General features: G+C 34.6%; 23 protein-coding genes and 5 long non-coding RNA genes across 81 annotated transcripts in view; 18 read left to right on the top strand and 10 right to left on the bottom strand.

Moving 5' to 3' along the window:
- Positions 1–1571, bottom strand: part of LOC149986449 (uncharacterized) — a 3420-nt gene extending 1849 nt beyond the window's left edge. The window contains exon 1 of the long non-coding RNA XR_016500713.1: positions 1–1571. This exon is cut by the window's left edge and continues 403 nt beyond it. This is a non-coding gene — a long non-coding RNA (uncharacterized LOC149986449).
- A 6314-nt stretch (positions 1572–7885) lies between these two features.
- LOC141044921 (uncharacterized) lies at positions 7886–9734 on the top strand. The gene is made up of 2 exons (XR_012216716.2): positions 7886–8079; positions 8310–9734. It is a non-coding gene; the product is annotated as an uncharacterized LOC141044921 (long non-coding RNA).
- Positions 9735–46550: 36816 nt separating this feature from the next.
- Positions 46551–49716, top strand: LOC141044919 (uncharacterized). The gene is made up of 2 exons (XM_073531152.2): positions 46551–48374; positions 48600–49716. The coding sequence occupies exon 1, from the start codon at positions 47441–47443 to the stop codon at positions 48290–48292; it is 852 nt and encodes a 283-aa protein (XP_073387253.1). The 5' UTR covers positions 46551–47440; the 3' UTR covers positions 48293–48374; positions 48600–49716.
- On the bottom strand, positions 48659–49548 carry LOC149986448 (uncharacterized). The gene is made up of 2 exons (XM_090246953.1): positions 49144–49548; positions 48659–48997 (listed from the first exon to the last, which is right to left on the bottom strand). Exons 1-2 carry the CDS (start codon positions 49546–49548, stop codon positions 48983–48985), a joined length of 420 nt encoding a protein of 139 aa, XP_090103079.1. The 3' UTR covers positions 48659–48982.
- A 1227-nt stretch (positions 49717–50943) lies between the features above and the next one.
- Positions 50944–52357, bottom strand: LOC112276338 (mediator of RNA polymerase II transcription subunit 22a). Its single transcript, XM_024507572.3, has 3 exons — positions 51839–52357; positions 51540–51602; positions 50944–51315 (listed from the first exon to the last, which is right to left on the bottom strand). The coding sequence occupies exons 1-3, from the start codon at positions 52022–52024 to the stop codon at positions 51043–51045; spliced, it is 522 nt and encodes a 173-aa protein (XP_024363340.1). The 5' UTR covers positions 52025–52357; the 3' UTR covers positions 50944–51042.
- Positions 52358–56727: 4370 nt separating this feature from the next.
- Positions 56728–62593, top strand: LOC149986447 (uncharacterized). Of its 12 annotated transcripts, none has more exons than XR_016500506.1 (7): positions 57064–57204; positions 57849–57963; positions 58078–58122; positions 59070–59247; positions 59561–59751; positions 59976–60070; positions 61759–62593. It is a non-coding gene; the product is annotated as an uncharacterized LOC149986447 (long non-coding RNA). The 12 variants fall into 12 exon arrangements; XR_016500505.1 differs by lacking the exon at positions 57064–57204 and adding an exon at positions 57298–57439; XR_016500512.1 differs by lacking the exon at positions 58078–58122 and having other exon boundaries at positions 56728–57439; positions 59070–59225.
- A 24127-nt stretch (positions 62594–86720) lies between these two features.
- Positions 86721–90498, top strand: LOC112276768 (tubby-like F-box protein 6). Its single transcript, XM_024508433.3, has 4 exons — positions 86721–88104; positions 88621–88708; positions 89162–89291; positions 89439–90498. Exons 1-4 carry the CDS (start codon positions 87580–87582, stop codon positions 90118–90120), a joined length of 1425 nt encoding a protein of 474 aa, XP_024364201.1. The 5' UTR covers positions 86721–87579; the 3' UTR covers positions 90121–90498.
- A 4400-nt stretch (positions 90499–94898) lies between these two features.
- LOC112276561 (DNA damage-binding protein 1) lies at positions 94899–104390 on the top strand. 4 transcript variants are annotated; one of them, XM_024507970.3, is made up of 16 exons: positions 94899–96354; positions 96664–96798; positions 97221–97300; positions 97635–97718; positions 97875–97962; positions 98120–98307; positions 98499–99342; positions 99600–100760; positions 100963–101276; positions 101567–101846; positions 102059–102214; positions 102415–102556; positions 102695–102780; positions 103057–103196; positions 103422–103530; positions 103759–104390. In XM_024507970.3, the coding sequence occupies exons 1-16, from the start codon at positions 96205–96207 to the stop codon at positions 103960–103962; spliced, it is 4161 nt and encodes a 1386-aa protein (XP_024363738.1). In that variant the 5' UTR covers positions 94899–96204; the 3' UTR covers positions 103963–104390. The 4 variants fall into 4 exon arrangements, with proteins under 4 accessions (XP_024363738.1, XP_073387129.1, XP_024363739.1 ...); XM_073531028.2 differs by having other exon boundaries at positions 94929–96354; positions 102704–102780; XM_024507971.3 differs by lacking the exons at positions 94899–96354; positions 96664–96798; positions 97221–97300; positions 97635–97718 and having other exon boundaries at positions 98157–98307.
- A 1410-nt stretch (positions 104391–105800) lies between these two features.
- On the top strand, positions 105801–109358 carry LOC112276440 (lariat debranching enzyme). The gene is made up of 10 exons (XM_024507758.3): positions 105801–106003; positions 106158–106274; positions 106528–106685; positions 106828–106949; positions 107151–107353; positions 107486–107665; positions 107938–108053; positions 108268–108410; positions 108689–108799; positions 108970–109358. The coding sequence occupies exons 1-10, from the start codon at positions 105998–106000 to the stop codon at positions 109113–109115; spliced, it is 1302 nt and encodes a 433-aa protein (XP_024363526.1). The 5' UTR covers positions 105801–105997; the 3' UTR covers positions 109116–109358.
- Positions 109359–113652: 4294 nt separating this feature from the next.
- Positions 113653–116887, bottom strand: LOC112276969 (isocitrate dehydrogenase [NAD] regulatory subunit 1, mitochondrial). Of its 2 annotated transcripts, none has more exons than XM_024508824.3 (5): positions 116822–116887; positions 116054–116649; positions 115254–115508; positions 114937–115015; positions 113653–114603 (listed from the first exon to the last, which is right to left on the bottom strand). In XM_024508824.3, the coding sequence occupies exons 2-5, from the start codon at positions 116558–116560 to the stop codon at positions 114329–114331; spliced, it is 1116 nt and encodes a 371-aa protein (XP_024364592.1). In that variant the 5' UTR covers positions 116561–116649; positions 116822–116887; the 3' UTR covers positions 113653–114328. The 2 variants fall into 2 exon arrangements, with proteins under 2 accessions (XP_024364592.1, XP_024364594.1); XM_024508826.3 differs by having other exon boundaries at positions 115254–115493; positions 116822–116879.
- Positions 116888–118846: 1959 nt separating this feature from the next.
- LOC112276789 (SUMO-conjugating enzyme SCE1) lies at positions 118847–122134 on the top strand. The gene is made up of 5 exons (XM_024508483.3): positions 118847–118985; positions 120326–120409; positions 120773–120925; positions 121198–121311; positions 121544–122134. The coding sequence occupies exons 1-5, from the start codon at positions 118917–118919 to the stop codon at positions 121604–121606; spliced, it is 483 nt and encodes a 160-aa protein (XP_024364251.1). The 5' UTR covers positions 118847–118916; the 3' UTR covers positions 121607–122134.
- An 829-nt stretch (positions 122135–122963) lies between these two features.
- Positions 122964–128479, bottom strand: LOC112276785 (DNA-(apurinic or apyrimidinic site) endonuclease). Its single transcript, XM_024508480.3, has 10 exons — positions 128012–128479; positions 126758–127027; positions 126506–126598; positions 125919–126063; positions 124987–125197; positions 124672–124750; positions 124212–124273; positions 123796–123882; positions 123507–123610; positions 122964–123232 (listed from the first exon to the last, which is right to left on the bottom strand). The coding sequence occupies exons 2-10, from the start codon at positions 126983–126985 to the stop codon at positions 123120–123122; spliced, it is 1122 nt and encodes a 373-aa protein (XP_024364248.1). The 5' UTR covers positions 126986–127027; positions 128012–128479; the 3' UTR covers positions 122964–123119.
- A 1567-nt stretch (positions 128480–130046) lies between these two features.
- On the bottom strand, positions 130047–133884 carry LOC112276787 (uncharacterized). 7 transcript variants are annotated; one of them, XM_090247083.1, is made up of 6 exons: positions 133450–133863; positions 133136–133270; positions 132876–132964; positions 132390–132543; positions 130902–131220; positions 130047–130733 (listed from the first exon to the last, which is right to left on the bottom strand). In XM_090247083.1, the coding sequence occupies exons 5-6, from the start codon at positions 131201–131203 to the stop codon at positions 130541–130543; spliced, it is 495 nt and encodes a 164-aa protein (XP_090103209.1). In that variant the 5' UTR covers positions 131204–131220; positions 132390–132543; positions 132876–132964; positions 133136–133270; positions 133450–133863; the 3' UTR covers positions 130047–130540. The 7 variants fall into 7 exon arrangements, with proteins under 7 accessions (XP_090103209.1, XP_073386950.1, XP_073386955.1 ...); XM_073530849.2 differs by lacking the exon at positions 132876–132964 and having other exon boundaries at positions 133140–133270; positions 133450–133867; XM_073530854.2 differs by lacking the exon at positions 132876–132964 and having other exon boundaries at positions 133136–133234; positions 133450–133816.
- A 2754-nt stretch (positions 133885–136638) lies between these two features.
- On the top strand, positions 136639–139298 carry LOC112276786 (uncharacterized). 2 transcript variants are annotated; one of them, XR_016500605.1, is made up of 3 exons: positions 136639–137252; positions 137443–138924; positions 139106–139298. XR_016500605.1 is itself a non-coding variant. In XM_024508481.3 (2 exons), the coding sequence occupies exon 2, from the start codon at positions 137856–137858 to the stop codon at positions 138489–138491; it is 636 nt and encodes a 211-aa protein (XP_024364249.1). In that variant the 5' UTR covers positions 136642–137252; positions 137443–137855; the 3' UTR covers positions 138492–139298. The 2 variants fall into 2 exon arrangements, 1 of the variants encoding a protein (XP_024364249.1); XM_024508481.3 differs by having other exon boundaries at positions 136642–137252; positions 137443–139298.
- Positions 139299–140928: 1630 nt separating this feature from the next.
- Positions 140929–142960, top strand: LOC112276297 (uncharacterized). The gene has a single exon (XM_024507436.3). It carries the CDS (start codon positions 141337–141339, stop codon positions 142459–142461), a length of 1125 nt encoding a protein of 374 aa, XP_024363204.1. The 5' UTR covers positions 140929–141336; the 3' UTR covers positions 142462–142960.
- Positions 142961–145966: 3006 nt separating this feature from the next.
- On the top strand, positions 145967–149626 carry LOC112276643 (protein MANNAN SYNTHESIS-RELATED 1). 4 transcript variants are annotated; one of them, XM_024508132.3, is made up of 7 exons: positions 145967–146099; positions 146305–146539; positions 147022–147106; positions 147467–147537; positions 147799–147884; positions 148170–148749; positions 149013–149626. In XM_024508132.3, exons 2-7 carry the CDS (start codon positions 146429–146431, stop codon positions 149355–149357), a joined length of 1278 nt encoding a protein of 425 aa, XP_024363900.1. In that variant the 5' UTR covers positions 145967–146099; positions 146305–146428; the 3' UTR covers positions 149358–149626. The 4 variants fall into 4 exon arrangements, with proteins under 4 accessions (XP_024363900.1, XP_073387267.1, XP_024363901.1 ...); XM_073531166.2 differs by having other exon boundaries at positions 145988–146032; XM_024508133.3 differs by lacking the exon at positions 145967–146099 and adding an exon at positions 146123–146139.
- A 513-nt stretch (positions 149627–150139) lies between these two features.
- On the bottom strand, positions 150140–161239 carry LOC112276642 (kinesin-like protein KIN-14C). Of its 11 annotated transcripts, none has more exons than XR_016500466.1 (24): positions 160807–161239; positions 160547–160612; positions 160134–160291; positions 159354–159491; positions 158612–159005; positions 158061–158200; positions 157776–157853; positions 157445–157522; positions 157181–157282; positions 156673–156978; positions 155961–156042; positions 155760–155855; positions 155456–155638; positions 155214–155320; positions 154738–154916; positions 154317–154481; positions 153533–153786; positions 153093–153256; positions 152626–152853; positions 152275–152445; positions 151529–151871; positions 151017–151219; positions 150741–150796; positions 150140–150639 (listed from the first exon to the last, which is right to left on the bottom strand). XR_016500466.1 is itself a non-coding variant. In XM_024508124.3 (24 exons), the coding sequence occupies exons 1-23, from the start codon at positions 161099–161101 to the stop codon at positions 150747–150749; spliced, it is 4050 nt and encodes a 1349-aa protein (XP_024363892.1). In that variant the 5' UTR covers positions 161102–161239; the 3' UTR covers positions 150140–150639; positions 150741–150746. The 11 variants fall into 11 exon arrangements, 9 of the variants coding, with proteins under 9 accessions (XP_024363892.1, XP_024363894.1, XP_024363893.1 ...); XR_016500467.1 differs by having other exon boundaries at positions 152275–152433; XM_024508124.3 differs by having other exon boundaries at positions 151529–151941.
- A 732-nt stretch (positions 161240–161971) lies between these two features.
- Positions 161972–163780, top strand: LOC112276645 (NADH dehydrogenase [ubiquinone] iron-sulfur protein 4, mitochondrial). The gene is made up of 5 exons (XM_024508134.3): positions 161972–162180; positions 162472–162557; positions 162708–162837; positions 163241–163270; positions 163447–163780. The coding sequence occupies exons 1-5, from the start codon at positions 162013–162015 to the stop codon at positions 163501–163503; spliced, it is 471 nt and encodes a 156-aa protein (XP_024363902.1). The 5' UTR covers positions 161972–162012; the 3' UTR covers positions 163504–163780.
- Positions 163781–165631: 1851 nt separating this feature from the next.
- On the top strand, positions 165632–166815 carry LOC112276924 (uncharacterized). Its single transcript, XR_002968203.3, has 3 exons — positions 165632–165929; positions 166259–166343; positions 166538–166815. It is a non-coding gene; the product is annotated as an uncharacterized LOC112276924 (long non-coding RNA).
- A 384-nt stretch (positions 166816–167199) lies between these two features.
- LOC149986446 (uncharacterized) lies at positions 167200–168485 on the top strand. Its single transcript, XR_016500497.1, has 3 exons — positions 167200–167574; positions 167895–167939; positions 168092–168485. It is a non-coding gene; the product is annotated as an uncharacterized LOC149986446 (long non-coding RNA).
- A 401-nt stretch (positions 168486–168886) lies between these two features.
- On the top strand, positions 168887–175404 carry LOC112276683 (paired amphipathic helix protein Sin3-like 4). 4 transcript variants are annotated; one of them, XM_024508227.3, is made up of 6 exons: positions 168887–169483; positions 169814–169958; positions 170100–171054; positions 171180–173401; positions 173726–174086; positions 174388–175404. In XM_024508227.3, exons 3-6 carry the CDS (start codon positions 170243–170245, stop codon positions 175157–175159), a joined length of 4167 nt encoding a protein of 1388 aa, XP_024363995.1. In that variant the 5' UTR covers positions 168887–169483; positions 169814–169958; positions 170100–170242; the 3' UTR covers positions 175160–175404. The 4 variants fall into 4 exon arrangements, with proteins under 4 accessions (XP_024363995.1, XP_024363992.1, XP_024363994.1 ...); XM_024508224.3 differs by having other exon boundaries at positions 168890–169483; positions 173720–174086; XM_024508226.3 differs by having other exon boundaries at positions 168890–169483; positions 169795–169958; positions 173720–174086.
- Positions 175405–179358: 3954 nt separating this feature from the next.
- LOC112276989 (dihydropyrimidinase) lies at positions 179359–184167 on the top strand. 6 transcript variants are annotated; one of them, XM_024508873.2, is made up of 13 exons: positions 179359–179620; positions 180298–180453; positions 180589–180640; positions 180826–181095; positions 181314–181525; positions 181765–181885; positions 182078–182165; positions 182302–182380; positions 182524–182611; positions 182812–182852; positions 183075–183127; positions 183374–183530; positions 183632–184167. In XM_024508873.2, the coding sequence occupies exons 1-13, from the start codon at positions 179369–179371 to the stop codon at positions 183812–183814; spliced, it is 1752 nt and encodes a 583-aa protein (XP_024364641.1). In that variant the 5' UTR covers positions 179359–179368; the 3' UTR covers positions 183815–184167. The 6 variants fall into 6 exon arrangements, with proteins under 6 accessions (XP_024364641.1, XP_024364640.1, XP_090103125.1 ...); XM_024508872.2 differs by having other exon boundaries at positions 182812–182879; XM_090246999.1 differs by having other exon boundaries at positions 179406–179620; positions 180873–181095.
- Positions 184168–185508: 1341 nt separating this feature from the next.
- On the top strand, positions 185509–189265 carry LOC112276393 (uncharacterized). The gene is made up of 8 exons (XM_024507670.3): positions 185509–186108; positions 186231–186574; positions 186701–186765; positions 187163–187289; positions 187480–187716; positions 187949–188072; positions 188219–188447; positions 188783–189265. The coding sequence occupies exons 2-8, from the start codon at positions 186562–186564 to the stop codon at positions 189038–189040; spliced, it is 1053 nt and encodes a 350-aa protein (XP_024363438.1). The 5' UTR covers positions 185509–186108; positions 186231–186561; the 3' UTR covers positions 189041–189265.
- A 1101-nt stretch (positions 189266–190366) lies between these two features.
- On the bottom strand, positions 190367–192783 carry LOC112276394 (pyruvate dehydrogenase E1 component subunit beta). The gene is made up of 4 exons (XM_024507671.3): positions 192368–192783; positions 192121–192161; positions 191231–191882; positions 190367–191097 (listed from the first exon to the last, which is right to left on the bottom strand). The coding sequence occupies exons 1-4, from the start codon at positions 192563–192565 to the stop codon at positions 190771–190773; spliced, it is 1218 nt and encodes a 405-aa protein (XP_024363439.1). The 5' UTR covers positions 192566–192783; the 3' UTR covers positions 190367–190770.
- Positions 192784–197422: 4639 nt separating this feature from the next.
- LOC112277045 (phosphoinositide phospholipase C 5) lies at positions 197423–201460 on the top strand. The gene is made up of 9 exons (XM_024509009.3): positions 197423–197983; positions 198153–198346; positions 198754–198889; positions 199038–199334; positions 199490–199755; positions 199886–200003; positions 200152–200304; positions 200463–200549; positions 200901–201460. The coding sequence occupies exons 1-9, from the start codon at positions 197678–197680 to the stop codon at positions 201228–201230; spliced, it is 1887 nt and encodes a 628-aa protein (XP_024364777.1). The 5' UTR covers positions 197423–197677; the 3' UTR covers positions 201231–201460.
- A 10107-nt stretch (positions 201461–211567) lies between these two features.
- LOC112276512 (uncharacterized) lies at positions 211568–215363 on the bottom strand. Of its 5 annotated transcripts, none has more exons than XM_024507901.3 (4): positions 215066–215363; positions 213348–214362; positions 212674–212893; positions 211568–212462 (listed from the first exon to the last, which is right to left on the bottom strand). In XM_024507901.3, exons 2-4 carry the CDS (start codon positions 213777–213779, stop codon positions 211945–211947), a joined length of 1170 nt encoding a protein of 389 aa, XP_024363669.1. In that variant the 5' UTR covers positions 213780–214362; positions 215066–215363; the 3' UTR covers positions 211568–211944. The 5 variants fall into 5 exon arrangements, with proteins under 5 accessions (XP_024363669.1, XP_024363668.1, XP_073387037.1 ...); XM_024507900.3 differs by having other exon boundaries at positions 214671–215359; XM_073530936.2 differs by having other exon boundaries at positions 214856–215353.
- Positions 215364–227341: 11978 nt separating this feature from the next.
- Positions 227342–229260, top strand: LOC112276368 (uncharacterized). Its single transcript, XM_024507615.3, has 3 exons — positions 227342–227641; positions 228399–228545; positions 228653–229260. Exons 1-3 carry the CDS (start codon positions 227357–227359, stop codon positions 228965–228967), a joined length of 747 nt encoding a protein of 248 aa, XP_024363383.3. The 5' UTR covers positions 227342–227356; the 3' UTR covers positions 228968–229260.
- A 5618-nt stretch (positions 229261–234878) lies between these two features.
- On the bottom strand, positions 234879–237812 carry LOC112276435 (bifunctional nuclease 2). 7 transcript variants are annotated; one of them, XM_073530837.2, is made up of 3 exons: positions 236969–237812; positions 236818–236863; positions 234879–236636 (listed from the first exon to the last, which is right to left on the bottom strand). In XM_073530837.2, exon 3 carries the CDS (start codon positions 236562–236564, stop codon positions 235557–235559), a length of 1008 nt encoding a protein of 335 aa, XP_073386938.1. In that variant the 5' UTR covers positions 236565–236636; positions 236818–236863; positions 236969–237812; the 3' UTR covers positions 234879–235556. The 7 variants fall into 7 exon arrangements, with proteins under 7 accessions (XP_073386938.1, XP_024363509.1, XP_090103186.1 ...); XM_024507741.3 differs by having other exon boundaries at positions 237030–237812; XM_090247060.1 differs by having other exon boundaries at positions 236818–237812.
- Between the last annotated feature and the right edge of the window lie 47438 nt (positions 237813–285250).

Here is a 285250-nt window from a genome sequence, read left to right as displayed (position 1 = left end):
AAAAGAGTCCTCCAGAATCTCGACACAAATTGAGTTCCCCTATCCGATATGATATCTTTAGGTAATCCATGATAGCGATAGATATTATCAATGAAAAGCTTAGCTGTTTCTTCACCTGTGATAGATTTTGTACATGGCATAAAATGTGCCATCTTGGTGAAACGATCTACTATCACAAATATAGAATCATAAGATCTTGAGTTTGGAAGATCTGTGATGAAATCCATAGAAACAGAAGACCATGGTTGTTCTGGTATAGGTAATGGCTGAAGAAGTCCGTAAGGTCGATGTCGAGGAATTTTTGATCTTGAACAAATATCACATGATTGTACAAAGTCTTTGACTGACTTCCACATTTGTGGCCACCAAAAATCTCTTGATATGAGTTCCAAAGTCTTATTATATCCAAAGTGCCCTGCTGCTGGAAAGTCATGACGTGCTTGAAGAACACGCAAACGTGCTTTTCCTTCTGGAACATATAGGCGTCCTTCAAAATATAATAGATTATTCTTGAACTCGAACTTAGAAGAATCATGAGACTTGGAAGAATTATTCTCGATATCATGAACAAGAGGGTCTCAGGACATACTGGACTGGATTTGCTTGAGAAAAGTTGAATCAACAGTCAATGTTGATTTCACTGCTCGGAGATGAAATTGCTCCGGTTTCAAGAGGACCGTTCTTTGTTGCTCAAAAGCTGCATCTCCTTCTTTTGGTGCAAAATAAGAACGTCTAGACAGGGCATCGGACAAACCTTGTTGTTTTCCTGGCCGATAAGTGATAATGAAGTCGAATCTTGACAAAGACATACTCCAACGAGCTTGACGACGATTCAACACGCGTGCTGACATGAAATACTCGAGGTTCTTGTGATCTGTATACACAGTGACTGGACTAGAAGCACCTTCTAGATAATGACGCCATTCTTGAAAGGAATCCACGATTGCAAGAAGTTCTTTATCATGGATCTCATAATTGATCTCGGCTGCTGAGAATTTTCTTGAATGAAAAGCTATCGGATGAAGTTTGTCATCTGTTCCCATTTGTGATAAAACTGCACCCAAGGCAAAATCTGATGCGTCTATTTCCATAAAAAATGCCTTGGAAAAATCAACACGATATAAGACTGGTGCAGAGACAAACGATGTCTTCAAGGCTTCAAATGCTGCTTCCGCTTCTTGATTCCATTGGAATTTATCTTTACTAGTCAAGCGTGTAAGTGGAGCTGCAACTCGTGAGAAGTCTTTGATGAAGATCCGATAGTAATTGGCAAATCCCAAGAAACATTGGACATCTCTCACAGTCTTTGGAATCTTCCAATCCATGATTGTTTGGACTTTCTTAGAATCCATCATAAGACCATCATTTGAAATGATGTATCCTAAAAAGTCAACTTGAGTAGTGTGAAATACACACTTTTCCATCTTGGCGTACAATCCTGCATCTCTGAGTTTTTGTAATACTTGACGAACATGTATTTCATGTTCTTCAACATTCTTAGAATAAATCAGGATATCGTCTAGATAGCAGACGACAAAATTGTCTAAGAATTCACGAAATACATCATTCATGAGATGTTGAAAAGCAGCTGGTGCATTCGTGAGTCCAAAAGGCATGACATTATATTCAAAATGCCCGTACCTGGTTCGAAACGCAGTCTTCCATTCATCTCCTTCTTTGATCCGTACTAGATTATATGCTCCTCTTAGATCTATTTTTGTATAGATCTTAGCTTGATTTAACTGGTCAAGGAGTCCTGATATCAAAGGTAATGGATACCTATTCTTGATTGCGATCTTGTTGAGTCCTCGATAGTCAACACACATTCGTAAAGATCCATCTTTTTTCTTTACGAATAAAATTGGAGCTCCTGCTGGAGATTTTGAATGGCGTATGAAATTCTTCGCTAAATTCTCGTCAATATATGTCTTGAGTTCAGCCAACTCATCTTGCGATAAACTGTAAATTGGTCCAAATGGTGGCTGAGTTCCTTCCTTGAGATCGATTGAACAATCGTATGGGCGATGCTCAGGAAGAATATCTGCATTCTTTTTCTCAAAAACGTCTTGATAATCCTGATATTGACTTGGAATGCCACTTGAAGTCTTTACGCTTTCAGAAATAGGTGCAGCATAAATAGCAAAAGTTGATCCTTCTTTTGCTGCGTGTATAAATGCTTTTGCACCTATAGGTGTGAGTTTTACTATACTAGAGTCATGGTTTTTTACTTGGTTAATAGAACTGTTACTAATGCTCTGAGGAAAATGAAGTTTACGAGAAATCCAATCTATTCGAGGATTATACTTTTCTAACCATGATAAGCCTAAAATTACTGGATTAGAGGGAGATCTAATTATATTAAAAATTACGCAACTACTATGACCATTTATTACTACATCTACAGGAAGTGTTTCGTGAGTTACATCTCCAGAAGACAACGGACGACCATCTATGACTTCTACGTGTACAGGTTTAGTTTTTTGTATTAATGATATTCTATGACATCTAGCAAATTCTTCATCTAAAAAACAAGCTGAGGCTCCTGAATCTATCAAGGCAGAGGCTTTGTAATTATTAGGTCCTAAACGCACATCTATTATAAAACAAGGAGATGGTTCTGAGGAGAGGATAGGACCTTCATTAGAAGTTGTACAAGATTCCAGCCGCACGGTCCCTATTGTAGCTGGACGTACTCGTTTTCCGACATACTGTCTTCTTTCACAGTCGTACTCCTCATTTTGTAGTTACGTCGCTTCTTTGGACAATGTTGAGCAGTGTGCTTAGGTTCTCCACAATATAAGCACAATCCTTCTTGTCGACGACGAGACTTTTCTTGCTCAGTAAGAGGTTTGAAACGTACCGCATCAATTTGCATATCCTCTACTTCTGAAGGTATGTGTTGAGGAGACGTCGGTGTTGCCATTGAATTGTAGTAACGTTGAGGCCCACTTGTGCGACTCTCGGATCGAAATTCAAAAAGTCGATTGTCGCACTTCACAGCAAAGTCAATTGCTTGACTCAATGTTTGAGGATCAGGTAAATTAAGCATCAATTTCTTTACCTCATATTGTAATCCGTAGAGAAATTGACTCACAAGTGCGGCATCATCCCACTTGATATCAGTTGCAAGTTGTCGAAATTGCGAAGCATATAATGTTACTGATCGATTGCCTTGTCGCAAAATACGGATCTTGTTGGTTGCAACACGAATTGCATCATGTTCTCCAAACATGGATCGAAACTCCGCCAAAAAAGCCTCCAGATTATCCAATATTGGATCTCGTCGTTCAAGAAAAGATGAAAACCATGACAATGCTGAACCTGAAAGAAGTGTACCAATGAATCTAACTTGTGACCCTGGAGTTGGATAGCTCTGGGGTTGAAGTTCAATCACTAGTTGGACCTGATTGATGAATCCTCGAAACTTGGATCTGGTACCATCAAACTTCTCGGGCAAGGCAACTCTCGGTTCTCTAACACTCGAAGGGTGTTCCATTCTGGGAGAAGGGACATGGTTTGGTGCAGATGTTGAAGCAGCCCCAATCATCTCTATATCTTCACTTCCTACCATTCTTGTTGCTCCTTGTGGTGGTAAATTGAGTTGATGCATCGCAAGCATTAACTCCCTCAATTGTTCTTGCATCTGTGCCATTGCACTCTTCATTTCAACAAGTTCTGCCATAGTAGCACTTAGAAAAGAGAAGATGTCTAACAACGCTCAAAACAAATAGAAGAGAGGAATTGATAACAAAGAAAATACTAAGAACAATATCAGTTTAAAAGAGGGTAATCCGCAACTTCTAATGCGCTTATGTCTTATCAAGAAAAAGGGGTAATCCACTCTTAATCAAGAAAAGACAAAGCTCTGATATTGTAAGTGTACTCTTGTCAATCTGTCAAGGACAAGAACTCGATGAAAGCTAAAGAGTAAGTGAGACTTTTCTCAAAAAGAAATGGGACAAAATAGAAATATGTATATTAAGAAAGAAACTGGAATGGCTATTGCCAAAATACAAGAAAACTAGAGACCCTTGAAACTAGACTAGAAGCAAGAAAGGAGTTGACAAGAGTGAAGAGGGCTTCACTCTTGCCTCTATATATACTATCTAACTAGAAGCCACGTGGCGATGTTCTATAAGTCCTCCAATATATGTTGACTTTCTAGGCCACATGCCTTTGCTTGCAAGGCAAGTTTTCTATGGATGGACCACGTAGTTAGCTTGTTCTTTAAGCTTCCAACATGCGTGGCACATGGCTAACTTGTTGACCAAGTTTCTAACCTAAAAGTCAACTATAGACTCCTATAAAGTCAAAGCAGCGTCTATGAAGCTTCTAAGAAGCTTCTCTAGAAGATATTACACAATTAACCTACTTTTACATACTTTTATCTATTCATATAGGTAATTATATGTATGTCCGTGACATCAAACTCCAAAACCAACTTAGTAATTTTTGTTCTTCAATGACTTTTTTTTTATAATCTTTCATGTCTTTATCAATATTAAAATAGTAAATTGATATCAATCACTTTGAAGTAGAATATAACTTTTATTTAATGAGCCTTGACTTATCACCATTGGTCTTATCTTCAAAACTCTTTCTATTTTTTGTTGAGAAACCTAAAGATCTTCATGAATCTTTTTTTGTAATACTTATAACTTATTAAAAAATAAGAAAGATTTAACGACGTGATATATTAGAATGTGAATTATAAACTCTTTATTACAAATATTCTTACAATATTTATAATATATAATTATAGATATTTATAGCTACCATATAATGAGTTTTATTTAATACAATTTGAACTTAGTAAAACTAATTTATTTTTAACTACCTTAATTACTTAAGGTGATTTAACTACCTTATGTTTTATAATACATGGCCGGCTAATTACTATTCTATTTACACTAATGTATTAATTTCTTTCTTCTAATCCTTTTTATAGTAGCTCTTGTTTTTCTTCATCTTTTAATCTCTTTATGCTAAGTTTTTTCTTCTTATTTTGACTCTTCTTTATACTAATATTTTTTCTTCTTTTTCTTTTTATTTTCTTTTTATAGTAATTTATGTCTAAGTTTTTTTAGAAATATATCTTTTAAAGAATGTAAAATCATTACTTTATTAGTCACTTTTATTATAATTATTCATAATATTCATAATGAGTTGTTGATAGAACATATGTTAAATGTATTATACTAAATGAAATGTTCTTGTTATTAAAACAAAAATAATTAGAATCTAAACTCAAATACATGTTTTTTTTATCATATAAATTTTATACATCAGATATACTTGAGGTAAGCAATGTCTTTAAGACTAATGAGAGTAATATGTATGAGACCTAGTGAATCAAAAAATATATAAAAAAATGAATTGATTTTATTTATCATCAACTTTTGTTTCTTGTTTGTTTGTTTGTTAATTTGGTTTGGTTTTTTGTTTGTTTGTTTGTTTGTTTGTTTGTTTGTTTGTTAATTTGGTTTGGTTTTTTGTTTGTTTCTTGTTTGTTTGTTTGTTAATTTGGTTTGGTTTTTTGTTTGTTTGTTTGTTTGTTTGTTTGTTAATTTGGTTTGGTTTTTTGTTTGTTTGTTTGTTTGTTTTTTTTTATTTTTTTATTTTAACTCTTCTGGTATGGAATCTAAAAATAAAACTTTTAAAAATTAAGAAAAGAGGGATTGTTTTGACTTTGAATTAGTCTCTCACTGAAGCTTGGTCAAGGTGGGTGGCCCGAGAAGGGAGGTACTCAGGCCAATGTGAGCATAAAGCTTAGTAGGACCCTCACGTAAGGCCTTGATGGATGAATTATATGAATTAAAATGACATCACCATCCAAGGCACCCATCTACAGTTTGGTCCTATTCTATATTGTAGGCTGCTCCTGAAATTGGGCCAGGGTTGCTTTGTGTTCCTTCATGTTTCCCTTCTGGTCCTCTTAAATGGCCTTCTTGACCACCATCATGGCCATAGTATTCCACTCTGCCACCAATACTGGGGAATCTTATCTTCCCCATGGCTTGAACCATTCAACTAGATATTTCTTTCTCATACCTCCACTTGTCAGTTATTTGATGCCCCAGTGTCGCTGATTCCATCCTTTTTATTCCTTTTGTTTAGATATAATGTCCCAAGATACTAAAATAGTAATATATCATCACATGTTCAAATATGTTTGTTTCTTATCTTTCTGCTTTCACTGTTGGTGGCAGCAACAAACCATAGCCTCCAATCCTTTTTCCATTGCACTTTTTATTTTTATTTTTATTTTTTATTTTTTTTGGGGGGGGGGGAGTATTTAATGGGTTTTTCATTACAGTGGAGGTACTGAGGGAGGGGAGAGGGGGAGGTGGTACCCAACTTGGCTATGTGTGTTAAGTCTGAGTCTTTGTCCTCGTCCTTGTCCTTGGGGAGGATGAAGTGAGTCTCTGCTATGAATTGCCATCCTGTCCCACACTTTGTCTGTGACTCTGTCTGTCTTGCAGGACCATCAGAAAGGCTGAGCTGAGATCTTATCCTCTGGCAATGCCTCAACCTCCATCCACACCACACCTCTTTCCCAAGTAGTGATCCAATAGTATGGATACTCTGGTTTTGGCCTTGGCTCTGGCTCTGGCTTTTCAGCATCTGGCCCCATAAAAGGGATCTCCTCATTAAAGGAGCTTCTCTCCTGCAACTAAAAGGATTTGGCACCTCAAAAAAGATTGAGCATTGACCCAGCCCATCACAGCCTTACCCTCAGATAAGCTGGTTCTTTGATGTTACTAAGACACTATCTTTGCTATATATATTTATTGATGTCTAAAATTCAACTTCTGTATACTGGAATCAATATTTTTTTCTGCTTTCATGAAGATATTTTCGGACTCTTGATGAATAGAAGAGAATGTTAAATAGATCCAGGCTTTTACTAAATTGACCCACTACTCGTGAGTTAGAATGTGGTAACAATGATGAATGTGATGGGTTTTCATTACTTTTGGATTCAGTGACGGAAAAATGAATTTAGAGGTCATTTTTTTTTCATGATGTTTGGATGATATATATATATATATATATATATATGTATATTTTTTTTTTCATCATGATTTGGTTGAGTATTCCCCTACACACACACATATGTATGTATATATATATATATATATATATATATGAACATGGGAACAAGTATCAATGACAATTGATGAAAGATTCTATTCAACTGAAATAAAATAGAAAACGAAGGAGTGAGTAGGGAATCTAGTACTGTTTCACTAAGGTACAATCAAATCACTTATCTCAACAAGAAACTAACCGAATTCTTGGTTCACACTCACAAAACAACAAAGAATTTTGTTTCTCAAGCTCAGTTTTCAAAGAGTATGACTAAAACAAGAACCAAGCTCATGGAAAGCACAAAATGACAACCTTGCATGCTTATCCTGCAGAACCGGGCTCAAAATACTTTACAATGAAATAGGTTTGAGGGGAGACAAAGAATGGACGTCAGCCACGAAGTGATGGACACTGCTTATTTAGCAGTGTGGGCCACAAGGTAGGTGGGCCACAAAAAGCCTCTTACTACCCACTTCAAGGGGCCGCAAGTTAAGCCAGCCGACGCCAACTGAAATACAAAATTGGACACGTGTAAGTAAGACGTGAAAATGGAATATTATGGGTTTTTGTTTTACAGTTAAAACAAAAACCCTGGTGCACAGATGAGGTCCATGTTCTTCTGCCGTGGCAGTTGTGGGATCGAACCCCGTGGGCAACGTACTACTCTGGGGTATGACCTGGGAGGTCGTTCATTCCAGCCTTCATGGCCATTTTAACTTTTCTCCCTTCTATACGTCAACAGACAAGGACGTCAAATCTTGACAGCCAATTGGGGCCCCGCTGCTGATGCCCAAAGAATATGAAACGATATAAGATGGCTCTGTCTACACAGTAGAACCCAAATTCAGTTGGCAGGCCCGCCATGGCCGAGACAGGCCCCTTCCCTCTCGCTCAAGCGTTTTGTCGCAGTCGTCGTCGTCGTCGTCTTTCACTCTCCTGCGTAGAGGATTCTGAAGAAACTATCACCATGTCACCTTTCTATTATTAGTATGTACCTGTGCCACCTAGTTTCCGATGCGCGCTTTGTGGACGTCCACTATTTTTCTTTTTTGGTTTCCTCTTTATGCCGCGCCTCACGGCAATCCACATGTTGCGACCGCAGCTTACTGTGTTCGGCAGGCTACTATTTTCGCCGTCGTTGCATAGTTAGCAGTGTATTTTACACAGCCGTGGCTTTATCAACGATGTGCTGATGTCTGAAGTTCTCTCATTTGCAGTGTCGGTGCACCTCATTCGATCACTGTACCTGTTGCATCTGCGGCTTGGCTGCTGTGGGATCTCACTAATTTGTTGTGTGACCTGTTTGGATGTGACGTTGACGTGGTGCAAAGTAATGTCATCCTAGCCTGACGTGACAATCGCTGTTTGTGTCATGTGTGTGGATGTTTATGTATATAGATCTGTCTGTTGTTGAATTAGTTGGTAGTGGGGGGTCACGTTTTGCAAGAGGGTTTTTTTGTGACATGTGACCACGTTCTCTGGGGCGCTATGCGAGGTGCTCCTTTCTGAATCCTTCTGTTTAGGCAGGGAACACTACTATGCATATCTTTACCTTCGTTACTGCGCATCAATTCCTGCTGTGAAATGTACCTTTTAAGAATTCCAGTTTCTCCTGCAGTAACTTCTATTGAAGGCTCCTGAGATATTGCTGGTTCCTAATTGCAACTCGCTTCATTGTCTCTTTATGCATTTTCACTTGTACACTTAGTAGAAATTGTGCGAAGCGATTAGTTCCAACACGATTCTCACTGGATTCGATCTCTCTCTCTCTCTCTCTCTCTCTCTCTCTCTTCACGCCATTCCTTTCTGTCGCGATTCCCTTTGTTATCAATGTCCACGAGCTGGACTGAGTGATTTTCCCAAGGTACTTTGTTATGTATATCTTTCTCAAAAGACGTGTTGTCGGACCTTGGTTAAGTGTGTCCTGCTATCTGTGGTGATATTATTTTGAGTCGTAGCGTCCATCGTGCAGCGAGTGTGAACGGTTGAGAGTTCCTTGTCTTTCGGGCCTGCTGATGTGTTTGGTTGGTGTGACAGTATTTGAACACTGGCAGTCATGAACACACCTCACTGCTTCAGTGATTACATGTGTCGTGGTAGGCATCCTTAGAGTCGTAGGCCTCTGTGTGGAATTCAAGATAGTTCACAGTCGTTTTGAACACACATCACAGGAGCCTACGACTCTGAAGATACCTATCTCGGGACAAATTTCTGGATTACGTCGATCTATCTCTATTCGGGAGTCATCATGATGGTGCCAACGTGGGAAACATGTCGTAGAGATTCCTTGTGTGAGATGTTCACTCCAAAGGACTGAAGATACTGCATTGGGGATTACATGATGCAAGCTGCATTCGGGTAGTAGTCGACATCAATATAAAGCAGTAAACAAAGTTCACATCCATGTGCAGCTGACGGTGAAACTAGGCAGCCTTGCATACAAATGGTAGATATTCTAATGTCACTTGTCAATGCTCTGCTGTCATGCTGTATTGATCTATTCTATTACTTAATCAAAAATGATATATTGCACTGTGGCGAATATTAGACATATAGAGAATTTCACTAATATGGAACAGCTTGTAAGATTGTAAACATTCTATATAAACACCGAACAGAATGCAATTTTTTTGAACGTCTAACTTATGAATAATTATTACATTTGTCTCATCACATTTATCTCATCACATGCTCAATTAGCAAGATTTCTTTGTTATTGCATGAATAACAAAGAACTCTGTTACCAGAAAAGAAGAAGAAGAAGAAAGAAAACCATTCAGTGTGTGCCTATTTACATAACTCCATATATGAAAAAAATATACTTTTATGACTTATTTGATTCTCTGTTTGTTTGTTTTGCTATCCATGTAAATGTTCCTGTGAAGTGGAGACAAAATTATCTTTTAGTGGAAAGAATATTTTATTGTATTGACATTTCACTTTGTTTTCCATATTTTGTTCATTATACTTATCATTGACTTAAAATCTTAGTTTTACTTGTTTTAACTCCCCTTATTTAGTCTCTTATATATATATATATATATATATATATTCCTATTTTAAATTAAATAATAAAAAAATGTGGTTATTAAAAAAAATCACATTTAGATAAATTTAGAATTTTAGAACCAAATGAACAATTGAATCTAATCAAAGTTATTTGTAACTCAACTTTTGACATTCCTCATCAATAATTCCAATGCAATCAATTTCAATTGATTGATAACAATCAATTTATTCAAATCAAATCAATGATTGAATTCAACCTGATGCCAATTGTAATTTGTTATTATATAAGAGAATTTTTTTTGCATCTTTTGTTTAAGAAAAGAATGACAATTTTAAATGACAATCAACTTAAAATCAAATACCATCACCTTTTTTTGATATAAAAAATATTTATTATACTTTAGATAAATTATTATTTATAATAAAGTATTTTTTTTTAATAAATTATTGAACTTAGAATAAATTTATTGTTTTTTTTTTTTTTTTTTTTTTTTTTTTTTTAAGTAGATACATCTTTTTTTTGAATCATTTATTGAAGAGAAAATATACAAAATAAATCCAATAAATGCTAATTTGTCAAAAATGGTCATGATAAATTTTTAATTTTTAAAATAGTCCTTGTGATAGAATTGTGGAATCAAATATAGAAGTGCAATTACAAAGGGAGTTCAAGGCAGAATTTCTTAGCATACAAGAAATTTACAGAAGGCAATGCCACTTGAAAGAAAATTATGTAAAGTAAAGTATTCTAATATATAAAGATAAAGATTTCTTTATTGAAAAAATATTAAAAAATAGGCTTGCCAAATATTAATACATATTTAATAAACCATCAACTTTTAATTTCAAAATTATAATTACAAAATATGAAAAAAAATAATAGATTTTATTTAGGTTGTAATGGATGGCTATATTAATAAATATATTTACTTAGATAAGCAGAAGTAGATAGAAGTAAATAGAAGTAGATTAAATTGTTGATATCTTGTTGAAAAGCTTCTTAGAAGCTAAGAAAACTTTACATATATTTATAAGTTATTGATAGGTTAATAACTTGTTCAAAAATTGGCCACATGCTCCACATTTAGCCACTTATATTACAAATTGGCCATAAGATGCACATATTGGAAACTTGCCCTAAAAATTAGATACATGTTCCATAAGTTAAATATGTGTCATAAGACCTATATGGCATTTCTACATAATTTATTGATAAATATTATAAATAGAAGCAAGAATGAAGCCTTTTTCACTCTTGATAATATATTTCTTATATTCTTATCTAAAGATAAGAGTCTTTAGTCTCTTTGTATTTGAAAATAGCCATTCTATTTTCTATCCTATTTCTATCTTTAATTTATCTACTTTCTTTCTTTAAGGGTTACAAGGGTAGATTACTTCTTTAAAGTTTTGGCATGATTTTTGTTTTTAATAGTTAGAAAAAAGTGTTGATTTATTAAACTAATTTTGTTTTAGAAGCAAGTAGATTATTCCATATTTTTTATTTATTTTATTTCAAAAATTTTATACTACCTACATTTAAACTAACAATTTTTATTTTCTAACAATGATTCTTTAATTGAAATAATAGATTATCTCTCTTTATAAAAAAAAATTAATTTAATATTAGAGATTTGAAATTACTCTCTTCTAGTTTTATTTTTGGATTTGTTAAAGTTATTTATTATAAATAAAAAAAATAAAAAAATTATGGATGCAACATTTGATAGAAGTGAAAATAGGTTTATAACTATTGCAAATTATCATAAGCTTGTCAATAGTCTTAAATCACAAAATTTTATATGTTACCTATGTCAACTATGAAAGTATTATTTCTAGGCCTATAGAAGAAATCAATAATTAGGTCCAATGGCTTCTCCAAGAAGTTTTGCAATTGAGAAAAGGAAGTAGATCAACTTCAAAAGTTAATATAAAAAGTCTTACTATTAGAAATATAAAAGAAGTAAAGATTGATATGCCTAATAAGTTTGATGGAACAAGATCAAAATTTTAAGGGTTTCTATAACAAATAAAATTACATTAAAAGTTACATCCATCTCAATAATTTAACGGATTTATTCAAGTTGGATTTATAGATGCATTTTTATTTGAAAGTGCTTTCTTTTAGTTTGTACCTTTGATGGAAAAAAATTCACAACTTCTGTGTGATTTGAATACATTCTTAGAAATATTTATGGCCACATTCAAAAAAAATAATCAAAGAAAAGTTACAAAAAAAACTCTAATCTTTACAATAAGTGTTATAATTAACTACCATTAATGTTGTTGAATTCCAAAATCTTACTTGTAATATGGATTAGAATGATAAGACCATTATCAATTAATTTCAATATGGATTAAAAAATAATATCAAAGATTTATTATTAATAATGCAAAAATTAGATTTATTAGAATAATTTATAACTTAAGCTACTGCATGCAATAATTAGTGTTTTGAAAGGTTTAAAGTACAAAGATATAATTGAAAAGGAATAAAACAAGTCATAACAATAACTCCTAAGTTTTTAGAAACTTATTCATCAAGGCCAAAACCTATGCCAATTAATATAACTTAATTCAAGCTATTGACATAAGAAGAAAAAAATAGATATTGTTATATAAATTTTTATTTATATTTTTTAAAAAATATTTTATAATGTACAAGATTTTTGCATCAAATCAATAAGATTTAAAACAAGGAACATGAATTTGATTATTAAAAAATAAAAAAATAGAGATATCTAGTTGGAATAGAGATCTTGTAGTTAGAAATTTTTTAACCATCAAATATAAGTCTTATATTACCACCAAATTCTAGATTATGTTTTAATTTTTTTTTTATAGATATTAAAACTTCAAATCATAAAATTTTAATTCAAGCATCTGTAGATATTAAAGCCTTAGCATATTTTATAGATAAAAGAATTTATATCACAATAAAAATTGATATTTTCAAAAAAGATCCCAATAGCTTAAATAGAAATTATTGATGGATAATCACTTGCATTTAGAAGCATCATAAAAGAAATCAAACCATTGAAAGTGATATTATAAGATCAATTATCAAACATTCTCTTCAACATTATTCAATATTCTTCAAATCTAGTGGTATTTGGCTTGTCTTATCTTAAATTACAAAATCATGATATTAATTGAAAATTACAAAAGCTCACTTTAAGATCTAATTTCAATGACACCAAACCATATTGATCTTTATTTTTGGAAGCCAAGACATTTATTCAAGCTACAAAAGATGGAAATATATTTGTTATTTTTTCAATACCATGTCTTCATTTAAATTAAGGTTACAATAGAATCTTTGAATAATATAAAGAATACTAAGATGTTTTTATTTAAAAAAAAATGTTGATATATTGCTAAAACATCAACCATATAATTATAAAATTGATCTTTAAAAAAGATGTCAACAATCATTTGGACCAATTTATAACTTCTTGTAGATTAAAATTATTGTTTTGAAGGATTATATTGATAAAAATCTTGTCAAGAAATTTATCCAACATTCAAAATCTTTTATACATTGTTATGTTGTAATATGACTATAAAGTGAAAGAAAAAAAATATATACTTTAGTAAGGCGTGGATAAAAGACAGGAAGGTACTAAATAAATTTATTGATGATATTATCTTTTTCTAAAAAAAGCTTCTAATTACTTTGTAGAATAATAAATAAGACAAAATAGTTTAAAAAAATATATAGATATTTAATAAGATAAAATAAAAGTAGATTCAATAAAAAATTAATTTAAAAACTAAAAATTGATAGTCAAGTTATTAAAATTCAATTAGGTTAGGATCTTGGATTTTGGATTTTAAAGATCAATGTTAATTTCTTTGATTTTTTGCAATATGCTAATTAGATTGAAAATATTTTTATGAGCTAATAGTTGATTTAGTTTGTAATATTTTTATCAAGTTTGAAAGTAATTAAATAATTCAATAAAAAAATATAGTGTTGTATTTTGTGAAGTTTGCTTGAGAATTTATTGAGTACCTAGCTTTAGAAGGTAAAATAGAACTTGCAACAAGAAGATCCTAACAACTCTAATAAAATCTTAAACAAGCTCTAATTAAATTTTAATAATATTAATCAATTTTTAATTAAATTCCAAAAGAGTCTTAAAGAACTTACAGAAGAAACATAAAGAAATCATAAATTCACCTTGAATTTGAGTTCGAGTTTGCTTACGATGGTCAGCCAGAAGGCGTGTTTGCTGGACAATTTCATAATAAGGACACGGAAGTTCATGCTTGGTCAGAAGTTGAAGGAGTGGGCCAGTACCGTTGGCTTCAAGGGCCGATGAACCACTTGCCTCGTGAACAACAGTTGGAGTTCATAGCAGACGTTATGCGACAGATCTTCATTTTCTTACGTTGGTATTGATCAACAACATTGCTTCTCAGAGACCTCGAAGCTAAAGGAAGGGATGATGTTAGAGACATAATCCTTAGAACCTTCTAGAGACAAGTTTCTAGAACCTTCTAGAAGCAAGTCTCTGAAACCTTCTAAAAGCTTTTTAGTTGGTAGAAGATATTAGAGACATAGTCTTTAGAACCTTCTAGAGATAAGTTTCTAGAACCTTCTAGAAGCAAGTCTCTGGAACCTTCTAGAAGCAAGTCTCTGGAACCTTCTAGAAGCTTTCTAGTTGGTAGAAGTTGCTTGAAAAGCTTCCTAAATAGAAGTATATATTGGAATCGAGGCTGAAGAGTTCTTCAGTCTCAACAACACATTTCTTGGAGCTCTAGCTCACCTCTCTGGTGTTGTTCTCATCTGATTAATCTAGTTCTTGGCAGTTCTTCTTGAACTTCTTGTTAGATCTCGAGTCTGTATTTCTGTGTCCGTGACAGATTTGGATTTTATATAATATAATTAGGGCTAGCAATTTTGGCTAGTTTCTGCAATTGGCATAACATCTACGGTTAAAAATATGATATTCTTTAGATTATTGGATCTACTAAGTTTATACAAAATTTTTTGGTAATCTAATGGCATGGTTTAGAGATATCTAGTTTTTAGTACAAAAGAGTTTCAAAAAGTGGCAGTTTGAGGTTGGATAGGATTTCTATGATATCTAAAGTTCTATTAGTCGGATTAAGGTGAAAATTGGCATGGTATTGGAAGACTTAAAGATCAAGCTCCACACCAATTTTGAAACAAATTTGATGATTGGAGAAGGAGAAATCATTGTTGGGATTTCTGCTTCACTTTTCAAGTTGGCGGCTGAGTGACACTGGTGCAATTTTTGGAGGTTTTCTCACAATCTGTAAGTTGGATTGGACTAAAAATTCTTGAGCATTTAGAAGATTTAAATTGACAATTGCTTGCAAAATTCTACATTAAGTGGATGGTCGGATTGGATGTTACAGCTTATTAAAGCTCATTAATTAAGATTGGAGTTTACAAGAAAAATCTAAATTGCTTAAATATGAAAGTAACAAGGTAATTGGGATTTAGGTATGATTAAGACTACTAAGAAGAGTGTTTTAAGCACTTTTGAATTGAAATTCAGATTATATTCTTCTCATATGGGTGAAATCTATTAGGATTTCTTGGCAACTTATGAAACATAATCTCACCTTCCACATCTAAGTATCCGATGCATTCTTGAGCAAAGTAACACGTAATATAATTACATTACTATAATTCAATGGCAACACCAACATCTCCTCAACACATACATTTGGAAGTAGAGGATATGTAAATTAATGCGATACGTTTCAAAATTCTTATTGAGCAAGAAAAGACTCGTTGTCGTCACGAAGGATTGTGCTTATATTAAGGAGAACCTAAACACACTACTCAACATTGCCCGAAGAAGCAATGTAACAATAAAATGAGGAGTATGATGATTAAAGAAGATAGTATATTGAAAAACGAATTTATTCAACTACAATATGGAGTGTGTAGTTGGAATCTTGTACAATGTCTAGTGAAGGTCCTATCCTCTCCTCAGAACCCTCTCCATGTTTTACGATAAATATTATTCTAGGACCTAAATATCACAAAGCCTCTCCATTGCTAGATTCAGGAGCCTTAGCATGTTTCTTAGATGAAGAATTTGCTAAAAGACATAGCATACTTTTAGTGAAGAAAACTAAATCTATTCATGTAGAAGTCATAGATGATCGTCCGTTGTCTACAAGAGATGTTACTAGTAAAATCCTTCCTATAGAAATAACAACAAATGATCATAGTAGCTTTGTAATATTTAATATCATTAAATCTCCTTTTAATCTAGTCATTTTAGGTTTATCATGTCTAAAAAAATATAATCCTAAAATAGATTGGACTTCTCGTAGTCTTGACTTTTCTGAAAGTATAACTAAGAGCATAGTTAATGAAGTAAAAAGTCATAAATCTACTATAATTAAACCTATATTTGTAGGTATAAGAGCTTTCTTGCATGCTACAAAAGAAAGATCACCTTGTGTGATATATGCCACACTTTTTTCTATCGATGGAAAGACTTCAAGTGGCATTCCAAGCCAATATCAAGATTTTTAAGATATATTTGAAAAAAAGAATGTAGATACTCTTCTGGAACATTGTTCCTATGACTGCTCAATTGACCTTTAAGAAAGAGCACAATCGCCATTTGGACCAATCTACAATTTATTTCAAAATGAGTTAGCTCAACTCAAAAAGTATATTGAAGAAAATTTAGCCAAGAACTTCACATGCCATTCCAAATCTCCAACAAGAGTTGATTATTACGGATGTAAGTTGATTATCAAAAATATCACTATCAAAAATAAGTACCCGCTACCTTTGATATTTGGACTCCTTGATCAGTTGAATCAAGCTAAGATCTATACAAAAATAGATCTACGAGGAGCACACAATCTGGTACGCATCAAAGAAGAAGATGAATAGAAGATTACATTTCAAACAAGGTATGGACATTTTTAATACAATATCATATCTTTTGGACTTAAAAATGTACCAACAGCATTCCAATATCTAATGAATGATGTCTTTCGAGAGCTTTTAGATGATTTTGTTGTCTATTATCTAGATGTCAAGGATAAGAATTTGATGAAAAAGTAATTCAGACAAGTGTGCCTTCACTCAAAGAAAGGTAACAAAATATAAATAAACAAGTATGTATATTGAAAGAAAAACTAGAATGGCTATTGCCAAAACACAAAGAAACTAGAGACCCTTAAAACTAGACTGGAAGCAAGAAAGGAGTTGACAAGAGTGAAGAAGACTTCACTCTTGTCTCTATATATACTACCTAACTAGAGACTACGTGGCGATGTTCTATAGGACCTCTAATATGTGTTGACTTTGTAGGACACATGCCTTGACTTACAAGGCAAGTTTTTCTATGTGTGGGCCACATAGATAGCTTGGTCTTCAAGCTAACAACATGTGTGGCACATGGCCAACTTGTTGACGACGTTTCTAATCCAAAAAGTCAATTAAAGATACCTATGAAGTCAAAGTAGCATCTATAAAGCTTCTAGGAAGCTTCCATATCAAATACTATAGAATTAATTTACTTTTATCTACTTTTACTTACTTCTACATATTTGTATATGTAATTATGAGTATGTCCATGACATTATCCCCCCTTTTAGGGACGAGTTCCACGAGGAGTAGTCATCATATATTGAGAAAATCTATGATGTGACAAATTGTATTCGCCACATATTCTGATCTTTATTCTCTTCAAAGATGATTGATAGGGCCTCTCAACCATCGGTAGTGTCTCATACTAGGACAGGAAGACCACCCAATTATTTGGTCATTGTTGAGACCTTCATAACTTCCTTCGAATAGAACATTTAGAACACCATCAGGAGTTGTTTCTACCTCTAGTAAAATCACCAAACATCGGGAGTCCCTTCCTAAGTTGTGATACTAAACGCATTGTATCTCGCCATCTATTTGAAGAAGAACATGTCGTTCTTGAAGATCTTCATCTCGATTGCATTATCTTGAAGGTTGTGAAAATCGTAATGTCTCGTCCGACAAGTGAGCAAATGAAGGCTCTTGAGTCGAATCTGCTAGTTGTTGGTTCTCCATCTCCTGAGCATTACAACTATAAAGAAGCTACAAACAAAGATTGAAAGTAGAATGTTATCTTGCCTAGATATTGTTTCTTTTATAAAGAAGATTTTTATCTTGATTTTAATGGATGTCATCAATGAAAAGCCTCCACCGCCTTTGCTGTATTTATAAGATTCTTTACAGGCTCCCATGTGCGTTCACTAATATCATATCCGTACTAATAGACAAGATATTCTAATTTATTTTGGCGCCGCCTTGAATCTAAGACTTCTGCTACTTTAAACTCTTTATTATTGTCCACTTCTATAGAAAGAGGTAGAGCTTGTCATCTTTTTGGTATGTCCACTGTCTTGTATGGTTCAAGAAGAGACACGTGGAATATTGGATGGATTTTCATTGACTCCAATAGATGTAAACGATATACAACTGGATTGATTTGTGTAGAAATAGAAAATGGTCCCAACCTTCGATAGTCCAACTTGTCACAAGGATGAGTGGTCTTGATATTGTGATGAAGTAACCATACCTTATCACTCAAGTAGAATGGTGGTTGTTTCTTTCGATAGACATCCACATTGACCTTTTATTATTCTTGAGCCTCTTTTAACTACACCTTCATCATTGCATGTAGATTTGACAAATGAATTGCCAAATCTTTTACAGCATGATTATCAACTTTTGAAAAGTCAAAAGTATCAAGTCATGGATGATAACCATAATTAGTAAAAAAAGGTATTTATTTTATAGAAGAATGTACTATATTATTGTAAGCAAACTCTGCCAATGGCAAAAGAATTATCCAATCATCTTGTTGGTAGTTAATGGTACATCTTAAATATTGCTCCAAAATTTGATTAACACGCTCCGTTTGTCCATCAGTTTGAGGATGGAATGTCGAAGATAGTTTTATATCCACTTTTAGAATCTTGAAAAGAATCTACTAAAATCTTCATACAAATTGAGTTCTCCTATCTAATATAATATCCTTGGATAATCCATGATAGCGATAGATATTGTGAAGAAAGAGCTTAGCTGTTTTTTCACCTGTGATAGATTTTGTACATGGTACAAAATGTGCCATCTTGGTAAAATGATCTACTATCACGAATATAGAATCAAAAGAACCTGAGATTGGAAGATCTGTGATGAAGTCCATAAAAACAAAAGACCATGGTTGTTTTGGAATGGATAATGGCTGAAGAAGTCCAAAAAGGCGATGACCAGGAGTTTTTGATCTTGAGCAAAAATCACATGATTGTACAAAATCTTTGATTGCCTTCCACATTTGAGGCCATCAAAAATCCCTAGATATCAGCTCCAAAGTCTTATTGTATCCAAAATGTCCTGCTGCTGGGAAGTCGTGACGAGCTTGAAGAATATGTAAACGTGCTTCTCCTTCTGGAACACATAGGCATCCTTCAAAATAGAGTAGGTTATTTTTGAATTTAGAGGGATCATGAGATTTAGAAGAATTATTCTTGATATCATGAACAAGAAGGTTTGAAGATATACTTAACTGAACTTGCTTGATAAAAGTTAAATCAATAATCAATGTTGATTTTATTTCTCGAAAATGAAATTATTCCAGCTTCAAGAGAACCGTTCTTTGTTGCTCAAAAGTTGCAACTCCTTCTTTTGGTGCAAGATATGAACGTTTAAACAAGGCATTGCATAAACCTTGTTGTTTTCTTGGTCGATAAGTGATGATGAAGTCGAATCTTGATAAAGACATGCTCCAACGAGCTTAACGATGATTTAATACCTGTGTTGACATGAAATACTCGAGGTTCTTGTGATCCATATACACGGTGATTGGACTGGAAGCGCCTTCTAGATAATGATGCCATTCTTGAAAAGAATCCTCAGTTGCAAGAAGTTCTTTGTCATGGATCTCATAATTAATTTATGCTGCTGAGAATTTTCTTTAATGAAAGGCTATTAGATGAAGTTTGTCATCTGTTCCAATTTGTGACAAAACCACACTGAGAGCAAAGTCTGATGCATCTACTTCCATAAAGAATGCTTTGGAAAAATCAACACGATACAAGATTGGTGCAGAAACAAACGTTGTCTTCAAAGATTCAAAAGCAACTTTCGTTTCTTGATTCCATTGGAGTTTGTCTTTACAAGTCAAACGTATAAGTGGAGAAGCAACTCAAGAGAAGTCTTTGATGAAGATCCGATAGTAGTTGGCAAATTCCAAAAAGCATTGGACATCTCTTACCGTTTTGGGGATCTTTCAATCTATAATAGTTTGAACTTTCTTAGGATCTATCATAAGTCCATTATTTGAAATGATGTTTCCTAAGAACTCGACTTGAATAGTGTGGAATATATACTTTTCTATCTTGGCATAGAGTCCTGCATCTCGTAATTTTTGTAATACACGATGAACATAAAGTTCATGTTCTTCTGGATTCTTAGAATAGATCAAGATGTCACCTAGATAACAGATCACAAAATCATCCAAAAACTCTCAAAAAACATCATTCATTAGATGTTGAAAAGCTGTTGGTGCATTTGTAAGTCCAAAAGGCATGATGTTGTATTCAAAATGTCCATATCTAGTTCGAAACGCAGTCTTCCATTCATCTCCTTCTTTGATGTGTACTAAATTGTATGCTCCTTAGAGTTCTATTTTTATATAGATCTTAGATTGATTCAGCTGATCAAGAAGTCTAGATATTAAAGATAGTAGATACCTATTCTTGATGGTAATCTTATTGAGTCTTCGATAATCAACACACATCCGTAATGATCCATCTTTTTTCTTCACAAATAGAATTGGAGCTCCTATCGAAGATTTAGAATGGCATATGAAATTCTTGGCTAGATTTTCTTCAATATACTCCTTGAATTAAGTCAACTCATTTTGTGATAAACTATAGATTGGTCCAAATGGCGGTTGTGCTCCTTCTTGAAGATCAATTGAGCAATCATAGGGACAATGTTTCGGGAGTGTATTCGCATTTTTTTTTCAAATATATCTTGAAATTCTTGATATTAGCTTAGAATGCCACTTGAAGTCTTTCCACCAGTAGAAACAGGTGTGGCATAAATAATATATGGTGATTCTTTTATAATAGCATGCAAGAAAGCTTTTGCACCTATAAACACGGATTTAATTAAACTAGACTTAAGACTCTCTACTTGATTAACTACACTATTAGTTATACTTTTAGAGAAAGTAAGAATTTGGGAAATCTAATCTATTTAAGGGTTGTATTTTTCTAACCACAATAAATCTAAAATGACTAGATTAGAAGGAGATCCAATGATATTAAATACTACAAAGCTATTATGACCATTGATTATTACTTCTATAAGAAGGGTTTTGTGAGTAATATCTCCAGAAAATAATGGACGACTATCTATGACTTCTACATGAACAAGTTTAGTTTTCTTTACTAAAGATATGTTATATCTTTTGATAAATTCTTCATCTAAGAAACACACTGAGGCTCTTGAATCTAACAAGTCGAAGGCTTTGTAATGTTTAGGTCCTAAAATAACATTTAATCTAAAACAAGGAGAGGGCTCTGAGGAGAGAATAGGACCTTTACGAGATGTTGTACAAAATTCCAGCCGCACGGTCCCTATTGTAGCTGGACAAACTCGTTTTTTGACATATTGTCATCTTTCACAACCATACTCTTCATTTTGTGGTTGCATCATTTCTTTTGACAATATTGAGCAGTGTATTTTGGTTCTCTACAATATAAACATAAACCTTCTTGACGACGACAAGTCTTTTCTTGCTCAATAAGAGGTTTGAAACATACTACATCAATTTGCATATCTTCTACTTCAGAATGTATGTGTTGAAGAGATATTGGTGTTGCCATTGAATTATAGTAACGTTGAAGGCCACTTGTACGATTCTCAGATCGTAATTCAAAAAGGTGATTGTCACACTTCACAACAAAATCAATTGCTTGACTCAATGTTTGAGGATCAGGTAAGTTGAGCATTAATTTTTTTACCTCATATTGTAATCTGTAGAGAAATTGGCTAATAAGTAAAACATCATTCCACTTAATATCAATTGCAAGTTATCAAAATTGTGAAGCATAAAATTTGGTTTTCTAACACTGGAAGGACGTTTCACCATAGGAGAAAGGACATGATTTGGCACAGATGTTAAAGCAACTCCAATCATTTCTATATCTTCACTTCTTGCCAATCTTGTTGCTCCTTGTGGTGGTAAATTGAGTTGATGCATCGCAAGTATTAACTCCCTTAATTGTTTTTTCATTTGTGCTATTGCACTCTTTATTTCAATAAGTTCTGCCGTGATAATACTTAGAAAAGAGAAGATGTCTAATATCGCTCAAGACAAATAGAAGAGAGGACTTGAGAACAAAGAAAATACTGAGGACAATATCAATTCAGAAGAGGGTAATCCACAACTTCTAATATGCTTATATCTTATCAAGAAGAAGGAGTAATAATTCTTAATCAAGATTAGACTAAGCTCTGATATTATAGGTGTACTCTTATCAATCTGTCAAGGACAAGAACTTGATGAAAAAGCAATTCAAATAAGTGAGCCTTCACTCAAAGAAAGGTAACAAAATATAAATAAACAAGTATGTATATTGAAAGAAAAACTGGAATGGCTATTGTCAAAAGACAAAGAAACTAGAGACCCTTGAAACTAGACTAGAAGCAAGAAAGGAGTTGACAAGAGTGAAGAAGACTTCACTCTTGTCTCTATATATACTATCTAACTAGAGACTACGTGGCGACGTTCTATAGGACCTATAATATGTGTTGACTTTGTAGGATACATGTCTTGACTTACAAGGCAAGTTTTTCTATGTGTGAGCCACATAGTTAGCTTGGTCTTCAAGCTAACAATATGTGTGGCACATGGCCAACTTGTTGACGACGTTTCTAATCCAAAAAATCAATTAAAGACAACTATGAAGTCAAAACAGTGTCTATAAAGCTTCTAGAAAGCTTCCATATCAAATACTATAGAATTAATTTACTTTTACCTATTTTTACTTACTTCTACATATTTGTATATATAATTATGAGTATGTCCGTGACACTAGATGACATTTTAATCTATTCTAAGAACATAGAAAAACATAAACTTCATGTTTGTTATATATTACCAAAACTAAAAGATGCGAGACTCTATGCCAAGATAGAAAAGTGTGTATTTCACACTACTCAAGTCAACTTCTTAGGATACATTTTTTCAAATGATGGACTTATGATAGATCCTAAGAAAGTTCAAACTATTATAGATTGGAAGATCTCAAAAACGGTAAGAGATGTCCAATGCTTTTTGGGATTTGTTAAGTACTATCAGATCTTCATCAAAGACTTCTCTCAACTTGCAGCTCTACTTATACATTTGACTTGTAAAGATAAACTTCAATGGAATCAAGAAATAGAAATAGCATTTGAAGCTTTGAAGACAACCTTTGTTTCTACACCAATGTTGTATCGCGTCAATTTTTCTAAGCTATTTTTTATAGAAACAGATGCATCCGACTTTGCTTTGAGTGCCATATTATCACAAATGGGAAGAGATGATAAACTTCATCCAACAGCTTTTTATTCTAGAAAATTTTTAGCAGCCAAGATCAACTACGAGATCCATGACAAAGAACTTCTTGCAATCATGGATTTGTTTCAAGAATGGCACCATTATCTAGAAGGTGCTTCTATCCCAGTCATAATGTATATAGATCACAAGAACCTTGTATATTTTATATCAGCACATATTTTGAATTGTCGCCAAGTCCGACAATGTTCTAGAAAGTAAAGCTCGATTACGTGTTCTTCAAGCTCGTCATGACTTTCCAGCAGAAGAACATTTTGGATACAATAAAATTTTAGAACTAATATTTAGGAACTTTTGGTGGCTCCAAATGTGGAAAGCAATAAAAAAATTTGTATAATCTTGTGATATTTGCTCGAGATCAAAAACTCCTCGTCATCAACCTTACAAACTTCTTCAGCCATTACTCATTTCAAAACAACCATGGTCTTTTGTTTCTATGGATTTTATTATAGATCTTTCAATCTCAAGTTTTTATGACTCTATATTCGTGATAATAGATCGTTTTACGAAGATGGCACATTTCGTACTATGTACAAAATCTATCACAAGTGAAGAAACAACTAAGCTCTTTCTTGACAATATCTATCACTATCATGGATTATCCAAAGATATTATATCAAATAGAGAAACTCAATTTGTATCAAGATTTTGGTGGACTCTTTTTAAGATTCTAAAAGTGGATATAAAACTATCTTCGACATTCGATCTTCATACTGATGGATAAACAAAGCATGTTAATCAAGTTTTGGAGTAGTATTTAAGATGTACCATTAACTACCAACAAGATGATTGGACAACTCTTTTGCCATTGGCAGAGTTTGCTTACAATAACATGGTACATTCTTCTATAAAACAAACACCTTTCTTTGCCAATCATGGTTATCATCTATGACTTGATACTTTTGACTTTTCAAAAGTTGATAATCCTATTGCGAAAGATTTGGTAATTCATTTGTAATAGCTACATGTAATGATGAAGGCGCAATTAAAAGAATCTCAAGAACAACAAAAGATCAATGCGGATGTCTATCAAAATGAATAACCACCATTCTACTTGGGTGATAAGGTATAGTTACTTCATTGCAATATCAAGTCCACTTGTCCTTGTGACAAGTTGGACTATCGAAGGCTTGGACCATTTTTTATTTCTACACAAATCAATCCAGTTGCATATTGTTTACACCTACTGAAGTTAATAAAAATCCATCTAGTATTCCATGTATCTCTTCTTGAACCATATAAGACAGTGGACATACTAAGAAGAAGACAAGCTCCACTTCTTTCTATAGAAGTGGATAATAATGAAGAATTTGAAATGGAAGAAGTCTTAGATTCAAAGTGGTGCCAAAATAAATTAAAATACTTTGTCCATTCGTGCAGATATGATATTAGTGAATGCGCATGGGAGCCAGTAAAGAATCTTGCAAATGCAGCAAAGGCGGTGGAGGCTTTTCATCGATGACATCCATCAAAATTAAGTTAAAAACCTTCCTTATAAAAGAAACAAGATCTAAGCAAGATAACATTCTACTTTCAATCCTTGTTTGTAGCTTCTTTGTAGTTGTAACGCTGAAAAGATGGAGAACCAACAACTAGCGGATTCAACTCAAAAGCCTTTGTTTGTTGACCTGCCAAATAAGACATTATAATTTTGAGAACCTTCAAGATGATGCAATTAAGATGAAGATCTTCAAGAACAACATGTTCTTCCTCGAATAGATAGCGAGATACAACGTATTTGGTATCATGACCTTAGAAGGGACTTCCGATGTTTGGTGATTTTACTAGAAGTAGGAACAACTCCTGACGGTGTTTCAAATGTTTTATTTGAAGGAAGTTATAAAAGCCTCAACAATGATCAAATAACTAGGTGGTCTTCTTGTCCTAGTATGGGACACTATCAATGGTTGAGAGGTCCTATCAATCATCTTCAAAGAGAATAAAGATCAGAGTATGTGGAAAATATAATTTTTCGCATCATAGATTTCCTCAACATATGATGACTGCTCCTCATAGAACTCGTTTCTAGAAGGGAGGGTAATGTCATGGACATACACATGTAAGCCAATAATTATATGTATAAATAGGTAGAAGTAAGTAAAAGTAGATAAAAGTAAGTTAATTCTATAATATTTGCTATGGAAGCTTCCTAGAAGCCTTATAAATACTACTTTGACTTTATAGGTATCTTTGATTGACTTTTTGGATTAAAAACGTGATCAATAAGTTGGCTATGTGCCACACATGTTGTTAGCATGAAGACCAAGTTAACTATTTGGCTCACACGTAGAAAAACTTGCCTTGTAAGTCAAGGCATGTATCCTAATAAGTCAACACATATTGGAGGTCTTATAGAATATTGCCACATAGCCCCTAGTTAGGTAATATATATAGAGACAAGAGTGAAGCTTTCTTCACTCTTGTCAACTCCTTTCTAGTTTAGTTTCAAGGGTCTCTAGTTCTCTTGTCTTTTGGCAATAACCATTCCAGTTTCTTTTTTAATATACATATTAAATTATTTCTATTTTGTCATCTTTCTTTAAGAGAAGTCTCACTTATTTATTTATTTTTATCATGTTCTTGTCCTTGACACCTGAGATCTTTCACTTTATGATAGTTTGAAATTTCTTTGGATCCATCATAAGGCCTTCATTGAAAATGATGTATCTGAAAAAGTCAACTTAAATAGTGTAGAATACACACTTTTTCATCTTTGCATATAATCCTGCATCTCTTAGTTTTTGTAACATATAAAAAATATAAACTTCATGTTATTTTGTGTTTTTAGAATAGATTAAAATAATATTTTAATAAAAAATAATAAAATCATCAAAAAACTCATGAAAGATAACATTCATTTGATGTTGAAAAGCAGTTCGTGGATTCGTGAGTCTAAAAGGCATGACATTATATTCAAAATGTCCATACCTAGTTTAAAAAGTAATCTTTCATTCATCTCCTTCTTTGATGTGGACTAGATTATATGCTCTTTATAGATCTATTTTTTTACAAATCTTTGCTTGATTTAGTTGATCAAGAAGTCTTGAAATCAAAGATAGAAGATACTTATTCTTGAGAGTGATCTTGTTTAGTCCTCGATAATCTATATACATTTGTAGAGATCCATCTTTTTTCTTTACAAATAAGATAGGAGCCCCAACTAGAGATTTAGAATAGCATATAAAGTTCTTAGCTAAGTTCTCATTAATGTATTTTTTGAATACAACCAATTCATTTTATAATAGGCTATAAATTGGTCCAAATGGTGGTTGAGTTCTTTCTTAAAGATTGATGATACAATCATGAGGACAATGCTTTGGAAGAATATCTGCATTCATCTTTTCAAAAAAGTCTTGAAAATCTTGGTACTAGTAAGGAATATCACTTGATATCTTCTCACCATCAGCAATGGACATGGCATATATATCAAAAGATGGCCCTTCATTTGCGACATGTATGAAAGCTCTCACATCTATCAATAAGGATTTGGATATACTAGACTTATGGATTTCTACTTGCATAGTAGGACTTTGGACTAAATTATGAATAAAAATGAAGATTACAAGAAATCCAATCTATTTGAGGGTTATATCTTTCTAACCACAATAATCCTAAAATGATTGAATTAGTAGGAGATTTAATTATATTGAATATTATTAAATTATTTTGACCACTAGTTGTTACTTCTATATGAATAGTTTCAAATATAACATCTCCAAAAGATAGTGAATGTCCATCTATTACTTTTAAATGCACAGGTTTGATTTTCTTAACAAAAGATATATCTAGTTTTTACACAAAATCTTCATCCATAAAACAAGCTGAGGCTCCTGATTCCAATAAGGCTAAGACTTTGTGAATTTTTGGTCTTATACAGACTTCTATTATAAAACAAGATAAAAGATCAAAGAAAAAAATAGAATCTTTATTAGATGTTGCACATGATTTCAATCAAACTATTCCTAATGTAGCTGGAGTAATTGGTTTTTTAATACATTGTCTTCTTTGGCAATCATGCTTTTCATTTTATAATTACATTATTTCTTTAGACAATGTTGAGTAATATATTTTGCTTTTCTACAATATAAGCATATTTTTTCTTGAGATCGTTGACTCTTTTCTTATTCTGTAAGGGATTTAAAATGTATCATATCAATTTACGTTGGTTCTGGCTTTGATAAATAAGTATCTGGAAACTTAGGAGGTCCCATAATTATTTGACTTATTTATCTCTAACCATATCTTTGTTTTTGATGTCTTTCAAATAATCAATTGTCATATACAATGTCTTAAGCAATAAATTGTTCCTAAGATTTTCTCTTTAACATTGTCAATAATAAGTATTTGATATTATCCTTCAACCCATATCAAAATTGATTAATAAGGGCTTTGTCATTCCAATCCATATTGCAACCAAGGTTTTGAAATTCAGCAGCATATATGGTAGCTAACCATGATTCTTATTATAAAGATAAGAGCTTGGTATCTACTATTCTTTCTTGATAACTTTCTCTGAATGTGATCGTAGATACTTCTAAGAATGAATCAAAATCATAAAAGAATTATAAATCTTTTTCTATTGATAATGCAAACCAAAAAAGAGCACTTTTTGATATAAGTGCATCTATGAATTAAATTGAGTAAATCCATTGGAGTATTGAAAAAGATGCAACCTTATATAGAACTTGACTTATTGTAAAAATCCTCAAAATTTTGATCTTGTTCCATCAAACTTTTTAGGCATACTAATTCTTGTCCCTGTCATACTTATAGAAACAAAACTCTCTAGATTTGGTTGTCAAGTTGATCTACTTACTTCCTTCAAATGCACAACTTCTTATCGTAGACTTTGAACTTCTTCTATAGATATAGAAATAGAACTTCTATAGTTCACATTGGAAATATGTGAGATTTCTATCCTTAGAGTGTTGACAAGCTCATGAAGATCTACAATAGTTACAAATCTATGCTTATTTTTGCTAAGAGTAGCATCCATATTTTTTCCTTCCGTAGATAACTCAAACAAATTTAAAAAGTTAAATTAGAGGAAGATAATCTACAATCTCTAATAAAAAAATTTACAATAAGAGATAATCTAATCTCTTTAAGGAATAGACTAGTATTAAAAAATAAGATTTTTTGTTTAAAGGTAGATAGTCCACAACCTCTAAAATACAATAATAGAAGTAAAATAATTCACTCACTTTTAAAATAAGAGAGAAATAGTATATTAGTACTCTTATCAAGTTACTAAGGATATAAATCTCAAAGAAAGAAAATCCTCAATACATTCTTATGTCACTAAAATAAAGTAAAAAGTCACTCAAAGATGATATAATATTGAACTAGAATGGCTATTTCAAAAAACAAGAAGACTAGAAAGACTTGAAACAAGACTAAGGACTAGAAAGGTATTGACAAGAGAGAAGAAGGCTTTACTCTTGCTTTCATATATACTCTCTAACTAGGAGCTACATGGTGATATACTATAGGACCTCCAAGATGTGTTGACTTTACTAGCTACATGTCTTAACTTGCAAGACAAGTTATTTACATATGTACCACATAGTTAGTTTATTCCATAAGCTATGATATAGAATTAACTTGTTTTACAAGCTATCAATACGTGGTTAACTTGTTGGTTAAGTTTTTAATCTTTAAACACATCTAAAGTCAAAATTGCATCTATAAAGCTTTTAAAAAGCTTTTCTAAAAGACTTTATGAAATTAATCTATATTTACCTACTTCTACCTAATCATATAATTACTATTTGGATAAATATATATATCAATGATGGTTTAGCATTATCATGGTTTTCATCTTTTTTTGAACAATGAAATTCAATATTAGATAATTTGGAGGCATTTTTGGTAGAGTTTCAAATCATGTATGGAAAATATGATGCAACTCATGTTGCAACCAACAAAATTCATATTTTGCGACAATGCAATCAATTTGTACTATTATATGCTTCATAATTTTGACAACTTACAACTGATATCAAGTCAGATGATGCTGTACTTATTAGCCAATTTTTCTATAAATTATAATACGAGGTAAAGAAATTGATCCTCAACTTACCTGATCTTCAAACATTGAGTCAAGTGATTGACTTTGCTGTGAAGTATAACAATCGACTTTTTGAATTTCAATTTGAGAACTAAAGAAGTCGGCCTTAAAGTTACTATAATTTAATTGCAATACCAATGCTTCCTCAAAACATACATTCAAAAATAAAAGTTATACAAATTGATGTGATATATTTCAAATCCAATACTAAGCAAAAAAAAGACTTATCATCGTCAAGAAGGATTGTGCTTATATTATAGAGAATCTAAGTACATTACTTAATATTATATAAAAAAACAACATGATTATAAAATAAGAAGTATGAATGTCAAAGAAGATAATATATCAAAAAACAAGTTTGTCCAGCTACAATAGGAATTGTGTAGTTGGAACCTTGTATAATATCTAATGAAGGTCTTATTCTCTCCTCAAAATCCTCTCTTTGTTTTATATTAAATATTATTTTAAGACCTAAATATTACAAAGCCTCTACCTTATTAAATTCAAGAGCCTCAGCATATTTCTTAGGTGAAAAAATTGCTAAAAGACTTCACATAACTTTAATGAAAAAAACTAAATTTGTTAATGTAAAAGTCATAGATGGTCGTTTGTTGTCTTCTGGAGATGTTATTCATAAAATCTTTTTTATAGAAGTAATATTCAATGGTCATAATAGCTTTGTGGTATTTAATATCATTAATTTTTTTCTAATCCAATCATTTTAACCTTATTACAGTCAAAAAAATACAACCCTCAAGTAGATTCAATTTTTTTTATTCTCAACTATTTTAAAAGTATAATTAAGAGTGTCATTAATCAAGTAAAAAAATATAAGTCTTATATAATTAAACATGTATTTATAGATGCAAGAGCTTTCTTGTATGTTACAAAAGAAGGATCACCTTATGTCATTTATGTCACACTTGTTTCTAATGGTACAAAGACTTCAAGTGGTATTTCAAGCCAATATCAAGAATTTTAAGATGTATTTGAAAAAACATGTGGATATTCTTTGAGAATATCATCTCTATAATTGCTCAATTAATCTTTAAGAAGAAGTACAATTGCCATTTGGACCAATTTATAATTTATCACAAAATGAGTTAGTTGAATTCAAGAAGTATATTAAAGATAATCTAACCAAGAACTTCATATGCAATTCCAAATATCTAATAAGAGCTCTAATTCTATTTGTAAAGAAAAAAGACAAATCATTACGGATATATGTTGATTATCTAAGACTCAACAAAATTACTATCAACAATAGGTACCTATTACCTCTAATATCTAAACTTCTTCATTAGTTGAATCAAGCTAAGATCTATACAAATATAGATCTACAAGGAGCATACAATTTGGTATGCATGAAAAAAAGAGATGAATAAAAGACTGCATTTCAAACTAGGTACAGATATTTTGAATATAATGTCATGCCTTTTAGACTTACAAATGCACCATCAAATTTTCAACATCTTATGAATAATATTTTTTGAGAAATTTTAGATGATTTTATTATTTGTTATCTAAACATCTTGATCTATTTTAAAAACACAAAAAAATCATGAACTTCATGTTCATTATATATTATAAAAATTAAGTGATGTAAGACTTTATACCAAGATAGAAAAGTATATATTTGACACTATTCAAGTTGACTTTTTAGGTTACATCATTTCAAATGATGGACTTATGATGGATCCTAAGAAAGTTCAAATTATTATGAATTATAAGATTTCAAAAATAGTATAAAATATTCAATATTTTTTTGAATTTGCCAACTACTATAAGATCTTTATGAAGGACTTTTTTCGAGTTGCAACTCTACTTACATGTTTGACTTGTAAAAACAAACTTCAGTGGAATCAAAAAGCAAAAGCAGGATTTGAAGTTTTAAAGACAACATTGGTATCTGCACCAATCTTGTATTGCGTTGACTTCTCCAAGGCATTCTTGATGGAAATAGATGCATTGGACTTTGCTTTAGGTGCTATATTATCACAAATAGGAATAGATGATAAACTTCACTAAGTAGCTTTTCATTTCAGGAAATTTTTAACAACCGAGATTAATTATGAGATTTATGATAAAAAAATTCTTCCAATTGTAGATTCTTTTCAAGAATGATGTTATCATTTAGAAGGCACTTTTAGTCCAGTCACTGTGTATACAAATCAGAAGAATCTTGAATACTTTATATTGACACATATTTTGAACCATTGCCAAGCCCATTGGAGCATGTCTTTATCCAAATTTGATTTCAAAATCACATATCAACCTAAAAAATTATAAGTTTTATCAATCATCATTTCTAAAAATTCTTATTTTATACCAAAAGAAAGAGATACACCTTTTGATCAACAAAGAATGATTCTCCTAAAATCCGAGCATTTTTATCTTTGAGTAGTGAAATCAACATTGATTGTTGATTCAACCTTTGTCAAACAAATTTAATCAAGTATGTCTTCTAATCTTCTTATTCATGATATGAAGAATCCTTCTTCAAAGTCTCATGATATTTTCAAATTCAAATTCAAAAATAATTTATTCTATTTTGAAGGATGACTATATGTTCCAAAAGAAGAAGCACGTTTATGTGTTCTTCAAGCATGCAACAATTTTCCAACAGTTCAATATTTTGGATATACTTTAGAGCTGATATCTAAAGATTTTTAGTGGCCACAAATATAGAAGGTACTTAAATATTTCATTCAATCATGTGATATTTGCTAAAGATCAAAAACTCTCCATCATTGACCTTACGGACTTCTTCAGCCATTACCTATTTCAGAACAACCATAGTCTTTTGTTTTTATGGATTTTATTGTAGATCTTTCAGTTTCACATTTATATGATTCTATATTTGTGATAATAGATCGTTTTATAAAGATGGCATATTTTTTACTATATACAAAATCTATCATAAGTGAAGAAACAACTCAATTTTTTCTTGATAATATCTATTCATATCATAGATTGCTCAAAGATATTACATTAAATAGGGGGACTCAATTCATATCATGATTTTAAAAAATACTTTTTAAGATTTTAAAAATAAATATAAAGTTATCTTTGGCCTTTTATCTTTAAATTGATAGACAAATATAGGAAGTAAATAAAGTTTTGGAACAATATTTAAAGTATATGATTAATTACCAATAAGACAATTGGAAAAAAAAAATCCAAAATTACTTATAATAATATAATATATTCTTCTATGCAATAAATAACTTTATTTGCCAATTATGGTTATAATCCTTGACTTGATACTTTTGACTTTTCAAAAGTTGATAATCTTGCAGTGAAAGATTTGACAAATTATTTGTTTGAGCTACATACAATAATGAAGGTGCAATTAAAAGAAGATCAAGAATGAAAAAAGATTAATGTGAATGCCTATCAAAAAGAACAATCACAATTTAATATAGGTAACAAGGCATGATTACTTTGTAATAATATCAGGACTACTCGTCTTGTGATAAGTTGGACTACCACAAGCTTGGACCTTTTTTTATTTGTGGATAAATCAATCTAATTATTTATTGATTACATCTATTGGACTGAATAACGATCCATCATGTCTTCCACATATCTCTTCTTGAACTATACAAGACTATGAACATGCCAAGAAGAAGACAAGCCTCACTTCTTCCTATAGAAGTGGACAATAATGAATAGTTTGAAGTGGAAGAAATTTTGGACTTAAGGTAGTGCCAAAATAAATTAGAATATCTTGTCCATTGAAGCGGATATGATATTAGTGAATGTACATAGGAGCCAGTAAAGAAAGTTGTAAATGCAACAAAGATGGTGGAGGATTTTTATCAACAACATTTATCAAAACCAAGATGAAGAATTGCAAACCTTTGTTATAAATGAAATATAATTAAAAAAAGATTGCATTCTATCTTCTATGTTTATTTGAAGTTTCTATATAATTGTGGCATCAAAAAGATTGAGAATCAACAATTGGCGAACTCAACTCAAGAACCATCATTTGTTGACTTATCAGATGAGACATTACAATTATCGCAGCCTTCAAGATGATGTAATAGGAATAAAGACCTTCAAAAATGACATGTTCTTTTCTGAATAGATGCCAAGATATAATGCATTTGATATCACAACCTATGAAAAGACTTTCAATATTTGGTGATTTTATTAGAGGTAGGCACAACTCCTAATGATATTACAATTATTTTGATTGAAAGAAGTTACAAAGGTTTCAACAATGATTAAATCATATTGGTCTCTTCGTCTTAGAGAGGACCTATCAGCCATTGATAATGTTCCATTCTAAAGCAGAAAAACATTAATGATATAAGATCACTACCTTCAAAGGGAACAAAGATCAAAATACGTAGCAAATATAATTTGCCGCATCTTAAACTTCCTCAACATATAATCACTGCTCCTTATGGAACTTGTATCTAGAAGAGGGAGAAATATCATGGATATATATCTACTTATTATTTAAGTAAGTAGGATTAGATAAAAATAGATTAATTTCATAATACCTTTTAGAAAAGCCTCTTAAAAGCTTTTTAGATGCTGTTTTGACTTTACATATGTTTATAATTGATTGGTAGGTTAGAAACTTTGTCAACAAGCTATCCACATGCCACATGTATTAGTAGCTTGTGGAACAAACTAATTATATGGTTGCCATAAAAAAAATTTACCTTGTAAGTCAAAATACATATCATGCAAAGTCAACATGTTTTTGGAGGTCCTATAGAGGTTGCCATATACATCCTAGGTAAATAGTATATATAAAGATAAGAGTAGAGCCTTCTTCACTCTTGTCAATTCTTTTCTTGCTTCTAGTCTAGATTCAAGAGTCTTTAATTTCCTTGTCTTTTGGTAATAGCCATTCTAATTTCTTTTTAATATATATATTATTTTATTTCTATTTTGTCACTTTTTTTTATATAGATTTCTCAAATTTATGCATCTTCTTCTAATTCATGTCATTGATAATTACTTATATACAATCATTAAATCTAAAGTTTAGTCATGTTGCTAGAAGGGATAATTTGATCACATACATGTTGTCTTAAGTCAAATATGAAAGAAAAGATGAGATGGTTGAAAACATTAATAATGTAGAATCAAAATTTTATTTAATATCAAATCTTAGTAAAGAAGATAAGATATTTTTTGAAGACCGTTATTAAGGAGAATTATTAGATATTGGTTATTATTTGAATATCTTGACTAAACAAGAAAATTCCTCTATGAAAAAATTTAAAAAAATTTAAAAAAAAAAAAAAAAAAAAAATCCATATAGTTTTTTGCTTCAAGAAGGATTTTTATAGAAGAGACTAAAGGAATGAATTAGGATGCAATAATAAGTAATAGGAAATAAAGAAAAGCACTAAAAACTAATAAAATAATTTTATAATAGTTTATAGACAAGCTATAGGAGAAGTTTGGCTACTTTTGCTAAACTCAAAGAATAATATTAGTAGAAAAAAATTTCATTGAGATATGATTTTATTTTTAAAATCATGTAAAACTTATCAAATGTATTATAATATGCAACATTGAGATAGTCTATATCTAAGATAACTTTTGGCTATTCATTTTAAATGGGTTATTGATTTGGTTATTATGCAAATTAGATTATGGCAAATGAGATATTTGGTCTTGCCTTGTGAAGATTTATGAAACCAAGTAGAAGATAGAATATTGAGAATATAGTCTATAGAAGAGATTTGTAGATTTTTATTTTAAAATATTATTTGCTATTATAGATCTGTAGGAAAAATTACTACAAATTATAGAGAATTAAATCCATAAGAAGCTTGTGATTTATTTGAAAGATATGGAATTAAGTTATCATGGACTATTACTTATAATCTTAAAGTAAATATAAAAAATGAATGTAATCATCTATCAATTGTGAAAGCATTAGTTAAAGTTTGTAATGAAAAGATTAGAGAATGGCCTTGATTTTTTTCTATTTACATTAAATGCTAATCAAATAACTCATGGTTTGATAACGAGATATATGCCTATTGAGCTCATAATAAGTCAAAAACCTATTATGCCAATTAAAGAAAAAGTACTTATTTGGAGTGTGCTACTGTAGTAATATGAATTGATAAGAGAGGAAATTTTAGCTATTAGAATTGAACAACTTGAGGAAAAAATAAAAGATATGTAAATAGCATTAAAAATATTAAAAATAATAAGATTAAAAAATTAGATACAACTTGATAAGTAACATCAATTGAGATCCAAGGCAATTGAAGAAAGTAATTAGATTTTGGTCTATAATAGTAGCTTAGACAATCAACATAGTATTTTAAGAAAGTCTTCTAAATAAAAATTTGAACCATATGTAGATAAAATTATATATAATAATATAACTTACTCATTAGAAGATGTAATAAGATTAAAAATATCAGTTGTAAAGAAGTAAGTAAAAATATTCAAACAAAGATAAATAGAAATAAATATATAAGACCTTATTGAAGACATAAATCTTTTAAGATAAAAAGATGGTTTGACTTTCATAATAAAAATAATGAAGAAGATTTGGATAAAGACATAAAAAATATAATATGAATCAAATAAGATTTGGATTATTTAGTATATACCAAAAGATACACAGATTTAGAGAGGGTGGATATTGTATTGTAATACAAATATATAGTAAAAAATAAAAAAATATGGATTTTATTATAGAAGGTCCTAATAGAAAGATGCAGTAAAAAAATAAAAATAAATGAAAAAAAAGGCAGTAAATGATTTAGTCTTAATACTATTTTTTTATAGAAGGTACTTCTATTTACTTTATAGAAGCATAAATGAGTCAAATCAAAGTAAAAGAGATAAGAAATTAATGAAGGTATATTTGAGAAAGAATTAAAAATAAGATAAAGTAAAATTTACTTAAAATTATCAAAAATTGATTATTAAAGAAGACCAAGTATCAACTTGGATCAAAATCAAACCTTAAGGCATAAAACCATATCCATATGGCGACTTTGGAGTTCTTTGGTAGATTAAAATATGGAATTTAAGAGGAGACTTGAAGAGAGATTTTTAAATTGATTTTATGTCGATTGAATCAATATTGAATTATAAGAAGATTTTTAAAGTGAGTAATATTCTCAATTGATTTAGATTTTGAAAAATAAAAATATATTTATAAATTTGAGGATTTCTTGAGTTTTATGATATATATACAATTGAATTTTAGGTAATGTCTTAGTGTGCTAATTATAAATGTGTATGCAAATTTTGAGATCAATTGAATAATTAAATTAAAGTATGTGATGGTTTTTGTGGGTTGAAATCTCAAAAATTTGAATTTGAAGGTCAATGAGTATTTTTTAGATCTTCAAGGATTTATCAATTAGATTGAAGTGAAAATTTTTTATATAGATACTAGACTCAATTTTTAATATTTAAGTAAAATTTGTGAGGTTTTCAATAGTTCAAGAAGGAAATATTGGTACTAAAAGTTCAACATTTTAATTGGATTATCTTACAATTTTCTCAATTGGTAAGTAGAATCAATTTCATCTTTCTTGTACTTATTCTGAAATAAGATATTAAGAAGTGTACAAATTTTGATTTGATATCAATAATTTGATCATTAATTGTTGAAGTTAAATTTTTCTATAGGATTTGATTTAAGGTTGGTTTAATATTTGATTAAGGCTTAGAATTTGATGTAAGGTTTGATTAGGATTAGAATTTGTTTGAGATTTGGTTTAGAACTTAATTAAAATTTGATTAGAATTTGCCTAAGATTTATCTAGAAATTAGGATTTTATTAGGGTTTTATTAAGGTTTGACCTAAGATTTGATTAAGGTTTAATTAGAGTTTGATCATGTGTTTGTTTAAGATTCATTAGAAATTCTTTTTTTAATATTCCTAAAGGAATTTTTATTATTTTAAAATATAAATATTATCTTTTTCCAAAGTGAATTTTTATATATTTTTTAAGAATATTAATAAGGAAAAATAATCAATATTAGAAAAATAAAGAATTAATTTTAGCAAAAAATATTTCAAGAAGACAAAAATTGATACCCAACAAGGACCAATTGTCGATCTGGGTCAAAATCAGATCCCAAGGTACAAAATTCTATACCTACAATAATTCTAAGGTTCTTTTTCAAATTAAAAAATTAAATTTAAAAAAAGACTTTATAAGGTTTTTTGGAGCATTGGTTTTGTAGAATTTGAGTTTGTAATGACTTTATAAGAGATTTGCAAAGTCAAGATTATTTTGGATGACTCTAGGTTTTGTGAAATAAAATAGGATTTATAATTTGAGAATTTTATGAATTTTGTAGGAAATCTATAGGTGAAATTTTATGAAGTTGTGAGTATAATTGCATTGAATGTATGTTGTAAATTTGAACTTAATCAAATATTTGGATTGAAGATTATTGAAGTTTAAATAGGTTAGGATCTTAGAAATTGGATTTTTATTCCCAATAAGATTATCTAAGATTTATAATAATTTTTTAATTAAATTGAGATTATTTTTATTAGAACTAATACTTGATTTGACTTCTAAGACATGTATAAAAATTTGAAAGCAAGTTGACAATTCAATGAGAAGTTAATATTATTGGAAGATCTACATTAAGGACAAAAATAGAGGTTGGTTGACACCAAAGTGAATTATGATATTTTTCTCTTATTTCGTAAGTTTAATTATTTTTAAATTTATTGTACTTATTATTAATTAAAAAATTGAGATATTCGTAAAATTTTAAGTAAGATCAATAATTTTTTGAATAGATATTGAGGTTCTAAAACTGCTCAAGAATTGATTTGAATTGATTAGAATTAGTTTGAATTGATTTGATTTGATTTTTGTTAGGATTTATTTAGAGATTGATTAAGATTTGGTTTATAGTTTAGAATTTGATTAGAATATTATTTGGAATTTAGGATCTAATTAGAATTGATTTAGGATTTAGAATTTCTTTAAGATTTCTTAAAATTTTCTTTAAGATTCTTATTGATTTCTTTCAAATTTCTTTAGGATTTTTTTAGAATTTCTTTAAGTTTTCTTTTGGATTTCTTCAAGATTTCTTTAAGATTCTTATTAATTAATTTTAGATTTTTTTAGGATTTTTTTAAAAGATTTCTTTTATTTTTATAGATTTCTTTATTATTTCTTTTTATTTTCTTTAGAAGTTCTTTAAGATTTCTTTGTTTTTTTTTTTTTTAATTTAATTAAAATTTTAATTGAAGAAGATCAATATTTGATTATGTTTGTTAAGCTTTAATTATAATTTATTTATGATTCTATTAGAGTTATTAAAACTTGATGTTGTAAATTTCTTTTACCTTCTAAAATTAAATGCCTGGTGTATTCTCAAGTAAGACTTCATGTAATATAATAATGTGCTAAAAGAATATGTAAACATGTTTTTTTTTCTAGAACATACGAGCAACCTTTGAAATACAATAGTTTGTTTTTGAATTGAAACTTAAAAGTATCAAGAGACTTTGAAGAAGTATTCTTAATGTCATAAATAAGACAATCAAATGACATACTTGATTGAATTTGCTTGGCAAAAGTTGAATCAACAATCAATGTTGATTTTATTGCTTGAAGATGAAAATGCTTCAACTTTAAAAAAAAAAATTCTTTGTCGATTAAAAGCTACATCTTTTTTTTATTCAAAATAAGAATGTTTAAAAAGAGTATCTACTAATTTTTTTTTTTTTTTTTTTATTGACAAGTGAACTTGAAATCAAATCTTGATAAAAACATGTTTTAACAAAATTGGCAACAAGGTTGTATGTTCCTTGTAGATTTATTTTGGTGTAGATCTTTACTTGATTGAGTTAATTAAGAAGTTTTAAAATCAAAAGTAAAGGATACTTATTCTTAATGATAATCTTATTGAATCTTTGATAGTCCACACATATTCGTAAAGATTCATTTTCTTTTACAATTAAGATAAGAACCATTGTTGGACATTTAGACTGGCATATGAAGTTCTTAGCCAAATTTTCATCAATATACTCTTTGAGTGTAGCCAACTTGGTTTTAATAGGCAATAGATTGGTCCAAATGGTGATTGAATTCTTTAAAGATCAATGGAACTATCATATAGACCATATTTTGCCAGAATATCTATATTCTTCTTTTCAAAAATGTCTTAATAATCTCAATATTTTCTTGAAATGTTGCTTGAAATCTTTTTTCCATCAAAAATAGATGTGGTATATATAGAAAAATTTGATCTTTCTTTTGCAACATGTGAATCCTACCAATGCATCTTAATTAATGGATTAATTAAAAATATAGTTTTAAATTATTCAATTATATAAAAAATAAAAACTAGAGTTTTTTTTAATAATTTGCTTATATACTAGAACTTAGAAGTATTTATAAATTATAAAAGTCTTATTGGAAGAAAATTCATAAAAATAAAAACTTAGTAAGTCTTAGAAGTAATTATCTTAATTAATTTAGTATTTTTATTTATTATTAAGTATAAAGGATTAATTATTGAGATCAATTTCTTTATCGGCTTTCTATCTACATATATTACTTATAAAAATCCTATCAATGATTAATTAGTAGTTAGAAGAAGCATGAAGAGAACTTCATGTCTTTCTAATTAATTATATAAAAAATAGGATTTTTAGTAGATATAAATTAATTTTATGAGTAAAAAAATCACTAAGATAAGAAAATATAGCCTTAAATAGATAATAGTATTATAAAAATATCATATAATTTTTTAAAAAATTTTTAGGAATTTTTATAGAAATTTTAAGATTTTGGTAAAATTAAGTTTTGCCACCTTGGGAGCTATTATGAAGAAATAAAGCAATATTCGAAGGAAATTTAAGGTTTCTAAGCTAATTGGGTATTTATGAATACCATAATGAAGTAAAAAATATAAAAATTTAAGTTTTATTAGTAGAAAATAAGAGGACTAATAGCTAGTCTAGTCCTTATGTAAAAAGACATGTACAAGTTCTACATAGGTTGTAGCACCTTGGATATAGGTAAGAAGATAAGACTAAGGCCTTGTAGCCTCTTTTAACAACCCATATATACTTGTGAGCCTTGGTGAGGCTTGAATTCTTGATCTTTTATAGCAAATTATCCTTGAGTTAAAAATTATTCACTTAATTTTTTTATTCATTATATTTTATCTTTAATCTATCATAACTTATTCATAATAAATTAAATTTATATTTTTTATATCATTAAAAAGATAAAAAAATACATATCTATTTAAAAATTTATTTTTTTTTATTTTTATTTTTATATTTTACTATATAAAAATCTAATAAATAAATTATGATTAGTTTTGTAGTGTACCATTGCTTGATTGTACTTGTTTCACTTGTTTTTTGTTGTTCTTCTTTTATTCTTGTTTCTTACTACTTCTACTTTAAACCATTAATTATAAGTAATTGTTAATTGAAGCCATCTTGTAATAGATGCAAAAGCTTTCATGCATCTTGTAATTTAGATTAAAAGGTGAATATTACCTTCATACAACATGCATGAAAGCTTTTGCACCTATCAATAAAGATTTGAATGTGTTAGACTTATTGATTTCTATTCGACTAGCAAAATATTAAGCTAAACTATAAAAAAAAATCAATGTTATAAGAAATCTAGTTTATTTGGAGGTTATATTTTTTTAGGCATGATAATTCTAAAATAAATAGATTAGAAGGAAATTTAGTCATATTAAATATTACCAAGTTATTATGACTACTAGTTGCTACATCTAAAAGAATAATTTCATGCATAATATCTCTAGAAGACAATAAACAACCATCTATTACTTCAATGTGAATAAGTTTGAATTTTTTAATTAAGGATAAATCTTATTTTTTGACAAAGTCATTATCTATAAAAAGAACTCAAGCTCCTAAATTTAATAAGGCTAAGACTTTGTTATTTTTTAGCTCCAAAAAAACTTCTATTGTGAAATAAGATGAATGATTTCAAGAAAGAATAGGTGTCAAGGATATGAATCTTGAAGAAAGAAATCTTTAATATATTCTTATGTCACTCAAAAGAACTAGAAAGTCACTCAAAGATGATATGGTATTAAAATAGAATGGCTATAGCCAAAGACAAGAAGTCTAAAAAGTCTTGAAACAAGACTAAAGACTAGAAAGGTATTGACAAGATTGATAAAGGCTTTACTCTTGCCTTTATATATATTCTTAATTAGGAGTAATGTAGCAATATCCTATAGGACCTCCAAAATATGTTGACTTTTCAAAATGTATATCTTAACTTGCTTAAATAACCATCTATTACTTCAATACGTATATCTTAACTTACAAAGCAAGTTAAGATATATGTATTTTCCAAGACGTATATCTTAACTTACAAAGCAAGTTTTTTATATGTATGCTACATAATTAACTTGTTTTGTAAGCTATCAACACGTGGTTAACTTGTTGACCAAATTTCTAATCTATCAATCAACTGTAAATACATGTAAAGTCAAAGAAATGTCTATGAAGCTTCAAGGAAGCTTTTCTAAAAAATATTATGAAATAAATTTATTTTTATCTACTTCTACTTAATCATATATGTAAATATTAAAGTAAATATATATATTAGTGATATTATCTCCCCTTCTAGAGATGAGTTTTATAAGGAGCAATCTTCATATATTGATGAAATTCAAAATGCTGCAAATTATGTTTGTTACATACTCTAATCTTTGTTTTTTTTAAAGATGGTTGATAAGTCATCTCATCCATTAATAATGTCCTATATTAGTTTAGGAAGACCATCCTATTATTTGATCATTATTAAGACTTTTGTAACTTTTTTCAAATAAAATATTTGAAACATTATCAAGAGTTGTTTTTATCTTCAATAAAATCATCAAACATCAAGAGTCTTTTCTAAGGTCGTGATACCAAACACATTATATTTTACTATCTATTCAATGAAGGATATGTCATTATTGAGGATCTTCATCTTGATTATGTCATTTTAAAGGTTGTGACAATCACAATGTTTTATTTGATAAGTCAGTAAATAAAAGTTGTTGAATTGAATCTCCTAATTATTGATTTTCCATGTTCTTAATGTCACCAATATACAGAAGCTACAAAAAAAGGTAGAAAGTAGAATGCTATCTTTTTTGGATCTTATTTCTTTTATAGTGAAGATTTGTTATTCTTTATTTTGCTTTTGATGGATGTTGTCAATGAAAAGCCTCAATTTTCATTGACATTTGCAAGATTTTTTGCTTACTCTGATGTAAATATTATATCTAATATCATATTTTGTATCATATCTATATCAATGAACAAGATATTTCAACCTATTTTGGTGCCACCTTGAATCTAAGACTTTCATTCTATTTTGAACTCTTAATTATTATCCACTTTTATATAAGGAGGTGGTATTTTTTTTCTTCTTAAGATATTCACTGTCTTATATGGTTTAAGAAGAGATACGTGAAATATGAGGTAGATCTTCATAGACTTTGGTAGATATAACTGATAAGCAACAAGATTGACTTACTCACAAATAGGAAAAGGTTTAAGCCTATAATAGTCCAATTTGTCATAAGAATGAATAGTCTTAATATTATGACAAAGTAATCATACTTTGTCATCTACTATGAATTTTGATTATTCCTTGCAATAGACATCTGCATTGATGTTTTGTTATTCTTGAGCTCCTTTTAACTGCACCTTCATTATTGCATGTAACTTTGACAAATGATTTGACAAATCTTTTGTCTCAGGATTATCAACTTTTAAAAAGTCAAAAGTATCAAGTTGAGGATGATAACCATAATTAGCAAAGAAAGGTATTTGTTGAATAGGAAAGTGTATTAAATCGTTATATGTAAACTTTGCCAATGGCAAAAGAATTTTCTAATTATCTTAATGATAATTGATGCTACATCTCAAATATTGCTTCAAAATTTGATTCATCCATTTTGTTTGTCAATTAGTTTGATAATGAAAAGTCAAAAAGAGTTTTATATCTACCTTTAAAATCTTGATATAAATTGAGTCTCTTTATTTGATATAATATCATTGATAATCCATAATAGCAATAGATGCAATTAAGAAAAAAACTTAATTGTTTCTTCACCTGTGATAGATTTTGTACATGGTACAAAATATACCATCTTGGTAAAATGATCTTCTGTCAAAAATATAGAATCTTACAAATTTGAGATTGAAAGATCCGTGATAAAATCCATAGACGTCAACGATGGCAAAAAATTTATTATTTATAGATAAAAATTTATTTATTTGGATAATTTTTTGGTTAATAAATAAATTTTAATTTAAAATAAAATAATTAAATGATTAAAAAAATATTTAAGAGATGAAATTTTTCTAATGATTTATTATTATAAGTAGAAGTTAATGGTAGAAGTTTTGCTCGATTGCATGGATGATTTAAGAAGTGTAAATAGTGATTTGATCAAGATTTGAATTATAATTATAAATTTTAAAAAATTATATAGTAATTTACTTATTATAAACTAGAATAAACTTCCAATTATTAAAAGTTTATTTTAGTTCATAATATGTAAGTTTTTTGGCATCTAAATATTATAAATTCTTTACAATATTTTTATTCACAAAATATTTTATATTCATTTCATTTTCTAAAAATATAATTATTTTATTTACTATTTAAAGAATATATTTTTGTCTATTCTCAAATTTTTCAAAAAAACTCATATTTTTCTTACAAATACAATAGAATATGAAGGTCTTATGGAGAAAAAATTCTATCTAACAAAGATACATTCTAATATTGATTTTGCAATATCCATCATAAGTCAATATATGTATAATCATTAGCATGTCTATTGTAAAGCTTCACAATAAATTATAGACTACCTTTGAAAATTTGCATCCTTTAGTCACTAGTTCCATTAAAAAAAAAAAATCTTCTTCAAGGATTTTTAGATGCAAATTATGGAGGCAATTTAGAAAATCAAATTTCTACTAGTGGCCATCTATTTACTTTTGGCTTTACACTTACATCTTGGTGTTCTAAAAAAAAAAAAAAAAAAAAAAAAAAAATCTACATCAAGAGCTTCTTGCAAAGATGAATATTGAGTTCTTATAAAATACACATCTAAAGTCGTTTGATTAAAGAAATTGATTGTTGGAAAAAAAAAGTTGGAAAAAAGAAACATGTAACAATTTGGTGTGACAATCAAAGTAGTATGAAGATAGCAAAAAATCAAGTATTTCATAATGAAACAAAGAATTTCAAAATAAATTGGTATTTGTCAGTAAAATCAATCCACCTTAATTGCATTTGGTAGTCCAATGGAATAACTTCACTCACATAAGGTTAGATGTCTTCTATTTCTTAACCATTATTTATTTATGGTTTTGTTTTATCAAATTTTTATATTTTTTTATATTATTTATTTATTAATTATTAATTTTAGTTTTAATTTTTTAATTTTAATTTTTTTTACTATTATTATTTTATTTTATTTTCTATTTATTTATTTAAACTGCCTAGCAATCAACTTGCAAGAGTTTTTACATGCATTACTTTCTTCAGCAAAAAAATGGTCATACTAAAATATTGATCACAACACCACGCTCACTTATTATCGCACCAAAAAATATATACAAGAATCCTTCCAAACTTGCTATCTAACCACCACTGAAAATCAACTATCACCTTGCAACAACATGGCAAATCATGAGGAATCTACCATGGTCATCAACTCCTAAGCCATCTCTTGTCCTTATTGCTACCAATCTATCTCCATGTCCCTACAACACCACAACTCAGATTTCCTTTGATAGGAATGTCTTCACCTCACCGCCTCTTCTAAAACGGCCGTGCAATTTAGATCCATTAACACCAACCCAACATAGCACCACTATCACTTTTCTTTCAATCAACTTGTGCTCTTCTAAAATTGGCACCTCCTCCTCCTAATTGTCAATATTCTCTGTTGATCTTCATCTACTCCTGTGTCCCACCACCTAAAAAACCTCTTCATGCTACAACCCTCGCCTTCTTCTTCTTAGATTCTCCCATTAATCCTATAAAATTAGATCACAATTTGATCTTCCATGCAACTCCATACAAATTGCTAACCTATTCCATAATCCCTACTTCTCCCTAAGCACAAACTCTTTAAGCAATACACATGTTCTTGACCAGATCTTCCACCCCCTTAACTTCCTCCTGTACCACATACCACACCTTGCGCTGCCTTGCCTTGTTGCCCTTATCAATTTTGCCACGTTCAAATTTCGGTGCTCCATACCTTGTCTGCCCAATATTGTTGACGAAACTTGTCTGGTCTGAAACCATCTAGACCAGAACCTGTGCAACCCTTGTTTTACCATTGAAGTTGTAGTTGAAGTCTTTTTTGGTACCAATAACTCTTCATCTTCATTGGTAGCATCATCAACACAAGACATAGCAACTGGTGCTGAATGAAAAAAACCCTATAACAGTAAAACAAATATTGAAGCATACAACGAATAAAGAAGCAACAACTGCTTCAAAGACACTAAAACAACAAGACAAGAAACTAATGACAAACAAAGGCTTGCACACAAATCCTAAAACCATGTCTTTATCCATCTTCCATCTCTAAATGTTAAACTGTACAAACAATGGGCCTCTAACAACAACTGACCGTAACTGAAGATCAGTAATACAAGGAAAATGGGTACAGAGGAATGAGTGCAAGAGGGGGTGTTGGAAGATGACTAATGCCCTCATTCAATTACAGAACTGGGTAGTTCATCTTTCAACACGTGACTCCTATATCAATGTATCAGGCTGCATGTGAATCTCAATCCGTTCCGTTTCTCTCCATCACTTGTACCGTTTTACAGTTAATGATGCTTGTTGGATTTTGTTTGCGAAATGTGCGTCGGTAGTTAGTTGCAACAGTTCGAAGCGACTTTGCATTGCTTACATGTGAGCTCGCAACCCTTGGAGGCGATTTTTCTGTATGGCTCAAGCTTTCGCGCATCGAGTCACCTCAACTTACCCTGAAGCTCGTAACAAAATAATCAAGCAATCTGAGACGACAACATTGTAGCGCCCATTCAGATGCCAGAGCCACTTAGACAACCGTCACTAAATCAGCCCCGTCTTTTGGAATCTCCGCTTCTCACATTTCCTGCGTTCTTGTTTCTGAGGTCATGGTGAAGTGATAGAATGGGAGGTGAACCGCTTCGCTCCTTTGCAGTAGTCTACGGTAGTACTAGATTTTACTTATTGTAGCACGTAATGCGAATGAAGTCACCTTAGTTCGTAGTTTTCGGAAAACAGGCTTCTGGATCATGTCCTTTTATCAAGTTGATGCAAAGCTAGTAACAATAAAAATAAGATTAAAAAGCTAAAACTCTTTTGGCTCTCCACTGCCGAACATATTTGAAGCCAGTAGAATTGTTGCACACGAATTTTCTTCCGTTAGTCGCTTGCATTAAGCAGCAAATCTGTTGAAGTGATGATTTTACTGCTTCAACAAAACCTCTATGAATTAGTTGCTGGCGAAGGTTTTGATTCATCACTTGAGATGGTTGCAAGGTGACGTACAAGAAAACAGTGACAATTGTCCAGCTCAAGCATCGCAACAAGTTGTTTGCGGCTTGGTTTTGGAATTGAAAACTTCGGCGCAGATTGGAGGAATCGGTGGAATCATGAGGGACTGTCCAGGAGAGGACCTGATGGAAGATGATTTCATTGCAGCCGAGGAGGATCGGCTCAAGGATAGTCCACTTCTTAAGCGCATGATGAATCTCATTTCAGACCGCGAAAAGATTGAGAGCAGAACGGTCCGTGAGCTCGGAAAAAGAATGTGCCCACATCCGCCAATGAAACCTTGGAATATTCGTGTTTTATCGCCAAAGGAGAGAGAGCGAGCGATTGGCGAGGCAACCATGCGGGAGAAGTTCGTCATGGACATAAAGGAGAAGCTCAAGCATCGACACGAACGCGTCATGTCCGAGTGCGGAAGGATTGTACCCTCTGAACCCAAACCTCGACGCTGCTCTCAGAGACCAAAATTGGACAACTGGTTAGGAAGAAGATGGTCAAGAGCTCGAGCAGCAACGTTGGTACGCCGAGCTTCAGAAGGTGGTGCCCTGAGAGGGTCTACGCTGCTTCAGCGCGGCTCCGTCTTCCTTGACCACAGGAAAGACTCGATAAGACGAGCCACAATGCGGAGACAAACTATGCTGAAGGAGCAAACAGGTGCGGCTGTGTCGAAGCTTGAAGCTCACAAAATTGTGAACAAAGTGAACTTCGACAACGTGGTGGACATGTCTGTCGCCGTGCAAAATACTACAGATTCCTTGGGCAGACTGAGAGCGGTCCAACATGACAAGGAGATGTGGAACAAGATTAGTCCTGCTGAGTATACGTCCACGCCATTATACGATTGGAAGATTTACAAGTCTGACCTGCCGCGCAACAAATTTGGCAGAACAGAGGATTACTTGCAAAGTTATCTGAGAAGCTACAAGAATGCTCCGCACGGCCTGCCCCTCTGAGACCAACGAGCGAGTTTTCTACCTCAGCGACAAATCCTAGCAGCCCAGAGTTTGCATATGAACACCGTTTGGAACAATTAAGGTCAATTATTTTTCCAACTATGAATAAAATATGAGGGTTTTGTAACACACGTATTACAACCCTCGGGATGAAGACGATTAACTCGCCCAAGGAAAATTTCACCGGAGAGAAACGTTTGCCAAGTTCCACAGGAAGCTATCTCTGCATCTTGTGTCAAACTTTCAGTCTGCTCTCTCATATAATTGCTGATCTCCAATAGATAAATCGCAGAAATGATCCATGTAGGTGTGGCAACATACTTTCTTGCAAGAAAATCGCGGATAGCGACGCACAATGACAACCAATTGCACGATACTCCAAAAATTTATAACATGTAAAAAGCTGACATACATGCTAGCAGAAATTTTTGAGGCTCAGGAATTCCTTAAATGACAACCGCGCAACCCCCCAAGTTAACGCTGCAAAGCCAGGAGGATGAAGAATGCAGATCAACTGCGTGCCATCAATACTCTCTCACATGATCAAATGCAAGCCGGCGCTCTCGCAGCTCGTCAGTTAAATCCTTCAGCAAGCCAGCAAATTGAGTCCCAACACAGTCATCACGCCTCCTCCCTAGTTGCAAAAGGGCTGAGTCGATGGACCTTTGCAAGGAGGCCGATGGTCTGGAGCTACCTCTGCAGCAGCTGCTCTCACGACGGCAGGGTTGACGTTGTTCAGGTTCAAGAGGATCAATAGATATTTCAACATTTGAACCCATTTTTCTGTGACTTCTAACTAGTTGCTGTTGCTTTTCACAGGAATATGGCACCTGTGGACTTTGTGAGAGTACCTGCAAGGCTTTTTCCTTCGGTCGTTCACAAGATCTATGTAGTGCCTTTCCACAGACAAAAGGAGCTCTTTGTAATGGTTGTGCAATATGATTTGACCCGTGACCAGTCATTGGAGAGCAGAGGTTTCTGGACTGAGGCGAAGAGATCCCGTAATGCAAACACTGCTTAGCAGACCCCAAGTGTCCTCGGGCTGGAGACTCGTGGCGATTGGGCACATTGACCCCAGCACATGATGGACCATGATAGCCACCAAAAAGGCGAGGTCCTCTAGGTTGCCCTTGGTCCATGAGACGGACGAGCTGGTTGCGGGCTTTCGTCAAGCCATGCATCAATGTAGAGATCAGTTTGCAAAATTCGCCTGCAAGTGCTTGATCATGCGATCTCTTGCTTACGAGACCCGGCATCTAGCAATCTGTCTCACTTCAATTCATGAGTAAATGCATTGAACGTTAATGAATTGAATCATACACTCAATTACCTTGAACCTTAACGTTAACTGATCTCACCCACACCAACTGAAAAAGGTGAGGCAGCAACTGCAATAAGATCATTTAAGTATTCAAAAGCTCCCACATGCTGTCCAAGCTCTTCTATCCTTATCAGAAACCTACAAGACCATTTCAAGTAGATCAAAACTTCATGATCAATTTTTCAATATATTTTCCATAGCCAATACGAGAAGGCAGTTATACATCCATCATTTCAGAAGTCCACCTGTACCTGAACCATTCTGATTACATATAGAATGATCCATGGTGTATAAAAATGTTCGAATAATATCTAGCTAGGAGTTCAGAGAATAGAGATACGGAAGTAAAGCAAATTAGAGTTTGATGTTCACCAGTTCAAACATTAACGACTTCGAACAACACGAAGCGTGCACAAATTCAATGTCACTACTCCGTAATTGATGCATATACAAATCCCACGGCACTTCACTTATGGAATGACTACTGCAGTGATGACGATGACCATTCGGAGATTCCTTAAGACAACAATTCTGAGTGTAAAACTTGAACGGTATTGGAAGACGTTTCTCAGAAAGTTATAAGCGCCATACTGCAATTCGGAAAAACTCCAGGAGCAGAAACTGTAGGTCAGTGCTCGCTACGACGGTCTGTATTACGTTTCACATGAAAGATCCTCAGAATGAATGCGACACACAAACCCAAGGAAAATAGCTTGCAACAGTCATCGTTGATTATATCTCAAATAACGTCACCAAAAACGACCTCCATTGATATCAAAAATGATATTCCCCTTGAAGTGTAAAATCATCGAAAGAGATATTGAACTACCGTCGAGATCAAACACACTCCGCTCAAGGAAGGTTATATCTAGATCCCTATTTTGCTTCAGAAGCCAAAATCTGAAGACGAATAAAGCAAATAACGAAAAGCTGTGATTCGCAAATGGAAGTGGGCTTCCCAATCTATTTGATGACGACAAACTTTAGAATTCCTGCTTGGTGCAGCAGTGTCTGGGTAGTTGGGCTAGCATTGATGACATGAACAATGAGATTGCAAGAGCCATCTCAAAAGTTAGTTATCATAAATTATAAGTTAAAAGGACAAAAATAAAATCATATCTTCCCGGATAAGCGTTATCATACATCAGTGTAAATCTTTCCCGCATTAACAAAGTGCAGGGCCGAGTAAAGAGACTGAGTCAAGTAACAAAAATGACCAGCACATAAATACAACATGAGGGATTAAACTATAATTTGACGAAGCATTTGTTCTGGCATCAGTAACCAAAATACTATATCAAGTCACGCATTCGTGCTATTAGTTACAATATAGGCAAAAACCAGAAGACGGTCTGAAAGTAAAATTTACCAATAGCATCCAGCATAGTACAGACCGATCAGAATTTGTAAGATATCATGTATAATTAGTCTATGCACCATCACCAATAGTTGAGTTTAGAAATATTTGTGAGCCAATTCTTGATGTCCGATGAGGGGAGGCATAATAATGAGACTCCAATTCCTGCAAAGAGGTAGCAACTATTTCTCCAACGCTTACCAACAATCTGTCAGTCTCTTGACTTTGCTCTCCAAACTTGATGATTTGTTGGTTTATGCTCCGGTTCAATGACAAAAAATCAGAAAATACAGCTGATTGTTTTAGTTCCGAAACCAGCTGGAGTAATGAATCGGCAGCTTGTACCTACACAACAGAGGATAATGCCTAAATAAATTGAGTAGTATCACATCGAATTTATCACGTACATAATTATCTTTCGGGAGTGAGCAACGAGGTATTAAACATTCAGTGCGGCAGCCGGGCGCCAAGAAGTCAGTTGCGAATTCAAAGATAACACTTAAAAGACAATCCAGAATAAAAACGCTTGAGCAAGAAGAGATGGTCATGAGCAAAAAAGGATCCATTACCACGCGAGATGCGTGCACCTCCATCTGAAACGCTTCTTGTGCATTCCTCACCGGATCATTTATCTGTAAACGAAATACACGTTCTCATTGAACACGAACCACGGGCTCATTGTCCACAAGTCGGGTGTGATCGAAGACTCAGAACATAATGAACAAATGAAATTTTACTGCTCGTAGAAAAGAATCCATGACAACCATCCTGCACTTCAGCAGATACACGGAATTGAGGTCTAAATAATTCCCCTGGCAATTTAACACGAGAATCAAAGCGTGGTAGGACTGAATTTTTTTCCTCTCACCCGAGCAGCCTTCAAAAGGTGGGAGAAGTTATCGAGCAAGATCCCGATATCTGAATCTGCCCTCTGCAACAGAGACCGCTGTCTCTGCGCCGCTTGTGCTGAAGCTGCAGCAGTCGGGCCAACCACGCCTCCAGCGCCCGAGACGCTCACTCCCCCTTGAGCCCCTGCACTTCCCGGCTTATTCATCGTCTCGCCCCGGACCACCAAGAAATCTTAAGACCAGTAAACCCTAGCAGACTGATCTAGCGAACATCACCACTATCATCTCAACTCCAACCGCAGCCAGTGAAAAGACAGCATGATAGTCTTCTCACGCAACTCAAAGCGATAACTAAAAATTCTTTCAATTTTTTGTGGAACAAATCGTCACACCTCGTCTTCAGAGCCTTTCGCAAACAAGGCAGAAGTGTGCCTCCCAATCCTAAGTGCAACAGCATGATGTAAGTTACTGTGGGAGCTTGGGATCTGAGAGCTTGAGCTTCCGCATCAAGTCAGTCAAGCTTAGGCACAAAATCCAAAGATGCTCGAAAGAAATTCCAAGGGTTCAGTTGTGCATGTGTGAACGCTATGACCTCCCTTGTCGATGATATCTGTTTCCTTGCCATCCACAACTTTCATATATCATCCACGCGAACAAGCTTCAAAAGTTTAAATTAAAGCAACCGGAATCCTTTCGAAAAAGAAAAATCTCATATTTTTAAATTTTAAACATTTAGATTTTTTTAATTGTAGTGTAATTGATTATTTAACTGAAGACATATTAGAAATAAATTTTATTCACATATAATAATTAATTTTATATTCTAAAATTATCATATGTGTTTGTTTGAGTATGTTCAAAGCTAAACTCACCATCAACTTAGTGTGGTGTTTCATAACAAAAACAAATATAACTTCAACACTTTTAACCCCATGTAAAAATATTTTTAATTTTCAGAAAAAAAATATTATTAACATGTTCACTTTTAATTTATTTTTCTTTTAATGATATATTAAAACTAGAATTTTCTTGCTTTAAAGTATACAATAAAGAAATTTTGAAAATTTTTAATTTAGTTTATTCTACATTCATTTAAATTTTTATTAAATAAATATATAAATTAATATTATTCTAGTTTAAAATCTCCTATTTATGAATAGATCTACAATATTTTTTAAACTATTCATAATTAGGACTTAGAGCAGAAATCTTTTAATAAAAATTATATTTATATTTAAACAATATTTTTTCTAAATGAATGTATTTTATACTATTTACTCAATCTACTAATTGGTTAGAAAGAATCATATTATATATCTCTATCTTTATATATATATATATATATATATATATATATATATCATAGATTAGATTCTAATCATTGTTCTCTCAAAAGATAAAAATCTATCATTATTTATATAATAAATGAATTTTATTATGTCTTTATTAAAACATGAATATAGTATTATTCTAATACTAAATAAATATAAATATAAATAATTAGAAATAGTAAAAAAAATTGAAAATAAATAGTTAAAAACATATGTTTATTTTATAGTAATTCCAACCTAAATATTTATTATGTGTTTTAAAATAAATAACATATTCTATATAATAAAAATTTAAAATATTAAATATTATTTTTGATCTAATTATAGTATTTTAAACTTATATTATAAGAAAATCTTAATTTCAAAAATACTATTTTATAATTTAACTAACAAAAAGCCTTTGAATGTGGCATGCTTGTAACATATATTACAATTCTTTGTTTAACTTATCTTTAATTTTGAAAAATATTAAGTATTTTTAAAATATTAAAATGATAACAAAATAAATATATAAATAAATCTCAAAGTACTAGAATTAATTATCTTACAATTTATCTTTAAAAATCTATATATTAATTTTTATTTACATAATTTAAAGACTTCTTTGTTCTACAATCATAAATTTAAAGTAAAATTGTCAATATTTATTTTTATTTTTTCATATAAAAATATTAAAAAAATTAGAAAATATATTTTTTAAAATTCATAAAATATTTTTTTTAAAAGATCCAAATTTGCTATAAAATTTAAAAAAAAAAAAAAAAAATTCAAATCAATATATATCTAAAGAAGATATTGTAATCCTTATCAATAGGTCTTAATTGGTAGAATTGTTAAAAGTATAATTTTAAATATTTTTAAATATAAATCCATTACAATGATTGGGCGTTTTTAAACATCACCATGAAGTCAAAAATATTTTTTTTATTAGTAGAAAATAAAAAGATCAACATGAAGTCAAAAATATTTGTTTTATTAGTAGAAAATACAAAGATCAATAGTTAGTGTAGGAAGGGAGGTGCACAAGTTCCATATGAATTGGAGCACATTGGATGTAGATAGAAGGATAAGACTAAAGCCTTGTGGCATCTCTAGAATATATATATATATATATATATATATATATCTTACTTTTGAGCCTTAGTGAGGCTCAACTCCTTGATCTTTTAAAAAAGTTATTCTTAAGAGAAAACTTATTTACTTAATTATTTTATTATTTGCTTTTTATCTTGAAACCTTCATATTTGTTTAAAAATATACTTTTTATCTTTTATTTTTATTCATTAATTGATAAAAATATAATAATAAAAAAAAATACTGTTTTTATAGTGTGTATTTGCTTGATTGCAATTCTTTCACTTATTTTGTGTTGTTTTTTTTTTTTTTTTTTTTTTTTTTTTGTTTCTCTCTTTTACATTACACCACCACTTATAAAAAAAATAATAATAATAAAAAAAATAAAAAAATAAAAACCTTTGATTTAGACTATCTTGTAATTTGGGTTGAAGAATGAATTACGTTCTTATAGATATCATAGTTGAAAACATAGTAATGACACTAAAAGTAATTATTACATTTTTAGGAATTATGTTTGCATTCTATTGAATTAGGTAAAAGAAATCATGAGTGTTTTTTATAAAAACTATTGCACAAACTGCTAAGATAATGAAAAATAATAAATAGGATTATTTTTTTATTTAAAAAGTAAAGAGTCAATGTATGTATATATATATATATATATATATATATATGAATAGACATATTCTTATATAAGAATAATAAATCAATAGAGATAAAAATATTAAAAATACTTATTAAAATTTAAAATTATTTGATGATCCATACAAAATAAGTTCTCAACCATGTTTTAAAAGAAAGAAATATTTCTTTTGCGATTGGTACAAAGAGATAATGTAGAATAGTTACTCTCTTAAAAGATTAGTATATTTCTGATTAATACCATTTATTTTAAAATCAAATTATTATATCATAAATTCTTATAATGTTTATTTAAAAGCCATTACTAAACCAATATTGTTTGATTTTATATGTGCACTCAATCTATGTTATTAATTTCAAATATAAAAAGATAATGCACTAATCAAAGTAATACCAGAATAAAAAATTCAACAAAACAATTTAGCCCTACTCCCCTCAACCTTTATAATAGTCCAAATCAAATAATCCAATTTTTCTTTAGCAAACATGAATGTAAAAACCTAAAGTTCTAAATAAGAAAAAATGTTTTTATGAATGTTAGTACTAATAGAATAGAATTTTATTAGAAGCAAATAAATAAATAAAAATTGGTAGAATAAAAGTGCAAAATAATTCAAAAAATCATTTTTAAAAGAGATAAGTTATTTCAGATAAAATAACTAAAAAAATCAATCATCTTAATCTTAAATCATTTTTTTTATTCACATGCAAATAATCTATTATTTTTAAGTACTCGAATTTGATTATAAATCAATAAAAACAGAGATACTTTAATTGGACATGAATAATAAATATAACTGCGATATTAGTTTATTATAAGTGATTTTAATATATACATTGTTGTATAAAATTAAAATAAAAAATAATTAAACATTTAAAATTTTAAAAAACATATAAAATTTTATTTAGTATGCCTAACCTAACTGTTTTTAACCACCATCACATATGAATTTTATTGGTCATTGTTTATATTTGTTGCCATTTTTAAAACTTGGTAATTATTACTGTAATAATTGGATTGAAGCAAAAATAATTTTTTTAAAATTTTAAGCACTCTACAATACACTTTTGCAATGCCTACTTCTTTTTTCAAATGGCAAATCGAAGGCCATAGAAATTGATTCATTTAATACAATCAACCACCCGAAATATAATAAAAGACAAATTCTTGTGTGAAACCATGACTCAGGGAAAGCACTAAATTTGTTAATCATTTGGCATGTCATGAAAAAACACAAGTTAAGTGAACCCTCAAACTTGCAAATATGAGCAGTCAAAGAACGATGATGGTATAGTCATTGAGATCTGAGGTAAAGAAGGATTCTCAAGATGCAAAACAGTAGACTTTCTGTGTGTGCTCTGTTTGTGTACACTGCAGGGAAGAGTCTATGGGAAGTAGAGTGAGCGCGGCATCCTTTTGAAGCTGAAGTGCCACATCACCACAATGGAAAAATCAAAAAAAACTATAATGGGCCATTGCAGGCAATTCAAAATCCACGTTAAACATTAAAAACAAACATACACAGAAACCTAGTTCGTTTTCTGGAATGGGCAACAATGTCCGATTTCCTCAATCAGACCTTCATAACTAGCCCAAGTAGGCTTTGATGACCACTGTTATTTGTCAGCAGTGAGGTTTGAATCCACGACCCCTTACGGAGAACTAAAGTTGAGTCTAATGACCAAGACCTGAGAAGCCCCACAGGAGTAAGACTTCTCTTACTGCAAACGACGCCGTTACAAGTGTATAGTGATACGGTGATAGGCCCTTCCCGGTCGGTGATCTGGTGACCATGTTCTCAACTGAGCTTGTTAATCTATTCTCTACTACGGCCTTCTGTGTTCTGAGTTGCCTACTTTTTCGCTGTATTATGCTCGTGTCTTTATTATTGGGGGTGTCTTGTGCCCAGGTTGAAGTAACCAAGGCCATTGCTCATCCAGCAATTATAGTCTTCGCCAAGCATGTGCTGCGCTGTGGCAACGTAAACTTCCAATGCGGCTTGACCAGCAGATGTGCCTGGAAGCGAATGAGCAAGCAACTTCTTGGAGCTCCAAAGCTGAGTAGTTGGAGTTTGTTAATTCTCTGATTCTTGCTTCTCTGTGGTATAGTTCCCGAGATTCTGCTTTCGTTAATGTTGGTGATCCTGCAAACTCAAGTGAGGTCTCCTTATTCCTTAGTTCCTCCATTTTGAACCTTAGGGTTTCGTCGATAAACTCTCTTGTGCTGGGACTGGATCTATTGCTGATCTGTGCTATGTCTACTCCATCCACGCAAAGATCAAGGAGTTTGTTGTAGTGCTTCGGATTGCAGTGTCGAGGGTTCTGTGACTCAGTTGGTGGGTGCTCTTCTGCTGCTGCAATTCTATGTGTTTATGTTTCTGTTGTCCATCTCCTGAATGACATCAGTGAAGAGCTTTTTGATGGCCCCTTTTACATTGACCTTAAGGTCGATGTCAATTTTCTCTGAGTTGACTGAATCTCTGTCTTATGCGTGGGAGGTTTGTGTTGGTATCTGGAAAGACGTGGGTTGTCCTTGCGTGGCCAGTCTAAGGGGCAGAAAGGCCTCTAGAGGTATTGGTTTCTATTGAGGTTCCTCCGTACTTGTTGAAAATACTTCTTTTATTGTCCAAATTTTGTTGAATATTCCTTTGAGCTCTGCTGCCTTCGTTGCTGAGTATTTTTGCTTGGAGAGGTCTTGCCATGCGGCCATTCCGATTTGTGTTGTTGTTCTCCAGTTTGTGTAGAGGACTTTTTCAAGACTGAATGGAGTACCATTCAGTACTTAATTGCATTTCTTCACCCAAATGATCCACAAGAAGGCCCCTCGAAGAATCTCCCAAGCTGTGTTGTCATTGACTACTGTGTTGCGGATCCAAGCGATTGTTTTTTCAATTGTGGCAAGACTGGCTGTATCATGTAGTCCCATGTTGACCGTGTTCTAGTCGATGTAATGCTTATGTATGCGTGCGGTTGTGCGCAGCTGGTTGAATTGTGTCCATGCCTCGGTGACTATCAGACATTTGAAGAGTGCGTGTTCGGCAGATTCGGTTGCTGGATCATTGCAGAGCCTGCACAAAAGATCCCAGTACTTTTAGGTCCCCACTTACAACTGTCTGAATGACTATTCTCCATGCCACTTTAGCTTTAGTTGATTTGCCTACTGTTGCTCCTCAGAGGTAGTTTCTGACCATACCTCTTGTTGGTTGAAGACTGTTATGGCTATGGATGAACAGGAGCAAAGGTACCAGATTGAAGTAAGAATCACCTAGTTGGCCGTTAGTATCTTGCCTGCTAGTGAGAGATTCCTACTGTTTCAATGTGTTCGGCAATTGTTGATCTGTTGAAGGAACTTGTTACCTACCTCCTCTTCAGGCACTCTGAATCCTATCGAAAATCCTAAATACCTTGTGCTTTTGCCCTCCTCTAGCCATTTCATTTCTAGGTTAGCCTGCCATTCCCATGTTCGAGAGTGTCTTGCTGCCCAAATCCCAATGGATTTATCCCAATTGATTTTGGCCCCACTGGCTTCACAGAATGTGTGTAGGATGTTTATAGCTAAGTTGAGATTCAATTCTGTGCCTTCTAGGTGAAGAACAAAGTCATCTGCAAACATCTGATTTGTAGTTTTTGTTGAGTCCAGTAATGTAAAATCCTTGAGCTCATTGTTGAGGTCATCTAACATACTGTCTAGTATTTCCCCCACCAGAAGATATAAGTAGGGAGCCAGTGAACATCCTTTACGGACGGGTCTTTGTAGTTTGAAAGTAGTGCCTTCTTGTCCATTAAGTGATACACTAGCATTGGCTTGGGAATACAATGCTACTACCATCCCGATGTATTATGCAGTGAATCCCAAGGCACTCATGGCTTGTTCCAAGAACTTCTAAGACACTTGGTCATAGGCCTCCTCAAAGTCAAGGAGTAGTAGGATCAGGTTCTGACTACTAGCTTCAGCCCAGTCCATTGTCCCGAAAGCCATGTAGATATTATCAAAAATACAGCGTCCTCTTACAAATACGGTTTGGGATTTTTAATCCAGTCTGGAAACAAGGGTATCATTCTGTTTGCAAAGAACTTAGCTAGGATCTTGTTAACAGAACCAAGGAGAGAGATGGATCTATAATTGGTTATCTGTGTTAAGTCTCCAGATATTGGGAGTAGGCAGATTTTACTTGCGTTCAATAATTGGCATTGTGTACAGGTTTGCATGAGTTTGGAGAGGAGTGCGAGGAGGTCTTGTTTGATGTCATCGAATAATTCTTTGAAAAATTCCATTGGAACTCCGTCCGCCCCTGCTGCCTTGCCTGCTGGGAGATCTTTTACTGCAGTGCAAAGCTCCTGGAGAGTGGGAGGTTCTGTGAGTTTCGCATTTTGAGTGGGTGTGACATTTTGTCTTTTACTTTCATAGCATTTTGCTCTGGCTGTCACGTTGGCTTCTACTTCTTAGTCTCGAGTGTACATGCGGGTATAGTACTTGGTGATATATGCTTGTTTATCAGGTTCGTAGGCTAGTATTCTTCCGTTGTCGTTAAGCTCCTTTATTAGCACAACTTTCTTGTGCCTTGCGTGGTGGATGAAGAACTCTTTGTTGCAGCGGTCTCCTGCTCGATTCCATGTTGCTTGATTTATGTCATGTTTCCGTTCTGTACGATGTTGTCTAATGCGATGGATTTTTGATTGTTTTGTATCCAGATTTGAGAGTGCAATCTTATCTTCCCAGTTGTCCTAGAGCTGTACTTCGGCCGTGTACACCTCTTCGAAACTTAGTTCGAATTCCTCAAACCATTTGGTTTTTTGTCTTTTACCCTCGGCGTCACTTTCTCTTTTGACTGCGACGACTGCTGCTGTGATTCGGGAGTTCCAAGTCTGGAGTGCTCTATCACGTATGGTGTCTTGCCAGCATTTGAGCAAAAGTTTCCGCCCCTCTTCTGTTGTTACCAACTGTCTGTTAAATGGAATGTTCTTGATTTGTTGGGTTTCTAGGTTTTGTAGTTTTATGAAGATTGGTGCGTGGTCTGAGATGTTGAGAAGGATCCTCCATATCCCTACGTGCCCTCCCATGTCTATCAGTTCTGGGTTTAAGTAGGCCCTGTCTATTCGAGTGCAGATATTGGCTGGAGGATGTCTGCGATTGTCCCAGGTGAAGTGCTTTTGTGTAAGTTTACAGAAAGAGTCAGCAAGGATGCTGTCTTGGAGCCCTAGGTGAAAAACCAACTCATTCCATGCTGCTATTTTGCTTTACCCTCTACGTGTTGTCTTGGATCCTCCCTGCTTATCATCTAAAGATTCTATCATATTAAACTCTCCCATTAGAATCCAGTTTGCTTCTGGGAGGTTGTAATTTTGAAGTTTTCTCCACATTCAAGCTCTGGATCCTATATGGTTAACAGCATAGATGTTTATGATTCCTACTTTTATCTCTGTGGTGCATTGTATGGTAAGGAATTGTGCTCGGCCTGGTATTATGACCCCATGCTCACATATCTTGTTGGAAAGTTGTTGATTGGTTATGATTCCTGTCCCTCCTTGGAAACTGTCCTGTGCTGCTGCGTTAGTGGCTTCGTTCCAGAGTGATGTTCCATTCGTAAAGTCTAGTTGCTTAGTCTTTTCAAGACATTCATCTCTTGAAAACTTGTGTTTTTGAATTAGGAGAATGTTGGGTCTGGGGGTAGCTCGCTGAAAGAGGTCTTTCATCTCTCGTCGTTTTCTAATCCCATTATGATCTTTCCCAAGACCTTGTACATTCAGCGATGCTACTGTCAATTGGTTGTGGTTCATTCTGGGGGATCCAGAATATTGGGGCTAGTGTCCCTCTTGTTGTTATGATCTAGTTCGATTGCTGTTGGTGGAATAGTTTCTGCTGAAAGTGATTCTGGTACTATATCTCCTGTAAACAAGTTCCATCCCTCAAGGCCACCGAAGTCCCAAGCCGCCGATCTCGTTGAACTGAGTGCTTGTAGGGAATCCGAAATGTCTTTCGGGAGTGCTATCCATCTGTAATTGGGGGGATTCTTGATGACCCCTACATTGTCGTTGTAAGTCGTGATCGGGACGATTGTGCACAATCCTGAATTTTCAGAAGGTCTAGACCATGAATAAAACCATGACGCGTCATCCCACTAGCGGATTGGTGTTACTCCTTTTGTTTTTAGGATCATTTTTTGTCGTAGATGCAGCATCGTTTCATTGACTATGTAGGCTCAAGCTTCATCTTGTGTCCATGCAGTGTTACTCGGGTTACGATTAAGATGAAATGCCGAAATCGGTTTGGGCGTCTCTCTGGTTTTTTCAGTCAATACTTTGTAGGAGTCGTTTGGTGATTTCCTGATGAAGACCAAGGAGATCAAGGCTGAGTAGGCTTCTATCCCCGTAGGTGTTTCGAAGTCGAGTGCTTTCCAAATGGTTTCCGGGAGCCTTGTAGTCGTGTATACCTGCCTACCTGATGTTCCTACTGGAGTTGGGACCGAATTATGGGTTGCAGTCGAGGTTCTATTGACTGGTTTCTATATGAATTTCGCTCATTGTGGTGGTTGTTGATAAGCAGGTGAACCAGATTGAAATGTGGACCTCCCTTGTTTGGGAAGTGAGGGTTTTGTTTGTTGTTTAGGTTTATGCTAGGGTACCGTGTGTGTACGGTTCCTGTTTGCGATGTCTCTCCTCTCGTCCATGGGTCGTCTCTGTGATGGGCAGTCTTTGACTAAATGACTTCGGGATCGATATTGGATGCATTGCTGTGGATATCCGCTGTATTCCATGGTGTATTGCACCTCCCCTATTCCATCGAGTCTTTGTAGTTGGATTGTCTTTGGTAGTGCTTCCTCGTTATCTGTTAAGTTCCTGATTCTAGGCCCATAAAATTTTGACTAGTAGTTCTCGTTGTCATCTATTAGGAGGACTTCACTGAAGTTGGAGAGGACGTCCGTAAGATACGCTTTGGTCCTCAGGCGGTGGGAAAGGCCAATAACCTGGGCCCAAAGGGCGGTTTTTGTACTCTTGTTATCTATCTGGTTATCTGTGCCGAAGTAGGGTGTCCAGGAGGAGACTCGAATCTCTTGGGTCTCTAGCATAAAGGATTGTTCAGAGATTGTTAGGTTCCTACCTTCTTTATGTGCAAACTCCAGTTCAAAATAATTGTTTGCTCTCATTGAGAGGGCTACGAAGGATGTGTGTAGTTTCTGACAAGCCCAGAGTGTAAATTTTTGAACACCTGGATTCTTTCCTAATATCTGTCCTAGCACCATGACGTCCTCCGCTTGGGATAAAAGGTTTCTGTGGTTTTCTAGTTTGTCTGCATTCAAGGTAACTCTGAATGTGGATTCTTCTTCTATAGGTTGTGAGGTAACTGCTCCTTTTCCTGTATCTATGTCGTCGAGAGGGTGTTTTACTGGGGAGGGTTAGGTAATGGTCTCTCTAGTCTTACTGGTGTCTCCAGTTCCAAAGGTTGCCCCACCTCTGGTATTGTCTTTGGTGCTAGAGTGTCTAGCGATTCTGAGTAGGCCAGTTTTGCTCGATCTCCTGGTGTATCTGAGGGTTTTGTGGTGGGTTGTTCCTGATCTAGGAATCGCACCAGTCTTGGAAAAATCCTTCGTAGAAGATCCTGGAGGTCCTCAAGTTCTGTAGTTGAGTGGGTAAGACCAATGTTGGGGTATTGCTGGATTAGGTGATTGCCTTGTGCTCGCTTCTCTTGTATCTGTTTCTTGAGTAGTAAAAATATCTCTTTGTCGATGTAGCTCTATGTGGAGTGCAGGCTGATGTTGCGGCTGAACGTCTCGTATGGAGAGTTCGTTGCTTTGTCTGGAGGTTTAGTTTGTTGTAAATCATGAGTCGTGGTAGGGGTACTTACCTGATCAATTGGTGGAGCTGTTTGTTGAGAGGATGAAACCAGAATTCGTCAGCATCATTGTGCGTTTTGGCTCTGCTCCTATTTATCACTCGTCTCCTTGTCTGTGGAATTGAATCTCCTCGTAGCTGTGAGTTCTTGCGACTGCGCGTGTAGTATCCTTCCCCTAGTCCTTCCGCTGGTGTTCCTGGGATATCTAGCACACTAGTTGATCCTGCTTTAGTTGGAGGCGCTACATCCTTGCCTCCTCTCTGTGCTCCGAACTGGTCAGCTGTCGAAATATACGCCATTCTATTGCGAATAGATTCTATCTCTATGCAAATCGCTCTCCTAGAGTTTGCAATTGCAATGCTGATAAATGCGCTTGAGTATGATCCGGATCTAGGACGAGAGTGTGACTCCGCGATTCACGGAGCTCCCCGGCACCCCCCGTCAGTCCCGCTACCATTGCGCCACGGATCGCTGGTGCCTTAGACCACTCGTCTATGCTCACATGGAATCATTTTTTCTATAGCGTTCAAATAATCTCAAGTAATATTCCTTGACAGAAGCTTGCTCTACCTCCACCGTGGAGTTAGAATTGCCTGCAATGACCCGTCGTAGCTTTTTTTAATTTTTTCATTGCGGTGATGTGGCACTTCGGCTTCAAAATGATGCCGCGCTCACTCCACTTCCCACTGACTCTTCCCTGCAGTGTACACAAACAAAGCACACATAGAAAGTCTACTGTTTTGCATCTTGAGAACCCTCCTTTACCTTAGATTTCAATGACTACCTTCATCGTTCTTTGACTGCTCATATTTGCAAGTTAGAGGGTTCACATAACTTGTGTTTTTTCGTGACATGCCAAATGATTAATAAATTTCGTGCTTTCACTGAGTCATGGTTTCATATGAGAATCTGTTTTGTGTTTTTTTATGTGCTTCGGGTGGTTGACTATATTGAAAGAACCAAATTCTTCTGCAGAAAAAATTAAATCAAGTGACAAAACATATCGCAAATCTTAACACTCAAGGCTGACTAATATAGAAAACGTAACCCTTGAATATGCAGATTGTGACTGAAATCAATCGCTTCCCGGCAGAAAAATATACAATTATTTCTGCTTCGACTTTTTTTGGTTTTATTTTTGACACAAATTGGGTATGTCTGATGTTTAGTGGTAGGGGTTTAAAAGATACAACTAAGGAATCCAGCACCTCAACATCCCGCAAGCACATCTTCCTGCTTATCTAAGTCCAGACAGTGATAGTTTTATTCCATTGTTTCATGAACAGTCAACTCACTAGTACAAATTTCATAGTTTTATCAACATGAGCTCTGTAAACTTCAAAGACACCCAACATTTATCCCAATTACTAAAAAAGGCCTCACAATTGATTAGTTGTTTCCAATCTCATCTCGAGTGATTTTCTACATTATATGATTTTATTCAATTCAACCACAATATGTACCAAATTAGAAGTCTAATGTATTGGTGTCTCCACATTTTTGCATCAAAAGCGTTATGCATTTGGATGCATTTAGATTATGTAGAGGCAAGGGCCACAAAGTAGTGATTGTATTATTTTAGAGCACACAAACTTGATTAAAATATATTTTATAAACATAGTTTGCTTAGGACTTTTATCTAATATAAAATTAGTATTTATTTTTTATTCTTAATTAATTTATATTTTTTCAATTTATATATAACTATAATTATTTAAATCATAGCTGATTTCTTTCTTACTTGTTTTAGAAAAAAAAATACTTTCAAGTAAAAATACATTCTTAGAGTGTTTTAAGCTACAATCACTTTCATGGATTATATTAATGTGAATAATATAGTATATGGTAATATTGTAATGTCCTTGAAAGATAATGATTGTGCATAAACTTGACTTATAGCAAATCTAGCTAATACGATATCTACTTGTGTGATTTTAAAAAAATATATAATTTAGATTTTACAAATCTATTTATATTTATTGGTTTTGTTGTATCATTATATATAAATATCCATAGAAAAGAAATTTTATTAGACTGATATAGATAGCTAATACGGTATCTACTTGTTTGATTTTAAAAAAATACATAATTTAGATTTTACAAATCTATTTATATTTATTGGTTTTGTTGTATCATTATATATAAATATCCATAGAAAAGAAATTTTATTAGACTGATATGGATAGTTGTTATTAAAATTCTTTAACAAGTTGTTGAGATTATTCCATTAACTTATTTTTTTCTAGCTATTTTAGTGCATTTACATATCTATTTATTTATTTTATATTGACACTATTATATTATCAACTATTAATTTTTTTTTTTTTTTTAATAAGCCAATTGTCTCAAAAACAATGTAATACATAATTATTATTGTTATTTTCTACCATAATTATATGTGGTAGGAATGTAGAAAGCATATTTTATTCTACCATAAGCACCCTTCTTTGAATTTACAAAGCATATGTTGTTATCTATAAGATTTAGCATAATCATAATTTTTTAAGAAGAAATTTAGATAAAATCTTAAAACATACATCCTTCAGTACTATTCTATATATATATATATATATATATATATTTTATACTATCTAATAAAAATTACAAATCTTAGATTATTGACTAGTTGAAACCAAGTGTATTTGTGATTGGCACCATTCTTAAAATCATAAGTCTTTCAACATGTGACTTTAATGTCTTTGAACTAATATTATTTTTATTAATTCCTATTTAAATAATTAGAGATGTAAATTGAATAGTCTTTTTACAAGATAAAATCTCTTCAACCAAACCAGTTTAATTACAAAGCTTGCTCTATAAGTCAATTCTAAAATAAACTAATAAAGTTGTTACACAAAAAAATCCTTGATTTTTTTATTGACTTTATTAAATTAACATTCATTAAATATGTCAATTATATTTATTGACGTCTCTTCATCTTCTCAAAGATATCATTTATTATTTATACATTATCAAAGATAAAAGCCATTAAGTATGTATGTATATGTTTGCTCTATGACATAGATCTACGATTGATATTATCATTTTTACTAATAATTTTTGACTTTGATTAAAAGAATACTTTGTTAATTTTTTTTTTTAATGGTAGATACTAAGTATTGATGCACTATACTTATCAAAGACATGAATTACAAAAAATAATTACTTCAATACACTCTTGTGTCACTCAAAAGATTAGATATTTATTCAAAAATAATATAATAATAAAATTAAAATGGCTATTGCCAAAAATAAGTAAATTAAAATTTTTTGAAACAAAACATATAGATAATAAATGTGTTGAAAAAAGTAGAGAAGATTTTATTCTTACCTCTATATATACTATCTAACTAGAAGCTACATGACAATATTTTATAGAACATCCAATATGTGTGTAACTTGCAAAACAACTTTTCTATATATGCGCCACATGGCCAACTTGTACCTCAAGTCATTGACATGTATAATATATGGTCAAGTTTCTAACCTACCAATTAAGTACAAGCACATATGAAATCAAATTTGTATCTTTAAAGCTTCTAAGAAGCTTCTTATCAAGGACATGAACCTCAAAGAACTAAAATATCAATACACTCTTGTGTCACTTGAAAAGATTAGAAAATTACTTAAAATTGATATAGTATTAAATTAGAATGGTTATTTCTAAAGCTAAGAATACTAAAAAGTCTTGAAATAAGACTAAAAACTAAAAAGGCATTGACAAGAGTAAAGAAGTCTTCACTTTTGATTCCATATATACTCTCAATTAAGAGCTATGTAGCAATGTCCTATAAGTACTTCAAAATATATTAACTTCACAAGACACATATCTAAACTTGCAAGATAAGTTTTCTGTATGCGCACTATATAATTAGCTTATTCCGCAAGCTATCAATATTTAATTAACTTGTTGTTGAAGTTTTTAACCGATCAATCAATTACAAATACATATAAAGTCAAAGTAGTGTCTATGAAGCTTCTTTAGAAAATATTATATAATAAATCTACTTTTATCTACTTCTACTTAATTTCATAGATAAACATTAGAATAAATATGAATATTCATGATAATACCTCTCCTTCTACAATAGAATTCCATGAAGAGCAGTCATCATATGTTGAAGAAGTCCAAGATGTGGCAAATTGTGTTTGCTACATACTTTGATCTTTGTTCTCTTTGAAGATGATTAATAGGTCTTTTCAACTATCAATAGTATATCATATCAAGGTAAAAAATATCATTTTGTTCTTTAATCATTATTAAAGCTTTCATAACTCCCTTCAAATAAAACATTTACAACACTGTTAAGAGTTGTTCCTACCTCAAATAAAATCACCAAACATTGGAAATCTCTTCCAAGGTTGTGATATCAAATACATTGGCATTATATAACATGACTAATAAATGAAAGAGAATAGAAAATATTATTTTATAAAATATCTCATTTCAAAATATTATAGTAAATTATCTTAGAAATATAGATAATAGAGAAATAAAATACTAAAATTAAAAAGTACTAATTTTATTTTTTTTATAAAATAGACTTATACAAAATTTCTCTATTATAGTGATTTTGGGATTTTTTATAGACTTGAGAATAGAATTTGAAAGAAAACTTTAAAAAAAAAAAATAATGCATTAATTTTATGTCATTTGAATCAATATTAATATTTTAAAAAAAATTCAAAATTAATAATGTTTTTAGTAGGATTGGAATTTGAAAAATAAAAATATGTTTATAAATTTGAAGATTTCTTGAGTTTTTTGGAGTGTGTATAAATAAAATTTGGGCTATGTATTTGTATGTTAGTTTGAAATGCATATGCAAATTTTGATGTCTATTAAACTATTAGATTGAAGTACACGGGGGTTTTTGTAGATTGAGGACTCAAAAATTAGAGTTTAAGGATTAGCAAGTATTTCTAAGATCTTTAGCAATATATCAATTGGATTAAAGTGATTTTTATTTTATAGATATTAGACTTAATTTCTAACATTTAAGAAAAAATTGAGAGTAATTTAATAACTCAAGAAGGAAATATTAGTACTAAAAAATCAACATTTAGGTTGGAATAAGAAGCCATTCAACACCCAATTGGATTATCTTATATTTTTTTCAATTAATAAGTGCAATCAATTTTATCTTTCTTATGCTTATTTTTAATTAAGATGTTAAAAATATAATTTTTTTGAATTGGCATCAATAATTTAATCATTAATTGTTAAGGTTCTATTTTGTTATAGGACTTATTACAAATTTGTTTAAGATCTAGGATTTAATTGTATTTGATTTAGGATTTTTTTACAATTTAATTTGAGCTTAGAATTTGATCTAAGATTTAGTTATGATTAGGATTTGGTTAGAAACTTGATAAGGATTTATTTAAGGTTTCATTAAGATTTGATTTAGGATTTGATTAAGATTCAATTAGGATTTCAATTAGAATTTGATCCAAAATTTGATAAAGATTCAATTAGGGTTTCAAATAAGGTTATATTAGAAATTATATTTTTAATATTTTTTAAAATTCTTTTTTAATTTTTTAATTTTTATTTTTAATATTTTTTAAATATTATTTTTTATTTTTGTAGATATGAATTTTATATTTCTTTAATATTTCTTATGATTTTTCTTTGAGATTAAATCATGACTTTTTGTGTTTATTTTTTCAATTTTTAAAAAAATTATTTTAATAGGTTAAAATTTAATTGGATTATTAAAGATTACTTGAAGTTTATTTAAGGCTCTATTAGATTTACTAGAATTGTTATTGTATTTTTACTTACCTTCTATAACTATGTGCCTAATACATTTTCAAGCAAGAATACACATAATAAAACAATGTTGTATCTTGCCATCTATTCTAGGAAAGATATATTACTCTTCAAGATCTTCATCTTAATTACATTGTCTTGAAGGTTGTGATAATTGTAATATCTTGTCTAGGTAAGTCAGCAAGTGATAGCTCTTGAATTGAATGTGTTAGATGTTGGTTCTTCATCACTTTAGTATCATAAATATACAAAAGTTAAAAACAAGAGTAGAAGATAGAATGTTATCTTTTTTGGATCTTGTTTCTTTTATAGCAAAGATTTGCTATTCTTCATCTTGATTTTGATAGATGACATTGATGAAAAGCCTCAACTTTCTTTCTTATATTTGTAAGATTCTTTGCTAACTCCCATGTGAATTTACTAATATCATATCTATGCCAATGAATAAGATATTATAATCTATTTCAATGTTGCTGTAAATTTAAGACTTCTTTCACCTCAAACTCTTGATTATTATTTATTATTATAAGAAGAGATGGAATTTGTCTTTTTTTTGAGATATTCACTATCTTATATGATTCAAGAAGAGACATGTAGAATATGGAATCAATCTTTATAGACTCCAATAGATGTAATTGATAAGCAATAAGATTGACTTGTTTATAAATACAAAAAGGTCCAAGCCTATAATAGTCTAACTTATTACAAGGATGAATAGTCTTGATTTTGCAACAAAGTAGCCATATCTTATCACCTATAGTAAATTGTGATTATTCTTTGCAATAGATATCTACATTGATCTTTTGCCCTTGTTAAGCTTCTTTTAATTGTGCCTTTATTGTTGCATATAGCTTTAACAAATGATTTGATAAATCTTCTATCATATGATTATCAATTTTTGAAAAGTCAAAAGTACTAAGCTATAGATGATAACCATAATTGGTAAAAAAAAAGGTATTTTTTGAATAAAAGAATATATTAAATTATTGTATATAAACTTTATAAATGGCAAAAGAATTGAGCAATCGTCTTGATAACAATTGATAGCATACTTTAAATATTGCTCCAAAATTTGTTTTACTTATTTTGTTTACTCATTAACAAAAGGATGAAAAGTCAAAAAGAGCTTTATATCTATCTTTAGAATATTAAAAAAGATTTTCTAAAATCTTAATACAAAATGAGTTCCTCTATCTAATATAATATCTTTGAAGAATCCATGATAACAATAGATGTTGTAAAAAAAACTTAGACATTTCTTCATTTGTGATATATTTTATATATGGTACAAAATGTGCCAACTTAGTAAAATAATCTACTATTACAAATATAGAATCAATTGAATGTGAGACTAAAAGATCTAAAATAAAATCCATAGAAACAAGAGACTATAGTTGTTCTAGAATAAATAAGAGCTAGAGAAGTCTATAATATTAATGACAAGGAGTTTTTGATCTTAAAAAAATATCACATGATTGTACAAAAATTTTAATTTCCTTCCACATTTGATGCCACCAAAAATCTCTTGATATCATCTCCAAAATCTTATTGTATCCAAAATGTCCAATTGCTTGAAAATCATGATGAGCTTAAAAAATACATAATTTTGCTTTACTTTCTAGAATAAATAATCGTCCCTTGAATTAGAGTAGAATATTTTTCAACTCAAACTTCAAAGTACCATAAGATTTAGAAGAATTATTTTTGATATCATGAATAAAATGATCAAAAAATATGTTTGATTGAATTTGCTTGACAAAGATTAAATCAATAGTCAATGTTGATTTTATTCCTCAAAAATAAAAATACTCTAGCTTTAAGAGAATTATTTTATGTTAATCAAAAGCTTCGTCTATTTCTTTTGGTGTAAGATAAAAATGTCTAAAAAAGCCAATTAATAAACCTTATTATTTTTTAGATGGATAAATAATGTTGAAATTAAATCTTGATAAAAATATACTCCAACGGGCTTAATAACAATTTAATATACATGCAAACAAGAAATACTTAAGGTTCTTATGATTTGTATATATTGTGAGTGGACTAAAAGCACCTTCTAGATAATGACACTATTCTTGAAATGAATCCAAGATTACAAGAATCTATTTGTCATAGATCTTATAATTAATTTTAGTTACTGAAAATTTCCTAAAATAAAAAGCTATTAGGTAGAGCTTTTCATTTGCTCCATTTGTGACAAAACAACACTTATAGCAAAATTAAATACGTCTAGTTCTATGAAGAATGCCTTTGAAAAGTTGATGCAATACAAAATTGGTGCAAAAATAAATAATATCTTTAAATCTTTAAAAGATGTTTTAGCTTCTTTTCTCTACTCAAGTTTATCTTCATATATCAAATGTATAAGTAAGGCTACCACTTAAAAATTCTTAATCAAAATTTGATAATAATTGGTACTTTCAATAACCATTGTATATCTCCAACTATTTTTGAGATCTTCTAATTTATAATAGTTTGGACTTTCTTAAGATCTATTATAGGATTATAGTTTGAAATAATGAATCTTAAGAAATCAACTTGATTAGTGTAAAATATACACTTTTCTATCTTGGCATATAATCTTACATCTTTTATTTTTTATAATACACGACAAATATAAAGTTTGTATTCTTTTATATTCTTAGAATAGATTAAGAAGTTATTCAAATAACAAATCAAAAAGTTATTAAGAAACTTATAAAAGACATCATTCATTAAATGTTAAAAAGTAGTTGGTGCATTCATGAGTCTAAAATATATGACATTATATTTGAAATACCTATAATTGGTTTAAAATGTAATTTTTCATTTATCTGCTTCTTTAATACATATCAAATTGTATGCTCCTTTTAGATCTATTTTTGTATAAATCTTTACTTGATTCAATTGATGAAGAAGTTTTAAAATCAAGGATAGAAGATACCTATTCTTGATGGTTGTAATAAGGTATAGATAAAATAATTATATTATTAATACACAGAGATAGATAGTTGGAATCATGTTTGAAAAGTTATAAAAGTTTTTAAAATTAGGACTAGGTTAATAGACTATATAGGATCTACTATGGAACATTCTAGAAAGAACATAGGATGGTTATCTAGATAGGATCTACCATAGAATCTTCTAGAAAGGATTTAAGGCAGTTATCTAAGTGGAATCAATTATCTAGGAACATTCTAGAAAGTCTAAGGTGATAGAACAAAGTATAAATAGGACTGGCCAAGGTCTTTTTGGCATCTGATTAACTATGGCTTTAGACCTTTTTTCTTATTAAAATTTGATTTTCCATATTCCTATTCAATTTTGTTCTATTCTATTTTTTTTTATTCAATTTTGTCTTTTGTATCCTACTGTGTTTAGTTCTATTCTGGTCCATTTTGTCTTACTTTGTGATGAGGTTTTATGTTGTTGTAGATTAGAAGGGTCTTAAATTCTCAAGATAGATTGGTCTTATTTCATTGATATTTGCATGAATAGACTATTTTGTAGTAGTATATCAATAGCCATCATAGTTCAAGATTAATTATTATGATCACACTAGATATTGTATTGAGGCTACGATGAGCTACTCTTAAAAAGTCAATCGAAAAGTGAGAAGACATTACAATAGTGGAATTCAACAAAGAATTACAACATGAGTTATATGGTAGAGCAAAGCCAAATATAGGCTCAAATAGGCCAAATAGCTACTTTGTAAGGGATTTGTAAGGGCTTTGTGGTGACATTTCAAGCCATTTGGTGGTCACATCGAATTCAAAGCTTTAGAGCTAAGGTAGATTTTGTGATTCAGAAGAGTTTGAGATGGAGTTTACAAATCAATTTCAATCCATCAATGTAGAGAAGAAATCACACAATTAGTTGACAAATCTTATACAATCTAGATCGATACAAGATTATGTCTCCTAATTTAAGTTCTTATCTCTCCAAATTGACAATGTTTTAAAGATAAAGATGATGGATCAATTTCTATAAGGTTTGAAACCTAAAATCTAGTAAGAAGTAGAATTAAGGAATTCATAAACATATAAAGAGGCAATTAGAATTGCAAAGAAGGTTGATGCTATAGATTTCAAAAATTGAAGAGTCATATGCCACTATCTCATACTATATCATAATAATCAATGTTAATGAAGATCAATGTTCTATAAGGATCATTGTTACCACAAAGATGACAAATATTGGTATAAAAGAAATTATATTTTTATTGTAGAGAGTCAAGCCATTAGATTGGAGGTTGTTTAAAACATCAAAATTCAAGTACCAACAAAATAAGGCAAATTCACAGTCTCAAGACTCATTAACTTGATAATGAGACAAAGTAGGAAAAAAAAAGGCTCTCTAATAAAGGCAACAAACGTAAGTATTAGGAATAGCTACTATCTCTTAGAGACAAATGGCATAGACTCAGACAACTATAAAAAAAAATTGACTAGTACATCTAACGAGACTATTAAGAGAATAGCCATGTCAAGTGCTTATGAATTGTGGCTCTATGAAAAATCATATCTTGAATGAAATTATCAATCGACTTAGAATTAAAACTAAAATAACGAAGAAAAGAAGTATATATCTTATAGATGACCAAGACAACGTATTGAATGAGACATGTGAAGAAGAAATCTTGAGGTTGACTAATACATATATCTTAAGAGAGAGGTTCAAGGTAACAAAGCTAAGATATGATATTATCCTTGTTATGCCATGGCTAGAGGTAAAAAATAACTAAGTTGATTGGATAATAAAGACGATCTCTTTCAAAGATGGTAGATATAAGATGACTCTTTATACTTCCGCATCAAGTGAAGAGAAAAAAATAATTTGCAATTAAAGACTTATTCATAGGGATGACCTTTATAAAGAAGCAAATACAGCATGACCAATCAGTATATATAGTAGTTCCAAATCTTATATCAATAGTCGAAAAGAAAGCCAAAGGAGTGGAATAGACAAAATAATTCATACGAGAATATCATGATGTCTTCTCAACCAATCTATCTAGTGGCATGCCTCTTAATCGAGGTGCCTTCTTTCAAATACAATTATTGCTTAGAGCCAAATCAGTATATCAACCAAATTATCTCCTAGCACCAAATGAATTTGAAGAATTACAAAAAATGTTAGATGAACTTTTTGAAAAGGGCCTTATTTAAGAAAGGACATTACCATGGGTAGCACATATACTCTTTGCATCCAAGAAAGATGGTAGACTTTGACTTTGCATTAACTATTAAGGCCTCAATAAGTAAACTATTAAAAATACATATCTATTTTCACACATAGATGATATTCTTAATCAATTTCAAGGTATAACTATCTTTTGTAAATTAGATCTTTAGAGTCGCTATTAGCAAATACCTATTGCAAAAGAGGATATAAAAAAGATGGCATTTTGTATATCTTATGGACATTTCAAATAGCTTGTTTTACCTTTTGGCCTCACAAATTCTCTAATCTCTTTCATGGATCATATCAACAGACGGTTTTAGATTTTTTTTAAAAGTATACAGTTGTTTTTATTGATAATATCTTTATATATAATAAAATTTCTAAAAAACATAAGCAACACCTACGAGGAGCGTTGTGCCACCTACAAGATAGTTGCTTTTATTACAAGCAATCAAAATATAAACTTTAAAAATTAAAAGTCACTTTTTTGAAACATGTGGTATCGTCAAAAGACGTACATTAGAGTATGATAAGGTAAAAGCAATGGAAGATTGGCTAATTTCCAAGGATGCTTCTGAAGTTTGTTCATTTTTAGGCCTTGCTAGATATTATTGCCGTTTTGTTCAACAAATTGTACATATTGCTGCCTTATTGATAAACCTATTACAGAAGGGTGCCTCATTTGAATGAAAATTGGACTAACAAAGCACCTTTTATAGATTGAAGGATGTACTTATTATTATTCTAATATTGCAACCATATAATCGCAACATTCTTTGTACACTTGACATTTATGCTTTTGACTTAGTCATTGGAATTGTCCTTCAATAAGACTTTGGTAGCAGCCTTCAACCTATGGCGGATGAATCACATAAGCTAAAAAAGATAAAGTACAATTACTCTACATGTAATTAAGATCAATTAGCAATTATATATGCCATAAAAATATAGCAACACTATCTCCTCAAAGTTGTTCGAATTGACCATTGATCCTTGCTACACAATTTGCATTTGAAAAATATGAAATTATAACATCATTGTTAAAAAGAACAATTACAACTTTTTGATATCTAACTTTAATACAAACAAAAGTAACAATATATTGTGTCAAATATTTTATTGTAAAGATTAGACTTGAAGGCCAAATTGAGAGACAGGGCAGAAGTTGCTACCATTAATAGTGTCATTTCAAACCTAACCAAAGAGACAAAATAGAAGAAAGCTATACATTAGAATATTTATTTTAACATTATTAGCAATTGGCTAAAAATGGGTAATATACAATATCAAGATTATAGTCTTAGTGATGGCTTGTTTTATTTCAAGAAGCAAATTTATATATTAAACAATGCTATACTCTAGACATGCATATTATAAGAGGGACATGACATTCTAATATTTGGACATCTAATGTAAAAGGAGATTCTAGAACAAATCTCAAGGACATGTTTTTGGGCAAATTTGGATCATGATGTTTGAACTTTTGTGCACTCTTGCAAGTCAAGTGAGCATAATAAAGTGCACAATGCAGTGTCTCTTAGACTATTCTGGCCAATTCTACTACTAATAACACAATGGAAACAAGTGACTATGGATCTTATTACATGTTTGCTAGAGATGCGTCATAATTACATTGTGGTTGTTGTCTTTGTTGATCGACTTTCAAAGCAACTTCACTTGGCCATGGTGTGCTCAAATATTGATGCCTCAGCCCTTATACGGGTCTTCTTTGATACTCTCTTTCATCACCATAGATTGCCTTGTGTCATCAATTCAAATCAAGATCCATGCTTCAAGGAAATTTTTTAGCAAGCCTTATTTAAGTTACTAGATACACAATTTACTAAGTCTGTAGCCTTCCATCTCCAAATATATAGACAAACAAAGCATGCAAATTGGACCTTAGAAGATATGCTGTAGTGTTGTATATTGTAGCATCTAACTTCAAAATATATCAAACACTTAATTGTGGAAGATAAAAAGAAAATTCCAACAGCAAGTCTTAACAACTCTAATAGATTCTTAAAAAAATTATAATAAAAAATTAGCAAATATGATCAAACATCAATCAAATTCAATCAAAATTTTAAAGGAATTATATAAAAAATAAAAAATATTCCTAGAGACCCTTTAAAAGATCATAAAAAATAACATATAAATTCAAAAATATAATAAAATAGAAATTTTAATAAAATATTAAAATATAAACTTCAATTAAATCTTAGTCAAAATTTAATCAAATTCTATTTAAACCTTGGTCAAATCCTAACCAAATCCTAAACAAATCCTAACCAAATCTTAAAAAAATCGTAAACAAATCCTAAATAAATCCTGAATAAATCTTATTCAAATCTTAAAAAAACTCTAACCAACACCTAAACAAACCCCAACCAAATCCTAAATAAATCCTAGTCAAATCCTAAACAAACTCTAACCAACTCTTAAAAAAATCCTAACCAACTTTTAAACAAATCCTAAACAAATTCTAACCAAATTCTAAATAAATCTTAAATAAATCCTAACCAAATCCTAAATAAATCCTAAACAAAATCTAAACAAATCTTAACCAAACTCTAATCGATCCTTAAACATACCTTAACCAAATCCTAAATAATCCCAAGTAATTCCTACATCAGATTTAAATCTCAATAAGTAATGAATGAACTATTGATTTTAACTCAAAATTTGTACATATCTTAAAAATTAAATTGAAAAAAATTATAAAATTTTTGAAGAGTATTGAACTCACCAAAAAAAAAGATTAACCCTAATATTTATTCAAATGTTGGCTGGCCTCCTTCTCCAATCTAAATATTGAATTTCCAATGTCAATATCTCCTTATTAAATCATTCAATTGATCTCAAATTTCTTACGTATGTAGGAAAATAAGTCTACTACCTACATACATAATTCTCACTTCAATCCAATTGATAGATTGCAAGAAATCTTAGAAATCCTTATTCAATCTAAAGTTCTACTTTTTGAGACCCCAACCCACTTAAACCTCAATAATTCTTGATCCATCCCTTTGATTAAGCTCAAACTCACAACATATATTGAACACATATAAATCCAAAAATCTTCAAAATTTCACCTATAGATCGCTAAACTTACAAAATTCTCCAAAAGGTATCTCCTTTTTTATTTCACAAATCTAGAGTCACTCAAAACAAACCTTGACTTTATAAAGCACTTACAAAGTCAATACAAATCCAAATCACCTCAAATAAATACCTATCAATATTCTATCAAGTTTTCTCTCTCATTCCACTCTTTGATTTGCCAAAGAACTCCAAAATTGTTGTCAGAGCTTGATTTTGTACCTTGGGATTTGATTTTGATCCTAGTTCATAACCAGCCCTTTTTGGATATCAATATGTAATTTTTTTAGATAATTTTTATTAGAATCTATTCTTCACTTCTTTCTAAAGGTGCTTATATTGATTATTTTTCTAATCTACCTTATTTTACTCCATTTGTGGTCCTACAAAGTGAGTAGAAGCCTATTTTAAAAAAAGGCAATATTAGCATCTTTAATTTTTCTACTCCTTGATTATTATTTATTTTTTCAAGATAATTTTTTACAATATATTTAAAATAATATCTTCAAAAATATGATATTTTTTTCATCTTATCATCTATTAGCTATTTTATATCATGACAACGGGCATTCGTAATAGTTCATTATAATGATTAGAATAAATATTTGACACCCTTGAAATTTGCTTACAATGATAGTATTCAAGTAAGTATCAATCAATCACCATTTTTTATTAACATGAGTTAACATTCAATTATGCCAGTAATTCTCTATCATCCTATCAATACCAATAATCTAATAATGAAAGAGTATATACAATAGCTTATAATGATCTTACAAGAGGCACAATATTGCCTCTTCATTGCAAAAAATTGACAAAAGTAGTATACAGATAACCATCAGTAATATAAGACCTTCTAGAAAGGTGATCAGGTGTTACTTTCTAATGCCAGCTTGTCACTTGCTACATCAACCTAAATATCTAAACAAACATCTTGGTAGCTTGAACTTTCAACATTATTGTAGTGATTTTTAATGTTGCATACCGTCTTGAGTTTCAATCACATATTTGGGTCTATTTAGTCTTTCATGTTTTGCAACTGAAGAAATTTCATACCAAGCCAAGGTGCTTTTTGGATTGATACCAACCACCACCACTACTAATTGAAGTTGATGAACAATAAAAATATGAAGTGGATAGTATTTTAGAGCATTACTACCTTTGCCATAGTAGTGGATGTCTACAACTTCAATACAAAGTTCTTTAGAAAGGTTATCATATCCATAATGCAATGTGGGAACCTACATTGAACCTCACCCATTACCAAGAAAAAATTTGGAAATACCATTGGTAACAAAACAAAGATGTTTTACATTAGTAGAAGAAGATTAACTAGAATAGAGTATAAACAAGTTAATTATATTATTGATATATAAAGATTGACAATTATATTCTTAACATATAAAATAGATAGTTGGAACCATGTTTGAGAAGTTATTAAAGTTTTTAGAATTGAAGCTAGGTTAGTAGACTATGTAGGATCTACCAAAGAATATTTTAAAAAGAACTTAAGGCGGTTATCTAAGGGAAGTCTACCATAGAACCTTTTAAAAAGAGCTTAGCCTATCATATAACCTTTTAAAAAGAATTTAAGATAGATATCTAAGTGAGGTCCATCATCTAGGAACATTCTAGAAATTCTAAGGTAATAGAACAAAGTATAAATAGAACCAGCCAAGGCCTTATAGGCATCTAGTCAAATATAGCTTCAAATCTTTCTTCTTAGTAAAATTTGATTTTGCATCTTTTTATTTAATTCTATTCTGTTTTATTTCTATTTACTGAGTTTTATCTTTTATGTTCTATTTTGTTTAATTTTGTTTAATTTTGTTCTAGTCCATTTTGTCTTATTTTGTGATGAGGTTTTATATTGCTGTAGATTAAAAGGATCTTAGATTCTTAAGATAGACCAATCATGTTTCAATGGAGATTTTATTGAATTCTCAATAGTCCACATATATTTGCAAGGATTCATCTTTTTTCTTCACAAATAAGATAAGAGCTTTGATTGGAAATTTGAAATGATATATGAAGTTCTTAACTAATTTTTTATTAATATATTTCTTTAATGCAACCAACTCATTATGTGATAGGCTATAGATTGGTCCGAATGGTGATTAAGTTCTTTTTTGGAGATCAATGGAATAATCATAAGTATTATGCTGTAGAAGAATATTTGCATTCTTCTTTTCAAAGACATCTTGATAATCTTAATATTGGTTTAGAATGCCACTTAAAATCTTTTTTCTATCAATAATAGATATAGCATATATAACACAAGTTGATCCTTCTTTTGTAGCATGTATGAAAGTTCTTGCATCTACCAATAATAATTTGGATGTATTGACCTTATAGATTTCTACTTGCTTAGTAAAATCTTGGACTAAACTATAGAAAAAATCAAAATTACGAGAAATTTAGTCTATTTGATGATTACATCTTTCTAATCAAAATAATCCTAAAATAATTAGATTGAAAAGAGATTTAATCACATTAAATATTACTAAAATATTATGACCATTAGTTACTACTTCTACATGAATAGTTTCATATATAATATCTCTAAAAGATAATGAACAATTATTTATTACTTCTATATGCACAAATTTGAATTTTTTAATAAAAAATATATCTTATTTTTTGAGAAAGTCTTTGTCTATAAAACAGGTTGAGGCTCTTGAATCCAATAAGGCTAAAATTTTGTGATTTTTTGATTCCAAACAAATTTCTATTGTAAAACAAGGTGAAGGATTAGAAGAAAAAATAGAATCTTTATTAAGAATTACATAATATTTTAGCCGCATAATTCTTATTGTAGTTAAAGAGACTTGTTTTTTAATATATTATCTTCTTTGGCAACCATGTTGTTCATTTTGTAATAGTGTTGCTTCTTTGGATAATGTTGAGCAATGTATTTGGATTCTTTACAATATAGGCATAAACCTTCTTGACAATGATATGTCTTTCCTTAATTAATAAGAAATTTAAAACATATCATATCAATTTGTATTAATTTTGGCATTAATAAATAAGTTTTTGAAAACTTAAGAGCTCCTATCATTACTTGAATTATTCCTCTTCAATCAAATCTTTATTCTTGACGTCTTTTAAATAATTAATTATTGCATGCAATGGCTTGAGCAATAAATTATTTTAAAGATTTTGCTTTCAGCATTGTCAATAATAAGTCTTTGATGTTGTCCTTCAATCTATATCAAAATTGATTGATAAAAGCTTTTTTATTCCAATCTACATTGTAAATAAGATTTTGGAATTTAGCAACATATACGGTGGCTAATTATAATCTTTGCTGTAAAGATGAAAGTTTAATCTTTGTTACTTTTTTTCAATCACCTTCTCTATTAAGAAAGAAAGTATTTAGAAGATACAACACTTAGCATCAGCAAGGTTGCACACAAAGAGAGTATAGAGTAAGATATCTCTCACTTCCAACACCCATTACTTATAAGTGGTAGTTGCTGCCCTAAAAGACAACGTCCACTCTTTGATTTTTCCACACATGGCCCCAGGATCCTTTTGGCATCTCACGAGTCCTAAGAGTATCATATGTCAAATATTTATTACTCTTACATCTTACACACATGCTCTTAGGATCCTTCGGCATCTCATGAACTATGGAGGTATCCTATGACATACACTAATGATTCATACTTAGTCTTTGGATATTCTCTTATTAATACTTTATCCTTTTGACTTTGACTCTTGGTCTATGACTTCGTCCTATATCCATTGGATGCCCTTACCATATACCAAGAGTCAAACCTTTGACCACTAGTAACTTACTTAAGGTAATATCCTATACAAGGTAACATTTTCTACTTTTACTTTAATACTCCCACTTTGCTATTGGTCAAATGCCTTTTAAGCCTAATACCTTTGTCAACATGTGGTGTCTATTCTATACTAATGCCTTTGTCAACAAATCAGCAAGCATGTCCTCCGTTCCACAATACTTCATATCAATCACTCCCATTTCAATCTTCTCTCTTATAAAGTGATGTTGAATGTCAATGTACTTGGTCCTTGAATGATGCTTTGGATTCTTTGAAAATACAAGACATCCTTGATTGTCACACTTTATTGGAGTTGCTTCTATTTGCATATCTCCAATGTCCTCCAAAAGTTGTCTCAACCATATTGCCTCCATTGCACCATGGCTTGCTGCAATATACTCCACCTCCATTGTTGACCTTGCAATTGTTGGTTGTCTCTTGCAATTCCATGAAATTGCTCCGACTCCAACAAAGAATACATACTCCATTGTTGACCTTCTATCATTTACATCTCCAATCCAATCTGCATCACAATAACCATGCAAACTAATGTTATCACCTCCAAGGCATAATTTGAAGTTCAAAGTACCTTTTAAGTACCTCATGATCGTTTTGATGGTTGTCCAATGGATTGATCTAGCCCTTGACATGTGTTGACTCACAACACTCACAACATATGCAAGATCTACCCTTGTGCCAACCATTGCATACATAAGTGAGCTTACTGGTGCCTTGTATGGAATACCTTATATTTGACCTTCAACTTCAGCAAACTCTTCATCCGTGAGCTTCATCAACTTCAAGTTTGCCTCCAATGGTGTTCCAATAGGCTTACACTCCTCCATGTTGAATCGTTTCAATACTTCTTCAATGTACTTGCTTTGGCTCATTGTAATGGTCTTCTTAGTACGATCTCTTACAAACTCCACTCTTAAACGATAGTGAAGCTCTCCCAAATCACTCATTTCATACTCCTTTTCTAACTTTGCCTTCAACCAATCCATCATCTTCAATGTATTGGTTAAGATGATTAAATCATCAATATAGAGGATGACAATCAATATGAACTCATTTAATTGCATCACATATAAGGAATGATCAGCCTTATTCCTTACAAATCCTTCACTTACAAAGAATGTATCAATGCATTGGTACCATGCCCTTGGTGATTGCTTTAGCCCATATAAAGATTTCTTCAACTTACAAACAAGGTGTTGTTTGCCTTCTTCAACAAATCCTTGAGGTTGATCCATGTAGATGTCTTCTTTCAAACTTACATTCAAGAAAGCCGTCTTCACATCTATTTCATGCATCTCCAAATCCATTGCTGCCCCAATTGCCACAATAGTTCTAATAGTGGTGAATTTGGCCACGGAAGCAAATGTCTCATTGAAATCTACACTAATAACTTTTGAGTAGCCTTTGGCAACCAATCTAGACTTGTATCTCACAATATTGCCCATTGCATCCCTTTTGATTCTAAACACCCACATACAACCAATTGAAGATCAATTTAATTGAAGTTGAGTCAATTCCCATGTTCCATTGTCTATGAGTGATTTGTACTCTTCTTCTATAGCATTCTTCTACTTCAATGCATCCGTGGACTTCATTGCATTACATAAACTCAATGGATCAGCAAGAAGTGCAATATTGGCATATTCTTCACTTACTTGAGGAAAGATGTGGTCCTTCCACCATTCACCACGTGGTTTTCTTTCTCTCAAAAGATATCTCCTTTCATTTGAAGAAGACCCTTCTTCTTGCATTCCATCCTTCTTCTTCCTCAATGCTTGTCTTTTCTCACTCAAAGATTGATATTCTTCACCATCATCATCACTTTTAATATCTTCATTGTCTTCATTGTTGGTTCTAGCAATTGAAGGCACACTATGATTTACCTTCTTTGGCACTTGATCTTGACTTCTCTTTCTCCCATCCTCATTGTCATCATCATCTTCTTCCTCTTCTTTCTTTACTGAACTTGAAGATGTGTCCACAAACACACTTTTACTTCTACTTGGAAACTCTTCTAAGTGCTCAAAAGCACTCTTATGCTCCTAAAACTCTACATCATGACTTTTGATGATCTTCTTGGTTTCTAAACACATTAGCCTATATGCTTTGGTACCTTCACAATATCCAAAAAATACACATTTTGTACCTTTTGCATCAAGTTTGGACCTCATACAATCTGGTACCTTTGCATAAGCAATGCATTCAAAAATCTTCATGTGTGAAACACAAGGTTTCTTCCCACTCCAAGCTTCTTGTGGAGTCATTGATGTAAGTGTACTTGTAGGGCACCTATTCCTTGTGTACACCGCATTTACCATAGCTTCCATCCAATACTCATGCCCAAGGTTTTGTGTATGAAGCATATTCCTTGCCATCTCCACAATGGTATGGTTTGCTCTTTCAGCAACTCCATTTTGTTGTAGAGTGTAAGGAGTAGAGGTTTGTCTTGCAATACCTTGAATCTTCATGAAGTCATCAAAATGCTTTAACATATATTCACCTCCATTGTCCGTTCTCAACACTTTGATCTTGCACTCACATTGTTTCTCTACAAGAGCCTTAAATTCCTTAAACTTTAAGAAACATTCACTCTTAGCTTTAATGATGTAAATCCACACCTTTCTTGAAAAATCATCAATGAATGTAACAAAGTACCTTATTCCTCCAATTGATGGTGTCTTTATTGGTCCACAAACATCTGAGTGCACAATCTCCAACAATTTTGTTGCATGTGTTGCAACTCCACTTGGAAATGAAGCCCTTTGTTGTTTGCCATATTTGTAATTACCAGATTGTATGAGGTCCAAACTTGATGCAAAATATGTGAATTCTTTACAAATATGTTGTTGTTTACAATCTGAATATATTTTAAAGCTACAAAAGTCAATTACAATAATATTTCATAAAATGTCATAAGCCATTATAACACTATATCTCTACTGATAAAAACACAATCTAATGTTAACTGGATTCAACAGTCGTTTAAAATGTTATAATCATAAACCTAACACCACATTTGTAAAGAATTCACATACTGAACATTTTTGGTCACATATTTTGTGTAACGAGTTGGGCTTGTTTGTTAGTTTGTTCATTTATCTTCATTGATTTCCAAACATGTCACAAATTTACCTGCATGTTTTGTTCGATCCCGCTAGTTTTTGTAGCAGCGAAGCATACAATCAAGGCAAGGCCTCTAGTAACCTTGAAGCACAATTTTCCAACGCAAAAAAAGCCAAGACAAGTCCCGCCAAACTAATGAGTCGAGATCCTTTCTAGTCAATAGCCTTAAAGAAAAAAAAAAAAAAAAAGAAAATCCCGCTAATTGTGTTCCATGAGCTGAGTTAACCCCGCCTCAAGCACTTCCGGTAGGCACCTGCACATTACTCTCCGCAATAAAAACACTTCTTGCGTGCTACAATCACGCGGCCACGCAGCAGAACAATTTTCGGTGGAGAGAGTGGAAGCATACCCCGCAGCAAAGCTCATTCAAATACACAACCACTAAAAACCAGAAATCAACCCTATCACTACCCTGGCCATCGAAGCTTCCAAGTCTTAAGTCAAATCTGCTCCTCTGTCCCGGAACTTTGACACACTTACGCAGATACGCTAACGAACAACCAAAACGTATGTTGCAAGGGGAACGGCGACACACCAATTGTGCTACTGACAATAATAATAATATGGACTCTGGAATCGCGGGTCGCAGCAACCACGCCGCACCAACTTGGTAGGGCGTGGGGGAGGGTGGGGGATGCCCCTTCGCTACTTCCGCCATCTCTCTCTCTCTCTGAGGTGGTGGTGAGCTTTGTGTCAGAGCTTTGCGCCGCAGCCACGGAATTGGGACCCATGGAGTTCAGTTCACTCCGTTCTTTCTTCGCCGTTGTCACGGGCATGGGGTTTTGCCGCATGGGTGGTCTTACGCTCAGAGCCTGGCGTGGTTTACCCAGCTATCATCCATCCATCCATTCATCCATGTATTCAGTCATCCGTACATTCGTCAATGTATACATTCTTCCGTACGTTCGTCCATCTATCCTCGGAATTTCATGGGAATATTTCACTAATGTGACAACTTACTGGTCGCAGAATTGGAACACATGAATGAAATACTGTGATACACCTTCATTGATATGTAACAAACAAAAGATTTGAGGAAAGAAGTTGAATGTTGTGGTACCTTTTTTTACATATTTATTTTATATTTCAAAGATGTGAGGAACCTTGAATTTTCTTAAATGTTTGCATGTATGGATTACTTGTAACACTTGTATCTAAGAATAAAGCATTTATTCCTAATTTTTATCAAATTAATATATTTATTTTTAAAATAAGTTGTAATGAGACAAAATGAGATCCGTAACAAAATTAATTGTATTTTTTTGTTCTTGACGATGTTTTATGAATGAATTCTTTTTATAATTTGAAATAATTTATATGTTGCATTTGATATCAATCATTTTCTAATCTTTAACATCATATTTTTAGTGCATTCTTTCAGTCTCTCTCTCTCTCTCTCTCTCTATATATATATATATATATATATATCAGTTACTATTCCAATTTTAGTAACTATCATTTCTCACATTTTATATTTAATATTTTTAACATCTCAATTTGATGCATTGAAGTTGGATGTGTGATTCTATTTATATTCAAAGATTACAAACAATATAGTATTATTTGTAGCACTCTTGTATTTCGTCAGTATCATTTATTTGTAAATCTTAACATCTATGTTGAGTATAAAATCAATAGGAAAATATACTGCACACATCCCCTCTACCTAAACAAATTTAAGTGAATGTAAATGGATAAAAATACGTTATATAATTAGTACTTTATTTGTAAAATATTGTAGAAGTTATGAAAATCCAAGTTGGACTTGTAGATAATTTTTGATATATTATGTGGTCATTAGTTCTTTTATTGGAATATTGTGAAGATTTAATAAAGTATTATGGAAGCATTTCACAACTTAGATACAAGTGTTACAAGTTCTACAGTTTATATTAGTTTTTTATTTTTATTTTAATTTTTTGATAATAATTTGGTTGTTAATTATTAAACATATAAGTAACGTCAAAGCAATTATTATTTTTGTCAATGCATTTTTGTAAATAATGGTTATAATCAAAGACTCTGTAGTATTTTTACACTGAGCATTAGCCGTTCCAATGTCTTATCATTTGTATATAAATATATATACATATCCATGTGTCGAATATCATTTAAATATATTTTTAAATACATGCCAATGCTATATGCATTTGTGTATGTATATATATATATATATATATATACATGTGTGTGTGTGTGTGTGTTGATTATCAGTTGAAGTAATGTGTGGTATTATGTATTTAACAAAATAAGGATATCTATATGTAAGTGTACCAACATTAAATACACCAATGTACACAAATACATTAATGTATTATTTCATGAATATACTAATTTGATGGCCAATATCAATCCAATATTTATTCTATCACATAGTTATATTTTTAAATAGTTTTACAAACTAATAAAAGTATGAGCATTAATATACTCATCACCCCAATAGATTTTAATTCTTTTTGAAACTTTTTAGATGTCACATGCATAAAGAAAAATAACTTTAAAGGAATAGTAAGACCAAACAAAGACAACACGGGCTTTTCACAAATTGGAAATATCATCTTCACATGTTTTAGTGTCAGAATGAATAAATTTGTACTTATGTTTTAAATATTATCACAAAAGACATGTTCTTTTCTATTGGCATGTGTATTGAGACACAAAAAGTTCAAAATTTTAAACAAGAAAGTTTCAAAGATGGAGGCTTAAAATTTCATCCCAGAAGGAGTCGTTTTTCATACCGGGAATAAAGAGGACAAAGAGAAAGGAAAAAAAAAAAAAAAAAAAAAAAAAACCAGGAGAGACAAAGATATGTCACTGCAAAAAAATAAATCTCTGCGAGTCTTGTACCGGACCAGTACAAACAGGATGACGTGGGGTATGGATAAATCGCGGGTCACGGTCGTGGCTCCAGGGCAATCGCAGCAGGCAGGGCTTCCCCGGGCCCGACCCGACCGGCCTGGCCTGGCGTGGCCTGCAGCAGCTTGCTGCTGGGAGGTCAGGTAGGTTCGGGTTGGATCCATCGCTATGGCACCTTCGGTGCGACTTCCGCTCGTCGCCCCATCTCTACCATGGCTCTGTGATTCCACGCTTCCTTCGGCAGCTTCTGAGCTTCCACTTACCACTTTGTTAGTCGTTCCTCACCTGGCCATTGACGTCCCGCTGTTGTTGCGCCCCGGAACCGTCGAATTTGGTTCAGAGTTTGATGCGCAGCAGGTCTGCTTAGACCCCATAGGCGGTGCGAGGTCGGGGAGATTTGATGTGAGGCGATGATAGCGAGAGGGATAGCCAGTTGACGGTGCCGAAGGGTGCAATTTCCTCATGTCCGCGTGTGGGCGTGAGCATGATCGTCGAGTGGTTGGTGAACACGGGGGCGTGACAGGAGTGTTGAAGTGAGCAGATCTACGGTTTATTTCTGTAACAGAGGTTTTGAGTTTGTGGTTTGGTGACAGCTTCGGATTTTGACGAGTGCCTGAGAGGTCGTTGCTGCTTGTAGCTGCCTGCCAAGATGTATGTCGCTGAGGGTGTTGGAGAATCACACAGATGCAGGTTTCTTTTGGAACGAGAGTAACCGAAGCGTTAAAGATGTCGCTTAGTGTGAACACAAGAGATGAGTCCGAGCGCAAGCGAGCTTTGCAAGAAACGCATCCCAAGGGGGGATGAGAGCCCTAAGAACACAGTTTATGTTGTGTGATAAGGACGACGAAGAGGCGGAGGAGTGAGATAATGGCACCCTAGTTCTTCGTCTGCTTGATTGAGGGCACAATGGCCACTTATTCTGATTGTGTTCGACTCCTACGTCACATTCGGTGAACTTTTGAGAATAGATTTTGACACCAGCCCCGATCCGTACACTGCATGGCGGCACTTACAACCGGCTGCAGGTGTGCGCAATGAGGTATGGATGTTGGCCAGCGAGTGTTTGACGGTACATGGGCTACGTAGATGGCTCAAGCTCTGGCTCATTCTTCTGAAGAGATCGTTAGAGGGAATCTGGTGTGAGGTGAGCCGCAGAGAGCTTGGGTTTTGCAAGTGGACTATGTCTGGTCAGAAGTCGTCTTCCATGATGCCCCTGAAGAGCTTGATACGAGAGTTCCAGGAGATGAAAGGCGGTATAGGGAACATATCGCGGCGGAGTTTCGAGCTGAAGTTTCCTCACCATCACAGGGGAAGGTCGAGTGGAATGGTGTTGGACGAGTCCCAATTGAGGCCAGAGCGTGTAGTGGAGCAGAGCTGCTGGGCGAACATGCCGCCGGAGTTGTTGAGGGATGTGATTCAGAGAGTGGAGGTCAGCGAGAGCACGTGGCCCAGCCGGAAGCACGTGGTGGCATGCGCAGCAGTGTGCAGTTCGTGGAGGGAGATAACAAAGGAGTTGGTTCGTACACCGGAGCAATCGGGGCGCTTGACGTTTCCGATTGCTTTGAAGCAGGTGATATGGGGGTGAAGGGAGTGTGAGTAATTAAGCCCGATGATGAAATTATAATTAAGGAGGCTTCAAAATGTACTGGTGTTAAAGTGATTTGTTATTAGGAGTCGCATTTTTTTTTTTTTTTTTTTTTTGTTCTTATTTTTTTTTGTGTTACCTTTCAAGGGCTATGTTTTTCTTAGAGTGTGCATTCTGGTATTTGGTCATCTGTGCACGTCCCTCAAGGAACGGGATGGGCTCTTGTGAATACTCGCGAAGTCTTATTTCTTTCGTTGTTGAATGGACTCTGGCTGGTATGAGGATTTGGGAAGGCTCTCTGATAGTTTATCCTCAGGGAAAAGGTTGGAGATGTTTCATAACTGTGAATGAAGACGGCTGGTCCTTTTAATAGTATGGTTGCAACTAAGTGTATATCCTTTTTTAAATATCAAAAGGGTAGGAGGGAGTTGATACTTGTGGTCTCTTCTGTTTATGTGGCTGTTTGTATTTCAGTCATTGATACTGTACCGCCTGCTGCAGCCTGGACCTCGAGAGAACACAGTTCAATGCTTCATCAAACGGGACAGAACCACCTCCACTTATCAGCTGTTTCTAGGGCTTCCTCCGAGTAAGTTTCCTAGTGCCAGAATCTGAACTCATTGATGGTTTTTGTATGCTTAAAGGATGCTGAAGTAGTCTCAAGAGGGAGGCATATGTCCTGCATAGGAGGTGCGCCTGTTTCAAGTACATAACGTGTAGGGTACTCTTTTGTTTAGAAATGGTAGTGTTTAAGACTTGGAACCGGTGCTTGAATAATTTTACGAATTTTTGCGGGGTATATAATATGGAAGTGCATGTCAAGAGTAAGTTGAGTAATGTATGTTGACAGAAGATCGGGCGGTGATGTGTGCTAGGTGTGGATTTGGTCATTGTGACTGTAATCCCTGTTCATTGCTAGCTTTGGATGGGATCGCTTTTGTTTTCCAACTTACATATGATGCGAACTCACAGTTACCAGGCTCATCAATTTTCAGGAAGTATACTTGTCCATTCATTATGCCTGGTTCATTGATTGACGCAGGTCTAATAGAGAATGGGAAGTTTCTATTAGCAGCTCGAAAATTTCGGCGAGCCACTAGCACCGATTACATAATTTCGCTCAACCAAGAAGATATGTCAAGAGGAAGTAACACTTACGTTGGAAAATTGAGGTACATGCCCACTCACTTCCTGCAGATTGTTATTTTGGTATGAAAGTGACGCAACTTGATATGGATCTACTAGCTTTCAATTTAATTACAGTCAATAAGTTGGTATGGGGTATTCGAACTGATTACAATATGTTGATTTCCCTGCAGATCAAATTTCTTGGGCACAAAATTCACAATCTATGATAGTCAGCCTCCTCACAATAGGGGTGTAGCATCCAACCGTAGTAGTCGACGCATCGGATCAAAGCAATTGACATCGCGTGTACATGCTGGTAGCTATAATGTAGCACATATAGCTTATGAGTTGAATGTCCTGGGCACACGAGGTCCAAGACGTATGCAATGCATGTTGCATACAATACCCATGTCTGCAATGGAATCAGGGGGCAGTGCGCCTACACCAACAGAGTTCACTGCGAGCACCCTGGAAGACACGCATGTCGCGTACTCTGGTATATTATCTTCTCCGAGATCGAGAGCTGCTGTAGTTGATAGTAGCACATTGGATTGCGACTTTGTCAGCGGCCCATTGACCAAGGATGCACCTCTGATATTGAAGAATAAAGCTCCACGATGGCATGAACAGCTGCAGTGTTGGTGTTTGAACTTCCGTGGCAGGGTGACTGTGGCGTCAGTGAAGAACTTTCAGTTGGTGGCTGCAACAGATCTGCCACCTACAAATTCGCAGAATGACCACGACAAAGTGTTGCTACAGTTCGGAAAGATTGGCAAGGACATGTTTACTATGGACTACCGATATCCTTTGAGTGCATTTCAAGCCTTCGCTATCTGTTTGAGTAGCTTCGATACGAAGCTGGCTTGTGAGTAAGTTGTACAATCAGATAGAATAGTGTTCTCTTCGAACCTTGTTGATGATTTGTCAAGTATCACGTACAGGTAGTTTAATTTTGAAGATTGCTGGGAAATTTTTCTGTTGGACTTTGGTTTTGAGGCAGAGAATGCAGCCTACTATTTAGGGACTGAAAGTTAGTAGGCAGGTTTTGGGATGTTGATGTGTTCCGTCAAGGGCGGTAAACATCTTCCAATGTAATCTCTAGCCCTTGAAGAGGAACAGGTAATTGTAACAATCAAAGTAGTGGGCACCTGAAAGTGGAGGGCCTGATATACATAAATGATAGGCGAACCTTTGAATAGATCAACGATGTTCTATTTCTGGGAATAGCGCTTCATTCACAGTTATGGAAAACTGCTCACGTTCTATGCCTCTGCACATTTCTTCTGCTCCCAGTTTTTAGTCTTGATGACCAGGTTGGCTTGTGTTATGTGGATTGGACGATTCAACGTGACATGACTAGTTTGATCCAGCTGATGTAGGATTCTTTTCATCTCGTGGATTCGGCTGAAATCAGAAACACAATTGAAAACTTAGTGCAGAAGTGCCAATTGCCGCATCCTGACAAATGTATAATGATTGTTCCCTCTAAACTGCCCGTTCTAGTCTTCTTTTTAGTATCATGTAACCAATCATTGTAGAGTGTACACAGTGACTGCCGAAACTGAGTATGAAATCAGCTTGGTCAAATTCGATAGACAATGGAAGTAAATTAGATGCAACAAAAATAAAACAGTAAATTGCACAAGATTACCATTCTAGTAAATCATACCTCCATGATGACTGAAGTCTATTACACACAAATATGTAAATACAAGAAAAATTAAAATGAAATTAGGTCCAAAACTCAGTTTTACTCATACTAGCTAAAACAAATTTGAAAATTTGTCTACCTGCCCTTAGCAGTCATCACAACTCTAATATGCTTGTGCATGCTTCTACACAAGTTCTTACACTCATCTCGAGTAATTGAAGCCCAACAATCCTGAATATGCTCCCATAACTCTAGCATTCCTTTGGGAGATGTTTCATATTGGTTCAATCAACGTTTTAAAGTTGCCCACATGTATTTGATTAGATTGTATCGGCCACTTCAAAAGAGTATATTCTTGCAAATTGAGCCAACAATGCAAACTCTAGGATGTATGCTTGAGATTATTATCATGTTGAAAAATCAAACTTGTAGTATTTAAATTGTATGTATTATATGAATTAATTCTTGCTCTAAAATCCCTCTATACATGAATTGATATATTCTTCCCTCAATTCTACACATCATATCAGGGCTATGTGGAGTCATACTATCTCACATCATCATTCCCTACTTCTAAACTTGATTATTTGTTGCACCATTCTAACACTTGTACTTTGATTGTCATAAAATCAATACCAACTACAATCATCAGAGCAAAAGTGGTTGTCTTTTATTTCATCAAAGAATATTATATGATTTTAATTATCATCAATTCAATGACAATGACGTTTAGCAAATTCTAATCTTGTCTTAATCTGACAAAGTGTGAACTTTGGTTTTTTTTGCTTCACTTTGCATTTCAAACATGCTTCACATAATACTCTCCTCACAGTACTATCACTCATACTAATATGAAGCTCTTCTCTTAAGTAATTTCCAACTTTATGTATTGTTTCCTTACCACCTCTAGTGATTTTTCTTATACAAGTTCTTCAATTGACTCCACTATAAATCTTTGGCCTGCCACCAAAATTATGATTCACAAAACTCAAACCAATCAAATATTACTTATGAAACTAAGCAATCCAACTTTGAGACACTTATAAGTCTCAAGTAACATTTCTAGTACTCTCACTTCTCGTCAATTTCTGTAAAGCTACCACTTCTACTAGCTTCCTAACAACAAAAAAGAGATACTTAATGAAACCATTTTGCTTAGTTTGCATAGATGATGTGCACTGATGATGGACACAATTATATGTATGAAGGCCAAGAACATGCCTATGCTCTAAGTCACATTCAAAAAACTACTTGTGCATATTAGATTTGTAGATTAGATTACATCATGTCATTGAAATCTAAGTGTTAGCATAACTAAGTTTTCGAAGTAATTCATTTTGATTCACATTGTTCTCAACCTATCTTGCATTGTTGGACTTACAATTTGGTAGCTACATCAATTACTTAAAATAGAACTTGAATTATTAATTTTTTTGGTTATTATTGTAATAAATTATAAAATATGAATGACTAATGGTAGAGTTATTGATTTCATACTTGGTTTTGGCAGTCATTATATATATATATATATATATATTTTAGTCATTCCATGAAGTTGAGTTGTAACTAACATTTTGGAAGTTGGAAAATTTTATACTTTTGCATGCTTTGAATTGGTTCAATATAGATTTATAATATTAAAGAAATCTTTTAAAATATATGCTATTAATTTTTTAAGACATTTATTGGTGATAGGAAAAAAATTCTCTCATAGATTAGATTGTGTTTGCATTTAAAGAAAATTATTGTAAGAAGCAAATATTGATTGTTTATTCTTAAGCAATAAGATTAAGAAATATTAATGAAAAAAATCAATTATAGAACAAAACAATTATTATAAAAATATATTTATGGCATATTTTGAATAAAATGCAAATATTGTATGTAACTTTATTAAAAAAATATAATATTTTAAAAAATAAAAAATAAAAAAAATTATTTTAATAAATGGTTTCTATTAAATAAATAAATAATCATAAATTAAGACTTGAATATAAGATAAATGTTGATTAGATTAAAGATGGTTTTATACTTATTATTATATAAAATAGCTAATAAAAAAATCATGTGGAAGTATTTTAAATACTATGAAATTTGTAAAGCAAACATTGCTTTTACAATGACTTTTTAAAGATAAAAAAAACTTCTTGAAGTAGTTTTAAAAGTCATATTGCATATCTAAGAACATTTAAAAATCTAATTCATATTAACAAAATCTCATAGATGTTTCTTAAAGAAGACATTATTTAATATATTTTTACATACTTTTTTTAGTATCTATTTACTATTATTATTTTATTTATTTCTATATATATACTTTTCTTAATTAATAACCTTAGTGAATTTTATAAATTATATAAAGAATATTAATTAAAGAATTTAATTTTACAACCTAAGAAGAATTTTTGTTCTAACAAATATTATCAAAAAAACAAAGAATATTAGTTATAGAGTATAAAAAAACATGTTATAAAAAAACATATCAAAACAAGTTAAAGATGTTTATAAGATTATTAAATGGTTCTTATGTCTAAATATTAATATTATATTTATAGCAATGTATAAAATATTTTACTTCATTTTTTTATTGACTTGAGTTTAAACTTTTATCATCTTATTTTTGTTTATTTTGACAAGATGTAAAAATAGCTTCTTTTCTTCTAATATTTTGATTATTTTTTATAATTTAATAAAAACAAATATACATAATAAAATCATTTTAAAAATATAAATCTAATATTTATAATTAAAATAAAATTAAATTGATTAAATTTAAAAGAATATATAGTCTAAGCTTTTGATAAGCTAACTTGTTGTAAAGTTACTAGATTTTATTATTATGAAAAAATAACCATACTTTAATACCAACTTTAAATTACCATTGTTCTTTAAAAAAATAAAATAAAATAAAAAATAAATCTAAATTAGACTTTTCTAATTTTTGGGATTATTTTAGATGCAACTTTCTTATCACATAAAGTTCTTACAATATTATATATATATATATATATATATATATATATATAAACACTATATATATGTATATATATATATATATATAAAATTATCCAAAATATAAATAAAATATATAAAATAAAATAATGTAATTATATTGCATCATAATTTATTAATAAACTCTTAAAATATATATATATAGTGTTGTATAAGGTTGATAATAAAAATGCACTCAAGAATACTATTTAAAATTTTAATATTAAAAACTAGCTTAATATATATATATTTAATTTTAAAATCCTTATAATATACATTTATTATTTGATTTTTATGATTTTTTTTTAACCATATTTACTTTATATATTTTTTTATTGTCTTAATAAATCTATTATTAGTTTATATAATGCTTAAAACATACTTAATGCTATTTCCATCCTAACATTAAAATTAGACTAAAAATATGCTACTAAGTCAACTACAACTAAATTATTATTATTGCCATTATTAATATTCCTTTAGTAATTCTAAAATCATAATTCAATAATGTCATTCAACAAACACAGTATTTTTGACAAAATGTAAAGACAAACACTCAAAAAAACACACATTGAAAACATATGAACAATCAAACAAGAAAGGGTTGAAATTCCATTCTAAATTTAAACAATTTCATTTAACATATCATTCCTGGTATTATGCAAACAAACCAACTGTACGATAAATCAATCTAAATCAGACGATTTATATATATATATATATATATATATATTTTGTGTGTGTGTATTTTATCAAAATCAGAGGCAGACAATTTCAAATGATTCCAGCTGGGTTTCTATTACACACTTTGCTCCCAAAAGCCTGAAAGCAAGTCAAACTAAGTCCAACGAGTCCAGGTCAGCAATTCATGAACGAAGATAAAGTGTTAAGAATCTGACGTGGACACATCCTCGAACAGGGCTTTGACCAATGCGAGGCTTCCACGTGTCAGAAGAATGAAGGGCTCGGAGAGAAACGTTTAGGGTTAGGTTTTGAAGCTCATTCTCGTTCGGTTCTCGGATTTTCGTCCCGAGCCCTTTGGCCTTTCATGTTCTGGGTTCAATTCTCGATCTTCGACCATAGATCATCCAAGTTGTTGACAGTTTGTTGAGGGTTTAATTCGGAGTTGCATTTGGGGTGTGAGGAGGCGAGATGGATTGTGCAGTCCAGGATTAGGGGACTTGCGCTTAGTTCTTCTACATCCAGGTCGTGAACAGTTGAAGCATGATGTAGATTGTGCGTTGGCTGGGTGGAGATTGGCAAGGTGGTGGTGGTGGTAGTGGTAGTTGAACGGGAGTACTTATTTTACCTTTTGTTTTTATCGAGGGAAATTGAAAGAAAAAGTTTCATTCTGTGGAGATTGGGCTCTTGCGATGTTGGTTGAACAGAACATTTGGCGAAACGTGAGGTAGTGAGTCTGCTTCTGCAACCAGAGTTGTGCGGAGAGAGAATCGTATTTGACATCTCTGGAGCACAATCGCACCGCATCCTTATTATTGTGATGCAGTGCAAGAGGATTTTTGGATTGATGGAGAGTTGAGGGTGCCAATGAGAGGAAGGTTGCAATTTGTTCCTTTATGAGGTGGATTGCTTCGGAGAGATTTGGATCGTGTAATCGTAGCGATTGGCTAGGGTGCATCTGTTGTGCAGAATTTCGTACATGATCATTTCTGTATTTGAGATGGTTGTGTCAATTGAGAGTTTCGTATGCACTCATTTGGTGATCATAGATAATCCTCCTTCAATTGATTGCGTCCGAAACAGTGGGATGATGCCGTAGAATAATATTGATTGGATTTTATTTTGTCATTTGTTAGTTTGACTGAAGGCAATCGTGAATGCAATACACTTGTTAGCTTCCGCTTGGATCATTAGGGCCGTCCTTTGTCGAATACGAGCTTCTTCTCTCGAAAATTGAGCTTCAATTTGATCCCAATTTGCAGCCATGTTCGGGTACGAGTCATTTCTAAGAAGCGGAACAATTACGAGCTTCCGGTGACAGTAACTTACGCAGGAAGAGAATGATCAGTCCCTCCCACGAGTAGGATGCGGTGCGCAGCGGGTGTTGTGTTTCGAAGTCAAACATCCGGAGTGCAATTGTTTTGGGTTTTGTTGAATTGGAAGGTTAATTGGTGCGTTGTACTGCCAGCACGACAGCGAGTTTTGTGTCATTATGTGAGGTGATTCTACTGCAGATAAGTATTAAATTGAAAGTAGAGCGATATACGTGGTGGTGAAGAAACTAATCCTTCTTTAGCGAAAGCGGAGGCGTTGGAATCCCGACGCTAGCACACGCAATATATTAGTGGGAAGTTATGGCGGTTCAAGATGGGGGAGGAGAGGACCCCGGAGAGGAAACTAAAGCGAGTTATTTAGCAAAATGTGTGCTGAAAAGTAGCGTGGTTTTGCACGCTGTTTATGGACACATTCGGTGTCCTTCCACATTCGACGTTGTACTTGGCAAGGTAAGACATTTTTCTTACATTTTCGTTCCGTAGCTTTAGCTTTTGTCCATCTGTGTTGATGTGCTCTTTGTTAGTTTGATAGATTACTCTTGTTGAAGGAAGGTGATTCCAATGTAGCTCGTGAAATAGTTGTGAAATGTTTTCTTTGGCACTGCTCGTTTTGCATAAATTTAACAGGGGACACAATGGGCTCGAATCATGTAGAAGGAGATTCAGACTTTTTTTCAGAATAAAGTACTGCTTCGTTAGCTCACTCTCTGAGTTTAGTAGTACAATGATGCTGAGTCTTATGTTGTCGTTTACCGGCAGGAAACATCTTTGGAGCTTGTGGTTGTTAGCGAGGATGGTATTGTTCAGTCAGTTTGCGAGCAGCCATTATTCGGGACCATCAAAGATCTCCGAGTTCTGCCCTGGAATGAATCTCGTCGAAGTCCATTGCCACAGGTTGCTATCCTAATTTTGTATGTACATTAGTAGGTTGTTCCACCGACTTCAGTTTTCATTGTTACTGCTACTTGATATCAGCCGTTTCGCCACTTAAGTGTCGACAGAACGTAAGGTGTAACCTGTCCTTACAGCATATTCTAGATACCAGCAATGTGTACTGGTGACCTCCCAGAGTCTACTTGTATGAATTGCGAAGTTAACTTAGAATGTGAACAGTAACTTTTTGTGTCAAAAGTGAAATCTAAGTTAAACGTTGACTGGCATCTGGACAAAACACACACACACACACACATATATATATATATATATATATATATATATATATACGTGTTTTCAAAATATAATTTTTCGTGGCCTGCTCATGTTGAAGAACGTATCCTGAAAGGTCTAAATTGAGGAATGTGAATGGAGCAATGCAGACGTACGAGAAAGACTTGCTGGTGCTTTTATCAGATTCTGGGAAGCTCTCCTTTTTAACCTTCAACGTTGATCTTCACAGGTAATGATTTCTTTCTTTTGTTGCAGAAATAAGTAACTGAGATGATATTAGGACGGTTTTCATCTCACTAGTGCCTAATTGTCATAGTTTTTGATACGCTAGTCTCTTAGATACTCTGTGATTCTAATGTCTGACCTAAGGAACTTTAAGTTCGACAAAATTTCTAAATGAAAATCTATCATATCGCAACTCTTTATTTATTGCTTATTCTAGTGTGGTACAGAGCAATCTGTGATTTGGTTACGCAATGTCTGAAGCAGGTCAGGATCGAATCAGAGAATTGGGTTGATGTTTTAGAGGCAAAGTATGAATTGATTTGCAGTGGTTTTGGCAGATTTTTGGCTGTTGTACACATCCATATTGCAGAGTGTGGGAATCTGCGGCGAGAATTGGGAAGACTCCTTGCAATTGAATCCAGGTGATCATCTTGCTGAAGTTCGTGTTTGTCGTGCACAATATTATCTGGGGATCAGACAATGGTCACATTTCCAGCTCACAGCTTTTAGCTTCGTCATTACCATTTTTATTCCATGATCAGAAGGGACCTACATCCTATGTTGCTTGCATTTCGCAGGGGTCGTGCAGTGGCTGTGGCTGCTTTTGAAGATAGAATTGCAATCTTTCCAACCTCCATAGCCGCAGGAAATAATATTGTTGACAAGGTTCTTTTGCTTTCCTTCTTCTGTTACTCTTTGTGGCAGAACATCTTTCTTGCGGCTGCAACTTTCAAGTCTCGTAATGAAGATATTTGTCCACTACTAGTTTTCTTCGTTGATCATGGTTTTACATCTGGTCTCTTGTATTGCTGATGCGATTCAGAGAATGATATATCCAAGAGAGTTGCTGAGTTCGACAGGATTAACTGAAGCAAGCACTAGTGGAGTTGAAGAGAAATTCACAGGCTGGGGAACGATCTGGAGTATGACATTCGTTGGCATGCCAGTGGACCACTTAACACCAATAGTCAAGTCTGACTCACTGCTTCTTCTTGCAGTGCTTGTTCACAGGTCAGTTGTTGCTTCTGCCTCCCGAGTATAAAGATTGTGGTTATTTGGAAGTGTTTGCCTGAAAGTTTAAAGTATATCCGAGTCGTATTTGTCGCAGTTGGACCTTTTCAGGTTTACTATACTGATGAAGTTGATACGTTTTAGTCAACTAATAGACAGCAGTACATGAACCGCGAGTGGTTATTTTGCAGAAAAGGTGCTGCTAGCAATGAAATTGTCATTCTTAAGTGTGATACAAAAGAGCGCATCATTCAGGTCACGGCCCGTTACGACTCTTCTGTAATAAGACCCTTCATTTCACCGTTGTGGATTAGTGTCCTAGATGTCCCGGCAGCTCCAGGATTCCTTCTACTTTCGCTGCCAGGGGAATTACTGCTGCTTGACTTAAGACGTCCCAGTAGTCATTTACTAGCCGGCGTCTGTAGTTTCCAGATAAGCTTGGATGAAGAGGAAGGTAGCCTGAACAGCGTAGCAGCATCTGCACTGCTTGAGCTTTTATCAAGAGGTCAAGATGACTCTAGTACAAAGAGTCCAGCTTCCAGTAGTAATGGTGAACCCACAGAAGTTATGGATTTGAATTGGGACCCATCGTCATTACCAACTATCACGGCGTGGAGCTGGGAACCTTACGCTGAGGGTCAATCGAGACTTGCACTGGCTATGGATACTGGGGAGATTCACTTGGCACGGTTGATTTTCGAAAGTCCCGATGATGTACCTCGAATCGAAGTCCAGCAGCGGCAGTATAAATGTTCTCCATGCAATGTAGTACTTTGGACAAAGGGAGGTTTACTTGCCGTATTTGTCGAGATGGGGGATGGGCAGGTTCTTCAATGTAGTGATAATGGTAAATTGATCTTCAAGAGCCTTATTCAGAACGTGGCTCCTATTCTTGATTTTTCATTAGCTGACTACCATAATGAGAAACAAGATCAAATGTTTGCGTGCTCTGGGGCGGGAAACGAGGGTTCATTACGAGTGATACGAAATGGCATCAGTGTTGAAAAGCTTTACACGACGTCCCCAATTTATCAGGTGATCAATCTCCCTTAAGCTGTGCTTCTGGGAAACGCTTCTTGTGTCATTGCCGAATTTGTGTTGAATAGTGAAGAGGTTAATAATGTGACAGGTCGTTCTTATGAAAATCTGAGGTTAGTATTGTCCGTATCATTCATTTACGCATGTGAGATCATACGTGTCTTCTGTTATTGACTTCGGATGCGATTTTGTGCGCATCTTGTTCGCATGTTTTGAACATAAGTTTCTGCATTCATGACACGGTGAGCTCCCAGGGTGTGACAGGTACATATACCATGCGGATGTGCTGCAGAGATCCATACCATGCCTTTTTTGTGATGTCTTTTGTTCAGGAAACTAGAGTCCTTTCAGTTGGGCTCAACTTTGTAGACATCACAGAAGCTGTAGGGTTTCAGCCTTGCGCATCTACACTTGCGTGTGGAACAATTGAGGATTACCATGTGGTACAAGTCTGCAGCAAAGAAGTCATTGTGTGCGTACCCACCAAAACTGCCCATCCAGCGGGCATAGATTCACCTCTTCCTTTCTGTTCATCATGGAAACCTCCACAGGGTCTTGTTGTGAGTCTGGGAGCAGTAGCTAGTAAGGCCATTGTGTTAGCCTTATCTAAACCAGGGCTGATTGTGATGCTGGGTTCTCAGCGTGGTGCTAATGGGGCTCTGGAACTCTGTATGACACAACAATGCGAATTAAAAGCAGAACTGTCTTGTATATCAATTCCTGACGAAGAAGATTGGACCTCATCGCCTCTGCCCCCGTCTATTGTTGGACTGGTTGAAGGCACTCCTAAAAGTAGGAACCCATCAGGGGTAGAGGTGGGGAGGATCTGCGTCGTAGGGACGCATGAGCCATCAGTGGAGGTTCTTTCTATAGTTCCTGGTGAGGGCTTGGCTCCTCTGGCTGTGGGTCACATTTCTCTTGTAAGCTGTGTAGGGACAACACTTAGTGGATGTGTTCCTGAAAGTGTTAGGCTTGCACAGTTTGATAGACTCTACATTCTTGCTGGGTTAAGGAATGGAATGCTTTTGCGCTATGAGTGGCCAGCTAGCTCTACTGCTACGCTTCCAGATTGCACGAATCTGCTGTCAACCTCAGATTGGGAAAACATCGGGATCACACAACCGAATTTGGGTGGTGACAAGGACGTGTTGGAAGATTCATCACCAGTCTTACTACATCTGGTCGCTGTACGGAGAATGGGTGTTTCTCCTGTTTCTTTAATCTCTTTGCAGGCTTCACTGAGTGCTGATGTCATTGCTCTCAGTGATAGGCCATGGTTACTGCAAACGGCAAGACATAGCCAACGCATTGCACACACCTCCATTTCTTTTCCATCATCTTCACATGCCGCGCCTGTAAACTCAGTTGACTGTCCTAATGGTATACTTTTCGTGGCGGACTGCAGTTTACACTTGGTTGGTTCTCTAGTCTTTTGCATCTGATGTTTGGACCTTTATCTGTTTTTGGTGTGATAGTCATGTATGGCCCTCCTGATACATTCTGGTAATTTTATCAGCTAATTCGTGTTATACGTACTTGGTCTTAAGTTACAATCGACTGTTGTGGGTTCATCTTCAGTGCTGATTGGGTTGTACTGTTTTGACACGAATATATCAGGTGGAAATGGAGCATTTAAAGCGCCTCAACGTACAAAAATTGCCCCTGGGCCGAACTCCACGTAGGGTTCTGTATCACACAGAGTCGAAGACGTTGATCGTGATGCGAACAGACTATGGACCTGATGGCGGCTTGGTTTCTGATGTATGCTGTGTTGATCCACTCAGTGGTGCCAATTACTCTTGCTACACTCTCGATGCTGGAGAGGTGGCCCGCTCAATCCAGTTATGGAAGCGCAGACAGGAACAGCTCTTGCTGGTTGGAACCAGTCTCATTGGTGGCGGCGGTATTATGTCGAGTGGTGAAGCAGAGAGGTACTTGCACAGATATACGAGTCTACTCCTTTTTGTCCTGCTTGATCTTTTTCTAATTTTAGGTCCAGCTTGTCTTGTGGAGCAATTTGTCTTGAAGAAATTATTTAAAGCCTTCTATGCTGGTTCTGCTTCTACTTATCCGGTCTTTTGTATGGACTTCAATCTTTTAATTGGTTCTATGTTTATAGTGACGCTTGTTTGTGGGCTATGAAGAGATTCGATTTTCTGAATCATTTGATGTGTTTTGAGTAATTTAGATCGAAATTTAATAATTTCTTTATTTTGTGTAGCGCAAAAGGCCGACTGTTGGTATTTCAGCTGCTGTCGAAGCACGTAGGAACACATTCACAGCCTGTAATGAGTTCTACAAATACTCCAACCTTATCCAACCAATCAACTCCTGGTTCATCGGCAGCGGATCCTATGGTGCTTTCGGAATCTGATGAGAGTGATTTAACCGATGGCGAAGGGTGGGAGCTGCGGCTTAAAACTCATATTATTCTGCCCGGTGCTGTCCTATCTGTGAGCTCATACTTAGGGCAGTATGTACTTGCATCCGCTGGCAATTGTGTAAGTAATGGAAACATTTCTCGACGTTCAGGCTTGAGTAGAATTGCTTCAATCTTGTGTTTCTAAAAGTTGTTGCCCTTCGTTTTTAATTTTAATGAAGAGATAAAGTGATTCGTACTATTTATTTTGTACATTGCTGTGTGCGGCTCGTTTTGTTTACGATTGAGGTTGTAATGCATGGTAGTTTGAATTCTGATTTGGTGGGTCATCAGCTATTTTGTCTAGGATTTCGACCTGATTCACCACAGCGATTACGGAGAATGGCCATGGTTAAGACACGTTTTATGATAACAAGTCTTTCGGTTCATCTCTCAAGGATTGCAGTTGGTGATTGTCGGGATGGAATTCTATTTTATACATATCAAGAGGTACTTCAAGCTTTTATAGAACGTGTGCATGTAGTTTCAAAATTGTAGTGAAGCACATCCTCAAGAAAGCGGGCATCGCTTATAGGATGATAAATTTGTCACTGACACTAATAGCAATTACTGGTTGCTTTAAGTGCTTCTGACCGACTCCTGATTACCTTTGATGTGATAAACTGGTGTGTTTCTGCTCTTGTACGTAGGTCTCCGGGCAGCTGGAGCTATTGTACTGCGGTGGCATCCAACAACTTGTTGCAGATTGCGTTCTCATGGATACCGACACTGCTGTGGTTACAGACCGTCGTGGGAACTTCTGCACCTTTTCCAGTGCCAGCACTCCTGAAGGTGATCTGAACTTCTGTCTGGCTGCGGTTCGTGATTTGAAATGCCGTGCACATGTAGTCTCTGTATGAGCTTTGGGGTTTTGGACCGTAATTTAAGCATAATTCTGAGTTGGTTGTAATTTTTCCTGTTAACGTACAGTTTTTGCAGAAAGCGTGAGTCCAGAGCGCAACCTATCTTTGGGTTGCTGGTACCACATAGGCGAAACTTTGATGAGGATTCACAAGGTAAGAAGTGATCTATATCTTCAGAAACGTGTAGAGACTGTAGACCAACCTCGTACTAATCATTGATTTATCCCACCATAGCTACAGTTTACGCAAGGTGTTCTGGTAAATAATAAGCACTTAAGGCCCTTGAGCAATCGTAGATAGCATCGTCGTTCTTTATGTTGAAAATCTGAGAATGTGCATTCTTGTTCTTTTTTTTACTTTTTTCACTTTTTTGGGTGCTGGGAAATGTTTTCAAAGCGTGTTTATTTGACGTTTTCTTGTTTGTGACAGGCCTCTTTTGCATATGAAAGCCCTGCAGAGGAGAGTATGAAGAACTGTGGTAGCAATGATGCTATCGCCCATCCTACTCATTCGTCTGTAGTTGCCAGTTCACTTCTTGGAAGTGTGTTCATATTTATCAAAGTCACAAGGTAATAGATCAATCCATGGCATTACTTCAAATTTTCTTCTAGTATTGAGCTCTCTAATCTATCCAGTGCATTTGAAACTTGCTCAATTTTTACACATTAAAGTTCAAATTAGAATGTGGGGGCATCCGTTTACTACGTCACATCATATTTCCTTGTACTTTTAGATTATGTTTGAATCGCTAATCACTTACCTGTATACCAATTCCACGTATATTTCTTGTATAGGGAGGAATACGATCTGTTGAAAGCTGTGCAATCTCGGCTTGCACATTATCCCATTACTACTCCACTTCTTGGGAACAACCATGAGGATTATCGCGGCCAAGGATGCCCTGTAAGTATTCCCAGAATCGCTAATCAGTTACCCTAACCATCAAAGTTTGTTATTGTAAGTTGAAAGATGTGGATGTCAGTGTTCAGTGCGCAGCAGGGTGCTTTTCATCTAGATGCTTTTATTAGGATACGATGTAACGAGTGTATGGTGTTAGGCTTCCTTTGGGTGATGTGGATGACAAGTTCCAGATCCAGTGTAGTGATTCTACCTAAACTGGGTTGAATGCAGGCGGGAGTCTGCCAAGTTCTTGATGGCGACATGCTGTGTCAGTTTCTAGAATTAACAAGCGCACAACAGGAGAATGTATTAACCGAACCTCAGGGCGTTGTCTCTCTTAGTGTTCCAAACCCAGGTTCCTCTTTTTTAGAACGAAGCCTTGCTGTCGATCGTGTGTTGCGCCTGCTTGAGCGTGTGCACAACTCACTTTCCTGAGCTGCAAGTACCTCTTGGAAAGAGAAAAGTGGCAAGATTTGACCTAAATTGTAAGGAATCAACGTTATTGGTGCGCTCAGCATGTAGGCAAAATGTGGGTTTGTAAACCCCATCAAAGTTTTTTTTTTTCATAAAATGTAAATGCCCCCGGCTTGCTCTAGTTAGAGTTGTATAAATTTGCGAAATACAGGGTGTGGGAGGCTTCTAGGCAAAGTTAGGCCACGCCTTCAGAACTTGCTTTGCTGACCTTTTCTTCTCATCCATGGAGTTAGCAGTGACCATCTAGAAGCAGACGTTACAATTTGTTGGCTCTATACCCACACCGTTAGAGACTATCCGTTTTCTCCGGATTTGTGTTCACCTGCTTAAACCCTTGTTTACACAAGTTGTAATGTTAAGAAGAGGTTTCTTTGCATTAGGTTCTAAAATTTTTGGTAAGAATGCTCAATGGCAAACACTGATGGCATATTTCATTTTATCACTTATGGATCTGTTTTAGCAAGGTTGTTATTGGATACATGTACAGTTTCTTTGTAATGCAGTTGTAACTACAAATTGAGTTGGTGAGACTTGCAGTATTTTCATCATCAATTGCTATTGTAATTTGAGGTATAAAATTTTTCTAGAAACGTGAGACGTAAGTTTTATGCCAAAGCTACGACCTGAGAGTTTTTTCTCTTCTCTCCTACTTTTACAAACACTTGTTTTCTTGAAAAAGAAGCATCTTTGAGACAATACCTTTTAATGTCATCTAGTTAAATTAAAAAGTGTGTGTAAAACCTTCATCGTATGTTTGTGAAAGAATCTATGATATTCTCATATGTTAACAAACCCTTTTATGTACTTACCAATCCTAACCTCTCATGTTAAATTTTAATTCCTAAAGTATTTTTGACACTATAGATTATTTTCCTAAATTTAAAAAGATCCATTTCTTTCTGAGAAAAATAAATTTATACATGCAACACTTGTTCAAAAAGCACACATGTTTTTAAAAGATAATATTGCCAATTTTTTTTGCAAGATTCACTTAATGTATATTTATTTTTAAAAATGAGAATAAAATTTCAGAGTTCATTAAATTTTATAAAAAAATTTACTCACCCATCTTATAATTGACAATGTAATTTTGAAAAATATAATACAATTTGGCCAATTTGGGCAATCTAAGAATCGATCCTTAGCTTAGATACTTTGGAGAATGAATTTTCAAAACCAATGTTTATCTAAATAAAAGTGAATCCAATTTTTTTAACATGCCTACTTAAATTGGTAGCTCAAGAACAAATATAATATTTCTCAAACAATATATTGTGGTTAGATAAATCAACCCATAAAGAAAACCAAAGCCAATACCACCATCCACATTTGAATCCAAAACCTCTTGGGTATAATATACCACTTTAGCTATTCTCTCAATTATATGTACAATATATTGAATATAAAAATTATATATATATATATATATATATATATATATTTTATTTCTTTATTTTGTGCCCACCCTATTGCTCTATGCTCATGGACAAAAAGTAGGTCACAAACTTGAAAGCCAAAAATCCCTTGCCAATACATGACCCCATGTATGGCATTCATCCACAAATTGAGTAGTGGGAAAATAAAAGAAAAAGGAAAAAAGAAATTGAAATACATGATGAGTTAATCCCAAATACCACATCGCCATAAATACAAAACAAAAAGAAATAAAAGAAATATAAACGAAACCCAGTGCCACGTAGGATTCATACAACCGTATATTTTATATACGAATTCGTATAAATACGCTCATAACGAAACAGGAAAGCTTCCTTGAAAGAGGCTGGATGCATTCAAACGGGCGTCGACGTCGTTGAAGGGCAACGCTGTTGGTTGTGTCGCATGATCACTGCTAGTTCCTCTGGTGCTCGGAGAATCGTGCTTTCGTGGTAGTCATTGTGGGCGAGCAAGGATCGTTGCCAATTTTGGAAGGGAAGTGTGAGTTGGGTTTTTGCTGTCGAGGCTCGGCTGAGAAATCTCTATCTATCTAGCCTCCGCTATGAAGGTGAGTGGGGAGGGATTCTACTTTTCTATCGATTATGCCGCCGTGGTGAGATGATTCTGCATGTTATGTTGCGGTGGACATGGATTTGACTGATGGAGAATAGTTTGTTTACTCTCTCACTCTCTCTCGCTCGTTTTGTGGTGGTGAATCTCAGATTGCGGTGGAGGGTTGCGTCCATGGTCACCTTGATGATATCTACGCCACTTTGCAGCACTTAGAGAGAGTGGAGAATGTGAAAATCGACCTTCTCATATGCTGCGGCGATTTTCAGGTTTGTTGTCTGGCCAATGCCCGGGATTTTGAAGGTGTTGAAATTGTCGGTACGAAGGCGGTGCTGCAGTGAGCTTGCAGGTGCAACATTCGTCATTGTCATGGGGTTGCAGTGTTGCGTAAAGAGTTTCAGGGTTTAGGGGGTTAGGGTTTCTTGTTGGAGGGCATGCCACTGTTTCCAAGTAGGCATTGATCATGACTGTGTGCGCCTTGAAAACTCACATAGGCGTTGAGATTTGCTGTTCTCTATGCAGGCAATTAGAAATGAGGATGATATGGAATCTCTTGCTTGTCCTCCGAAGTACCGCAGTATGAACAGCTTTTGGAAGTATTATGCGGGAGTCGAGCGCGCACCCTATCCCACCATCTTTGTAGGTGGAAATCACGAAGCATCCAATTATTTGTGGGATCTGTAAGTACCATTGTCTTGACTCCCTTGCTGCGATCGACATTATGAACAATCATTCACAAGCTCTGGAAGATGGTTGATGGCCTTCACGGGAAGATGGAATAATGTTTTTGACCGCTCTTTGAAGGATATGTGGCTAGGGCAGGTATTATGGTGGATTTGTGGCACCCAACATCTATTTTTTAGGCTTTGCTGGCGTTGTGAAGTTTGGCGGCGTAAGAATAGCGGGATTGTCGGGGATTTATAAGGAGGGTGACTATCGCAAAGGTGATTGTGTTGATAGTCTTTGCAACTCATCCCTGTCGATCATGTACTAGTTGTGGTTTCTTTTTGAATCTTTTGCATGTGCAGTTTCGGAATCGGATCCTAGTAGTCTGGTTGTTGCTAAGCTTTGCACGCTAGACTGAAAGCTGCAGGATTTGTTTACCCTCTACAACCTTGCTGATTTTGATACTATTAGATGAACAGGCCACTTTGAGCGTTATCCGTATGATCCTAGTGACCTCCGGTCAGTTTATCACGTGAGGGAGTACGACGTTAACAAGCTTTTGCAACTGCAAGGAGCAATTGATGTTTTTGTTTCGCATGATTGGCCTCGAGGCGTAGTGAAACATGCTCCTCAACGAGATGTGGAGCAACTTCTCAGACATAAACCTTTCTTTCGAAAAGAGGTAAACTACTTCACATGAATATTTGATTTTCGGACGTTGGTATCGCAAGCATTTTATTTTGTTTTGTTCCTAGTAAAAGATCGCATATGGCTAAATGGTCGTCTCATTGACCCTGACTGACTTCTTGCCTAGGTAGAACAAGATATTCTAGGAAGTACTCCAGGCAAGGAGCTGCTTCATAAGCTAAAGCCTGAATACTGGTTTTCGGCTCATTTGCACACAAAATTTGCTGCTGTGATCCACCATCCTAATAAAAAAGCGACGAAGTTTTTAGCCCTCGACAAGTGTCTTCCTCGTCGTAATTTTTTGCAGGTGATTATTTGCAACCACCATCTCTACTTCTCTTCTCTGTAAAGGTCGGTATCTTTTTTCTGAAGATACATACTAAAGTGTTCCATGTTCAATTTTCCAATTTGGGATTCTGACTGATAATCTATGTGTGTAGCAATTCCTTTTTGAATCTTGTAATTGTATACTACGTCGTTGGTTATAATTGGTTTAGAATGCTCCTATATTATTAACTACCTTTGCTGCAAGTCGTCCTTGTTCACTGCCATGCTAATCCTTCCATGCAACTACTTCAGGTATTCGACGTAGCAGATACGGATAGCCCTCTTGAGTTTACTTACGATGATGACTGGCTGGCTATCACTCGGGCACATCACCCTCAGATGCCCTTAAGTCGAAGGCCTGTTCAATGGTGATTGGTGAAGCCTTTATCTTGCTGGACAAAACTGAAATGTCTTTCATTTAACTATTCTCATTAGCTGCCATTTTTTGGTTAATTAATTTTGTGGTTCTCTTTGGTATCCCTAATGTCTATGTGTTCGACTCATGTTGGTACTTGGTCCATTCTGTCTTCACATAATGCGAGATATTTTCATTTAATTGGATGTTAATACTCGTTTTATCAGGTATCATGTGGAATTAGAGCCACATAGGGTGTGGGTTCGGAAGCGACTTGCTGAGAAAGGATCAACCATTCCCACAAAATTCATCCAGACTGCACCACCGTATGAACCAAATAAGCCTGGTGGTAGAGTTGGTAAATCCTCAGGTATTTCTCTTTCTACACATTCGCTCTCACACAAACGCACACATGTGTATATAAATGCATACATGCGTACATACATATATGCAAATAAACAGTTCTAAAAGTTGTGATGATAGTGTCCGGATTTTCCTCTTGTTGACTCACACTTCTATTGTTCTTCATGACATACTAGTGAACTTTTTCACTTGGTAGCATTTTTCATGTACGCTTAGCATCCAATGTGTATCTAGGCTTAAGTCCAAGCTTCCACTACATTAATTTTGATTTTAATATACCTGCAGGTCATCAACGGAATCCACAAACCGTGGCATTTTTAGAGCTATTGGACTTGCCTTATTTGTTAGATTCAGAACCACAGTCAACTCCATGGCAACAACAAGCTCTCTCTCAAGGTGAAGACATTATTGTTCAACAAATATTCATGTTTGCTAACCCCTTTGTCTTATCCCTCTTCATCATGAATATTGCTATCGGTGGAAACATTAGCAGTAGTATTACTTGTACTTATGGTGCATAATTTTTGTCAATACGCTGATACGATAGCTTGTTCTTGCAATTTCAGCTGCAGCTGACCCTGATGAGATTCCTCTGGATGACGAAGATGCTGAAGAAAAAGCGGTTGTACCTGATGATATTGATGAACTAGAGGCTTCAAGAGACCCAGATGAAATAGAGTTACCTGATGATGAAAATGAAGCCAGTTTGTAGCTGAACTTGAACACCTGACACCTTGTATATGGACGTTGTACTTCCGCTTTGGACCATTCAGGTTAAGTCTTCCAATTGATGAAAACGTTGACACGTTTGTGCAGAACATACATCCCCTATTTTGAGGGCAAAGCATACGTTGCTGTTTTCTAAGAGAAATAACAATGACATATTTGGAATGGATGAGGTAAAAACCAGATACTGTACATTCTCATTGCTTAAGAGATCAACCTTTGAATACTAGCAGTTACGCCTTGACAAGTTGGAAGACGGGTTATTTGTTTTCTAATATATAATTCTTTATAATGGTTAAGGATTCTATCAAATTGAAAAGGAAAAGGATAAAATCAAAGAAAGAAGATGTGGGCTAAGAGAGTCTTTGTATAGAGGTAAGATTAATAGGTCACAACTTTTAAATTTTTTGGTTGGTTGAAATTGAGAAGATTCATTTGATTGGCTTTGGGAGAAATCAGCCTAAAAGCATTAAGAAGGGGACACGAGATATAACATTTTTTTTTTTTTTTTTTTTTTTACATAGCATGAACAAACTTTTCTTCTAAAATTTATATTAGGTCTTCATTAAGAAGTGGTGTTTTTGTAAAAGTTTGAGAACTTTAATTAAAAATCGATAAAGATTCTAATTTTAGAATGACTCTGATAAAGTTAGTCGACTTTTTAATGATTGATATTAGCAAACTTTTTAAAGGACTTTATTTTTAGTAACTATTCATGACCTCTTTAAAAGGACATTTATATTTTTTGTCAAAAAAAGAACTATTTTTATTTATTTTTTCTATACAATTTTTTCCTTATAAAAGAAGTTATAAAAGTTGAAATAGATGAAGGATTTCAAAGGCAAATAAATAAATCAAAATAAAACAAGAACAAAACCATGTGTGTATTCATCCAAAGTAATATCTACAAACTTTTGGATTAATAGACTTTGAGTTATTTTGGTCAAAATTTTTGTTCCTATTTTTTTTTTTTTTTTTTTTTTTTTTGCTATAAGGTATCAAAGACTAAAAATTCTTCATGCCTCTTTTATTTTTCTTGTATTTGATTTTGATCGAAAAAGACTTGCTTCAAAAAGTAATAGTTGAAATAGAACCAAGGATCACTAACAACTTGACCTATAGTTTTGTGTACTCCAATCCATCATATTTTTATTTCTACCAATGTTCCATTTTTATTTTTTATCTCCTATTCACTTAAATTTTATAATCTAGATAGCTGTTTAAAAAAATTAAAAAACTTTTTAAGATAACTTAACCATCTAAAGATATGTTTTGAATTTTTTGTCTCAATTTGACACTTTCATTGTTTTTGATGATTTTTTGTATCTATAAATACATTGTTAAAATTGCAACTACAAATAATGACAATAATTTGTAGATCTAATAGTTCATAAAAATTAGACAAGAAAAAATATGTATACATGTTATAAGAGCAATAAGAGTGCAAATAAAATTTTAGAATTAAACCAACATCAAGATTGTAAGTTTTTTTGGCCAAATAGAACTATAGAATTCTACTAAAGCAAGTATCAAATTCTAACTTCCAGCAAGTGTAATTAATTAAGAAGAATATTTTAATAATAAAAATAAAATAAAATAAAGCACTTCAAGATAAAAAAGTTTTATAAGTCAACTTTTACAAAAACAAAAATTTAAGTAGCAAAAATATTAAATATATATATATATATATATATATATATATATTATTAATCTTTTAAGTTTTTTTCATATTTTTTATAAAAACATTGAATCATCATGTGATATATATTCTAGAAAAATTGTGACGTTTTTTTAATTATTTATCATCCAAATCACTAAAATTTAAAAGTTTAACTACAAATTGTATAAAAAACAATTACTTCTATAAAGATTTAGTTGTCTTTCTGTAACTTCTAAAAAAAAAAAATTCTTTAAATAATATAGAAGTGTTTTATTTTTAAAATCAATTATTCTTAAACCAATTTTTTTAAAATACTTTTTAAAATCTAAATCTTAGATTAAATTCTATATTTTAGTCAAAAAGTCATGACTAAATCTTTCTATAAGTAATTTATAAACACGTGTAGAAGATTAAATGATGATCTATTTTATTTTTTGTGCTAAAAAAATCATTACTTGAATCTTTGGATGAATTTTACATTTTGGATCTCATCAGATAAATGGCATCTTTGATCAATTTATATGGCATTTTTGATCAATTTATATGGCAATCTTTTCTTTATAAAAAAAATAAGTTCTTTTTAATCTTATTTATAAATACATAATATAATTATAAAAATATAAATATAAATATAAATTTAAAAATTTAAAAAACTACATAATTGATATGTATAATATCTTGTAATATGATTGAATAAAATGATCTATGGTAGTAAGGATAATTTTTGTTAATTGGTAGAATAAGTAATAGTATATTTGATTTATTAATGGCTTCTATAATATAAATTATTTAATATAAAATTATAAATTTACTTACTAAAATCTTAAATTCAACTAAATTATTAAATTGTGCATAAGATTGTCAAGGACATGAACCTCAAAGAACAAAAAATATCAATACATTCTTGTATACTTGAAAAGACTAGAAAATCACTCAAAGATGATATAGTATTAAACTAGAATGATTATTGCCAAAAACAAGAAGACTAGAAAGTCTTGAAACAAGACTAAGGACTAAAAAGGTGTTGACAAGAGTGAAGAAGACTTCACTCTTGCCTCCATATATACTCTTAACTAAGAGCTACATGGCAATGTCTTATAAAACCTCCAAAACATGTTGACTTTACAATACATATATCTGAACTTGCAAGGCAAGTTTTCTATATATGTGTGCCACATAATTACCTTGTTCTACAAGCTACCAGCACATGGTTAACTTGTTGACTAAGTTTCTAACCTATCAATCAACTACAAATACATGTAAAGTCAAATTAGCCTTTATGAAGCTTTTAAGAAGCTTTTCTTAAAAATATTATAAATAACTCTATTTTTACCTACTTTTACTTAATCATATAGAATAAATATTTAGAATATTAGAATAAATATGTATATTTATAAATATATATATATATATATATATATATATATAATTACATTTTCACTACTTTGCATAATTTTCTTAAGTTTACCAATTTTTTGTTGCTTAAAATTTTAAATAAATATTATATATCTTGCAACCTATCTCTAATTCCAAATTAATGCCATAAAATTTTTATTTTATTTTTACTTAAAATTAACTAATTAATTAACAATGTACTTTGTTGTTTCATTGTTAGTTATACAAATAAATAAATAAAGTACAAAAACTAATCTAAAAAATCACATGATCTTTTATAAGAAAAAATAATACAATCTCTTATACTTCCATAACAAAGACAACTTATAATAATTATTCTATTTGTATATTCTTCTAAAATTACTACACTTACATATTAATAACACTCTGTATTATCATATACAAGCATCAATACAATATCATTACAACATCCTTATATCTTCTCTATATAGTATTGAAATTTTTTTAAATTTATCAAAAACAATAAAAATAGTAGAAATAGAAATGAATGAAGATATAGAAAAATATTTATTTATTTATTTATTAAGAAAGTAAGTAAGTAAGTAATAATCATAGACAAGTTGAATAGAGCATTAACAACCATTTTGAAAAATATATATATATATATATATATATATAGATTTTTTATATGGTTTCTTTTAACTTCATACTATCTCAAAAAGATGCCTTCTAAAAGATGGCTTTTCTTTAATTAAAAAAAGAGACCTTGTTAAGGCTTTTAGATATAAAAACCTCTTAAGATATATGCCAATGATTATTTAACGTAAACTTAAAATATACATTAATGGTTTTGAAGTTATCCTATAGCATATGTTTATTGCTAAGATTATGTTTATATACATTTAAAATTGTTGCAATTATAAACTATAAAAAGTAATGTTAAAATCAGAAAATTGTTACATCAAAAAAATTACGAAATTTGACTCAACATTAAATTCTATATATATATATATATATATATAAAAGAACTCTAAACATTATATGAAAAAATATATAATGAATTATAAAGAATTTTTGGTACTTTGTTTGTTCAAATTCAACTTACAAAACAAAATTAGTATATCTTCTTACATACACAAGCACAACCTGATCTTAAAGAATTTTTAAATAGTAGATGTATTCAATATAATTAAACGAAATCAGAAATTTTGAATTATTTTCCTTTTTGTTGTTATTTATGGGACTGAAATTCAACATCTAGGATTGATAAAAGGGACACAATACCTCATCCGACTAAACGAATTAACAATTACATGTACAAGGATTCAAAAAATTCAATCAATGATGGATCATAATAGAATAAGATAAAAACAATGAAATAGGAGAATCAAAACATTACGATTTACAACAGCGACAATTTAGTTAGTAAGAGCTTCTGTAATCAACAAAACCCTCAGCCAAATAACTGCGATTCATTACATTTCATCCGTGAAGCCCCCATCAACAATTTTGAAGTAAGAGCCTACGATATAGAATCGTAACGATTATTCATTCTGGAACATACATACAGTAGGCCCGTCTCAAGCCCAGTTTTATGGACCAGGATCCCAACCAACATGCACTATGACTAAGCTGACAGTTCGCGCCCGCTCATCATCCCTTGTGTATTTTGTAACCAAGCCTCGACAAATCCAGCGTGAAACAAACGTGGAATTCGAGCAGCCGAGAACTTTGACTGTAAGGATACACAAAGAATGGTGACTATTATCCCCATGAGAATTGCCTCAACCAGGGCGGAAACATCAAAACATGGCGCACCCTGTACCCTAGAATGTTGGTGCTGTCAGTGATGGTGGCAGCAACGTTGGCATAGACCTGCCATAAAGGCTGCGCTCCTACTTCTGACGCAACTTTCTCTTTATTTGTGGCTTGCGGATGGCCATCTCAATTCTTATTCGTACAACAATATGTAATCCTGAACCTGCTATCTGCCCCATTTGGCCGACATCGGCTATGTGGAAGGATTTTACTTTTCATCACAGACGTACCAGTAATAGGCAAGACCATTGTTAAACTTGATGGCGGAATTGTGGGAAGAAACAATTTCTACAAACAGAAACTTGCTTCAAATAAGTCACCAACGCTGTAGCACAGGATAAATAAAATAAATAAAAATGAGGCAGTTACTGTAGCTTATCAATAACAGCATCGACTACGTCTTGGGTAGTGCTAGTGCCCCCGAGATCCTTAGTGCGGTAGGTTCCCTCCGCTATGACAGCCATCATAGCTTGCTCCAGCCTGTCTGCGAAAGATGGGAACTGTAAATGCCGCAGCATCATGGCGGATGACAAGAGCAGTGCTGTGGGATTGGCTGTTTTACCAGCAACCAGTCTTTCATTTCCCACATTACCGGCAGAAGCTCCCTGCTCAAAAATAGCGTGGTCAGCTCCGACATTGCCTGCAAGCAAAAATGATCATTAGATAAATTACAAGACTGATCAGTTGAAAACCGTAGAAGCAGCTTTTATCTGCAACCTGGCCTAAGGATGAGATAGTAACAATACACCAGAGGATGGTGATAATGAAATTCACCTGTCTAAATACTCAGATTCTCAAGGACTACCTTGAATGTGGGATTTGAAATAGTGTATCGAAGACAATAAATGACAAGTGCCACACAAATTGTATGTGGTCATCTGAGTTTGAACTCCAAAAACAAGACTAGAACAAGGTCTTCATCGGTCTATTACAGTGATAACAAGAAGCTGAAAAATAAAACAAACGGACATACCTCCTGGCATGACACCAGTTCCGCCTGCAATACCAGCTGCGGTATTGGCTACCAAAGTTCCGTACAAATTTGGTGTTACCTGCAAAAATCATACCACGCCCTTTCAAATACTCACCAAACGTGCAGCTAAATATCGTTTTCCAAGCCTTATGAAAACCGAACAATGTAAAAAAGCAGAGATGCAAACTAAAATTCTAAGTTCCTACCCAAGCAACATAAAGCCACCAGACACAGGACCATTTCTTGAGTGCAAGCAACGGCCACGATTCCTAAAATTAACAAACAGATAAATCACAGAGATGCGAGTAGAAACTTACCATGACGTCAAACTGCTGGGGCTTCGACACAAGCTGCATACAGCAGTTATCCACAATAACCTCGTTGTATTTGATACCTGGATAGTTTTTAGCTACCTCACGGCAAGATTCTAGGAAAAGGCCATCTGCAAGCTTCATGATGTTGGCCTTGTGCACTGCTGTTACTGTCTTGCGGTTGTTGAGATAAGCATACTCAAAGGCGTATTTCGCAATGCGCTCCGAGCAGAACTTGGTGATTACCTGAACATCTTGGCACTGTAAGGCACTTACAGAATTATTTGACAGGTACCACGCAGTAGATAAGATTATTTCCACAATGCATGAAGCATGACGAGGAGATGCTGCCAAATGTTGACGCAGTCTCCAAATGATCATCAGACAAAGGGCTACCGCCTAATTTACCATGGACCCTGAAATGACCACTTCTTCACAAAACTTAATTCTGAAGAGCAGTTCATAAAAAAGAACGACGAGTATGCTTCCAAGTAGGTAAGCTAAACCCACACTTGTGGCACACCGATGTCGATCTTCCGAAAACGGAATTACTTTGAACCTCTACTATGGCAGCAATTCGTTCACCGGAGTGATGCTAACAAAGAACCAAGTACATCGATCAGTACCTAAAAGTGTTTCATATTCCAAGATGATGGAAGATGATACAAATTTTCGTTGCACCGATTCATCTCCAACAAACCTAGAGAAACAAAGGCGTGAAAAAAATGCTTGGACAGAAAATATTACAATCACTAGGCACAACATAGAGTAGTGTTATTTTTCAGGTCAGAAAACGAAATATGTACCTTAAGGCTCTCGACGACCCCGGGGACGACCTCGTGCTCAAGACCAGAATACTCCCCTTCGGTATTCTCCCGAATAACCACAATGTTGACATTGTCATGGCGCGTCTTAAGGCCTGGCAAGTTAAAGCAATGCACGAGTGAAGCAAATAAATCCAGCTCCTTCCGCAACTGCACATTCAGAGAACTAACACCTCCTCCAACAGGCGTGGCAAGGCCTCCTTTCAAGCAAACCTTGTTTCGGCGAATACTATCCATGACTTCCGTCGGCACCTTGTCCATCTTCCCCGACACTTCATACTCCTCGAAATACACCGGCGCGTGCATCGCCTTCATCACTTGCACCACCGCTCCAGTGACCAATGGCCCGATTCCATCCCCAGGCAACAACGTGACGGCCCTTGGACTACCATCCCCGGGCCGCGGCATGTACGTGACGGTCCTCCTCTGCGACCGCATCAAAGCTTCCCCTATCGCCTTCATCCCTCTCCTCCCCCCGGATGCTGCCATGACTTCAAACCTCCTCAATCCCTTCACCACCTCCCCGTCCGCTTCACCACAGCGCCTTAAATCATACGACCGAAATTCCTATCACAGTCCTAATCAAGCCAAAAAAGAATTACAACAAATGTATATATATATATATTTATTTATTTATTTATTTATTTATTTAATCAAAAAATATTTATATAAATATATCCTCGAATTATCCCCGCTACTACATCCAAGTAACCCTGAAAAAGTACAGGAAAATTGCAACAGGCTGAGTACAAAGACGATCTGCAGCGGCAGCCATCGATCGCCAAGCAACACTTGTGCCCCGGAAGCACAGTACAAGACAGTGAGGGAGGGAGAGAGAGAGAGCCCACCTGTGCTGCCAAAGGGCGGATGGGTGCCGCGGATTCCGCCCTATTGCCGTGAGCAGCAGCCCCAGCCGGGCTCGGCCATGGATGAATGTGGCTTCTAAGGGGTCGATCAAAACGCATATGTTAAATAATCGGTTGTATTTTAGTGTTTGTGAAGTTGTCTGTGTGTTATTAATAGAATGGAATTCAATACGGCTAAATTAATTTTAAATTTTCAAAATAATAGTACTGAATAAATTTGAGATGTTGGGGAGGAATAATTTGGTGTTTTCTAGAATCTGACAAATAAAAACACGGGTTATGCAAATCGTTATACTATCAGTACATTCCTTTAGGATTTTAGAGGAAAAAAATGGTTTAAAATAAATAAATATATGTATGATCATGGTACTTTTATGGAGCGCCTTATCCAACTTCATCATAATATAATAGAATGAATATTTAAATATATATATATATATATATATATATATACATGCTAGAGGTAATCAAAGTATAAAACCATAGATTATAACAGAATAAATAGAATAGTAACACAAAATCGAAACATACATGCCACAGAACATCGAATAGTAACATCGAAACATACATGCCACAGAAAATAAGGCGTTTTTTGTAAGTAAATGAACAACTTTGACTTCAGCCAAAATAATAAGATGATTTTTGTTATTATGTATTATTTTTTTGTAGACTTAAGAAATTGTAATATTATTAATAGGTAAAGTTTTAAATTAAAATATTTTATACCTATTAATACATTTCACTTGTAAATTAGTTAAAACTTATCTTATACATTAGTATAATTTTTTTGCATGTTTTTTTTTTTCTGTCGTGTTGTTCTTTTCTTTTCTTTTCTTTGCTGTTATAACTCAAATAACATTTCTGGAATATTTTTATTGTGCCAATTTAAAATGAAATTAATCTTTTGTCTATAAAGATTTGAAGATAATGGAAATAGGATAATATATAAATTCTACAATGAAAACATTGTAGAAAATGATGTCTTTAGTTTTTACATGTATTTTGCAATAGCTTATTGAAAGGTCGTTGGAATAACTATATGCAAATTTTGACCCATGACAAGATTGATTAAGAAAATCCATCACAAGCTTTGGAGGCCCCAACCTCGTGGACCTCCATCAATTATCTAACAATTAGATTATGTAGTAGATCTTATTTAAAAGTCTTACTACAATGACCATGTGACAAACTCTCCAATTAGTGGACAAGTTTGATAATAACTCAAGAACACATTAAAGTATTTTAACAAACCTTTATAAAGTGATATGAGGGTCTTGTATGGTTCTCAAACATATCCAAATAAAAAGAACACATAATTGGCTTTTGCCTTGAATAAGTTGCTTAACAATAACGTTATTATTTTAAATAAAGTCAACACAAATAGGCTATTAAAAAAGAAATAGAAATGCAATGGATCATTATTGTTGCATGACTTAGACAATTCCTTGTCTATGAAAAAAACCTAACCCTGATATAAGAATAAAAAATATAAAAATAAAGAGAAGAATAAAAAGAAGCAAAGTTTAGTACCACAGAAACATCAATAGTTTGAAATAAAACAAACAATTCATGCTTGTTTGGCTCCATGAACAACAAGGAAGCGTCCAGAAAATATTCCACGTGGACCCTACATCAACGAATGAACGTGGGATTGAGAATCATCCAAGGATGTAGAGGAGAAAACTTTTTGCTTTTTTTGCTTTTTTTTTCTTATTTTTTTACTTTTTCTTGTGGTGTGAGCGCACGAGGGGGGAACACGGCATTGGGCGGCAGTGGTTGCCACGGGAATGGTGGGCCGCGTAGATCAAAAGCAGTGTATGCTGCGGCAGCTCAGATGAAGACGAAGGCGCAGTGGGAAAAAGGCGCAGATATCAAGCACATAGTTGCAGACAGAGGCACAAGCATAGGCAGAGGACGAGGAGGAGGAGTGAGGGCGGAGCTTGAAGGAGCGCAGCGTGACAACAACAACAACAACAACCATGTCAGGAGGAATCGCACGCGGTCGTCTTGCGGAGGAGCGCAAGGCCTGGCGCAAGAATCATCCTCATGTAAACCGATACTCCTCGCTCCCTGTTTTTTTCATCTTCTTCTGCTTTGTGACCTTAGTTGGCCCCTGTCTTTGTTTTGTTCGTTTGCGCGAGGCGCGCACTTGATGAGGATTCATTTATGTATTTTTATTGTTGTTGTTATTTATTTATTTATTTATTTATTTTTCTCTCTTGCTTTCAAGTGGCTGCGACATTTTTTCTTGCTTCTTGCCTCCAGCTTTTGACGCTACCTTTGATTATCTCGATGTTTCGTAGTTCGAATGGTGTGAGTCGAGTGTTGAGACAGTCATGTGGATTCGAGCGGCACTTAGTACCGAGTTCAGGGCATTGGTGCCTGATTCTCGAGTTCGATCTTATTCTTTGCATTTCTTAGACTTTTTTGTTGGCAGTTTGTGTGCTTGCACACTAGTTGTTGTTGGTTGGTATCTTAGCTCTATTTCCGTAGGTTTTCTGGACGTTGTTCGATTATTAGGTAGTTCCATTGAGTTTTAGTATCGTCTTGTTGTTGTTGTTGTTTTTTTTTTTTTTTTTTTTTTTTGGTTTTGTTTTGTTTTTTTTTTTTTCCCATCATGTGTGTATGTGAGGTGGCCACTTCTCGTTGTATTCTGTTCCTTCATATCGACCATGACATTTTTCCCATTTTTGATTTCTTCATTCATGGATTTGAAGAGTGTGATACATGTAACCATGTCCTACTATCAGTTCCTCTCGTTTTCGACTTGTGCTCCACTTAACCAGAACAAGATCTAGACCATCTTTACATGTAGTAACTTCATATTTCATCACAAGCTCTCTCAAGATCACGGTATAACGTCGAGGTCTATTGTGGCTATTCTGAGCCTTTTTCTATTTAGAGAAAGGTAGAGATGTGTGTCAAGAGTACCGGCGATCCAGAACATTCTGGAAAGAGCACGTCGTCTCTGGACGTCATGAACAACGTTCATCGTTGTAAATGTTTTTACTTCTCCCTGGATTTCTCAAGATTGCAGCTGGTCGCCAACTATTTAGTCTATACCTGCCCTCCCAATCCCCCGGAGGACGTCAAAAGTAAGGAACAGAGGAAAAAAGAACAGCTCAGAACGTCCTTCCTCCTTAGTTAGCTAGTATCTAGTCCATTGAGCTTTTCCTTACGTTCATTGGACTGATTGTTTGCGATTTCTTATTCCCGTTTTAAGTCATTTATTAATACATGTTAACATCCTGTATTGCCTTCACGGCAGTATCGTTGTGAGATGAAATGAATATTGTTATGCTGTACTCTCAGAGGTTTCTTAATCCTTGCATGTGACTTCGAGCAGTTGTCTCAATAGGCGAGGGGTTTACGGATTTGATATGGGCAGGGATTTGTAGCGAGGCCGGAGACAGGTGCAGATGGAGCTCTAAATTTGATGGTTTGGCAGTGCACTTTGCCTGGAAAAGTTGGGGTATGATTTCTTGTCCTGTTTCCTTTTACAGTCACAATGTTTCATCAGAGTCCCATCTCTGCATTCCTTGTGAGATGCCCCTTATACCCTGGAGAGTGGTGTTTTGTTTGAGCACAATGCATGTTTCTTGTTGCAGACTGCTATCTATTGTTTGTCAGAGTATTAGAGATTGCAGATGCTATGTGAAGAGACTACTATTGGCTTCCGCTCTTGTTACATTTCGTCCGAGTGAGCGATTTCTAGATTATTGCTTTTAGACCACATCTGGTGACCTGAGGCATTGTTCGTATACGTGTGGTGGGAACTCAGTACTGTCAGGTTTTGTACTAAAGTGTATTTGTATATGTATTTCGATTTTGCCAGACGGACTGGGAAGGTGGATTTTACCCTGTAGCAATTCACTTCAGTGAGGATTATCCCAGCAAGCCCCCCAAGTGCAAGTTTCCACAGGGTTTTTTCCACCCCAACGTTTATCCTTCAGGCACAGTTTGCCTATCCATCCTTAATGAAGATTCTGTACGTCCCTCAGCCCTTGTGAAGGATCATGTCTGATTTTTTCTTCATTGACCTTCAAAATTTATCTTTCTATGTTCATGTTACCAAATCAGTTTTTCCCTCTCCCTATGGTGAATTATTTCGGCTCTATTGTCTTGGCCCAGACAGTTCTGGGTTCACATTGTTTCCCGGTTAGTTGGTTTCAGTAGGCAGCTCTTCCTCTCTCATTATGGTCCATTATGTGCAGAAGACTTTCGTTCTCCTTTTTCATCTGAAGTGGGTGTGATTGACAGGGTTGGAGACCAGCTATCACTGTAAAACAGATCCTTGTGGGTATTCAGGAGCTTCTCGACGCTCCGAACCCAGCAGATCCCGCTCAAACCGAAGCCTATCAGCTTTTTATTCAAGTATATGCTCTAATACGCCAAGCTTTTCAAAGTTATATGACAACTGTGATACATCCTGTATTGACAATGTGTGGTAGAAGTGAATACTACTTTTAGGCTAAGCTTAGAATGTTGTTTAGTATAGATACTTGTAGGCCAACCTCGGTTCTGATCTAGTTCAACAAGTAATGTTGCAATCGTATACGTTAGTTAACCTGACAAATGGTTTGGACTTGGTGGTCATTGCTTGCAGGATCCAGTTGAATACAAGCGTCGTGTTAGGCAGCAAGCCAAGCAGTACCCACCGCCAATTTAAAGTTACCAAGGATGATTTCTGATGTCATCGTAATGTATTTGTTTTCTTGGTGGCTTGTGAATACATTATCTCCAAATGAGCTCCTGTATTGCTGTTTCTGGAGGTAACAAGATCATGATGTTGCAACCTCAAAACTAGCAACTTCTATTGACACTGTATGCACTCGGGTTTGTAATCGACAACAAACTAAGGCTGTTCTGATTCTGGTGAAGTTCAGTTATAATTTCAAGGTGGCTGCAGATTATTGTGCATGGCAGGTCAATTTATAGACCAGGCTTCGATAGACTTGGCATGGTCGGACATTTAGTGGAGCATTTTCATAACGTTCATCTTCTGGCTTTGATTACGAACAGTCCGATTTGTAGCTGTGACCTTCTCTATTGGCAGAACTCTAACTTGAACTCTCATATGCTTATGCTCATTGTGGGAGTGTAGTACTCTTGGAGGGTGACTGATCCAAGATGGTGTTTACCTTTTTGCTTGCTACTTTTTATACTTAAATGTGCTTTGGCTTCAGTCTTTGAAGAATTACAGACTATGTCGTAGTTTGATATTGTATTTGTACACTTTTTCTTTTGAGTCCTTTGAAAATTACCAGGCACATGCTGGCCAATGAACAGAAGAGTAGCGTTGCGCAAATGTCAACGTCAACATGAAGTATTTGAAATGCAAACTTCTTCAATATTTGCCGCGGGTGTGTAGCTCGTTTCAGTTCTGATCAACGTTGTCCGCTGTCGGAAATACTAGAAATGTAATAAGAAAATTATCACACGTTTCTCCAAAGTGGATGAGTACCAATTAAAGAAGTCCTTTTCAATTTGACAGTAATTTTTAATTTTGAATAAGTTGTCGTTTATACCTTTTGAAATCATAATTTAATTGGTTGTCAGAGTTTCTACATTAATAACGTTCCTTAAAGCTAAAATTGTTTGCTCCAACACATTTCTTCCACATTACTACAAAGTTACTAAAAATTCACTTTAATTTAAAAGAAAAGTTGAAATCAATACTTTTTATGTCTGATTTTCCAGCATGATCCAGGTAATATGTGAGTCAAGTTCAAAATATGAAAATTGATATGCTTCATTATGTTTTGTTTAACAATTTTGTTGTTGCTGTTGAATATTACATACATACATGGGAGTTCATGTTAACATGTTGCGAGAATTCCTTACCACGCGTTTGCATGACGATTGCTCGCAGAACAAAAGCTCCTGAAAGATTGCTCAACGTTAGAACTCAAAATTGAAAATATTGAAGATAAATGCTACAAACGAAGGAATACAAACAGTACCACATCTCAAATCTTGAGGATGCTTGGTACAATCTTCGCTTCTTAACAGTCTTACGCAGCAGATAAAAGCATTCATATCAAATTGTATCTTGTAACCATAGTACAGATAGATTACAATGTACAGCATCTAACATATATTTTGCTGTGTCGAGAAGCATGGTGCATAAGCACATCATCCACTTTCTCAACAGCAAATTCTACAACTTGAACACCTGAACTTCATAAATCTAAAGAATCCACTTGTCTGCTTTGTATACACTCGACCTTGGCAATTTCCTTTGTAGCCGTTCGAATCTCCATTGTGATAGGGCAATGGTCACTACCACAGAAACCTGAAAATGACCGTGAGAAAGTGGCCAATCACAAGAAAATAAATTTTAAGTAATGTGGTCGACTATATCATGACCTGCTTCAGGCGAGAACCCTCAAGATGTAAATAAAGGTAAAAGAAGAAAACCAACTACGAAAACAGTACACCCACTGATAAGTTTTTTTCTTACCTACGCATTCATAGAAATAACAAGTTCAAACAAATCTAGCAAGATAAGTGCTCAAATGTCACTCGATTGTGAGAAAATGTCTAATAATGAGAGGAAAACCACACACCTTCTTGCTCAATACCCTGCCCATGAATATCGCTGCTTACAAGCCTGTCAAGAAGTTTTCTCGACAATAAAAAATAGTCAATCCTCATGCGCTTTCCCCGGTATCTGTCAAGAAGGAAAAAAATGTACATTGAATTTGAGGAACTTATTGTCAGCTGAGACTGTCTTGGGCATATGGAGGATTCAATGCACTAGACAGATGAGATTATTTTAGCTCAAGGCTTGTACCCCAACACATCCATGAAAATAAAGATAAAAATACTGCAAAGAAGTGAAACATTTTTACGTACTTTCCAACAGGATTTCCAGACCATGTGAAGCCAGCATCAAAATCCTGTTGTTTGTGGAGATGTCTATACGTATCTACCAAATCTCCCCTGTTCAAAGTCAATAAACAATAATTGAATAAGGAACATGTTCTGGCATTTCCACAACAAAATCAGATGACTAATCATATTTTAGAGGCACATTCATCCTCAATGAACATACTAGGGTTTAAAATCCAAAAAAAACTAAGTGAAAAAAAGGAGCTATTTCAATTACGAAAAAGTATCGTGGATCAATGCGCCTGCCTACTCAACTTTAGAACGTAACTAGGACGTTATGTGACAATTGCGAAGCTGATTCCTGAATATTTTCATCTCCGTGGTTGTTACCACATCCACGCCAGTTAAAAGTAAGCCAAGAGGGTTGAGAGAATACGCACTTCGATAGACATTCAGCAAAACGTTGACGCTCCCCAAGTGTGAAGCCTGGCTGTCCAATATCCTGTTCCAAAGTATACCAAATATAGTTCTCATATACAGGGTTACGCCAGTTTTAAATGAGGATTGATCTACAACACAGACTGTCGTCCAGTAGACAAGTCATCAAGCAGTGCAAGCATCTCACGTCTTCGAACCAGGATGACCAGGGCTTGCCAAGATTTTAGAAGATAAAAAGAAAAACACAAAACAAAACAAAACAAACAAACAAACTACCTGTATATGATGATATAAGCATAACCTGCATGAGCACTTGCAGTTCCTTCAATAGCAGGCAGACGGCCAAGAAATGTTGTTTCGATTGTGTTAATTTTTTTATTACTGTCCAACTTTTTTGATTGTTTGTGAGAAAGACGACCACTTTTAGTTATCGAATTTGATAACCATAACTCTAGTTTATACCTCGGCATTTGGGGGTGTATAACCCTGAAGTTTGGCGTTACTGAAAAAGTCCGGGTGACTCACATCGATAACCTCGTTACTGCATAGAGAAAAAGAAAGGATTACAAGCAGGTCAGATGGAAGATAAAAGTAGAGACAATTCCAGATGGAATCCACTTCAGCTTCAATCTGAAATTAAGTTGTGGATTTAAGAATTCACAACTCAACCAGTTATTAAGGACAAGCGTATGATGGACCATAACTTGTCACTATACTCCAATAAAATACAACATGACAATCAAACCTGATTACTAAGGGCTGAACACAAAGACTCACCTGACATTGAGGTCCCCACACCAAATAAGGGGCTTCTTATGTGGACGTTTCAAGAACTCAATCATTCGCGCATCCCAAGCTCGTCGCCTTGCAAATCCATTGTCGTCGTCTTTCCAGCTATTGTTTGGGACATATGTGTTAAGCAGCCGAAAAGAGTGAAACTCTGCCAAAATAACCCTTCCGTCTGCTTCGTGCTTCAACTTGCTTCCATCTATTAACAAAAATAAGTAAGATTCTAAGAGGGAAATTTCAAAAACCGATGCATATCAAATTACTGATTTATGTGACCATGAACAATCAAACATTACACATACGCAAGTTGCATCGGGCACATGAATTCTGAACCATCACAAAAATCAAGAGGTAGGAGGCACAGCAGCAAGCCAGAAGTGAACGTAGCAGAACAAGCACAACGATCCACACACAGAGTTAGTCGTCAAGGAAAGACTTAACAGACCTAGTGGTGGAATCCATACAAATGACATCTGGACCTGGAGCCTTGACTTCAAACACGGATGATCATGTGGAACCCTGGGCTTCTGGCAATGAGCCACTACAAGTGAGGAAAACCAAGTAACCTTCTAGTTTAAACATATGTATATTGTTTGCTTTGAGGATGTAAATGGGAACACACCAGATCATGCACTATTGAAGCCATCCACCGACATCTAACAACTAGATTTACGAGGTATAATGAGAACACCTTTGATAGCATACAAGATACACACAAGCTTAATAGTATTATAATAGAGTGACATTTCAAAACATATTCAATTAAGATGCTTTAGAATGCATTAGTTAAAATTCCGACCTTTACTAATTCACGAACAATCAAAACTCATAACGCAACTCCAAAAAATTATCAGAGTTTTACTTGAATGTAAAACCATCAACATATGCCATTGCACAATCTCAAAGGCACGATGAAGCACCTGACTCATCCAAAGAGTATAATATTGAGATTGGGGAGCAACTGTGTTTCACAAGGAGAGCAGTTCCACCGTACTTGCTATCACTCAGCGACCACCAAACTCCGTAGTCTGAAAGTGGTGACACTGACAGGGCACGCATCATGATCTGTTCAAACGGATTAACACCACACCACCCCACCCCACCAGATGGTGTACCCTATCTTATGAGTTATCTGCTACATGGCAACATATGAGCTAAATAAACATTTCGAACTAGATGTTGAGAAATAAACACAGCAGAAATTCATCTTTGTCCAGACAAAAGGTGGAAAATGTGAAATGCAAACGGAGGGAGCACACAAGCATTTAAGCGCATTCATTTCCCATACAGAAACTCATAAACAACTAAACAAGCAACCGTGGTAATCAATTTCTAATGATGACAAGTTTTATAAGAATAGGCAAAGAGACGAAGCATGTAGAGATGTCTGAACAATGTAGGTATATCTGGTAAATCGCCAATTTAATCAGGGAGCATCATGACCCTAATTTTTGGGGATCTAATAACCAACTCTATATTTAACAAGAGTGCCACTTGTAAAACAAACCTGTTTGTCTTCACGTGCGGAGTTAGTATCGTCTTTGAGCTCCCCATGATTCCTAGGTTCCCCTTTCCGACCTGCCGATGGTATGCGAACTTCCTGTTCCTCGCAACATGTGGCAAATATGACTATCGTCACGACGAGTAGAACTCCCACCAAATCGATATTATCAAATGTAAAATCGGGGAAAGTACGGGAACTGATTGCTTTACAACCTCCAAATTTAAGGTGTATTATTTAAATTAGTGAAATTGGAACCTGAATGGCAATGACATCTGGATCGAGGCGGCGTAGAAGGCTGAGAACTTCTTCTCGGTTAGTTTTTAAGCGAAGTAAAAAGCTGTTGGTGTTCCATGACATGAACTTGGTTGGTTCCCTCTTCTCGGAATCTTCTCTGGCGCAGGTCGGAGTTCCATCTTCTCCACGAGAGGTTGCCAACCTTTTGAAAGAACCTTCTCGACCAATGGACTTGAAAAACCTCTTCATTTTGCTCTTCAAACTTGTTCTGCAGAACAGCTACGCCGTAATCTGCTTTCGAAAAGGAATGTTCAAAAAACAAGCCCCAGATTAATGCTAAGAACCTGACCATTTCCGTAGTGTTCAGTTGAGTATTAGTAGGCATCAAATACATGTACAGATTGCGAGTCCATATACGATTTATCATGTACACCGGGCTCACTTTAAAAGTGTCGTATCTACAGGATCAGGATACAGGTCACACAATGACATGAACGTGGAAAAAGACCTAGACTATTCAGGTGTAGGGTTTCATCGTAGGCTGTGAGCTGTAGTGATAGCGTGGAATTTTTTTAGATCACGCTGATTTCAGTTCATAGCGAGTATTTAAGAAATATTTTCCTCGGATAACATAATCGACTGGGATTAGCCAGCTAAAGATGGCATTTAGGAAGACGGAGTACCATTAAACGGAAGCTTGAAACCCTCTCGGAAAGTCAGACCCCGCTTGAGACAAAAAACACTCTCGCCATATAAACCAAATGACACTGCTCTATCATTGCTAGGGAACCGTGTCTAAACAGCCAAAAGACACTATCAATTACATAATCATATTCGACTATCCCATTCCTCCAACCGGAATCTTCACGTCGAGAACTACGTTTTCAATTACTTTAATCACTACGCGGACACACATCCAGTCTATGCTTCACGCCCTCAAACGCTGACACAGAGTTTGGACTTCCTCAGAGTCGCAAAAAGTAATATATCTCTGAAACGGCATCTTGCTGTTCACCACTTGCGAAACCTCCTTGAGACAAACCCCGCGTAGTAGTTTCCAACCTAATGTAGTTCCATCGCCGTAATGAAACCTCTCCAAGGACTAAGCACAGCATACCTTGAAACTCTAGTCCAAACGAGAGGAAAACACGTGGTGACAAACCCTAAGGGAAGAATTAACTTACAAACCAATTTCCACCCTTCTCAAGCTGAGACATCTACAGACCAAGCCCGACCGAGACAGAGAGAGCAAGAGTAATGAGAATCGGTCATTACCAGCAGCGGATCCCTATCTTTCACAGAAAGCAAAACCACACGGAATTGTCCACTTTATTATTCAAACACAGATTCCATTGAGTAATAGGAAATCTCCTCTTCTCCCCGTCACAGCACCTCAAAGCTACCCGATCCCCCAAAGGACCAACCACACACTCAACACCATGACCAGCTCTTCTTGCATCGTCGCTCTTCCATCCTCCGGGACAACCTCAAAACACCCGCGGGAAGTGAATTCGAGCACAAGGGAGGAGGAGCCACAGCTTCGGTGACAAAATCGGGCTCCTTAGGATCATACTCCTCCTGGTCCTAAACAGCGAAGAAGACCGATGGTTCAAGGCGCTGCAACGATACGTGCAACGACGAAACATGCAGCGCCAGGATAAATGGAAACGAAGCAGCGCGACGACAAATGGGAGGGACCGTGAGTGAAGCACTCAACTGAATGAAGCACAGTCGACGAGGAGGACGACGACACCGCAGCAGCAGCAAGCAGGATGAGCTCTGGTTCTAACGTTTACTTTAAAGGTACAAGTTTCACTTTAAAGGATCGGGGTGAAATCACGCACTTTTTGTTTGTACACAGCCACCAGGTGTTCACACTTGCTTCGCCTTCAATGGGTTATTCAGCAAGGATTTTTTTGAATGGATAAATGAATCATGGATGTTGGATGGATGTGTCACAGCTTGGATGGTCCTTTGGTGGTTCGGAGAGTGGATGGATGAAGGATGGATGAGTGTATTGGCACTGAAAATCAGGTTATTTGCATAACCAAATGTTTGGTGTGATAACAAACATTGATTGGTGGATATTATTTTAATTAATTTTTAAAAAAATTAAATCTCACAAGATTAAGTTGTACAAAGAGGTATTGAAAATTTTAATTAAAATACAATTAAAATTTGTATATGTTGTTTTTTGACTTAATTTCAACTTAGAAATGTTGTTCATGATTTGTTGCATATATTTTTTTCAATAAGTGATTGCAATGCCAAATATAAGTGAGAATGTATCATGTAATTTTGTTTCATTAATGTTTATAACTTAAGAAGAAATTATTAGCAATAATTGATAGATATGAAGTCCTAGTGGCCATAATACAAGAGATGCTACTTATTAGTTCTTTAACTTTAAAATATTATAGATTACATGCTTTTAGATGTGAAAATAAGAACTAATACATCATCAAAACGGCTTTTGATTATTAATAGTAAAACATCCCTAAGGACTAATGCATCATCAAAATGGCTTTTGACTATCAATAATAAAACATCCTTAGACATTTAATATTTAAAAGAATATATTTTTATTGCAACACAATATATATATATATATATATATATATAGAATTATTAAATTGATCCAAACATTTACTAAATTGACTTACCCATCATCATTGGTTGATGATCCAACTATTTTTTCATTGATTTTCAACCAATATGGATTTGGCTATGGATAATTTTTTGATAACAGTTAGGATGGGTGAGTCAATTTAGTAAATACTTAAGTCAATTTAACAATTCCCTATATATATTTGGAATATATCCGCATGTATACAACAAAAAAAAGAGATAACCACAACTTTACTACAAGTTAAACACAAAAAGGAACAGCTTCACCACAACCATAACTTTTAAGTTGTAAACCTCTAAAAAAACAAACATGAACACTACTATCTTCTCCAAAACTATATCCATTGCAAAAGCATCGAGAGCATGTAGGGAGACGAGATAAGAGATAGAAAAGCAAATTGATATTGCACAAAAGCAAGGAGAGCCAAGGAACAAGACAATTGAAGGAAAGAGGAAGAAATGCTGCCTAGGCAACCTTGATTTGCAGATGCTACCCCACAAGTCTTGATAAGAATTAGAAATTTGACAGATACAAGAGGAAGGTGAGGCCATGAGCACAGCTATTTCTAGACTAGCAAAAGCAAACAAATATTGCTTCTAATAACTGGACCAAAATTCCGTAACTGTGACAAAAACAAAAGTTGGAAAACGTACGTGACAGATGATTGACAAATTCAATGCATGCTGATAAATTTTATGCGTTCATAACTTAAATGTTTCCACAAAAGCACCCCTATTTTGATCCCAAAACATCCTTTTACCCACATCTCTCTGTAACTTCCAATTTAATGGAAAGCTTTTAATTCCATCCTTTTTTTTGAAAGCACTAATGAGTGATTCAACTACTGGTTCAAGGTCAGACACAGATCTTGTGATCTCAAAGGGACAAAGTCGCCCATTCTACACATCCAATACCACATTTAAAATATTGCTGTGTGAAGTTAAATCTGGCAGGTCCAGACTGACCCAAACACATCCTCAAGGACCCTAAGACATTAAACAAGCAAATCCAAAATTTGCCTCCAGAAACATCCTCAAGACCCTAAATATTTTTTCGCTATTTAGCAAGTGACGTTGAAATACATCAAGCTAATACAGCACTCTGTTGTGTGGACTACAGCAAAAGTTAGGAGATTATGGGGTTTTAGCTTAGTGTCACTCTATTAATTCATTTGTCTATATAGAATGAAGACGATTAGGTGCATGAGAATTTTGCATATGTGGTTCTACATCTGATGAGGATACATCTAAAGTGGTAGGATGTTGAGAGCGTCTTATCAAGGAGTTGAAAAGCCTTCCTATTCTTGTGTGTAAGGGTGGTTTACCAATATCATTATAAGGTTGATAAGAAGATCTTCCTGGAATAGGCCTAAGATGGCAGGTACCAACAAAAAAAACACATAGTATCAATGAAACTATCCAGTTCAAGTGATAGGAACTCAACAACTCACACCTCCGATGGCTAATAAAGCACTTATCAAGCCCAAAAAAACAAAGATGGAATATGAATTTGCAGTTAGAAGGAAGAAAGACTCACATGCTTTTCGATGACTTCATTGTTTCCGGCCTAGGATTCTTAGCCACCTTGAACTCAGTACCATCATGTTCAATTACGATCTTGTCGTTGTCAATCAGCTCGTCGCTGCTGAAACTGGCAACAGCATCTCGACCCACAAAAACCCAATGTTGCAAGTAAGTGTCACTAGTTCTTCTTTCTAGTGTATATTGTTCTTTGGGGGCAAGCTTCTTCACAAGTATATGCACTCCGGATGCACTTCGTGACTTGATCTCACAATGAGCGTCTGTTCCATTTTCAAGTACGGTTGCAACTTTCCCCATGGCTTCTAGTCAATTGTCTGCAAGTCCCACCAAGAACACAATATTACACTACGCACTTGCATTTGCTATTGTTGATTTCCCAGACTGACGCTCCGAAAACCTCATTAGACAAAGTTGAGAAATCTAAAAAAATACGAAATCAGGAACCCAAAAACAAATAACATGGATATGGAATGAAAAGCCTTCAATGACTCAAAATGTGACCCAGAATCTACAAGTACATGTTGCAAAACTATGCACAGGTTTAAGGTTTCCACATTCAAATAATCCTGTCCAAAAAGAGAAGAGATAGAAAAGCTGAAACATCATTATAACTATGGTGCAGGAGCAAGGTAATGGCATGGATAAGTGTTGTTTGTTTTTATACGTAATGCAGAGTCAAACATAGAAGCTAACGTAATAATCGAATGTCAACTAGTTAAAGTTCAGGCGAAAGAACAAAGGCTTAAACACAGATTAGTGAACTATCATCTCGAGATCTCATGGAGTAAGCGTCTACCTTAGGGAAGCTTCATCAAAATTACCAGCGTTCAGAGTGCAACTCGATTGTTCATTGCTCTAATTGAAGTATTTGCGTAGGGGTTACTAGTGGTGTAAACGCTTTGTAGATTCGAAGCTGCCTTTCCAAAGAGAAGTTTGCGACACAAATATGGTATTGTACAAGTATATTTGGTAAAACTTGAACAGGACCCAGTACTCCAAATCTCAACGTGACTGCTACGTAGCATACATGATTTCCAATCTCCAAAGAACTAGCAAACCCAAGACGGCTTGGTTCTAAAGTAACAGCAATTGGACCCCCGACCATGGGTATACAGATGGAACGTCCTACGCAACCCTACTACGTCGCTGCTATCTCAAGCGTGCGTGTCAATGGTCTCAAAGTAAGTGTTATTGTAGTGCTACAGATTACATTATATCCCAGCACGTAATAGAACGTTGATGACTTAGACACATCGCTTTTATCCAGAATAGGCAGCAGGAAAAAGTTCATTAGCATGAAAGTTTTCCAACCATCAAAAAATTGACTCGCACAACTGCCTCTGAAAACTAGGATATGTTCGTATTTTGGTTTTGCGCGGAAGAGAGAGAGGGAAATAAAAGTAAGAACAAAAATAAGCATTTCGTTGAGCTTGAATTAAGGGCAACCGCGACTAAGACATAGCCGTCTTGTGCCAGTACTAACCTCGCAGTTTGTTCGTCGGTCGCTCGTTTCCAATGGATAAAGCTGATGAAATTGTGACAAGATCCAACTAGGGTCGTCAGCGATTCTAACCGTGATAGAGCGAACAGTCCTCCACAAGTAATAACAATTTAGGGAGTTGACCTGAACACCAAACCTTGAAACACAAGACAGGGTTAACGGAGGTCAGTCTCTCTTATCCTAGTCAATCTTCTCCGACTCTAACAAAATGAGGGGCAAACCTAGATCATCATGCATTTCTTCAAGACCATTCGCTCTAGTGTTATTCATACAAGAAAGCTTTTGGTCTGAACCGACGAGATAGATCAATTCACTCCCATCAAATCAATCCACCATTAGAGCACGAAAGGGACAACAACGACGAGTTGAGAAATCGTTGCATTCACAATTAAGTATCTAACCAGTACAACCCAAACTCGAAAATATAAAAAGCAGTCCTTGTGATACTGTCATCTTAAGAAAACCTACTTTCATATGGAGCACTGAAATTGTGGTTTTATATGACTTAAAACCTAAAATGGGTTCACCACCACCAACAGCATCTAATTGAAACACACCTTCACAAGCAGAACCCACTTATCAAAACCTCTTGCTACAAATATCGTTGCGACTAACTTGTGTAATCCTAAACAGTTTACAACCTTCAAAGTCTCTACGAACAAACCGCTTCGAAATAAGTTCGGTGGAGGAAGATCTAAAGTATACTACACAGCAAATGGGCAACTGACCAACCCCAACTCAGCTCGGCGACAGATCCCTCACGCGCTGTGGCACTGAGAAAAGTCTTGGTCTTCTCAGTAGATTCGATCAAAGAAGCTGAAGATCTCCTAAAACGAGGAAAAAGATGGGCAATTCAATACCGACTGTTTCATTCCAATCGACACGCGTATCAGTGAAAATAGAGACAACATAGGATCGAGACAAGTTTCTTTGAACTCTAAAAAAGCGGGAGGTTGACATTTTCGCCAGCTAAATAATGTACGGAATCATTTTAAGGCCTTTGGTTCTTTACATTGCTAACACAAGAAAGCCGTACACATACCTCGAGGGAAAAAGAATCTTAGCACATTCGTGTAAAATTCGAACCGAAAGCTCGAAGACGGTTTGTTCCCATTTCTCCTTGGGTAGGCCATCTCCTTACCCAGAACAGATTAGATATCCCAACAGCTCAATACCACGGTTAAATTTCACCACCAATACTCACCACTGAAAATTTCGACTCTAGAGACCTACTCTGAGCGTGTGGTGGTCACCCAAATCCCACTATCTCCTCAACCCTACAAGAAAAATTAACGCCGACAAGAGAGAGCTGCTTATATAATACCCTGCATGCAAGAAACTGTGTTGTAGAAAACTCTCAGCATAAGTTAACATCCTAATTCCGAGCAAGAACAAAGATGCCACCACGTGAAGAAGAGAATCGCCACCTCATGTGCCAGAGAACCACCAAATCCGCCAAAACTAGAGAGAATGCATCAGCAATTGCTCGGCGGGTCACCTAAAAGTCGGTACCGTCAAGACCGACGTCATCGATCGGGAGAAATTATCTGCTCTACGTCATCATCGCCAATGGATGGCAGCATGGAATCATGCCATTATTAGACAACCGCAGACATGACAGGCATCTACTGTAAGCTACGATGCTGAATCGGCGATGGCCGACGAAGTTAGGTTTGCCCTGCAAACGCAACAAAAATAACCCATGCACAATTATCTCTACAGTAGGATGGGGATTTGTAGGCATGACTAGAGCGGGTGGCATTAGGAGGAGAAAATAAATTTTGAGGAATTTGGTGTCTATCTATCCTACCACAACAAATGTAGAACATGTTGTCTTTGAAAAAATACAACTATGTTTAGTAGCAGAGATCTTTACATGCATGATATACAAATGGGTCAAACCATTTTGTTGTTGTCAATCTAAGCATGTCGACGCACATATTTAATTCCAACAATTAGAATGGACGTGATAACATTGATTTCTTGCTTTTGATGGTTACTAATGGCATTTCTTAAATATACATCCATAACATTTTATAAAAATATGTCTTTGTGGTGGGCCTAACACAAATGTCAAGAGACAATAATATTCATACCACGTTGGAAAAAGTCTATTTTACCTTATTTTCTCCTTTTTCTATCCTTTGATTGATTATTCTAGATATAAAATCAACTGAATAAAGTCTTCCAATTTCAAAAGTTATCTCACCTTCTCTTGTAAGTATAAGATCTTTTAAAGGGAGAAGGGCTACCTTAATCCTATGGGCTTCTTTATATTGAACTTCTTGTTCAGAAAATATCAACTTCTTTCCTTTCTTGTATGATGTATTATAATACACAATAGATGTGGTCTTAATGCATTATAATCATTATATATTTACTTAATACATTAATCTATATATATATATATATAATTATTTTAAATGATTTATAAAAAAAATTAAAATCAAAATACTTTTGATTTATGTATATAACAGATCAATGAACAATTTTGATGTTATATGAAAAACTTCAAGTAGGTAATTAATATAATTGATCAAAACATTATAGAGGATGTTGCCAACAATATTGCCAAATACTTATATAATATTAAAATACTAATATTGCACATGTTATAAATAACAACTAGTTTTAAAAGAATGATTCATAGCATAATTTAAACCTTGAAGTGTGAATTCATATTTTTATACACAAAGAATTTATGAAATGATAGCTAAAATGTGTCATGGTTATGAAGCATTTGTATCAAGATACAAGAAGGCTTTAAAACCTTAAAATTAATAAGCTTCAAAAGAAGAATCAATGAACCAAAAATAGACAATTCTTAAATTTATTTGTAATATTTGCAAGGCTTTAAGCTCGTTACCCAGGCATATCTTGATTTTCAACACAAGCTAATGTTTTATTTTATTTTATTTTATTTTTTATAATTAATAATTATCAAAGTGGCCAGATGAAGATCTTTAGTACATCTTCTTGCTCTGTTGTAAATAATTAAGCAATCTTATTTTTTTTACTTATAAAATAATTTAGGATGTTAGTTTGAATTCCAATTGATGTTACAAAATTTCTCATAATTGTATCAATAGCTGTATATAAATTATACATTATCAGAGTTATTTCTTTGGTGTTGTTTTTTTTTTTTTTTTTTTTTAAATTAAAAATTAAAATCTGCAAGCACAAAGTTTCTAAGATCAGATACGTATACATATATATATATATATATATATATATATGTGTGTGTGTGTGTGTGTGTGTATATATATATATGTATATATATAGTAGCATGCTTGTAGACATCAATGTTTCTAATCTTCAACAAAACCTTTAAAATTAATCCTTAACTTATTTTAAATAGAGGTTTACTCATATCCAATATGTTGCATCTGACATGATTGTTCCAATTTTTACTACATTGTATTCAGTTTGTTTGCATGTATCAACTCAGACATTCAACAAACATCTTTGGTCATTGTAATTTCATGTCATATATTCTTATAATGCAATTTAACCACATATTTCTTTCCAAAAGAAAACAAACATTAACCATGAATATGTTCAAACTGAAGGTTTGCAATCACATGCATTATTGTAACAATTTCAGTCATACTTTCAATTATACTACACCATTTTCATGGCACAACAAAGTAAAATAAAAATACAAATAAAAATGACCTCATCCTCACATACAAATATTGGATGAAGTTAATTGAACAACAAGCCAAAAGGTGGGTAAAGTAACTGAATGGAAGAAAAGCAGAGAAATAGTGTGATGTGGCTTAGTAAATCAATACACAATGTAAACTAATATTGACTCCACTACCCATATTTCAATTCAATACCTCTTAGTTACTAAAAGGCACGCTTGCCATGTAAAAGAGTCTCATTAGTACATGTTTTCAATTTGAAAAATATAATCAATTGCTCACTCACTTCCCTATTATAATCAATTACTTAAAAAATATCACTCCATACAATAGGGAAGTGAGTGAGCAACATGTTAAAATAAAATATAATAAAACAAAAAATAATCCCCTAAACCCAAATTCAAGGCCATGTGGGTAATCATCAACTGGACAACATTCATTTGTGGGTCAAACTTGGGGGGATCTCCTCTGGGAACACACCCACATGGCACAAACACCCAGTTTTAAGACACACCCAAGTGGCCAAAATACCTAGTTTTAGGAGAACACACCTACATGGCTGAAACACCCATTTTTAAGAGAAGAGAAACACTCCCATCTGGGACATGCCATGAAGGAAGCAAACTGTAGCGAAAGGGCCACAGCAAAAGAGGGTCATGGGTTTGAAAGATGCCATGAAGAATCAAACCACAAAGAGAAAGGATGGTCACTTACTTTCAGACAGACAGACAGCCAGCCAGCCCTGCTTGCTATCTTGCTTCCTTGCTGTCTTGCTTGCCTGGTCCGAATCCCGAGCGTGGAGCACCGCAAGGGTGTGAAAGATGCCATGTTCCTGAAAAAGATCCAAGTTCGAAGCGAATCCATGCGCACCTCTTCTACTACTTCTTCTTCTTCTTCTTCTTCTTCTCATGTTTCAGCTTCTTGGGCTTGGTGAAGGTTTTCTTCTTCGTTTGGAATTGTAGTGTTTTTGTTGTTGATGGTGTCGGAAGACTTCCCATGCAAGGCGATCCTCTTCCTCGGCACTGTAACGACAAGGATTGCATCTCAGCGTTGAAGAACACACTATCTCCTCTCCTGTATTTCAAATGACCTGAAACATGGGACGATCTACTATCCAAAACCCTTGAAGAAGCCCTGGACATGTCGTCGAAAATTCTCGAAGTAATTCAACTCGGCAAACATGAATTTATGCTTACAGGTTTTTATTATGACCTGGAGAACACTCTAAATTTTTGTGGTCTATATTCATATTTCGTAGTTGGTTGTGAGAGGCGTTTGTTTGTTTGTTTGTTTTTCTTGTTTTTTTTTGTTTTTTTTTTTTGTTTTTTTTGTTTTTTTTTGTGCAGTTAGCCGTGATTTTAATTTCCACGATTGTTTATCTTGGCCAGGCACGATCAGTTCATGTTAGCCGAATGGCAACGTCAGGAAGTTTGTAGTTGATCTTTGCTACGTTGACGTGAAATCTGTGATGGATTTGTCGCATTCCACGGCTGGTTTTATGATATCATCCTTTATTTTGTAAAACACGAGTTTCAGACGACGCAGATTTCCTGTACGCTTTCATAATGGATAACATTGATACCAATTCGAGATACCCATGTGACCTGTGGACCTAAAGCTGCAAAGTGGAGCGACTTTTTTTGTGCCGGCTATGGCCATCTCTATCTCCCTCTCTCCCTTCACGATTCTGATGAGTTCTTTGCAAGCAACGTTAACAGTGTTTTTAAGAAGACATTCAGGTGGAGCTATTCCAATCTCGTTGTCTTTGCATCCTGGAGATAGAGTTTATTAGGGTTTCAACATGGGCTTGGAAACACAGCGCATTGTTTTACGCACTCCATCCCCCGAGGACGATGATACTTTCATCTCATTCTTCTCAGACCCTATGACGATGCAGCATCTTCCAGTATTTCTCAGTAAACCCTGGGACAGAGCTCGTATGGCTGCCCGACGGGAAGCTAATGAAGGCCAGGAACTTCTGGGGCGAGCACGTAATTTCACCGTTCTTCTTCGACATGGTAACAAGGATTTAGGGTTGGAAGTCATCGGTCAAGCAGGATACCGGAGTCTTTGGATGGAAGAGAGCCCCAAGAGAGGTGAAATGGGGTTGATTTTGGGACATGCGTACCACGGAAGGGGACTGGTTTGGGATGTACATCTCGTCTTGCTGACATTTGGGTTCGAGGTGCTGGGATTAGAGATGGTAGAGTGGGTTACATCCGAGGGGAATGAAGGAATGCGGACCGTGTTAAGGAAAATTGGATGCACTGATGTCGGAGTTTTGGTGGAGGATGGCAGTGATCCACTGTGGGGTACGCAAGTTAAGTATACTCTACACAGTTACGACTGGGCGAAATCCAAGATGCGGCTGAGGGAGAGGGTGGATCGGTGGGTGACCAAGACACAGCACAAGTCTGAAGATGTTGGATCGGCGTGAAGTCTGTGGACGTGGATGTCGAAAATGTAGCATTTTCCTCTGCTCTCCTTTTGTCACACCCACAGCAACGCTAGTTTGAGGTTTTGGCCATTCTCGATAAAAGCAGAAGTCGCCTCTTACATACAGAATCCGCCTCTAGGTATTGTGTCCGGTGTCTTTTGCCACATTTACCTTAGAGGTGCTTGATTTACTTGTTTGACTCAAGTATGAGTAGGACCGGCTCACAAGACAGTTTTGCATGGCTCTTACTGAGTCTAATTAAAATAATTTTGAACTAATTCCTCTCTTTTTTAAAGTAGTTGGTGAGATTCATTTTGTGGGACTATCATCATGGCAACCAGAGGGTTGTTGCATGCTTGTTGAAGAGTGCATGCAGAGCATCTTTGTTGCTGGATGGATGCTATCATAGTCTCCAAGTGGTTCCGTGCTTGAGGTAAATATCATGCACTACTAGTTGATTTTTATACCCAAGGAGCTATATCTCGCTACATTCTTTGTATTTCATGTATGAGGTTGTGCACTGTGTTGTAGAATTTCCATTTTCAATACTATATTTTACAAGTTTTACACTAGTACAATTTTGCTAACTGTGAGCTTGTTTATATATGTGTTAGGCATGTTGCAGACATTAGTTTTGGACTTCAAAACAATGTTGGAATGCTGAAGGTTTAGTTTTAGTTTTAGGTTTAGTTTTTCCTTTTTATTTTAAAAAATAAAATAAATTTGTGTTCATTAAAAGCAAGAGAAAATGTATATATGCTCCTATTAAAATTAAAATAAAAATAAAAATAATGATTTGTTTCAAAAGAGTTAGCTGAATGTATAAATTTAGGGCATTGTTAGTGCCACCACTATTTTTGCTTTTGTCACCATAACTCACCATCAATTGTAGGCCACCCACATCCAACTCTACTTGATTGTATGAGGTGTTAGAATGTTTTATTAAAATTGCATAACTTATAGTCAAGCATATTTTTTGTGCATATGCAATCCAAGTGTCATGGTTTGTAAAGATGCAAGCAGTGTCAAGCTCACAAGAAAAAACAATGCATACATTGTAGTAGATGTATTGCACATGAGAGGAGTGTATGAGATTGTAAGAAACAACATGTTGAGTGAGTGGTGGTAGCAAAAATTGTGGTGTCATTAGCAATATACTAATTTTACATATGTTTTAAATTGATGATATGTATACTTTAAATTTAAAAAAGAGTTTAAATTAGATATAAAATAATATATAAATAATGAATCACATATTTAGTGTATTTAATTGTTTTAGAAACTATTTTAGTCTATCATTTGTTTGGTTAAAAATTTATATATCACTTTGGGAAATTTTGCTTTTTATCATAAAAGTATTTTTTGATGACAAGTTATTATAATATTATAAATTAATAGATGTAGAAATAAGTAGATGATATAAAGTTATTTGATTAATTGCAGAAGTTAAAAAGTTACATATAGTCATAATGTTTCTTCCATAAAAGTTGCATTTAGCAATGATGGAAAATAGATTGTACCTTTTTTCATTATTATAATTATTTAATTTATTATTATTGAAAACCATATATATATATATATATATATATATAGTTTCTGTTTTTGTGTGTATGAAAAAATATCTTGGATTTAGTGCTGTTTTGGTTAAATTTGAGAACAAAAAAATATGATACATTATAATATTTATACAGTTTCCTCTACTAACTATGTAGAATAAAAAAAAATTATATATATTTTTTATTTAAAAAATCGTATTAGTAACGAAACTATCAAAGAATCTAGCCTCTGAATAATATAAAAGGAAGATGAAACATAATTGTTGAAGAACATGAATGGAAGACAGAAAGAATGAGCTTAAAAGTCACGACCTCCACCTAAAGCCGCCCTACTCAGTTGCCATCTCCTAATTTTAACAAGATCCAATCCTCTCATTGATAAGATTTAAAAATGATACAAGAGTATAATTCTCACTTCAATAAAAAAATGACTATTAACAAACATCAACAACTCTCTGATTCTTAAAAGCATATTTTCCAACAGAATCTCCCCCCCCCCCCCCAACCCCAACGTGACCAAATACCGTTTATTTAAGGACTACTTTGTAACGCCCACCACCACATTTGAGACTTCAAACAAAGACTAATAAGGACATACTATTCACACACACACGCCCAGTAGATGAAAAATGCATAAGAATCGCACTTACACAACCACATCCATCCATCAATCGACTGGGAATTCATCCATATAGATTGAGAGTCATGTACACATCCATCCAGTTTCAATTCATCCATGTAAACTGAGGTTCATCGACGCACACATCCATCGACAATGAGTTTATCCGTCCAAACGGGATTTTCTTGACTCATTCGTTAAAACACACAATCATCCATCCAAAAGCGTGGATCCAACAACGCCCCCCTTCTTGTTCGCAGGGGGGGGGGGGTTGCACAGAAGATCTGATGGATCGATCGAACTCGGCGACGCCACGGCACCATTCCCACGGTCCTCCTCTTTTGTCACCACTTTCCACGCTCCCTCAGCATTCTGCATTAGCTCTCAACACGGCATATTGATAATTCTATTGTGAACGAGAGTTTCGTCCGTTAGTTTGCAGAGAGAGAGAGAGAGGGCGAAGAGACAGACAGGGGTAGGTTTCGAGGTTTGTGGAGGTAGCGAGGGCGTGTGTGGTGGTGCGTCTTCGGAGATGAGGTGGTGGTAGAGTTTGTTGGAGAGGAGGAGAGGGAATGGTTCGACGTACGCAGGTAGGGTTTGATGTGCGGCAGGAGGGAGGTGCGTACTTTGTGTCGGATTAGGGTTTGGGAGTGCAATAATTGAGGGTTCCATGTTGGGGACCGGCAAGATGAAGAAGGCGTTGTTGTCGAAGCCAGGGGAGTGGGCGGACTCCGTCGGGGATAAATTGGGGCGGTTTTTGCCAAGCCGGAAGAACAAGGATACCCTACCGAGGAAAAATTCTGCGCCCAATTTGGTGAACTATGGTGCTGAGGATGATGTGGATGTGCCGATTGGGAGCCAGTGGGATGCATTGGACAATGACGGTTGCAGCAGAGGAGTGCCGGATCCTCAGGGGCCGGATACGTCGTCTCTGTCTGCGTTTCTGATGAATCTTTTGACGTCTGACAAGAATGACAATGGTGGAGGTAATAAGTCTTTAGGGTTTGGAAGAGGCAGGGCTGGGGCTGAGAACCAATCGCCTTTGCAATCGCGGTTCCACAGGGAGCCGTCTGGGGCAGCAGAGGAGGAAGGGACTGCACAGAATGGTGAGTTTTATGATGTCGATTGGTTGCTCGTGGATGAGCATGTCAAGGTGAGCGACCCGGTGGGTATCCCTCCTCGTAATTCAAAAAAGAAGCTGCCAAGTAATACCCCAGATCGCTTGCCCGGAATGTCCGACCAGTCACGTCTCCTTTCCGACGATACTCGCTGCAGCATCCACCCTGCTCTGCCGACGCTTGCCAGAGGTCGACGATGGGTGCTACTCTACAGTACTGAGAAGCATGGAATGTCGCTTCTTACTCTGTACCGGAATAGTAACATGATGACTGGGCCTCTGTTACTTGTTGCCGGGGACAAGGAAGGCGCCGTTTTTGGTGGCCTGATAACGGCTCCTTTAGTACCATCACCGAAGAAGAAATATCAAGGGACAAACGACTCATTTGTGTTCACCAATGTCTCGGGAACTGCAACGATCTTCCATGCCTCAGGCTTGAATAGATACTACGTTCTGGCGATGTCGGATTCCCTCGCACTGGGAGGCGGGAGCCACTTTGCTCTTCACATAGATTCAGAGCTCCTGCATGGTTCAAGTGGCGAATGTGATACCTTCGGGAGTTCATGCCTTGCAAACAGTGAGGAGTTTGTCCTCAAGCATGTAGAGCTGTGGGGATTTGACCACACTCAGCGTCATGGATCGTTGACTGAGCCGTCACCTCTCATGTCATGGTCATGAATTCAGCAATTCTGAATCAACAGGTTTGAGCGCAAGATTGCCCACCTGCCAGACAGCAGATTTGTGTCCGTCGTAGCTGCATCTGCGGAAGCTATGGCACCATGTCTTCACCTCAATTTTATTGGTTAGCCACCTTCGCTGGCCCAAATTTGGATTCTTCTCCAGCGAGTCAAAGCACACTGCAAACGCTTAAGTTGCATTGGATTAGACTTAGTTGACTTAAGTGAAGGAGAAGAATCTGAGACTGCAGCATAAGATGGATAGACATGGATTGGTTGGCTCCACAGTTCATAAGAGCATCATCTTCTTATTCTTCAGTTGGTACATTACCAAAGCCTTGGGTGAAGTTTGTGTATTTTACAAAACACCTCAGTAGTAGCGTAGAACTTCTGTATTTTATGATGCTGGAACGAGTAATAACTCTATAATTGTAATTAGTGTAAATTTAAACAGTAAAAGAGAACTACATTATGCTTCGATTGAGAGCATCTTAATTCCATTTTCAGGGATGTACTGTTGCTGTGATCTGCTTGATGCGTAGCTTCCAATTATAGCATGTTAAATATCTTCGGAAAATCTTTGAAGCTGGACAGCGTGGAACAAATGAATGTTGGAAGTTGTGCATTGTGGTGTCGTTTGATCTTTGCCCACTTATTTTTATGATGCTTTCTTTTTATTCTTGCTCATTCCTCACTATCTTTTGTGAGGGATTTGAAGAATCTGTTTCTTCGTCAACCTCCTTGTTATTTTCTTATTTCTTTGCAACATTTGGTGGAGGGAGTTGTGCAAATTTTCTCTCTATTTTTATTTATTTTTTGCTTTTAAAGTATCTATGACTTTACTAATTACTTTTGGTCCAAGTATTTTTAATGTTATTTTTTTATTGTAAAACTTCTAAATGGTTTTTTTCATTATTATTATTTTTTTACCGAACATCTTGAGATGTTGAGTGCTAGCTCTGTAAAAACTCACACCTAAACCTCCACAATATCAAATTTTATTAAATCTAATAACACATGTAAGGACCACCATTATCCAACTTAGCTTCTAAATCAAACTTAACTCAGAAACCAAACTTAATTTGACTTATACAAACCACACTTATCTTGGGTTAATAAGACCTAAATTATAATAACTATTTTTAATAAAAACCAATAGATAACTTGATTAGTAAGATGATTAGATCAATTGTGATAGAACATGACAAAACAATAGAGGCCAAATTCAAGATAAAGTCATAATAAAGTCATAAACTCTATGAAATATAATTTGACTCTATGGATAACTTGATTTCTATTATGACTTGATTATATGATTTCTCATGATAACTCTAATAATAAGTTATCAAATATAATAAAGTCATAATAGAAATCATGGAAATAATCTTATGACTTAAAAAAGAGTTACAAGAAAAAAAAAATATATATATATATATATATATATATTGAATTCATAAAATCTAAATTTGATTAATTTATGAAGTTAAGAAATACAAAGTAAAAGAGGATAATTTAACATTTTCTTAAGAAAGTAGAACATTGGTAAACATCAACCTTGCACACACAGAAAAATAGAGAGTTTGAAGTCTATTTGCTCTTCTTGATAGAATAATAAGAAAGTCAAACTTTAAGACAAAAGAAAGAAAAGAAAAAACCTCAAAGGTGCCCTATTTAGCATTAGTAAATAGGTGCTTAAATATTAAATAAAAAGGTCTAATTTTAAGAAGAAAATAAAGTACCCATAAAAATAAACCACTTCTCAATACTTACAAATTTCTTTGTTAAATGGATTAGAGAGTTTAAATATAATATCTAAAGTTTTATATTACAGTGTTAAAAAAAATCATATAATAATAAATAAAGAAAAACTTTTATAAGAACAAATTTTGGCAATCATGAAGAGAAATGATATAGGATAAAAAATAAAATAAAATAAAAACAAGACAAACAAGTTATAAAGTTGAAAAATGGAAGACATCATGAAAAAATGTCTAATATATGTAAGTTATACATGTTAAGAATTGAAAAAATATATTTCAAATAATAATGATTATATTTACTATTTTTATTATTATTTAATGTTATTATAAATAATATTTCTTATATATAGAAGATTGTTTAGTTGCTACAAAAGTGAAAGAAGTTGTAAGGAAGATACAATGACTATAAGGATAAAGACATTTTATACTTCTAAAGTGGAAGAAATGCATTAAAACCATATAAAAGAAAATTGTGTGGTGTGGTCATGAAAGATGGATAAATATATTAAAAACTAAAAATAGTAATTTCAGCATTAAAAAGTTATAATTAGACCATTCTCAATAAATAAAGAAGTTGTTAAGCAATCAATTCATTATCAAAGAAAAAAATTAGGATAATCCAACCTAAAAAAAGATATTGCTTAAGAAACTTCTAAAAATGGCCCCTAAAACTTGTTTGATACAAAAACAATATCTATAATATTTTTTCTAAGTAGTTAACCTCTTAATTTTGGTTTCTTTATATGTAGCAATCTAATAATATCTAAAAGATAGAAAAGATAATTTATATTAAAAAAGTCTTATTTATAGATTTAATGGCCAATAACTATTTTTTTGACAATATATTTTTAAAAATTATACAATGATTTAATGTTATACTACTTGGAATTTCAAGAAAATAAGTAAAGAACAATAGAGAGTAGAAATTTCATCAAATATCAAGAAGAAGTCATAAATAGGTTGTTTGATTCACCAATTATAAATAAGAATAAAGATGTTAATGCTTTCAAGTAAAAAAAGTTATCATTGTAAAAATAGAATCTAAACTTTTGAGTGCTACAATGGATCATAAAACTTGTATGTACAACTACAAGTATCAAAAGAAATGGTTGGGTGATGGCTTAACAACAATTACAAGCTATTGAATTTTGAAGAAATTTTGGTTGAAAGCCATTGTTGGTTTATTTGAAGAAGAAGACATCAATAATAAGACAAATAGCATTTGAAACTAACTTTACAATTGATTACAAAAGAATTGGTAACATTTTAGTGGTTACATGCAATTTCTTTAAAGGTGCAACATTTGTTATGAATCAATTCAATACTAATTAAAAGTGTAGAAGTTTTGTGCAAGTTGAGTATTAGTTTAAAGTATAAAAGTTTGGTTTTTCTAATGGTATGTAGTTTAAGCATTGTAACTATATGTGATTGATATATTTACTTTTTTTTTGTACAAATAATGTATTATTTTATTATTATAGACATCATCCTAATAATAAAAAATAATGTTAAAGTGATGTTTTTTATTTTAATTCTATATGTTCTTTATTCAACCATTTGATATTTTTCTTTGCATACTTTATCAAAGTTACATTCATAACATGATTGTGAAAAAACATGTTGATTGAATACTTATCAAGATTATATAATCAATTTTCTTAAATTACAAGATAACTACAATTAATTTAAAAAACATCAACTTCTTTAGGAATCTGTAAACAGATTTCTTTTCTGTCTGTGATTGCAGTCCCAAGCTTTCTTTCAGTTTGCCAATGTTGCTTCTAACCTACACAGTGTGGCTTATGACATTAGGTTATGATTTCGAAACTGTGAGGGTGCAACAGTTTTTGAGGAGACCCACAATTGTTTATTGTTGCAAGTAATTGTTTTCATTTTAGTGGAATCGGCGCTTCAGCTTTGTCAGCGTTTGCTTCTTTTCAATTTTTGAATTTTTTGCTTGTTTTGTTTTGTTTTGTCAATTGGGTACCGTTCAGCGCATCGTTTGCTGACTATGAGAATATGTTGTAGTGTTGAAGTCCAGTTTGTGCTGAACCTAAGTTTGTGCGTGGGCGGGTGGGATGCAGTGGAGTAGTGGAGAGGTGGGGGAAATGAAATCATGGTTAGATTATGAGGGTGTTAGTGAAGGTTTGATGGTGAAGGAATAACGAAGCAGACGGCATTGGAGTGGTCGCTTAAGTGGTCATCACAATGTTGGGGTTACGGAAAGGAGTGATCGGATTCCTCGGCTTTATGTTCTTGGTCTTTTCTTACAACATTCTCAACAACGGGCCTCTTCAGATACGATCCCAGGCTGGACAGGTATGTTGCTCCCATATCTTCCAGCTTTTTGTGTCAAATAACAAAGAATAGTTTTAGGTCGAGCTTGAATCAAGATGTAACTATTGTATTGCGCCAATGCTTTGGTCTGATCTGGCACGTAACAAATTGTTAACGAATTCATGCAAGCATAGATCAATGCTGTAAGTGTTTGTGCTTGATGTCTAGATTAGAATTTTACTTTAGAACTATTCTGGTAGCCGACGCGGCTTTCTATGGAAATCATCCAGGATTAGATCCAGTTTAGGGATTATCAGGACATCACACTCCACAAGCTTTGTTTGTTTGTTTGTTTGTTTGTTTGTCTGTGTCTGTCAGTTCGATGTATCCTTGCATGGAAGGCGCCTCTAGTTCTGTCCTGTATATATAATAAATTATACTTTTATTGTTTTTTCATGGGCTTCAAAGACTGCGTTTTCAGATCCCGTTTTCGTTTCAAGATTCGCAATATTATGTTTTTGCAGGTCCAATCGTCTACAAGTACCCAAATAAAGTTATGGGGAGTTCCGTTCCGACCACTTGAACCATGTTGGACTGAACCTTCTAGAAGTGAGTAAACGGCCAGGTATTATCATTACCTCTGTGGTTGCGGAAACAGCAGGCGTTCAAATTTTATTTCCCGGATATTGTTCGTTCAAACTGGCAAGATTGACTGATAATGCTGTGATGACATTCTGATATGCCGTTGAACAAGCACAATAATTGCGATTCGCCATCTTTTATCCTAGTTTACTTGCTTCATCATAGTATTAAGTTAGACCAGTTTCCTTCTAGTTGTAAGGTAGAAACCTCAGAAATACTTCTCGAGCATCGCCGGGGTTCCCTTGCTGCTATCATAACAGCTACAGAAGATCTGTCCACAATATTTTAATGAGGACGAACGTTGAAGTATGTTTTCTATGTCATCAGAGAGCAATCGAAAGGAATGGGGCTACGTTCTGGTCAGGTGCTCTCAAGGGCCGCACCACCACCGGTTTCAGGTATCTTGTACACAGTAATTAAAATAGCTACATCGTGAGTCTTTAACCCAGCCACTACAGAATGGGTTTAGGATAACAAGGTCAGACTTAAACAGGCTATGCGTATTTCATAGACCAATCATGCTTGAGAATTAGGATTCATGTAAAATCGCTTATGTTGTCCCCTGATTTGTTCATCTCCTTTTTTTAATTTCGTAATGATCCACTAAATTTTCAGCATAACCGATTAGTCGATATTGGTTGGGTTCTGCACTCTGCCAGATTGCGGATGCGGTGATTGTTGCTCGCCAGTTAGGAGCTACCCTTGTGATACCTATTGTAAAAGAAGGTTTAACCGAGCTGGCTAGGTATGAATTGCTTTTGTCCATGTACCTAAAGACCCCTGAAGATTTCATGCTTTATGAAGTATATCCGAAAATACTTTGTTTGAGATGTTTTCTTCATCCTTTTCTTTGAAGGTTTTGTACTCTCTTTGATTCTCTGAAGAGCATCTAGCTAAACTAGCCATTCAGGAAATTTTTGTTCTTCACTTATTCGTTGATTAATAAAAAAAACTTCTGTATTTTTCCCGTAAGCTGAACTTGCAAATCAGTGCAACCATTGATAGTGGGAATCATGGGTATGGTGTGTAGTAATTTTGATGACTTATACACCGTCAAGCACTTCATCGCAACTTTGGAGGGAGTTGTTAGAATAATGGGGCGGTTACCTGAAGACCTCCGGGGTTTAAACCACACCAGTATACAAGTTCCTTACAGAATCACCAAGCCTTATATCGACCAGAACATTCGGCCCATCTTTGAGAAAAGCACGGTAATCGTGTTGGATGATTTTTTGCCCAGTATGGAAGATGTGGAAGAAGAACAAGACGTCGAAATGGAGGCCATTCGGTGCTTGATCAAGTACAAAGCCTTGATGTTCCAGTCCCAGATAGAAAAGCTTGGCAACAGGCTGAACAACAGGATGAAGGAAGCAGCTCAGAGAGCGGGTGGAAAGTATGTTGCGGTGGATTATCGATCTACAGACACGGCTTGTGAGGAGGAGCGTGATGTTGTTCATACAAAGTCTAAGCGCTGCCTGTCCCCTCGTGCCCTTGGTTTGTTGTTGCAGTCGCATGGGTTTGCTCGTGAGACAGCAATTTACTTGACTCAGACTCGACTGGATGAGTCCTTCGACCCTTTGCTCAACCTCTTCCCGAATGTCATTACCAAGGTATGCGAACTAAAAATCTTTCTGAACCACGTTTGTTCTGTCAATACGTTTGCGGTTTCCTGAAAGTGTGGATTGCAGGCATCCTACGTTACACCGAGCTGTTTGCATCCAACTTCTGTTGCAGTGAACCCTTCTTATCAAAGTTTTCAATTCAAGTTAACATTACCTTCCTTTACCCACAAGTTATCCTTCCGAGTGCTCTATAGGTCTTTACTTGGTTTTCTGCTTTCCATCTAAGCTCCTATATCTCCATGTTTTGGCAGGAATATAGCATGCCATTCAACGAAGAGAGCCAGTTTCTCTACTCTGGAAGGACCCAGCTGGAGCTGGCCATAGATTTTTACATCTGCTCACACAGCGATGTGTTGGTGCCCATCCACTCCAACACATTCTACACTGCAGTGGCAGGGGAGCGCATCAAGCTAGGTCTCCCTCATATTCTTGTACCCAGCCTAGTAACCAGGCCCAAGCAGGCCACCGAGACCACTCTTCTGCTTGGTGTGTCCCAGATGGTGGCCGCAAAGACCCATCCAGCATATTCTTGCCTGTGTGAGCACGGCATGAGCGAGAGGCTTGCCAAAGAGCCCACCTCACCAGCCTCAAGTTAACCCTCCAATGCTCAACCACGTTTGACGATTCTGAAGATGAGCTATAAAATGGTGGATCTGATGATCAGTTTCAGATGAGCTTTTGCAGGTTTGATTCTGTTACCGAAACCCTTGCACTAGTTGCCCTTTCAGTATACTTCGTGTATTTGAGAATTATTTAACGTGTTCAAATCAACATGGACCTCAATTTGGACAGTCTTGTTTTTGCAACCGAGTTTGAAGTGTTACAGCTATATGAAATGGATAATCATGTAATGCCTTTGAAAGTAGCTTGTGCCTTCTCTATTCAATTTCTCGAAAGTTTTTGTGTGGAATGAATTTTGCTGTATCTTTTTTGGCATGCAAAAGATTCAATGTTTTTTTTGGGAGTTTTTGTTGTAAAACACTCAACAAATGAAAAACTGTAGTTGTGTGATTTAAGGCCCTGTTTGCAAAGCTCAGTAGTGGTTATTTTGTATTTGAAAGAAAGTGGCTGAATAAGATTTAATATTGTATAGAAAATCATTCAACGTTAGACAAGATGGAGTATTAAAAATTATTTCAGTTTGAAGTTGTTGGTAATTGTCAAGAGTAGTCGTGTTTTGGAAAAACAAGACAGCTTTTTACCTTCGAAATTACTGTATCCATAAATTGATTCATGATTTGATGCAAGTTAGCAATTAATTAGCTTTTTAGTTTTTTATAATAGAATTAAACAAAAATATAGTTATTTACATGATTTACAAAAACATGAATAAGTTTATGCATTGAAAGACTATAAAGACTTTTAGGATGAGAATGGGTGGTTGTCAAAAGAAAAAAGTTATTATTAATCAATCGGCACCAGGATGTGTGACATGGACAATGTGGTCTCTGTTTTCTCGTCTCTTGGACGTGAAAAAATTGAACTCGGAATTTCGATCCACGAGTGTTCTAAAATCGAAGTGGATGGAAACAGTGGCTAATTTAGTTAGTGAGATTGAAGCTGCGCCCGCAACTTGAGGGTCGAAAAACATTTCGACATTTTTTGAGCACGATCAAACATGATAGATATGTTTCTACTTCTCAACATTAGAGTGAATATAATTTATACGATCAACGAATCTTCATTGTTTGCATCGAGGATTTCTACACTGGAGACAATGAGCAAATTCTTGAAAGTGTATGTTTTCCATTTTGAAGCATTGGTTTGAATTTTCAGTTTTCTTCGGTCATCGGCCATCTCGATCATCCAGGTTCCTGATAGTCCTTGGTTGTGGAGAAGTCAAGCTATTGATTTCTGGCCAGCTTCATTCTCTGGTATCTGTGTACCAATTTGGCAGCGTCATTATAATCCAGCCATTCTACTGTAGATATGACACAAGCAGAGGGTTCACCACGGCCAAAAGATGAAGGAAGACTTACTGACGATTATCTCCAGGTGGTTAACAATGCGGCACTCGTCGCCGACCTTCTACTGCCTGCAACTCGACAGACATGCACACACAATTCCACCGAATGAAGAAACATGCAGTAGAATTTTATCATTATCGTAGACATGGTATACTCCACCACAACCACCATGAAGCTCTGTTAGGCACCACATCCAAGGATTTGCATTGCATATCACTAGTGAACATTTGCACACAGTACACGGAAATCTGATGACCAGTAACGACATGTCAGTTCAAGATGACATACTAGCTTGTTCAACCTCTTGGTTGGGATTTCCGGTGGGGAGTGCATTCCGCTTTGCAGAAGTTCTGGTATCAGAAGTACAAGCTTGCCCAGCAGGCTTATGTCGACGAGATAGTCCTCCTTTTGATTTACAACCCCCCCTCGGTGGTGAGACCTTGAAAGTACTTGTGTCTGGAGTGGTAGACGCCTCATTTTTAATCATATACCTGTCCCAAGGAAAACACGTGACACGAGAATATATTTCAAGAATGCTTGGCAGAATCAAGATGTGTATGTGACCATGAAGCGCAACCACGTACTATGCATTTCTTTGCTCTCCACACCACAACGACGATCGATTCCACTAGAGTAAACATGTTTGGTATTTTTTTATATGGAGGAGAGCGATTTCAGCTTATTAATGTGCATTGTTAAGACTGCCCAAAAGTGTGTCAAAGCTTACAAGTCACGAGGTATACAAGTAATTTTTAATTAACTGAGAAAGTGAATTGTGGACCTTAAGAAGTAAAACTTACTTTCGGTTATGAAGGGGTCGAAAAGAGCTAGATCCCACTTTCTTGTCTTGTTCCATATGGCTTGATCCAGAGTTATCAACGTCAGTTGAAAAACAGCTATCAGAATACAAACTTGCACTATCAGCCTCACAAGCACCCCGACAATCAAACGCTTCATCATCTCCAAAACCCTCATCCAGGACATTCTTCAGTAGAAATGGATCATCTTGCGCAACAATTCTACCCCCAATATTCTCCAGTAGTATGGTTTCGAAACCTCCACATGTAGGCTCCTCATTACTTTGCACATTTGAGGGGGCTCCGATCCGCAAACCACTCTGCATAGGGCACAGGTTGAAACGCCCTGTTCCAGCGTCAAACGTTTTAGCTCCCGCACTGTGACGTTCATTTTCAATCTTTAATTGCTGACAATCCTGGAAGGAAGACAAATTATCATCTCCAGAGGACTGAAATGTATCAGTTGATTCCTCACACATATTCCCTTCACGTTGCGAAGGTCTCGATGGGGTGGGGGTATCATAGATGCTAGATGAGTTCCTTGAGTAATCATACATTGTTATTTCTTCATGGTGAGTAAGACCTGTTTTCAGTGGCTTACTCAATAGTTCAGCATTCATGAACTCAGAAGCATCATGCTCCAGTAACTTGTCATTAGGAAAGGAGCCAATATTTTTCCCAATACCCTTTTGACGACTTTTAAGCAGAGTGAGCTTCTCAAAAATGTTGACAGCCCCGTCCCCACTCACCTCAACTTGAATTCTGTTTTCTGAAGGGGAATCCGACGGTGAGCATGCAGAAGGGGACCCGAAGTGCTCTGCCAAATTCTCAGGGACATGGCCAGTTTTCAAACCAATTGAAGTGGACGCCTTCTTTCCCCCTGCTATTTTTGGCGTAGGTTGACGTGTCTGCTCCACAAACTTTGGTTGGTTCAAAATTACACAACAGTCCCTTATATGACATAAGAAGACATGACGAATTGGGTCGACTCGGCAAGCAGTATGCGTCGGTTACATGCGCACAACTGCCAGCGTAATGATATACATTGTACATCGAACATCCTGAATAGGTACTTTGAATCAAGATGGAAGTAAACATACCTCTACATTCGCATTTCCATTTTCATTAGTCATCTTCCGGCTCTTTTGATCTTCATTATTCTTGCGTCGATGAAGTTTAGATGAGATCGTTGGCTTCAATCTCGACTTATTTTCATTGTTCTCCCCCTTCTCAAGTCGTTCAATTATCATCTGAAGATTGGCTATCTCGAACTCTTTTCGGGCTACCTCAGCATCTTTCTTGGTAATCCCATCTTTGAGTTGGCTGACCTGTGACATAGAAATATGTGATTATTAAGATGTGAAGCATATGAAGATCTCATGAATCCAAGTGTAAATGGCATAGAAAACTGCTAGTAGCATAGATGCTTTCTCGTATTACTTGGTTCAAAAACTTCAACAAGGCTAGTGTAGATGTAGGTCAACGGCAGTGATCCAAATTATTCTTTATATTAAAGATCCCGCTGAAATGAGCACAATCCTAGGTTCACTAATTTAAGTCCAGTAACCTGATCCTTCAGATTGGCAATCTCCGCACATTCCTTGTTACTCCGAGCAGCACCAAGTTCCACTGATGCCACTCGTTCAGCAAATTTTAAGGTGCTAAGAGTCTCTCCAAATGATTCGACATCTGGACTTATGTGCACAAACATCAAGGTCTTCGCTTGCCCCCCTGTCAGCATGATATCATGAGAAACAATACATGTAGAGGGAGAGTGCTAGTAAAAATTAAGCCACCCTCCTCACAGACTCTATTTCAATTACCTTTAAAGAGTATAATTAAGAGAACATTGATTTGTGAGGCATTTCAGATGAACAACGTTCGTCCTCTATCCAAGCATGAAGACATAATTCTTCTGAGAAAGTAATGCTTATCAAAACATAAGAAATCATTGAAAATAACAAGGAGACAAAGAAAAAAATGGCCACGTAAGTGTTCATAACACACCTATAGAATCCTGGAGGAGCTGAGTGAGTTTGCTGTTCCGGTAGGGCACATGACCATTTTTCTGTGCCAAAGCAGAGATAACATCACCCAGGGCTGAAAGAGATTTATTGATATGTTGAGCCTCTTTTAGTCTGTCTCCAGTTACTTCAGATTTATCCACTCTCTCACTTCCAGCTAGATCAACAAGATGGAGTGAGCCTCGAAAAACAGCTCCAGAATTCAAATCTGTGCCTTGGACGTGCACTGTTAGCACACTGCAAACAACAGGAGTCCCAGTTCTTAGTTTTTGGCTAAGGATTAAGAGCCCTGTAATCCACATTTTGACTGGAGCGACTTCAAAAAAAAACAGTTGAAAATGTCCCAGGCAAGGAAGTATAGGAGAAGCTGGAGTTGTATACACCTCCATGTCCCGCAATGAAAGAATTAAGATGAAACAGAAGAAACAATTAATTCCAAGTCAAAACGATCACTTCCAAGTTAGCCACAGGACTCTAACAAACGAGTTCTTAGTATTGTGTTCAGTTGCGTTGTTCGATGATTAATATCTAGGTCATTTATTATCAATCGCACTTCTAAAATAAGTGTGCGAGGGGGGGGGGGGTGTGATGGAGGAGGGAAAAGCATAAAGCTTTACGGATTAACATAGCTACAACCTTGGTGAATCATGAACAGTATATGCACACTGAAAGCAGACAGCGTAGGTCAACACTGAGGAGAAGAGCAGAATTGAGTTTGTCATACCAAAATAGGAAAAAAATAGACGAAGCACAGCGGTTTTACTTACCTGTGGGATCTGCTGCTCCGGTCATTCAGACTTGTAGATCCAACTGCTCTATTCTTTTGACCTAATTTCATCAGTTCCAAAACATCATCTGTTGATCTCACAGGCATAATATTCGCGTCAGGTACATTTAGTCCATTCAGCTGCGAGTTATTCCGAATTTCAAGCGTTTCAAATGTCAAGGATATTCGTGTAAAATGAATCTAGATTACCAAAACCCACATACAACTACCTCAAAGCTAAAGTTATGAATATATAACCGCATAGCTCCTTGGCTGCGAATATTTAGTAATAAGAATCGTCCCTGTAAATGAAACGAACAAAACCCACGTGAAGTAGTACAAAAGAATTGGAGCAACTCCACAACGACGACGAATCAGCAAAACTTAAGCATTCGATCCCTGAAAGTTCTCAGGAAGGATATTTCTTGTGACTACCATCAGTGACGAGAAGATCACGAACTTGCTCATTATAAATCTCTAGCATCTGCACTCCAATTTCGTACCGAAAAACATGAACTCTACTCTGAGTTATAAAAAATAGGTCATTGAGGGCTCTGTAGTTTACTCCCCACGTCGTTGGTGTCAGGTTATTGGGACCGCTCTGTATTTGACAGGTACATTTAAAAATATTAATAGGATAAGGAGGGCACCAAAGAATTTCTTAATGACATAAATAATTGCATGCAGAATGAACTGTTCCAGGGCATACTCTAAGAGAAATTGGTATTCACCTATATTTGCAACGGCTCTAAAATACATGAGGAATATAACTTCGAAATTATACAAATGAACCGTAAGCATATCAACGCAACTTGAGAATCTGATATGTGAGGCACGCACTTGAAGCGCTTGATACAAATGGAAAGAACTATGAGAAGATTTGTGAATTTTAACTTACCATGGTGAAGGTCTTCCCAGAACCTGTTTGCCCATATGCAAATATGCACACGTTGAATCCATCTAAAGCAGATCGAATCAAGGGCTGTGTGTCCAGAAATACTTCTTCTGCAAGAGCGCCAAAAATTAGAACAAAGAAAGATGAGGGAATAGACAAACTTGGGGCGGCATTACAAGAGCATGAAAGCTTAGAGATTAATATGAGACTAAAACCTATGACGAGATTCTGAAAGTGTATCTTACCTTGTGAAGCGTTCACATTAAAGCATCGATTAAATACAAATGACCGCCTGGATTCTTTGCCTGCTAGTTTTATGGGATTGAGGAGTATCAATTCTCCATTCTCTCCAACATAGTCAATAGTTGTTTGTCTTGTAGATTCTTTAGTGAGGAAAGGCCTCACCCGGCAATAGACACGAATATTGCCTGAAAACTTCATCATATACATTTACACATATTGTTTAGGCGAATCCAAATATGTAAATAGGACTGATCTGATGCACAAATTGACAAAAATCCTGAATACTTAAGTTTCAAGCTAGAACACCTTTCAGATCTTGAACATCATTGTAGAGCTGGCGATTCTCAGCTAGCACCTTCTGATAACCAGATGCTGCTACAATCAGATTTTGAAGATCTTCTTCTGCACTTCAATAGCGGTTGGTGAATGTATGTACGCGACAAGATGTTTAAGAACGCTTAAGATGTTTCAACGCTTATGTACACATCTCAAGCATTGAAACGTTACCAAGATGCTTCAGGTGCTTCGTGCAATCAAACTGTATCCTCAAAACCTCTTCCTTAGCACCCAGTTGGGCCCACCTGAGCTCCTGCAATCATGCTTGCGATCACATTGTTGCAGTTAAGACAATCATCAAAACCGTGAGGACGCAATAAGTAAAGTCTCGCTCAATGAACGAGTGCTACGATACTACTACCACAAATGGTACAATTAAGCTAAGAGTTCATTTGATTGAAGCATCGACGACGAAATACAAGTTTCCTCAAAGAAAGAACTTGAAGGGAGTGAGGACAAGAAAAAATGTTAAAACAATTAAAATAAATAAATTCTAAACAACATCATCGATGCATAGTATTTATAATATCTGCTTCGAGGCTTACAGAAGAAATCACGTGTAGAAAAATTGGTCCGAAAATTACTTAAGTGTTTTCAAGGCCATCATAAAATCCTCTTAACTTAAGCTATGACCACTTAGGTCTTAGCAGACGTAGATGGACCACATAAAATCTGGGACAAAATCAGACTTCACAACCTCCAGTGCAAATCACTAGAGGAGGTATTCAAGTTTCATGGTCAGGTGTGCATAACGTTACTGACATGAATAAATAAACTATTATCAGGAATCTCTTGTATTAGTCCGATTCAAAGCTTTTGTCAGAGTATGGAACAGATTCGATGCAGATTAATTCTCAGGTAAAATCAAGATTCCTCAGAATACCTTGAATTCTTTCACTATCTTGGTAAGAATCTTTCCCCACTTGGCATCCTTTTCTCTTATTGCGGTTTTCATCCTGCTCGTTGCATCGTCCATCTCTTGCATTGCCTTACTAGCCTCCGTAAGCTGTGATTTTAGCGTCAGTACTTTCACTTTATAGTTCAACATAATTTCTTCCTTCTCTTTCTCGGGATGGATGAAACCGTCGTCATTCGGATGCTTATTATTGTCCAAAAGATGTTTGGAATCTTGCACGGCTGCGCACTTTTGATTGTTTATCTCCTCCTCGTCTACGGTACTTTTCTCCACCTTCAGAATAACAGGAACAGCCATATTTCTTTTGTAAATTGACTTCTCACATGAAGAGCAGTCAATTGACACAAATCTCCAACAGAAATATTTTGGAACAAACTTGACGTTGCTATACGAACGAGGTGTCTTCTTACAGGCATTGGTATACCTTCTAAGGTTGCACAACAATTTAGATCCGCATCGTGGTTAGTCAAATTACTTTATTCTCTTCTTGTGTGCCAGCAGCTAATGCTTCTGAAACCACGCTCTGCGGCACATGTTTCTCTTCTCGTACCATCATATCCTTCAGGGTACATTTCATCTGCAAGAATAACACGACATTTAGATGCTACCACATGAATTACCTTGTATTACAAGAAAATCCAATCTGGCTAATTCATTTCCAGCTTTGACGTCACAAGCAATGGGGTAAATACGCAAGTCCGCTGTATGTTTTGGACATGAACAATGATGAATTTATTGCCTTCGTGACTTGATTTCTTTGAGTGAGAAGATGATGCTCGAATTCCTCCATGATCTTCCGCAGCATTAACTCCACAAGCTAAAATTGCAAACAGGACACTAAGAATCAAATTGATATGTGCGTGTGCGGTGTCGCACATGAAGCGAACGTGACCAAAACTTGAGTTGCCTACACTAAGAGAAGTAGGAGAAAGAAAACTAGCCTGACCACCTTTTAAGTTGTCAACAATCGCCAACTACCACACCGTGAATAACTGATACTAAACATACTTCACACGGCAAGCAAGAAACATCTCCAAGTTAATTGGGACTGAACGTCAGGATAAACGTACCATGGGCACCTCTTCAGCTGGTTTGTCACCTACAATAGCAGTTATAAGACTCAGGAGTGATTGAGAAGGGGCATTATGCTGCACACACACAAACACAAACAAAAGTTTTTACAAGAATGGATGTCAAATGATTTTAGTGACTTAGGGGTGTGAATCCGATTATGGGTGTCCAGTTTTCCCACAGGAACCCTATATGGCTTAGGCAGCAAGCAAGAAGTATGTCAAATAATTTCGAAGTAAACATGACCCGAAGTAATGTGTTGATACTGTCCTATGATCACGTACATCACATGACAGAGTTGCTCCTCCAAAAGTTTCTGTGGCGATGGGAATAGCCGTAACCGTCTCCTCGATTTGTTTCGCTTTCATTTGAAGAACCTCGCTGAATTTATGTCGAATGTCTTTAAGCCAAGTTGTAGTAGAGACTGCACGATGACATCAACCATTGTGGGAAATGCTGTCATACCTCAAAGTCAAATCAGCTTCCTAATATATTACAAGGCTCACATCAAACCTTGACATAACACCAGTTCTTTTAGATGAATGTAAACGGATGGTTTCACTAGTGCATGTGCTCATTGCGGTATCGCAGGAGAGGGATATGCAATGCTGATTAGCATGTGTAACACAATTTGAAAAGTTACAGGATATTGAATGCTGATTTGAAACCACTACAATCACCCGCATCCCGAAAGCGAAGAAGTAGCTGATTTTGCGAAGTTACTAGAATAATCATCACTTCATAGTTGATTTCAGTCTCAGACTATATTATTACATCAAAAACTACATTACTTGAATATTACATTCAAATTGCTCAATTGTTCCATTGTGTATACCTGAAGCATCCGGATTTAAAGCCCTCTCCTCATTCTTTCCGTCAAAATAATTCCGACCAGAATGACCAGCGCGCATAATATCAAGTGGAGTTCCATTTTGTTTGACAAAAGTAGGATGATTAATTGATTGGTCTGGTGAAGAGGACAACGATGTGCCATCTAGGGAATCCTGATCAGTAAAAATCCATTTTCTTCGCGAGTTTTTTGAACAAATGTTAGCATTCTTAGAATGATTCGAGTATGTTGCAGATAACGTAGCACACGATTTTATTGAATCGGCAGGGGATTTTAACCTCCAAAATCCAAGCGCGCCACCTTGCTTCCAATCATGAAATGATTTTAGTCCCAGTATACAGTCAACCAGCTTGGCAGATGCATTTGAGGACATGGGACCCTGCCATTGCATTCACAGTTATGAGTCCAGTGGGGAGGAACAAGCTTCAGTTTCTATATAGCAGCACTTCTCGATCCCATGCTCATGACATTGAAAACTATACCAGGATAGTATTTGCAAAAGGAAGTGCACGAAAGTGCAGAAAGGCGACTTGATGTGTCATTTCGGTAGAGATAGCAGCACTTCAATGTGTTTGACAGAGCTTCTCTGGGAGTATCACAACTTCACATACAGATTTACATGTATTCATGCAAAACTCAATCTAAGACTAAGAAGAAGCTAACCGGCTTTACATTTCTGAGCTGCTCTGGCCATTTCTAACTTAACAAGAGTTTTGTCACTTCATACCTTTTCTAAATCAGATGCTTCAAATACAGGCAATCCCATATCCTCGATCGCCATTAAAAAGTTTCTGACGTTATCATAATACAAGTAATTGGGTAGAGCGAGTCCATCAATCTGTGTTGGATTTGCTGGATCTTCAGACTGAATGGATCACATAATCGACAGTGTATTGTTCCAAAATTAGTAGCAGAAACTTCTATTCGTCTTTTACTTCTCCACACAAAACATGAACAGCCAATGCAAAATGAGAAAACACAAAATAAAAATAAAAATAAAAATAAAAATGCTACGTCGATACGGCGATCTATCCAGCTCATGAAAATGGAATGCGAGTTAAAGAAAAAATGGCAAAACATTTCGACTTGTAGGACAGGCTTTATATTTCACCGCTACGCATGTAGGAAACCGTCCGCAATTAGGAAACGACTCACGAAGTCCAGTCCAGACCTTCGGTAAATTCGCTAAACCTTATGTGCAGAACCAGAAAGGGCCCGAAGAGGCGCAGAAGATACCTGCGTTACAGGCAAAGATTGTTCTTAGGGCAAATACTAATGGACCCTCTTGTCACCCCTAATTTTATCTCTCGATAAAGAATATATGTAGACTGGATCATGGTAGATTGAGTAACGAACAATAATATTCTCTGGAACACTACGTTTATGTTTCGAATCCACTTCGAAAGCACGTTAATTGAATGCATTAACAGTCCACAAAGAACCCGCAACGCGGCAGTTCATGATCACAAAAGGATAACATAATAGATTTCAATCCATGTGTTCCTACCTTTGGCACTGAGCCAGGTTGAACAATGTTGATGACCTCACAAAGAATGTGACCATTTTGCAAGTACACCCTTAGGTCTTCTACAGTAACCGCAGCAGGGAGAGATGTGTTACCAACCATGGTCTGCAACCATTGTGCTGCTTGCTGCCTCCTGGATGCTAGATATCTCAATTACACACATATGTCAAAAGTTTGGGAATTGACGGAAGGTACATAAGAAACTTTTCAACGGATTTGGGGAGGGCAACGGAAAATCAATGAGCTGGAAAGTAAACCCAAGGGCTGAAATAAGAGAATTAGGGTGGATATCCTGTTTAGGAATCATCAAGCGAGGAACGAGCGAGACTTCACGATCACGACCATTAATTTGCTCGGAAGTTCAATATTGTAAACCGAGCAATTCGAAAACTCACCAGCGTCCTGATGGTTGTCGATGCTAATTGCGTGCTTCGAATTTCTGATTGCGTCAACCCGGTGTCCTGCAAGCATTGAACATTAACCTTCTACACAATTAAAAGATCAGTTGTGAGAATTTTTGTTGGGGTGTCTCTTTGTGATAAAAAAGGGCCCCGAATTCCGGTTTAAGAATAAGCTACAGAGAATGTTCCTCCATTACAACAGCAGTTTGACCTAGAACCAGAAGTAAAAAGACAAAATCTTAAACCATGCAAACCTGCTTCGTCGGCCCGTCTTGCTGCCATTCGTGCTTCACTCAATTTCACTCCCATAGCCCCTCTTCCACTCCCGAATAGATTGAGATCAAACGTGTATTCTTTCAAACCATAACTATCTGGTAGTCCCGTTAGCATCTCACTGTTCGAGTGACGCCCATCAGCAAATTGGAGAGTGTTGTTTTCCGCATGAGAGGATAAAACATTTGATAATGCATGTTCAACTTCATCACTTGAAGACCAGTAAGGGGACTCATCTTCTGGAGCAAGGAATGAACTCGCTGTGGAGTCATGCATGGCCCCTTCGCAGCTCTAAACAATTGAGTGCCGACCCAGATAGCAAACATGAATCAAGCTCTATGACAAGGGATTCGAATTTAGTCTAGAATTCGACAGAGACTTGCAGCGAGTCGGATCCATGCCGGAGGCATAACGTCGGGCGGTTGCTCATTTCCAATACCATTCATGCATATTGAGAATTCAAACTAATTATAAATGGATGTGCGAGACATGAAGCCGCTCCAACTACAATGCTGGACATCGTGGTACATCATTCACATGGACAAGCCAGCAAGAACCCAGCTCACACACCATATAACAGTTAATTTTCACCCCGGCTGTCATAATCCTCGGAGCTATGCGTTTGTAATGTCAACGAATCTTGACCTGTAGAGGCTGTGCAACGTCCGCATCACTGTCAGTTATTTTGTGGCTTCTACCCGCAGCAGGTTAAGTCTAACAAACCTTGAAAAAAAGGCTTTCCTACAATGTCTGTACAAATTCAGGGGATCTACAGAACGGCATTTCCCAACATTCATGGTACATTGGCAGCTGAGCAGTAGAGTCTAGAAAGTGACATGGATAGAACTTCAGTATTCTATACCATGAATTGATGGCCTACTGGTCCTTACGGAGCTCATTGCTACGGTGGCATAGCCCAACTAAATGTGGTGATGATTATACGTTCGCCATCAATCTCCTGCTGTCGAAATCCGGTCATTCGGATACTATTTCACTCGACTTTTTTTTCCAGCCTTGCAGACGAATGATACCCTTGTTTCATCTGGGTATCAATTCTCGAGGTCAGCTTATTTCTAAAAATGTCAAAAGTGAGACAATCACACTGTGTACTGTCGACGTTTCACGAGAGTTTGTTTTACGGACTCTTTTGTGATTCGCGCTGAATACGGTTGCAATAGGACTTCGCTATGGCGGTTCGCAGGTTGCTTCCCTCTGCACTTCGCTCTCGGAGCTTTTGCTCATCCTCAGGTGGTCCTGCCCAATTGAGCGGTGTTCAAGAAATCGCTAAGCCGGCTTCGACCCATGGTGAGATTGGCGAAGTCTCTGGCATTCCTGCAGATCAACTTAAGCGCAAGGTGAGCTGATTGTGCATGCTTCGGGCTCCCGTTCTCAGAGGAATTTTTCACCTCCCGTAATTTTATCTAGAAAAAATTCCAGATTATGGATCAAAGATTCTGCTCTTGTTAATCACGTAGTGCAAAACCCTAATGTGAAAGTTGTTGTTGTTTTTTTTCCGCTACCTACTTGAATGGATTCCTTTAAGATTATGCGCTAGTTCGGTTTCTGCCATAATCATGTGTTAACTTGAAGCGAGTTTGTACCATTTCGGTTTAGTGAGTTCAGATGGCTTTCTTGAAGGATTGCAGGTGGTAATTTATTCTCCTTCCCGTTGTACTACGCAATCAGGGCCGGCAACGGACAAATGGAAAATCAGCTTCGAATCTGTTAACAAGTAAGCTCATCATGTCTCATTTCTTCAGTCAGGGCAGACGCTGTTCTTCCAACACTGTAGAAGAAATCGTCGCTCTGGCTTTTAGTGTTTTAAAACTATGCCGATGGGTAGTAGACTGACACATTTCCTGATTTCTCTTCGTGCAACTAGATGGGAGAATCCTTTGATGGGCTGGACATCAACAGGAGATCCTTACCAAAGTGTTGGTGAGGCATCTCTTAATTTCGATACCAAGGAAAGCGCAGTAGATTTTGCCGAGAAGTATGGCTGGCAATACACGGTTAGCTACCGACAACCTACTTTTGCCATCCCTCCATAATCCAAAAAAGGTCATACATGAACTGAATTTAGAACTGAGTTATAAGCAGGAGCGTTTCTTGTGTTGGGAGTTCAATATCCTTGGAGATTCCATTGCTGAAGTAATTTCCTCTTCAGTCAGGACCTATCAGTAGATGACCTACGTGAAAGGTGGTTTATTATGCATTTTCACGTATTTTTCATGTTGCAAGCTCGAACTAAACCCTGTTGTTTTTACTTGTTTGTCTACTACTCCTGAGGTCGTTCAATGTTGTCAATGTAAATAACAATGCAAGTAATTGTATTTCGAGTCTAGAATTGTAAGATTTCAGAAGAGAATTCTTTGAGGTCTGATTTGATTACATATTTTGTCGCTTATGCTGCAGGTTCGGGAGCCTCACCAGGCTATACTTAAGGTTTGTAACTGAGTCTTGTTACTACTGTGAGTAGAAGTTTTGTGTTTGGGCTTACCATTTTTGTTGACTATTATAGATGCATTTCATGCCATGAATTCATCCTTCGCCATCTGCATTATCAACTTGAAACAATTTCAAACATGGAGCCAATTAAGGTCGTGTTGCGTTTTTTGCAGCCAAAGGCATATGCAGACAACTTCAAATGGAAAGGCCCTGTTCCAGAGTATGATTAATTCTAATCATCTCAGTAGTAGTTTTAAGACCTCTTGATGCACCCCTTTTTCGATTTTTTGCTCTTTATAAGAATTAAAACTACTCTGTTTGGTTTTAGACATAGATAATACCATAATAAGAAAAACGTCTTTTTTTCATGTGATCAAGAACTCTCTGCGGATGATTTAAAAGCAGGTGTAGCAGCCGCATGTAAGTGTGTGTATGGTGATTGGAAGTCACTGTCACTCGGTTATTTACTTTGTTTAGTAAAATCCTGAAAATATTGTTTTGACTTTTGATCAAGAGTTTCCTATTTTTTAATGATAATACGCTACTGAAATTTCCATACATCACTGCATTAATGTGAGCGTTTTTTTCATTGAGAAGAAAGTACAAAGAAAAAAGAAACACTTGGTTGGAATCTTTGTGGTGTTTTCTGCAGTTCAGGGTAAATGTGGTTACATCCATGAAGTAACATATTTTTCAGCAGTGATGTTAAGTTTATGTTAATCGATTTTTCTAACATTCTTGAATCATATTTGTTTGAAGTCACCCAAGTTCTTTACCACCTTGCAATGCCAAATTTAGTAGATTATAACACCTAAATGTCTCTCAGGATTTCTTGTTTTGTTCATCTTCTTGTATTCAGATGTTGTTGTTTTTTATTTTTTTATTTTTTATTTATTTATAATTAAAGCATTCAATTCATAGAGATTAAAAGATAATAATGACTAATCAAATAATTGACACAAGTTCTATTCATAGAGGAAACGTGTTTTTAGAAAGAGCGAGTAAGTAAGTCATTTAATAATATATAGTCTTCCACAAAAAGTATAAATATTGTTCCTATAAGATTCCAATTGCTAAGAACGTGATTCTATTGAAAGAATGATGCTCAGGTTTTTAGAACTTTCAGAATCTTGTGTTAGTTCACAATTTTAATCATTACAAAGCTTGTAAAGACATATTGATTTTTTTATTTTTTAAAAATTAATTTTTTTTCACCAGATTAGCCTCAAAACAACAAGAGTATCAATTTAGTAAATAAACCTGATACAAAAAGATGTTACCTATATTAAACCACCCACAACAAAAAGAGTGCTATTGATATATATGCAGATAAGAATTTATTCAAATTTTAATGATTTCATTAAAACATATATATAGAAGGTTTGAATACTATTAAAGTTCACTTTAACTGTCTCAATATAATATAAATATCTTCTAATATTTAAATTTAAAATACCCATTATTTTTTTAAAGTATCTTCTTTTTGTTTTAATAGCATATCATGATTTTTTAAGACATTAGTATTAAAATAAATATGCAACTGCATTGTAATACATCATCGAAGCTGTCTTTAGTTTTTTCTCCAACTTGTTTCTCAAATATTATTCATTTATGGTTAGTATAACTTATTAACTAATTAATTCAAAAACTGTTATTTAAATCATGAAGTTGTACAATGTAATAATGAACACATTACAATTAATGTTGATATAAAAAAAAATTCAAAATTGATTCTTTAAAAAACCAAAGATTTTATAAAAAATAGTTTTACCATATCTTTTTAATTCATTTATAATATAAAAATATATTTTAAATTATTCAATTATAATAAATAAAATCTAAAATATTTTTGTTTTTATTTAAAAAAAAAACCGTACCTTAGTTACAATCTGTAGTTTGTAAAAAATTTGGAACTTGATCAATTCATAATAATTTCTCAAGATTTTTATTATATATATATATATATATATATATAATTAATTATATTCAAATTTGAAGGGGGCCTTTTTTAATGGATACAAGCGAGAGACGAAAGAGCAGGAACGGGCTGCGGTGTGAACACACGATCAAAGCTAAGACAATTGAGCAGGAACGAGCTGCTGTGTGAACATGCGACTAAAGAAGAACAAAAAATTTGAATTTGTTGCGGTGTGAACACGAAATAAGAGCCATGACAACACAATCGGAGAGCCTTCAGGAACGGGGTTGAATGAATGAATGAATATATCAATGGATAGATGAATGAATCGGAGTGCGAAGGAAGGAGCCCCGCAAGGAAAGGGAGCTTCCATCACTTGTGTAGCAAAGCAAAAGCAAAAGTAAAAGTAGAGTAAATTAGGGCTTAACACTGACTACATTAGAGAGAGAGAGATTCACCGTGCTGCTGCTGCGTTGATTCTGATCACGCCTTTCACGTAACCATTCCATCCATCACTCACAGTACCATCGTCAAACTTATTCCAAACTTATTATTCTATATTCCTTTATTTGCGTCGAAGGCGGTCCCGGAAACTGAGTACCGAGGTTGCCGAGGAGGAAGAGGAGGTGACGGTGCGCTGTTGAAGCTTCACCGGCGACGTGGAAAGTGAACATTTTTTTTTTGTTTCATCTAGCGTGATCTGATTACCCCTTTCAATTCCGTCCTCAAGGATTTTGTGTAAGCATGCGCGATGTTTCACCTCTTGTTTTGTCCTTGACAATCGGCGCTGCATGTATTGACTGCCACACTGTAGGGAGACTCGAGTCATTTTGTTTTTTCGGGATTTTTAGTTTCCCGGGGCCAGGAGGTAGTGCGAACGTCGATTGTGCACTGATCACTCTCGATCGTGTTATCGAGGAACTGAATGTATAGGATTTGCTTTACAGTCGTGCATGCAACCAATGTCACGTTTGGGAACTAAATTGTACATTGACTCTGTTTGCTTCGGTCTGGATTGGGCAATGGCATGCCACTGTTCTTATTCTTGTCATTGGTTGTACCTACAGGCTGGCCACAGGAGCTCATGCAAGTCAGGAGAATATGTGCAGCAGGCTAAAACAGGAGATTTACTTGCTTTCCTCCGGGAAATAGGTACACTCGGAACCTCTGTGTCTTTCGATAAACTCGTTTCCTTTTTCTCTTATTCATAACTCTTTCAGATCATTTTCTTAGAAGTTTCTATCAACGTTCATGGAGATATCTTTAATGCAAGCTTCGTTGACCGTCTGTCTCTTGTCTTGGTTTGATTCTGGTTTGGTGTACACTTGGTTTGAAATTCTTGTCAGGAACAATCGATGGAAGAAGATTCCGTGACCCCTAGTCGTTCTCGTCGATTCGGGGTTATCGGAGTTAAAGTTGCTGGTGCTTGAAGTTTTTAGTATTGTGAGACATTTTTATCTCTCATGCTCGTTCTGACTTTTCGAGCATTGACGTAGAACTGGAGCTTGAAAGTTTAGGTTACAACCCTTTTGCCCGAGCAGGGCGACATGGAAATGTAAGCTAAAATTTGTTTCATAATACCAGATTGCCTTCTCGTAAGCGCACGAGCAAATTACACTCAGAAGCCTGCCAGCTTTGTCCACTTTTCTTTACAGCAGTTTTGTTGCTTGCACACCACAGATCATAGTGTCTGTCTCTCGCGAAAATAATACAATCTTCGAGTTCCGCAATCTCCGATGCTTTCTCCGCTTCCAAGAGCATTCAAGGTATTTTGGATATGATTTTATTTCCTTTTGGTTCTTACTCCACAAATTACAACTTGTGTGTTGGTATCAATGATGTTTTCGATTTGTCTAGACTGTTGGTTTTCAGTGCACTTATCCTCACACAAGGTCGTCACCAGCATCATGCTTTGGAGCAACGGCTACTAGTGGCTAAATTATTGCAAACACGAGTAAACTCGCGATTTTGTATTACGTAACGAATCCGTGAGGTGTAGGTGGTTCAGAGCTTTCATTTGTGATAGGATGCGTTTGTTCTCTTTTATCATTTCCTCAGCGTTGTTACAAACCGGTTCCCATTGCCAATTCACTCGTGTAGATTTTTTTTTAGCAATTCAGGAGGTCGTGAGGTTGATCTACAATAGTGGTGATCAGTTTATAGCCGTGTTTAGCTCATGAAGTTCGTGTTGCGTGGCTATAAGATAGAAGACGATGTTTACAGCCTTAAGTGCAAGAAAGAGGTGACTCTGTCACTTCGCGTTGCATATCATGGCAAGGTTGATGTTCGGATCGAGAGACTGCTTATGTATATGTATCCATTCAGGACTGCTTCACAAGCACAGCATTGCGGCTCATCGTCCTCTCCACCTCACCCTCGTTAGGTTTGTTTTACAGCTTCAGTCTTTCAAATTGCATCTTGTAGTGCTCGAATATCTGAGCGTTGGATGTGTTACAGTTTGTAACTAAGGTATAAGCCTCATTTTTAACACGTTCAATTCCGCCACTGGTGTTGAACGGCGAAGATTTTGGGTGCCTTAGTTACTCTGCACCATAGGTTATATTGATATTGTGGATTCATAAACTGATCCATGAGCAATGGACTCTCTATTAACATGTACATCCTGCTCCACTGGTTGCGTGTGTGATTTATCAATTTGGCATATAGATGTGTACATCCTTGACATCTGACATGATGTAGCAGGGATGATCGTGAGGACTATTTGTTGCGATGCTCGCTTTTTAACTGGTAATTTGCCATGACTTCACCTTTCTTTGACCTATATCTTAGCCAGACTCTTGTGATTATCTAAACAATGTGCATTCGGCACCTATACCGTTGGTTCTTGCGAATCTGCGTTACTTTCAAGACCATGACATTCGTTGGTTTTCATTTTACAGTGCAGCCAAAAGCGGTGATTAAAATAAGAAGGCTTTGGACTTATTCCAATCTTGTTGTATGGGGCTGACTTCAATGTCCATCACATTCACCTTGATTCAAGACTCTCATGCATTCCCTTAGGTCACAGTAACTGGCAACGCAGGAAGTGTTAGACTCGCGACATTTCTAACATCAGCAGGGTCACAGAACCGACGCACTTTGTAAACTTCGAATGCAGGCATCAATCGAATTGGGTGCTAGAGCTACAGGGAAGCTAACGTAACGAGTGTATCCTTGAGGTCATATGAGATTGCACCCGATTGGGATCTATCTATCTTGCTCTACGGTGCTCCACGGGAGCACATGGCAGAGCATGGCAAAGGATGTCTTTACTGAGACATGGACAACGTGCATCCGTCTTTTTTTCCAATTTCAATTATTGATCCACACGTAAATTTCCTCCAATTGAGCCAATGCTTCAATGTCAAAACTTGTGCACTGCATTCCTTCAAATTACTGAATACAGACCATCGGTAAACTATTTGCAGAGGTGGAGTTCACGTATCCGACATTTACAGTTGAGATATCCTTCATCCCTTTATAACATTAAAAAATAATAATAACATTAAAATGTAAGTTACAACATCAATAAACATAAGCTATTCATCGTATGAACCACCACATCGAATCTCATTTGCGAAGAAAAGCAATTTGTGTTACTAGACTAGCGATTGGGTATCTGCCAAAACAATCTAACTGGTTCTATTGTTACAGTTGCCGCATACAAAAAGCATCGAGAAGGAGAAACGTCATACACAATAAAAAAGAGATATATATTTGGCCGGGGATGGTCGAAAAGGGAGGCAAAAAAGAGTCCGTGCCTGGGAGTTCGGAGAAATCGTCTCTCGGGCTGTGATCCGGATGGGGATGCCCACAAATATAATTTTCATTCTGAATGACGGTGGGCCAGCCTTGCGAGATTGTTGAACGCAGCAGCAGCAGAGATTAACTTCGTACGCACGAGACAGTGGCAGGCAAGGCAGGAAGGAAGGGAGGAAGGAAAGGGAAGGCTGTGTGTCTGCGGAGGAGCCAGGCGTTCTTCTTCCTATAAACTCCCCCTTGTGCGCTTCTGGTCTGTTTGTTGCTCTCTTCACTATGTGCGTTACGCCCCATGGTCTCCGCACCTCTTGTTGTTCTCCATGCTGGATCGCTCCCTCCCTCCCCCCTTCTCTGTAAACCCTACCACGATGCGGCTGACTCACTGTAGGAATCGTTAGAATCGCTCAGACGCTGAGGTTTATTTCCCACTCGCCACGCGAACCGGTGCGGTTGCGAGAGAATTGTGTTGCTGAGTGCTCATCGGGAGGTAGTGCATCGACGTTCCCATTGGATTGCGGGAGTGGATGTGAGAGGTAAGTGGAGTTCTCTGCATGTAGTGAGGTGTTTCGCTGGTGGTGGTGGTGTTCGTTTCTATTGCAGTGTGCGAAGGAGAATTTTTGTGGAATGGCTCCTCGTTGTATTGTTTTATTTTGTCTTGTCTGTTTACTTGTCTGTTTCTTTTTCTTTTTTCTTTTTTTGTATGTTTTTGTTTGTTAGGGGTTGTAAGGAGGGAGCTCTGGAAGTTTTGGAGCTGTGGAGAAGGTAGGGAGAGAGGTGCCTGAGAGGTTTGTGTTTCGGTTTTGATTATGTGTTTGTCGGGAGAATTAAGGCGGTTTTTCTGAAGTGGTTGGATGGAATGACAGGACAAGTGGTGCTTGGCGCTGCGGTTGGAGAGGATTGGCAGTTTTAGCTCTGCTTTTTCTAGTTCTCTGTGGTTGCAACCTGGTTGGAGCGTTGCCTGGACTGCCTGAAAGACACTGTGATTTGAAAGCACCGGGTCATTTGCGAGTAGGGAAAGAATACCCACGATTGTCGAGCGCCGTTTTCGTTTTTCTTCCTTTTTCTCTCCCCCCCCCCCTTTTTTTTTTTTTTTTTTTTTTTTTTTTTCCTGTTTTTGTGTTTTGATTATTTGTTTGATAATGGTTGCAGATGGTGGAGGTTTGATTCAAGGCGGTTCATTGATCTTGGTGTATTAGCCGTAGGAGATGGGTTATTCGGCGTTAGGGTGTGAGGTTGTTCGTTTTTAAAGTTTTCTATTGTTGTAAAAGAGGGTTGAGCGTAGCCTTGGAAACATGAAGAAACGAGAGAGAGGGGACGATGAAAATGGTCTTCCGCAAGGGAAACGAACCGCGGGACCTCAGGTAGGCGAGGCTTCTGAAGCCGTCACAAACAATAATCTGGCGGCTAATGGACAGCGACTCACAACTGATGATGCGCTTGCGTACTTGAAAGCCGTGAAGGAGAAATTCAAGGATGACAAGGCTAAGTATGACGAGTTTTTGGAGGTAATGAAAGACTTCAAAGTGCAAAAGGTAGATACTGCAGGCGTGATCAGCCGCGTGAAGCAGCTGTTCAAGGGGCATCCGCAACTAATTCTCGGTTTCAACACTTTTCTTCCCAAAGGATATGAGATCACGCTGCCGGAGGAGGAGAAACCTGCGGTGGAGTTTGATCAGGCGATCAATTATGTGAACAAGATTAAAGCTCGGTTTGCAGCGAATGAGAGTGTTTATAAGCAGTTTTTGGAAATTCTAAACTATTACCGGAAAGGTAACAAGTCCATTAATGAGGTGTATCAAGAGGTGGCTAGACTTTTCGCCAACCATCCTGATCTGCTGGAAGAGTTTACATACTTCCTGCCTGGGACGAGTGGTCCGTCGATGGCAAACGGTCATTCCAATGTTAAACCCATGCAGCATAATGCCCGCCAACGAGATGAGAAAGGGTTTGCATCAAGCGCAAAACCATCGAATGACAGGCTCGTAATCTTGAAGAAGGAAAAGTCTTCCAGTGTGCCTGGCGAGCGAAGTCGAGAACGCGAACCTGAACGTCGTCCTGAAAGACCTCGGAAAGTAGGGGACAAAGCAGAACGGAAGGAAACATGGTACGTTGCGATCACACATCCCACCTAGTATGGTTAAACCTCGTCGTTGTCTCGCAGCATGTCGAAGAACTGCATGGCCATTTCCAGTTTTTTTTTCTGATTTGGTTCCTGAATTGTGAGGACAGGGACCGGAAGGATAGGGTCGATAGGGAGGAAGGAAGTCGGGACAAGGAGAAGGAATTCGTGGAACAGAAGCCCGCGAAGAGAGCGTCTGCTCGTACAGCAAGTGATGCCATCAGGAGGCAGTCTCAGGCCGGCGAGGTAGGTGAGGGCTTTTCTGGGCCTGTCCCCCAAGCTTCGACGGATGACAAGAAATCGGTCAAGGGCGTGATCGGCGTGCAGTACCCATTTTTCGACAAGGTGAAGGCCCGATTGCGTAGTCGGGACACATACCAGGAATTTCTAAAATGCCTGAACATCTTCAGTCAGGAAATCATCAGCCGCGACGAGCTGCAGAGCCTGGTGGGCGACATTCTGGGGAAGCATGCGGATCTGATGGAGGGATTCACTGAGTTCCTGACGCATTGCGAGAATGTAGAGGGTTACCTGGCAGGAGTGTTCAGCGGGCGCAAGCTGGGAGAAATTGCGGAGGGGGCACCTGTGAAGGACGTGAAGACGGAGAGGGATGGCGATCGGGAGAGGAACCGGGAGAAGGAGAAGGAGCGGGAGAGGCAGCGGGACACCAAGGAGAGGGATCGAGATGTGAAGCCATCGCAGGCAGCGAAGGAGGGGGGTCACAAGGTGGTGTCAAACAAGGATAAATACATCAACAAGCCGATCTCGGAGCTGGACCTGTCGAACTGCGATCGGTGCACTCCGAGCTACCGGCTGCTGCCGAAGCATTATCCTCGGCCGGTGTCGAACCATCGCACGGCACTGGGGAACTCGGTGCTGAACGATAGCTGGGTGTCGGTGACGTCGGGGAGCGAGGACTACTCGTTCAAACACATGCGGAAGAACCAGTATGAGGAGAGCTTGTTCCGGTGCGAGGACGATCGGTTCGAATTGGACATGCTGTTGGAGGGGACCGCAGTAACGGCGAAGCTGGTGGGAGACTACATTACGAAGCAAGAGGAGCAAAACGGGAAAGCGGAGGCATTGCCTCCGGTGGACGAGTTTTTGTCAGCGATTAATTTGAGGTGCATCGAGCGGATATACGGGGACCATGGGCTGGACATGCTGGAAGCTGTTCGGAAGAACACGAGCCGAGCGATGCCCGTGATACACTCGCGTCTGGTGCAGAAGGAGGAGGAGTGGACTCGATGCCGGGAAGAGATGAACAAGGTGTGGTCGGAGGTGTACGCGAAGAACTGCTACAAGGCCCTGGATCACCGAAGCTTCTACTTCAGGTCACAGGACAAGAAGGCCCTGAGCACGAAGGGGCTGCTGGCAGAGATAAAGGAGGTGAGCGAGAAGAGGAGGAGGGAAGACGACACGATGCTGGCAATGATAGCCGGCAATCGGAAACCTTTGCTGCCGGATCTGCGTTACGAGTTCAGCGACCCGTCGATCCACGACGACATGTACCAAATCATTAAGTACTCGTCGGAGGAGATTAGTAGCTTGCCGGACCACACTGAGAAGACGATGCGGATGTGGAAGATGTTCGTGGAGCCAGTACTGGGCGTATCGTCGCGTTCGCAGCGGGTGGAGGACGTGGAGGAGGGGGTGAAGGAGAAGGCCTTGGAGAGCGAAGGCGGGGACGGGATTGGTGGAGAGAGTGCTGGCAGCGAAGGGAATGGGAGGAGCAGCCCCGAGGATGGAGGCATGAGTTCGGAGAGGGAAGGCACCACGAGCAGAGGTGCGGAGGTGGTGGGCGTGGAGGGGTCCGAGGGTCGGGTGATGGCAGGCACAACGAACGGAGCAGCGAGTGGTGGGGAGCGAAATGTGGGAGGTAATTCTGTTGTGGAGAATGCACGAGTAGAAGCGGACGATCGTGGCAGTGACGGGGCAAGAGAAGGTGTGGCAGTGGAAGGTGGGGAGGGCACGGCTGCTCGGACGGAAGGGTCGGGGTGGTTACACGGTGGAGGCAACGGGGCTAAGCAGAGCGGCGGGGCAGCGGGGCGAGGCGAAGTGGGAGTGCGGGCAAATGCTGGGCTTGGCGAGAATAGGGGTAGCAGATCGGTGGCGGACGGCGGCGGTTTGTTGATGGACAGCAATGGCAGCGGGGGTGGTGAGGCAGTAGATAGAGAGGAAGGAGAGCTATCGCCTTGTTCGGAGCAGGAAGAGCGAAAGAAGCCAAAGTACAGTCCACGGCGGGGAGGGGAAGAGAACGGTGCTGTGAAGTTATTCGGTGGTGAGGAGGATGCAGAGGGCGTGGGTCTGAGGGAGATGGAGCATGAGCAAGGTAAGCGTGGTTTGCGGGCATGGGTGATGAATTGGAAGGTTGTAGTTTGGGTGCTGAGTGAAGCGATTACATCGCAGGAGGTTATGTTATGTGTATACTTTACCAAGTCGTGAAGAATTGAGACGTGAAGCGCAGTGGACGCAAGATGTTGGCGGCTGTGAAGCCATGACTGATATGGTATCGCCTTGTGTGACTGGGCATGTAATAGCGTTGTTTGCAGAGGTTGGTATTGTCGAGTGGTGGTTGGTGTGTGGTTGCGCCAGCAAAGCAGAGTAACATAGGGCTGTGGTTGACGATATTGTTTTGGCGTGTGTGTAGATGCAGATGACGAAGGGGAAGAAAGCGCCCAGAAGTCGAGCTCGGGCAGTGACACTCCGTCGGAAGTTGGGGAGGAGGTTTCGGCTAGTGAGCAGTCTGGGGATGAACACTCGGAGCATGAGGAGGAGGAAGAGGAGGAGGAACAGGAAGGGAAGGCTGAGAGCGAAGGGGAGGCGGAGGGTATGACAGATGTGGACGATGGAGACGGGGATGGGAACTCGTCACTGGCAGATTCGGAACACTCGTACGTACACTGCAAGCCGTTGGCAGCGTACCCTGGGTTCGGTGCAGGCTTGGCGGGGGTGTCGCAATTGAAGAAAGACGGAAGGATATTTTACGGGAATGACACGTTTTACGTCCTGTTCAGGTTGGGCTTGGAATTCTTGGTGGATTGTTTGGTACTGGCGGAGTGCGAGTGAATTTCAGATAAGCAGAGTCCTTGTTAAGGGGGTAGTTTTTCGTTTGGGAGGAGTGTTTAGCACAAAGAGTTCGTTGGACGGAATGTTGGGCGGAGCAGAGATTGTCATATGAGTTGCTGTTTGTTGTTCGTGGTGGCGGGGCGGCGGACTGTGTGGATGCGGTTGTGATGTTTGTTTCGAGGGTTGGAGTGGAATGTGTGCGATGTTAGTGGCAAAGAAGTGTGTAACGGAGCTAGTTTGTGCGCGCAGGCTTTACCAAACCCTGTACGAGCGGCTGCTGTCGGCAAAGGTAAATGCAGAGCTGGCATCCAAGAAGAAGAGCGGCGATGGTGGCGACCCTCCGAACTTGTATTCCCGTTTCATGCAGGTGCTGTACGGGTTGCTGGACGGTTCAGTGGACAATTCGAAGTTTGAGGATGAGTGCAGGGCAATCATTGGCACGCAATCGTACATACTGTTTACGCTGGACAAGCTGATCTTCAAGCTGGTGAAACAACTGCAAGCTGCAGCGACGGACGACGTAATGCATAAGCTTCTGGCTCTGAATGCGTATGAGAACGGGCGGGAAGCTGTGGATGCGGTGTACTACGCAGATGCTTGCGTGGTGCTGCACGACGAGAGCATATACCGTTTTGAGCAAAGGTCGAACCCGAGCGAGTTGCTGATACAGCTGATGGAGCATTTGGAGGTGCCCGGGAACAGTTTGGAAAGCTCATTCCAAAAGTACTTGGATCGGTTTTTGACGTCTGTACCATCAAGCAAGCGCGGGCAGGTATTCTGTGCACGGAATTTGAAGCGGATGCGCGTTGAAGAGGATGCGGATTACGGGGAAGATGTGAACATACTGAACGGACTGGAGATAAAGATGTCATGTCGGACGTCAAAAGTGTCGTACGTGCTGGACACGGAAGACGTATTTTGGAGGTCTGTGCCCGGGGGCAAGAGACGGAAGGCGACGGTGGAGTCGAAGAGGAGGGGTCAATTTCACAAGTGGATGCAAGAAACGGAGGTGCATAAATGATCACGATCCGAGCTTGGTGCACAGTGTGAACTTAGTGCGTAGTGCTTACGATTTAGTTTATTTGGGGATCATTGTTTCTCATTCTAGGCACGTTGTTGGACCTCTTCTTCAAGCTGTCATTTGATCAGTTGCAGTTTGATTCATCATCTTCTGCAGCAGAGTTTTGCGGGAGTCGGTTCAAGTGTCTTGCTCTACTGTAAATTATTTTTCTTTTCTTTCCACAATTTCTTTTTCTTTGTTCTCTAGATTTTCTAGACCCAAGTGTATGCCCTGCTGAGTATTGGCTTTGTTTTGTTGGATGTGTAACCCTTGCTTCTCCACCTTTGCAATGCTGCTGCATTTTTTCAAGCATGTTCATGCTTTCAGTCTATCCTTGGTCGAGCTACGTCTCTTTGCGGATATGTAGTTTACTTGGTGTGCATATGCAGTTTACTCACTGAAATGTCGTGTACATGCCTCAGCAAGTAGAAACCTTTGCTGCGCCTTTCACCACTGCCTACTTTCGTGAGATCATACAAGAGTTATCTGTACTCTTTTTAACTGTTGATACGCAAGGCTACACTAGTTTGGAGTTGGGACGAAAACCTTCAACCCTCTTCCAAATGTTTTTCATGGATCTTCTCACACCGTTCCGATAGTTTGTCTTTATCACAGAAAGGCGAACTATTTCACTTCCAACGCTAGAACCACTCACTGGGTTGAATTGTCTACTATGTTGGATGCTTCATGAAATTCCCTTTTTTTTCTTTTTTTCTTTTTCTTTTTTGGTATTTTGTAATTGATTTTGTATTTGATAATTGAGGGTGATACCATAGTATTTTATTTTATTTTATTTTATTTTTTTAATTTCAGATGAATTACAATGTGTAAAAGTCTGTACTTCATGCACTTACTAATAAAAATGGGTCAAGTTAAAAGTTCATTTTCATTTCACTTTAGTATATTTTAGAAAACTGAATCCGATTGGTATGCATCTCCAAATGGCTAAAAGAACAAAGATGAAATGTTTTGTTTATTTAAAGACTTGTTGGAACTTGTGTCTTGGAACTAGTTAATCGTTTAAAGTTATAAGACAAACTTGGTGTTAGATTTTAGGGAAATTTCATATATACCCAACAAATATCCTGAAATATCAAATAGCAAATGCACCTTTCATGTATAATAGTATTTCACCAAAAGGGGTATATTTGTTATCATAAAAAATGTAAGAGTATTTTTGATATTCCAAGATATTTGAGGGGTATATATGAAAATTTTCCTGGATTTTATAACATGTATGGTTTATTTTGACTGCATCTATATATTATAAAATAGATTAATCTAATGTAAACTATAATAATGATAAATGTTTTAAACAAAAAATTAAAAATATATGTTAGAGATTGTGTTATTCTTTTTGTCTTGACGTCTTAGATTTTAAATTTCAACAGATTTAAATTCAAAAATATCTAAAGATAGATTCTCTTTTTAAAAAATTAGATTTTTTTTGGTTTTGTTAGCATGTGTTCATTATAAGTTATACTATATATATATATATATATATATATATATATATTCGCACTACAAAAATATGATAATTTTTTTTTTTTTTTTTTAAAAAAATCTATCTTAAACAACATTTTTTTATTTCTTATCTTATAAATGAAATTGATTCTAAATAAATTTACTGTAATAGAATTTAGAATCATAAAGCGGGTTTAACTAATAAGGCATTAATTGGAATTTAATTCTTAATTTATAGTTTTGTATACATTTATGTGTAAAGTTGTAAATTTTTAAAAACTATTTTAAAAATACCAATAAAGTTGGCTACTATATCAAGACACCTACTACAGTTGGCTGCTAAAAGTTTAGTAATATTAATAATTTTGTTTGTTACTAAATAATTTTTTTTAGAAACAATTTATTGTTGTTTAGTACCTGCAATTACTAATAAATATATATATTTTCATCTTATTATCAAGGTATTTTTCTTTAATCTTTATTATGCATCAAATTTGAGAAGAAAATTATATATATATATATATATATATATATATATATATGTAGACATTTTCAATCTATAAATTTATGTATATATATATATATATATATATATATATATGTAGACATTTTCAATCTATAAATTTATGTATATATATATGTATATACACATACTTAAAATAATTTACCTAAAATTTTAATTTTCAACAAGTATATTTACTTAAGAAGAAGGCTATATATATATATATATATATATATATATAGAATCTTTGATGTCCTAGAAATAACATAAAATCAACATCTCTTAATATAATTTTTTCAAGTTTGTCTGTGTCTATTCTCTAATTCAATGACACATTTTAAAAAACACATTTATAATTCATAAGATAATTGGAACTAATATAACTTCAAATCCTATTAGAAGAGTATGATATAAAGATATTTAATTGCTTGATATAAAAAGTTTAAAATCTAATTTATAAAATATTTTTTAATGATTTGCACCATTATATTGGTTAATTTAATTATTTTGGTTCAAAGATTAAATCTTGCAATTATATTTTATTTAAAATATATATATATATATATATATATATATATATATTCACACACACATATAGATAAGAATAACATGTTTAGAATAACATGAATTTTTACATAATTAAAAATCTAATTATCATACATTAAACCTTTTTTAACACACTGATTTTATAAGATTAATTTTGCAATAGGTTGTTAGTACTTTTTGTTTCAAAACTAAAGATTTTGTGTTGAATGATTTTTTAACATTTTAGTGTTTTAAAACCGATTTTTTTCTTCTATTTAGTAATTTTTGTACATGAATAAGTTATATTTTATGCATAAAGTTTTAAAAAATCATTACAAAAATGATATATAACTTAGATGGATGGCCTTCAATCTCTCTAGTCTTTATGAAACTTCTACATAGTCTTCTTATTAGCTACTTTATATATAGACAAGACAAAGTTCATTTTCACTCTTGTTAATGTCTTATATACTAATCTTGGTTTATAACCTATTAGTTCTTTGTTTTTAAAAATGGTCATTTTATTATTGACTTACTATATAAATCTACATTTTCCTTAATTTTCTTTCTTCCTTCTTAGTTATATGTGAATATGTTGTCTTCTCATAAAAAACCATATTTTAAACTACAAATGGTTGATTTTAATATAACATTATATGTTTTTTATTATAAAATAATTAAATTAAATTTTAGAATTAAATGAATAATGTTTTTATATTATAATTTTTTTATTTAAATAACGTTTTGATTTATTCTGAGATAAAAATATGTACATTATTTTCCTTTAATATTATGAAAGAATGTATATTTTGTACAAATCGAGTGAAGTTTCTTATATTATATTATTACAAATAATGGCTTGTAAATACATTCTAAAAAATTTTAATTGTAATAGACTAGATATTTCTAAAATATATATTTTTTTATTAGATTATTTTTGACTTTGAAAAAAACCATTAAATATTTTACACACTATATATATATATATATATATATATATATATATATATATATATATATATAATTATGTTAATTTTTATTTAAGAAATTAGAGAAAAAAATTAAATAAAACTTTAAGATTTGAAAACAATATTTTTCTTTATCTTTATTATAAGCTTTTTTTAAATGATTCATTGCACATTTTTTATAGTAAAATTTAATGGTAATTTTCTTATCTTACATTAATACATATTGCTCTTTATTCCAAAAAAATTCAACTACAAGGATTATTTCAAAAATTTACAACAAAGAATTCCTGAATATCATATATTAATCTTAATAATAATAATAATAGCCTAAATATTTAGAAAGTGCTTCTTATCTAAATTTTAAGAATCTTAAGTATTATTTGTCATCATTTATTTTGAATTGTTAAAAAGTCCAATAAAAACACATTTTTCAGTAAAATATATGTCTGAGATTTTTCATTGTTCCACAAATTAGATTTGCCTTGCATTTTTATAATTAAAAATGTGTAAATAATTGGATTAATCACAACCATCTCGGAGGGGCAACGATGTCGCCACCACCACATCCACTGGATGAACTCACTGAACGGAAGAATCTCATCTAAAATCCAAAATCTGCAATATTATCAAGATGTTACAATGTACGAATCCGACTAGAAAATCTACAAAACATTTATAAATTCACAGGCCGTGGCTGTCGGGCCAGTGTGCATGCGCGATTTCGGCTTCGGATTTCGCAAGCTCAGGGGACAGCGAATTCGCACCGAATGGCTGTGCAAAAGACGATGCGGTTGTTACAACTTGGATCGCACTTGTGCTCTTCCTTCCAATTCTCGCTCTCAGCTGCTCAACGAGCCGCGCATCATGGAGCGCTTCGCCGGATTGTTGATGTTTCCGTTGTTTTTCGTGATCGTGGCTTGTTTTCTCGTGGTTTCCGCGTGCTCGCTGGGTGGAGATGAATTGGTGATGAAACTGATTCTCTCATCACACTCTCTCTCTCTCTCTCTCTCTCTCTCTCACATACGCAGTGATTTCGACCTTGTTAGGTTTGTGGGATTTTTGGGATGTTTTTAATAGTGGATTTTGGCGATTTGGTCAGGAAATGGACAGTTGTCGAGTGGTTCCGTGGATTTTTCCTGTGTTGCGAAGAGGTTTAGGAACTGCCGATGGGTTTTGAGTCTAGAGAATTTTGGTCTGATTTCATGGTTCGTAATTTGGTAGTGGATAGGTGAGGTGGGTACTTCGAGAGATAAACTCTGAACGTCTCTTTGATGCTCGAATCTTTGTCCCCTGTGACTTGTCGCCGAATATTTGATTGAAAATTCCTCGACGAAGTTGTTATCCGAGCGGGAGAGCTCATTGTTTGATCTCGAGTCTAGGGGGTATCAATTCTGTTTGCACAAACATGGCCGCTGTGCTGACAATTATCGCTTCTGATTTGAGTTCGTCATGTAATAAGTGCAAATACTCTGCTATAATTTTAGGAACCTCAGAATGTTGGCAATTGTTACTGAGAATGAGAAAGACGACCGAGGAAGAGTCACTGAAAGTCCAGTTCTAGTCGAACTTTTCGTGAGGGTTTCGTTCCATTTTCGTATAGCCACTGTGATGAAGAGTTCCTCATTTTGTTTGCATTGCAGATTTGTACAGTTGAGAGCCAAGGCTTGGAATGTAGTTCTCAGCAGACGAATAAGCTGCTCATACAGGGAGGCATTGTGGTCAATGCGGACTTTCAACAGCAAGCCGATGTGTACATTGAGCATGGCATTATCAAACTTGTGGCGCCTAATCTCAAGGTTTCTAGATAATTCACATAATAAACAATTAGATTTAGAAACAGCTTGTCGGGAATTGATTTCTGCCACAACAGATTTTTATACATTCATTCTCCAGCATTTTTTGGAAGTGATTTTGACTTTTTGGCTGCTCAGGCGGTTGATGGTGTTCGAGTTATCGATGCAACAGGAAAATTCGTCATGCCAGGTATGTTTTTCTACTTTAAAAAAAAATTATATGTAAATCCAGGTGTTTCAGCTCCTGAATTTTATTTTTTTATTGTTTCGTGAATAGACGATCAACATGCGTATTCATCCCATACCTGAATCTGCAGAGTTGAAATTGTTTGACTGATGGATTTAAGATACTGGATTGTTGTTCTTCACTTCCAGGTGGTATAGATCCCCACACTCACCTTGCGATGCCATTCATGGGCCAGGAGACTTGCGATGACTACTTCAGTGGACAAGCAGCAGCTCTAGCGGGAGGCACCACCATGCATATCGACTTCGCTCTCCCCGTGGACGGAAACCTTGCAGCTGGTTATCAAGCCTGGATGAAGAAAGCTGAAGAGTCGTGCATGGATTATGGGTTTCATATGGCAATCTCCAAATGGAATGATGATGTTGCTAAGGATATGGATTGGCTTGTCAAAGAGAAAGGTACACCACCCATTTAAATCTCTGTGTATCACCCGATTCTAGCCTTTGATTGTTAGGATTTTTGTTCGTGATGCAGATGGAAAAGCAGCCTGTTGAAAGCTTGATAATCATCTTCATTTCGTAACCATGGCTTGTGTTCAGCTAGGCTTGGGGTTTGAATGTGAAGACCGTTATATTTGCTTGAATCTTCTATTTACATGATTATGTCATCTGTACAGGGATCAACTCCTTCAAGTTCTTCATGGCTTACAAGGGCTCATTGATGGTTTCGGATGAGGAAATTATTCAGGGCTTTAAGAAATGTAAGGAACTTGGAGCCGTTCCACAAGTGCATGCTGAGAATGGTGATGCAGTCGAGGAAGGTCAGAATCGAATGATTCAGCTTGGTATTACTGGACCTGAAGGACATTCTCTTTCTCGACCCTCTATGGTATATGCTAGAAACTTTCTCCTTCGAGTCCTAGCTAAACTTTTCGAATTTTTTAGGATGCGCAGGAATTGATCTTAGAAGGGGTGTGGAACACGTGCTAAACATGTCTATATATTTGTTTCACATAGTCCATGGTTGTAATGTGTGAGCTTGGCCATCCAGATTTAGTGTTTGTTTCAATTATTATCAAACTGTGTCTCAAATAAGTCCTGCGGAACTTCTGTTGTATTGTGTATTAGCTCGAAGGAGAAGCTACGGGAAGAGCTATCCGATTGGCTAAATTTGTCAACACACCCCTCTATGTAGTTCATGTCATGAGCATTGATGCTCTTGATGAGATTTCTCGAGCACGGCATTCTGGTATGTGTCTTGGCTTCTTGTAAATCAGTGTGGGGGTTCAATTAAGAGTCACCAGGTCATGTTCAATATTCCCTTTCTAAATGGTCTCTTCAGACGTAGTGGACTTCTTCAAAATTGATATATGCTCAAGTTGTTTATTTCGGAATCAATTAAAAATGTACTATTCAATTGTTATTTTCATTATTCCTGCAGGGCAACGTGTGATAGGAGAGCCAGTAGCAAGTGGATTAGCGCTGGATGACTCAAAAACTTGGGATCCTGATTTTAAGATCGCTGCCCAGTGCGTGACCTACAATCTTCCTTACATAATGCAGCATTTTGACACTTACTAAAGCATTTAGAGCTCCATGTGTGTAGTAAGCTAGACAATTTATTGTGAATATGGATTCTAATGTTGGACCGTATGTTCCAAACAGGTATATTATGAGCCCCCCTCTTCGACCTGCTGGTCACAAGGAAGCTCTTCAAGCGGCCTTGTCCTCGGGAATCCTTCAGGTGTTCGCCTTGAGTTTCTTTGTTTTTTTTCCTTTTATGATTCGACGCGTCCAATCTAACCTGTTTTATTCAATATCTGATTTTGTGGACATACTTCCTTAAGAATTAAGTGCATGAATCTTACGTATCTCCGTGTAATTCAGTTAGTGGCTACAGATCATGCCCCTTTCAATTCAACTCAGAAGGCGCTTGGAAAGCATGACTTTCGGGTGATTCCTAATGGTGTTAATGGTAATTATTAGTGGCCATTCAAATTTGAGTACATGTAGATGCGCTGACACTTTCTATTGTTAGAGTTTAGAATTCGTTCTCTTGCAATTCTTTCAGTTGGTGCGTATAGCAGTTGAATGATTACCATTAGCACAGTTAGGGTACTTGCAAGAGTTGATGAGATGTGGATCTGACAACACAACGTCTGCTTCTGATGTCAGGGATTGAGGAGCGAATGCACATTGTATGGGATACCATGGTGGTAATGACCTCCCTGCACCCTTTCCATGTACAATTCCTTACGATGAAGTGACATCAGCAGATATTTAATGTCATGCAAATATAAGAATAAAAATTATAGTCAACTGCTGAAGTCGTCTATACATCTATAGATGCATTTGATACGGTTGTTGTCTGGCTTCTGGGAGTATTGTTACTTTTCCTCGAATACTCGGATTTCTCTGATCAACCTTTTCGATTGCAGAATTCCGGCAAAATTTCACCGATGGACTATGTCCGCGTTACTAGCGCTGCATGGTGAGTTTATAACAGTAAACGGTGTCACCTATAGTATGATCTTCCAGAAAAGTCTTCATTCATGACAAGGTGGTCCCACTTTGAGCTGACAGGTCTGGCTGATCCACATCTGAACGTCTCCACTTAAAGAAACTTCTGAATGTTTCTATTTTGTCCAGAATAGGCATTGTGAGTTACACAATCCTTCGTGAATTAAGGAACGGAGGTCCTTATTCTGTGCTTTGTGTGGATTGTGCAACTTGTTAGTGCCAAAATATTCAATATTTATCCGCGGAAAGGAGCGGTGCTGCCAGGCTCTGATGCAGACATTATCATTTTGAACCCAAATGCAACTACTACTATATCCGCGAAAACACACCACTCAAGGATAGATACCAACGTCTATGAAGGCTGGATCATGAAGGTACGTGGGTGGATTCGACCAAGTCTTGGTTGTTCTTGCCAACACCATCGAATTGCCAGTATTTTTGATAACTACTGATTGCAACATTTTACTCTGTTCAGGGGAACATTGAAGTAACAGTCAGCCAAGGAAATGTGGTGTGGGAGAAAGGCACGCTTAATGTACACCGTGGAAAAGGCCGCTACGTTTATATGAAGCCATTCAGTTACCTTTTCGATGGTCTTGACAAGCTAGATGCTACTTACTTGACTTCGTTGAGAGCTCCTGTCCACCGAGCTGCTTGAAATTTGATGGTGGATGAGACGGACTGGCTGCAGAGGCAAGCGGGAGTTGAATCCCAATCCTACTGATTAGAAAAAGAACTCTCTGGTATTGCTGAGCAAAATGCTCTGCCAGCCTCCAATCAGGAAATTCAGGTGAATACTTAGGCTCTCCAGCATGAATCCTTATGATACCGTCTTTCCTCTGTCATGGCTATAGATTTAGATGTGCTTGTAATTATTATTCCTAGCAGAGAATAATCTACTTATCTTCTTGTCAAGTGAACCTTGTGTGCGAACAACGCTGTAGAAATGTATCTTATTCTCAGATCCGAGTTTGTAAAGAGAAATATGCTATCTTCTTTTGTGTGCAGCAATGCAGTTTCTATATGTATCATTATAGCATCCATCCCTCTTTCACTTTGACCCATTTATTTGCTGTTCCTGAGAAAGATTATAGGGCAAGAGCAGGAACAATTGTATGTTGTTATGAATTGTATCAATGAGAATTGCATGAGAACGTTTTAGAATTGACGTGAAAGGGTTGTGGCTAATTCTACCTGGTGGTAATTTGCCATTGACCTTTGCTATTTTGTAAATTGCAATGAATTCTTTACTTTCACACATCAATACTATACTCCCACATTCCTATTTTTTACAATGGCCAGATGTACTCTTCAAACTGTTTCCTTCACAAACTTCATGATCTTATAATAAGCACTAGTTGATGTTTTCGCTCATCTTCGGTTCCACTTTTGCAGTGACGGATTGAAGTATCGGTTTTGATTTCGCACGTGATTCGGAATCCTCGTGACTTCTCTACCTTTTAATGAGAATTCTCATGTTCTGCATCTCCATCATCGTTGATTCTGAACCGTGCGTTGAATGTGCACATGTTAAGAAATGTTGTGCTTTTGCAAAGACGTCAAAACTTATCAGTTGAAGGGCAGATTTGCAATTATTACAAAAAGGAAGAGTAGATTTGATGCTATCAAGAATATAGGAGTATTCTTGATATTTTGGCAAATTTTAGGGGTATTTTAGATGATGTTTTTCCTTTTTATAAACTTCTAAAGTTAGAAGAAAATAAAGATAAAAAGTGTTTTTACAAATTATTAAGGTTTTTTTTATAAGATTAACGTTTACTTAGATTTAAGACTGTTACTTGTTCAGTTCCAATTCCTTAGAAAAATGTTGTAAATAAATGAATCTGAAAATAAATAGATGATTTGAAAACAACAAAACCTGTGTTGAAGATACCTTGTAAACCTCTAAACTTATTATTTGAGAGACTTAGAACACAACCAAAACTAATCTTTGAATCCATTGAACTCATTTTAAAACATTATTTAATATTGTTATCATTATTATGATGCAAATTTTACTTTATGATACCTAACAAAAGCAAGTTGCCAAGCCACCAATGCCCACTATAAGCATCCTTAAAAAAACCCAAAACTTGAATTCAATGCAAATTTTTTTAAATTACAGTATATTTATCTGTCTGTCTCATGCACATTCACACACACACACACACACAATCCCTTCCTCTTCACGTAAAAGACAAGATAGAAAAAGCACAACTTCCAATTTGAATGAACTATAAAAAATAGAATAAAATAAAGTGAAATAGGAACATGCTTCTAGCAAGTGAAAGCTGTAGTCAAAGGAGTGATGTCAAAACGGAGTTGCCGACGTCAAACTACAATCATCCTCGCTGAAACACCAACCACAGGAGCCACAAAATGGATCCCACTCATACCCAACTTAAGACAGTATTCAATATAAAAAAAGAAAAATGAAAAAAACGTGGGTATCAGCAACATTTTTGTCTGCAGGTGGTGGTAAACGATATGCAGGAACTCCATGTGGAAAGTTAGGCTCTCAGAAGCCCCTTCAAGGACACTGTGGGTCTGTCGGTGTGTGAGAAAAAGAGAGAGTGAGTGAGAGAGAGACTGTGTTTTTAGGGCCCTTCAGTGAAGATTATGCAGCTGTGTTTCACAATGGAACAGCAATGGCGATGAGGGGCCCAGTTGAGCCTCGCTTCTGATCTGTTTCTTGTGGCGTTAGTGGAGCTCCAGTGAACTAGTTTATGGATGATGCTTTAGTTGTGGTGCATTTGTGGGTGGGTGTGTTGGAAAAGCCTGGCAGCTCAGAGTTTTAAGTGAGCTTAGGACTGTGGAGCAGGTAGGCCTTGCCATAACATTGCTCACTTTGCTTTTGAGCGTGTGGCCGTGGGAGGCATGGAGGACGTGAGAGAGAGAGATAGTGTCTGGGAATTTGCAGAGACATGAGCACCAAGACCTTTCGTTTCCGAGGTAGAGCTCCAAATTAGAACTCTCTGCATTCACAATTTTGCACTTTGTTGCGTGCGGATCTTGTTTCCCTGTCTTGTTTCCTTGCACTTGTCGTTTCAGGATTACGGTTGCGTTTTTTGCAGGAGTTTCGTGACAGATATCTTTAGTGGGTATTGGTGTGACTGAACCAGCCCCCTTCGATTATCGGCGTCAGCTTCCAGTTATTTTTTATTTTTTATTTCTATGGATTTAAGGACAGGGAGATTTGATTACAGAGTAGTGTTTTGTTTTCAAGGCGTTTTTGAACCCCAGTGATGCGGACAGAGCTTGTTTCAGTTTGTTATGTGCCGTGGACTGCCTCTGTGTGAGGTTTATCGAAGTGGTCTTAGGTTCGGTGGTTTGAAGAGTAGTTCCTGCAGTAATTTGAAGGCATGACTTGATCAAGGCTGGCAGTTATTAGCCTGCTCCTCCTCCATGGCTGCATCAGGTATGTGTAAATCCTGTTTACGACGGAGTATTTCTGCTTGCTCCTTGACTCGGAAGTTGTAGCACAGTGTTAATTGCCTGTTCTCACTTTTTATTGATTTTCAGTGTGATTTGTATGTCTGGTCAGGGAAGAGATTTTCCGGAAATGCGCATGTGGGGCCTCGAGGTAAAGCAGCTATTCGATCTGTGGAGGTAGGTGATCGAAGGGAACATTTCTGTTCTTTTTTTCTTTTTTAAAAAATAAAATAAAATAAAATAAATCCCCCTTCTGCTCATTATTCTTTAGACTAGGGAAAGAAGCTTCGCGACGCTGCTCTCTAGAGAAAGAAAAGGAGTGGATTAACTCAAGTTGAATGTAATTTAGTGTGCTTCTAACACTGGTAGACGCTGACGTTGACGTTGAACGATTCAGCATTAAAAGCAGTATTCTACGTGTCCAAGTGCATTGTTCTGTTACATCTTCTATCCCTGGCACTTAAGTCAAAGCTATCATGTAAGGCTGCGAACAACAGAGGCCTCAGATCCATGGTATTGTAGAGGTTTACTTGAGAAGCTATTAAAATTGGAGGAGAATGTTGGGTGCACTCAGGTTCAACAGAAGCAGAGTATTCTGGACAAAGTTTACGATGTATATATATATATTTTACGGTTACCACTTCCATTGTTTGTACTCATCACCTTCTCCAGCCCCCTTGTCCTGAGCATCCTTTTCACAGGTGGGCTGTTTACATCAAGTAAATTCAAAGCTCACAAGGTTTCAACATCCATATTGTGGTCGTTTATTTTCTTGATGCCACATTACTGTCTTGTTTTCATTGTTTTGGTATCAAAACAATCAAAGATGATAGATCACTTCTGAAGGAGGCATTTAAGATGGGTAAAAATGATGCTGCTCGTTTTTCCCAGGTTTTTATTTGCTGGATGCGGAAGGCTTCCAGGTACCAGAAGGAGTTGCAGAGGTTTGGTGGGATGGGGTAGTTCCAGGCTTTGTGGAGAAAAGTATTCGGATCTTCATCTTCAGTTTCTCCCTGTCTACAACTTTTGGAGGTGCAAGAGTTGAAGCGCGGTCTCCGTATGCCCTGCTTTTGGCCAATCTTAACACACTCATGGCTCAGCTCATGTTTGTATTCTTCAGCGGTGCTGGTAAAATCTTGTCTTTATTTTTGAGGTCTAGAAAAAGCCAGATGTGGGGTACCTATGAAAATTTAGTTGGGTAAATTTAAGCAACACAAGCGGCGTATACCTGAGAAGTAGTAGCAAAATTTTTAAAAAAAGGTCAGAGGAACTAACCATTGTGAAATGGACTGGTGATGAATCTTCTCCAAGATTAATGACAGCTATTGCGGTATGATAGAGCCCGTGTATTTACGTGCAGTGTTTCACAGGCTTTCTCAACCTGTAGAACCTGTCCGGTGGTCTGCGGTTGCTCTTATCACTGATGATCCGTACGCGGAGGCGGAGTCTCATCTCCCTGGGCATCCCGCTAACAAGACATACAAGCAAGACTAATCCCTATCATCTCTAACTAATTCTGCTCTTTGTTTTGTTTTTTAAAAAAACTAAAAATTAAGCTAGTAATCCAGAATTTACTTGTGCTACCATGAAGGGAGAAATTGTAATTGTGTTGTGTTCTCGGTCTCTGCAGGTCGTTCCTGATACGTCTAAATTTGGGGGATCCGCAGCAACTAATCCTGATAGAGTGCCACTTCGAGCTCATCTGTCAGCGTTTCCTTACTCTTCCTGGCCAACCCACGCCATTCATAACTGGAGTTAATTTGAAGCTTGTTCGACCAAGAGTTCCATACCTCAAATATGGCCTCTTTATCCGCCACATAATTGACGAAGAAAGCCCTCTTTATAATCTGGACATTGAGGTACATCTTCCTCTCAACACTTTCACTTAATCTCTCAACACCCACAAATATCCTGAAACAACATTGATGTGGTTAACTTGAGCAATACGTTCTACGAGACCTGCAAATCATGTGTTTGATTCTTGTGACGAACTGTGTGTTCTGATCACAAGGCAGATTCATTTGGAACAGACTTGAAAAGCGTTTTGATGCCTGAGAATGCTTTTCAAGTCTCTACACGGCATTTTGTATGATTGAGAAGTAAGTTTTTGGGTTAAAAGTGTTTGGAAGCTTTTCAAAGCTGTGTTAGGTGCTATGAGTTGACAGTTCCTTTGCGGCTTGGTTCTGGATCACAGGCCTTGCACAGTCAAGACGTGTCGTTTATGGCCACCCTTTCAGCTCTTGAGAAATCCTCAATGCAGCCGGTGTTCAGTGAGATGTTATACGCAGTTGCAGACGGAGACATAGTGTGGGATCATCAGTTTGATGATCAGATCATGACGAACGATGCAGGTCAACTGGTGTTTGACTTTAAGGCGCTTAACAAACTGCGGCCCATGAAACTGGACGAGATGAAAGGTGCTACACTTGGGAGTCAAAGTTATAGAAATTAACGCCGACAACAACACTACGTTGTGGTTGATCACTCTCTTGTTTATGTTTGTAGCATGGATTGCGTTCAGCTCAATGTATCACCGTACATTGCAATCAATAGTTGCTGCCTCACCTGATATGGATTTCACTGTGACACAATTTGTTCAGGATCAGAAGCTTGTTGTGATTGGGTCTGAGAACTGAAGTACCACTTCTAAATGCCACATTCATTATTTATTTTATCATTACTATCTTAAGCTTATGTGCACATTGAAGTTTCGAAGGAAAAGTTTGAGAATTGAATGATCAATAGCTTGTGTTCGAAACTCTGATATTTACTCTGGTTGTGTGTAATACTTCATATGAACAAGGCAGAAGGAGACGTGTCATTGAATACAATTAAAAGATTAAAAAAAAAAAGAAAAAAAATCTTCAGTTTTTATTCATGGTTTCTAATACGAACTCCACCGTGTTCTATAGTCTCTTACTGTATTCGGGGACATTTTATTGCATTCCTACACAGTCGCGCGCTGATTCTGAAAAGCGTCGAGAAAAATCCGACAGAAAAGCCCACCCATCAGCAGGATGGAGATCTCACCTGGTGATTCTGACTAGTTTGAGAATTAGTGGACGACGTTGATAGTGGATGGATGAAGAGGAGATTTGAACGACGTTGTATCAGAGTTACCACCTTGTCATACTAAGTTCCAGAGTATCATTCAATTTCACTGCGAGGGTTGAGGATGTTTGGTTGGGTGATGTCATGCAACGGTTCTGGCAACAATTCTACGTGATGTCAAATTACTGAAGACTCAATACTTCCGAATGTATATTTTCGTTAAAGTACTTATAATTCAGTCACGATCATTCAAATTTTGTTTGCTGAAGATTGTGTTCGGAGTGAGAATTGGTACAATGTAGGACTTATCGTAAATTACTCTATGTTATGTGTGCCGAGTTTCCAAAGTTTGACTTCAAATTCCAACTTATTTGTAAGAAATCCGAATTGATGGATGGAACTGATAACTACACGTTTTAGGATTCCGACACTGAACATCATTTGTGAATCAACACATCCCGTATTCTCTAGTGGTAATTCTCTTTTTGTATTCGCAAAACATTTAACTCTGCAAAATACGCAATGTGAGGATACCACTTGGCACGAGCCTCAATTCTAAGAAATGAGGACATCATATCAACTAACACAACCACTTTCCACACACAGCAAGTGCAGAGCAGAACGTAGATGATAAGCTCAAATTCACAAAAAAAAAAAAAACAAAACAAAACAAAACAAAACAAAACAAACAAACAAACAAAAACAAAAACAAACAAACAAAAGCAGGCAGGTTCATCCAGATCTGAATAGAATCATACGAGGAATACCAATACAAGTCGCCAATAAAAGTGCCCACACAACACTACACCTGCTCATCTCTTACAACCTCACAGCCTAAAACGAACAAACTGCAATACTCTTATACTCCCTGTCATAACTGAATGGCAGACACTACTGTGGACTCTTCAGCTACCAATCAATTAAGTGATTTCAATTCTAGAAATTTCCGCTAACAGAAAGAGGGATGACCCTGAATTCACCTGCGCATCTCCGAAACATAGGCTTCCGCCGGAAAATAAGTAAATCAACCTACCACCAGCTTCACCAACCTGCTGCCTGTTACTCATGCGTAATACAACGCCCACTACCCCGCATTCTGAATCCTAAGTACTTTGGCGGCGGCGCTCACACTCACTTCTTACCGCACAGGTTCTCCACAGCTGTCACGATCTGATGCGGCTGCACCACCGTGAGCTCCTCTAGCGGACCCGAGTACGGGGTCGGCACGTCCTGCGACGAGAGACACCCAATTGGCCCGTCTAGCTCGTCCCAGAAGCTCTCCATGATCGCCGACCTCAAACTCGCGCCGATACCGCCCGTTCGCATGCACTCCTCCACAATCAACACTCTGTGCGTCTTCTTCACGGACTCCCCGATTGTGTACATATCGAATGGCTTCAGAGACCTGATGTCGATGATCTCTGGGTCGTACCCTCTGTCCACCAGGGTCTTTGCAGCCTGCACCAACCCCGCCCACAAACATGCCATCCCCATTCGGCCCACGTTTACAATCCTTGCAACTCCAAAAGCCCGTCCTCAAAAGCAGTATGCTACATAGAATTCCAAGGAGGGTTTAGGATCCCAGCATCACCTGCGTCACGTGATATCTCATCCGGGAGTAGGTCAAGATTGTGATGTCCGTTCCCGGACGCACCATCTCGGCTTCCTCCAGACAGCAGGTGTACTCCTCGTCAGGGATTTTCTCTTTCAGGTTGTACAGCAAAACATGCTCATACAATATGACAGGGTTCTCGCACCGAATCGCCGCCTTCATCAGCCCCTTGGCGTTATACGGCGTCGAGCAAGCAACCATCTGCAGGCCAGGCACTGATTGGAAGTACGACTCCAGCCGCTGCGAGTGCTCCGCCCCAAGCTGCCTGCCTACGCCTCCAGGCCCCCGGATAACAACAGGGATGGTGAATTGCCCGCCTGACGTGTAGTGCAGCATTCCACAGTTATTGGCGATCTGGTTGTACGCCAGCAGCAGAAACCCCATGTTCATTCCCTCCACAACGGGTCTCAACCCTGTCATGGCAGCTCCAATAGCCATGCCCGTGAAGGAATTCTCTGCGATGGGCGTGTCCAGCACCCTCCAGGATCCGAACTTCTCCGAAAACCCCTTCGTCACTTTGTAAGAACCCCCGTAGTCTCCCACATCCTCCCCAATAACGCACACGTTCGGGTCCCGCTCCATCTCCTCGCCAAGCCCCTCCCGCAGAGCCTCGAACATCAAAAGCTCATGTCTACCACCAACCCAATCCCAATCAATATCCAATCAATCCCTCACAACAACTCACAGGCTTCTGTCCACCGAGTCACAACACTTGGATTCCAATCACTCCTTTTCTCACTACAAATTGCCAAAACCCCGCCTCAACCATTGCGCCCCAGAAAGCTAACCCTATGCAGCACGTCATTGACTGCGGCAAATGCCAATCTCAAACAATGCAAGCAGCGAGAGCAAGGGCAAAAGCCACTCACCCTCCCTGGCTCGACGACGACGATGACACAGCCTCCTTACTCTGCACCACGCCCACGACAACAACCACCCCATTTCATCACTCAGTCAGCCCTACCTGAATCAACCTCAGGTGCAGCAAATCCACACGCGGGATCGTCACACTCCGCTGAGAAAGAACAAGAGCACAAAGGAAGGCATTCCAAGCCCAGTGGCATTGAGAAAAAGAAGAAGAGGAGAAGTAATGAGCCCCAACAAGAGGAGACTCACCGCAACAGCCGTGGCATGCGCGGCCACCTGACGCAGAGTCTTGGACGCAGCCCAGGGCTTCGACGCAAGCGCGCGGACCACCACCCGCGAGGGAGGATTCGCGCTCACGCAAGAGAGCTTCGATTTGGCATTCGCCGAGGGCGAACCGCGGAGGCCATGGTAGGCTGGAAGGGTGGAAGACGCAGCAGCCATGGCCATGGCGGGCGAGCGAGCGAGCGGAGAACCCAAGACGAGAGAAACCCAGCAATGCGAAAAAATCCACGGGCAGAATAAGAGCGAAATGGGGAAGTGGGTCGAAGAGTAAAGAGAAGAACAAAGAGCGATAGATCTGGCCTCCTCTTCCTCCTCCTCCGACGGGAACTCACTCACTCGCTCGATCACTCGCTCACGACCACGACGAGGTGGGGATGTTGGATGTTGTTGTGTGTTGTTTTGTTGTGGGGAGCTTGCGGCTCAAAAGCGCCGGGCGGACATTCCCAGGTCCATTGGCCCACTGTGTGCCCCCGTCCAATCAGCGACCCCCACCCCACCCCATACCACTCCGCTCGCGCTGAACCCGCTCCGTTGTTTTAGGGTTTTATGGGTTTGGTTTTTTTTTTTTATTATTATTTATTACTTTTTTGTTTAATCATTGTTTAGCTGTAATTTTGCGTTGTAATTGTTGGGTTATTTTCCTTTTTGTGTTTTAGTTTGGTGTTTGTTGAGTTTGACTCTATAGAAAGGATTTTGGATTTAGGGATAGGGTTTTTAAGATTTATTTATTTATTTAGAGTGATTTGTTTTGCATTTAATTTTTGTTACTTTTAGTGTTGTTACAAGTGGAATGTTGAAGTTTTTTTTTTTTTTTTTTTTTTTTTTTTCGGGAATTGTGATGGATGTTGTGAGTGCTTATTAGAACCTAATCCTTAAAGTAGTATGTTTTGATATTGGATGTTTTAACTGTATTATTGTTGTATTTTTAAGTATTTTATAAAGTCTTCAGTTACAAATGCTACAAAAACTATCTAAGTTATAAAATGTTTTATAATAGGGCATCAAAGATCAAAGCTTTATTACATATATTTCCATAGAAGCCTTCGTGCAATATATGATTTTAATATTGTCAAGAAATTTTATCAAAACTTAAGCAACACAACTAATATTTTGCATTTTTGTAACAATAAGTAGCACCAACCATTAGTAAAATTCTTTTTATATTAATATTATAAAATATTAATTATTAATTATTTTTAAATTTAACTATAAAAAAGTAAATTATTTTATTTTATGTTCTAATACTTTATTAATTTTAAAGATATTTTTGTTTGGCTTTGAATTTTAAATATAAGAATCAAAGATGTATATTGACTTCTTGTATTCAAATTGTGTTTTTGAATCTCAAGATGTTAAAAAAAATAAAATAAATAAATAAATGTGGATGAATTTTTTTATTATTATGTGTAATTTAAAAGTTAGTATGTACTAAATAAATAAAATTTATAAACAATTATAACATAAAAATATCAACAAAATATATATATATATATATATATATATATGAGAATGTTAAATAGACTCACTCTTCCACTAAATCAACCTACCTTATCTTAATCATCATTAGAAAAATGATGTTCGCAACCTCACTTTCTTTGTTCCTAGCTTTCATCCCAACATCCCCCCCTTCCCCATTCCCACTCAAAGGTTTTGCCTTCCTATTGCAAAGCAAAAGAGTTGATATAAACTAATGTGTTTTATCACATTGTGTGATGAAGCTGCACTGATGGAAGGGTGGGCATTGTAATATTAAGCATGAGACAAGACCCTCTGAGAAGCAAAATTAATAATTGTTGTTGCAAGCATCATAGGTATTGATTTGATGATGGAATCCTCCTTAGTCTCAAGGCAACATTAGTATAAAATCCAGTTCTTATAAATGCTAAGCTTAATAAATCCCATTATGTGAATCACTCACCACATTGTTGTTGTCGAAATTGTTGCAATTGATTGCTCATGGAGAAGTCAACCTTACTTAATCTCACAAAGTTATGTAAGTGATCACATCCCACAACACACACATTATTCACAGCAACAACAATTTCTCACTATGTTGCTTAATTCATCATCCATGCTAGCCCATCAATCGAAGTTGGACTAAACAAGCAAGATCAAGCAATGCAACAATTCATCTAATTGGAAATAATTTAATCACATATAATTTAACATGTAAAAATAGAATGCAATTTATTTAAATATTATGAAAGTATTAGATGGATTGATTCAAATAAAAACATCAATTAATAGATTTAGCATTTGTATTCTATAACATATCATATTTTATTTTGAAAAAAAATATAAAATATAAAAATATTAATAAATTTAGTGTTCTTTCTAGAATTGCACTTCACAATTTCTTTTGGGATAATTTGGAGAAGGTTGGCCAATATAACAATTTGCATTTGGGTTGAGGAAGCATGAAGAGTGAAGATTTAGTGTATATGCAGAAGTAGAGAGCGACAAGGGAGAGCAAGATTAGACACAAGTAAAGAGCAACAAGAAAGAGTTGGAGTAGACTCAAGAGGAAAGCATTTTAAAAAGAGAGCGATAAGAAAGAAGTGTTGCAAGAGAGAGTACTCAGAGAGTGGGAGTTGAAGGAAGAGCAAGAGTGTATCCATCTAATACTTTCATTATATTTAAATAATATAATAAATTGGATATATCTATAGCAATATGGAGGTGTCTTTTTAGCAACCAAGTGTCGATCTAATTTTATTCTAATATTATTTTATATCAAAAAATTCATCTATTATTATTTTTTAAATTAAAAAAAATTGATTTGAATTCAAAGCTTTACTATTGAACGCTCATATATATATATATATATATATATAAATATATATAAATTAATGAAAAATTAAATAAATAAGATAATTGAGCCTTGTTTGTTTTTAATTATTATACATAAAACTACTAATAAAATGTTCTAAAAGAACCTTCTTTGTTTTAGAGAATATGTTTGGATTTGACATGAATATTTTCTTTCTTTCTTCTTAAATCTAAAAATAGTTTTAAAATCAAGATAAAGTTTGCAAAATTTATCAATTAATCTTGAGACCAATCATTTTGAAATGTAAAAATGAATACTTAAGCTTCAATATATACTTATGGCTTATTGTATACAAAATTTTTATGTACTTTTAAAATTTCAGTTTAGATTCTTTAGTTCAATAATAGCAAAATGTGAAGGCATTATTTAGGTACAATATATATTGAAATCCTATTAAATTATTATATTCATTTACATATTTTGGAAAGAGTAAAAAGGATCAACATCTCCTTATTCAAAACTCTAATTTTGAAAAACCTTTAAAAAAAACACAAGGAATTTAGAATGAAGAGATAAACAAGCCCTAGTGTTTGTCATTCTTCGCAACTAAAAAAATTACACCAGAATTTTAGTTAAAATGTATTTCAAAAAATTGAAATATTTAAAAATATATTTACCAATCTATTATATTATACTGGTTTTGACACTCAGAGAAACAAATACTGGCTTTTACAAAAATAAAAAAATAAAAAATGTTAATGCAGTAAAAAGTAGAGCAGTCACTTTGTGAGGGTAGAGCCCTGCGCCTAAAAGGCCAACCAACCTAATTCAGTGAACTCCATTTCCCCATGCAAAATTTATGTGCCAATTGTGCACAATACAATAAATTTCCACCTGCAAGCAAATAAAAGCACTAGGGCCTACACACAATTGTCTTGGGCATAGCCATCCACCATCTGCATTCAGGCTTTGTCAAGTGGCCATGATGTAGCAAAAAATAACAAACAAACTTTGTGGGCCCTTTTTGATAGGTATTCTATTGGCAAAGAGGGCTCTAGGTGGGGAAACTCTCACATGGGTTTTATGAATAGATACAAAAGGAAGCATCCAATATAATAACTTCATTTAGATAAAGAATTTCAGAAATTGTAGTAATAGGGCAAGGGAAAGCTATGTGAGCAAGTAAGTGAGATAGGATATTGTACAAGACACTTTTACACACACACACACAGTTTTATAAAACTCCAAAATGCACAGAGTTCAACGTCACTCTAATGACCAAGTCCCACATGGGCTCCCTTTCTTACCAATCTATTGTCTATAAAAAAAAGACCCACTTTATTCTTCACGTGTTTGGCATTTTCTAGCCTTATTACCCAGTTCTTCTTCAGAAAAAAGCACAAAAGGGCTCCACACAGATAAGAATAATCTCGTACAGAGTCAAACAGTAGATAAGAATGTGATCACATTATTGAACAATTGTATAACAGAACACACTCTCCACCGTAGTTGTAAACGAAGTGTATGAAGAATGCACATTAAAATCTAGAATTTGCGAGCAAGTTAAGAGGGTTCATGGAAGTGGTTTTTTTCTGATCGAAAACTGGTTGTTTTGGCGATGGAGTTACAGTGCGGCATCGACGTCGATGGAAGCGTGAACTGGGTACCAGGTTATTGGAATCTAGATCATGTTTATGGAATCAGTAGCACAAGATGTGATTCATATGGACCACGAATGCGTTGTCGCTCACGACAAAAGCTGATCATCCCGGTTACTCATAAATCCATGACTGATCCACAGCGGCGATGTCGGAGATCAGGTCGGAAAACGACAAAATGCTAACGTGGATCAGAAACATGGAAAAAGAAAAGAAAATAAAAGAAAAACTATAACCTCGATGTGCGGTGTTATTTTATTTCTTTTTTTTAAAAAAAAATAGCCTGGGTAGATAATCTACCGTGCTGCTGAGTTTCAATCGCCGACGCCGTGATCGAGATGCGGTGAGCTTTTCTGGGATTCATTCTCGGGTAAGACAACATCTGATTCTAACTGGTGGCCTTGACTCAGTGCAGCAAATTAAAGGAGAATTTTGTAGCTACCCTATTGAACTCAACAAGTGCTTGGTTAGAAGGTAGTGTTGTTTTTTTTTTTTTTTTTTTCTTTTTTTTTTTATACCGTCCCACGAATCGTGTGATGCTGTTATTGCATCATCACGTACTCGTTCAAAAGCGATGTGGTCCTTCGACATTCTACTGTATTTTAGCTGATCCGTGCATCTGATTTTCGTGAGTTTCTGCGCTCGGATAATCATCTCGCCTCCTCGTGGGTGCAGTGGAATTTGGTGCTCGCCGTGTGCAACATGGTGTGGGTTTTTTTATCATGAGAATCTTGACTTCGGGAGTTTAAGAGGATGTCACGGCGTGGGAAGACGAGGCGGTGATGCAGGTTTGGGTGGAGCTTAAGGTTGACGGAGTGTAAGGGATCGGCTCGTCACTGGGTTTGCAAAATGTGTTCCATAGCATGTTGTCGAAGTGGAACCCCGAAAGGGGATCCGGAGCAAGACCTGGTGGGGGAGGTGTTCACAATATACAGCGAGAATGAGAGAATGAGTGCGGAGGGGTTGCTGAAATTCTTGCATACAGAGCAAGGGGATGTCGACTTCACCCTTGATGACGCCAAGCAGATCATGGAGCGCATTCGCAAGGACTGGAAGAAATCCTTCGGACTCGCCTCTATCAACTCAGACTTGTCGAAGGAGGCTTTTCGGAAGTACTTGATGAATCCCGACTTGAATGGCGTCTTACACAACGTTGTAAGTCACTTTTCATGCTTTTCTCATCTTCCAAGTTGTGAGTTACCCAATCTTTCGTGTCCCGGGGATGAATATGAGTCCATATTGGCGGTTGTAATCTCCGTTTTTTTCCTTCAAATTTGCGTGATGAGGGGTTGGTTGATCGGCGATCGCCATTTGGGTTTTGCAGGTTCACCAAGACATGACGCAGCCGATGTCGCACTACTTCATATTCACGGGCCATAACTCGTACCTGACCGGCAACCAGCTGAGCAGCGACAGCAGCGACACACCCATCGCTGCGGCACTGCGGCGCGGCGTGCGGGTTGTGGAATTGGACTTGTGGCCTGATGACAAAGGCGGCATGAAGGTCACACACGGAAAGTAAGTGCTGCAGCTATGGAATCTTTAGGTATTTTTGCTGCTTTTTTTTTTTTTTTTTCCTACGGCGATGGTAGGACGTTTGGAAACTAAAAGCGAGAATGCTCCAATTACACTGCGAATGTCATCACCATTTGCCATGGCAATTCCTACATCCATGATCTGGTTTGCCAACATTGACAGTGGGAGCTGCACCGACCTGTCCATTGCGGAATGCAGCCGCTGCTGATCATGTCGCCGCTTTTTCTCTCTCTTCGTTAACGGTGAGCGAATTAATAATCCGAGTAGCAAGCGTCAATCCGGGCAACCCACAAATGCAGAGCGTCAGAAATCCATACGCGTTGCTGGGTTTTCAACTCAATCAACGTCGAGAACAATTCTAACACATCCGTGTTATATATTTTGTGCAGCACACTTACCAATCCGGTGTCGTTCCAAAAGTGTGTCACAGCCATCAAGAATAACGCCTTCTTCACCTCGGAGTACCCAGTTTGCGTTACTATTGAGGATCATCTTACAAGCGAATTACAGGGCCATGCTGCAGAGGTTCGTGGCCGTTTTGCTCTTAAACACTTGTAGGGATGGTAGCTGCCACTACTCAGTTCACTGGCTCTTCGAACATGACACGATTGTTAGCTTCATTAGCTATGGAAGTCGTACACTGACCGACACTTTCGGCATCGTGTACCAACAGATTTTAGAGCAAATTCTCGGAGACGCCCTGTATTATCCACCCACAACTGATGCATTAGTGGAGTTTCCTTCACCGGAGTCACTGAAGAGGAAGATCATAATCTCCACCAAACCGCCGAAGGAGTATCTCGAAGCATGTTCCACGCAGAAATTGGCCATGGAGAACAGGAATCTGGTGGAGGAGCTCGAGAAGGAAGACAAATTGGAGCAGACCACATTCGCTCCCCTTGAAGAGAACCACATCCTGGGAGAAAATACACCATCGCTGCGTAAGGAAGTCGAGGTTTTAAGCCAAAAGGTTGGACATTTTTCTGGTTCGATGCATAACACAATCACATCTAACAGATTCAGTTTGGTCATTATGCTCAAGTTTCTCAGCACCCCTGCAGGACATCACCATATTTGCAGCGTTTTCCAAGCCATCTGAAGTGTCATTTCGTGCTGTCGTCGTAGGAAATGTCAACACCAGCTGAGCTTAACTCTAGAAGTCCCTCTGACCTCGGGGAAGCAACATCCACAAGGTATAGCAAGAGCAACGATGGCAATGACAACCCTAAACATTTCAAGTATGCCCGGCTCATCACAATCCGGCTAGCAAAGCACGCAAAGGGGACATCGATGGAGCATCGACTGCAAGTCGATGAATCAGTGAAACGGATCAGTCTGTCGGAATCGAAGCTGGAAAAAGTGGTGGAAAAGTGGCCCGAAGCTCTGGTCAAGTAAGGCCATTGCTGCTCTTTCATGTTCTCATGAGAAAAATGTGACACTTTTGCAGAAGAATCCCCAGCTACTGTTTCACATGTTTCATCAGCTCGGAACTTCATTTTCAATGTTGCTACTGTTTTGCAGATTCACGCAGAAGAACATTTTACGTGTGTATCCTGCTGCTAATCGTGTAAACTCCTCCAACTTCTGCCCTACTCTGGCTTGGAACTACGGAGCTCAAATGGTGGCTCAAAACATGCAGGCAAAGCTCTTTCATGTGTTGAGTTTTGCGAAGTAACTTGTCAATTACTTTACTTAACTACAGCTTTATGTACTGTTGGATTTAGTGAATGAGTAGTGCTTCAGTGCTTCTAAGTAGTTGTGTTTGTGTGTGTGGTTTTGTGACGCAGGGCTATGGTAAAGAGCTTTGGCAGGCATTTGGCAAGTTCAAGGGAAATGGGGGATGTGGGTATGTTTTGAAGCCACAGTATCTGTTGGAAAACTTGCCTTCTGGTGTGCCTTTCAACCCCACATCACCCAGAAACACAACCCTAATTCTCAAGGTGAATTTTCCCTGTCCAGTTGCAGGCCCTGGTTATCAATAATTATTGTTATTATTACACTAATTATCATCATCACCATCATCAAGAGATGTTTCTTAATTCAGTCCCTGATACTGATTGTGTGACATTGTTCTCCACTTAATCTCACTGCCCCACAGATTAAAGTTATGACTACCTTGGGATGGGACAAGGCCTTTTCCAAACGCCATTTTGACCTATTCTCACCTCCAGATTTCTTCACTAGGGTGAGAGACCCCACATTTCACATAATGCACATGCTTCCAATGTTATACATGTGTACAATTCTCATGCCAATGGCTCTATTTCTTTTCTGTTTTTTCTTAGAAATCAAGAGTAAACCTCATGCAAGGGTCCATTGTGATTTTACAGCTGGGTTTTGAACTGCCAAACTCTTAGATATTATTTTCACATACTTGGGTACAACTTGCCATTCTTTGGTAGTTTAAGGTCAGTTCAAACTATTAAAGACTTCATTTCCAAAACAAGTCATCACAGCCCATGTGAGCTTATTAAACTTGCACATTTTTTTTTTTTTTTTTTTTTTTTTTTGTTTTTTTGTGTGTGTGTGTGTTTAGGTGATTGTGGTGGGAGTGCCTGCTGACGAGGCCAAGTGGAAGACATCTGTGGTGGACAATTCATGGGCACCCCATTGGAATGAGGACCATGAGTTTGCCCTAAAATGCCCTGAGCTCGCACTACTTCGCATCGAGGTCCGAGACCATGATGATGATAGCAAAGATGAGTTTGAAGGGCAGACATGCCTTCCCATCCATGAAGTCCGGGATGGGTATCGGTGCATGCAAATGTACGACAAGAAGGGCAATGTACTGAAAGGCGTGCTGATGTTGTTTCATTTTCAAAAGTGCAAATGCACCTTTCAAGACACAGCTCCTATATCCTCTTAAACTCAACCCGCCCACACATGGCCCCATTATCAATTACTAATGCTGCTTTTTATGTTGCCATTGTCATATAATTGTTGGTTTGTGGGGGGGAAGACTGACCAGTTTAGTGTGTGCACCCAAGGTTTGATTTAAACCTAAGTTTTAGGTCAAAGTTCAACCCTCTGAATCACTGGCCAAAGATGTTTTGTACATTTTCATTTTTTATTTTATTATTTTTTTCTGATTCTTAAGTTTGAGTTGTGATAGATTGATGCAAAAAAGAGAGAACTGGTTGTTAAGGGGGGTTGGGGAGTTTCTCACATATATATAGCACAGTTAAACTTGATGTTGCAGGGAGAAGTGGTTGTGAGTTGTAACTTTATTTCACAGCATTTTGTTTAGTCCATGAAATAATTTTTGTTAGGGATGACCCATGTTGGTATTGCACAATATGGGTATGGTTATTATTGTATAACATATGATATGTTTTAATAGTGTATTTATAAAATATCGCAATAAATAAATAAAATAAAATAAAAATGGAAATATTTGTCAAAATTGATATCTAGTTGGAATTAGAATAAAAATTTATAAGGAGAAAATTGATTAAGGAAATTAATAATAAAAATAAAATATCATTTTTTTTGTAACATAAAATTAAATTTTGATTAATTAAATGGACTGCAACAAAACAAAAAAACAAAGAAAAAAAAAAAAAAAAGAGGATAAAAGACAATAAATGCAATGAAGTTTTGTATTTATCTTGAATTAAGTTTAACAAAATATAATTTATTGTATATGTATGTAGAGTGTTTCAGGTTTAAAGTTCCTGATCATTTAATGGATATTTGAACAAAATTCAAAGAAATATTCTCTGGTTTGAACAATGGATTGATAGATTTTTATTCCATTATTCTACCAAGATTTATTTTTTTTTATCTTTTTTATCTTTTTTACTTCAACCCATCTGTAATTTTTAATATTTAATCACTAGAAATCATTTTCAAAAATGAAGTTAGAATTCTAAGAAGTATTATTCTAGTACTACAAACTACGATTATATAACCTTATTTATTTCAAAACTAAAATTTTAACAAAACATAATTTTAATTATCAAAGTATTCATAATAATCTAAAAGAACCTTACAAAAAGTTGTAAAGAGTGGTGACAAGTATGAATATTTGAGATATTATTCAATTAAATACCAAAAATCAACTTAAGTATTTATAAAATTAAATATGATATTAATATAGGAGAATGGCAAATAGACCCAGGTTTTTACTAAATTTACCCACACAATCTAACCATCATGAAAATGAAAATGAAAAAAAAAACTCATTTCACTACTATTGGATCTACAATCAATGAAAGCCAACCACATTCATTATGATTAGTAAAAGCATGGATTTATATAACACTCTCCTTAATGTAACACTTACAATTATTCTTCATTAAATCAAGTTTTTAATTTTTTTAATTTATACTTTTAAAAATTATTATATATGTATACATATATATATATATATATATATATATAGATGCATATAAAAAAGCTACATCTACAAAACTACATATAGGCCACACATAAAACTAAATTCAATGCAATATTTGAGGTAAAAAAAAATAGAGATATTAATGAGATCAATAAAATCAAGAACATACTTATAATTACTTATAGCTCTTACAAAAATTTATAAATATTTATTTTACTTTATTTTCCTCTTGAAACACATAGTTATCTGCAAAAATAAAATTCAGAAAACACAGTAAGTGATACATGTATAAAGAGAAATAAAAAAGAATGGAGTTTTTTTTTTTTTTTTTTTTTTTTTTTTCTCCTTCTTGTGAAGAAAGTCTCTTGAATTCCTTCTGATATATATATATATATATATATATATATATATAAATGATACTCCTTGCTTTCATATTGTGGGTAAGAGTTTTTCTATACATATACATAAATGTATGTCAAATTTTATTTTATTGAGATGTAATCTATTTTGTGATCCATCTTTACCCATCCATGGCCTTTTAGAATATTTAAGAAATAATATTTAAGTTTATTCTTCTACTTGATAATTATTTACATAAATGTATGTCAAATATTTATTATTGGAAAAATAGATTATTCCAAGTTATCATGCATTTTAATAATTTAGTTGTAAATATTGTTGATTAAACCTACAAGTAAATGCTACATGTGTATAAGAGATTAATTGCACATATAAAATGAAAAGATAGAAAATTATAATAAATAATTATAATAAATAATTATAGTCTTTCAATATATATATGTATATATATATGTATATATATGTATATATATATGTATATATATATATATATATATATATATATATAATTTAAAGGCTTTAAGACACTAAAATCTTATTTCTTGTACCTAAAGTGATATCATTTTTTGAGCATTTTAAATACAATGTTCATTTCTTGAGAAAAATCTAATTAAATAGGTTTATATATTCTTTTATTATTATTTATTTATAACTTTTTAATGATTTTTTTCAAAATATATTGTACATTTGTCTAAAAAATGCACTCTGAGACTGACATCAATACAAAGAAAAAAACTTAAAACAATTTCAAGAAGTGTAACTTTATGTAAAAGAGATGTTGAATTATGTATGAATGTATGTGACAGAAATAGATTTACATTTACATCCAATAGCTTGATTGTTCACAATAGCTCAACATAACAAGTTTGGATGTGTTGAGATCATTAAATGTAGCTGACGCTCTCCATAATATTTACTGTAGACTATAGTAATTACAATAGCTACAATATTTAGAGTCTTGTGGAAAAGTAATATTCATCCTCTTATCTTCTCTCTTCTTGTATACGAGACACAACCAGATTAATAGATTTGGTGTGTGTGAAGCTCTTTCTCCTTAGAAACCCTCTAGTGTGTATGACTTACTACTACTCTTGTGTGTGTGCATGACTTACTATTACTCCTGTGTCTTTCTAAACATTCTCAACATGTTATCAACACGACTCTCTTCTACATACTATCACAATTTTTTGCTCTAGTCTTTGACTCTTCAAACCTGTTGCTACCCTTGCTTAGTGTTTCGGTCATGATCTTCTTCTTCTTGCTGGCCCCTCACACATTAGCTGCTTGCTTAGAACACTTCTTCTACTCTCTGCCTTCCTTCCTTTAAATACTTGATGTAGTCCAACTCCACCCTCTTCTTGCTCCCTGCTCCTTGTTGCGCCCCAAACTGCCGTCAAACTGTCGTCGAATCCGTCGCTGCCACCATGTCATCGCTACCATTGCCGCCTACTGCCGTCGCCACCCTAACGCCACTGATGCCGCCACCGCTGTCCGCAGCTGCCCACCGCCGCCGCTCGCCATTGCTCGCCACTGATCTTCGCCGCTGTCCGCCGCTGCCACCCTACCGCCTTACTGCTGCATGCTGCCGCCATCTTATTGCTGTTCTACTGCCTTAATCTACAACTCTTTCTTCTTAAAAAAAAATAAAAAATAAAAATTATATATTATTATTTTTTCAAGTTCAAGTTTATCATTTTATTTGACTTTATATTTTAAGGTACATTTTACTCAATTTTTCTACTTGATCTTGTACTTTCTTTATAGATTTATTTATAATGAGTGCTTCAACATCTTCAATTGCTTCTACTATAGTTCAAACTATTACCAGTGCATCCCAAAATTTTCAAGTTCTTTTATTTCTACCATTGACTGTGGATGGAAACCATTATCTATTATGAACAAAAATGGCAAAAACAAATTTATTTGCAAAACAACTCTCGGATGCCATTATGTTTGAAGAATCTCCTACAACAAGTATTTCTATATCTCCTGCTATTCGTTGGAAAGCACTTCTTCTCCTTCGTCCTCATCTTGTATCCGCATTACAACATCAATATTTAGAAATGGAGGACCCTGCAAAACTTTAGAAGAATCTTAAATCTAAGTTTGATCATCAAAAGACCATTTTTCTTCCACGTGCACGTCATAATTGGACACATTTATGTGTCTTGGATTTTCCAAATTTAAATGTTTTCAATAGTGAAATGTATAGTATTGTCTCACAATTATGATTATGTAGACAAAGCATTTCTGAAGAAGAAATGATTGAGAAAACTCTCTCTACATTTCCTCCTGCATCTGCTGTGCTTGCACAATAATACAAGAACATGAAATTTCAAAGTCATTTTGATCTCATGTCCTATCTACTTCTTGTAGAGAAGCAAAATGAGCTACTCTTACACAATGCGGAAACTCGTCCTATTGGAACTACAGTTCTAGAATCTCATGCACTTAATATTTCAAAATCTAAGAAGAAATTATATAAACATGGAAAACGTGCTCATAAGTATCAAGGTAGTCATAGACAAGACCATTTCTACCCATATGGAAAGAATAAACTTTCTAGTATTAATTATAGTAGAAAACAAAAATCAGAGATGCGTTCTTGCCATAAATGTGGAATGATTGGACATTTAGCACATGCGTGTCGTACTTCAGAATGTTTTATTAAAATATTCCAAGAAAATAAGAAATTACGAGCTGAGGCTCGTGAAGTTCATACCATGGATGCGTCCATGGATTCAATTGGTGTTGATGACTTAGAGGCTTATATGAATGATAGAACCTCCTATGATGAATCAAATGATGCACTCATTGATTTTGCAACAACACATACTATCTTGTGAGATAGATGATTTTTTTATTGTAAAATCTTCAACTTGGCAAACTAAAAATATGATGACCATGGCTTTAACAAATGCGTTTTGTTTCCAAGAGGGCATAGCGATGGTAAAATTACTTGCAAGTTCTATCATAAAATGTAAACATGTAATGTTTGCACCCTCAACACCTCATAGTCTAATCACCTACCGAGATATGCGTATTAATGGTTATCACCTCTCGATTGCCACTTTAAATAGAAAAGAGGTTTTGGTTCTTGCGAAGAACCATAAAGTTGTTGAAAAAGCTTTTGCTACAGAAAATGGTTTATACCAAATTATGATTCGGCCTCCCATTATATTTAATTTTGCATCATCTATCTCAGAGAGTCGTGTTTCTCTCTAGCATGGACGATTGGGACATCCAGGATCCACATTATTTAGAAAGATCATTCCATGTATAACTAGACACAATTTAAAGCCTACAGATGTAGACTCTATGGAATTACGTCGTGCATGCGTGCAAGGTAAAATGATTATTAGACCTTCAATTTGGAAACTTCCACAAGAATTACCACTAATGCTTGAAAGATTGCATGGTGATATTTGTGGTCCTATTAATCTAATATCAAGACCATTTCATTATTTTTTGGTCCTTGTTGATGCATCAGATAAACAATCACATGTTTCATTATTATCAACTCAAAACATGGTGTTTACCAATCTTATATCTATGCTTATTCACTTTTGGGCGCATTTTCTTGATTATCCTATAAAAACATTGCGTATGGATAATACAAAAGAATTTGCATCAAAGTCTTTTGAAGACTATTGTACTGCAACAAGAATCGAGTTGACATATTGTGTTCCATATGAACATGCTCAAAATAGACTTGCAGAGTCATTTATAAAGTGTATACAACTCATTACGCGGCCACTCCTCCTTCACGCAAATCTACATGCATCTATGTGAGGTCATGTAGTTTTACATGCTACAGCATTAATACGCCTCTGCCCTTCTTTTCTTGAAATTATTTCACTACATGACCTCATTTCGGGTCATGTTCCAAATGTATCTCACTTATGAGTATTTGGTTGCCGTGCTTGGATTCCAGTACTAGAACCTCAACGGCGTACCATTGGAGCTCATCGACAAGAAGGCATACATGTTGGTTTTGATTCACTAAGCATTATTTGTATTATTGATCCATCAACTGGCACATTATTACGTGCACGTTTGTAAAATTGTCGTTTTGAAGAAACTATATTCCCATCTCTTCAAGGAGGTGTATGAAATCAACAAAGAAATAAAGTATTTATATTTGAAGCACCAAAAACATTTACAATGAATCTCGATCTTAGGACATCTTTGGCAGAAACTGAAGTTGCTAAGATTTTGCATTTAAAATGAATCACGGATGAAACACCTAATGGCTTCAATGATGTACCTAGAATTACAAGAGTTCCTATTAATGAGGCTCAAAATGCACTTACTCAGATTGTAGTGCCATTGACTACAATACCTCAAGTTATAACAACAACAACTAAAAGAACTCGTGGACCAAATAAGCAACCATGTAAGAAGAAAGCTATAAAATTAACTAATCCTAGTGTTATTTCTCAAGAAATTGCCACTCATCTTGTAGGACTACTAATTCATGATGATATATCCATGCATAATGTACCTTCAATTCCTATGAAAAACAATCTTGGAATTGGAAGGAATAAGAACAAGTTGAGTAAAGAATTATCTATTCTATATTGTGCTACAGATGATATTTGGGACAGACCATCTATTACGATAGATGAATCATTTGCATATATGATTATAGAAGCCCTTTCTTGCGAGGAAGATGATCGTGAACCTCAAACCAATGAAGAGGCGATGCGTCGCTCTGATTGGTCAAAATGGAAAATTGCTATTAAGGAGGAGTATGCCTCTTTGCGTAAGAGGAAAGTCTTTGGTCCAATTGTAGATACTCTTACATCTCGCCTTGTGGGATATAAAATGGTATTAATATGCAAGCGAGATGCTCAAGGCCAAATAATCCGCAATAAAGTTCGTCTTATTGCTCAAGGATTTAGTGAATGATTTGGCATTGATTATGAATTCACATATTTCCAATTATGGATTCAATTACATTTTGATATATTATTGGAATGACAATTCATGCCACCCTTGAGATACATCTGATGGATGTAATAACTGCATATCTATATGGTTCTCTTGATGCAAATATTTATATGAAAGTTCCACCTGGCTTAGAAACAGGAACTCCAAATCAACCCGATCTAGGAAAATATCGTGGTATTAAATTATGTAAGGCATTGTATGGTTTAAAATAATCCAGACAAATGTGGTATCAACGTCTTCAAGATTATTTAATTACAAATAATTTTATAAGTAATCCACTAATCCCTTGTTTGTTTATCAAACGAGATAAAACTGGTTTTGTGATCATCGTTGTATATGTTGATGATTTTAACCTAGTGGGCACTACATCTGCATGTGTTACAGCTACAAACCTACTTATACGTGAATTTGAAATAAAAATGCTAGGAAAAATAACTTTCTGCATTGGTCTTTAAATTATGTATCTAACAGATGGTAACATTTTTCTCTACCAACTAACGTATATTAGACAAATTTTGCAAAGATTTAATATGATTGATGCTTATCCATTGTCCACACCAATGGTTGAACGTGGTCGTGATGGTTATGATCCATACCATCCATGCGAGGAAGAGGAGGAAATATTGAAAGACCAATATCCATACCTCGCAGCGATTGGAGCACTTTTGTATTTAGCTACATCTACAAGACCAAATATTGCATTTGCAGTTAGTGTTCTTGCAAGACATAGTACACGTCCAACACCACGACATTGGAATGGCATCAAATATTTATTACATTATTTAAAAGATACTGAAGACTTGGAATTATACTACACAAAATCCACAAATCCAAAATTGGTTGGATATTATGATGCAAGATATAAATCTGATATTACAACAGCTAAATCTCAAACAAGATATGTATTTTTAAGACATAGAGCTGCAATATCATGGAAATCAGTGAAACAAACAATAACTACAACTTCATCCAACCATGCAAAAATTATTGCCTTACATGAAGCATCTTGAGAATGTATTTGATTGCGATCAATTGATAAATTCATTCAAAAAACCTGTGGATTTTCATATGATGATTCTCCAACTATCTTGCATGAAGATAATAGTGCTTGTATTGCACAGATGCAAGTTGGTTTTATTAAAGGCGACAAGACAAAGCATATTGATCCAAAGTATTTTAGTTATACTCATGACTTGATTACTGATCAAGCACTTATAATTAAGAAAATTGAATCTACAAATAATCTTGCTGATCTCTTCACCAAAGCTCTCCCATTAAGCAATCATTGTCGACTTACTTATGGCATTAGTATGCAACAACTTGCTTTTCTTGAATAAGAAAGTTAATGAGTTCTTTAAATAATTAAAGAAAATGATGTTGTACTCTTTTTCCTTCATCTATAGTTTTGTCCTTAAATAAAATAAGGTTTTTCTAGATAAGGTTTTAATGAGGCAACAATTCTTGATCTAGCAAGATTACAAAAAAGTATAGGTCATAAATCTACATAAATTTTATATTATGTAAATATTATGATGAGCGAGGAGGAGTGTTGAGATTATTAAATGTAGCCGACGCTCTCCATAATATTTACTGTAGACTATAATAATTACTGTAGCTATAGTATTTAGAGTCTAGTGGAGAAGTATTGTTCATCCTCTTATCTTCTCTCTTCTTGTATATGAGACACAACCAGATCAATAGATTTGGTGTGTGTGAAGCTCTTTCTCCTTAGAAACCCTCTTGTGTATATGACTTACTACTACTCTTGTGTGTGTGTATGACTTACTACTATTCTTGTGTGTCTGTATGACTTACTATTATTCTTGTGTCTTTCTAAACATTCTCAACAGGATGTTTTCAAATTTAAGAAACCTTGATGATTTTTTGTATATATATATATATATATATACATACATATATGTGTGTGTGTGTGTGTGTGTGTGTGTGTGAATAAAGCAGTAACCATATTTTTAAAACATAAGAAAGTTTACTATTTGTGTTTTAAGCAATAGAGCCATATAATAAAGTGTATTGTATCAAAGAAAGAATCAATTAATATACAGAAGATGAGAGGAAATTCTTGACTTAATTTAAAATTGGGATTAATATTTTATGAATTAATAATATTAAAAATTAAAAAAATTATTTATTGAGAGGGAATTAACATGTCATACACGTTTCTACTATTGAAACGTCATGTAGTGATGGTAAAGTTTGTAGTGTTGGTTAATGATGCTAGAGATTAATTAAGTTACAAACAAGCTTTTACTTTGGCTAGTAACATGAATAAATAAACCTTTTTAATGGTTGTTATCTTCGTGGGTAATAGTTACATAGAAGCTGTAAGACATGGAAAATTCCATCCAAAATAAAAGAAAGAAAGAATCAAATTTTTATCATTGAACATGAAGCATCAAACTTTGAAAGTGTGAACAAGAGTTGATTTGTTTCAGAAAAAAAGTGTGAATTTTTTTATTATTTTCTTTATGAAGTATATTTTTGTTATGGATTTGCTTAGGAACAAATTGCATCAAAGTGTGGGTTTTTGATGGCAAAGGCTCTCAAGTCCACAAAGTGACACATGGGAAACACTATTTGGGAGCAAACCATTTGTTTAAGGGAACCGGCTCAACTTGACAAAAGTGGGCTAATTTGGGATGCCCTTTGAGTGTTCAAAAAGGTTAGTAATAAGTTGGGTGTTTTCACCATATCTTTTAGCTCCTTTTCACACATTTTAAATCAAGTTGAGCAAGACTACCAACACGACTAGGGGAGAAACTATCCCTATTATATCATTAGAGATGATGAACATATAGTTTTGCAAAACATATACCTAGTTTGCACTTTGACCTTTATGTATTTTATTTGCATGTGTGTCCAAAAGGATAGATGTTAGGTAGTTGTCTTAAGTTTTGTGTGCAACTCAATAATAAGGAACCAGATGTTAGGTTGCCCTAAAATATTGACAATTGAGATTTCAACATGTTTATGTATATGTAATTTATATATATATATATATATATATAAACAACTAGAATATTATAAGAATGATGAGCCCAAGGAAGGACACATTGCCTCCAAATAATGTAGCACATAAGAATGAAAATTGTCAAGAAAAGAATAGAATCTGCTCACTTATATGAAATTTTAAACCAAAACCCTTGGCTGTGTCAATATCTGTGACTTTACTACTTGTAAATTTTTGACACAAGTTTCTAAAATCTACAAATACATATGCAAATAGATTATGCCCTAGACTCAACCCTATGAATGTTAATACACTCAATGATATTCATGCAAAGGATCAAGTATAGAAATGGTTTTGTGAAAAACCACTAACAATGATATATGATCACATGAAATAAAAATAGCTTCAAGCTTAAAGAGGTAGTGGAAACTGAAGATGGCCCATGTGTACATGAACATAGTTTTTGCCATTTGCTGTGGAACAGTTTGCCAATAACTCAGAGAACATGAGAGTTAGAATTCCATGTTGAAAACCCCAATCAAACTCAAAGACGATGATGAACTGATTGTTCACAGACATGCGGTTGTTATCAGCAAATCGTTCCTCGTGCCAAATGGTTTTGGCTGGATTACCTGTGGTAAGACTTCCTTTACTTAGGGTTTATACAATAGAATTCAGGATTGGGACCAGAAATCCAGTGAACAAGCTAATCAATGAATGTCCGTGGTTTCAGAACACCAATATCTCATCACGTCCGGGAAAAATCTAAGGGGCATCAGTACAGGCCATCAAGTCAGGATCTGGTGTGTCCCGTGAGGTCTAAAAAACTCAACCTCTTCTCCGAGATAAACTGGTAGTTTAAGAGTTGTCCATGTTGGCATTGGATGCAACATAAGTTGTCCAAGTTGCCTTGGGTAAAATCTGTATCGGTTCACAGCCAGTTAATCTGCAGAACAGTGTTCAGGAGATGCCGATGCTTCGCTTCGCTTTTGAAGCACGGTGTGGTTGAGTTCTACCCCAACCTGATGCACTGTGAACTTCCTGTACCAGAGAATCTCTCAAGCGGACTAAGTGAACATCACATTGCCTAAATTCAGGCATGGACGCAAGGGGGCCTTTCAAACTAAGGGTCGAAGAACCTCTAGCCGGACATGGCCACAACTTATCTACAACACGTTCAATTGGTGACAGCCACTTGGAATTCATGAAATCAAGAGTGCGCCAAGGCGGAAGCGGCATAGAATTTTTTTCTAGAGACAGTTTGACATGTTCTGCCATGATGTGAAGTATCTGTCCTAATCTCTTCGTTGAGCCAACGAAAACTATGGGGAGGAGCTTGAGTGCGGCAAGGTAGTTAGAAGTAGCTCTCGCCAGTACAAATTGGTCCTGAAAATCGACATCCACTATCAAATGCTCCACGGACTGGTTGCAATCCACTTCCACATCGATGTACTCGTATTCACCCATTTGTACCGTACCTGTACAAGCCAATACATTTCCGTAGTAAGCAGAATTTAGAGTGAAGAATTTCATCCTAAATAAGTCCAAACAACAGCAGAGGAGAGTAAGTAGAGTAGTTCTACTTCTAGAAGATATGAGGGACGTGGCCTGTGATGGTGCGGCCCACACATTCTTAATGGCTTCACTCATCGAAACCAACGGTGGAAGTGAACAGGATCGATTAAATACCGCCAAGCACTTGACCGGAGCCTTTCCACTTGGATTTGCAGACGGCCGCGTCGAAGCCTGCCGCTTGCAACTGGCTAGCGACCAAGCGCTTGATGCAGCCACCCCTGCAGTCGGTTCCTTCAGCGTTGCAAATCAACGTGTCGACATCGATGGTCAAAATTATCTTTCCAACCGTATTAAAAAGCTCTGCTTCGATCCCTTCATCGATAAATGTCAAAGTCTGCACCAGAAATACGAGGATGAGCGTAGAGCACACACTAACGTCTGTAACAGTAAATACTGATAAGCCTATTTTGGCTCACTTCTAGAGAAAACCGAAGGTCTTCACATGATTAAATAGTGGTGATGATTACGTGCTTTTGCAAAGGGCAAGTCTCTCTGCACAAAATAATAATAATAATAATAAAAATCGAGCCCGGGGACGTCGAGCATTTAACGGTGGGTATCAAGAAGAGACACACTTATCAATTGTCTCAAATGCATAAAACCTCCTCTGTACCTAGACGAATCTGACGCAAATTAGAAGGGCGAAAACTAATTTGGCCTACCTATGGCCTTTTTGCAGGACCTACTTAAACTTCTGCACAGCCCCGCGTCCAAGAGGGCACTGCTTGCACAGCAGCCCAACGTAACAGCACGTTCACAGCAACCTTTGGCAACACAATGTTATGTACCTGCAAGGCGTGGGGGGATTTTGCTGAAGAGGAAAGTCCACTCTCAGAATCATTGCCGTCGTGTGAAACAGGATAGCAGGAGCTCTCAATAAAATCGTCCACCATGGCAGCAAGGTCGTCGTTATCATTGTCACCGTTGCGGCCCCGTGAGGCAGGGCTGATACTAATAGGGCAACCAACGCTGCTGCAGGAGATGGAGGCAGAGCACGCCATATCTTTCATCCACTCCGCGTAATATTGTTGTGTCCGACATGCTTTGAACTTGTTTGGAGCATCAGGCACAGCGTCAACTGCTGGTAGATAATCAAAGGCGCGATCTATGCGTCGATCCCTTGTCAAGTCTTTGCCAGTAGGCGTTTGAGCATCTTGGAGGAAGGAGTATGTTCCATAGGGTGCAGTTTTAGTCGGTCCAGGGCAACGGAAGCCTGGCATTCTTGAGGTTGGCGTCGCAATTTTGACTTACTGTATTGTCCAGATGATGACTTGAAGAGCTTCGGTATCTATCAAATTACTTGTCTGTGTATTCGATGCAGGGGTATGCTGTAATGGTTTTTTCGATTACGGAACTTCGGAATTTCTTCCCCTTTTTTTCCTTTTTCCCCCCCTTTTTTTTTTCTTTTTTTTTCTTTTCCTTTTTAGCTCTACAAAGACGGTCGATATGCAGATCTCCGATCCTGACCAAAGTGCTGTCCAAGAAATACGTTGTCCACAGTCCCGTAGATGACAAGGTGAGGTTCGCTGACGTGATTTGAAGGTTCAGGCAGGCATTTGATCAATAGCGAGAAACAAAGTGTGTGTCATTTTCCGGGGATCACGCTTCTGGCACTCATCACACCCTTCACCTTGTAAAGCTATAGAGTAGATCTTGATAAATTAGCAACTAGTACAGCAGTGCCAAGGTATTTGCAACGGCTTCTAGGTGGATGCAAATGTAACAAGGAGACTGCAGACATGTAATGTTTACGGTTGTTCGGAAAAGTTGACGTTGATTGGTGCGTTTCCTGAAAATATAGTTCTGCAGCACCCGAGAGAAAGAAGATTGTCAATTCGAGTGCACATTATACACATACTTCGTGAACAAAATCGACAATCAGCTAATCAACTTCTAAATTGGACTTGCGAAGAGCACTGTTACGGTGTCGCTCCTACATCCTGAAGAGTTTACTCTTTTCTGACTATATTGAAAGGAGAGTAACACAATGCTCACAATTTGGACTGTGCATTAAATAGACGAGGTTCTCTCATTATCCCTCAAAGCTGTCTGCAGGCAGATGCACCAATCTCAGCCACAAATCAAGCTATTGAGACCTAGACTAATCTCACCAGTGCCTCTTGCAAACCATAGTAACCAAGACCCTCAAATAAACTTGGCGCCGGACAACGCCACCTGCCATTCCACTACCGCTGAGACGTTCGCCCTTCCCATGGCCCTCACCTCAATGACTTCAACTTCAGCTCAAAATACCCCTCAAACAACATTATTCCTCCAAAAAATAAAATAAACAAACCATCGTCTCAAGGCCAAATACCACGAGCATACGCAATCATTTCTATCAACATTCCCTTCCAAGTTCGAAACGCAACATTTCTGGAACCGCTGCTTCGTCAACACCTAAAAACTCGCTGCTCCTGATAAAATTTCTCAAAAATCGCCACAATTCAAATCAGAGTCTTCTTAAGAGCAGCACCTCCGCGCCTTCACCACAACCATCACTTACCAGAACACGCAACCTCTCCGATTGAGAGTGCCTGCAGAGAGAGAGAGAAGTGCCTCTAAAAAAACATTCCTCCAAACTCCTCCTCACACACCAAAACTCAAGACAAAAATCACGTCTCACAGTCTCAGAAAACGCAGCCGCGAACGAAATCGCGCAAGGAACGAAATCGCGCAAGGAGCGACGAGAAATCAGAGCCTCTAAGGGGATCTACAACAAGCCCGCAAACACAAGTGCATTGCAACGCAACGGCGACGCTGAGGAGACTAAGACGTGTAAGCGGTTCAAGACCCGAGGAACGAATGTAGAACCTGATGGATGAAATTTAGATGGATGTACCTAATGCGCGGTCGCCCATCTCCATCCATCAGTTGCCCCGTGACTCACAAAGCAACTGCTGTCGGTTATGAAACTGTTGAAAATGTTTAGAAAGACATAAGAGTAATAGTAAGTCATACACACACACAAGAGTAGTAGTAAGTCATATACACAAGAGGGTTTCTAAGGAGAAAGAGCTTCACACACACCAAATCTATTGATCTGGTTGTGTCTCATATACAAGAAGAGAGAAGATAAGAGGATGAACAATACTTCTCCACTAGACTCTAAATACTATAGCTACAGTAATTATTATAGTCTACAGTAAATATTATGGAGAGCGTCGGCTACATTTAATAATCTCAACACTCCTCCTCGCTCATCATAATATTTACATAATATAAAATTTATGTAGATTTATGACCTATACTTTTTTGTAATCTTGCTAGATCAAGAATTGTTGCCTCATTAAAACCTTATCTAGAAAAACCTTATTTTATTTAAGGACAAAACTATAGATGAAGGAAAAAGAGTACAACATCATTTTCTTTAATTATTTAAAGAACTCATTAACTTTCTTATTCAAGAAAAGCAAGTTGTTGCATACTAATGCCATAAGTAAGTCGACAATGATTGCTTAATGGGAGAGCTTTGGTGAAGAGATCAGCAAGATTATTTGTAGATTCAATTTTCTTAATTATAAGTGCTTGATCAGTAATCAAGTCATGAGTATAACTAAAATACTTTGGATCAATATGCTTTGTCTTGTCGCCTTTAATAAAACCAACTTGCATCTGTGCAATACAAGCACTATTATCTTCATGCAAGATAGTTGGAGAATCATCATATGAAAATCCACAGGTTTTTTGAATGAATTTATCAATTGATCGCAATCAAATACATTCTCAAGATGCTTCATGTAAGGCAATAATTTTTGCATGGTTGGATGAAGTTGTAGTTATTGTTTGTTTCACTGATTTCCATGATATTGCAGCTCTATGTCTTAAAAATACATATCTTGTTTGAGATTTAGCTGTTGTAATATCAGATTTATATCTTGCATCATAATATCCAACCAATTTTGGATTTGTGGATTTTGTGTAGTATAATTCCAAGTCTTCAGTATCTTTTAAATAATGTAATAAATATTTGATGCCATTCCAATGTCGTGGTGTTGGACGTGTACTATGTCTTGCAAGAACACTAACTGCAAATGCAATATTTGGTCTTGTAGATGTAGCTAAATACAAAAGTGCTCCAATCGCTGCGAGGTATGGATATTGGTCTTTCAATATTTCCTCCTCTTCCTCGCATGGATGGTATGGATCATAACCATCACGACCACGTTCAACCATTGGTGTGGACAATGGATAAGCATCAATCATATTAAATCTTTGCAAAATTTGTCTAATATACGTTAGTTGGTAGAGAAAAATGTTACCATCTGTTAGATACATAATTTAAAGACCAATGCAGAAAGTTATTTTTCCTAGCATTTTTATTTCAAATTCACGTATAAGTAGGTTTGTAGCTGTAACACATGCAGATGTAGTGCCCACTAGGTTAAAATCATCAACATATACAACGATGATCACAAAACCAGTTTTATCTCGTTTGATAAACAAACAAGGGATTAGTGGATTACTTATAAAATTATTTGTAATTAAATAATCTTGAAGACGTTGATACCACATTTGTCTGGATTATTTTAAACCATACAATGCCTTACATAATTTAATACCACGATATTTTCCTAGATCGGGTTGATTTGGAGTTCCTGTTTCTAAGCCAGGTAGAACTTTCATATAAATATTTGCATCAAGAGAACCATATAGATATGCAGTTATTACATCCATCAGATGCATCTCAAGGGTGGCATGAACTATCATTCCAATAATATATCAAAATGTAATTGAATCCATAATTGGAAATATGTGAATTCATAATCAATGTCAAATCGTTCACTAAATCCTTGAGCAATAAGACGAACTTTATTGCGGATTATTTGGCCTTGAGCATCTCGCTTGCATATTAATACCATTTTATATCCCACAAGGCGAGATGTAAGAGTATCTACAATTGGACCAAAGACTTTCCTCTTACGCAAAGAGGCATACTCCTCCTTAATAGCAATTTTCCATTTTGACCAATCAGAGCGACGCATCGCCTCTTCATTGGTTTGAGGTTCACGATCATCTTCCTCGCAAGAAAGGGCTTCTATAATCATATATGCAAATGATTCATCTATCGTAATAGATGGTCTGTCCCAAATATCATCTGTAGCACAATATAGAATAGATAATTCTTTACTCAACTTGTTCTTATTCCTTCCAATTCCAAGATTGTTTTTCATAGGAATTGAAGGTACATTATGCATGGATATATCATCATGAATTAGTAGTCCTACAAGATGAGTGGCAATTTCTTGAGAAATAACACTAGGATTAGTTAATTTTATAGCTTTCTTCTTACATGGTTGCTTATTTGGTCCACGAGTTCTTTTAGTTGTTGTTGTTATAACTTGAGGTATTGTAGTCAATGGCACTACAATCTGAGTAAGTGCATTTTGAGCCTCATTAATAGGAACTCTTGTAATTCTAGGTGCATCATTGAAGCCATTAGGTGTTTCATCCGTGATTCATTTTAAATGCAAAATCTTAGCAACTTCAGTTTCTGCCAAAGATGTCCTAAGATCGAGATTCATTGTAAATGTTTTTGGTGCTTCAAATATAAATACTTTATTTCTTTGTTGATTTCATACACCTCCTTGAAGAGATGGGAATATAGTTTCTTCAAAACGACAATTTTACAAACGTGCACGTAATAATGTGCCAGTTGATGGATCAATAATACAAATAATGCTTAGTGAATCAAAACCAACATGTATGCCTTCTTGTCGATGAGCTCCAATGGTACGCCGTTGAGGTTCTAGTACTGGAATCCAAGCACGGCAACCAAATACTCATAAGTGAGATACATTTGGAACATGACCCGAAATGAGGTCATGTAGTGAAATAATTTCAAGAAAAGAAGGGCAGAGGCGTATTAATGCTGTAGCATGTAAAACTACATGACCTCACATAGATGCATGTAGATTTGCGTGAAGGAGGAGTGGCCGCGTAATGAGTTGTATACACTTTATAAATGACTCTGCAAGTCTATTTTGAGCATGTTCATATGGAACACAATATGTCAACTCGATTCTTGTTGCAGTACAATAGTCTTCAAAAGACTTTGATGCAAATTCTTTTGTATTATCCATACGCAATGTTTTTATAGGATAATCAAGAAAATGCGCCCAAAAGTGAATAAGCATAGATATAAGATTGGTAAACACCATGTTTTGAGTTGATAATAATGAAACATGTGATTGTTTATCTGATGCATCAACAAGGACCAAAAAATAATGAAATGGTCTTGATATTAGATTAATAGGACCACAAATATCACCATGCAATCTTTCAAGCATTAGTGGTAATTCTTGTGGAAGTTTCCAAATTGAAGGTCTAATAATCATTTTACCTTGCACGCATGCACGACGTAATTCCATAGAGTCTACATCTGTAGGCTTTAAATTGTGTCTAGTTATACATGGAATGATCTTTCTAAATAATGTGGATCCTGGATGTCCCAATCGTCCATGCTAGAGAGAAACACGACTCTCTGAGATAGATGATGCAAAATTAAATATAATGGGAGGCCGAATCATAATTTGGTATAAACCATTTTCTGTAGCAAAAGCTTTTTCAACAACTTTATGGTTCTTCGCAAGAACCAAAACCTCTTTTCTATTTAAAGTGGCAATCGAGAGGTGATAACCATTAATACGCATATCTCGGTAGGTGATTAGACTATGAGGTGTTGAGGGTGCAAACATTACATGTTTACATTTTATGATAGAACTTGCAAGTAATTTTACCATCGCTATGCCCTCTTGGAAACAAAACGCATTTGTTAAAGCCATGGTCATCATATTTTTAGTTTGCCAAGTTGAAGATTTTACAATAAAAAAATCATCTATCTCACAAGATAGTATGTGTTGTTGCAAAATCAATGAGTGCATCATTTGATTCATCATAGGAGGTTCTATCATTCATATAAGCCTCTAAGTCATCAACACCAATTGAATCCATGGACGCATCCATGGTATGAACTTCACGAGCCTCAGCTCGTAATTTCTTATTTTCTTGGAATATTTTAATAAAACATTCTGAAGTACGACACGCATGTGCTAAATGTCCAATCATTCCACATTTATGGCAAGAACGCATCTCTGATTTTTGTTTTCTACTATAATTAATACTAGAAAGTTTATTCTTTCCATATGGGTAGAAATGGTCTTGTCTATGACTACCTTGATACTTATGAGCACGTTTTCCATGTTTATATAATTTCTTCTTAGATTTTGAAATATTAAGTGCATGAGATTCTAGAACTGTAGTTCCAATAGGACGAGTTTCCGCATTGTGTAAGAGTAGCTCATTTTGCTTCTCTACAAGAAGTAGATAGGACATGAGATCAAAATGACTTTGAAATTTCATGTTCTTGTATTATTGTGCAAGCACAGCAGATGCAGGAGGAAATGTAGAGAGAATTTTTTCAATCATTTCTTCTTCAGAAATGCTTTGTCTACATAATCATAATTGTGAGACAATACTATACATTTCACTATTGAAAACATTTAAATTTGGAAAATCCAAGACACGTAAATGTGTCCAATTATGACGTGCACGTGGAAGAAAAATGGTCTTTTGATGATCAAACTTAGATTTAAGATTCTTCTAAAGTTTTGCAGGGTCCTCCATTTCTAAATATTGATGTTGTAATGCGGATACAAGATGAGGACGAAGGAGAAGAAGTGCTTTCCAACGAATAGCAGGAGATATAGAAATACTTGTTGTAGGAGATTCTTCAAACATAATGGCATCCGAGAGTTGTTTTGCAAATAAATTTATTTTTGCCATTTTTGTTCATAATAGATAATTGTTTCCATCCACAGTTAATGGTAGAAATAAAAGAACTTGAAAATTTTGGGATGCACTGGTAATAGTTTGAACTATAGTAGAAGCAATTGAAGATGTTGAAGCACTCATTATAAATAAATCTATAAAGAAAGTACAAGATCAAGTAGAAAAATTGAGTAAAATGTACCTTAAAATATAAAGTCAAATAAAATGATAAACTTGAACTTGAAAAAATATATACATTATTTTAAGGAGATTTTAGATTAATGCAGCAGAACAGTAATAAGATGGCACAGCAAACAGCGGTAGGACGGCAGTTGTAGGGTGGCAGGGTGGTGGCGGTAGATAGCGACGAACAACTACGGCAAGCAACAGCGGGCAACGATGGACGGGAGAGGCAGTGAGTGATGGTCAATGGCGCGGAACGGTGGGCAACAGCGCCAGGTGGCAGCGTTAACGCCAAGAGGGTGGCAGTGGCGGTAGTGGCGGGTTGAGTTGTAGCTGGGCAGCAGCAAGGATAGGGCGCAACAAGGAGGAGGGAGCAAGCTGAGGTAGAGTTGGACTGGATCAAGTATTCTAAGCAAGCATGGTAGAGAGTGGAACAAGTTCTCTAAGCCTGCTAATGTGTGAGGGGTTAGTAAGAAGAAGAAGATCATGAGGTAGATATTGAGCAAGGGTAGCAACAGGTTTGAAGAGTCAAAGACTAGAGCAAAAAATTGTGATAGTGTATAGAAGAGAGTCATGTTGATAACGTGTTGAGAATATTTAGAAAGATACAAGAGTAATAGTAAGTCATACATACACACAAGAGTAGTAGTAAGTCATATACACAAGAGAGTTTCTAAGGAGAGAGAGCTTCACACACACCAAATCTATTCATCTAGTTGTGTCTCGTATACAAGAAGAGAAAAGAGGAGAGGATAAACTGCACTTCTTTACTAGATTCTAAATACTATAGCTATGGTAATTACTATAGTCTACAATAAATATTATAGAGAGAGCCGGCTACATAGAATGATCTCAACACAAATCCTACCACATTGAGCATGTTTATCAGGTATCCAATGAAGCAGGCCTCTCTCTCTCTCTCTCTTTCGTTCTTTCTTTTTCTTTTTCTTTTTTCTTCTGTATACTTTGGATTACATCAAATTCACTTTCAAAGTACTTTTTAAAGAGCTCATATTTACATTGTGAGTCTAAGTTACTATTCTTTGTTATTTTGTTATTTTATTTGTTTGTTTGATTGTTTTTTCTTACCACAACCACTTGAAGTTTGAATACTTTTCATTTTCTAACTTCATGTTTGAAACCATTACAATGACATGAAGATAAAAAAAAAAAAAAAAAAAAAAAAAAAAAAGAATAATCCAAAGAAAAAACTTCTTTACATTCTCACCCATATGGATATATCTATAGGTTATGTAACACCACCGCTACCTCATGGAATAGAGAAAGAAGGCAATAATCTTTGTTTCATGGATGCATGCATGCCCCATAATTCATCCATCTATTTATTCATCCATTCATCCTTCATTCATTCACTATTGTTGTTGTTTCTATTAGAATCAAGAGTATGCCTCCAACTTCTTCAAGATTTGTTGCATGATTGGCTTGGAATGGAATATGAGGATTAATCTTCATGGCCCCATTCAAACAACAATCACCCACCATATATTCGCATGATGTAATGAAAGTTCAAAAGGATGCATGATATTGGTATTATTTGTGCAATAATTCATCCATCCATTTGTATATCTTTCTTGCATCTAAAAATAAAAAGAGATTGTGTTGCATTTGAAAGACTCGTGTTTCATACATTTGATTTGTGAACTAATTAGGATTTTGTGGATGGTTTGGTGAGCATTGACATTTTTATGGGGATTTTGTGGATGTAAAGTAGTAATAATTTTTTGTGAAGCAAACAATGATTGGAATATGTAAATTGCCCATGTAGCTCATGTGAATCATCTCTCAATGTTCATGCTTCTTTGGATAGAATGAATGAGAATGAAATTTGGATTTAATTTTGGTTTTGTTTATCATACTTTTGTTCAAATAATAAGAGTAATCAATGATTTGTATTACAACGTAAATAGAATTTAAAAGGCACAAATAAACAAATGGAAAGTTAAATAGCACTAACTATAGATAATGAAATGTGGATGAAAATGTTTATGTTTCCAAGTTGAGCAAGAATTTACAATGTTGCAGTTGAGTGTTTTTTTTCTTTCTTTCTTTTTATTAAATATGCAAAGAATGATCAAAGAAAAATTCTGACATTTTTATGATATATATATATATATATATATATACATACATAATTTTTTATTGTTTATTCATATATAAGTACAGCAGAGAGATCCTCCTTAAAATATATTAAACAAAATACAAAATAAGAGATTTGTGACACAGTTATAAATACAATTCCAAATTAAATATTTTAATATATTCATTGTCATATTAGTTTTGCTAAATTTTATCGTTTAGAAAATTTTGATGACATTTTATATAACATTTTGTTTACATCAAAGATTCAGAGAGAAGAGAAGGGACAAAAAAAAAAAAAAAAAAAAAAAAAAAAAAGATGCAAGAAGAAAATACATTATATTGAAAATATAATTTGGTACAAATATATGAACAAAGAAATAACTACATCACTTAAAAATACTGTATTTACAATATTACATAACTTTGAATTTTGTGTATTTAAATTATAAAAACTAGGTCTTGTAGAATACTTTAAGAGGTAGTTTGAATACTGTAGTGTCTATATGTCTATAAAGTCCTCAAAGTCTGAATACTCTTTGAAAAAGAATTCTAAATTTTATATAAGAGTTTAAATGTACATATTTAAAATATAGCAGAAACTCCAAAAAGACAAGGTAAGGTTCTTGAAAATTTCTAGAATATTGTAGGAGATTTTGAGAGGTCATTTTATTTATATATATGAAAAATTAGTAAATAAAGCTAAAACCTTTAGAAGGTTTTAAAATAATATTAAATTTTTTTGAAAGTTTTATATGGATATTTTTCTGTAATTTGTTGTATTTTAGAAGCACGGTTTTTTTTAGTAACATATTTAATGTGCAATTTTACCGAACCATTTCAGTATATGTCAAATATATATATATATATATATATATATATAATGAGTTTATTATAGCATAAATTACGATTTGATCTTTACTCAATGCATGTGTATACATGCTCAAATTACTACATTTTCTGTAATTGTTTGATATTACAGACCAATCCAATAAATTTAAAAAATTTAAAAACTCAAAAACTAATTTGAAAACACCTTCTTAAGAGCCTTGTTCAAAGCTACCAACTTATAGTTGTTTAAAATAAAGTTCAATCATATCTTTTTGAATATTAATAATTTTCTAGAATAAATGATAAAATAAAAAATTAATTTAATGTATCTTTATCCTTGATTATAATTTTTTTAAATATTTTAATCTAAGTTTAAATGTATATTCTCTTTTAAGACATAAATCAAAGTATACAATATTTTCTAAGATTGGAGTTAGTGGTAGTTTATTTATTTATTTACTTATAGTTAAGAAAAATTTGCCAGGCCTTTAAAAATGAAATATAAAAAATGTAGAATTAGCATATTAGATGGTCACTTCAAGTAAAAATAAATCAATTTTAATTTGTGAAGTATCAATGTATTAGCATGTTGTTAAAACTAATTGTATCTTTAGTATATTTTTAAAAAATAGAATTGAAGTTCAATATAAACTTTTTATTATAAAAATATCTCGTATATTTTTTTTATATCGAGATTTACTTTTCCTATATATATATATATATATATATATATTTATTTTATGAAATATAAAATTTGTCAAGGAAAAAACAAGTAAAATATTACATATAATTATTTAAGATTCTACATACAATTGCTTGTAGTATCAGACATTATTAATAATTAAATAACTCATAAAAATAATTTGGTATACTTTGTGGTTTTACATCTATTCTAAGATCTTTAGAGTTATACAATTTTTATAATTTATTATTAAAAAGATACTGCTATCAAAGTTCAAATATAACTTTATATAATATAAAAAAAATACTTAGAAAGATTCATTAAATGGTAAGATTTAAAATAATAATAACAATAATAATATGTACCTTTAAAAATAAAAATCAACTCAATATGCATGTTCTTGAAAAGAGATGATTTGCGATTTCCAATAGCTAATTATACATTTGAATAAATAAAATTTTCTTCCAAAAATTACCACAAGTATAAGTGTCTATATATATATATATATATATATATCATTTAGTATAAAATATATCATTTTAAAATAAAAAAAACATATATACAAAAATGAAAATTAAAATTAAAATAAAAACATGAAAAGAAGGAAAAAAATAAAAAATAAAAAATAAAAAAATAACTTAATTAATTGTTAAAGTTGCAAACTCAAAGGGAGAGTATGTTAAGAAGTACAAGAGGAGCAATATTTTTTTTAATTAGAAACAGAAATAGATATATGACTATTAACAAGATAACACTTGGATTGTTTCAAAACTAATGTTGATAAGACAAAGATACTCCTTGTCAAAATTGGATTTTATAGAGGATTCTACAGGGAGTTTTAAGAAATTTATAATACTTTATAAGTCGCATGAATCTTCTACAAAAATAAATTCAGAATCTTTTATTGAAACTTCTAGAGGACTACAAAAGTTCTTATGTGATCTTAGTGACTTTTACACATATTCAATGAGTAGTATAAGCATCTCAAAGATTTTGGATGATTATTAATACATTTAAAAAAAACCTTAAAAAATATACAAGGTTGTGATTTGTTTTATATGTATAATTTTTTTAAAATCAATTTGAATAATTAATTTTAAAATGTATATAAAATATTTTATATACTTTCTAATTGCATAATAAAGATACATGTTAGGTAATCGAATTTTACATTACTTTTTTTTGCTTTAATTTCATCAACAAATTTATTTGTAAATTGGAATAGTTTTTTTTCATAAAATATTATAACTTTATCAAAATAAAATTTATCAATTATTGCTAATTACATATACATATATAGTACATATATATGTACATATATAATTACATATACATATATATATATATATATATATATATAATATCATATACATATAAATTGTACTTTATATATATATATATATAATACTTTTGCATAGTTGTGGCATTATTTTAATTTTTTTTACAAATATTTGAATTGCTCTCTCTACTTTAGTTTTTTTTAAGTACAAAGACAAGGTTGGACTTGTCTAGTCATCCATGGTAGCTATCTAGTACTCCCAACTCCTCCCATCATCTCTATTATAATAGTTGTTTCTATCTAGTACCATGCATCATGCTCATACAACAATGGATTAAACATCCTATGTTCTACTATTAGAAACCCACACTAAATATTAGAAAAAAGAAAAAAAATCAAAATACATCCATTAGGATTAGGATTTTTTCTAAATGAACCAAATATATATATATATATATATATATATATTTATCTTCCAAATCTATTGGATTTAGGATTTTTAATGCAAGATTTTTTAAAAAAGAAGCCAAAATACAAGCTTCGAAGTCCATTCTAAATTATTGTTTCTACATGACAAAATAAAAAAGAGAAGAGAGAGAAGAGAGCATGGGTGATCCAAATGGATTCCATGATTCCACACATTTTTATTTTAGTTTTTACAATTTCATTTTTGTCACTTGTGCTAAGAGCTCTTCAGTTTCCATGGAGACAAACCCAAGGGTTTAAAAATGAGAGAAAAAGCTTTTCTAACCCTTTTCCAGTGCATGAGTGTGGGGTTGGTAAATAAGGCAAAAGTGGTGCAAAACTGAGCTTCGGTGAGTACCATTTATGATGCACTTGATTCATCCTTTTGATGTTGATATTTGCTCATTAGGGCAGGACTGATGGGCTCACTTCCCAGTTGCTGTAAGCTTTTAGGATTTTAGGGTTGTATGGAAATAAAAAAGGAAAACAAATTAAAATTAAAAAATTTATATGAAGGAGAAGGAGAATCAAAAAACAAATGGTACCTCAGAGCCTTGTCAACACTCACCATCTGGGCACAACACTGAGTGCAATGTGACTGATTGGAGAAGATTTATTTTTATAAAAATAAATTAATGAATGAATTCAAATATGACCAACTTCATTGAAGCATCCTTCAAATGGAGTCTCCCATAGACTTGGTGGAGAAAATTGGAATGTGGATGTGAGGGGTGTGTTTAGAATTTGAAGGATTTAGGGTTTGCAAGGGGCTTGATGGGTGACCGCTTCTCCAATAATCCATCATTAGTGTTAACATTTTTGTTCATAGTGTTTCTCTATGATGACATCCATTACAAATCTTTTCAACGTGTATTTTATTTTTTTATTTTTTTGTTTTTTTGAAAACAATCACTTCTATAGAAATAGCCCAATTTAATCTCACTGATAACTTCAAGTTCTAAAATGATTATTTTTGTCCATTGTTGCCATCCTATGCTAGCTAAGAATATATACTTACTTTCTAAAAAAGATTCTTTTAATACTCAATGTAATATAACTCTTTCACAATCTAATAAAATAGAAGTTCAAAGTATTCTTATTCATTATTTCGCAACATGCTCATTTTTGGGAGAAATAATCAAGGTTTCACAAAAGCTCATTAAAAACCTATTCTAATGTATTAGTCAATTAAGCCTATATATATATATATATATGTATATATGTGTGTGTGTGTGGAAATTGCTACATTGATTGGAGTTATTACCAAATTGACCGGGTTTTGGTCACCATTTACATCCCCCCTCTTCCTTGTCTTGGCAAGGATCCCAATCCCCTCTCTTCTCTTGTGCCTATGTGGGTCTTAGACTTCGTTTACATGTTAAACATGAAGCCAGCCACCCCCGACGATGACGGATGTACCAAGCCGATATCATCCATCATAATGTAATTCATCCATAATTCATTCATCCAATGCGGCCTTATCCAAGGCCATGGCGACGCTGGGTGCACGCAGCCGCAACTCCGAAGTGCGTATGAAGACAAGCTCGCGCTTCGGGTGGCCCTCGATCTCACTCGCTAACTTGCAAAATTCCTTCTCCATCCCCCATCGCAGCAGACCCAGCATCAGATTCAGCAGCAGCATCAGACCAGCAGCAGAAGCGGTAGCTATGGCGTCTACGGCTACGTTTGCAGCAGCTGCTGTGGCTTTGCCTTCTGCGGCCGCCTCCGCAATCTCCTCTTCTCGCGTCGCTGTTTCGCGAGCTTCACCTTCCGTTGTGAGTCTCCCTCCCCCTCATGCTGGATCACGAGCTACTTCTCGTGAAATTGATTTTGGATTTTGGTTTTACCAGTATTGCTGGTGTGTGGTTTGATGTGGGTTTTGTCTGGGAGTTTGTGGCGTTTGGTCATTGGAATTGGTTTCGTGGGTTGATGTTTAGTTCTCTCGCATTGTTGAAGTGAATAGGCAATGTGGGGCTGTGGTAATGTAGGAGTGGGAGTAGAATTATGGGGTTTTTTTTCGAGTTTTTTATTTTTTATTTTTTTTATTTTTATTATTTTTATTATTTTTTTGGTCGGGTTTGTGTGAGGGAGGTCCAGGCTGGCTTTGTTTTCGTGTTTGCGACGTGTTTGCTGGTATTTTTTTTTTTTTTTTTTTTTTTTTTTTTTTTCCCTCCTGAGCTGGCTTCTGGGTTATATCATAGACTTCCAACTGATGTCTTGTAACTTGGATATTGTTTCGGGTCGCATGAGGTGGGTGTTTCGTTGTGTGCTTTTTACATTGAAACATGAAATTGGAGTTTCTTATAAAAGATCAGCTCCTCAAACTCGCGAACGACGCTGAAATATTGAGGGATGGATTGCCTGGTTGGAAGCACGAATTGTGTTAAGTCTCTCTTACACCGCGTCGTGAGAAGAGGATCGAACATTTAACTCATATTATCTAGGGTGCAAATTGATTCCACATGATGTCGAGCTCACAGTCTGCGATGTTTCTCACGGAGTGTCAATAAAATCTGAAATCCTGCACTGTAGGCTCATTTGTCGACATTCGAGGGGTTGAGGGCTGATGGTGTGGTGAGAAGATCCAACGCAGTGTGGCAAACTGCCAGCCAGACTTCGTCCACACCCAATTACCCAAGGCTCTCTGTGAAGGCAGCTGCTGCAACCGAGGCCCCCCTGGTAAGTCACACATCTCTCTACCCATAGTTTTCAACTTTTTCCATTCTGACTTATCCTCCAGTTTTCTCACAATTCCGTCAACCTCGCTTTTCATGTTCAACAACCAGACTGCAACGAAGCAAAAAATCCGCATCAAGCTCCGCTCCTACTGGGTCAACTTGATCGAGCAAGCCTGCCAGCAAATTCTGGAAGCTGCACGCAACTCGGACGCCAAGACCATGGGCCCCGTGCCTCTACCCACCAAGAAGAGGGTGTATTGTGTGTTGAGATCCCCTCATGTCAACAAGGATTCCCGGGAGCACTTCGAGATCAGGACGCACAGGCGGCTCATCGACCTCGAGAACCCCAATGCGCAAACCATCGATGCTTTGATGCAGCTGGACCTTCCGGCTGGTGTGGACGTCGAAGTCAAGCTCTCTTAAGCTGGTTAGAAATCAATTTTTGTTATTTTTTATCTCTTTTTTCATGTGGGCTTATGATTCCCAGACGCTGTACACGCATGCCCCTTCATTTGCATGCTCTGAGTGTACAACCCTTTCTCCGTATATTACCTTCGCCGAAGAATGATGCAAGTCAGTGAAACAAATTCCTATTTTTTAAGCTTTTCCTAAATTTGCATTTACGTTACAACTTCAGTTTTGGTTACCGTGTAGCTTAACAGGAAAGAATGAAAAGAAAAGTAATGGACTGTGTTCCAGTTTCAGCCTTTTTGTCATCCGCAGTGTTGCATCTTTCATAGTGGCAGTGTATTTTGTACATGAACAGAATGGTCTTTCTTCATCTTCATCGTCTTTTAATTAATTAACGAAAAAATTAAGTAATTTAAAAAATAAATCTTTTGGATGGCATCATTTAGTCATTCAACATGTCTGAGTGAGATTGAGTTAAAACTAGAAATTGGCACTCACTATTTTTTATATCGTGTGTGTTCTCTAATTCTGCGCTAGTAATGTAATACTAAACCACCATTAATTAATTAGTTGAAAAATTGTTCTGATATCGTAAGTAACACACTTTGGAGGAATGTAACAAAATATATATATATATTTACAGGTATGAGTTCATACGACTTGTTCTAGAGAACACTGTCGATAATCTTTCAATTATGAACAATATACACGCTTGTCCATTCGTGTATTGTTGAATCCAACATTGATTGTCAATTTATTCTGTCATGCGACATCAATCACCACATGCTATTTTTCTGAACTGTGAATTGATGATCACCGTTGGCACATTACATCAACTTCACAAATGACATGATGAAGTTCATAACCTGACATGTAATCCTCTGAAAATGTGCAAATCTAGCGTCTGGTTATCGTGACAAATAGTATCTACATTAGGCCTTCAGATTACTCCGACTGCATCCCATGATACATGTCTGGGATTAAAGTTCTACAGACCGCCACCACGCGTTCGCCGACTCTGAGTCGGTGGTATGAGCGACGTCGCACTCCCGTCTGCTATGAAGGGGGTGCCGTTCTGGGGGCCTGGGCACGTGACCCTAAAACAGCTGCATGTACAGGGAAAGAGAAACTGGCAACTCGCAATTTTTGTTTGATGCGGACAACATTGGCGTAACTTGGATTGTGAGTTCTCTGTATTGTAACTATGGATTGAAAGTACTCCGTGTAAGTCTTCACTCTCCCCAGTTTGACTGCAAACCATCTGTGCATGTCAAGCACTCGGTCGAGCTGGTGTAGTGGTTAAATTGGATCGCGCGCATCAAAGCTCACGGTTTTATCCGTGCATTAGTTGCAGATTACACAATTAAAACCCTCCCCCTTTCGAACTGCCTCCTGTCCCTGTGATAGCACCTAATCCAATTCCTTACAGAGACCTCGATCGGTACAGGGCCCTTGGGCAAAATGGTGGACGACAAGATCACTTCCGCGACACGAAATGCAAGCAAGTGTGTTATGATACTTTCAGCGGGCAGCGGACTCGATTTCGCCCCTGTCTCGAAAGTGGAAAATGGCGGAGAGTATGCCATGCGGCTGTGCGTGAATTGGGCTTCCTGTGCGTTTCAGTTCGAGTGTGGAGACGATGCAGGGAGGAAGGTGCTGATCACTTCCGATGATTGCTGCGATTATGAACGATTATCCATTCACCGAACGTGACGGACAGCTTGTTCTGGACACGGTGCCTCGGAATCACCTAGATGCCTGCAGCGCAGAGACAAATCAGCAAACCATGACGACGATCAAGAGGAGTTTCCTCAGCTAGATAAGATCAGTGAGGCAACTTTTCAGGGTTGTAGCTGCGAGCAAATGCACCACCTGTGATTGATCGACGGCATCGTGAGTCTTTATAAAATCATTAGTGTACTGTGGAGACTTCCGCTGTTCTATAACAAGCCGAGTTGAACATGAAAGTTAAATGTCCTGCGATTGAATTGCCCACCACGACACCCCATGCATTAAGAAACAACCTAGATTTCCTGCTGACGATACATCTGCGTAATCTGCGATAGGTAGCAGGGGATCTTCAGGCCGTAAAGTCTGGAGGCATTAGATGAAGGAAACGAAGTGGGGATTTGGATAAGTGAAGTGGAGTGTGTGAGACAGACAACCAGTGCAAAACAAGAGTTTTGCAAAAGGGAACTCGTAATGTTCCACAATAAACAGCAGCAACTCCACAAGCAATCCCGGTTAGTGATGAAGAAGAAGAAGAAGAGAAACATGGGCTCAAGCAAACAAGACAAGACAGAAAGAGGGAGGAAAAGGCTAACTCTGTTGTCACAGTAAATCCACAATAATGTGGAATCCAATTCTCCCTTATGGTGGCATAATTGTGCACACTAGCTCAATTAATAACATATAATAACATTTAGTCTTGCATTAGTGTTAGAGCTTCACTCACCGCCCAATTTTTGGGGTCCAAGGTCCATGAAGGTCATGTACTTAATTCTCTAATCAATCCATTGGAGATACCTTGGCTGTATCAATAGAAAAAAAGAAAGAGGCTACATAATGTTTTAGAAACAATGCTCACTTGTGATGTGGATTTGAGATATGTAAATAGAATATTCTATGTTTTTGTATTTTTTAATATATTATTATTATTATTATTATTATTAAAATTTTATAATATTATCATATAACATATCTTTAAGTAGTGTATAATAATTGTCATTAATATTTACAAATTTCTAGTTGCATTTACAATAAATAAATGAAACATAAAATATTTTTATTTTAGCCTTTTAAAAATATAACTATATTTTATAAAAAAATCTTATTGGTTTTTTTGTATCTAGTATAAATTAAATTGATTTATAAAATTTTAGATGATATTTCTATAATACAAGTGTGTATTATTGTATTTTTTAAAAAAACTATTTAGGAATATTAACACTTAAAATTAGACTTTAACAACTACTTTTATTAACTTTTATGAAAAAAAGTAAATTTTCTTGATTTTTTTTAATAATATATACATGAAGATGTTAAATCAATTCCAATTGTGGTTAAATCAATCCACCCATGAAAACCACTATTGTAACCTCATCTTCCATTTCTATTTCCACCATGCATACTTGTAGTGACTCTCTTGTCTTCTATTTCTACTTGCAATCCACATCCTCCATCTTGAATTCTTTGTCTTCCATTTCTATTTGCAATCTCCGTCTTCTTTTTTGATCCCCATGCCCTTATTCTTTTGTCTCCCATTCCTATTTGCAACCCTTATTCCCTATCTTGATCCTGATCCTATGTTTTCTATTTCCATTCACAACCCCTATTCTTGATCTTGATTCCCTATCTCTACTCTCTATCTATTGTCTTAAGCTTCCATCCTTACTCCCAACCCATGTTTTCCATCTTGATTCCATGTCTATTATTCCAACTTTCCATCTCCATTCCTAATTTATGTTTTCCATCTTAACTCTCTATCCCCTATTCTCATTTGCAGCCTTTGTTTTCCATCTCAACCTCCTTATTTCCATTCCTAGCTTGTGTATCCTATCTCAATCTTTGTGTCTCAAGTTCCCATTTGTGCTCTATATTAAAAAATAATAAAAAATCCAAATCCACAATTACAAATCTTTTTTGTAATAAATAAAGTTTAAAAAGTTAAAATTTTAAATAACTAAATAAAAAATATAATATTAATTAATCAAAAGTTTTAATCTTGGTAAAGCATAAAATTATGGTTTTATTTATATTACATAGAGATTAAATTTTCATAGTTTTAATTAAAAAAAATATAAGCTTTGAATGTGTTTTAAAATTAAAATAAAATAAAAATATCACCCATGAAAATAAAAATAATAAAATTAATCCTAAATAACATCTTTGGCATCGTTAGCAATACACTAAGAAGTGTTCAATAATATAGTAATATATGGAGGTGATTTTTGTCAAAAAGTGTGAAAATAATTCTTTAATATATCAAATTTGTTATAAGTTTATAATATCATATGTATATTTATTCTTTGTTACCATCACATACATTTTTAAATAAAATTGTTAATATTAAATTATCTATTCTTTAATAAATGTCATTTTGATTGATTGATTGATCATATATGCATCAACCAACATGGACATAGGTGACCATATTATTAAGAATATTCTTTTGTAAGAAGATTTTTAACTTTTATTGTTAGATTATTTTTTATATATTTTTTTTGATGTACCAATTGCTATTAGAATATTCTTAGATCTATCGTCCAAAAATTCTTAGCATCATCCTCTTAATTACAAATAACTATTTTGAATTGGCTCAAACTCCTTCAATGTTATTTTATTCTTTCTATTTTGGATGTTACTTTTGTCCTGTTTTGTTTTTTTTTTTTTGTTTTCTGGCCCTTTTTGTTTAAAAAATATTAATTTGTATATACAGATTCTTGGTTTTTGAAATTCATGTATTTTGTTTACATACAAATTTGCAATTAAAAAATACACACAAGTTAGAAATCATTTATTTTTTAATTAGACATGCATTCAAAAGAAATAAATTATTTTAAGAAATACTAGAAAAAATATCACAAGATATAAAGAAGGCTAAAAGACAAGTGTAATAGGAGTAAAAACCGGAATACAAATTGTATTGAAGAGGAGTGTGCCAAGCATTGGTACAAGGAGTCTATCTATTTTAGCAAACAATAAACAATGATGTACAATATAAGGACAAGGAGGAAAGAGGAAGGGGATATTAATTATTTATTTATTGGATATAATTTAAAAGATAGAAGACAATAAAATAGAATTTAAATTATATTAAATGCCATATAATCTGCATGAAATGAGAAGTGGTGTCTTTGTCTTATATGGCCTCATTTATATATATATGTATATATATATATAAATAAAAAAAGATATTGTGCTTCAAGCTTTTTTTAAATTTAATTATACTAACATTGAAAAACTTAGTAAACAAATAGAATAAATAGAATAAAATTTTGCACAATTAATTTGCTAAATTATCATAGTCTATATAGGCATAATATAATTTTTTAAAAATTTAACTCAAAATGATCCATAAACTAATATGGCTGGAATCATGACTCAATATAATAAATATTGGTAATTAAATAACAATAAAATAATAAAATAATATTTAATGCTAATATAATTTAAACTTATTTTCTTATTTCAATCTATAATACTCAATTATGAAATAATTTATCTTTTATTAATTAAATGAAGAAACTTTAATCAAAGACAACCTATAGTACATTGTTAATCTTTTATTTTATTTATTCTATTTTAACTTAGTAAAAACTTCATCTATCTGTATAGATATATCTACAACAATATTTTAAATTTATCATATTACTTATCATTTAAATTCTCTACTCCACAACTCTACTTTTATATACTTCTTTTACTTCTTTTATATAAACAACTCCAAACTAGATACTTTCAACCACCAACTTTTAATTAAGTAAAGAACTTTGATTTAAGTTCTATAATACTTAGAAACTTAATTAAAATTATAGTCCTAAGAGATGATATATGACATACTAAAAGATCATGTACGACCTCTTAGTACATGATCATTTAGTATTAAAATCATGTACTAATAGATCATGATCATATCTTTTTACACACAAATAGATTATGCTTTAATCTTAATTCATTGAATTAAATTATGTTGACCAGTCTTATCTTCTTTCAACAAGAATATAGCAACAAATAATGAATCATACATCTTTTTAAAAGAAAAAAAAATTGAAAACCTATCTTATAAATTATTTTATATTTAAAATAATCAATAAATCATAAATTGATAATTTTGGACAAGTTGCATGTTTTTGTAGTAGGACTAAATGCCTTGATAAATAATTGGTTATCAGTGACCAACATCCAAAACTCAAGCGGCATAATATTGGAAGAAATAATATTGAAAGAAAAATGACCCAACACACTACTTTGAAAGTGATTTACAAATGACCCAATACACTATACCAGTGATAGACAACTTTGATGCAAGTTCTTTACCTACGTTCATTTAAGACAAGTAAAGCGCTTCAAAACAGCAACTTCCAGTAGTCTCTTGGATCAAACGAGGATAGAAGAAAATAAAACAATACATCAAAAAACTTCAGTATGTACCTTAAACCAAGTTGGAAAACTGGTATCCATCTTCGGCACCAATCTCATCAAACCGCGAAGGCATTCACGAACTGGGTTCTCGCAGGAACTGTGCACATCTGCTTGGATCCAAGAGAAAGTGGAAGAGCCAGGAAGGAGTGAATGCAGGTGAACGAAAGATGTAAGAAAGTGATGCTCAAAATCTAGACGTGGATTTGCACATTCAGAACGAGATGCATGAAATACCCATGTCCATGATTTCGACAGATTGAAGCTCTCCAAGCAAAATCCCTGCAGCTATTCTTTTTCCACTAGCACCGCACTTTTGCGTTGTCTAGTACCCCCATCAGGTAGTGTCTCCGAAGCATGGAGCTCAGCGCTTGAGTAACGTCAACATGCTTGCACCACTGTCTGAACCTTTCTGCTCAAAGAATGATTTTTTCAACAACTTGGGAAACCATGGGATTCTTCAGATTTGCTTAAACTGGCGAGACAATTTTTTTCTGCTGCGCAGATGTCTAAGCTCGTCTCTCAGTTTTGCAGCGTCGCTGTACCGTTCCTCCAATGCAGCCACCATCATACCTCTCACGAGAGCAAACTCTTCCGCGGCGACACAGGAAGTAGAGTCGGGTCTGTCAAGGTTGGTCATTGTAAGAGAGGCTGCTAAGGACAGCGGCGTGCGAGACTGAAGCTTCGCAGTCTCGTCCACCACGAACACGCCATCTCCTTCCGCAAGCCACTTGTTTACTTGGATTGGCACCTTGCAACGCACAGCCAAGTTGACAGCATCAGAGGGGCGAAGGTCCATGGTCAAAACATCCCCTGAATCGCTCCCCACCTTGGTGAGATAAAGACGCGAGCAGTAAGCTTCATGCACGCGACGCATGATGCGCACCATCTTAGCTTGGTACCCCATCACCTCGATCATGTCCTTCATGACGTCGTAGACTGTGGGTCGAATGACGGGGACGTTGCGGAGTGCCTCAATGAGCATCATGCAAGGAAGCTCCAGCACAATTATTGGGAGCAGAAGTTTGGAGCACTTGTTTAGCTGCAAGACGATCGCTGGTTGGGGACCATAGTCAGGAAGACAGCCAGAATCGGGGACATTACGCTCACACTTGAGGAATCGACCATCTCGCATCTTTATGACAAAACCCTCGGGCCTGCTCTTGACCTCGAGTGCTTCCAGCACAGTTGAGTCCACACAATCATCTTCGTTTTCGCTGAAGGGCTCGTCGATTGAGAGACCGTTATTAAAAGACATGCTTGAGTTACGCATCTGCCATGACCTTCGCTCTGAACTGGTTCCCAATCCAACATTAGCGAGAACAATGGAAGACGACTGATTAAGTTTGCTGCTGTTCGTAACTGGACCTCGTGACGACAGCACAGCCATTGAAGAGTTCTGCTGCAAAGAGGCGGAACAGTGAAGATGGAGACCAATGTGAGCCGCAGTTTGTATTATACTCGTCATAGTGGCATTAGGGGGGCAGAAACGCACATCCAAGCCCTTGCACGAGCGCAGGCACACTGTGACTTATAAAACCTGCACACGCATCCACGACAGTATTCAGCAACTGAAGCGAGTATCGCTGGGATCTGTAAGCCAGCGTCGATGACAATTCTGACGACTGGATTTCGCACAATTTAAAAATTATATGCTAACTTTCTCTGGACAAGAAATTAGGTGCTGGTTACATAAAACGTTAAACAGCACGTACGAATACCTAAAAGAGAGATATAACGACTCAGAACGGTGCTCTACTCCTCAATCTTCACAAGAAAACACATAGAGCGCATGAGAAATATCAAACAGTTTCAGGGTGGCACAAATTGGAACAGCAGAGTGTGCGGATGCAAGCATGAAGAAGTACAAACCCAGTTTCGGGCAACTGAGTAGGAATGCGAGGTGAAGAGATGACTTAGTCAGTCCACGGACTTGGTCTGCAGATATGCACAACGAAAGCCTGAAAATGACCAGAGAACGTCCGTGGAGCGCTTTGGATAGACAACACCTTTCCCAAGATCGTGTAGCACTCCGATCGGATAGTGAAGACTGAAAAACCCTCTCAGTAACGCAGGGAAAAACACTTCACGCACGTGGCTGGTTACCGGGCGTGATCATCTCGTGGCATCGTCCACAAGGCTCACTTAACCCTTTCAGCTGTGACTTCTAAGAATGACAACAACTTTTATCTAAGAAATCAGCAAAGAGCAATAGGGTCACGCAGCATAGTAGAAGTGACTAAAACAATAATCTCGCAACACGTTGCCAAGAAAAGACGGCAGAAACCAAAACAAATAGAACAAACACGCACACAACACCGCTTCCACGTCCAAGCCCCCTGAAACTCCACAAAGCGCAACAAGGTGTCTCACAAGCAACTCTTAAAACTTCACAAGTACCACAGATCGGCCTGACTCAAGAAAGCATCGTCACGCGTTCAAATATCATCTCAAGCCCAGAGCACAATATCTCTCCCAGCAGAGGCCGAAGCATTCATCACACGACCACCACGTTTTTTCGGCTCGACAGAGAACCAGAGACGTGACTTAATCAGCTCTCAGACAATATTTTCAATTTGGACTCGAGTTCAGAAAGAGAAGGCAGTGTTCTGCACAGTGGCAACGGCAGCAAGAAGCTGGACGGGGGGGACGGCGATGGCGATGGCGTGCTGTGACGGGTTCCGCCTGCAATTATATTTCCCTAGAGCATTTAGTGGGGGGGAGGGGTTCTCTGTTCGCCATTCCTGCTTCTTCCAGTACATCCGTCCTTTCGCAGGCTCCACCGTGGACTACCACCTCCAAGCTCTCACCAAAGAGAAGCACTATGTGGCGGAGCCTACAGTTAGCCGATCCGGAGCAGAAAGCCTGAGTCCCATACACACAACTGTTTCAACCGACACCCTCAATTCATGTCTTACTCAAAAAGCATAAATACATATATATATATATATATATATATATATTTCATCACTAAGCTTGCGTTCAGCTCGGCAAATCTAGACCTCGCCACCATTGCAGGCAACATTGAGCCCAGCAACATTGCTGCAGCACTGCTAAGATTACTAGCTAATTTTGAAGCAATGAGCCTCGTTCAGATGTACTACCAGTTGAGTGTGTGATTCCTTCGGCTGTCTGTCTTCATAGGAGTTGTGAGATTTGTCACCGTCATGAGAAAAGTCCTTCAGGCTTAAGTTTGGATTTTGTAAGCTGGGTAGCTCCCTGTCTTCACAGGAGTTGTGAGATTTGTCACCGTCATGAGAAAAGCCCTTCAGGCTTAAGTTTGGATTTTGTAAGCTGGGTAGCTCCCTAGGTGGTGCCTGTGGGCTTTACATCGTAACTTTGCAGGATTGTTTGCAGATTAATGGGAAGGCGTGTTCTACGGACATATCATTCCAGATGTGTCGGTGGAATAAGGTTAGCTTTAGGATGCCACCATCTAAGGAAATATGAAGGTGAGGGGTTTCAGTTTAATTACAAAACATTATCTTTGTAAACTATATAATTCAAAGATTGGATAGTCTTGACATATTGGTTTGCATTGATCCTAAACTACCTATGATATTAAGTTGATATTCAAAGATTAGAGGTTCTAATCTAAATTGAGAAATATTTGATCTAGTTTATGATTGTTAGTGTGGAGAAAATGGTTTTTATATTATAAAAAATAAAACAAAATAGAATTTGAATAGGCTTAAAGTATGTTTTATGGATGTATTAAGAGTTGAAGATGAATAAAGAGATTTAGGAAAAGTATGAGGATTTAAAGTTAATTAAGCAAGTGGATTTAAAACTATTATAAAAAAAATCAAACTATAATATGAAATTGGGTAGTTGTGTCTATTTTGGCATAATGGTGTCATGTAGTAACACAACTTTGTGGTGAAAAATGAAAACATGGGTGTTATTATAAAAGAACCTAGTAGAAAGTTGTAATAAAAAAATAAGGATAAATGATAGGAAAGTAATAAAATATTTAGTCTTCATAAGTAAAAATTACCTCAAATTATCAAATATTGATTCTCGGAGAGGATCAATTGTCAACTTGGGTCGAAATCAAACCTTGAGGCATAAAACTGCACATCTATAGCAACTCTAGGATTTTTTTTTGGAGAGATCAAAGAGTAGAGTTGGAGATTTTTGAAGATTGGTTTTACATCAATCGAGTTAATATTTAGTTTTTGGGAGATTTTCAAAGTTAGTGATATTCTTGCTTAGATTAGATTTTGAAAAATAAAATTATGTTTATAAAATTGAAGATTTCTTGAGTTTTGTGATTTAAGTACAAGTGAATTTTGGGCAATATATTGGCATTCTAGATATAAGAGTGCATGCAAAATTTGAGATCAATTGAATAGTTAGATTGAAGTTAGTGAAGGTTTTTGAGGGTTGAGGTCTTAAAAATTAGAATTTGAAGATTAATAAATATTTTTAAGATCTTTAGTAATTTTTTGATTGGAATGAAGTGATTTTATTTTGTATGGAAATTAGACTTGATTTTCTATAGTTTAGATTTATTTTGGAAGCAATTCAATGGTTCAAAAAGGAGATATTGGTATTGGAAGTTCAACATTTATATTAGAGTAGGAAGCCAACCAACACCTAAACAAAATTTAGGATCAATCTTCTATTTGGTAAGTTTGATCTTCTTCAAATTTTGTATACTTCTACCAACTTAGTTGTTGAGAGGTGTGTAAAATCTTAAGTAAGATCAATGGTATAATTGATAGATAATGAGGTTCTAAACTACTTTGGAGTTAAGTTAATTTGATTAGGATTTATTTAGGATTTGGAATTATTGTCATGGACATACGCATATAAGCTTGTAATTACTTGTATAAATAGGTAGAAGTAAGTAAAAGTAGATAAAAATAAGTTAATTCTATAGTATTTAATATGAAAGCTTCCTAGAAGCTTCATAGATGCTGCTTTGACTTTATAGGTGTCTTTAATTGACTTTTTGGGATTAGAAACGTGGTCAACAAGTTGGCCATGTGCCACACATATTATTAGCTTGAAGACCAAACTAACTATGTAGCCCACATGTAGAAAAACTTGCCTTATAAGTAAGATAGTATATATAGAGACAAGAGTGAAGCCCTCTTCACTCTTGTCAACTCTTTTCTTACTTCTAGTCTAGTTTCAAGGGTCTTTGGTTTTCTTGTCTTTTGGCAATAGCCATTCCAATTTCTTTCTTAATATATATATTCAATTATTTCTATTTTGTCATCTTTCTTTGAAAAAAGTCTCACTTGTTTATTTGTCTTTATCAAGTTCTTGTCCTTGATAGATTGACAAGAGTACACTTACAATATCAGAGCTTTGTCTAATCTTGATTAAGAGTGGATTACCCCTTTCTCTTAATAAGACATAAGCGTATTAGAAGTTACGGATTACCCTCTTCTACACTGATATTGTCTTTAGTATTTTTTTTGTTTTCAAATCCTCTCTTCTATTTGTCTTAAGCAATATTAGGTATTTTTTTTTTCTAAGTGTTATCATGGCAGAACTTATTGAAATGAAGAGTGCAATGGCACAAATGGAAGAACAATTGAGGGAGTTAATGCTTGCCATGCATCAACTCAATTTACCACCACAAGGAGCAACAAGATTGGCAGGAAGTGAAGATATAGAAATGGTTGGAGCTGCTTCAACATCTGCACCAAACTATGTCTTTTCTCCTATGGTGGAACACCCTTTCAATGTTAGAGAACCAAGAATTGCCTTACCCGAGAAGTTTGATGGCATCAGATCTAAGTTTTGAGGATTTATCAATCAAGTACAACTTGTGATTGAACTTCAACCTCAAAGCTATCCAATTCCAGGATCGCAAGTTAGATTCATTGGTACGCTTCTTTTAGGTTTAGTACTATTGTAATTTTTATCTTTTCTTGAACGACGAGATCCAATATTGGATAATCTAGAGGCTTTTTTGGCGGAGTTTTGATCCATGTATGAAGAACATGATGCAATTCGTATTGCAACCAATAAGGTCCGTATTTTATGACAAGGCAATCGATCAATAACAATATGTGCTTCACAGTTTTGACAACTTGCGACTCATATCAAGTGGAATGATGCTACACTTGTTAGCCAATTTCTCTATAGATCACAATATGAGGTAAAAAAATTAATGGTCAACTTACCTGATCTTGAAACATTGAATCAAGTAATTAACTTTGTTATAAAGTGCGACAATCATCTTTTTGAATTCCGATCAGAGAACCATATAAATGGACCTCAACGTTACTATAATTCAATGGCAACACTAATATCTATTTAACACATATATTCGAAAGTAGAAGATATATAAATCGATGCAGTACATTTCAAACCTCTTACTGAGCAAGAAAAGACTCGCAGTCATTAGGAAGGATTGTGCTTATATTGTGGAGAACCTAAATACACTGCTCAACATTGCCCAAAGAAGCGACACAACTATAAAATGAAGAGTATGGCGATCAAAGAAGATAATATAAGGGAAAATGAATTTGTCTAGCTATAATAGGGACCGTGCAACTGGAACCTTGTACAATACCTAATGAAGATCTTATTCTCTCCTCAGAACCCTCTTCATGTTTTACGATAAATATTATTCTAGGACCTAAACATCACAAAGCCTCTACCTTGCTAGATTCAGGAATCTCAGCATGTTTCTTAGATGAAGAATTTGCTAAAAGACATAGTATACTTTTAGTGAAGAAAACTAAACCTATTCATGTAGAAGTCATAGATGGTTGTCCGTTATCTTCAAGAGATATTATTCATGAAATCCTTCCTATAGAAGTAACAACTAATGGTCATAGTAGCTTTTTAATATTTAATATCATTACATCTCCCTCTAATCCAGTTATTTTAGATTTATCATGGAAAAAAAAATACAACCCTAAAATAGATTGGACTTCTCGTAGTCTTGACTTTTCTGAAAGTATAACTAAGAATGTAGTTAATCAAGTAGAAAGTCATAAGTCTAGTACAATTAAATCTGTATTTGTAGGTATAAGAGCTTTCTTACATGTTGCAATAGAAGGATCATCTTGCGTCATTTATGCCACACCTATTTTTACTGGTAGAAAGTCTTTAAGTAGCATTCCAAGCCAATATCAAGATTTTCAAGATGTATTTGAGAAAAAAAATGCGGATACTCTTCCGGAACATCATTTTGATGAGTGCTCAATTGATCTTTAAGAAGAAACATAATCGCCATTTGAACCAATCTACAATTTATCTCAAAATGAGTTGGTTGAACTCAAGGAGTATATTAAAGAGAATCTAGCCAAGAACTTCATACGCCATTCCAAATCTCCAACAGGAGCTCCAATTTTATTTGTGAAGAAAAAAGATGGATCATTGCGGATGTGTATCGATTATCGAGGATTCAACAAAATCACCATCAAAAACATGTATCCGCTACCTTTGATATCTGGACTCCTTGATGAGTTGAATGAAGCTAAGATCTATACAAAAATAGATCTTCAAGGAGCATACAATCTAGTACGTATCAAAAAAAGAGATGAATGGAAGATTGCATTATGAACAAGGTATGGACATTTTGAATACAACATCATACCTTTTGGACTTACAAATGTACTAGCAGCATTTCAACATCTAATGAATGATGTCTTTCAGGAGTTTTTAGATGATTTTGTTGTCTGTTATCTAGACGATATCTTAATCTATTCTAAGAACTCAAAAGAACATAAACTTCATGTTCGTCATGTGTTACAAAAATTACAAGATGCGGGACTCTATGCCAAGGTAGAAAGTGTGATTTTACACTACTCAAGTTGACTTTTTAGGATACATCATTTCAAATGATGGACTTATGATGGATTGTAAAAAAGTTCAAACTATTATGAATTGGAAGATCCCAAAAATGGTAAGAGATGTCCAATGCTTTTTGGGATTTGCCAACTACTATCGGATCTTCATCAAAGACTTCTCTCAAATTGTAAATCCACTTACATGTTTGACTTGTAAAGACAAACTTCAATGGAATCAAGAAGCAGAAGTAGCATTTGAAGCTTTAAAGACAACCTTTATCTCTCCACCAATCTTGTGTCGCGTTGATTTTTCTAAGCCATTTTTTATGAAAAATCAGACTTTGCTTTAGGTGTCGTATTATCACAAACGGAAACAAATGATAAACTTCATCCAATGGCTTTTCATTCCAAAAAAAATTTAGCAGTCGAGATCAATTATGAGATCCACGATAAAGAACTTCTTGCAATGGTGGATTTGTTTCAAGAATGGTGCCATTATCTAGAAGGTGCTTCTAACCTAGTCATAGTGTATACGGATCACAAGAACCTTGAATATTTTATGTCAGCATATGTTTTGAATCTTCATCAAACTCGTTAGAGTATGTCTTTGTCAAGATTTGAATTCAAGATCACTTATTGACCAGAAAAACAACAAGGTTTGTCAGATGCACTCTCTAGATGATCTTACCTTGTACCAAAGGAAGGAGATGTTGCTTTTAATCAACAATGGATAATTCTCTTGAAGCCAGAGCATCTTTATTTTCGAGCAATGAAATCAACACTAACTGTTGATTTAACTTTCATTAAGCAAGTTCAGTCAAGTATGTCTTTTGATCCTCTTATTCGTGATATTAAGAGAAATCCTTTAAAATCTCATGATACTTCCAAGTTTGAATTCAAGAACAATCTATTATATTTCGAGGGACACTTATATGTTCGAGAAGGTGAAGCTCGATTACGTGTTCTTCAAGCTCGTCATGACTTTCTAGCAGTAGGACATTTTGGGTACAATAAAACTTTGGAACTAATTTCCAAGGACTTTTGGTGGCCACAAATGTGGAAAGTAGTCAAAGATTTTGTACAATCTTTTGATGTTTGCTCAAGATCAAAAACTCCTCATCATCGACCTTATGGACTTCTTCAGCCATTATCCATTCTAAAACAACTATGGTCTTCTGTTTCTATGGATTTCATCATGGATCTTCGAATATTAAGTTCTTATGACTCTATATTTGTGATAATAGATCATTTTACCAAGATGGCACATTTTGTACTATGTACAAAATACATCACAGGGGAAGAAACAGCTAAGCTCTTTCTTGACAATATCTATTGCTATCATAGATTATCCAAGGATATTATATAAGATAGGGAAATCCAATTTGTATCAAGATTTTGGCAGACTCTTTTTAAGATTCTAAAAGTGGATATAAAACTATCTTTGACATTCCATCTTCAAACTGATGGACAAACGGAGCGTGTTAATCAAGTTTTGGAGTAGTATTTAAGATGTACCATTAATTACCAATAAGATGATTGGACAATTCTTTTGCCATTGGTAGAGTTTACTTATTATAACATGGTATATTTTTCTATAAAACAAACACCTTTCTTTGCTAATTATGGTTATCATCTACGACTTGTTACTTTTGACTTTTCAAAAGTTGATAATCCTATTGCGAAAGATTTGGCAATTCATTTGTCAAAGCTACATGCAACGATGAAGGCACAATTAAAAGAAGCTCAAGAACAACAAAAGGTTAATGCACATGTCTATTGAAAGGAACAACCACCATTCCACACGGGTGATAAGGTATGGTTACTTTGTCGCAATATCAAGACCACTCGTCCTTGTGACAAGTTGGACTATCGAAGGCTTGAACCATTTTTTATTTTTGTACAAATCAATCCAGTTGTATATTATTTACACCTATCAGAGTCAATTAAAATCCATCCAATATTCCATGTGTATCTTCTTGAATCATACAAGATAGTGAACATACCAAGAAGAAGACAAGCTCCACCTCCTCTTAAAGAAGTGGACAATAATGAAGAGTTTGAAATGGAAGAAGTCTTAGATTCAAGGTAGCGTCAAAATAAATTAAAATATCTTGTCCATTGGCATGGATATGATATTAGTGAATGCACATGGGAGCCAGTAAAGAATCTTGTAAATGCAGCAAAGGCGATGGAGGCTTTTCATCGACGACATCCATCAAAATGAAGATGAAAACCTTCTTTATAAAAGAAACAAAATCTAGGCAAGATAACATTCTACTTTCAATCTTTGTTTATAGCTTCTTTGTAGTTGTGACGCTCATGAGATGGAGAACCAACAACCAATGGATTCAACTCAAGAGCCTTTGTTTGCTGACCTCCCAAACGAGATATTATGATTGTCACAACCTTCAAGATGATGCAATCGAGATGAAGTTCTTCAAGAACGACATATTTTTTCTTGAATAGATGGCAAGTAACAATGCATTTGGTATCACAATCTTACAAGGGACTGTCAATGTTTGGTGATTTTACTAGAGGTAGGAACAACTCCTGACAGTGTTCCAAATGTTTTATTTGAAGGAAGTTATGAAGGCCTCAACAATGATCAAATAACTGAGTGGTCTTCCTGCCCTGGTATGAAACACTATCGATGGTTGAAAGGCCCTATCAATCATCTTCGAAGAGAATAAAGATCAGAGTATGTGGCGAATATAATTCATTGTATCATAGATTTCTTCAACATATGATTACCACTCTTCATGGAACTCGTCACTAGAAGGGTGGATAATTTCACAGATTTATACATGCAAGCGAGTTATTACATGTATAAATAGATAGAAATAAATAAAAGTAGATAAAAATAAATAAAAGTAAGTAAAAGTAAGTTAATTCTATAGTATTTGATATGAAAGCTTTTTAGAAGCTTTATAGATGTTGCTTTGACTTTATAGGTGTCTTTAATTGACTTTTTGGGATTAGAAACGTGGTCAACAAGTTGGCCATGTGCCACATATGTTATTAGCTTGAAGACTAAGCTAATTATGTAGCCCACACGTAGAAAAACTTGTCTTATAAGCAAGGCATGTATCCTACAAAGTCAACATATATTGGAGGTCCTATAGAATGTCGCCACATAGCCCCTAGTAAGATAGTATATATAGAGACAAGAGTGAAGCCCTCTTCACTCTTGTCAACTCCTTTCTTGCTTCTAGTCTAGTTTCAAGAATCTTTAGTTTTCTTGTCTTTTGGCAATAGCCATTCCAATTTCTTTCTTAATATACATATTGAGTTATTTTTATTTTGTCATCTTTCTTTGAGAGAAGTTTCACTTGTTTATTTATCTTTATCAATTTCTTGTCCTTGACAATTGTTTAGGATTGAGTTAGGATTTGACTTAGGATTTAAGTACGGTGTTGTAATACATAAAGTCTTGCTTGAGAATGCTCCGAGCACCTGGTTGTGGAAGGAAGAATGGAAATTGCAATAACAAAATCTTAATTCTAATGGAATACTAAAAATGGTCTAATTAGACCATAATAATGCTAAGTAAGCTTAATCAAATTCAAAAAAAACCTCAAAGAAATTTCAAACAAATAATAAGAATTCTTAAGGAAATATTAGAAGGATCACAAATATCACTCAAATACATCTCAATTCAATCTTAATTTAATTCTAGTTAAAATCCTATTGAACTTCATTCAAACTTTAGGCCAAAACTAATTGAATCTTAAATCCTAATAAAATCCTAAATCCTAAATCAAACCCTAAACAAACCTTAAACCAAACACCAATCAAATCCTAAACCAAATCCTAACCAAACCCTAAACCAAATCCTAATCAAATCCTAATCCAAATCCTACATCCTAAATCAAACCCTAATCCAAATCCTAAATAAAACTCTAATCCAAATCCTAAATCAAACCCTAAATCAAATCCTAAACAAATCTTAAATCAAATTCCAACAAAATTCTAAACCAAATCCTAACCAAATCCTAAATCAAATCCTAACCAAATCCTAAATCAAATCCTAACCAAATCCTAAATCAAATCCTAACCAAATCCTAATCCAAATCCTAAATCCTAAACCAAATCCTAATCCAAACCCTAAATAAAATCCTAACTAAACCCTAAATCAAATCTTAAATCCTAAACTAAACCCTAATCAAATCCTAAATCCTAAATCAAATCCTAAACAAATCCTAAACCCTAAATAAAACCCTAATCCAAATCCTAAACCCTAAACCAAACTCTAACCAAATCCTAAATCAAACCCTAATAATTCCTATAACAAATTAAAACCTCAATAACTAATGAATAAACCGTCGATCTTAACTCAAATTTTTCAAACTTCTTAAAAATTAAGTTAAAAAAAAGATAAAAAAAATTAAAAGGGATCGGAGTTACCAAATTGATGTTAATTTCAAAAATGTGCTTGGGTTTTGGCTGGCCTCCTTCTCCAAACTTATTGCCAATTTTCTAGAGCCGATATCTCTCTTTTGCACTATTCGATTGATTTTAAAATTCTTAGGCATATAGGAAAATAAGTCTAATATCCTCTCACATAAATTTCACTCCAATTGAAGCAAGAGTTTGCAAGAAAACTTTAAAACCCCCACTAGAACTAAAATTCTACTTTTTGAGATCTTAACCCACATAAATCTCAATATCCTTCAATTCAACTGTTAGATCGAGCTCAAATTTACAACACATATTGAACACAACTATAACCATAAATCCAAAAAATTTCACACATAGATCTGCTACAAAACTCTCAAAATCACCCAAAATGTAAACTCTATTTTATTTCATAAAATCCAAGTCATCCGAAAAAAACTTTGACTTTACAAAGCTCTTACAAAGTCATAACAACTTCAAATCACCCAAAATTAACATCTATAGAAATCCTATTCAATCTACTATCAAACCCCATTCTCCAATCTGCAAAAAAACTCTGGAGTCGTCGTCGAGACTCAGTTTTGTGCCCCAGGTTTTGATTTTGACCCTGGTTCATAAGCAGCCCTCTCCGGGTATCAATATCTAGTTTTTCTAAGTAACTTTTTTCTAGAATTTACTCTTAATTTCCTTCTAAAGATGCCTATATTATTTATTTTTCCAATCTACTTTGATTTGCCTTAATTATGGTGCTACAAAGTAAGTAGAAGTCACCTTTCTAAAAGGTAACTTTGGTACCTTTTAATTTTTCTACCCCTTTGACTATTAACTATATTTCTAAGATAATTTGTTCTAATACTTTGAACTAAGATCTCCTAAATTATAATAATCTCTACACTCTTTCATCTATTAATCATGTTACATCACGACAACGGACTACTAAGATTTTAACTAAGATTAAATTGAGATTTGGTTGAAATTTATTTAAGATATATTTAGGATTTTATTCTAATACTTCTTTTGAATTTCTTTAGGATTTTTTCATGCTTCTTTTGTAATTTCTATGAAGTTTCTTTGGATTTGAATAAAATTTGATTAACATTATTAAAGTTTAATTGGAATTATTTAGAATTCTATTAGAATTAGAATTAGAAACTTCTTTCTATCTTTTTAAAGCCACGTGGTTGGTGCATTCTCAAGGAAGGCTTCACGTAATATAAAAAAAATTCTATAATATTATATATGATTAGTTTTATTTGATAACTTAATCTTTACAAAACATGTAAAAAAATATAATGATATTATATTTATTTTGTATAGATAGAAAGAACAATTGATATCCTAATCTAATACATGAATTATTGACTTAGTTTATACTTCTAAGATTTGATGTAATAGTGTAGATTAAGTAAAAAAAAATAAAGAAATAAAAAATCAATATAAAAGCTATCAAAAATCTATAATATCTTAAAACGAGCACTTAAAAATTAATTTAATTTTATGAATTAAAAAAGCCTCAAAAAAATACTATGGTATATTTTCTAGATCTTACAATATATTTAATTATATTACAACAAAAATATAAAAATAAAAAATCAAAGTAGATGCAAATGTTTAATTTATCTATTTAATAAATTATAGATAAATTTAATATATGATACAAAATTATAGAAATATATTAATAAAATAATAAATATAAGATTTATAAATCTACTTAAAGAAAAATTGTAGTTGTCATTTGAAAAAAAAAAATACTCAAATACAAATTTATATTGGTTGTTGTGATTTCAAAAATATAATTTAAAAAATATTTATTTTTCTTATCATTCACTAAGATTGTCCTTAAAATTTAATAAAGATATATTTAATACTTTTGATTGATAGCAAAAGTAGATACATCTTAATTATAATGTATTTATTTATTTATTTCAAATAATATTTATCATAAAGTTGAGAACCCATGTCTAGATTGTTATGCTTTTTAGGTCAATAAATACCCTTATAATATATAAATAAGTTTTTTTAAAACCTTTTTGATAACTTATTTAAATATAGTAAGTTAGATATTTATAAAGATAATCTAACATTATACATCAAGAAGTGTTGAAAATAAAATATCACTCTTAATTCTAATATTTATCTATTTTTAGTATATTTAGATGTAATTTTGATTAATTTATTTTAAAAAATAGAAAATTTTACAATCTAAAGAAAATTAAAGAAATTCAATTATTATTTCAATTTAATAATATATATTTGGATTAAATATTTAAATAAAAAACTTAAATTAATTTTTATTTTATATAAAAAGATATCAAATTTTTTAAAAATCTAATACAAAAATATTAAAGAATTAATAGAATTAATCTAATATATATTTAAAAAGATTTTTTTATAAAAAATGAAAGTGGCTTTTAAAAAGGTAAATGAGCATATTGATGAAGGAATGAATTATAGCTCTATTTCTACATATAAACATATAGAGATTAAGATCGAGCTATTGTTGTAGAATTCCTTGTAAAAGATTAAAGCAAAAATTTGATTATTGTTGGGATGATGTATAGACACGAGCAAGTGTAAGATGGCGTGCTTTTTATTGCTTCAAATGTTGGAATTGAGATCAAATTCAATTGAAAGTTGGTACAATTGGGCTGTAGTTGCAGTTACATGCGAGCTTTCATACTCATATTGTAGACATGATGTCATGGACATACTCATGTAAGCTACTAATTACATATACAAATAGGTAGAAGTAAGTAAAAGTAGGTAAAAGTAAGTTAATTCTATAGTATTTAATATGGAAGCTTCCTAGAAGCTTCATAGACGTTGCTTTGATTTCATAGGTGTCTTTAATTGACTTTTTGGATTAGAAACGTGGTCAACAAGTTGGCCATGTACCATACATGTTGTTAGCTTGAAGATCAAGCTAACTATGTAGCCCACATGTAGAAAAACTTGCCTTGTAAGTCAAGGCATATATCCTACAAAGTCAACACATATTGGAGGTCTCATAGAATGTCACCACGTCGCCCCTAGTTAGATAGTATATATAGAGACAAGAGTGAAGCCTTCTTCATTCTTGTCAACTCCTTTCTTGCTTCTAGTCTAGTTTCAAGGATCTCTAGTTTTCTTGTCTTTTGGCAATAGCCATTCCAATTTCTCTTTCAATATACATACTTGTTTATTTATATTTTGTTACCTTTCTTTGAGTGAAGGCTCACTTTTCTGAATTATTTTTTTATCGAGTTCTTGTCCTTGACAGATTGACAAGAGTACACTTACAATATCAGAGCTTTGTCTAATCTTGATTAAGAGTGGATTACCTCTTTTTCTTGATAAGATATAAGCATATTAGAAGTTGTGGATTACCCTCTTTTAAATTGATATTGTCTTTAGTATTTTTTTTGTTCTCAAGTTCCCTCTTCTATTTGTCTTGAGCGATATTAGACATCTTCTCTTTTCTAAGTATTATCATGGGAGAACTTACTAAAATGAAGAGTGCAATGGCACAAATGGAAGAGCAATTGAGGGAGTTAATGCTTGCCATGCATTAATTCAATTTACCACCACAAAGAGCAACAAGATTGGCAGGATGTGAAGATATAGAAATGGTTGGAGCTGCTTCAACATCTGCACCAAACCATGTCCTTTCTCCTATGGTGGAACGCCCTTTCAATGTTAGAGAACCAAGAATTGCCTTACCCGAGAAGTTTGATGGCATCAAATCTAAGTTTTGAAGATTTATCAATCAAGTACAACTTGTGATTGAACTTCAACCTCAAAGCTATCCAACTCCAGGATCGCAAGTTAGATTCATTAGTACGCTTCTTTTAGGTTTAGTACTATTGTAATTTTCATCTTTTTTTGAACGACGAGATCCAATATTGGATAATCTAGAGGCTTTTTTGGCGGAGTTTTGATCCATGTATGAAAAACATGATGTAATTCGTATTGCAACCAATAAGGTCCGTATTTTATGACAAGGCAATCGATCAGTAACATTCTACGCTTCACAATTTCGACAACTTGCAACTCATATCAAATAGAATGATGCTGCACTTATTAACCAATTTCTCTACGGATTACAATATGAGGTAAAAAAATTAATGCTCAACTTACTTGATCCTCAAACATTGAGTCAAGCAATTGACTTTGCTGTGAAGTGCGACAATCACCTTTTTGAATTTCGATCTGAGAATCGTACAAGTGGACCTTAACGTTACTATAATTCAATGGCAATACCAATACCTCTTCAACACATATATTCGGAAGTAGAGGATATGCAAATTCATGCAGTACGTTTCAAACCTCTTATTGAGCAAGAAAAGACTCGTCATCGTCAAGAAGGATTATGTTTATATTGTGGAGAACCAAAGTACACTACTCAACATTATCCAAAGAAATGACGCAATCACAAAATGAGGAGTACGGCTCTGAAAGAAGACAATATGTCAAAAAACGAGTTTGTCCAGCTACAATAGGGACCGTGTGGTTGGAACCTTGTACAACATCTAGTAAAGGTCCTATTCTCTCCTCAGAGCCCTCTCTTTGATTTATATTAAATGTTATTTTACGACCTAAATATTACAAAGCCTCTACCTTGTTAAATTCAGAAGCCTCAGCATGTTTCTTAGATGAAGAATTTACCAAAAGACATAGCATATCTTTAGTAAAGAAAACTAAGCCTGTTCATATAGAAGTCATAGATGGTCGTCCATTGTCTTCTGGAGATATTACTCACAAAATCCTTCCTATAGAAGTAATAATCCATGGTCATAATAGCTTTGTAGTATTTAATATCATTAGATCTCCTTCTAATCCAGTCATTTTAAGTCTATTATGGTTAGAAAAATACAACCCTCAAATAGATTGGATTTTTTGAACTCTTACTTTTTCTGAAAGTATAACTAACAGTGTACTTAATTAAGTAGAGACTCATAAGTCCAGTTCAATTAAACCCGTATTTATAGGTGTAAAAGCTTTCTTGCATGTTGCTATGAAAGAATTACCATATATTATTTATGCCACACCTGTTTCTACTGGTGGGAAGACTTCAAGTGGCATTCCAAGCCAATATCAAGAATTTTAAGATGTATTCAAAAAAAAGAATGCGGATATACTCTCGGAACATCGTCCCTATGATTGTTCAATTGACCTTCAAGAAGGAGCACAACCGCCATTCGGACCAATCTATAGTTTATCACAAAATGAGTTGACTGAAGTCAAGGAATATATTGAAGAAAATCTAGCTAAGAATTTCATACGCCATTCTAAATCTCCGGCAGGAGCTCCAATTCTATTTGTGAAGAAAAAAGATGGATCATTGCGGATGTGTGTTGATTATCAAGGACTCAATAAGATTACTATCAAGAACAGGTATCCACTATCTTTAATATCTGGATTTCTTGAACAGCTGAATCAAGCTAAGATCTATACAAAAATAGATCTCCGAGGAGCATACAATCTAATATGCATCAAAGAAGGAGATGAATGGAAGACTGCATTTCAAACTAGGTATGGACATTTTGAATACAACGTCATGCCTTTTGGACTTACAAATATACCAACAGCTTTTCAACATCTAATAAATGATATTTTTTGAGAGTTTTTGGATAATTTTGTAGTTTGTTATCTAGACGACATCTTGATCTATTCTAAGAATCCAGAAGAACATGAACTTCATGTTCGTCGTGTGTTATAAAAATTAAGAGATGCAAGACTCTATGCCAAGATAGAAAAGTGTGTATTCCATACTACTCAAGTCGATTTCTTAGATTACATCATTTCAAATGATGGACTTATGATGCATCCTAAGAAAGTTCAAACTATTATAGATTGGAAGATCCCCAAAACGATAAGAGATGTCTAATGCTTTTTGGGATTTGCCAACTACTATCGGATCTTCATCAAGGATTTTTCTTGAGTTGTAGCTCTACTTACACGTTTGACTTGTAAAGAAAAACTCCAATGGAATCAAGAAGTGAAAGTTGCTTTTGAATCTTTGAAGACAACGTTTGTTTCTGCACCAATCTTTTACTGTGTTGATTTTTTCAAAGCATTCTTTATGGAAACAAATGCATCAGACTTTGCCCTAGGTGTGGTTTTATTACAAATGGGAACAGATGACAAACTTCATCCAGTAGCCTTTCATTCAAAAAAATTCTCAGCAATAGAAATCAATTATGAGATCCATGACAAAGAACTTCTTGCAATTGTGGATTCTTTTTAAGAATGGCATCATTATCTAGAAGGCACTTCCAATCCAATCACCATGTATATGAATCATAAGAACCTCAAGTATTTTATGTCAACATGCATATTAAATCATGAGCAAGCTCGTTGGAGCATGTTTTTATCAAGATTCGAGTTCATCATCACTTATCGACCAAAAAAACAATAAGATTTGTCCGATGCCTTGTCTAGACGTTCTTATCTTGCACCTAAAGAAAGAGATGCAGCTTTTGAGCAACAAAGAATGATTCTCTTGAAGCCAGAGCAATTTCATCTTCGAGAAATAAAATCAACATTGACTGTTGATTTAACTTTTATCAAGCAAGTCCAATTAAGTATGTCTTTAGACCTTCTTGTTCATGATATCAAGAATAATTCTTTTAAATCTCATGATCCCTCTAAATTCGAGTTCAAAAACAACCAACTCTATTTTGAAGGACGTCTATATATTCTAGAAGGAGAAGCACGTTTATGTGTTCTTCAAGCTCATCACAACTTTCCAGCAGCAAGACATTTTGGATATAATAAGACTTTGGAGCTGATATCTAGGGATTTTTTTGTGGCCTCAAATGTGGAAGGCAGTCAAAGATTTTGTACAATCATGTGATGTTTGTTCAAAATCAAAAACTCCTTGTCATCGACCTTTTGGACTTCTTTAGCCATTATCCATTCTAAAACAACCATGGTCTTCTGTTTCTATGGATTTCATCACGGATCTTCCAATCTCAAGTTCTTATGACTCTATATTCGTGATAATAGATCGTTTTACCAAGATGGCACATTTTGTACTATGTACAAAATCTATCACAGGTGAAGAAACAGCTAAGCTCTTTCTTGACAATATCTATCACTATTATGGATTATCCAAGGATATTATATCAAATAGGGAAACTCAATTTGTATCAAGATTTTGGTGGACTCTTTTCAAGTTTCTAAAAGTGGATATAAAACTATCTTTGGTATTCCATCCTCAAATTGATGGACAAACGGATCGTGTTAATCAAGTTTTGGAGCAATATTTAAGATGTACCATTAACTACCAACAAGATGATTGGACAACTTTTTTGCTATTGGCAGAGTTTGCTTATAATAACACGATACATTCTTCTACAAAATGAACACCTTTCTTTGCTAATTATGGTTATCATCCACGACTTGTTACTTTTGACTTTTCAAAAGTTGACAATCCTGCTGCGAAAGATTTGGCAATTTATTTATCAGAACTATATGCAACTATGAAGTCACAGTTAAAAGAGGCTCAAGAACAGCAAAAGGTCAATGTGGATGTCTATCGAAAAGAACAACCATCATTCCTCTTCGGTGACAAGATATGGCTACTTCTTTGTAATATCAAGACCACTCATCCTTGTGACAAGTTGGACTATCAAAGGCTGGGACCATTTTCTATTTCTGCACAAATCAATCCAGTTGCATATTATTTACATCTATCGGAGTCAATGAAAATCCATCCAGTATTCTATGTGTCTCTTCTTGAACCATACAAGACAATGGATATACCAAAAAGACGACAAGCTCCACCTCATTCTATAGAAGTGGACAATAATGAAGAGTTTGAAGTAGAAGAAGTCTTAGATTCAAAGCAGCATCGAAATAAATTGGAATATCTTGTCCATTGGCATGGATATGATATTAGTGAATGCACATGAGAGCCAATAAAGAATCTTGCAAATGCAGCAAAGGCGGTGGAGGCTTTTCATCGACAACATCTATCAAAATCAAGATGAAAACCTTCTTTATAAAAGAAATAAGATCTAGGCAAGATAACATTCTACTTTTAATCTTTGTTTGTAGCTTCTTTATAGTTGTGACGCTCATGAGGTGGAGAACCAACAACTAGAGGATTCGACTGAAGAGCCTTCATTTGCTGACCTCTCAAACAAGACATTATGATTGTCACAACCTTCAAGACGATGCAATCGAGATGAAGTTCTTCAAGAATGACATGTTTTTCCTCGAATAGATGGCGAGATACAACGCGTTTAGTATCACGATTTGGGAAGGGACTCCCGATGTTTGGTGATTTTGCTAGAGGTAGGAACAATTCTTGATAGTGTTCCAAATATTTTATTTGAAGGAAGTTGTGAAGGCCTCAACAATGATCAAATAACTGGGTAGTCTTCCCACCCTGGTATGAGACACTATCGATGGTTGAGAGGCCCTATCAATCATCTTTGAAGAGAACAAAGATCAGAGTATGTAGCGAATATAATTTGTCGCATCATAGATTTCCTCAACATATGATGACCGCTCCTCATAGAATTCGTCCCTAGAAGGGAGGATAATGTCACGAACATACTCATGTAAACTAGTAATTACATATACAAATAAGTGGAAGTAAGTAAAAATAAGTTAATTCTATAGTATTTAATATGGAAGCTTCTTAGAAGCTTCATAGACGTTGCTTTGACTTCATAGGTGTCTTTAATTGATTTTTTGGATTAGAAACGTGGTCAACAAGTTGGCCATGTGCCACACATGTTGTTAGCTTGAAGATCAAGCTAACTATATGGCCTATACATAGAAAAACTTACCTTCCAAGTCAAGGCATGTATCCTACAAAGTCAACACATATTGGAGGTCCTATAGAACGTCACCACATAGCCCCTACTTAGATAGTATATATAGAGACAAGAGTGAAGCCTTCTTTACTCTTATCAACTCCTTTCTTGCTTCCACTCTAGTTTCAAGGATCTCTAGTTTTCTTGTCTTTTGGCAATAGCCATTCCAGTTTCTCTTTCAATATACATACTTGTTTATTTATATTTTTTTACCTTTCTTTAAGTGAAGGCTCACTTTTCTGAATTATTTTTTTATCGAGTTCTTATCCTTGACATATGAATGGAAAGATAGTAGATAGAAGAAAAATGAAAGAATTACTAAAATTAAAAGATATATTTGAATCATATACTAGCTTTTAAGAAGATCAATCATAGACCATTTTAGCTCAGTTGGTAGAACAAAACAAGAATGAGAGGCAATAAGGCTTTGTGAAAATCAAAGCCACATAAGTACTGATCAATTTTTTAAAAAATACCATTTTTTTCAAAATTTGAGTGATAGTTTAGGCTTACAAAAATTTATAAAACATTTAAATTTTTTAAGGAAATAAGACTCACATTTTGGACCAAAATTGTAAAATTAATGAAGTTAGATTTTTTGGAATGGCAGTTATTAGATTCTAAAGTGTATTGAATAAAATTAGAGCAATTCTTAAGAGTAACAATCATTTGTCTTAGATATTAGCAAAGACCACTATTATAAAGAGTAGTATAATTAGGAATAACAAGAGACTAGTGTCACAAAATTCTTAAATGGCACGACCTAATACCACATCAAAAGTAAAATTTAAATTAAAAAATTAAAAAACGTACAATTATAGGAATGATATTTGGAACAAAAAGCAAAATGGAGCAATGATACAAGATGCATGGACTATTATATGTATGGAGAATCAAAGATACAAAAATTCGTAATATCTAGCAACAACTAAAATCAAGATGGAAAGAAATCAAATAATATATTAGAATAAATTTATATCTTAGGCTAGCTCATGGGTCGATAATTAAAGAAGATCTACAAAAAATTCTAAACAAACTAAAATCCAATGCCAAATCCTTCATGATTGCTTATGGCATTACATTCTAAGAATTAAAAGGTTATAAGTCAATATATGATAATGTCAAAATAATTAAGCTATCTCACACCATCTTAAAGGATTTGTAAATTAAAGCTAATTGAATGTAAAAAAAAGCCTTAGTTGGCTATGTGTATTCTAACTCAAGCCCTTTCATATTCCAAGACGTAATACAAAAATTATTATACAAATCCTTCTAGTTGTTATCCATGTTAGGTCATAGTTTTTTTAAATTATTCTATACAAAAGAAGAAAGAAAAATGTATGTATTCTTAAAAAAATATTAAATTAATCAAAAAAAAACTTCTTTATTTTTTGGTGCCTAAATTTAAATTCTTAAGTAGGTATTGACTTAAAAGTAAAAATACTCCATCCTGTATAGCTACAAATCCATGATCTTTTCACTCTATTACAAATATTATAAATTTTGTTAAAAATTATCAATCAATTTGTATAAGTCATATGGATTTATATAAAAAATTTATATAAAAAGAAATAATCTAGCATATCAAATTCCACATTGAGTATAGTGGTCTATTCTCTGAGTGCAATAAATACCAAAGCATTGTACATTAGGTTTGAAATTGCCCTACCTCTAAATCAATAAAAGAGCGGCATCAAGAACAAGAGTCCATAGCAAAATTAAGAGATAATATAATTGACCAAGCTACACCACATAATCTCTACAAGGACATAACATCCATAAGATTTAAGATAACTCATGTAATATGGCAAGAAAAATAAGTATCACAAATACCCTCATCTATAGGATCTACTCAAGGTGCAATAGCTTACAATACCAACAACATACATCCTAATTTATGGACTGTGCTTGGATTGCAAGAAGAAAAGACACTACCCACAAAGAGTAATATTACACCTATTCTAATCAAAGAAATATCCAATCACTTCATCGAAATCTTCATGGACAAACACAAAGGTCATAAAATCCACTTATGCACCACTAATACATACTAAATTATATTAGGATTTAACTAAATTCTGGATCAAATCCTAATAAAATCCTTAATCCTAATCCTAGACCAAATCCTAATGAAATCCAAAATTCTAAACAATTCTATGAAAATTCCAAGTAAATTTTAATTATTTATTAGAACTATTTGAAGCCTCAATAAATATTAATTCAATTTTAGATCTTAACTAAAATTTCACTTAGACTTTAATCATATGAAATTAATATGTATAATAATTTTAAATATAATTGGACTTACCAATTATAAAAAAAGCTTTCAAAACCTCTCAGTCAATGGCTATATTTTTTTCTAATTTTGATGTTGGTTTTTTAACACCAATTTCTCTATACTTAACCATTCAATCGCTTTAAGAATTGGATTGTGTATAGAAATTCAAGTCTTAAGTGAGCTCTTCAAATTTTGCTTCAATCCAACTTACAAATATTTTTAGATTCTAAAATCACTCACTAATCCTAAATCTCAAATTTTAGAGACCATAATCCACAAAAATCTTCATATGTTTTAATCTAAGTACTCAATTTATTTCAAATTAAGTAAATATATTTATGATAAATACACCAATAATTTATCCAAATTTCATCTTTATACATGCTACAAAATTCAAGAAACTCTTAAATTTGTAAACATATTTTCATTTCTCAAAATCTAAATCTACTAAAAACATTACTAATTTTAAAGATTCCTCCAAATTTTAATATTGATCCAAATGAAATGAAATTAATGCTTAAAAATCTCTCTTTAAGTCTAATTTCAAACTTCACTCTTTTATTTGTTGTAATTATGTGGTTTTATGCCTCAAGATTTGATTTCAATCTAAGTTGACAATTGGTTCTCTTGGAATATGAAGTTTTGATAATTTGAGGTAATTTTTGCTTTAACTTATTATTAACTATCTTCTAAACATGTATACATCAATTTTTTATCTCATATACTTTGATTTAGCTAATTTTTGTTTCTACAAAGTAAATAGAAGGCCTTTCTATAAAAGTTGATATTAAAACTAAATTTTTTATTATTTTCTTGTAATTTATCATTGATTTTTTATTACATCTTTCTACTAGCTTCTTCTATAATAAAAAAAAAAAAATATATATATATATATATATATATATATATATATATATTCAGTTTTATTATATAGTTATGTGATCATACAACAATGTAGAAAGATTACTAATTACAATAATAACAGTAATATATTGCGATAATGAATTGATGTGGTATGGATTTTGAGATCAACAAGAAACAATCCAGATACACATATGGAGGGCTATGTCTTCATCTCATTCTATATGGAAGCAATCAAGATAAACAACTCAAAGAGGCCTAATGGAAACAACTCAAACTTTAGGTTTTAAGAAGTTTGAAGATATTGTTTTTGTGACGCTTACAAATAACACTTCAAGTATGATGGCCGATATATTTAGATCCAATTATAAAATAAGATTCACACTATGCCATGAATTTGAATGAATACAACATAGGTCCAACAACAACATATGAGTCTATATTAAGAATCAAGCAAAAAGATCAAAAATACTTTAATGTCTAAGTAACTTATGATTACATTGTACAATATATATTGCCTCAGCAAAGGATAAGAAGACATTTGTAAATGCCAAGAAATTAAGGATCTATTTAAAAACATTCAACCATAGCCTAATAAATATTCTTATAAGAGACAAGACTAATATTATAAGAATGCATAGAAAAAACAAAATAAATAGATTTTTTCAAAAGAATTATTTGTAGAATAAAAGTACTTATTTTATAAATAGAAATAATTATGCAAAAGGTACATCAATGATTATATTATAAAAGATGGCAAACAATATATATGACCATGGAATAATAGAGCACATACAAGCATAATTCTTTACATATCTAAATGCATTCTAGAAAAAAAATTGGCATCGTCAACATCTATGGATATAGTTATATAGCTCCTAGTGCAAGCTTGCGGCATCAAAATAGCTAATTATTATATTTTCAAGGCTAAGTAGATTTTAATAGAAGACTTTAATTTTATAGAAAATCTCGCAGTGTCATATTACTTATTGTCTTATTTGAGAATGCAATAGATACATAGTTGTAGAAGGTGAAGCTGTATTTTATAAGTATCTAAGAAATCCTAATAGATTTTATATATATAAAAAGAATTTAATTCGAATTTTAATACAAAAGTGCTTAAAACTCATACAAAGTACTAAAAAAAATCCTACTTAGTAACTTCAACTAGATACAAATTCTAATTTCCTTATTACTTTTATAATTAGGTAATTTTGATTTTTCTTTGCAAGCCCTAATTTTAGTTAGTAAACTTTAGCAAGCTAAAACTTCTAATTTAATTGTCTAATTGATGCAAAATTTTGCAAGTAAATGCCACTATAATTTTTTTACATGTTAGAAAAAATTTAGTCCAATCCAATTTATAGATTGTGAGAAAACATACAAAAAAACTACACTAATGTCACTAAATTGTGAACTCAAAAGTTCATGTAGATGTTTCAATAGCAATTTTTTCTTTTCCAACAATAAACTTTAGCTCAAAAATATTTTATAGCTTGTTTTTTAAGTCTTCTAAGGCCATGCCAAATTTCATCTTATTTTAATGAGTAGATTGTTAGATACTAGTGAAATCCTACTCAACTCCAAACTGCCAACTTCTAATACCCTCTTGTATCAAAAACTAGATATCTCTCAATTTCACTATAAAATTAATATAAAAGTTTATATATACTAAAAATACTCAATCAATTAAACATTATCAAATTTTGAACTATAAATGTGACACCAATCGTACAAACTAATTGAGAGTGCTAGCCCTAATTGTATTTCATAAATTCAAAATCACCAATATAAATCCTAACTTTGAAAACCAATTACAAAGTCATCTCAAATCTTATAAAAACAAGCCTTATGCTTTTAGAACAAGCTTAAATCTAGCTCTTCAATTCTAGCCACTAATCTCTAAGTGCCTCCATATTTTGTCCTAGGTAGCCATTTTAGCCGCTAGAGGTGTGATTTTGACACTATCTTATAAATGGTCATTCCTTAGGTATCAATCCAATCTATCTTAGAGATTTTTTAGCTTGATCCTATCCTCAACTTAATCTTTGTTTCAACCATATTAATTATTTATCTCTTCTATCTTATTTTTATTAATTTATGGTTTTTTTAAAGTAATAAAAGAATTTCTATAGCCTAGAAGGTAAAATTATTAACCAATCTTTAATCTATTAGCTATTAAAATAAGAAAAAAAAACTAAGAGGCTTTTATAAAAGCCATATTTAAATATCTTGAACTATTATTGAACCAAGATGATTAAATATTAATTAGAAATTTATTTTTGATTATATTTTCATCATATAGTTGTATTATAATATAATAGTGGATAAATTGGAAGGTTATTCTACAACCAGCAAGGACATAAGGGAGATCGAGGCCTAAACAAATAAGATACTTTAAATGAGCCTTTAAGACATGTCCAGTATAGGGAAGTTTTATCATCAATCAAAAGTAATATATTTGAGATAATCAAAGACAATATTCTAATACGGTTGCCATCTAAATTCATAGAGCATTGTTGTGTGGTAATACAATTATATGGTAATAAATAAAAATATGGATGTTATCTTAGAAGAGCCTAGTAGAAAGATATAGTAAAAAAAGAAAGATTAAAGATAGAAAGATAGTAAAAAATTTAATTTTAAAGTTGTCTTTTTGTAGAAGAAACTTCTATTTACTTTGTAGAGGGATAAATGAGCTAAATCAAAGTAAATAAAGTAAGAAATTAATATAGGCTATTTTAAGAAAGAATTAACAATAGAATAAAGTAAAACTTACTTTAAATTAATAAAAATTGATATCCAAAAAGGATCAATTGTCAACATGGATCCAAATCAGATCCTAAGGCATAAAACCATATCCATATGGCAACTTTGGGGTTTTTTTATAGATTAGAGAGTAGAATTTGAGAAAAAACCTAATGAGAGACTTTTGGTCATTGGTTTTATATCAATTAAATCAATATTGAGTTTTTGAAGGATTTTTAAAATTAATAATATTCTTAGCTGGTCTAGATTATAAGAAAATATGTTTACAAATTTGAAGGTTTCTTGAGTTTTGTGGTGTGTATATAAGTGAAATTTGGACAATGTGTTGGGGTGCTAGTTGTAAATGTATATACAGATTTTGAAGTTAATTGAATGATTAGATTGAAGTATATGAAGGTTTTTGTGGATTAGATCTCAAAAATTGAAGTTTGAGGGTAGTGAGTGTTTCTAAGATCTTTAGCAATCTATTGATTAGATTGAAAAGATTTTTTTTTTTTTTTTTTTTTTTTTTTTTTTATGAATACTAGAATTAATTTTTAATATTTAAATAAAATTTGAGAGTAATTCAATAGTTCAAAAAGAAGGTATTAGTTCTGAAAGTTTAGCATTCAAGTTGGAGTAGGAGGCTGCCCTACATCCAAGTGGATTATCTTGCATTTCTTTCAATTAGTAAGTGGCATCAATTTCATTTTTCTTGTACTTTTTTTTAACTAAGATATTAAAAAGTGTGAAAATTTTGAGTTGATATCAACGACTTGATGATTAGATGTTGAGGTTCCATTTTGCTATAGGATTTGATTTAGAATTTGCATACGGTTTGGTTAGGGCTTATGATTTAGTTCAAGATTTGGTTATGATTAGGATTTGCTTAGAATTTGGTTTAAAACATGATTAAAATTTGATTAGGATTTGCCTAGGATTTATCTAGAATTTAAGATTTTATTAAAATTTTATTAAGATATGATCTAAGATTTAATTAAGTTTTAATTAGGATTTTTTTTAATATTTTTTAAGATTTTTTTTAAGTTTTAATTTTGAGTATTTTTTTAGATTATTATTATTTATTTAAAGGTTTATTATATATAAATTTTAAAATTCTTATTATTTTTCTTTGAAATTAGGTTGAGAATTTTTTTGTAATTTTTTTTAATTCTTTTTATAAATATTTTGAATTGATCAAAATTTAATTAAGAATATTAAGGTTTACTTAAAGTTATTTAAGATTCTATTAGACTTATTAGGATTCTTCTTATATTTTTACTTATCTTCCATAGCTAGATATTCAATGTATTTTTAAATAAGAAGACATATAATACAACAAAAGTGGTGAATCTAAAGTGAAAGCTTGAGGTGGGAGATATTGGAGTTGATTATTTTTTATTTTAATTTATTTAATAGATAAAAAAAGCAAGATTTTTCAAGGAGCTATGAGAAGAGCTTTGAGTAAAGCTACTAGTAGAGTTTCCATTAAAGAATAAGTTATGCATATGGATCCAACTATTGTAAGCATATTCCTAGCTTTTATATTATCTATGCAATGATAGTAGAGCAATGATCACAAGGAAGCTTTGACAACCAAAGCATTAGAAACAATGATTAACAAAATTGAAGAATTTGATGGAAGAGACATTGCAAAGTATCTAAGATGTTATGTACAAAAAATGGAATTAAATCAGGTCTGTAAGAAGAAGATAATTGAACTATTTGGACTTGCCATGGTACCAAAGATACAAAAATATGTTATATTAATTATAAAGCATTATAGGAGTTTATAGGAGATATTTTTATATACAATAAAAGACAAATATTTCTTAAAATATATTGATTGTATTATTAAAAAATTATTTTTAGAATAGATTGAGTGACTTAATAAGAATTTATAAATAATAAAGCTATTAAAGAAGTTTGAAAGGAAATGTTTTCAATTATCAAAGGTAGAAAAGTTGACATTAGACCTAAAAAAGATTGAATTATTTCTTCAAGTAGTTAATAGAGAATTACAAGAAAAATTGGAGTTGCTACTTGAAGACAAAGAAAAAGATGAAAGATTGACAATAAAGTGAAAAAATATTTAAAATGTTGTGGATTTGCTTGCAAAACAAGAGATGAAGAAGGATATAGTTAATATTCTAAAAGTAGAACAAGCATCTAAAGTTCAAGTGCATATAATACAATCAATAATGCCTATTATTTAATCTACAGCATCTACATTAAAAAAAGGAGATATGGAAGTTGAAGAAATTATACACGGTATGTAGGATCTTTAAATCAAATTGACAAGACTTAAAAAAAAGACTTCTATAATGAATTTGAAAGCTATTATTAAATAAGAGTATATTTAAAGATGTATTTTATATGACAATGTTTCTTATACTATGAAGAATTATAATGAATTTGATAATATAATGCAATAAGGAATTAATTTTTTAGAAAGATGGAAAGGTAGAATTAAAAGATATAGAAGACCTTTTTCAAACCAATTTTGGCAAGGGAGATATGAAAGCATTAATTCAAAATTATTTAGTAACTTATGGATTAGCAACACAAGAAAGTACAAGTTATGGTGTTAGGATAGATAATGACTTTTATAAAAGTGTAGAGACAAGTAGATTTTGGACTTTAGCCATTTCTACAATGTAAAAAGAAAAGATGCCTTAAGAAGCATTATTGAGAATTATAACTATAACACAAGGTATAACATGTTGAAAAGATCTTATAGAAGCCCTTTCAATCTATGCATATATTGCTAAGAGCTAATATGATGCCTTAATAGAAGAAAAAAAGAAAAGAAATTTTGACAATAAAAGAAAAGAAAATTCTTCCAAAAGACAAACTTAAAGAGACAAAGCTAGTGAGGTGGCTCTACAAGAATTGTTTACAAAAGATATTTTAATAATATTAAAAGAAAAAAAAAGAAAAATAAAGAAAAATAAATTAATAGTTAATAAAATATTTTATAATATTGAAGTAATAACAGATTAAAAAAGGATATTAAAAGAATGTGTATTAAATGCTAAGATGAAGTTTACATTGAAAGAGATTTTAAGAATTGTAAAGAAGGAATGTCATGATATTATTATTGATAGCATTCAAAGGAAGAGACATTTAATGAATGAAGTTAGAATGAATTATATTATTGATGCAAAAATATACAAGAATGAAGAAGAGGTTGATAATTTTTACAAGCAATAATGAAGTGAAAGGAATGGTTATTATCAATGAATAAATTTTGAAGATTATAGTGAGAAAGAAATAAAAACTTCAAGTCATTATATTCAAAAGCATTGGACAAAAACAACTACAAAAGTATTGGTGAATGTAGGAGATATAAAAGAACGAGTTGTTGCTTTAATTGATGACGGTTTTGAGATAAATTTTATATCTAAAGATCTTTATAAGAAGCGGAGGTAGCCAATTGATATGGAGCTTGGATGGGCAATACAAGCACCTAATAATACATAAAATAAATTATATGGAGCTTGTCCAAATATTAAAGTCTAAATCAAAGATGTAATAGAGCAATTTTTTTTTTTGTTCATGATACAACATCTTATCCAATGATTTTAAGACAACCATGTATTATGACAATATAGGTAAAAACAAAAGTGCTTGATGATGGTTCAATCTATGTATGGATATATAATAAAGATGGAAGGAAAGTAGTATAATTTCTAATTGTGCATCTTAATCATAAACAAAATCAAGATATGTTGAGAGAGAAGCTCTTGCCAAGAGTTGTTGAAGGATTAAAGATTTTGGAGAAGTACCACTGTAAAGTGGAATTATGGAGGTACAAAAGAAGAGGTACTCTCGTAAGATGTACATGCCATTGATGTAAGTTTTATTGAAATTTTTTAATATGGAAGTGTTGTGTATAAGAAAATTGAAGATTTAAAATATATATATATATATATATATATATATATATATATATATATAAAAAGAATTATTTAGATTAAAAACATAAAAAGATGATGAGATTATTTTAGATATTTATGAAAAAAATAGATTAGAAGATTTTTTGGATTTAATTACATCTATTAGATTAAAAAATAATAATAAGTTTGTAAAAATTCATTCAAAGAAGGTTTATTTTATACTTGAATCTTTTCAAGCACCTAAAGTTATTATAGAAATAAAATATAAATTATAGGTAAGAAAATAAAATTGATTGTCAAACCTTTATCAAAAGATTTAATATAAAAATAAGATAAAATAAAATAAAAATAAAATCAAAAGAAGAGAGTTTAAAAGATCCTAAGAATATTAGACATTAATTTACAAAAGAAAATTTTAAAGAATTGAAGGTTAGATGTGATGATTCTTTATTACCAATAAATTTTGAATATTTTAAAGAAATGCTTGTAAAACAAGGTAAATCTTTTGTATTTGGAATTTATGAAATAGGATGTATGGATCTTAATATTGTTGCTTCTATGGTTATCTTTACAATACTACATGTTCTTTGGAACTTAAGGCCAATTCATAAGCCAAAAATATACATACCTAAATTAGTGGAATTATTAAAGAAAAAGATATAAATGAAGATTTTGGAGCCTTTTTTTGCTCGATATTTTAGTCATTGGTTTACAGTATCTAAGAAAAATGGATTATTATGTTATATTTAAGATATAGAGCTAGTGAATGTAGTAATTATTAGAAATGCAGGTATAGGACTATTAGTAGATGAATTTATAGAAGCATTTGTAGAAAGGAAAATTTATTCAATATATGATTTATATTTGGACTATAATCAATTTCAACTTGCACATAGAAGTAGAGATTTAACAACAATAAAAACACCACTTGGACTACTTAAAATGTGTACTCTTCCACAAGGTGCTACTCAATTGTACATATGATAAATAAAATGAACAAGATATTGAAAGACTTGATTCTTGAAAAAACTATGCCTTTTTTAGATAATATTTGTATTAAAAAATATAAAAGAAGAGAAAAAAATGAGACTTTAGATGAAAGGAGGTGTCGCAAGTATATTATTGATATATAAGATTATGAAAAGATTTAAATTTGACTTGAAAAAGTTTATCTTATTCTTTTGGAAGAAAAATCTATATTTGGAATATAAGAAGTTATCATTGTTGAATTTTTATATGAATTTTATGGAAATAAATCAAATTTAAAAAAATTTGATGCAATTAGAAGAATGAAGACTATATAAAAATCTTTAATAAAAGTATATAGGTTTTTAAGAACTTGTGTATTTTATTGTATATGGATTCTTTATTATGCTCATATAGCAAATTTATTGTATAAATTATTACATAAAGATTATTAATTGAAATAGAAAAAAAAAGTATATTGAAGGAATGTAAAAATTAAAGGTGTTATTATTGATACGTCCAATTTTAAAAAGAATCGATTATGAGTGTAATAGACAAGTAATGCTTATTGTAGATACTTATCCAATTACTATTGAATAGATTTAGGATCAAGACAATTTAAGTGGAAACAAATTTATAATTTGATTTATAGCTAAAGTATTAAATATTTGTTGTTGTATTATGTAAATTTTAGCTTGAGAATGTACCAGGCACTTGGTTGTGGAAGATAAAAGGAAAATTTTAATAATAAGTCCTAATAACTCTAATAGATTTTTAAATAAACTATAATTAAAGATGAAAAAATTTAATTAAATATCAATCAAATTCAATTAAAATTTCAAAAGAATTTTACAATAAATACAAAGAATTCTTAAAAATCCTTTAAAGAAATCATAAAGAAATAAAATAGAAATTCAAAAAAATATACTAAAATAGAAATATTAATAAGATATTAGAATATAAATCTTAATTAAACCTAAATTAAAATCTAATCAAACCTTGATCAAACCTTAGTCAAATCTAAATCAAATCTTGGTCAAATCCTTGTCAAATCCTAATCAACTCCTAAATAAGTCCTAATCAAATCCTAAATAAATCTTAGTAAAATCTTGGTCAAATCCTAATCAAATCCTAATCAAATCTTAAACAAACCCTAACAAAATCCTAATAAAATCTTAAATAAATTCAAAATAAGCCCTAACTAAGCTCTAAAAAAATCCTAGTCAAATCCTAAACAAACCTTAAATAAGTCCTAACCAAATCCTACACAAATCTTAAATAAACCATTGTCAAATCCTAAACAAATCTTAAATAATCCTAATTAAATCTTAAACAAATTCTAGTCAAATCCTAATCAAATCCTAATCAAATCTTAATCAAAACTTAAACAAACTCTAACCAAATACTAATACTAATCAAACCTCAAATAAAATCCAAAATTCTAATTCTAATCCTAAACCAAATCCTAATGAATCCTAAGTAATTCCTATAGCAGATTTAAATCTCAGTAATTAATGAATGAACCATTGATTTTAACTCAAAATTTGCATACCTCTTAAAAATTAAATTGACAACAAGTACAAAATTTTTGAAGAAGATTTAACTCACCAAAAAGAAGATCAATCCTAATATGTGCTGAAGTACCAGCCCTCCTCCTACTCAAATCTAAATGATGAAATTCTTGCATTAAAATCTCCCTTTTGAACCGTTTGATTGTTTTCAAATTTCATGTATGTATAGAAAATCAAGTCTACTATCCTTAAAAATAAATTTTACTTCAATTTAACTAGTAGATTGCCAAAGATCTTAGAAACTCTAAGTTCCTTTCAAAGTTAAATTTTCAAGACCTCAACCTACTTGAAATTTAATAATTATCAATTTAATTATTCGAACAAGCTCAAAATTATAATATATATGAAGCACATATGTATCTACAAACTCTTAAAATTTTACTTATAGATCTATTGCCAAACTTACGAAATTCTCCAAAAAGTATCATCCATTTTATTTTACAAATCTAGAGACATTCAAAACAAACTTTGACTTTGCAAAGCTCTTATAAAGTCAATACACACTCAAATCACTCAAAATTAATGCTCAAAGAAATCCTATCAAGTCTGTTCTCAAATCCATTTCTCCAATCTCTAAAAAACCCCTAAATTGTTGTCAAGACTTGGTTTTGTGCCTTGGGGTCTGATTTTGACCCTAGTTGATAGTAATTGAAATAGATTGCTTGCTATTGCTTGGAATGATTACTAATTGTTCAGCACTAGATATTGCAATATTAAGATGGATTCTTTATATCAAATAATTAAATCCAAAATTTAGGCATGTTGCTAGAAAGGACAATTTGGTGGCAAACATGTTATCTTGAACTAGATATAAAGGAAAAAATGAGATAGTTAAAGACATTAATGATGTAGGATAAAAATTCTATTTAATATCAAATCTTAATAAGAAAGATAAGTTATTTTTTGAAAAGCTTTATAAAAGAAAATTATTGAATATTGATTGTTATTTGAATATGTTGGCTAAACAAGAATTGATCTATAAAAAAATTTAAACAAATAAAAAAAAGCATGTGGATTTTTATAAAAGAGAATAATTAAAGAGATTGAGATGCCATAAAAAATAATAGGAAATAAAAAAGAACAACAAAAACTACTCAAGAGATTTCACAATAATTTATGGACAGGCCATAGGAGAATTTGAATTACTTTTGCTAAATTCAAAGAATAATACTAGTAGAAAAATATGTATTGAGATGTTCTTTAATTTGTAAAATCATATGAAATTTGTTAAACATATTCTAATGTATGATATTTAGATGGTCTACTTCCAACATATTCTTTGGCTATTCATTTTAAATATGTTATTAATTTATTTATTATGCTAATTGAATTATGAGAAGTGAAATATTTTGTCTTGGCTTATGAAGATTTATCAAACCAAGTGATAGATAGAGCATTGAGAACAAAGTCTATAAGAAGGATTTATAGATTTATAGATGTATAGAAAAAATCATTACAAACTATGGAGAATTAAATGTATAAGAAGCTTGTAAATCCTTTGAAAGATGTGGAATTAAGTTATCATTGACTATTTCTTATAATCTTGAAAGAAATACAAAAAGTGAATGATGTCATCTACCAATTATAAAAACATTAGTTAAAGCTTATAATGAAAAGATTAGAAAATGGCCTTCACTTTTGCCATTTGCATTATGGGCTCATTGAACAACTCAAAGTTTGGTAATGGAATTTATCCTTATTGAGTTCATGACAGGTCAAAAACCTATTATGTCAATTGAAGAGAGAGTACTTACTTAGAATATACTATGATGGAAAGATGAATTGATAAGAAATTCAAAAACTTGAGTGAAGTCCAAAAGATGTATAAATAGTATTAGAAAGATAAAAATAAAAATAAAAATAAAATTATAAAGATTACAAAATAAGGCACGGTTAAGTAATATTGATTGAAATCCAAAATAATTAAAGAAGGTAATTAGATTTTGGTCTATTATAGTAGCTTGAACAATCAACATAATACTTTAAAGAAGTTTTCTATATGATAGTTTAGACTATATGTGGTAACAACTATACATGATAATATAACTTATTCATTACAAGAGCTAAATGGAACAAGGTTAAAAATAATAGTTACAAAAAAGTAAGTAAAGATATTCAAATGGAAATAAATAGAATTAAATATGGAAGACCTTATTGAAGGTATAAATCTTTTCAGATAAAAAGATAATTTTAACTTCCATAACAAAAATAATGAAGAAGATTTGGATGAAGATATTGAGAAAATAATATGAATCAAATAAAATTTGGATTATTTGGTACATACCAAAGGATGCACATGTTCAAAAATAATGGATGTTATATGATAATATGATTATATAAAGTAAAATAAAAATATGGATGTTATTATAAAGAACTTAACAATAAAATAAAATAAAAAAAATAAGAATAAAAGATAGAATGGTAGTAAAAGATTTAGTTTTAATGTTATTTTTTATAGAAGAGACTTCTATTTATTTTATAGAGGCATAAATAAGCAAAATCAAAGAAAATGATGTAAGAAATTAATATATTTATATTTAAAAAAGAATTAAAAATAAGATAATATAAAACTTACTTCAAATTATTAAAAATTGATATTCAAAAAGGACAAATTATCAACATGAATCCAAATTAGATCCTAAGGCATAAAATCACATTCATATGGCAACTTTGGGATTCTTTTATAGATTGAAGAGTAGAATTTGAAAGCAAACTTAAAGAGAGATTTTTAAAAATTGGTTTTATATCAATTAAATCAATATTAATTTTTTGAAGGATTTTCAAAATTAATAATATTTTTAGTTGGTTTAGGTTTTAAGAAATATAAATATGTTTAAAAATTTGAAGTTTTCTTGATTTTTGTAGTTTGTATATAAGTGAAAGTTGGATAATGTGTTGATGTACTAGTTATAAATGTGTATGTAAATTTTGAAGTTAATTGAATAGTTAGATTGAAGCATATGAAGGTTTTTGTATCCTGAGGTCCCAAAAATTGGACTTTGAAGGCAGAGAGTGTTTCTAAGATCTCTAGCAATCTATTGATTGGATTGAAGAGATTTTTTTTTTTATCTGGATACTAGATGTGATTTTTAATATTTAGATAAAATTTGAGAGCAATTTAATAGTTCAAAAAATAGATATTGGTGCTGAAGGTTAAGCATTTAATCAATATATTCAGCTCACTAACAATCATTTGTGGTAACTGAAAAAATTCTAAAAAAAAAATACAAAAAAAATATTTTGATACACTTCATGCCTTTGGCCATAGAAGCAAAAGTTGCAGTAAAGGACTTTGGATTAAATAGAAAATTTAAATGCATCAAGGACAATGCAATAATTTAAAAAAGAAAATGAGTCATTATGCCACCACCTTTATTTCTATTTGCTGCTCCACCCCATGCCTTTTGATAGTTGCAGCAATTTATTTTATAAAATAGAAAATTTTTTTCTTTTCTGATATTTTGACGACTAAACTAGAAAGTAGGACTTTAGTCGTTCGCCCCAGCATATGTCAAAAAAATCTAGATTTTTTATTTACCTTTTCTTCTCTTTATCCTATATTTATTATTTGCTTTACAAAGGACTTTAGTCCTAGAAAATATTAGCTTTCTAGGAATTTATCTGCTTTCTTTGCTTTATGCAAAAAAAAAGTAGAGATTGAAAAGGCACAGCAGAAAATAAAATATATAAATATAAATACATATATATATATATATATATATATATATATACCTTCTTTTTTGAGCTACACTCAATTGAATTATCTTGCATTTCTTTCAATTGCAATTAATTTCATTTTTCTTCTACTTATTTTTAATTAAAATATTAAAAAGTACAAATTTTGAATTGATATCAATGGTTTGATCATTAAATGTTGAGGTTTCATTTTGCTATAGGATTTTATTTAGAATTTGGCTACAATTTGGTTAGGGCTTAGGATTTGATCTAAGATTTAGTTAGAAAAAGGATTTGCTTGAGATTTAGTTTAGAACATGACTAAGGTTTGATTAGGACTTAGGATTTGATCTAAGATTTAGTTAGGAATAGGATTTTCTTGAGATTTGGTTTAGAACGTGACAAAGGTTTGATTAGGATTTACTTAGGATTTATCTAGGATTAAGGATTTTTTTAGGATTTAATTAAGATTTGATCTAGAACATGATTAAGATTTAATTAAGATTTTTATTTTTAATATTTTTTAGGATTATTTTTTATTTTTTAAAGTTTTATTTTTAGTATTTTTTTTATTTTTTTAAAGGTTTTTTTTATATTTATTTAAGAATTCTTGATATATTTCTTTGAAATTAAATTAAGACTTCTTTGTGTTTTTTTTCTAACTTCTTTTAAAAATTATTTTGAATTGATAAAAGTTTGATCAGGATTATTAAATTCTACTTAAAATTATTTAAGATTCTATTAGATTACATTTCTATTTTCCTTCCATATCTAGATGCTCAATGCATTTTCAAATAAGAGCATATATAATATGACATCATATCTTCTAGCAAACTTGTAGATTAGAGATAGAATGATTATAATTTGGCTAATTCAAACCTTAATCTTGAACTAATGTAAATATTCTTGAAGTTGAAGTAGCATTGTTATGTGAAGTCTTGCTTGAAAATGTGCTAAATACTTGGCTATGAAAGATAAAAGAAAATTGCAACAACAATCTCTAACAACTAAAATAAAATCATATATAATTAAAGCTTAACAAATATAAACAAACATTGATCAAGTTCAATTAATTTTCAAATAAGTTATAAAAGACATACAAATATATTCTAAATAAAACCTAATTGAATCTTAATCAAATTTTATACAAATCCTAATCAAATCTTAATTAAATCTTAGAAAAATCCTATACAAATCCTATGCAAATCTTAATCAAATCTTAAACAAATCCTAAACAAACTTAATTCAAATCCTAAACAAATCCTAAAACAATTTTAGACAAATTCTAAACAAATCCTAGACAAAATTTAATCAAGTTTTAAACAAATCCTAAACAAACTCTAATCAAATCCTAAACAAATCTTAATAAAATACTAAACAAATTCTAAACAAATTTTGGACATATCTTAATCAAAGCTTAAACAAACTCTTATCAAATCTTAATCAAATTCCAAAAAAATTTAATCAAATCTTAAACAAATACTAATAAAATCCTAAAGAAACTTTAGATAAATTTTAGACAAATCCTAATCAAATCTTAGATAAATCATAATCGAATTCTAAAAAAATTCTAAACAAATTCTAGATAAATCTTAATCAAATTCTAAATCTTTAATAAATTCTTAAAAAATTCCAGAGTAGATTGAAACCTTAATAATTAATTTTAATTCAAATTTCAGATACCTCTCAAAAACTCAGTTGCAAAAAAGTACAAATGTTTTTTAAAATATTGAACTTACAAAATAGAAGATAAATCCTAAAATCCACTTGGATATTAGCCAACATACTTTTCTAATCTTGATGTTGATCTTTTCAAGCCAAAATCACTTAATTCCAGTATTAAATTCCTTTTAAAATTCATGTATATATTGTAAATTAAGTCTACTACCTACACATATAAATTTTATCACAATCTAACTAGCAAATTTCTAAAGATCTTAGAAACCTTCACTGACCTTCAAAATCCCATTTCTAAGATTTCAACCTACTTAAACTTCAATAACCTTCAATCTAACTATTTGATCATACTTAAATTTATAGCATGCAATAAAAATATCTATTATCAACTATCAATCTATAAATCCACAAATTTTTACTTGTGGATCTACTATCAAATTTACAAAATTCTTTCAAATAGATATCCTTTATTAATTTCACAAAATCAAATTTGCATAAAATAATCCTAACTTTGCAAAGGTCTTACAAAATTATTACAATCTTAAATTTTTCAAAATTAATGCACAAAGAAATCTTATGAAGTCTTCTCTCAAATCCTATTCTTTGATTTGCAAAAGAATTTTGAAATTGCTATAGGTGTATAATTTTTTGCCAATGCTAGTTGCCAATCAATTCTTTTTGAATATCAATTTTTATTTTCTTGAGGTGATTTTTGCTAAAATCAACTATTAATTCCTTTCTATATATATTTGTATTCTTTAATTTTCTAATCTACTTTATTTTACTTTATTTATGGTCCTATAAGATAAATAGAAGCCCACTTTTTAAAAAGGCAACATTTGCATCTTTAATTTTACCACCTTTTGACTATTATCTATATTTTCAAAATAATTTGCTGCACTACTTTGAAATAAGATCTCCTATAATATAATATTTTCACCCTTTCACCTATTAGTCATATTACATCATAATAACGTGGCCCAACTCTTCTTTGATTACTATAATTTGATAAAAGATAATTACATATCAAAAAAGTAAGAGAAAAACTCATTTTGGCATGAAAATTAATCATTCAAGATTACTCCACTGACTTATGAGTGATCAAAACTATCATAGGCTTCTATGCAATATGCAAAAGCAATGCTTGAGAAACTATGCAATAATAAAAGATATGGCAAATCACATATTAATCATAAATTTTAAAATGCTTGAGGCTAAATTCTATCTTCAACAAAATTGAAATGATCCATTTACTTAAAAGGTCCTCAATGTAATTCAAACTAAATTATAAGCAATTTGTTAAGCTTATCGTAGACAAAATTTTAATATGATTGCTGGAAAGTAGATAAAAATTTGAGATTATTGGAATATAGAGCTCCTTGATCACTTCAAAGCAAAGTTGGAGCTTCTTCAAAGTTATCTTTGCCAAAATAGAATTTTCTACTACTTGGAAAAATATGGTAATAGCCCTAAATTCCAAGGTCGCATCTACAATTACTATCAATGGCTAGCAAGGCTTCATCTTTTTCGTAGAATATTTGATTTTCTAAAGATTTTCTTTAGTACCATACTTATTTTTGTTTGTAGTTGATACCTTTGAATATGTACTAGAAGATCTATAGAAAAAGGTAGTAAGATTCAAACTACTAAATAATATTATTATTAATAGCCAAATATTTGTAGATAATTAGCTCTATATATAGAAGGTATCTCAAAAAATCTTACAAGAGTAATATTAGCATTGAATAAATTCTATAAATCCTCAAGTGCAAAAAAAAACTATCAAAAAATATATACTATACAAATAGCTCAAAATAAACAGATATAACAATAAGAAGTAGATTTGAATTTGAACTAAAAAGCCAATGGATAAACTATCAAGTACCTCAATTTTTCCATTGATTATAAAATAATGGATAAATATCAAAATACTAAAGTGTTATAATAAATCATAAAGCAACTTATCAAGTAGTATGCCAAGAAACTCTCACTTATCAATAAACTCTTAGTTATTAATCAAGTCAAACTAGCATCAATATAATATCTAAAATTATATATCAACTTAAGAGACAAGCTATTTATACGAATCTACTTATTAATCTATAATTATTTTTAAAAAAAATTCACAAGTAGAATGGCTAATGTTAAGATCAAGTAAAAAACCATCATCAAATCAATACAAAACAATAAATTTAAGATTTTTTGACCTTCCAATTCAAGCCAAAGCCCTCCTTGCTAAATTAATTATAAAAAGAATAACCTCAAGATTAGAGTTGTGGAAGACATTAATACATCATTGAATTGAATTGACTTAAAGTAAACACTCTGGCATTTGGCACTCTATTAAGTACTAGATAATGGGCAACATATTTTTTATCACTATTGACTCATAATTTTGGAAAAGCACCTACATATCCTAAGATAGTGTAATAAGTGGTCTTACCTCCTGCCATTACAATACTAAGATGAAATCTTCAAATAGTTCATCTTCTACAATCTAAAATTAATTGATGTTGAAAAAAGAACATAGAATTTAGACAAAGATGACCAACTAATATATTGGCCATATAAAGGAATATACAAATTGTATGACATCTGAGACAAAACATTACAAAATTGATTCACTATAGAATAGATATTAGTTCGTTTTTGTAAGATATTGATAAAATAGTTTAATAGTCCATATAATAGTCAGTTCAGGAGGACGGATGGTTGATTTAGTTATTAAAAGTGGTTATTATAGGATTACGGTTAGAATTTGGAAATCAAGAGGAATTATATAGGAGTTGTAGAAGTTTTTTGAGGGGCCAAACTGTGATAGTCATGAGCTAGAATTAAGCTTAGTGCTACCTCTTTGTTTCTTTGTTTTCTTTGTTGTTGAAGAATAACGGATAGTTTTTGAATATTGAGAAGTGAGTTTGTGGAATAAATCAAAGATTGATTTATGAGTTATTGATTATGTAATTGGAGTATTATGTGATTGAATTATATGAGAAGTTATTGAAAGATTGATTAGGGATGGAAGATTATGATTGTTGTTTATTGAAAGTTGTGTGTGTGTTTCGACAAAGGAAGTCTGTGATTACAAAAATTCTATGAATCCAAATTGGTTGAAGTGAAGTCTGTTATTCTTGGTATTCGATGGAATTTATGAATTTTGAGCAGTCTTTTAAGAGTGCAAGGTTACACACTGTTGTTATTAGTTGATGACGGAGTATTGTTACTAGGAGGAAGCATTGTAGTGTTTCTTGATATTTTATTGGTTCGAAATATAGTTAATCATGTCACCCTAACAAATAAAGTTCATACGCTTAGACTTTCCCTGTGTTCGAATTCCCCTATACAAGTTTATTTTAAAAGAAATTTGTAGAATAAGTAAAATGACAATTACATTTTGGTGCCGCTGCTGGGGACTAACAATAGCATTGAGTGTTAGAAATTGACTATCAGATGAGTAGATGGGAAATAAGAAGCAAATTCAACAGTATATAATGAAAGTTTATGGTTATTAAAAATGAGAACATTGCAGTAAAGAAAATTTGTCAGTCGAAAGAAAGACAAGAAAAAACACAAGTAAGAGAATCGTTGCGAAATGAGCAAAAATATAAGTTAAAAAAGAAGCATCGACAAAGTTGGATTAAGCCATGATTGCATGCATGTCGGCATATCTGAGCATAGCCAAAAGCTGACCGATCTCTAATATTTCAGACATATATACTATTAAGAAAATTACCAAGAATACTCGCAAGAAATTTTTTCAGCAGCCCAGCATATCTCTTGAGCTCGTTAACTGCAAGTGGAAGAAACATAGAAGAATTGATACTTCGTTAGATACCTTTCCAATAGCAAAAACTGCTGATTTTATAAAAACTAGTTCCATAGAATGCCATAAATTACTTGTCAATAAGGGCCAATTCAGCGTATTTCAAAATCCATCATTTTCACCTCTAATTCAACCAATAAATTTATTCAGGGATAATAATAATAAATTGAGGAGGTTGGAAAGTCTAAAAAAGATAATTGGGAAAGGCAGTGGTAATTTTAATAAGAGATTAAGTGGCACATTGTCCTCTTCAATGACAATGGATGGTCCAATGCTTCCAATAGCAGTACAAATGGATGATGTGAGTGATTGCTTAATGAGCGTGGCTCCATTACCTACTTTGAAGGGCTTTTCGATGTCGTATTATATGCTTTCCTGCTCGAGAACGTGTCGGGCGTCTGGCTGTAGAAGGTAGTATGAAGATTCGCTAATATTCAAGCAGTCTATCAGTTTTTGACTGTTGGAATATAAACAACTGCAAGAATATACTGTAAATCTATACGGATGTCCTTCGACTGCTCGTCGAAATCCTTTTTTCCCAACCGGTAGGTCTCTAGACGTTACAGAGAACCCTGGACAACCCGATCTGCTAATCTCTGATACCGCTTTATATTCACGACCTTGTATCCACTGACTATCTTGTTAGATTAACCCAATAAATTCCATTCACTCCGCATACTCAATCCTATAGACACCCTTTTAATTCTTCAATCACAGACGTAATTTTGATTTCACAAAACAGTCAAGAATAATCACACCCACTTCATTAAAACCCCGATTCACCAATACAGCACTGACTTTAGCAACGATTGCCTCAGTCTTCCAAAAACCCTATAAAAAAAATCCCAATTCTCTATCTTTTTTCTCCGTCCCGAAGCATGAAGCTAGCTCTCTGACCCTTCTAAAAAACCTTATTCTCCCCCCTTCATTTCTTAACATGCCCTCCCCTTTAACCCTAATTCTCCCCTCTTTCAAACCCTAGCCTCTGAATTTCTTCAATCTTCTATCTTGGATCCGAAATTGGCTCCGCCATCAGAGCTTTCTCCTTCGTTTTTACCTTTAAGAGATCCTTTTACCGAAAGGACGTTCCCGGAATGGCACAAAGGACAGAAAAGCCTAAAACGGAATCAAAGCCCCGTAATCGGGACCACATTGAGTCGCCCAACTAATTCAAGTTTCATATTGGCTACGAGGCCCGTAATAGGACCTGGATTAGATGTCTTGAAATTGGATCCAATTGGCTCTTCGAACTAGGCTCACCCGTCGTTGAATTGGTCCTTTTTCTTTCTGTTGACTCCCGTTATTGGAATCGAATGGAGCATTTCAGTATGCCTTGGGTGATTGTAACGGGGTGACTGAACCTAGCCTCTCAGTATTTGCACTGAAATTGGTCGTTGCTCCCAATATTCGAGGTAACTGAACATTAATAAAAGTCCCTTTTCTTTATATTTTCACAGTATACTCGTATTACAACACGACATCCGCCCCCTCTAAACCTGTGCATCCTCTGGTATGCACCAATTTACCCAATTGCTATTTGATTTATAATATATTCTCTACGTCTTTGTCCAGTTCGTCTTCGTCACCTTCATTATCCAAATCACTTTCATCTTCTTGCTGCGTACCTAACTTGCATAATTCTCTTTCAATATTATATAATCTCTTTTCTTTCTTTTCTTTTAAAATCATCAACTTTCTTATACATAATATTTCCATTCTCCAAAATACCAATAAAACTTGCATCAAAGGTACCTTCATCTCGTGAGAGTACCTCCTCTTTTGTACCTCCATAATCTTGCTTTATAGTGGTACCTCCCGAAAATCCTTAAATCCTTCAACAATCTTTGGCAATGGTTTTTCTCTCAACCTATCTCGATTCCGTTCATGATTAGGAGGTATTGTTAGAAATTGTATAGCTTTCTTCCCATCTTCGCTACGTACCCTTGCATAAGCAGAACCATCGTCAAGTACTTTTGTTTCCATCCGTGTTGCTGTAATATAAGGTTGTCCTAAAATCAACGGATAAGATATTGTATCTTGAACAAAGAAATGTTGCTCCATCGCAACATCCCCAATCTGAATTTTGACATCTGGACAAGCTCCATATAATTCGCCCTATGTGTTATTAGCTGCTCGTATTGCCCATCCATGTTCCATATCAATTGGCCATTTTTGCTTCTTATAAAGATCTTTAGACATGAGATTTATTTCAGAACCATGATCGACTAAAGCAACAATTGGTTCTTCTATATCTCCTACTTTCACCAATACCTCTATAGTTGCCCTTGCCCAATGCTTTTGAGTATAATGACTCAAAGTTTCTATTTCCTTATCACTATAATCTTCGAAACGTATTCGTTGATTATACCCATTTTTTTCATTTGTTGGTTGCTTGTAACCAATATCAATCTCTTCTTCAACTTTATATATTCTTGCATCAATAGCATGACTCATTCCAGTTTCGTCCATTAATTGTCTCTTTTGCTTAATGCTATCAATGATAACATCATGAAATTCCTTCTTCTTTGTAATTCCCAAAACTTCTTTCAATGTGAATTCCACCTTAGCGTTTAATATATATTCTTCCAACACTTCTTTCAAATTTGTTCCCACTTCAATGTCAGAAAGTAGCTTATAAGCAATTGATTTGCTCTTATCTTTTATCTCCCTTATTTTTTCTTTCAATGATGTTGAGGTATCCTTTACAGGCAATTCTTGTGAAGCTGCCTCTCGAGCCTTGTCTCCTCGAGTTTGCCTCTTAGAAGAATTTCCTTCTCTCGTATCATCAAAATTTCCTCGTCTCTTTTCTTCCATCAAAGCTTCATGTTGGCTCTTAGCAATCTATGCATGAACTGAAAGAGACTCAATAGGATCTTCCCAACCTGTTGCACCTCCTATTATAGCTGCAGTCCTCAATAACGCTTCTCGAGGTAATTTCCCTTCTTGCATTGTAGAAATGGCAGAAAGTCCAAAACTCACTAGTTTCCGTACTTCCACCAAGGTCATCATCTACTCTACCACCATAACTTGCACTTTCTCGTGGTGCTGTTTCATGCTCTTTTAGGTAATCTTGAACCAATGCTTTCATTCCTCCCTAGCCAAAATTGATTTGAAGAAGATCCTCCCTATCTTTTAATGCTATCTTTCCATCTTTTCAACAAATAATTCCTTGCCATATCATATTATTAAATTCATTGCAATCTTTTCTAGTGTGTGAAGCATCATCACACCAAATGCATCTTTGTACATATCCTTGTTTTGAAACATTCTTCAAATTGTTTGTAGAAGTATTCTCTTCAAGTCTTACTAATTTGATTTGAAGATCTCGCATTCCTCGTATAATTTCTTCCATCTCCATATCTGCTTTTTTTGATAAGGATGTCGAAGGTTGAACTATAGGCATTGTTGGTGGTGTTGTACGTACTGGAGCTTTGGGTGCTTGTACTGTTTTCGGAATATTGCTCCTATCCTTCCTCCTTTCTCTTTTTGTAAGCAACTCCACCGCATCTTCAACGTTCTTCCACTTTGTTGTCAATCCTTCATCTTCTTCTTTGTCTTCAAGAAGGAGTTCTAATTTCTCTTGCAATTCTCCACCAGCAGCTTGAAGAAATAGATCAACTTTGTTTGGCTCTAATGTCAATTTTTCTACCTTCGATAATTGAGAGTACTGCCTCTAAAATTCCCTTAGTAGCTTTGTTGCTTGCAAATTCTTATTAGGCCGTTCAATCCATTCCAGAAACAACTTCTTAGTAACGCGATCAGCATCTTCCAAGAAATATTTGTCTTTCAATGCATGTGAAAAAACCTCCCATGAATTCCCATAACGATCCGTAATCGATGTAATATCGTCTCTTATCTCTGACATCGTAGCAAGTCCAAATAATTCAACCATTTTCTTCTCAGAAACCCGATTTAATTCCATTTCACGAACATAACATCTTAAATACCTTGAAATATTCCTTCCATCAAATTGATCAATTTTATTGACCACTACTTGCAATGCTTTAGTTGCCAAAGCTTCTTTTTGATCATTACTTTGTTGTTGCTACATTGATAATCAGAAGGCTTGAAACATACTAGCAATAGACGGATCCATGTGCATACCTTGTCCTTTAGAAGACTCCCCACCAGAAACTCCTTCCAAAGATCCTTCAAAAATTTTATTTTCATTTTCCATAAAAATAAAAATAAAATCAAACGAAATCCAATACCTTCCACCTCAAGCTTTCACGTCGGGTTCACCACTTGTGTCGTATTACGTGCTTTCCTGCTCGAGAATGCACCGGGCATCTAGCTATAAAAGGTAGTATGGAAATTTGCTAATATTCAAGCAGTCTATCGGTTTTTGACTGTTGGAATATAAACAACTGTAAGAATATACCATAAATCTATACGGATGTCCTTTGACTGCTCGTTGAAATCCTTTTTGCCCCAACCGGTAGGTCTCTAGACGTTACAGAGAACCCCGGACAACCCAATCTGCTAATCTCCGATACCGCTTTATACTCACGACCTTGTATCCACTGACTATCTTGTTAGATTAACCCAATAAATTCCATTCACTCCGCATACTCAATCCTATAGACACCCTTTTAATTCTTCAATCACAGACGTAACTTTGATTTCACAAAACAATCAAGAGTAATCACACCCACTTCATTAAAATCCCGATTCACCAATACAGCACTGACTTCAGCAACGATTGCCTCAGTCTTCCAAAAATCCTATAAAAAAAATCCCAATTTTCTATCTTTTTTCCCCGCCCCAAAGCATGAAGCTAGCTCTCTGACCCTTCTAAAAAATCTTATTCTCCTCTCCTTCATTTCTTAACATGTCCTCCCCTTTAACCCTAATTCTCCCCTCTTTCAAACCCTAGCCTCTGAATTTCTTCAATCTTCCGTCTTAGATCCGGAATTGGCTCTGCCATCAGAGCTTTTTCCTTCGTTTTTACCTTTAAGAGATCTTTTTACCGAAAGGACATTCTCGGAACGGCACAAAGGACGGAATAGCCTGAAACGGAATCGGAGCCCCGTAATCGGGACCACATTGAGTCGCCCAACCAATTCAAGTCTCATATTGGCTACGAGGCCCGTAGTAAGACCTGGATGTTCCCGTAATTGGACTGCATTGGGTTGCCCGACCAAGTCAGGTCTCATATTGAATAAGAGGCCTGTAATAGGACCTAGATTGGATGTCTTGAAATTGGATCCAATTGGCTCTTCGAACCAGGCTCACCCGTCGTTGAATTGGTCCTTTTTCTTTCTATTCACTCCCGTTATTGGAATCGAACAGAGCATTTCAGTATGCCCTGGGTGATTGTAACGAGGTGACTGAACCTAGCCTCTCAGTACTTGCACTGGAATTGATCGTTGCTCCCAATATTCGAGGTAACTGAATATTAATAAAAGTCCTCTTTCTTTATATTTTCACAGTATACTTGTGTTACAACATGACACCGGGTGTGGATCCCGATCAACATTTGTCTCAATTTCTGACAGCATGTGTAGCCAATAATGGAAGAATCAAAGATAGTTGGTTACGATGGTTGCTAGTAACCTTAAAGAACACAGTGTTTGTATGGTACAAGTGCCAACTACAGGGTCAATTTTTGAATTGGAAAGCATTGAAGAATACATTTTTAACCCATTTTTGGCTAATAGGTTTTGAGGATCGTCTTTGAGAAAAATCAATGAATAGCAAAATGATCCTAGCGGAGGCGGTGGAATCGTATTATGGCCGGGTGGCTGATATACTGAGTAAGTGGCTGAATCACCAATTGTCGGAGGCATTTATCTTATCCATATTAATCAATGGTTTTTAACGACCAGAATTAAAAATATTTGTGAAGCAAGCTCAATCCCTTACGGTGTCTATATCCCTTAATAGAGCCAAGGTTTGGGAGGAATGCCATTATGATCAGTTTTTAACTGCAGGAGCTACGATGATTCCAATTCAAGGTAATTATCAAGATCCAACTTGGAACAGATTATAGGTAGTTATCCACGGAGGTTAAAAACAGTGGCCAATTCCAGTGCTAATATTTAGAGGCCAGTTAATGTCACCCCATTGCAAGCTATGACAACAACATATACTCCCTATTTTTTATATCAACAACAAGCATTAACTACGACAGAGTTTCCAATAATACCACCCTCAAAAGATTCCAATGAAGCCTTGTTGTTGAACCTGACGAAGAAAATGGAGGAAATGGTCGTCAATATGGCCAAGGATAAGGAGAAGAGGCAAAAGCCTACCAATAATAGGACTAATGTTTGGTGTAGTAATTGTAAGGGCCACGGTCATTTGATAATAGAATGCCCTTCATCCTCACAAATAATGGGTTAATATACATTTTGCGGAAGAAAGCACTTAACAGCTAATTGTTGGAATTTGCAAAGGCAACAACAATTCAATAATGAGACAATGATTCCACCAACTCACTCGGACGTTGTCGTGTTGTAATATGACTATATGGTGAAAGATGATAATATGGATCTTATTATAGAAGAGCCAAGTTAAAAAAAAAAGGTAGAAAAATATGGATAAAAGATAGGAAGGTAGTAAAACTTTTAGTAGTATTGCTGTTTTTTTAGAAAAAATAGCTTCTATTTACTCTGTAGGACCAAAAGTAAGGCAAAATAAGGTAGATTTGGAAAAATAAATGATATAGACATCTTTAGGAGGAAAGTAAGAGTAAATTCTAGTAAAAATTACTAAAAAAAAACTAGATGTTGATACTCGGAGAGGGCCAGTTATGAACCGGAGTTGAAATCAGACCCTGAGGCACATAACTAAGTCTCGACAACGACTCCAGGACTCTTTGGCAGATCGGAGATTGGAGTTTGATAGCAGATTAAATAAGGTTTCTATAAACATTGATTTTGGATGATTTGGAGTTGTTATGACTTTGTAAGAGCTTTGCAAAGTCAAGGTTTGTTTTGGATGACTTGGGTTTTATGAAATAAAATAGGGTTTACATTTTGTATGATTTCAAGAGTTTTGTAATAGATCTACGGGTGAAATTTTTTGGGTTTATGGTTATAATTATGTTTTATATGTGTTGTAAATTTGAGCTCGATCTAACGGTTGAATTGAGCAATATTGAGGTTTAAGAGGGTCAAGGTCTCAGAAAGTAGAATTTTAGGTCTAGTGGGGATTTTTAAGTTTTCTTACATTTTACTACTTGGATTGGAGTGAAATTTATGTGAGAGGTTAAAAGACTTATTTTTCTATATTTAAGAGAATTTTGAAATCAATTGAACGATGCAAAAGAGAGATATTGGCTCTGGAAGATTGGCATCAAGATTGGAGAAGGAGGCTGGCCAATATCCGAGCACATTTTTGAGGTTATCGATAATTTGATAACTCTGATCCTTTTTAATTTTTTTGTGCTTATTTTTAACTTAATTTTTAAGAAGTATGCAAAATTTGAGTTAAGATAAATGGTTTATTTATTAATTATTGAGGTTTAAATCTGTTGTAGGAATTACTAGGATTTGAATTAGGATTTAGGGTTTAGGATTTGGTTAGGATTTGATTTAGGATTTAGGATTTAGAATTTGGTTAGGATTTGATTTGTATTTTAGGGTTTTATTAGGATTTGATTTAGGGGTTGATTAGGGCTTTATTTAGAGTATAAGATTTGATTAGGATTTGATTTAGAGTTTAGGGTTTAGTTATGGTTTGGTTTAGGG

This window comes from Physcomitrium patens, chromosome 24 (assembly GCF_059467195.1).
Source record: "Physcomitrium patens ecotype Gransden chromosome 24, ASM5946719v1, whole genome shotgun sequence".
NCBI lineage: Eukaryota > Viridiplantae > Streptophyta > Bryopsida > Funariales > Funariaceae > Physcomitrium > Physcomitrium patens.
Note: the sequence above shows the minus strand (reverse complement) of the source record. Positions and strands in the feature narration are given on the sequence as shown.

What these genes read in the sequence shown, in the direction of transcription:
- LOC112276645 (XM_024508134.3), top strand. Translation starts at nt 162,013, where the DNA reads ATGGCGGTTCGCAGGTTGCTTCCCTCTGCACTTCGCTCTCGGAGCTTT. An exon ending in CAGATCAACTTAAGCGCAAG is followed by an intron (nt 162,181 to 162,471) that starts GTGAGCTGATTG and finishes GAAGGATTGCAG; the next exon opens with GTGGTAATTTATTCTCCTTC. An exon ending in AGCTTCGAATCTGTTAACAA is followed by an intron (nt 162,558 to 162,707) that starts GTAAGCTCATCA and finishes TCGTGCAACTAG; the next exon opens with ATGGGAGAATCCTTTGATGG.
- LOC149986448 (XM_090246953.1), bottom strand. Translation starts at nt 49,548, where the DNA reads ATGCCGGGTCTCGTAAGCAAGAGATCGCATGATCAAGCACTTGCAGGC.
- LOC112276786 (XM_024508481.3), top strand. Translation starts at nt 137,856, where the DNA reads ATGGGCTTGGAAACACAGCGCATTGTTTTACGCACTCCATCCCCCGAG.
- LOC112276561 (XM_024507970.3), top strand. Translation starts at nt 96,205, where the DNA reads ATGGCGGTTCAAGATGGGGGAGGAGAGGACCCCGGAGAGGAAACTAAA. An exon ending in CGACGTCCCCAATTTATCAG is followed by an intron (nt 99,343 to 99,599) that starts GTGATCAATCTC and finishes GTGAGCTCCCAG; the next exon opens with GGTGTGACAGGTACATATAC. An exon ending in ATCGCGGCCAAGGATGCCCT is followed by an intron (nt 103,531 to 103,758) that starts GTAAGTATTCCC and finishes GGTTGAATGCAG; the next exon opens with GCGGGAGTCTGCCAAGTTCT.
- LOC112276297 (XM_024507436.3), top strand. Translation starts at nt 141,337, where the DNA reads ATGTTGGGGACCGGCAAGATGAAGAAGGCGTTGTTGTCGAAGCCAGGG.
- LOC112276338 (XM_024507572.3), bottom strand. Translation starts at nt 52,024, where the DNA reads ATGAATAAGCCGGGAAGTGCAGGGGCTCAAGGGGGAGTGAGCGTCTCG. An exon ending in ACCTTTTGAAGGCTGCTCGG is followed by an intron (nt 51,603 to 51,838) that starts GTGAGAGGAAAA and finishes TTTCGTTTACAG; the next exon opens with ATAAATGATCCGGTGAGGAA. An exon ending in AGGTGCACGCATCTCGCGTG is followed by an intron (nt 51,316 to 51,539) that starts GTAATGGATCCT and finishes TCTGTTGTGTAG; the next exon opens with GTACAAGCTGCCGATTCATT.
- LOC112276440 (XM_024507758.3), top strand. An exon ending in TATGCTGCGGCGATTTTCAG is followed by an intron (nt 106,275 to 106,527) that starts GTTTGTTGTCTG and finishes TTCTCTATGCAG; the next exon opens with GCAATTAGAAATGAGGATGA. An exon ending in ACAACAAGCTCTCTCTCAAG is followed by an intron (nt 108,800 to 108,969) that starts GTGAAGACATTA and finishes TTGCAATTTCAG; the next exon opens with CTGCAGCTGACCCTGATGAG.
- LOC112276989 (XM_024508872.2), top strand. Translation starts at nt 179,369, where the DNA reads ATGCGCGATTTCGGCTTCGGATTTCGCAAGCTCAGGGGACAGCGAATT. An exon ending in TTGTGGCGCCTAATCTCAAG is followed by an intron (nt 180,454 to 180,588) that starts GTTTCTAGATAA and finishes TTGGCTGCTCAG; the next exon opens with GCGGTTGATGGTGTTCGAGT. An exon ending in ATGAAGGCTGGATCATGAAG is followed by an intron (nt 183,531 to 183,631) that starts GTACGTGGGTGG and finishes TACTCTGTTCAG; the next exon opens with GGGAACATTGAAGTAACAGT.
- LOC112277045 (XM_024509009.3), top strand. Translation starts at nt 197,678, where the DNA reads ATGTGTTCCATAGCATGTTGTCGAAGTGGAACCCCGAAAGGGGATCCG. An exon ending in TACAGGGCCATGCTGCAGAG is followed by an intron (nt 198,890 to 199,037) that starts GTTCGTGGCCGT and finishes GTGTACCAACAG; the next exon opens with ATTTTAGAGCAAATTCTCGG. An exon ending in ACACAACCCTAATTCTCAAG is followed by an intron (nt 200,305 to 200,462) that starts GTGAATTTTCCC and finishes ACTGCCCCACAG; the next exon opens with ATTAAAGTTATGACTACCTT.
- LOC112276789 (XM_024508483.3), top strand. Translation starts at nt 118,917, where the DNA reads ATGTCAGGAGGAATCGCACGCGGTCGTCTTGCGGAGGAGCGCAAGGCC. An exon ending in CCATCCTTAATGAAGATTCT is followed by an intron (nt 120,926 to 121,197) that starts GTACGTCCCTCA and finishes TGTGATTGACAG; the next exon opens with GGTTGGAGACCAGCTATCAC. An exon ending in CCTATCAGCTTTTTATTCAA is followed by an intron (nt 121,312 to 121,543) that starts GTATATGCTCTA and finishes CATTGCTTGCAG; the next exon opens with GATCCAGTTGAATACAAGCG.
- LOC112276642 (XM_024508124.3), bottom strand. Translation starts at nt 161,101, where the DNA reads ATGCATGACTCCACAGCGAGTTCATTCCTTGCTCCAGAAGATGAGTCC. An exon ending in AAAGAAATCAAGTCACGAAG is followed by an intron (nt 157,283 to 157,444) that starts GCAATAAATTCA and finishes TTATTCTTGCAG; the next exon opens with ATGAAATGTACCCTGAAGGA. An exon ending in TTGCCAATCTGAAGGATCAG is followed by an intron (nt 152,854 to 153,092) that starts GTTACTGGACTT and finishes TCTATGTCACAG; the next exon opens with GTCAGCCAACTCAAAGATGG.
- LOC112276393 (XM_024507670.3), top strand. An exon ending in CAGCTATTCGATCTGTGGAG is followed by an intron (nt 186,766 to 187,162) that starts GTAGGTGATCGA and finishes GGGTGCACTCAG; the next exon opens with GTTCAACAGAAGCAGAGTAT. An exon ending in CCCGCTAACAAGACATACAA is followed by an intron (nt 188,073 to 188,218) that starts GCAAGACTAATC and finishes CGGTCTCTGCAG; the next exon opens with GTCGTTCCTGATACGTCTAA.
- LOC112276512 (XM_024507901.3), bottom strand. Translation starts at nt 213,779, where the DNA reads ATGCCAGGCTTCCGTTGCCCTGGACCGACTAAAACTGCACCCTATGGA. An exon ending in AATCCCCCCACGCCTTGCAG is followed by an intron (nt 212,894 to 213,347) that starts GTACATAACATT and finishes TTTCTGGTGCAG; the next exon opens with ACTTTGACATTTATCGATGA. An exon ending in CTCCGGTCAAGTGCTTGGCG is followed by an intron (nt 212,463 to 212,673) that starts GTATTTAATCGA and finishes TGGCTTGTACAG; the next exon opens with GTACGGTACAAATGGGTGAA.
- LOC112276643 (XM_024508132.3), top strand. Translation starts at nt 146,429, where the DNA reads ATGTTGGGGTTACGGAAAGGAGTGATCGGATTCCTCGGCTTTATGTTC. An exon ending in TACGATCCCAGGCTGGACAG is followed by an intron (nt 146,540 to 147,021) that starts GTATGTTGCTCC and finishes ATGTTTTTGCAG; the next exon opens with GTCCAATCGTCTACAAGTAC. An exon ending in TCCCGAATGTCATTACCAAG is followed by an intron (nt 148,750 to 149,012) that starts GTATGCGAACTA and finishes ATGTTTTGGCAG; the next exon opens with GAATATAGCATGCCATTCAA.
- LOC112276394 (XM_024507671.3), bottom strand. Translation starts at nt 192,565, where the DNA reads ATGGCCATGGCTGCTGCGTCTTCCACCCTTCCAGCCTACCATGGCCTC. An exon ending in TCGTCGTCGAGCCAGGGAGG is followed by an intron (nt 191,883 to 192,120) that starts GTGAGTGGCTTT and finishes GGTTGGTGGTAG; the next exon opens with ACATGAGCTTTTGATGTTCG. An exon ending in TGAGATATCACGTGACGCAG is followed by an intron (nt 191,098 to 191,230) that starts GTGATGCTGGGA and finishes GGGTTGGTGCAG; the next exon opens with GCTGCAAAGACCCTGGTGGA.
- LOC112276969 (XM_024508824.3), bottom strand. Translation starts at nt 116,560, where the DNA reads ATGGCAGCATCCGGGGGGAGGAGAGGGATGAAGGCGATAGGGGAAGCT. An exon ending in GGGTCGTCGAGAGCCTTAAG is followed by an intron (nt 115,509 to 116,053) that starts GTACATATTTCG and finishes AGTGCCTTACAG; the next exon opens with TGCCAAGATGTTCAGGTAAT. An exon ending in AACTGGTGTCATGCCAGGAG is followed by an intron (nt 114,604 to 114,936) that starts GTATGTCCGTTT and finishes TTTTGCTTGCAG; the next exon opens with GCAATGTCGGAGCTGACCAC.
- LOC112276785 (XM_024508480.3), bottom strand. Translation starts at nt 126,985, where the DNA reads ATGAAGAGGTTTTTCAAGTCCATTGGTCGAGAAGGTTCTTTCAAAAGG. An exon ending in CAGATGTCATTGCCATTCAG is followed by an intron (nt 126,599 to 126,757) that starts GTTCCAATTTCA and finishes TGCGAGGAACAG; the next exon opens with GAAGTTCGCATACCATCGGC. An exon ending in CCGCACGTGAAGACAAACAG is followed by an intron (nt 126,064 to 126,505) that starts GTTTGTTTTACA and finishes CCGTTTGAACAG; the next exon opens with ATCATGATGCGTGCCCTGTC.
- LOC112276768 (XM_024508433.3), top strand. Translation starts at nt 87,580, where the DNA reads ATGTTGGCCAGCGAGTGTTTGACGGTACATGGGCTACGTAGATGGCTC. An exon ending in TTCCGATTGCTTTGAAGCAG is followed by an intron (nt 88,105 to 88,620) that starts GTGATATGGGGG and finishes CGCCTGCTGCAG; the next exon opens with CCTGGACCTCGAGAGAACAC. An exon ending in GTTTCTAGGGCTTCCTCCGA is followed by an intron (nt 88,709 to 89,161) that starts GTAAGTTTCCTA and finishes TGATTGACGCAG; the next exon opens with GTCTAATAGAGAATGGGAAG.
- LOC112276435 (XM_090247060.1), bottom strand. Translation starts at nt 236,564, where the DNA reads ATGACGAGTATAATACAAACTGCGGCTCACATTGGTCTCCATCTTCAC.
- LOC112276368 (XM_024507615.3), top strand. Translation starts at nt 227,357, where the DNA reads ATGGCGACGCTGGGTGCACGCAGCCGCAACTCCGAAGTGCGTATGAAG. An exon ending in CGCGAGCTTCACCTTCCGTT is followed by an intron (nt 227,642 to 228,398) that starts GTGAGTCTCCCT and finishes CCTGCACTGTAG; the next exon opens with GCTCATTTGTCGACATTCGA. An exon ending in CTGCAACCGAGGCCCCCCTG is followed by an intron (nt 228,546 to 228,652) that starts GTAAGTCACACA and finishes TTCAACAACCAG; the next exon opens with ACTGCAACGAAGCAAAAAAT.
- LOC141044919 (XM_073531152.2), top strand. Translation starts at nt 47,441, where the DNA reads ATGAGGGACTGTCCAGGAGAGGACCTGATGGAAGATGATTTCATTGCA.
- LOC112276683 (XM_024508224.3), top strand. Translation starts at nt 170,243, where the DNA reads ATGAAGAAACGAGAGAGAGGGGACGATGAAAATGGTCTTCCGCAAGGG. An exon ending in GGAGATGGAGCATGAGCAAG is followed by an intron (nt 173,402 to 173,719) that starts GTAAGCGTGGTT and finishes GCGTGTGTGTAG; the next exon opens with ATGCAGATGACGAAGGGGAA. An exon ending in ACGTTTTACGTCCTGTTCAG is followed by an intron (nt 174,087 to 174,387) that starts GTTGGGCTTGGA and finishes TTGTGCGCGCAG; the next exon opens with GCTTTACCAAACCCTGTACG.
- LOC112276787 (XM_073530848.2), bottom strand. Translation starts at nt 131,203, where the DNA reads ATGGGGAAAGTTGCAACCGTACTTGAAAATGGAACAGACGCTCATTGT. An exon ending in ATGAAGTCATCGAAAAGCAT is followed by an intron (nt 130,734 to 130,901) that starts GTGAGTCTTTCT and finishes CTGCCATCTTAG; the next exon opens with GCCTATTCCAGGAAGATCTT.